Source organism: Toxorhynchites rutilus, chromosome 1 (genome assembly GCF_029784135.1).
Source record: "Toxorhynchites rutilus septentrionalis strain SRP chromosome 1, ASM2978413v1, whole genome shotgun sequence".
NCBI classification, from domain to species: Eukaryota; Metazoa; Arthropoda; class Insecta; order Diptera; family Culicidae; genus Toxorhynchites; species Toxorhynchites rutilus.
The window spans coordinates 127,809,236-128,078,291 of record NC_073744.1 but is presented as its reverse complement, the minus strand read 5'-3'; the positions used below and the strand labels follow the sequence as shown (position 1 = coordinate 128,078,291).

At 38.9% G+C, this 269,056-nt stretch overlaps 4 protein-coding genes across 7 annotated transcripts in view; 2 read left to right on the top strand and 2 right to left on the bottom strand.

Moving 5' to 3' along the window:
• LOC129761878 (uncharacterized protein DDB_G0288805) overlaps positions 1-15,833 on the bottom strand; it is a 28,939-nt gene extending 13,106 nt beyond the window's left edge. For 2 of the 3 annotated variants that reach the window (XM_055759705.1, XM_055759706.1), the window contains exons 1-2: positions 15,218-15,833; positions 6,559-6,918 (exon numbers count right to left, since the gene is read on the bottom strand). In XM_055759705.1, coding sequence (XP_055615680.1) covers positions 6,559-6,918; positions 15,218-15,295 — 438 coding nt within the window. In that variant the 5' untranslated portion in view covers positions 15,296-15,833. Of the gene's footprint in view, positions 1-6,558; positions 6,919-7,969; positions 8,188-15,217 lie in introns of all 3 variants that reach the window. The other variant, XM_055759707.1, reaches the window with a different exon arrangement.
• A 20,416-nt stretch (positions 15,834-36,249) lies between these two features.
• Positions 36,250-38,855, top strand: LOC129761879 (uncharacterized protein F54F2.9). The gene is made up of 4 exons (XM_055759708.1): positions 36,250-37,103; positions 37,173-37,493; positions 37,558-37,784; positions 37,845-38,855. The coding sequence occupies exons 1-4, from the start codon at positions 36,951-36,953 to the stop codon at positions 38,776-38,778; spliced, it is 1,635 nt and encodes a 544-aa protein (XP_055615683.1). The 5' UTR covers positions 36,250-36,950; the 3' UTR covers positions 38,779-38,855.
• A 55,811-nt stretch (positions 38,856-94,666) lies between these two features.
• Positions 94,667-222,287, top strand: LOC129778511 (glutaredoxin domain-containing cysteine-rich protein CG12206-like). 2 transcript variants are annotated; one of them, XM_055785450.1, is made up of 6 exons: positions 94,667-96,126; positions 115,923-118,380; positions 195,373-195,606; positions 221,109-221,174; positions 221,239-221,536; positions 221,600-222,287. In XM_055785450.1, exons 2-5 carry the CDS (start codon positions 116,620-116,622, stop codon positions 221,410-221,412), a joined length of 2,235 nt encoding a protein of 744 aa, XP_055641425.1. In that variant the 5' UTR covers positions 94,667-96,126; positions 115,923-116,619; the 3' UTR covers positions 221,413-221,536; positions 221,600-222,287. The 2 variants fall into 2 exon arrangements, with proteins under 2 accessions (XP_055641425.1, XP_055641433.1); XM_055785458.1 differs by lacking the exon at positions 94,667-96,126 and adding an exon at positions 105,941-106,844.
• A 16,785-nt stretch (positions 222,288-239,072) lies between these two features.
• Positions 239,073-268,685, bottom strand: LOC129775410 (kinesin-associated protein 3). Its single transcript, XM_055780138.1, has 9 exons — positions 268,372-268,685; positions 268,070-268,187; positions 257,099-257,477; positions 256,592-256,728; positions 243,104-244,213; positions 242,875-243,040; positions 242,469-242,812; positions 242,156-242,394; positions 239,073-240,630 (listed from the first exon to the last, which is right to left on the bottom strand). Exons 1-9 carry the CDS (start codon positions 268,668-268,670, stop codon positions 240,591-240,593), a joined length of 2,832 nt encoding a protein of 943 aa, XP_055636113.1. The 5' UTR covers positions 268,671-268,685; the 3' UTR covers positions 239,073-240,590.
• Positions 268,686-269,056: the final 371 nt, after the last annotated feature.

Genomic DNA, 269,056 nt, shown 5'->3' with positions numbered 1-269,056 from the left:
GAAGCTCATACTGCTTCAGAAAATACAGTAGTCCACAACTGCAGATTGCTTGTTAGACAAGTAACTATTGGGGAATTTCGACATTTTCTCGATTTTACATTGTTCCGGGACACTCTTCTGGTCAACCGAGGTATAAAATTCCTGCCCAGGAATTTGATTGAAAACTACCTAGCAGTACGTTTCGTCGTCCATAATTTTTTTATTAAAAAATTGTCGCACGGTTTCTTTGCCTTCAAATTCTGCTTTGTATTACGGTTCGGAGAAATCCTTCGTCTTGAAAATTCTTAATCCAAAAGTAGGACTGTTAAAAATGTTCTTCTCGTCGTTTCTCTTGATTCTCCTGAGCTTCGGGTTCCGCTTGAAAAGACCCATTACGCGCTTGTTTCAGCGAAGACGTGATGTAAACAAATGAACTTATCCTGACAATCAATGCCTACCCAGCAAACATTAAATCGTATAATTTTGCACGTGCCAAGTCTTACAAGAAATCCGAATAAATCATAATCGCATATAATATCAATCAGTATCGTGTATATTTGAAATTGCATAAAATGTAAAAACTCGATTTTATATACCATTATCAAATTAAGTCGCAATTCGGTATAATAAACATCAATTTTATGATGTACATTGTCGTAAAATATATTTAATCCGCATCATATGCGTATATTACGCTGATGCAGTTTATGTGTCGTATAAGCGTATAATTAAAATCGATTCAGTACTGTAGTAAATCGTGTTGCATGCTGAAGAAAATCATGAAACAGTAAATCATATTGGATCCTAATAAAGAACATATTACATCATATTGAAATGTCAATGAAATGCTGATGCACTAGAAAGTTTTAACCGCTGTTGAATTAAATTTCAGATAGCCGCGCGAGAGGTGGATGATAATCCAGACGACTGGAGTTCGAACCCACATCGGAGCAGTTTTCACCAAACATCAATCTGTGCCATTTGAAACATTCATATTCCACTCCCAACACAAGTCAATCAAACAATTATTGTTGCTACAAACATAAATACTCATATATAATATAAAAATGGCGATTCGTGAGGCTATAATAAATATTTCACGAAAATATTTTGCGCCATTTGTTTTTTTTCTATGTCTGTAATAAATCGTATATGAGTATGGCAAAAGTCGTATTTGGTGCTTTGACAATTCATGAATATATTCATATTAGATCGCAATTCAATATCAACATACTCGCTATTATATCCGGTCAAAGTTGCATATTCATCCAAACAAATTCGGTAAGCATTTGCCATGTATGTATATGGCCTCCACTTTTGCATGCATATGCCAGTTAGGCGCATTATATGCCAACCAAATTTTAGGGCATATGATGTTATATATACGCTTGTTATGCGATTTAATGTTTGCTGGGTATTATGATTCCATACACTTTATATACTTTGCAGTGCAATCTATATAAATAAAAATGTAAGGCCAAATGTGTTGCTAAGCGCGAAACCCGAAGAAGGAATCGTCCGATTTGAGCCGTACATTTGTTCGTCTCTGGCCGTAGATTAATGTTATAGAGAGAAAAATCGAAAAAAAATCGGAAAACTCTGCAGGAAGGTCGGATAATTCGGAAAATTGATTTCTCACAGGTTTTCAATTACATCATGATAAGCGTTGTCGGTCCATTCAACGTTCGCGCTATCGAAATTGATCTTTGTTTGAAAGTGAAAATGGATTTTCGAGTGAAAAAACGCACTTTTATATATTCTATGTATATAAAAAAATGAAAGGCCAAATGTGTTGCTAAGCGCGAAACCCGAAGAAGGAATGGTCCGATTTGAGTCGTCTTTATTTTGTTGTATTTGTCTTCGTCCCTAGATCATAGATATAGAGGATAGAAAAATCGGAAAACTCTGAAGGAAGTTCGGAAAATTCGGTAAATTGAATATGAAAATTACATCATGACAAGCGTTGTTAGTCCATTCGATGTATGCGCGAACGCGCGATCTTTGTTTGAAGGTGGGAATGGATTTTCAGGCGAAATAACGCATTCCTATCTATATAAATAAAAAAGGAAGACCAAATGTGTTGCTAATCGCAAAATCCGAAGAAGGAAAGGTCCCTTTTGAGCCGTCTTCATTTTGTTGTATTTGTTGTATTCTGCCCATAGAACAATGTGATGATGAGAAAAAGTTTAAAAATTTGTTCTAAAGAATTCATATCAAAACAATTATTTTTGGCGGGACGAAGTTCGCCGGGTCAGCTAGTTTTGAATAAAAACAGACTTCTCAAAATGGCTTCATAATTCTATGTTCATGAAATTTTCGACCCCCATAAGCAATCAAAAATCTATTTAAAAGTTCATTTATGTTCATGTATTTTAAAGTATTTTTGGTCTACATTCGGTTATTTTCAGAGATGAAATATTATCATAAAAGCAATAAGTTTTGATTCAGTTAGAATCCAAAATCACTGTTCATTTTAGAGCAGCGGTCGTAGTAGACGTATCTAGAATTTTATAACAGCAAAATGTTTAGAAATTCTGTATCTTCTTTCTACGGTAAAAAATTCACGTTGATCCATTTTGTTTTGAAAAAAGCTATGTAGGATGGGAGCCGAGAGAAAAAATTTACTTTTGGACACCTGCATCGACCGTGGTTGATGTGCGGAAACGATTCCGTGAACGTACATTTGTTTGTTCGGATAGATCAGAGAACGCGTCGTGTTGGAACTTACGATCGGAAGCTGCGGTTGAAGGTATTGAGAACAATTAAGGCAAATTTGGGACTTTTGGACTACGCCATTGCCAAAAAACTACAAATCAAGCCAACCAACCTGCTAGCAACCAAACAGGACACTGAAGCAAAATCTCGCTTTCGCTGCCATCAATTTGCCAGGGAGTTCTTGATTTGTTGAGGAATTTTCACCTTTGGTCAGAAAACCAAGGTTCTCGTCACAAACAAACAAACAAGACAATGGACATAAAAATGTATAGGGAAAAGTGCCTACAGAAATATTTTTTTTCGAAAAGAACAATAAATTATTTTCATTTTATATGAAAACATTTTTTGTGCCTTTGTCCAATCCCGAGATACAGGACAAATCGCGAATCAAACCGCGACTCGAGTAATGTGTGGATTTATTGGGCAGCCTGTTGGTGAATGAATTACGCACTCTAACATATTTTTTTTATCCCATTTATTTATTTAAGGCTCATTAGCATTTTAGCTGTAACAGAGCCGATTTTTTTTAATCGTGTACATGTCACATGGTTATCATATCTATAATTAGCACATTACACAGTTGCCTTTCGCCAGTATTCCTCCTATACCATTACATATGGTACATTCACACAGTAGCCATTTAGGCGTAAGGGTATTCTTTCTGTTCTTCCATTATCCAGTTGGACCACCGGATAGCGGAGACAGTTAATTGATCATTGTTGAGTTATTTATAGAACAGTAGCCCGATGTGTCTGGCAGAGCAGAGCAGTTGTATGGATGAATCGATCTTATTTCGACCGTGGATCGATCTCCATCGCTGATGATTGTTGCGTGGACGTAGCTATTCTGTAACAACACAAAGATGGTCAATGAGGGCCCTGAGTTTTGAACTCACGATCGATCGCTTACTAAGCGAACGCGCAACCAATGTGACTACGGAGACCCCCTCTAACATATTTCTTGAAATCGAAAACATTTTCGACTGGTTTTAGGCACCGCCAATAAACTGGAAAGTAATTGGTTCCAATAGAAAACGCTGGGACTCAGCGACTCACACAAAATTTCCAATCGAATCACGCCCTTTAGAGCTTAATTCTGCCGATGGGCATGGAAGCCTTCTACGCCCGATAACTAACGTTGGGATGCGGTGACATGGATCGGAGAGTTTGATGCAGTCGGTGACTAGGTGACCTCAAATTTTGCTGGACAACGAATTTTCTGTGGGTTAATATGTGGAAAGTCCAAACGACGAGCTAAACCTTGCAACGACGTAGTCTCAACACTGCGGGAACCTTGCTTGGCGGGAAAACGGGTGTGAACGAGCAGGAGTTGTGATAGCGGCGGCACAATCAACGATCTTTGCACCGGCTTTATTGTGATGGGAAAAATGCAACGACGCGAGATCCATTAGGATTCTATTGGCGATCTTTGTGCAGGTTGTGAATCAAGAGCTTATGTTTCAACCACAGCATCATCACAGCCGAAGGAGAGAAAGAAGTGTTTTACGCACAGTTTGATCAAACGTATAATAGATCGCCGGTGACATAAACGCTCAAATGGGAAGAGAGGAAATGTATAGATTTGTAGTTGGACCTAACAGCCTACTTTCCGGCATGAACGCGAACGGCCAATGGTGTGATAATTTAACAGCCTCCCATGAAATGGTGGTAAGAAGCATCTTCTCCAGCGGTAAAGATACCACAACGTCGCTTGGAAATCACCAGATTAATGGAAAGCAAATCAAATCGACCACGTGCTCATTCACGGTAGATATTTCTCGGACATCGTGCACGTTTGCATCTAGCCCAAAACGAATATTGACATTCGTTTTCGCTGATATAATTGATTTATTTTGGAGGCGATCTGGCGTAGTGGAAACATCCATACCTCTCCCATTAAAGGTCACGAGTTCAATTCGTTTAAATTGATTTAGGAAGGGATTTGAAGCTGTGGACAGAAAACCAAGGTTCTCGTCACAAACAAGACAATAGACTCGAAAATGTAAAAGGGAGAGTGCCTGCAAAAACGTCTCCTTCCATTTATTATTGCCCACAAAGGTCCGGTGAAGTTTTTGCCATATTTGGCGAGCTACCACTACAGCCGAGAGAGGTGGTACCGTGACAATGGGGTCGATTACATTGAAAAAGATCTCAATCCTCCCAATTGTCCCCAATTCCCAATCGAAAAATATAGGGCAATTTTCAAGCGGAAATTGAAGAAGAGTGCCAAAGTGACTCGGGATACTGCAGACATGAAGAGATCATGAAATAAAACGGCCGCTGGGGTTGACCAACGGAGAGTACAAACTTTGATGGCGGGCATCCGAAGAAAAGTACGAAATTTCATCAAAATTGTACCGGAATAATTTCTTGTACACAATTTTCGGAAAATTCAGTCCAGATAATAAAACTCTTAGCTACAGTTACATCCAGCCTTGTCACGAGCAATCAATTTTTTTTAGTAAATTCGTGTTCTCTATGAGAGATTTTTGTACTCGCTTATTAGTAAAACAAACGTTTGCATACTGCACCTAATTCAAATGATTCAGAGGAACTGAAGGGGAGTACCTGCTTTTGTTTGTTAAACAACTTCTTTTTCAGTGCATCAACAACCATCAACAACAACAACAATTTCTGATTCACCCAGATCAAATTTATCCCCGCATCCTTTTTTTTATTGTTTTACTCAGTTAAAGGAATGCGGCTTATCTGCACATGCTTTCTATTTTATATTTCAAACCTGTTGAATTTGAAAAATGGGTTCTTTTGGGTAAAAAACATGAAGTGGGTTATATTTGTGGTATAACAGCAAGGTTGACGTAGGACTATCGTTGATTTAGTGATCATTTGTTTGAGGTTTAATATGAATCCATTCTGAATGAATGAATAAATGAATATTTGGGGGAATTCGAAAACGAGAGCGTTACGTTGGAGGCACAAAGTATTATCCAATATTGGATACAAAAATATTCTACTGATGGAGAAGAATAATCTTCAGAAGCTTTCTTGTTAATTGCACTGGACTGAAAAATCACAAAACGAAATGCATTTGATCGCAGTATTATGTGAATAGAAAACATTTAAAAAAACTGTTTCGCTTGAATGCAATTTTCAGTTCCAAGGGGAACAGGTAGATTTTTTTTAGCATCGATGACATCTCTCCGGATTCTTCTCGATGCTGGATGCCCGCCGGTGGTTAATGTTAACTCGATAACCACCAAACGAAAAGAGTGACGTGCATGTATGTGTGTATGTTGCGGCTGCTCCGATGCCTCGAGCGGAAACAATTTCCGATGCTGGTACTTTTTTGGTCGCCTTTTCAGTGACATCACTCTCCTCCCGATGGATTCCCTTCTGGCATAAGGTGCACAAACAGGCTCTTGGTGACACCATCCGTCAGCGCTTTCATGATGAACGAGGTTAGCTTCGCCACAACAGCGACAACATGCCCCAATCGCTGTTCAATTATAACCGAGTGGATTTCCGAGCGGCTTATATAACGATTGGTGATTTCAATAACCTGTTTCGAAAGCAATTTTAAGGCTATTGAGTATATGAGGCTTACAAGTATATAATGCTCGGACATTTTATCTTTCGAATGATGTGTTTATCATACAATTTCGTTCAGTTGTTTGGGAGCTATTAACGCTCAAAATCTCGTTCTCTGGCGTAACGCTTTCGTTTTCGAAACATTGAATTTACACCCCAGTATAGAAATGAAAGACGTAGTCCTACGTCAAAAGTCTGCATATATTCTCCGATCGGTAGGAGAATTTAGATAATCCTAACTCTAATGTTAAAAATGCAAAAGTAAGTAAACGGAAATATTGATCCAAATGTGTAAATAATGTAGAAGCCTTCTCACCTCTGTGTATGGCGGTGGCGCATGGATGTGGAACGAGTTGCACCGGCTGTACTGCGGCGGTGCATAGCACGAACCCGCCGAGTCCCCCTCCGATTGGGAGTGATGGCCCGGAGATCCCCAACCGCACAGCTGGCGGCGTTTCTTCCACAGCGAGCAGGCACACAGCAGCGCCAGCACAATCGCCAACAGGAAGCACCAAAAGTACCAGTGGTTAATGAAGAACAGATTCAGCACGTGGTCCGTCGCTGGAGTGGGCGTCCGGGGAGCACTCGGTGGTGCGTACAGATAGCAGCATCCCTGGGCACAACATTCCTTCGGCGGAAGGCACCGATGACCACCCTCACAGAAGCGGGCCGCCACCTGTAACGAGAGATATGCATATATTAGCTGTTTGAAACATAATACGGCTCAGAGGAAAGTGCAATTATCAAAATCGTTGATTTGTGTGTTGTTCTAATAATTGTACGGACTTCAAAGACTACATCCATATTCTAGATATTTGCAGCATGGGGATCGGTTCGTCATGACAATACCAATTTGTTTCGGTAAAAACCATGTCTCTATGCAACAATATCTTTCGTGGAATGAAAAACAAAAAAAAAATAATCAGAGGGAGTGCCGTTGAATTCATCATTCATCAATTCATTCATGTATACATCGAGTAGCTTGTGAAGGGCAGGGGAACTTGTACCTTTACCGTAATTGAAAACATCCTTGCAAAGGGAAAGAAAAAGACCGAAAACATTGCTGAACGAGAACAGAAAACAGGAAAGGGAAGATGTAACAGTGTTACTTATACTATGCTTTCGTATGCACCAAAGGAAACTATTTGATATACAAAAAAGCACATTACAGAGCTAAACAGTGGCGGAAAATTGGTGCAACCAGCGTCGACCTTTAGATGTGTTTGTATTTGGGGAAGAAAAATAACATATTTGCAGTCAACCAGCGAAGTTTGCGCAAAAAATCGTTAACTTTTGGGGGTCGAGAGAAAGATATGTGACCTGGCATTTCATGATAATGACTTCCTGCTAAGCGAGACATGCAAAAAATGTTTTCGAACAGTCATCGCGTTTAGTTATAGTGGTACAGTGGTACATAGTAACTGATATTGTAACACTAATCGATAAAGTTAGGGGTTTTCAATCTTGTTAAAGTATAGCAATGTATCGATTATGAACTTTTTGATTTGCAAAAAATTGATGACGAAGAGCGGTTGACATTTCAAATGCATGCAAAAAGTATCATGAATAGTCTTTACACGAAATCATTTTGCCTGTTTTTGTTATTCTTCTATTGACATGCAGTTTTCATGAAATTTTCAGCGATCGAACTATGTGTGCAGGGGAACTATTTAAATTTGGTGACAATAATGAATCAAAAGTAAAAAAATCGAAACAGTTTTATTTACGATCGAATCTTTTCTGTGCATTTGAAGGTTTATTTTGACTGGGGTCAGCCACAACTGTTCCAGTTCAGTATTGTATCCGATAGGGCGCGTCTTCGAAGAATAAATTATGTCCCCTAGAAAGTGATTTGTCTATGTATTTGTGTTCGTTGGACCTTTTCGTAGATTTTATACAACGGAGCCTAACTTTCCGGTACTCATACTCTGGATCGCTTTAAATCCTGCGAGAAAACAATGTAGTTATAAGTTAGACCATAGATTAACAAGTTTTGTTGTTGCGATAACTACTGAGAATGTTTACTATGACGATGACGACGTCGGTTTATGCTGTTATCTGTAATGGCAATACCGCATTTTCTATCCGGAGGCCATTGATGATTGAACATTAAAAAATCCGAACACAAAATGCTCCCATTCAAAATATTAAAAATTTCACTGAATTGCGTCAAGAGTGTATACATTCATGGTAGACATTTGCTGTAAGGGTATGTTTGTTTGTTCACATTATAACATGACCAGAACAAGCGCGTCGCGAATCGGTTCTGCATATTCGCAACGATAATACTGAACTATCCGTTTGTGAGTTGGTTGAACTGTTGAACTCCCCAAACCCACGGTATGTGAATCCTGAAAGAATTGGAAGAACGTCTATCCATTAATAATCCAGAATTGGCAGGAATGCAATGAAGTGGTGGTGGTTTTTTTTTCAAACGGAACCCAAATTGCTTGCACGAAATGACTGGTGTTCCTTAAAAAAGGGATGGTTCCTGCAGTTTCTAGGTAAAGGTCGGAACCGTAATCCGAAATGTGATATACCGACATACAAAACACACAACACTATTAAATGCTCAAAAACCAATATATATTTCTATCTCAATGTAGTAATCAATACACTCTAACTGTCATTCCAACTACACACTAAATCTAGGATACCACACGAAACATAATCTGGAGGCAAAGAAACTCCCAAGGAAGCTTTATGAGAATTTACTAACGATGGCGTCAGGGATGATAAATGGCACTTAAAGGCGGCTTTTGGCCAAAATTCTCGAAAAAAATCTTATGCTTAATTCGATCGGCTGAGAGCTTGGAAGAGAAATAGTAGTTCATCTTCTTTTTCGGCCCAACTCAGCAAGACATTCAAAGCAAACTAAAGATCGCGAGAATTCTCTTTCCCCGAAATTTGCTTATGAAGCCGAATTCGGGAGAATGGGAATTCTGTGCAGTATAAGATCATCTTGCACACACTTTTTGAAAAAAAACCGTCTACTACATTGGTAGCAATCCTGTAGAATGCGATGTTGGGTTCATAGTTTTTGGGAATCAGAAGACAAGCATAACCCAATGAACGCCCGTAGATCGTCGTATATGCGTGTTAAGGAATACATCCTTTCACTTCAGTTTTATAAAATATCTGAGTACAGACAGATGACAAATCCGATGACACCTAGGACGAGTTCTCCGGAAGGCTCGAACGGGGAGTACCCAAGACATGGTATAAAAATCATCAATGGAGATGTGAACACACAGCCTGGGAAAGAGGATCTTTTCCATCCAGCCGTCGGAAGACACCTTAATTGATCAATCTATGTAAACAACCTAAGGCATGAGTCAGCGAAATAGACATCTTATTGTGGACTTTAAAAGTATACAACGGTTATAGCTTGATATAAGAAGAAAATACTATACTAGTTATTCTGCGCTTGGAAGCTTTCATTACGAATGCTGGATACTTTTGTTCCCGAATATGATTGCGCCGAACGCGTTCACAAACGGCATGGATGACACTGCGAAACCGTACCGACCTCGGACACCCCTTTCTGGGTGTATCTCCCACACCGGCTGATGCTTTGTACCGTTTTAGTGTACGGAACACGAATTGTTCATTGATAGAAAGCAGTTTGAGTTTGAGCTCGTAAATCTACATTGCCGTTTTTCCGAAGTTCAATAACGCGACAGTTACCACACGCTTCTCGTACAGACCGAACTTCATTGGAAAGAGTGATGAAACTTGGTAAGAGTAACGAAGGGACATCGCACTACAGGACTGCAATGTTACCACTTTTTATCGCTTCAGATTTCTCTGCTGATAGCAGTCGAGATTTCACTGTCGTTGTCGGATAACTGTCGATCAAGTTAAAGTTCGACCCAAAGTAAACCTGATCTATCTCGAGTGTATAGCTTTGTGGGGCACATAAAGGGTGTGTCACATCAAATTGCATCACCGAAAAAACGCTGTAGAAATTTAATTTTTAGGAATTATATCTTCAGCTTTCGCTTTAAAATCAGTACACCGAAATGCTGACGAAGCCGCATTGCCTGGTAATGGACGACGAAACCTACGTCAAAGCGGACTTTCGTCAGCTGCCGGGACTGTTGTTCTTCTCCGCAGAGGACAAATTCAGCGTTCCGGAGGAGATTCGCATACAGAAACTATCCAAGTTTGCCAAAAAGTACATGGTGTGGCAAGCGATCTACTCTTGCGGAAAGTGGAGCGTCCCCTTCGTGATGACCGGCACGGTAAACGGGCAGGTTTACCTTAAGGAGTGCCTACAGAAGCGCTTACTAGCACTATTGAAGCAGCACGAAGGCCCGACCATCTTCTGGCCGGATCTCGCTTCGTGCCACTATTCAAAGGACGTGTTGGAGTGGTACGAAGCCAACGGGGTCACCTTCGTGCCAAAGGAAATGAACCCGCCCAACGCGCCGGAGCTTCGCCCAATAGAGAAATATTGGGCGATTATGAAGAACCCAAAAGTTGTCAAATCGTAGGCGGACTTCAAGAGAAAATGGATTTCTGTTAAAAAAAAACTACAACCTGACGTTGTACAGAACCTTATGGACGGGGTAAAGAGGAAGGTACGAGCATACGGGCTTGGGCTCGAAGTATGAAAAATGGAAAATACCAAAAGTTGTTTAATAGTTTTTATTTTACTGTCTAAAATTTTCAAAAGGATCGGTCTACTGGGCAAATTTCTACAGCGTTTTTTCCGTGATGCAATTTGATGTGACACACCCTAACGTCCCAAGTAGAACTTTTACCGTTTCAACGCAGATATTGCTTGCGTCATTTTTATTAGTAGTACTTATTGGAGATTTCTCATGCAAAATAACACTTCTTAAACGTAGTCTGGAGTGACAAGCTCTAGATTACGAGTGACCACAATGCCAGTTAGAAGAAATTCATTTGACGAAAAATCCCTCGATTAGAACGGGAACCGAGTCTGAATCCATGTAAAATTCGTTGTAAAAAAAATCAAATATAATGACTTCTTTACATGCATAACTACATATTTACATGAAAAACGGGTTTCTGACGTAGAACTACGTCTTTCAGGAACCAAATCAGAAAACAGGTAAGTAAACGTAAATAACTATTTTCACTGTAAACGAATTCTCATGACTTGCATACCAATCGAATCGTAAATTCTCTAAGATTTGTTTCATATGCTATACATTACAATTCGCTAATCTCTAAACGGTTTAAATTCATGAAAACTGGAAAAACTTCCTTTTTCCCATACATTTGTTCTGCCGATTTGTGTGCTAACCATACCCGTATTTCGAATGCTTAATGATAGGAAATATTTCTATGCGTCTATCACAATAACATATAATTGGATATAGTTCTACGTCGAAAATATGCGGTCGTGTCCTAGATACAACCCCTTAAAAAAATTTCACAAAAAGCTTTGTATGACATCCGCTTATTATGATCTTCCTTCGATGACATTATAAACGGATTCCACTGTAATACCATTTGATGGTATGGACCAAGCTGGTTAGAGAAGGGACCCGTTTATTGACCAACTTTCCCAGAAAATTCAAGGGAAAAACAAAACGAGAAAAGCGTCGAAAAATATCAACCAACATTGCTTCAGAATCGGTTGAACTGAATGATCAATTCAGAACATAGATTTAATCCTGCATACAGCTTATAGGCTTCCCCAAAAATCAGGCTCTTTTGAAAAGAACCAAAAAAAGGAAACGAACTCCATTGTCGTTGTATTTTTGTGGTATGCCATTGTTGTAATTGCAGCTGGCTAGATTGATGAAAATTTGAACCATTCCCATTTTCCCACACATTTGTTCTGTCCATATGTGTGCTTACCTACCGTGCTGTCAATAACATACAACTTATGCAGCCGCGAGAATAGAAGCAACGAAAGGGATAACGAAAAGAGAATATTAGCGACGTAAACTCCACCCTGGCACAGTAGGTAAGCTGTCGCTAGTGTATAAATATTGCATTTCCTTTCAGGAAAATGTTGTTCATTCTTTGTTTGGTGCTTGATTGGTGAACACCGTTTGCTGGACGAGCCTCGACGATGGACCGAATGCCTTTCTCAAGGCATGAGTGAGGAGGAGCAGTTGAAAAGGAGTTTTCGCCAATGGCCTTTTTCAAGGCTAAAGACGAATGAACTGAAAATGTTTAAAGTCTCTATAATTTACCAGAAGAAGAAGAATAAGAAAAAGAAGAAGAAGGAAAACGTTAAGTCTGTTTTTGAACCCATAACACCGAACATCGCTTATTTTACTTGTTTTGTGCCATCTTGATTTCCCTCAAGCTGTGGACGCGAGCGTATATTTCACTCGCTGTGCATTTGGCACTGCAATCAAGGTGAGCCATGGCAAAGCAGGCATAACCAAATTATATAGGGAAAAATCAAGCTGGACCATCATCGTCGGCTCACAAGGAGAATGATTCTTCTGCTGGAATTGTATGTGTGATTTAGTTTCGCGCTCCAATCGCAAAACTGTTTCCACCAAGGATCTTCTAGCCACCAAGGATCACTTCTACGCAATACAACTGCGACTGCAGTTCACCAAGAAATCGTCTCTTTTCGTGGCCAATAATACTAACAAAAGAGTTCATTTTGAGAAGAGTCCAGAATGATTATAGATGTGTAGATTTATTAAGTCGTTTCAAGCCACCAGTGTTTGGCTTTGTATGTGCTGCTTGTTTTCGTTGCGCGAAACTTTCAATTTGTTCATATCCTGTACCCATGAATAGCGCACCTTCGCTACTTTTATCTGTTATTTGTGTTTGCTCTCGTGTGCATCGGTCCCGTTCCGATGCAACAATCTCCTAACTTTGTTAACGGTTTTGATCAAGAATTCGAGAATCGTTTTTTCATAAACAATCATTTTCGGGATGTTTCATTTTTATCAATTCATCTGTGTGTTATTGTGTGCGTTCTCTGTGGGATGCTTGTTTGGTGCTGGTTGAATAGCGTTGCACGGAGGATGTTTATAGGTGCGTTATCACTGGGGCAACACTAAGCAACATGAAGCAAGACACTTGAAGTTGCAAATTAAGAAAAACGAACGCGTAGTTCTACGTCCTAAGCGGTCGTGTCTTGGATACACCACTCTTATAATTTTTGCTTTTTCTTAGACCATGTGCGAAGAACTGGGATGCCGCACCACGCGTGGTGTCAGATTTCCTAATGATGTAATATTTCCGAAGATTAAACGCAATGTTTGTCAATTGATCTTTTTACTATCCTATTTCCCCCAGTGGCATTCTTTTGCTTTTACGTGCTACAAATCACGACACAAAAGAGAACGAGACAACTTTGTTTTGGTTCGCACTTCATAACATACGATCCAACAAACCAATACCGTCATGTACGATTTTGGTGCAGAAAGTTTATTTTCTTCTTTGCCTCTAACATATACATTTGGAACCTCTCCATGCATCATGAAACAGCAGGATCATACGGACTACGCGAAGCGAATGATTCATTTTCAACTAATGTAACAGATCCTGATTCATAAGTCTCAGAGAGTGCAAACTATATGATTATTTAGCTAGAAAGAGGCTCAAGGAAGGATACTCAGCGCCGTTGGGGCAGTTGTTCGCACGTGAAAAAACGGCGTTCGACGTCTCGTGGCTTCAATTCATACGGCACCCAATGTCCTATCTTTCGGATCATTCCCATTGCTTTTAAACGATCGGACTCTAAGTGTATCTGCAAGTTCTTGTTGTGTTTGTAACGGATCTTGATCGAGTAAAGCCTCCAATTCTTCATCTTCAAACTTTTTTGGCGGTCCGGAACGTTCTTCGTCTTCCAAGTCAAAATTACCACTTTTAAACCGTGCAAACCAAGTCTGACACGTTCGCTCAGTTGGAGCATGGTCACCATAAACTTCCACCAAAATGCGATGACTTTCCGCAGCTTTTTCTTCATATTGAAGTACTCCCCGCAAAAACACTCTCATTGGTACGAAATTCGACATATTCGATGTGGAATAAAACTATGTTGTTGTTTCAACTTTTTGACATATACTGAAAATGACGCGAAATGACAGTAGCTTTCCAACAAATTTCTGGAAATTTGAGTCACTGGAAGAATAATCAAGGTATGCCATCTGTTGTAAAACCGAAGAAACTTACCGGTACGCTTAATAAAATTCTGACATGTGATTTTCACAGACGAGAAAGAGTTCCACTGGATTAATATAACGACTATTGGCAAGATTTGCGCAAGGTACCACGATATTTCTTTAAGAGCAATTTTAGGAGAGGTTCTGTCATGATCTGGGGAGCATTTTGGGACTCCGCAAAACTAGAACTCCTATTTGTTTACACAAAATAAATAGTTCTGACTACATTAAAGTTCTTAAAGCCGATTTGCTACCAATTATTCTACCAATAACGAAGAGCAAAGCTTTTTTTCCACCAAACAACGCCAGAATTCATACCAGTGCTGAAACTATTACGTGGCTTAGGTCTAAAAAGCTTGATGTTATGGACTGGTCGGCATGTTCTCCGGACATAACCCTTATTAAGTATCTAAGGGATGGTTCGACGGAATTATGCTGATAATAGGCAATTTTCAACGGTTGAAAAACGATTATCCGAAAAACCATTTATCAACGGTCTTATTATAAAATAAATTTGTTCTTAAGTTGAAACGCATATTCTAGTACATTCATTCATTTCATTTCATATTCATTTGATATACCATTAAAGGAAAAGCCGGAAAATTCTACATCTTCCATGAATCTTCAAATATATGGGTGGTCTTATCATTATGAAAAACACTGTATTACTCATAGTTTAAGTTAAATATTCAGTTCTAAAACAGATATGATTTGGCATGAAGCCCAAATGAAAAACGAAGCAGAAGTATATTCCTGGCATGATTATTTAACGAGAGCAAATAAAAGGTATAACAGAGAACAGCACAAACAAAATCTGTCTTCACAACAGTTACATATTAACTTATTCATATCATAGCATACTAGATCAGAGAGGGCCGCGATTCCATAGAACATCAACAGTAGTATGCCAGCAGTAGAAGGGCCTCTGCTGGCAACCATCGTAAATCTTCTCGTATTCTTTTGTTCTTCTTCACCGTTCCGCTGTATGACGTCCGAAAAGTTTGTGGTATCCAATTGGGGAAAGTCCTTGACCTGCTCCCAGTAGGTCTGGGATTATCCTAGGCAATTATTTTACAATTCACTCTTCCTCGCGAATCCATTGTGTTTTTTTTTCTGTACTTCACCCAATTTTCATCCACTTTATCGCGTAGAAAATCTCACATCACATAATTCCCATTCCCCACATGAACATATCCTATTCATTTTTTTTTTCTTTATTTTCTGCCCTTTTGTCGCTACTTGCAAATCGACAGGAAGAAAACTTTGTGTTTCTATCAAATCTCGGAAGTGATTATACGAAGGAAAATTCACTTCCTAATTACGCCGGGCATGCAAATTCGTCACTGTTTTCCACATTGTCCATTTCGGCGAACGAATGAGAATGCAAATTTATGATTATTTTCTTTCCCAAGAACTCGATACACTTCGCGAATTGGTTCACTTGTTTTTCCTTCGATTATTTGGGTGGAAATGAATCCTTCTGGCAAGCGTTAGCACGCATACATACACAGGATATGTACTCGCCTCCTTTGGGTTTATGAGAGGTTATACGGGCTGGAAGAAAAAGGGTGGTATAATGTTGCAATATTACGCATGATCAGGAATTTGAAATGAAATGTTCAGTTGTTTCCGCATTTCAGTTTCGTGTTTATGTTTCCTTTTTTCCCTACAATCCAAGATATTTGAAGCTGTGTGTTTAATGTATTAAGCAAATGATTATTATTAAACGATTTAAGTTAACAATTAATTGTAATGAATGGAAAAGCATAGTGTTTCACAAAAACTTCAACAATTTCAGTTTTTACTATCATTTCTGACAATATGCTCAATGTTTCCGCGAATACCAAGTGTATGCATATACATCCAGGTTTATTATTCATCTAAAATACACGTTTATTGTTATTGAATGGTTTGAGATAGAATATTCAATGTAATGGTCATTGGAAGCTATATATTTTCTCATCCTTCAGGCAGTTTAAGAACGCATCGCAAAACACTTTTCTGAATTTTCATTGAGACCGTAACAAAGTATTTTTTCATGATTACAATGCCCCGTCACACCAAGTAAGACAGCCAGGAAAACGTTTGAGCTACACAATAGGGATCAATTAAGGCATGCAGCTTCTCCACCAAATTTGACTCCTTCCGATTGCAGTTTGGTTCCGTCGATTGGAGACGCACTCGCTGAGGCTGCGCTTGAGTTCTTGCGAAAGTGTGTAAATATGCCAAAACACCACTGACGGGAATTCCACCACTGTTGTTACACTTATAAATTATGCTTTTAAATTCATCCTTAAAACATCCGACACGAGCTTTCCGACCAACCCTATATCCCAAGAAGTTGTACAGGAACATGAGAAGATGAATGTATTACAATCACTAAGCTACTGCCAGGAATTGACAATGTATCTTCTTGCCACCAGGCATTATCCAGGCTAGTTTTGTATTGGTTTGGAAATATTAGGCGATTTGCTTAGGGGGTCCGAATTCCCCCCATTTCTGATCTGATCTGATTTGGAAAAGCATATCCAAACAAGGATACATTACAAGAACATTTAATTGGAATCCACCTTCAAGTTCATGCTGAATTGTGTAGTGTAAAAATCAAATTGCATGGAATATTTCGTCCGAGAAACATCTGTATATATAAAAATGAATTTCTGTCTGTCTGATTCTTATGGACTCGGAAACTACAAATGAAACACAAATTTCTGCATTACTCGAGAATAAATCAAGCAAATGAAACCAAATTAAGCATATGGAGGTTTTTGCGTGCAATAAATGTTTCTGTGGTGATTAGACTTTCCCCCCTATTTCTAAGGGGGGCTGCCATAGAAATGAAACTCAAATTTCTGCATTACTCGAGAATTGATCAAGCAAATAGAACCAAATTTTGCATATGGAGGTTTTAGGGTGCAATAAATGTTTTAACGGTGGTTAGACACTCCACCCCCCCTCTCTAAGGGGGAGCTGCCATACAAAATTAAACGGGGTCGATTAGAAGATCAATCAATGAACAGTTCTGCGATTGGATCCATGAACTTGCTCGTAGTAAGAAAACGTGAATGTTTGAAGGTATTGATAACAAAAAACAATTTTTGGGCGGGACGAAGTTTGCCGGGTCAGCTAGTGTTAAATAAATAGATTTGTGTATTTTGATCACTTGAAGTGCAAAATCACATACGACGTGTTTCTTTTTATTTATAGCCCAAAGGAATGATAATGATTTGGTCACATTTCCGCATCGCATCGCCGAGAACATAGGGAACGCCATGCGAAGCGGCGCGGGTGCGGACATGAAAGCTCTTTCGTGCATTTAGAGACGTCGGTTAATCGTTCGATTAATTCAAATAATCGAATATCTGAAATTATAATCGATTAATTTTGTATCGAATAATTTGAAATCAAAATATGAATAAATCGAATAATTGTCACTGTAATCGCGATTAATGAAAGAACGAATCTTTTTCAAGGTTAATGCATTTTTAGGCTAAGAATTAGGCTATTTAATTTTCTATATCCAACATTTTTTATCCAACCATCTAACATCGACAACCCGATAGACCCCGCGACCAGAATGACATCGTGATACGTGATTATTTCAAGAAATAAATATTCGTTCGATTAATCGAATATTGAAAGACAATTATTCGAATGAATCGAATATTGAAAGATGCCCCAACGATTAATCGAATAAATGAAAAAATTAGACATCACTACGTGCACTAATGCGGAAATCAAATGCAAACCGCCCAGACCAAGGCGGGTCTATGGTACTAGGTGACGCCGTTACGTCACTAAGTTGGCAGGGGAGCGGTATATGAAAACAGTACGGAAGCAAGCACAGAGGGAAATTATTTGCTTGAAGCGTGAAAGAGACAGACTAATCACGAGCGAGCTTGGGTACAAGCAAAGTACGTAGAATAGAAGGTAAGGGATATCTCCTGTGTATACACACGGAGAGCGCATGTGTTACACACACAACGAAGTTAGTAATAACAAATCCTCAATTAGTTCGAAGTACTGAAGTTTTTTCAATATTTCTCGATTTTAAAAGTTCGAAAAATCCTGAAAAGAGACAAAATCGCAAGTCGTGCCGACGGTAAACACGATAATATACCGCTTTTTCAGTGCAAGTAAGTTTTTATGTGGTTTTTTATCGATTTTATACTGAACAGGTTTTGTTTACTTCAGCGAAATGTTAAAGTACCACGTCCCGCAATGCCGGAACAGAATAATTTCGAATGAGATAAACTAATCGGAGATATTTTCAGCTATCCCATGCGTTCGCTCCATGGATCGGGAACGGGAACGACACTGCTTCGATATAACCTCTCAACACATTTGTTTATCGGATTGCATTATTTTTATAGTACAGGTGCGATAATTTTACAGTTTAAAATTTTAAAATAATTAAGTAAACTGCTATTTCATCATTTCGAAACAATTTTTGAGACAGTTCTTGTATTATAATTTGAAAAATTAAAAAAATTTCAAATTTATATGGAAACCATCGATCGATGGTTTATTACTATTTCTTGCTTCTTTCCTTTGCCTACCATACTTGAACAAAGCAGGGAGTAGACTACCTTCTTATTCCACGTACTTTGGGGTACAAGCGTATTGTGTTTTGTTTACAAACAAAACACAGTAGACTTCCAAGATGGCTGCAGAGAGGTTTTTGCACATTGGCCCACCTTAGGATATACTTCTAGGTGCCTTGGCCCGGACCTGACAATGGCTGATGTCACATTATGGGCACCTTACACGATCAACCGGATTGACAATAAGTGTCTTCAATATCGTGACAGCTAGGCTTTCAACATCTGATCTAACCTCAATCAATATTTTTCCACCTTACACGGTCAATATCGCCCTCAACCCGAGACAACGAAAATATCCGCGATGGCTAGTGGCGACATTTGAGTTTGGGATCCAAACTATTCTCTATCAGATTAGAAGGCTAAAAGGCAATTTTCAATTGGTAAAATTTGAATGAAAATATCTACTTGGTATTATTTAATTAGTTGAAGCGCATAGTCCTAACCTTAACATAACCTATTTCCCCTGAATTTTCAGATATTCCTACTAAAATGTATTATTATAATATAACGTCAATTTCAGACATAATTTTTGTATGGGATTTTCTCACCACTCGCTGAAAAAAAGTGATTTGCATTCACATAGAATACTAATTTGATTCGTAAAAGTTAATTTTCATTCATAATTTACACCTTAGAATTCGGTTTTTCTTCTCAAAAATACATCATAATACTCGTTTCACAAATACAGACTGTTCCTTTCAGTTTCAGAGATGCCAGATTCTTTTAGTTTGCGAAAATATATGCAAGTTATTTTATCTGAAAGCAAATGTTTTTATTCCATAAATGAGACTATGACAGTAGAACCCCGATTACCCGCGAGCGGCGAGGCCTGCGGATTATTCGTGACTGCGAGTTCCATAGTAAATCAATAGGCCTTTCCGGAATTTGTTATTGAGTGGTAGGCCCATGCTCTTTTGTTGTGGTCATGGCTTTTACATTATTTAGCCACTGGTGTACACGACCTTATAGATGGATAGTTGATTGATTTCTGTATTTATAGAACATAGTTTTTATGTTGAAACATCTCTTTTCGTGTTTGCATTTTTTTGTCCTTTAATAGGTCATCCGCGATTTTCGTTAATCGCGGTGAGTTTGCCCGACTATTCCGCGGATAATCGGGATTCTACTGTAGCTTGAATTAACACATGATGTTTTTTCATCTGTGATTTTCCCAGATCTTCTCATTCTCCAAATTTTATAGCGGAGTGTGAAGAAATACACAACACGCTCACTAGCGCAAAGAATGATCGAGTTCAACGTTAAAAAATTCCTAAAACGTTGTTAAGTTTCATCCTCTCTCTCACCATCACATTGTCAGTTTACTTTGAAGTTTTGATTTGTATCGTGAAAAGTATCGGTTTTCCAAACCAAAAGCTTCCATTTATGATTCCTACAATTTCAGTAGTTTATAAATTTTAATTGCAATCGCAAAAAAGACTAACGAAAATTAAATTTGCGCTTGCATATCAGCAACTCAGACTGGAAGTCCGTGAGGTAAAACGTCAACATCATGCATCCAGATGAAATGTCACGATATTAATGCTCGAAAATCAGAAAATCCGGATTTCTGCGTCGTCGGCCATGTTCAGCTGTCATTATGCTCACAAATGTCATCATATTGTCAATAAAGTTGACCGTGTAAGGTCCGCTTTAAGCGGATTCCGCGAGCAGCGGAGGATCTACAGTGTATTGTGAATGAGCCATGTCACACAGACCGGGGCGGTTTTGGAAGCGATTTCAAATCGAGAAAAAACCGTCGCTATATCCGCGGCGGCGAATCCGCCTAATGTGACATCAACCATAGTAAACGCGATGCGGTTTTTAATGCGGCGAAGATGTTTAGTGTTTAGAGTGTTTTGCCACGAGTGAATGCAAGTAGAAAAACGATCCTCAATATCGTGGCTTATCTTAAAGCATTTAGGAAAATACATGCACATCATAATTAAAATAGCCGTTCATTGTGTGTATAAAAAATAACACTTGAGAAAAAGTAACCAAATAACCGCATCTCGTTTACTATGTCCTCGGTCTCAGTCAGGGTGTCGCGGGCCGCAAAAAGAAATAAATAAAGAAGTGACATGTCCAAGACACGACCGTATTGTTAACATAGAACTACAAAATTATTGCCGAACTACGAAATCGTTCGAAATTAATAATCGAAAAAAATTATTAATTTTGATTTGATACAAATATTTGATAGCAATGACAAAGGCTGCTAAATGAATGCTTTCACTGAGTGAGGAGCGCGAACGCAATTTGAATAGATTGTCAAATTAATTCTAAGCATTAACATGTACTGTTTATTGCTCGATGTCTAGAACACTAAAAGAGAAATGTTGAACTTCTTGAATATCTCAGTAGTTCTCTAAAAGAAAATCTAAACCAGATCTATTGTGTTGTGGTGTTGCGGAGAGAATAGCGTTGGAACAATTACAAAAAATTTAAATGAATCATGGATGGATGCCACATGATTTTTGCAGAAGTCTTCACATGGTACGAAAAAATGTGTTCAAATGTCTTCACAATGTTAACTGGATTTGGAATGGATAACTCTCATTTGTCAAACAATTTTAATAAATAACTCAATTTGTTTATTTCAGCTTTGAATTTTTGGTTGTAACCTCAATCACATCTATAAAACCAATTATTGAAGCGGTATGTAACCGAAAAATATTCGAATCTTGAGGTTATCGTGAATGAAACGAGCGAATGACACCGAGACAAAAGTCTCAATTGATTAAGGTGGCCGTAAACTGTTTGTCCAGAGGTCAAATATTTGATACTTTTTTGACAGATAAAGTTTGGTTTGATCACAAACCAGTGGCAAACACTATTTTGTTTGCCACTCTTCATTTATCGACAGTGGCAAACAATGATAAACATCGAATGTGGAAAAAAATTACTGAAATATTTAAGGTAACTTAACCAAGTACCGTCAGATTCGACGAAAAAAAATATTTTAGTCATCCAATAACTGAATATTTGCCTGTCGTATTTTGTGTTGAATATATTTGGGTTTGTCCACATACCACGTGGACAGAAAAAGCACGATTTTAGACTCCCCCTTCTCCCTCCGTGGACGAGCGTGGATATTGACTATTTGCCTCCCCTGTTGTCCACGTGTACATTTTTTCATATATATTAAATAATTGCATTGTGCCTATATTCAATTTTAAATCAGTCTTATTTCATATTTGGTGTTTTTTAATGATAAAAGAACAAAAAAAACAATCTAAGAAAAAACACATTTCCCTTTTTTATTAATGGTGAATAGAAATCTTCCGATTCATTCGTCGCATAAAACTATATATTCAAAAAAATTAAGTAGGCAAACGTTCTAAAACTTATCAACTGTACTTTATCCAGCTCCAGTATCTCAACTTGACTGTTGTCAGTGCAATACAAAACCTTTTCCGTCACCGTTTGGGGGATTATTAGAGGACGCGTTCCATTTCATATATCGGTTAAGATTACACCAGCGCATTGAAAATATGTTTTATCCAAGGCGCATAGAAGTATATCCTAAGGTGGGCCAACTTGCTGAAACCAGTCTTCAGCCATCTTGGAAGTCTACTGTGTTTTGTTTGTAAACAAAACACAATACGCTAGTGCCGAAACTCGCTCCTGATCAGTCTGTCTCTTTCACGCTTCAAGGAAATAATTCCCCTTCTGCTTTCTTCCGTACTGTTTTCATATACCGCTCTCCTAATCAACTTAGTGACGAAACGGCCTCACCTAGTACTATAGACCCGTCTTGGTTTTATCAACTAATTCCAAGCGGCCAATCTGCACTGAATATCCAGATGACTTCCAGAGTGCTCGTGAGGCAAAATTATACTAGACTATTCTCGACTCAAGTAGCACATCGTTCTTTCGATGCAACGCAAACTGTTTTACTTTCGGGGCCTTCTTCTTCTTCTTCTTCTTCTTCTTCAATGGCACTAACGTTCCTAGAGGAACTTCGCCGTCTCAGCGTAGTATTACTTGCGTCATTTTTATTAGTACTTAGTTAAGATTTCTATGCCAAATAACACGCCTTGAATGCATTCTGAGTGGCAAGCTCTAGAATACGCGTGATCACAGTGCAAGTCGGAGGAAATTTCTTTGACGAAAAATTCCCCCGTTCAGAACGGGAATCGAACCCGAACACCCGGCATGTTAGTTATTACGCTAACCACTCGGCCACGGGTGCACTTTCGGGGCCTGCAACATTGAAATCGTTTTATTCTGACTATAATCTTAAATCAAATAACATTTTTTGAAAAAAAAACAATGCAAATAAGCTTTATTAGTAGTAGCAATTGTTTTCTGTAATTAGTAGTAGCAACTGTAAACACTGCACATTCAAGAAAAAAAAGGATCACAGCGGAATATATAATCTATATTCAAACGACGCATAAAATAACATCTGAAGAAATGTAATTCGCCTGCAGAAAATCTCCGAAAAACGAGTATCTATGGAAAAGAGTTTTTCTGAAGACTTCTCAAGTGATTTAGCACAACTGAAAACTGTTGCATTCGAATAAAAACAACCAATTGGTTTATGCATACTTCTTTACTGAACTTTGGATGCGATATACTAGTTAAGATATTGAAACGATAATTAGAACAAAGAAAACAATATTTTGAATGCCTAAAATGCTCCAATTTGAAGAAAATATTTTCAATGCGGCTAATTCCATAAAACGTAGAATTGTCAAGCTTAATTACAAATATAGAGCAGGAAGACTTATCGCTTGTGATTTCAACCATGCCATTGATCGTATTGATAAGAGTTTCCTCTTGGTCGTGGTACAGAATATGTAATCCAACACCGGATTCAAAACCTCCTTGTAAAAAAACAGGAAGTGGGTTATATCTATGGTATAACCGCAAGGGTGACGTAGCAATATCGTTGATTTAGAAATCATTTGTTTAAAGTTGAATCTAAAATTCTGAATGAATGAATAAATGGATATTTGGGGGACTTCGAAAACGAGAGCGTTACGTTGGAGGCACAAGGTATTATGCATCCAATATTGGATACAAAAAACCTTGTTCAGAAGAATAATCTTCAGAAGCTTTCCTGCTAACTGCACTTGATTGACAAATCACAAAACCAAATGTATGTGGTCGCAGTATTATATGGATAGAAAACATTAAAATAAACTCTTTCGCTTGAATGTAATTTTCAATTCCAAGGGGAACTGGCAGATTAATTTTCAGTAACGATTAGATACTTCCGGAATTTTCTCGATGCTGAATGGCATCCAAACGAAAAGAATTCCGCGCGTGTATGTGTGTGTGTGGCGGCTGCTTCGATGTCTTCCCGGGGAACCGTTTTTTCGATGCTGATACTCACTTGGTCACTATCTCTTCTCCTCCTGATGGCTCGGCTTTTCTGCCCTCCCTCACAGTTCCAAACAAACTGCATGTCTTTCAGGTTAGGTCAGGCTAGGTAATGAATATCTCGATCTCTCGATTCCTCGCCGTACAGCTCGTCCAGCACGTTCAGCTCGTTCAATTATGATGTTACCTTGTCGATGTCCTCACGAAAAATGAATGTGATTCACCACCAGAATATCGCTTAAGTATGCTTTTTGTGCGTGATTGGATCGAGAGAAGGTGTGGTTTACGATGGCAATTTGGAAGGCAAACTAGAGGGGAATGAACTCTCTGAGTTTGAAACATTCGGCGACTGAGCAATAATCGGTTGAAAATTATATAATTTTTGCGATGCGAAACATTTTCCGTTGCGCGCGCATACAATATTGGATTCGAAAATATCCTACTGATGGGGAAGAATAATATTCAGAAGCTTTCCTGCTAATTACACTTGATTGAAAAATTACACAATCAAATGTATTTGGTCGCTGTGTTATATGGTTAGAAAACATTAAAATAAACTCTTTCGCATGAATGTATTTTTCAATTCCCAGGGAACTGGCAGATTATTTTTCAGCAACGACTAGATCTTTCCGGAATGTTCTCGATGCTGAATGGCATCCAAACGAAAATACTCCTTTCAGTTTGGCCTACAAAAAACTTTTCTGAACTCTATTCCATCAAATTTGGAGCCCTGAAAAGGGCCGTTGATTATATGCTAAGCTAATATAGCACGCTCTCCTCGGATACGATGGGCCAGCTGGATGTCCTTGGGCATGATGTGGCGCGTTTTGCATGGATTGCACACAAATTGGTATCTTCGAATAGGCCTCCTGTAGCGTCATAACCGCGGAACTTTGGAAGCGCAAGTCGGTTTTGAAGTCCTGAGCAATTCCACGAACCAAATGCTGCAAAGGTAGCTTGCGGATCAGCAATTCGGTCGACTTCTGATAGCGACGAATTTCACGCAAAGTTCCCGGTCGATAGCGATGTAGCTTCACGCTTCCTGCGGCTGGTGCGCTTTTCCGAGCTCCTTTCGTGGTGCCTTGCCACCGAAAGACTAACGAGCTGTCTGCTTGGTCCCAAACGAACGAGTTCTCATGGTGCGAGAGTAGAGTAAGAAATGAACGAAATAATTTTTTTTTTCTCTTAAACTTTTTTCTCTTAAACTTAAATTCTTTTTATTTCTTAATTTGGTTTACATTATAATATAATACTACATTTCAAGTGATCAACCTAGGGTTCTACATCTTTAAGTTGCAATGTCAAGTTCTGTAATGATTTTCATCATACACATAATCCGATTGTTTCATATTCCTATTGCAAAATCATGCCAAAACTTTTCTAGTTTATTTATTTTTTGTTACCTTTTTTTATACCTAAATCTAACTTATAAGATACCCTCCCCAAAATATTTACATTGTCCCAACTTAATCTACTTATCTAACTGGAAATAAATATTTCTACCCTAATCCAAAGCCGTTACCTTGAAAGGTAACGACTAGAAAGTCAGGTAGCATCATCATACAGATTTTGAATTATTCCGTGTATTGAGAGAGCGCAACTCTGTTCAAATTTCATGCAATTATTATTGATAATTTCATCCAAGGTTTTAATCCCGGCCAGCTGATGTATCCCCGAATTTCGCGTTCTAGTAGGAGTGTTTAGAATCATACGAAGAATTTTGTTTTGTATGCGTTGAAGTTTTAATTTGTGTGTTGGAGCACAGCACTCCCAAACGGGCATCGCATATGCGATAACTGGAAATATCATTTGTTTGTATACTACAAGTTTATTCGTTAGAGATAATCGAGAGTATCTATTGATCAGGGGATACAATGACCTGATTGAAATGTTGCATCTTGTGTCTGTTTTGTCAATATGTGCTCTGAAGGTAAGCTATCGATCGAAAGTTAGACCCAGATACACTACTTCTGAAGACCATTCAATGCTATTGCCATTAAGACTGACTGTCATATTTTGAGGAGGAACAAGCTTTGGAGTGTTCTTGTGGGGAAACAATATGACTTGTGTCTTTGCTACATTTATGCATATTTTCCAATTATTGAAATATCCAGACAAAGAGTCTAACCCTCTTTGAAGTTTAGATCTTAGTTCTGTGATACTTCTGCCCTTGTAAATGATGGCAGTGTCATCTGCAAATAGTGACAGTTTCCCATCAGATGGGAGTGCGGGAATATCTGAAGTGTAGATATTGAAAAGAATTGGTCCCGAAATGGATCCTTGAGGAACACCTGCATTCACAATGAATTTCTCTGATGAAATATTGTTTATAGAAACATTGAACGCTCTATCAGAAAGATAATTTTTGATAATTTTTTTCAAGTATGTAGGAAAACCAAAGTTCTGAAGCTTGTAAATGAGACCATTATGCCAAACATTATCAAATGCTTTTTCAACATCAAGAAGTTCCATGGCAGATGATTTTGAAACTGGCTTGTTTCGTCTGATTATATTGTGTACTCTACGAAGCTGGTGAATTGTAGAGTGACCTTTTCGGAATCCAAACTGCTCATCCAAAAATATATTGTGCTCATCTGCAAAAGCAAGAATGCGCGTTAATATAATTTTTTCGAATACTTTCGAGAATGCTGGGAGAAGGCTAATTGGTCGATAGCTCTTTGAAGAAGAAGGATCTTTTCCAGGTTTTAGTATCGGGTATCACTTTTGCCAACTTCCAACTCGAGGGGAAGTAGCCAAGTGATAGACATCTGTTGAAGACAGAAGTCATAATTTCATATAAGTTGTTACTAAGATGTTTCAACTCAATGTTAAATATACTATCGAAGCCGGGGCCTTCACATTCTTCAACGAGCGTATAACCGAGATAACCTCTTCAGTCGAGATGATTTCATTCTCTTGAGGTGCAGAGTGGATATTTCCAATAGCCCTTACGGTATCATTCACCGAAGCTTCAAATGGACTTGTAATGTTCTGGTCAAGATTGTGTGAACTAGCGAAATGGTTGCCAATTGCATTAGCCTTTTCGGCAGGTGTTATCAATCGTTCTGAATTGTCAGGTTGAAGAAGAGGAGGAATAGGATTAGACTTGGTCTTGAGAATTTTAGCGAGCCTCCAAAATGGCTTGGAGTTATTCGGAAGTTTACTAATATCTTTTGCGAATTTTTCGTTACGGAGATCAATCATTCTGGCCTGGATAACCTTGGTTAACTGATTATACTGTCGTTTCCTCTCTCGAATAGCCTAACCAAATGTTTAGTAATGGAATCAATTTGAACAGAGTCACTCACCTGAATCGTTTCTGGGATGTGGTTTTGGCGAGCCTGAATAACCGCAGTTTGAATAGAGCTGACTGTTGCTTCGATATCTTCGGGAGATTCAAGAGGCTGATCGAGATCAATGTTGTTGTCAATAAGCTGCTGGAATTCCACCCAATCCGCACGATGATAGTCCCGTCTACATTGTGGCCTCCTGACTACGACATTCACTCCCAATTCAACCATCACTGGGAAGTGATCCGAACTCAACTCGTTAAGGGCAATAGGATCACCGATGTGGCGATCCATGTTGGTAATGAAGAAATCAATTATGGAATGTACTCCAGAACGAGAAATGCGAGTGGGGATCGCTGGACTAAGAATCCTGTAGTGCCCACACTGTAGATCATCATTTAGAGTCACTCCATTTTGATTCCTCCTTTGGTTTCCCCAGGACTGATGTCGAGCATTAATGTCCCCGATGATGACATATTTCGACTGCCTTCGTGTTAGCTTGATGATATCGTTTTTAAGAAGCAACGCCGAGCCATCCCTGATTGACGTTTGTTTGGGATAATAGATCGCAATCACGATAATAGGTCCAATCGATGTTGTAATTTCCGCCCGCTTCGATGATGTTGAGTTTCCGGCACGGCAAAAGTCGATATCTGATGTTATTTCTGATGGCTAAGGCGACACCTCCTCCACCAGAACCAGCACGATCCATTCTCAATAGACGATAATTCGGGACTCGAATATTAATATTCGGTTTAAGATGCGTCTCAGTAACGATAGCTACGTCAATGCTGTTTGTCACCAGGAAGTCTGTCGATCTAGTTCAAGAAACAGGGTTGCAAGTTCTTGCATGCTATAAAGATCCTCAGTAGAAGAATGAGGTGATGGTGTTGACGTAGGTAGTAAACCAATAGCTGCAACCTTACTATAGCTCGGTTGCTCCTTTTTTGGCTTTTCGCTAGAAGAGGCAGTTTGGGGGGACCTGTAGGAAGTGGAAGATAAGAAGAACAGGAATCGTACGATAAACCATTGGAGGGAACTCTTTGTCAGTAAGTTCTGGAACCTTCTTTCTTATTCTGTGTTTTATCAGTAGCTTGCTTCCGGATGCGTTTAAAACCCGCACGTTTTGTACAGCTACGACTGGTGGCTGGGTGACTTTCGCCACAGTTAGCGCAATTGCGAGGTGCTTCCTCTAGAAGGCTGCAAGTGCTTGTTAGGTGGTTAGCAGCACACTTGCCACAACGAGTTTTCATGTGACAGTTTCTTGTTCCGTGTTCGAAACCAAGGCAATTCGAACATTGCGTTACATCCCGATGTTGAGGTTTGTATCGATCCCATTGTACCGAGATGTTAAAGATAGTACTGATTTCCCTCAGGCGAGTTATGTTGGCTGATCCTTTCTTGATATGGATCAGATACAAGACATTGGAATACCCATTATCTGGTGTTTAATGCCGAGTCAACCGATATACAGACAACGGATGAATATTGTGTGATTGTTCCAGATCCTTTTTATTGTTCTCCAACTCAATAGCAGGAAGACCTCTCAGCACCACCTTAAATGGTTTTTCAGATGGGGTTTCGTGAGTGTAAAACTCATGATTTTTTGATTTCAGGTATGAACCAATGATTTTGTATTGCTCCAGAGTGGGACTAGTAATTTTAATGCCGATGCTGCATATTTGAAAAACTGGCTGCAATTTCAGCGCCAGCAGTTCAGACCTCAAAGTCCCTATATCTCTCGATGTTGTGAAATAAGGTGGTACTTTCACTTTTTCTCAACATTAACTTTCTCGGTAGTTGATTCCTCCTCGGTATGGCCATCCAATAAAGCATAGCGGTTTCTTTCTAATATTGGCTCCTTGCCGGTGTCCGATCGATGTCAGTTGTTGGTGCCATGTGGTATGCCTGGTCGGTTGACCGGGTTTTCCCCATTATTGTAGTCCTCAAGTGTAGCCAGGTAGTTGATGAATCGCAGGTAGACAATTTGAAAAGAGAAATAAATAGCTTTTTAAAAATCAGGTAATGAATGGAGCTCCAAACACGTCCGTCTCTGTCGACGGTCGGAGTGGAATGATGAACGAAAGCAAAGGAAGCGCCATTTTATAAACCATAAAAGTATAAAATGTAAACCCCACCCTTATTATATTCGTAGCTTACCCTGAGAGAGTAACGAATAACATCGAAGTAAGTACCCAGCAAACATTAAATCGCATAACAAGTATATATATATATATATATATATATATATATATATATATATATATATATATATATATATATATATATATATATATATATATATATAACATCATATGCATGCAAAAGTGGAGGCCATATACTTACATGGCAAATGCTTACCGAATTTGTTTGGATGAATATGCAACTTTGACCGGCTATAATAGCGATTATGTTGAAATTGAAATGTGATCTAATATGGATATATTCATGAATTCTCGCGTAACTTTTGAAAAGGTCCAATGTAACATTTTCGCCAACTCGAGAAAAACGTAGTTGAAGACCCGAACATTATTTCGCGAATTGTCTTAAAAGCTATCAATCTTTATCACTGTTTTCACCACTAGCTGTCAAGAATAACTTCGTAAAACCAATCGTAACTATTGTTCCGTGATTTGAGATTAAGGTTGAAGCCTCGGAGCGAAAAATGTTACATTGGACGTTTTGACTGCCCGCGTTTGCACATTGGACATATTACGTTGCACTATAAAAATTTGAAACTAACTAATAAACAACAATCCAAATATCAGCATTTCGTTCTAAAGACTGATTATTATTGTTATCACTCGTTGAATTGCACTGAAATCGATAACAACACATGTAAGAAACAAATTCCAAAACGACCGAAGTACGACTGCGAGTTGTTTTGACTGCTTTGTTACTTCGGACGTTTCGGCCGTCGGAGGAAAGTGGCGTCCGAAGTAACAGCCGGGTGCTTGAAATTCGAATCTGTACATTGGATATTTTTTGTATCGGCGACAAAAAGATGAAGAAAATAGATACGTGAACGATTGTTTTTGTAATACATTCAATGATTGAAAACTAATAGCGTGCATCCATTAACTCGATTTGTTTACATTTGTTACATAGGACCTTTTCAAAAGTTACGCGAGAATTGTCAAAGCACCAAATACGACTTTTGCCATACTCATATACGATTCATTACAGACATAGAAAAAAAACAAATGCCACTAAATATTTTCGTGAAATGTTTATTATAGCCTCACGAATCGCCATTTTTATATATGAGTATTTATGTTTGTAGAAATAATAATTGTTTGATTGACTTGTGTTGGGAGTGGAATATGAATGTTTAAAATGGCACAGATTGATGTTTGGTGAAAACTGCTCCGATGTGGGTTCGAACTCCGGTCGTCTGGATTATCATCCACCAGCTAACTCGCGAGGCTATCTGAAATTTAATTAAACAGCGGTTAAAACTTTCGAGTGCATCAGTATTTCATTGACATTTCAATATGATGTAATATGTTCTTTATTAGGATCTAATATGATTTACTGTTTCATGATTTTCTTCAGCATGCAACACGATTTACTACAGTACTGAATTGATTCAAATTATACGCTCATACGACACACAAACTGCAGCAACGTAATATACGCATATGATGCGGATTAAATATATTTTACGACAATGTACATTATAAAATTGATGTTTATTATACCGAATTGCGATTTAATTTGATAATGGTATATAAAATCGAGTTTTTACATTTTATGCGATTTCAAATATACACGATACATACTTTGATTGATATTGGCACTTGGCACGTGCAAAATTATACGATTTAATGTTTGCTGGGTATACAGCAAGCTTATATAATGAAGAGGGCGGGGTTTACATTCTATACTTTTATGGTTTATAAAATGGCGCTTCCTTTGCTTTCGTTGATTTCTTACTCTACTCTCGCACCGTGAGGACTCGTTCGTTTGGGACCAAGCAGACACCTCGTTAGTCTTTCAGTGGTAAGGCACCACAAAAGCAGCTCGGAAAAGCGCACCAGTCGCAGGAAGCGTGAAGAAGAAACATCGCTATCGGCCGTGAACTTTGCGTGAAATTCGTCGCTATCAGAAGTCGACCGAATTGCTGATCCGCAAGCTACCTTTGCAGCATTTGATTCATGGAATTGCTCAGGATTTCAAAACCGACTTGCGCTTCCAAAGTTCCGCGGTTATGACGCTGCAGGAGGCCTATTCGAAGATACCATTTTGTGTGCTATCCATGCAAAACGCGTCACATCATGCCCAAGGACATCCAGCTGGCCCATCGTATTCGAGGAGAGCGTGCTATATTAGCTTCGTATATAATCAACGGCCCTTTCCAGGGCTCCAAATTTGATGGATTAGAGTTCAGGAAAGTTTTTTATAGGCCGAACTGAAAGGAGCATTTAGCGAAAATCGTGGTGTCGATGATAATTCGATACCGATAGGTGCCATGGATATGGATTTGATAGTGAAGAATATGAAATACATGGCATGATGTAGTGAATATTTCCCCTTATCGAAGAAATCAGTTTGATGAAACTGCATTATAAAATTATTTGTATACGAATGCCGCAATCGATAGTAGACTCTAATTTGCGCTGGGTAATTTCCTCGGAGGACTCGTTTCCTTCTTTGAGCATTAATAATCTCTTTCTGGCAAAACAAAGTGGTATGAATCACATTATTCGAAAGATAAAATGAAGATGTTTTCTGCAAATTTCCTTCAACCTCCAAACATCTCTTTCTCCCGTTTTTCGTTATTGCGTTCGCTAATTCTTTCTCACAACACCATTTCTCGTTTGAGAAATTGTTTGCCAGTGCGCGTAGAGCGGGAATTCCTTAAGATTCATTGCACCTCTAATAAAGTGCCGAAATACGTGGTCTTACTTTGATCGCACTTGATCGAAAAATCCAAAACTAAATGTATTTGGTCGCAGCATTATATGAGTAGGAAGCAAATAATCGCTCGAAAATTACATGATTTTCGCGATGTGAAAAATTTTCCGTTTTTCATGTTATGCTTCGAATATTGGATACGAAAATTATCTACTGATGGGGAAAAATAATATTCAGAAGCTTTTCTGTCAATTGCGATTGATTGAAAAATCACAAAACCAAATGTATTTGGTTGCAGTGTTGTATGGATAGAAAACATTAAAATAAACTCTTTCGCATGAATGTATTTTTCAATTCCCAGGGGAACTGATAGATTATTTTCCAGCAACGAGGGCTCCGCGCGTGTTTGTGTGTGTGGCGGCTGCTTCTATGTTTCAAGCGGAACCGTGGCATAACTCTCCTCTTGATGGATTCCTTTTGGCCTTAGGTGCACAAACAGGCTTTTGGTGACACCGTTCATCGGCGCTTTCATGATAAACGAAATTAGCTACACCACAACAGCGACAACATGCTCCAATCGCTGTTCAATTATAACTGAGTGGATTTCCGAGCGGTGCTCGCTTATATACCGATTGGTGATTTCAATAACCTGTTTTGAAGGCAATTTTAAGTCTATTGAAACAAGTTTTTGGATGAAAAAGTAACAAGTATATAACGCGTAGACATTTTATCTTTCGAATGAAGTGTTTATCATACCATTTCGTTCAGTTGTTTAAGAGCTATTAACGCTCATAATCTCCGGCGTAACGCTTTCGTTTTCGAAACTTTGATTTTACACCCCGGTATAGAAATGAAAGACGTAGTCCTACGTCAAAAAACAAATGTCGTTATAACATATGCTGATTACGGGAATCTCACTTGTAGCACCCAAATCTTTTTTTCGGTAGGACAAAGTGATTCTAAACACATTAAGGACCGCACGTTTTGGGGCAAACTTGAACGCTTCATTTGTCTGGATTCCACGAATGAGATCGTTTCCTTCGATGTGGATGAGACGAAGGCGAGCCATCGGTAGGCCTCATTAGATTCATAGCAAACCAAGGATTTAACCTTCAAGTGTAGAAAACATACAGCGTTCCGCAATGTATTAAAAAGCTGCTCTCCGGTGCTAAGCATACCTAACTCAGCTGTATCAAAGATAACGTCGCCAAATGGACGCTAAATTCGGGAAGTATTCGGGAACGAGAGCACTGCCCATCAGAAAAGGTGGACTGAATCTGCTTCTTTCAATACAAATGTGCAGAACTCTGTTTTGAGCAGGTATTATAGAGATTTGGATAGCACTCGTTTCGCTAAGTCCTTCTCGAATTATTTGGAAAATCCTCCAAATATTCCGGTCATTTCATCATGTTATAAACATCCCACATGTGCGTTGCGGATAAAAATGTATCAGCAGTTCGCCATGTCAAATTTACTCTCGTGGATACCTAGACCTAGAACACAGAGTTCTGTTTATGCTCAAATATGACGTAGCTTAGAAGTTGAAAACGATGATCCTCCACTACCAATGGAAGCTTGATCACTCACCGTTTGAGTAAGTTTCATTCAGAATACATATTTCAGCGAAGAAGTTCGATGATATGGGAAAATATTCGACATGACCATTCTATGGATAAATATGGAGTACTCAAAATGGGCGGAAAGTTTCAACACTCTTGAAAATGCAGAACAGATTTCATTTATTTTTGAAAACAGATCTGAATGCACTTTAAACAAATATTTGTTTGACGCGTCCACGTGGACATTATCTGTACCCCCACCCCCCTCACCGTGGACAAACGTGGAAATTTTCGTACCCCTTACCCCCCTAAAGTTGTCCACGTGGTATGTGGACAGACCCTTTGATCAGTACACGTTGATCAAATTTTGTCTGTCAAAAAGAGGCAAATGTTTGCTTCGGTCAAATAGTATATGAGCAGCCTTACGAAGGACAAAAGTAAACAAATAAAATAAAGCCAAGACAAAAAAAAAAGACGGGTGGGTAATGTCGGGGACATAACCGGAGTGACGTAGGACTATACAAAGGGGACAGCTTTCATACTCTAGCGGTACACACTCACAGGATAGAGACAAATCGGCAGACTCAGCCAAAGGGGCGGGTCCAACGAGACGAACGAATGAGCGTTAAAAGGGAGCGATGGCAAAAAAATACATTCATTACGATTTGTTCACTCGTTGGATTCACATACAGACTAAAAAGGGTCCTTTTCAGGATCACAAAAAGTCTAAAGAGTTTATTGTTTTGTTATCACTCGATATCCCCATCTTGTTCGGCTAAAACTTCCTGTTTAGCGATTTGTTGTCACTCGCCACAGCTTTCACAGTTGGAAAATTTCTTCCCATCCAGCTTGTGACATATTTTACAGTAAATAACATTCAATGGCACGTCGCATTACCACCACTCAGTGCCGGATTGGAGGTAATTTTAACCTGTAATTGAATTTTGCATTTGCGATGACAGTGGTACAGTGTCGACTTTCAATGTGGGGTCATAATTTGGATCTCTATGTTTACAAAAATGTCCAACTAAATAAGTCGCATTACATGTCCGTCCAATTAGCTAAATGTCGAACTAATTATAGATTACTGTACTTTAAATATGGAAACAATTTAAGAATTGGTGAAAATTGATTAATCAGGAAAGTCCCTAACTATCAATAAGCTCAGAACAACTGCCAAATTCACAAACTCATCAAATCCTGGCAAACAAATTATGAAAACATCAATTTGTGTTTTATTATTATTTTGGATAATGTTTTAGAAAGCATTGAACTTTATTTCCTAAACTCTTTTTTGGAAGGTTTAATGGCCCTGAAAAGCGCCTTGTTTTATGGAATGGTTCCAATTTAGAAAACTTAGTACTCGTGGTTTTGAAAAAAACCATTTCGAACGCCCTCGATGCCGCCTTGTTCTGGATTTGCCGCCAAAGCAGTTTGTATAAAGAACAAACTTTTTTCTTCTGCTACCTGATGCCGTTTTGCGATTGCGTTTGCCACTCGCCATTCGCTGCAACTGCCTGTTGTCTTGATGTCCGCCGAACCGAATGTGTTCTGTTCCGAATGCAGGTTTTCTTATCGTCGCGAGCAGCTTTGCCAGCTAACTCGATCACTTCGGCGGCCGAAGCTATATAACGCCGGCTAGGTGGACTGGTGCACCTAGCTACCTAGCTACCCTTGCGGGGAACTCCAGATCAACACGAGCGGGAACTCCAGATCAAGGTTCGAGCGGGATTTTGCCTTTCCCTTCACTTTTCCTCCTTTGCCATATCCAACCATGGCTGCTTGTGTTGGTTTGTTGATGTGAGGTGATGCGAAACGATGTGGTGTACGGTTCGGATGAGAATGATCGTTACGGCAGCGGAGAGGGGATTTTTAAGCTGACTGGCTGGCTCGAGAATTACGCATGTGTGAGACTGCGACCAATGTTTCCCTCATTTTTTTCTTTTTCCTTTCCAATCGTGCTTCATTCTATTTCGCTGCTGCTCTGGTTGCCCGTTTTGGTCGGTACGATTTGAGGAGCACAAAATGGACCAATCAAAAATGGGCACATAGTGTATTTGGACAATGCTTGATATTTCACAATTATTCAATTATTTATCTCAAGAAAAATGAAATGTTATTCGTTATGATAGATGCGTAGATATATTTCCTATCAATTGATGCAAAAACCTTTGCGATCTATTGAGAAATGCTCGAGTTATAAGCGTTCCAAATCTTGCATTTTTTCCTACTTGTTCAGTGCCTAGATTTCCATTTCACCCCCTATATCTTCCGGTTAGACGTAGTCCTACGTCAAAAATCATATTTTTTTGCAATTCGAAACTGCCTTAGGGCCGACTAATCTGATAGAAAATAGGCCTCATACAAACTAATGTCGTATCCAGATGTCGACACCATTTCGCCGTCAACGCGAATAGACGGTGTGTTCAAAATTTCTCCACAAAACCAAATGTCTTCATAGTAAAACAAATGTCTTCATAATGACATGTCCTCGAACCTGGCATCTTTGATTTGACAAAAAAAAGTTTGACACCCCCATAAATTCTGATTTATTTGCTTGCATCAAAATCCGTCTACATTTTGACATTCGGTAAAGTGAGAGTCGAAAAGGTTAACCAGCATGTAAACAGAGAGAGATTTGTTGAAAAGAGCAGAAATAGCCTGAACTGGAGAGAGTGGTATCGATTCATTCCCAGAAGAGCGTATCAAAACAGCGTGCACAATTCGTAACTCTCACTTTATCTTCAATGAAATGACACATAAACAAGTGAACGTCAAATCGGTAAAAAGGCAAAATTACCACGTCTACCCGCGATCGGACGACGAATCGCTTTCGGAAATTTTAACCACTATTTTGTCGCGTAGAAATAGAATTTTCCTTCGAACAGACATGGCCATATGAAGTTGAACAGTGACGAAAGGATTTAAATTTACAAAGTCAGCAAAAAAAGACAAAATGCAGTCAAGCCATTTCGCCGTGGTTTTGCTGATGCTGGCAGTAACATTGTGTGCCGTTTCGGCACATGGCTGGGGTTCCGCGGACATGGAAATCTTTGATCTCGTTGAGGAGGTCAACGAAAACTTCTACGATCTGATGAAGATCAATCAGGTGAGCACCGTTCGGAATACGCACGTAACTAAGGTACAATAAGATTAATGGTTTCATCCCATTCCACAGAACGCAACAAGTCAGGAGATAAAGCGAGCCTTCCGGACACTATCGGTGGTGCTGCATCCGGACAAGAGCGACGCTGAGGATGCGAATATCAAGTTCAGGAATCTGGTCTCAGTTTACGAAATATTGAAGGACTCGGGCAAGAGAGAGATTTACGATAAGGTTCTGAAGGAGGGTCTTCCCAATTGGAAGTCCGCACTGTATTACTATCGACGGGTGCGAAAGGTTGGACTGGCCGAGGGAGCCGCTATTTTGCTTATCGTGGCAACGGTGATGCAATATTTCATTGCTTGGGCTGCGTATGCAGAGAAGAAGTATACCGCTGTGAGTATTGAGAATTCGCATTTTTCGCAATGCAAACATCACATTTTTTTATTTCCCTGAATAGGAACAACTTTTTGGAAGTAAGCTCAAAAAGCTGCAAAAGAAAAATAAGACCAATGTAGACATCGACACGATTCTGAGCGAAATTCCTACGCCAAGCGTGTTCAATACGCTACCGTTTCAAATTCCGCTGTGTTTGTGGCGAACTGTGACTGGAACTCCGGGTGCATTGAAGTCGGCAGTCAGCTTCTACGTTGAACAGAGAAGACTGGAAGAGGAGCGCAAACTGAAGTGAGTGTTTCTGCGAATATTATCGTTTTCGGGATGCAAGTCATAAATTTGCAATTTCAGAGAAAAGGAGGAAGAGGAACTTCAGCAGAAGCTAGAGGAGGAGCGCGCTCGCGAGAAGGAGAACCGTACACTACGCAAGCGCAACAAGAAATTCGTGGCTCCCGAGAAGACCGACGAGGAGCTGGCAGCTTACACGCAGAGTATCATCAAAAGCTCCGGCCAAGCGGATGAAGCATCCGGTCGCTCGAAACCAAAGCCCCTGGTCACCGGTGGACTCTGGACCGAGGATGATTTGAACGAGTTGGTGAGGCTGGTGAAAAAGTATCCCGGGGGAACCACAGATCGGTGGGAGATCATCGCGGAGATGATGGGCCGATCGGTTTCGGAAGTGACCTTCATGGCTGCCAAGATGAAGGATGGTGGGTATAAGGTGGCTGGTCAAACGGAGAGCGTGGCGGAAGCGATCGTGCAGGATGCTGTCAAGTTGAAGGTGAAAACGAAAAAACCCGAGCAGGGGGCTGCAGCGGAAGCGAACACAAACTGGAGCCAAACCCAGCAAGCGGCATTGGAGTCGGCAATTCAGAAGTATCCGAAGAGTGGTTCCTCGGATCGGTGGCAGAAGATTGCCAACAGTGTGCCGGGTAAGAGCAAGGAGGAATGTATGGCACGATATAAATATTTAGTCGAGTTAGTCAAGAAGCAGAAAGGAGAAAACAAGGAGAAGGACACTGCGGAGACGGTTGCTGCTTCCAACGGGGAGCAGCCACTTGAGGAAGAGCGAGCGGACGAAGCGAAGCCTAATTCGAACGGGAAGCAAAATCGGAAACAGGAGGCAGTGGAAGACCATTCAGAAGATCCGGAAGGTGAGGCCGGATCAGCTGGAAAACCTGCGAGCGGAGGAAAGGCAAAGAATAAACGACGGGAGCGCAAAAAAGTCATCGAATATTATAGCTACGAAGATTCCGGAGAAGGTAGTGACGCTGAAGAGATTTAGCTAAGTTCGGTGATTGAACTTTCAACGTGTTCTAGAAAGAAGTGTGACTAATGATAATAAAGAAGCACAAAAACTCAGTTTATGATTTTCCATTCGAGAGAATAGATGAGATCCTCATACATAATGAAATTCAATTACCTATTCTTTAGTGACTTGGCTCACATATGCAATCATATGAGCGCTTGAGCAATACAAACGATGGGCCCTATAATAGAAATCGAATCGAGGATTCGATACAATCACTATCACTATCACACCGAGTAAAATCTGGAATTATAGAAATCGAGGAAAACAGCTCGATTCGTTTCTCTGGTCGGACTTCAGCGGCAGTAATGAAATATTTTGAAACGAGTTGTAAATGTTTCACAAAGCACTATAGAAAGGATGCCAAATGTTTTTTTGAGACATCGGCTATGAAAATAATAAATATCTATTCTTTCTTTCTTTCTTTGTTTTTAAGAGGCTTTAAACTTTGCAGTTCATTCGCCTCTAGATAAATATCTATATTTCCAAAAGTGTTAATATGGTTATGTTTTGGAGAAAACTGATATTCCCTCTACGAATGAAGCTTAATGGGTGTAATGCATGCATGGATGTGTAATAAAAACGACTTCATGGAACAATTTGCTGTACAAAAAGTATAATTATTAGAAAATGAACTTTTTTATGTATTTTCACAACTGCAATCGATGGAATTCCGTAGGGAGTCACGCATGAATTCCACTTTTTTTAGCAAAACAATTTTTTTGCATGTAATTTTCTTTTAGCGTCGATTTCTCGTTGTAGTGGCGTCAATAGTTTTATTGTATTGGGCCACCACCTGTGGCGCTAAATTCTCGCTTGTTGTGTGCTAATGTTTTCTTTACCTTTCACCTCATGTCAATCCAAACCTGTAATTAAAAAAATCATTATTGTTTTGCAAGACATTTCAGCTTTAGCATATGGTATAGAAAGTTTGGTATAGTATAGCAATAAAAAAGAAAATTACTGACAAAAGTAACACGTACTAATGTACGCTAGCGGGAATAAGCAATTTTGAGGGAGGAAATACGGTTGATAGTAATTCAAAGAATATGATAAAATTTACTTATGAAGTTATATGTATCGTAGAAGAAATACTTACTTTCTGCCATTCTGAACCAAGATGCATTGATGTTCTCAGTGCATCAATCTCCTCACTGAATTCCTCCCACTTTTCCTTAACAGGGATTCTATTTGAACTGCCTTCAAAAATTGCATATATTTAAGCGTTTCTGAAATGCTTCCCAAAGGAAAGTATCAGGGACGCAAACCAAAACAAAATAATTCTCTGAAGATATGCAAAAAGCGAAACAAACACTTGCATCGATAGCTATCACTTGCTCGGTGCTATCGAATTGCTCGATTTCTATAATAGTAAGATAGAGCTAACGAGAAAAATTCTTATCGCCTCGATTTCTATAGTAGGGCCCGATAATTATCGTAATCATTCCGGGCGATGAGAGTTATTCTGTGATAAGCAGCATAATTCTGATCATCAAATAATCACCGAATCATCAATATAATAAAACAAGAATAAAAAAAAAACTGTGTATTTCTCATCATAGATGATAACAAGTACTGTGTTTACCAGTTTGGTTGATTAGTACAGGTTTCCAATTGCAATGCCTGTTTCTTCACATTCAGCAATTATGGGTGTTATCCATTTTACTCGTCGTCTTCCGATGGTAAAAATACGGCAATGCTAGACATCAATAAGATATCTATCATAGTTTAAAATCTACCAAATATTGAACCAAATTACTCAAGATTTGATAAGCGATTACTTACGTATCGGACTTAGGATTATTGTTGCGACCCAGTCGTGACAACAAGCGTTTCGGAACTCCTTTCAGCAAACTCGCTGTTATATTGGAGAGTGTTAATAAGCTAGAAATTTTATTCAATAATTATTATAACATTATGTTTCTCGTATGTAAATTTACATTTATAGTCGTCTTTATGTGTTTCGCTATCTGTGTCGGACTGTTCTGCAACTTTTACTAATTTTATGTGTTTCAATGTGAATACATGTTATTTTCCATGTTTGATGTAATCCAATGTTGTTTGTGCTTACAATTAGTTTAATTTGTTAATTTAAATAACGTTTCAATCTTCAATTATCATCTAGTATTTGGCTGAGAGAAACAGGAGCTGGTACAAATTGATGTTGAGCTTGAGCTTGAGCTTGGGTAGACTGTACAATTCGTAGTTGCTCTCCGTGATTGACCTGAACCAACCAAATTGCACAAAGAACACACAGAATGACGCATGGGACTAGCAAATCATTATCGTTGTGCAATTTTCGGTGCTTTCGAGCTTTAAATGGTCAATAACGACGCCGGCCACGTCCTTACAGTCACCAGGGGAAGAAAAGGAATGTTAGTATGATATTAGCCGCCCGAAGGCCAGAAAGGTCGCCTCTGTAGCGTGGGAAGAGGTAAGAATCAGGATTCACTGTGGTAAGTGATGTGATTATGTAAACGCGAATTATCGACCACACGAAATTCCGAAAATCTCATATGTCACCACACACGGGAGCTTATCTTTAAGTAAGGTAAACCAGTAGAATTAAGTGCGATTCACATACAACATCCACGTCACGTTCACGTTCCGTCACGTCACGTTACGTCAGTTATTCTACCATGCAATTCTTATGAAAACATTCACATACACCGGCAACGTAACGACCCGCCAGCATACGTTCAACGAAAAGGACCGGCAGGATTTGTAGAAAAGAATAAAGTGCGATTCACATACAACATACACGTCACGTTCACGTCCCGTCACGTCACGATACGTCAATGATTCTACCATGCAATCCGCGTTGACGGCATTGAGCTTCGTATTACGAAATGGGGGAGCAGGCATGACAATATGGGTTTGCAAAAGAAATGAACGTGCTTTTAAAATAAAAATTATGAATGAAAATTATTTTTACCAAACCAAATTAGTACTCTAGGTAAACTAAAATCACTTTTGATTGCAAGTAGTGAAAAAATATCATACACAAATTGTGTTTAAAGATAATTTTGTATTATAATGGCAAGTTTTGGTGAGAATATCTGAAAATTGATAGAAAATAGTTTAAATTGGGGTCAGAACAGCGTACTTATAGAAGGCAAATAACGCAAAGAAAAAAATTTCATTCAAATTTTAGCAATTTATAACTGCCTTAGGGTCGACTAATCTGATAGAGAATAGTTGACCTCATACAAACTAATATCGTATCCAGATGTCGACACCATTCCGCCGTCAACGCGAATTCTCATGAAAACATTCACATACACCAGTAACGTAACGACCCGTCAGCATACGTTCAACGAAAACGACCGGCAGGGTTTGTAGAAAAGAATAATTGACGGAGACGGATGGCTCGTTTGGTTTTTGTCTGGGCTTTGCGTCTCGGCTTTTGTTTTGATTTGGTTGTACAGTAATTTACATCTACATCGACATTAAGCTAATTGAACAGATCTGTGTTGCAAAACGTTTAATTAGACATTTTTACGTCTAGTTGGACATTTTTGTAAACATTGAGTTCGGGGCCCAAATTATGGCCCCACATTGAAAGTCGCCACCAGTCGCAAATGTCCAAACATGAAGCTGGTCAAAACCGACTCCAATGCGACACTGAGTGGCGCCTCAGCATATCGCTTTATAAGTAACTTACTGTACTTTTTATGCCAACATATCTCTTAGCTCCAAATTTCGGAGTGAAAATCATTCGCGACTAGTTGAAAGAATTATTCTATTTTTTGTTATTGTTGCATAAGGGTCGGACTACGTGGTTTAAGCATTTAAATAATTGAATTCAATGAATTTTTAAAAATTTAGAACTGATTCTAGGCATGCTGATTTGGAAGAGGGCATTGCAATTTAAAATTGTTGTAGGTGGCGACACCATAAAAAAATTAAATAAATCATTCGTTTGGCATTCGACGTGACGGTGCTTGTGGAAGCATTGACTGCATGTGTGAATTGGTGGAGACGTTGACGGAACGTAGACGTTCTTCTCCGTAACGTGCTATGTGAATCGCACATAATTGACGGAGACGGACGGCTCGTTGGGTTTTTGTCTGGGTTTTGTGTCTCGGCTTTTGTTTTGTTTTGACGTAGGACTACGTCTTTCATTTCTATACCGGGGTGTAAAACCAAAGTTTCGAGAACGAAAGCGTTACGCCGGAGACCGAGATTTTGAGCGTTAATAGCTCTTAAACAACTGAACGAAATGGTATGATAAACACTTCATTTGAAAGATAAAATGTCTACGCGTCATATACTTGTTACTTATTCATCCAAAAACTTGTTTCAATAGACTTAAAATTGCTTTCAAAACAGGCTATTGAAATCACCAATCGGTATATAAGCGAGCGCCGCTCGTAAACCCACTCAGTTATGATTGAACAGCGATTGGAGCATGTTGTCGCTGTTGTTGTGAAGCTAATTTCGTTTATCATGAAAGCGCTGATGAACGGTGTCACCAAGAGCCTGTTTGTGCACCTAAGGCCAAAAGGGAATCCATCAGGAGGAGAGTGATGTCACGGTTCCGCTTGAAACATCGGAGCAGCCGCCACACACACACACACACACATACACGCGCGGAATTCTCGTTGCTGAGAAATAATCTGCCAGTTCCCCTGGGAATTGAAAAATACATTCATGCGAAATAGTTTATTTCAATGTTTTCTATCCATATAACACTGCAACCAAATACATTTGGTTTTGTTATTTTTCAATCAATCGCAATTAACAGGAAAGCTTCTGAATATTTTTTTCCCCATCAGTGGAAATTTTCGTATCCAATGTTGGATGCATAAAATGAAAAACGGAAAATGTTTTACATCGCGAAAATCAAGTCATTTTCGAGCGATTATTTGCTTTCTACTCATATAATGCTGCGACCAATACATTTCGTTTTGGATTTTTTCAATCAAGTGCGATCAACGTAAGACCACGTCTTTCGGCTATTTATTAGAGGTGCAATGAATATTTAGGAATTCCCGCTCTACGCGCACTGGCAAACAATGTTTACTCAACAATTTCTCAAACTAGAAATGAGTGTTGTGAGAGAGGATTAGCGAACGCGAAAACGACAAACGGGAGAAAGATACGTTTGGAGGTTGAAGGAAATTGGCAGAAAACTTCTTCATTCTATCATTCAAATAATGTGATTCATACCACATCGTATTGCCAGAAAGAGATTATTAATGCTCAAAGGAGGAATCGAGTCCTCCGAGGAAATTACCCAGCGCAAATTAGAGTCGACTATCGATTGCGGCATTCGTACACAAATAATTTTATAATGCAGTTTCACCAAAGTGATTTCTTCGGATATATTCACTACATCATGTCATGTATTTCATATTCTTCATTAAGAAATCGATATCCATGGCACCTATCGGTAACGAATTATTATCGAAACCACGATTTTCGCTAAATGCTCCTTTCAGTTCGGCCTGTAAAAAACTTTTCTGTACTCTAATCCATCAAATTTGGAGCCCTGAAAAGGGCCGTTGATTATATGCTAAGTTAATATAGCACGCTCTCCTCGGATACGATGGGCCAGCTGGATGTCCTTGGGCATGATGTGACGTGTTTTGCATGGATAGCACACAAATTGGTATCTTCGAATAAGCCTCCTGCAGCGTCATAGCCGCGGAACTTTGGAAGCGCAAGTCGGTTTTGAAGTCCTGAGCAATTCCACGAACCAAATGCTGCAAAGGTAGCTTGCGGATCAGCAATTCGGTCGACTTCCGATAGCGATGAATTTCACGCAAAGTTCCCGGTCGATAGCGATGTGGCTTCTCCACCTATCCTGCTACTGGTGCGCTTATCCGAGCTGACTTCGTGTGCCTTACCACCGAATGACTAACGAGCTGTCTGCTTAGTCCCGATGAAACGAGTCCTCACGGTGCGAGAGTAGAGTAAGAAATGAACGAAAGCAAGGGAAGTGTCGTTTTATAAAACATGAAAGAATCGAATGTTAACCCCACCCTCTTTATTGTATAAGCTTACTGTATACTCACGAATATAATAAGGGTGGGATTTAGATTCTATACTTTTATGGTTTATAAAATGACGCTTCCTTTGCTTTCGTTCATTTCTTACTCTACTCTCGCACCGTGACGACTCGTTTGTTTGGGACCAAGCAGATAGATAGTTAGTCTTTCAGTGGTAAGGCACACGAAAGCAGCTCGGATAAGCGCACCAGCCGCAGGATAGGTGAAGAAGCCACATCGCTATCGACCGGGAACTTTGCGTGAAATTCATCGCTATCGGAAGTCGACCGAATTGCTGATCCGCAAGCTACCTTTGCAGCTTTTGGATCGTGGAATTGCTCAGGACTTCAAAACCGACTTGCGCTTCCAAAGTTCCGCGGTTATGACGCTGCAGGAGGCTTATTCGAAGATACAAATTTGTGTGCTATCCACGCAAAACGCGTCACATCATGCCCAAGGACATTCAGCTGGCCCATCGAATCCAAGGAAAGGGTACTATATTAGCTTAGCATATAATCAACGGCCCTTTTCAGGGCTGCAAATTTGATGGATTAGAGTTTAGAAAAGTTTTTTACAGGCCAAACTAAAACGAGAATTTTCGTTTGGATGCCATACAGCATCGAGAAAATTCCGGAAAGATCTAATCGTTGCTGAAAAATAATCTGCCAGTTCCCTGGGAATTGAAGAATACATCCATGCGAAAGAGTTTATTTTAATGTTTTCAAATTATATGGCGAACAAAGCGACCAAATACATTTGATTTCGTAATTTTTCAATCAAGTGTAATTAGCTGGAAAGCTTCTGAAGATTATTCTTTCCCATCAGTAGGATATTTTCGTATCCAATATTGGATGCATTACATGAAAAACGGAAAATGTTTCGTATTGCGAAAATTATATAATTTTCAATCGATTATTGCTCAGTCGCCGAAATTTTCATACTCAGAGAGTTCATTCTCCTCTAGTTTGCCTTCCAAATTGCCATCGTAAACCACACCTTCTCTCGATTCAATCACGCACGAAAAGCATACTGAAATGATATTCAACATCGTTACTGAACGAGCTGAACGGCGAGGGATCGAGGGATTCATTACCTGGCCTGACCTGACCTGAAATGCAATCAGTTTGTTTTAACTGTGAGGGAGCGCAGAAAAGCCGATGCTGATACTCTCGTGACCAAGAGAGTATCAGCATCGAAATACGGTTCCTCGGGAAGACATAGAAGCAGCCGCCACACCCACACACATACACGCGCGCAACTCTTTTCATTTGCTGGTTATCGAGAGGAAACCTGTAAAGAAATGATCGTTGCTGAAAAATAATCTGCCAGTTCCCCTTGGAATTGAAAATTACATTCAAGCGAGTTTATTTTAATGTTTTCTATCCATATAATACTGCGACCACATACATTTGGTTTTGTGATTTGTCAATCAAGTGCAGTTAGCAGGAAAAGCTTCTGAAGATTATTCTTCAGAACAAGGTTTTTTGTATCCAATATTGGATGCATAAAACCTTGAGTCTCCAACGTAACACTCTCGTTTTTTAAGTCACCCAAATATTTATTTATTCATTCATTCAGGATGGATTTAGATTCAACTTCAAACAAATGATCTCTAAATCAACGATAGTCCTACGTCACCCTTGCGGTTATACCATAGATATAACCCACTTCCTGTTTTTGGTTGGATTCTTTATGCCAACTTATATCCCAGTTTAAAATTTCTCAGTGACAACAGTCACGACTAGCTGAGAAAAACAGTATACATATTATTATTGATGAATAAGGGTCGGGACTACAGGTTTTAAACATTTAAATAATATAATTCAATGATTTTCTTTGATTTTTTCAAAATTTCGAACTGATTCTAGGCATTCAGATTCGGAAGAGGGCAATGCAATTTAAAACTGTTGTAGATGTCGACACTATGAATAATATAAAATAAATCATTCGTTTGACATTTGACGCGACGGAGCTGCTGCAAGCATAGACTGCATGTGTGAATTGATAGAGACGTTGACAGAACGTGGACGTTCTCTTCCGTAATGCTCTATGTGAATCGCACATTAATTGGACCCGTTATATACTGAGTTAAGTGCGATTCACATACAACATCCACGTCACGTTCACGTACCGTCACGTCACGTTACGTCAGTTATTCTACCATGCAATTATTATGAAAACATTCACATAGACCGGCGTTACGTTGCCGGTCCCCGTCAGCATACGTTCAACGAAAACGACCGGTACGATTTGTAGAAAAGAATAATTGACGGAGAGGGACGGTTCCTTGGGTTTTTGTCTGGGATTTGTGTCTCGGCTTTTGTTTTGATTTTGCTTGTACAGTAATTTAAATCTAATTCGACATTTAACTAATTGGATAAACCTGTGATGCAACACGTTGAATTGGACATTTTTACCTCTAATTGGACGTTTTTGTAAACATTGAGCTTGGGGCCCAAATTATGACCCCACATTGAAAGTCGCCACCAGTGGCGAATGTCCAATTACTGGTCAAAATCGCCTCCAATGCGACACTGAGTGGTGCCTCGGCATGTTGCATTATAAGTAACTTACTGTACTTTTTATGCCAACATATCTCTTAGTTCCAAATTTCAGAGTGAAAATCAGTCGCGACTAGCTGAGAGATATAGTCTATATATAATTATTGTTGAATAATGGTCGGGACTAGGGGGTTTAAGCATTTAAATAATTGAATTCAATGATTTTCATTGATTTTTTCAAAATTTAGAACTGATTCTAGGCATGCTGATTTGAAAGAGGACATTGCAATTTAAAATTGTTGTGGGTGGCGACACCATGAGTAACATTAAATAAATCATTCGTTTGACATATGACGTGACGGTGCTGGTGCAAGCATTGACTGCATGTGTAAATTGGTGAAGACGTTGACGGAACGTAGACGTTCTTCTCCGTAACGTTCTATGTGAATCGCACATTATTCATCACATGCACGTTGGATCGAAATTCATTCGCGACGGTGGAGAGATAACTGTGGGAAACCTGAAAAGGTAACCGAGAGAACTCCTCTAGGAATATTCGTCCCGCGATCATCTAATTCTTCACATATATCGATACCTGACGCTGAAAGGTATTCGATGGCTACCTGAGAAGGTAACCGGGAGAATATATCGAGAATAAAGCAAATCGTGTCTCTCGCGGGTAGTATTCTCTTTTGACTAGCGCATGGCCTATATCCTGCAAAAATCTTATAACGACGACTTTGTAATTTCGAATACAGTTTTAAGTTAAGCGAGGTATATCCGATGGCGAATGTCCGTTTATAAATGCGACGGTGGAAAATTACGTGTTATATACATATATAAACGAACGCAGGGCAACAAACTAACATGTCATAAAAACGACAATCAGAAGCAAATCATACATAAATTACAAAAATTAAAAATATAATTGATAAACCTATTTCGTTACCAAGTCGATAGCAAAAAATAATTTGAGGAGAATAGCCACCATCTTCGTTTCTAAATTGTCATCGGAATACGATGTTCGATTTCCGCTGTGAAAGCCCTTTGATCCAATACCTATATCGTAGATGTTATCCATCGTTGCTGGTCATTTGAAGCTAGTATTAACCAGGGCCCGAAATCTTCGAAGGTGAAAAATGAGGACCGATTCTACTCTCAGCAGCTTCGCTTCGACTAGAACTGCTTCGGCAGTCACCGCCAACAAAAAGTGACTTGACTAGAAAATGAATTGACTACAGTTGACTAGCGAGGATGACTGGTGAACTAGTCCAGTAAGTGGTTATTTTAACTGACTCGACTATTGAATACAAATCTGCCTCTTCATTCAACTGACCTCAATCCACACTTCCATTTCCCCCTGACACTAATTCTGTTGTAGCGACGAATCCATGATTATATCACCGGCGAACAATCTAGTAGACCAGTAAAATTTAATTAGAGATCGAAGTAGTCTGTTCTAATAGAATAAAGAAAAAATTTCATTCCACTGTAACACTCCATAGAAACCAGTTGTTTTATTTCACGCTCTGCTAACAGGTTATGGGCCTTTAGCAACGTACCGTTTTTTCACTTGGAAGATTAGAAGTTTCTGGAAGATCGACGGCGAGCCAGTTCTGCAATAGGATGGATTTGAAGAATTCCACGAAGCTGAACAACACAAATTATGAAGCATGGAAACTTCGCACAGAAGCGTTGCTGATTCGTGAAGGTTTGTGGACCTATGTCAAGAACGACGCACCGGCAGCTGGAGAAGGTCATGCTGGTGTTCCGGCAGTGTGGGCCGAAGGTGATGAAAAGGCGCGAGCAACGATTTTGCTGCTTCTGGAAGATAACCAGTTTGGTGTTATTCGAGCCGCGAAGACAGCGAAGGAAGCGTGGGCAGCGTTGGCCAAACATCATCAGAAGGCCACCCTATCGACGAGAGTTTCTTTGTTGAAACGGATGTGTGAGACCCGCTACACGGAAGGAGAAGATATGGAAGATTATCTATCGAAAATGGAAAACCTGTACACAAGGCTGTGTAGTGCTGGAAAGGACCTGGGAGAAGACACCATGGTTGCTTTCATCTTGCGGGGACTCCCGAAATCGTTCGACGCATTGACTACAGTTCTGGAGACGCGTGCGGATGATGCTCTGACACTGAACTTAATCCGAGAAAAGTTGCTGGACGAGCAGAATAAGCACAATCGCGATGTAAAAGGTGAGTCGGCGTTGAAATCGGTTAAACGGAAAACGATAGTGTGCCATTTTTGCAAAAAGCCTGGGCACAAACAACGCGACTGTAGGTTGCATAAGGAACAAGCTGTACCGAAGAAGCAAAATGCGAATGCTGCTCAGGACGGGTGTTCCGGGAACATGTTTGCGTTGACCGTTGGATGCTCTGCAAATGACTGGATCATCGATTCCGGTGCAAGTTCACACATGACATCGAATAAGGATTTCTTCGATGATTTGAAGCCAGCTGAGGGTAAGGTTCAACTAGCTGATGGTCGTGTCGTAGCTGTTGCTGCTGCTGGTAATGGTGTGATTAAGTGTACGGACGATTCGGGAAACATAAATCAAATTCGTCTTCATCATGTGTTGTATGTCCCGAAGCTATCAGCCAGTCTTTTGTCAGTGCATACTATGACCACAAGAAAAGCGAAAATACAATTTGACGAATATACGTGCAAAATTACTGTTGGTGGGAAAATAATTGCAACCGCAACGAAACATAGGGGACTGTACCTTCTGAACAAAGTTGAGCAAGAAATCACCTCGAAGGCAACCGTATCTCATACGCGAGAATTTTTTTTTTCCAATGTCAAGTTTATTCATTGTATAAAAGTTGTCATTATATGTTTACATCTAAATAAAACTCTAAGGCTGCAGTATCTATCAGCCCTTCTGTTTCATTTATGAATTCCACATAATTCGTGAAGGTTTTCAGTACTTGAATTCGTTGGCTTTTTGTGATGTTATTTAATGACGGCCGTAATAATTCTCCGAAAGAGGGACGTTGCCATCCTCCTAACATAACTGCAAGTTTTTGCTGTATTAGTCTCCAAGATGCCGCTACTCGAGGACACTCGCTGAATTTGTGCGTTATTGTTTCCACAGCTATATTACAATGGAGGCAGTTTGCTCCATCTGCCCGCTGTATAGTATGCATAAGTTTCCGATGTTGTGTTTTTCCATTCACGATGAGGTACAGACCACTGCGCTGGCTTGATGAAATTTGTCTGCATGCGATATTACGCCATATTCGTCGCCAGTCTGACGCTGGGTGCTTGCGCTCTATCCTAGGCTGCTCTGTCTGCTCAATGAAGAAATTATGAATCAGCACGCTGGATGGGTTTCGTTGTATTTGAAGTGTTAATAGCGGTAATTGTTCCCGTATTTGTCTCAGACACGGGAAATCTGCCGGTGAAGGAGTTGTTTGTACGAAGAAAGAACTATAAAACGGAATGTAAGCGGTTTCTTTCAGATGTCGATTTATGAGTAACGCCTTGCATTTTAATGCTGGAAGCTGTAGTTTCAGTCCGCCCTGTTTTTCATTTCTTGCAAGTTGCTGAATTGGTACCCGTGCTGGTAATCGTTTCCACAGAAACGACCCCATTATCGATGTTATTTTAGCTGTGTGAACAGTATACGGTGGAATGACCGATGCCACATACCACATCCTCGAAAGGACGAATATATTTAATAGTGTTACCTTCTGCACCAAATTAAGGCTCCTGAGTGAATGAAGCCAGATTTTCTGCGCTACTCGAGAGACGAGCGCATCCCAATTAAGCTTAACCATCTCCCGTATGGAGTTTGCAAAAACAATGCCAAGGATTTTAACCGTTTCCCTTGTTTGTATCCGTGGTACTATTAATCGATTTTCATCCACCACTCCCACATCGATTGAAATCGTTTTCTGTCGATTCAGTTTCGCCCCTGCGACGTTTTCGAATTGGAGGAACAAATCATCAATAAGATCAATTTTCTGGGTGGATGTGACCACCACACTGACATCGTCCGCGTATGCCACGCACAGGTCACTGCCGCAAATGCGCTCGAGTCGTGTAAGAAGTGGATGAAGGTATAACGCAAATAGCATCATTGAGAGCGGATCGCCTTGTCTCACCGATCTCTCGATGGGGAAGACACGCGATAGATGCCCGTTCATCAGGAACCGAGAGGTAGATCTCTCAGCAATACGCTGCAGAAGCCCGACGAAGCACGGGTTTACACCGAGCGATAGCATCGTACGGTGAAGGAATGAGTGCGATACCCGATCGAACGCGTGTTCGAGATCGAAGGAGATGAGCTTTCCGTTCCCCTTTCTGGCGATTAGTTCTGCTATTCTATCCTTCAGTCCGAGAGTGGCTTGGAAAATGTTACGGCCGGGATTGCAGCACTTTTGCGCTTCGCTCGGTAGTCGGTTGTTTCGTAGCACGTGTTCCAAACGGGCTCTCATAATTCTGCTGAGGATTTTAAAGTCCATATTAAGGAGCGTGATCGGCCGAAAAGCTCGAGCGGTGTCGCCGTTGATTTTCTTCTTCACTAGTACTATAGTGCCCCTTGCGAATTCGGGATAGAAATGTGTCGTTTTTGCTTCGTTTATTACCAGATTGAGTTCTCTATGTATGACGTCAAAGGCTTTCTGGTAAAACTCTTTTGGGAGACCATCGGACCCTGGCGATTTTCTCGCTGTTGCTGTTTTGATCGATGTACATATTTCTTCCGTTGTTATCTCTCTCATCAGAGAGGCGTTTGTTTCATCGTCTGCCGGTATTACTTGATCACACTCGAACGTGTTCACAACTTCATCGCTTCGCTCCGTCGCTGAGTAGAGTCCCCTGAAATATTCGTACATGTGATTTGCGATTTCTGCAGGATCTCGCAAGAGCTCTCCATTCTCAGTTCGTACATTCGTAACAGTTGTTTTTTTCCGTCTCCTTTCTCCCAACTGAAATGTGGAAATGTTTTCGCCGGCCACTATCGTGGCATTGATGCGCATGAATTTTTGCACGAAACGTCGTTGATGTTCGAGCATTTGCGCTTTTAATCGATTGATGGTCGTTAGCATAACAGGATTCTGGTAATAATTGTCGTATGCCATTTTGAGTTGGCCATATAATCGTTGTTGTTCATTGTGAAAATCGTTGTATTCTTCTCGAGATTTCCAGCGGAAGAACGAAGAAATTTTAGGTTTTGCGAAAAAAAGCCACCATGCCATCCAGTTACTGTAATTCCTTCGCTGACGCGTCCAAAATTGCCACCGGATCCGAAGTTCATAAATATTTTGTGGTGTCAAGATATGTGATCGTAAGCACCAAAATCCTTGCCCTGGCGCGCGACCGAGGTGAGGAAGGCAAATTCGTGTTGTTAGTGCTTTGTGATCTGAGAAAGAACACACATGTGTAGCGGCACTCCTCAAATGCGCACAAAGTCCATTGCTGACGTATATGCGATCGAGCCTGGATGTCGCATTATGGGTGATATACGTTGGTGCGGGGGTTGATGGGTACAGCTTAACCCATAGATCATGTAGTTGTAGTTGCCGAACCGTCGCATTTAAAGCGGGACTCATGTTGTAGTGTGTAGCATCGCTCGGTAGAAGCACACAGTTGAAATCTCCGGCGAGTATCGTATGTTCGGTGTTGTGTCGAAGGTAGTAGGCGATAGTGCCATTGAAAAAACGCTCTCTTTCGGCACGCAGCGCTGCTCCTGAAGGAGCATAGACGTTACAGAGTGTCGTGTTTTGCACTCTCAATGCGATCAGGCGACCATCCAGGCTCTTCTCGACATGCGAGTACTGGATGTGTTCTTTCAACGCTATTGCCGTTCCTCTCCTCGCGTGGTCCACATTACACAAGACGTTATATCCGGAGATAGTAAGGTGCTCATTCTCCACCTCCTGTAAGAAGACGATGTCGAGCTCCATCGTACGTATAAAAGTCCTGAGGGCATTTAGCTTGGTCGGATTTGTGATGGTGTTAATGTTGATAGTAGCGATGTTATAGCTGGCGAAACGATCCATTAGAGTGTTTGTTCTCCACGCTCATCATCGCTATCCTCTCGCCGTTTCTTACCCGGCGGTCTTGTGCGAAGTGTTCGGGTAGCGGTCGAGACTGACGACGAATCTGTTTCGTTGCCATCGGATTTACCACTAGCAGTTTTGCGAACCTCTCCACTGCTAGCAGGGGGGCGCTGACCTTGTGTATCGATACCTGGATACCTGGGAAGAATAGGTCAGAGCCACAAATTTGCTCCTGTACGGAGATAACGTCTCCGTAAGCGCATAGAAAATCAACGATTTTTTGGTCAGTAACGTGTTCGGATAGGTCGAATAATTTCACTTCGACTGCTCCGTCCTCCATCGTGATCCGCAGACGGTATATTTTCCCATCGTGGTTCACCTCGTGTTTGTTGTCGTGCTCTTCACACACCTTTCTCGCGAGCTCGGGGGTAGAAACTTTAACAAACGCGCATTCAAGTGTTCTGCTACACTGAATTCGCGTCACTTCTCCTTGTTTTAGACCGAGAACAGTTCCACAAAACACGTGGATTTTAGAATAGTCGGGTTTTTTTGGTAGACCCGCATATCCTATGCGGAACGTGTTTTCGCGACGATTCATCGCGGAGTCGCTGCGCACGATGACACAGAACGGTTCACCGTTGCAGCGAAAATCAAAACGTTTGTAATAGCTTTTGATGTAGTTTGAGATCGGCTTTCGCGACAGCGATAACAAAGAGCGTCTGCTCGTCACGAAAGTTGAATGCCAGTTGTCAACATACGTGGCATCGACGATTTGGACATCGCGATCCGGATGCATTGGAAGTACTCATGAAGAAGAATCTTGTTACGGGCATGAAGATCGCCGACTGCGGAGTACGTGAAGGGTGCGAATGCTGTTTAAAAGGAAAGCAGGCTCGAACTCCCTTCCCCAAGACCTCCGAGAAGAAGACTAATGCGCCTCTGGACCTCGTACACTCGGATGTGTACGGACCGTTGGAAGTGTCCTCCGTAAGTGGCTATCGTTATTTCTTAATATTAGTGGATGATTACAGCCGCTACTGTACTATTTTCTTTTTGAGGAAAAAATCCGAGGTGGCCGATCGAATAATGGAATACTCTACCTACGCCAACACGCTATTTGGAAAGTACCCGAAGCGCATCAGGTCTGACAGGGGAGGGGAGTACTCGAGTAAAGCGTTGCTAGCTTTTTATCGTGAAAAGGGAATTCATCCCGAGTTTACCGCCGGTTATTCACCACAGCAGAACGGAGTGGCCGAACGACGTAATCGATACATAATTGAAATGTGCCGATGTATGTTAGTTGACGCCAGGATGCCAGCGAGATTTTGGGCCGAAGCTGCTGCTATGACGGTATATCTTCAAAACTATTTACCTTCGAGAGCTGTGAATTCGACGCCATACGAGCATTGGTGGGGACGCAAGCCGGACGTTTCACACTTGAGAGTGTTTGGCTGCAAGGCGTTTGTCCATGTGCCAAAGGAGAAACGGAGAAAGCTAGACGATAAGGGAAATGAGATGACATTTGTGGGCTATTCCAGCAACCATAAAGCCTACAGATTCATTGATATCACTACAAATAAACTGGTCATTAGTCGTGACATCCGTTTTGTTGAGGAGGAGGTAGTCCACCCTGGACAGGACCTGTTGAATCCGGAGCAAGTTGAATCAGTTGACGAAATTCTCCAGCCGTTGGCTCCGATAAAAGTTGTGAACCGTGATATTCATCAGGAAAATGTCATTGAAGGAATTACAAATCCTGTACGTGATGAAACAGGTGATACCCCTGAAGACATCTCAGATGATGAGACCGACGAGTTTGACACTTGTGATGAGGAAATCGAACTAAGGAGATCTGATCGTTCAACCAAAGGCATCCCACCAATACGATACGAAGATGCAAGTAATCTGGCGTACGGTAGTGAACCAAGATCCTACGAAGAAGCTATAAATGGAGCAGAACGTGCATCTTGGATCGCAGCGATGAAGGAGGAGCTCCAAAGTCATCAGAGAAATTCCACGTGGACAATCGGCCCTCTCCCGAAAGAAAGAAAAGCGGTCGGCTCTAAATGGTTGTACAAGCGTAAGTTGGACGAGCATGGCAACGTTATACGATACAAGGCGCGACCGGTCGCTCAAGGCTTTAGTCAGAAGTATGGCACTGACTACGACCAGGTGTTTTCTCCTGTGGCGAAACAGGTTACTTTCCGTTTTTTGTTAACCATTGCAACTCGTCGTCAACTTTTGGTTAAACATGTTGATATTAAAACGGCTTATTTATATGGAAAACTTTCCGAGACCGTTTATATGCGCCAACCTAGAGGTTACGAAAATGGAGGTATGAACGAAGTATGTCACTTGAAGAAGAGCCTCTATGGCTTAAAACAATCCGGAAGAATTTGGAACAAGACGATTGACGACTGTTTCAAGAAGTTGGGATTTGTGCAATCAATCGCTGACGCGTGTTTGTACGTAAAGACCAAGGATAACAAGCATTCTTTTATCCTTTTGTATGTTGATGACATGCTGATAGTTTGCGAATCTGAGGCAGAATACGAAACAATATTAGGAGCGTTGTCTAAGCAATTCAATACCACGCCCCTTGGCGATGTCCGACAATATTTGGGCATTCAGGTGGATCGCACAAGCGATGGACGTTTCCTGCTAAGTCAACAGTGCTATATAGAGAAACTGGCCTCTAGATTCGGTTTGGAAAAAGCGAAACCATCATCCATTCCAATGGAACCAGGCTATCTTCAAGCAAAGGAGGAGAACAAGCTGCCAAATAATGATTCTTTTTCAAGTTTGGTTAGAGGTTTGCTTTACATAGCGGTAAATACGAGACCGGATGTGGCAATTAGTGTATCCTTGCTTGGGAGAAAGGTGAGTTCTCCTGATGCTGCTGATTGGGCTGAAGCTAAACGTACGATGCGGTATCTGCTGGCAACGAAGAACTTTCAGCTGAACTTGGGCGACGCGAAAGGTGGTCTTAAAGCGTATGCGGATGCAGATTGGGCAGGTGATCATCGGGATCGTAAATCCAATAGCGGCTTCTTAATCTCGTTTGGCGGCGGAGCGATTAGCTGGGCAGCAAGAAAACAAACATGCGTTGCACTGTCGTCGACAGAGGCCGAGTTCATTGCAGCTGCGGAAGCTTGCCAAGAGCTTCTCTGGATCCGGAAACTGATGGAAGATTTTCGCGAGCCTTCAAACAGGATCTTGCTCTACGAGGACAATCAAAGTGCCATCCGGCAACTGGAATCGGAGAAACTTGAACGACGTTCTAAGCACGTGGATACGAAATTCCAATTCACCAAGGACCTGGTACAACGAGGTGTGCTGTCTGTAATTTATTGTCCATCCGAGCATATGGTTGCAGACATGCTCACAAAACCACTGAACAAAATGAGACTATCAAAGCACCGTGAAATGGCTGGTGTACTACCTGGACCGTTCGAGGAGGAGTGTTGTAGCGACGAATCCATGATTATATCACCGGCGAACAATCTAGTAGACCAGTAAAATTTAATTAGAGATCGAAGTAGTCTGTTCTAATAGAATAAAGAAAAAATTTCATTCCACTGTAACACTCCATAGAAACCAGTTGTTTTATTTCACGCTCTGCTAACAAATTCATACCCGCGTACGCAATATTATTTTTACGTCCATATAAATAGGAACGAAAACATGATTTCTGATGCAAAAAAGAAGTTACCCCATCAATGGACTGTTTATTGTCTACACATCGTGAACTCAAACCAACGAACTTAGACATTTATCAAGTATGCTATAAAGGTCCTCGAGTAAGTATTAGTTGGTATTAGACGTGCAAAATAGCGCACACACATCGCACGTTATTTTATACGTGTAAGTAAACTTCGTGTACGATACAAAAGAATCTAGCTCACCTGTAGCGTATGTCAAACCACGTTGAACTCAAACATCGATGCATGCACATGTACATGGGAGAGCGAAAGAGAAGAACGAATTCGTTTTGGGGGAAGTCACTTCAAAATTCAATGAGGACAATTTGATTGGGAAGAATGAAATGATATAGTCGAGTCGGTAGAGGGAGATAGCGACTAAAAGCCCGACTGACTGTTCAGTCGTTTTGTCGGAGAAACTGCGTGAAGAAGCCAAAAGTAATTACTAACTGACTATGGATATAGTCAGTCAGATAGTCAGCTGACTATCCTCAGTTGACTATGACTATGCAGAGCCCTGGTATTAACAAACCGGAAATCAAAACAAGACTTTATTCGATTTCCGCTCGTCACTTATTTTCTCCTATTTCCTATATAAGAAGGGGTGTATGCCGTTCTCGGCTAATTTGGAGTAGATTCGCTGCAAAAAAACATCTATGAGCGGTTCAGGACCATGGGCAGATCGGCTTAAGACCACAATTTTTGAAAAGGAACTTCTAATTTGGCCTCTGTTTTCTTTTTTTTTAACATTCAAGAACCATATTAACCAGTAGGAAACATAGTCATAGAGTTAACATTCCTATGCCGAAGTCGCCAAAACCTAAGACTTCTATGTGATGAATGTCCGTTGCAATTTAGCGGGTCGGATCAGGGCCTTTTCCTTTATATTTGACTGAATTCTACATTCACTGATACTGATGGGTTCTGTTTCAGATAAGCTCATCTGCGCTGTATTCGCATTGAGATGCCTAATCTTGTATGTGGATGTGTGTGCGTGGCAGTATAATGGCGGGTTTACATTAGGGAGATCTATAGCTATAGATGGATTTATTCACCTGAAAATAGATGTAAACGGGTGAGAATAAATATGATACACTTATTCGAGGTGTATATAACTTGAATAAATTCAGCATATGTAAACGCTTGTGAATTTCTTACTGGTGAGAAATTACATAAGTTGGATGCAGTTCTACTTCAGGTGAATAAATTCACCGAAAATATGAATATATTCATTATATAAGTTCACGCTAGTGTTAACGGTTGATGCGATTTCTATAAATCTCATCATATTTCTTCACATGAATATATCACTAGTCTAAACTCACCCTAATAGATAAAATCGGGGATGGTCAGGTTGAGTTATATTTGGTTCTCATCGGGACTAAACAATTTCCTTTCCTTTCGTTACACAACTTGCAAAAAGTTCTGGGATGTTCTCACGTGACAAGCAAACCATTCGGCTGAATGTCCTACAAATTCCGCTTCATTAATTTGGGAGTTGTTCCACAGATCATCTAACGATTCCGCTGCATACACAAAATGCTTCGCTTCCAGTTTCGGATCTCCTGTTTTGTGTTTTTCATCCAAGTGAGATTCTTAATTAAAGTCTGCTTCATTTAATATTGGAACACAAACAATTGCGTGTAGTTCAGTCATTTATTAACGAATTCATAATTTGTTTTTCATACAAATGTAGCATTTTATTTACTCTTTCATGAAAAAAAAAAATAAAAAATTATTCATTGCTGTTTAGAAGAAATTCTCGTACTTTTCCCGTAATACGGCACATTAGGCGGCGCACACCCTTTTCGTCCACCGTTTTGGCGATTTGATTCCACCAGTTCTTCATTTGAGTCATGTTCCTAACAACTTTTCCCTTTGCCTTAAGCCTCCGCTTCGTGATTGCCCAGTATTTCTCTATCGGCCGGAACTGGGGGCAGTTTGGGGGGTTGAGGTCTTTCGGTATTACGCTGACCCCGTTCGTTGCGTACCATTCCATAACCGTTTTGCTGTAATGGCAGCTTGCGAGGTCCGGCCAAAACATTACTGGACGGTCGTGGGCACGAATAAACGGCAGAATCCGTTTCTGTAGGCACTCTTTTTTGTAGACTTCTGATGTCATTGTCTTGTCAGTGAGAAAGACTTTGGTTTTCTGTCCACAACTGCATATCCCCTGCCAAATCATGTACTTGCGGGCGAATTTATCCGCAAACACGAACTTAAATTTTGCAGGTACATCCCCCCGAGCCGTCGCCAAATAAAATTTTTGACCTGGGATTTGCCCAAAGTCCGCCTTCACGTAGGTCTCATCGTCCATCAGAATACATCCGTCGAACTTGGTCAGCACTTGGTCGTACAGTTTTCGAGCACGGATTCTGGCCACATTGTTCTGCTTCAGCGTCCGATTTGGCTGTTTGCTGGCTCGGAATGACCTTATTCCTTCCCGGAGACGAATTCGTCGCACCGTACTGTGAGCGGCCTGGAACTTATTGGCCAAATCGCGGTCTGAAAGATTGGGATTCCTCTTGACGGCCTTGATGACTTTCCCACGCAGTTTCCGGTCGACAGTTCCACTCCGACGCTTCGAATGCGGCTTCCGAGCCGTCGTCAATGTTTCATTGTACTGCTTGATAACACGCCATACGGTATTTCTGGGCATTTTAAGCTGTTTAGCTAGCTTAGATGCCGTCAACAATGGATTTTCAAGAAAACTGTGCACAATTTTATCTCTCCGTTCGGCTTCCATGGCGGTTGTTTACAAAATGCTATCGTTTGGTGTTATGACATAAATACATGGTGAAAGGTAATGAATTTCCCGACACGTGGGTGAAAAAAGTTTCCAAATCCGTCCACTAGGAGCGCCAAAATGAGCAAAAGAATTTGTTCCAATATTAAATGAAGCAGACTTTATCATGAGGAAGTATAAAACCTGGAAAGAAGAGCCCTCCGACGTTCAACTCGGTTAAAAGCACTACGTTCTGGAGCATTTGTAACAACGAATATTGCATCAAGCATATTGCATGCGTTCGAATAACAGTGACTCCCTGAACAAACTACAACCTACATTGGACGAATGCATCCAACTGCTTCAGCATGACCAAAGTGTCTTAGCTTTTCTCTGCATCTGCGATAACCGGTGGAATAAGCTTATGTTTAGCAGCAACGAAAAAATCATGATCTAGAAGATTAACGCGAAATTCGAGATGCATTAATCGGTGCCTGCTTACTGTGCGATCGTTTTCGGGCACAAACAGTTGAGCAAACCTAAGCCTAATTCCAGTCGATACTTCAGGTCCTACATTTACTCTGGAGCATAAACGTATCAACGTGAATCTGCAATGAGATCTGCCACAACACAGAAAATGCTATAATTATCTGTTGAGAAGATGAATTTACGAGTATTCCGGTTGAGCTACTCTGGTTTCCACATTAAACCCCTTAGAATGTATTTGACATAGGACTATGTCTTTGATTTCTATATAGGGGAATCGAAAAATGTAACGATTTATTAAGAGTTTTCAAACGCATATTACTCAACATCGTTATTGTTATATTATATTTATTCCCAAGGCTGACAAACGTGACCGTCAAAAATTTTAACGATTAAAAAGGGTATGTTTTTACGATTACTTTCCTCCCCGACGCAACGTGCAATCTTTTTGCCTACAAATCGGCGTTAGCTCACAATGTGAGTTGATGCGAATTATGAAATATTCTCCATTTGCCGATAATAGGCATTTATCAGATGGGGGTCGTGCATAAATTACGTAACGTTAAAAACCCGGATTTTGCACCACCTCCACCCTACGTAACGCAATTTCCTATCTCTAATACACAGAAAGTAACGCAATGCTGAAGAATTATTTCTTTCTGATAATCCATTTCCCGAAAAATCGAACATTTTTGGAAACCTGAAAAGTACAAATACGCTGATTTTTTCGTTATTTTTGGTACAGATTCTGTACGGTACAGGGTACAGATTTTCGTCAAAAAGTACAGATTGGTACAGTAATGACGGATTTTACGCCACAGTACGCTTGATGTGGTTGATCATAAGAGCATTTACAATGCAAGAATCGATCAGTTCATAAGGATGAAATTCGTTGTGTTAGAGACGTTTTCAGGGTTCTACGATGGGAATATAAAGATCCGGAGAATGTATTTCGTACCCTAAAGGTAGATAATCCGAAAGGAAATCACAGTTTGAGAAACTATGCGTCACTCCTCGGCAATTTTTGTTTTCTTAATGTAATCAGAACGAAAATAAGTTTCTAAATCGGCTCAGCAAAGATGCAATGAACGTTATGAGTGTTTTACCATCACCTCCCTTTGTTTTTATCGAATCAGCGGTAATTTCTCTCGCTTTCACTCCAGAAATATTGATGTTAAAAAATACTAATCAAGTTGGGAAAGACGGACACTCCACCGAAGGGAAAGACGAACATGTTGTTTTGAACGATTTGATTTTTTAACAGATGCCCACTAACTGCCGGTCTGCAAAAGCAACCGGAAGTAAAGGGAGAAACTATTAAAGGAGAGTCCCCCGTGAACACAGCTGCGTTGAATTCCAACATTCCAAGAGAAACACTCATACGGCACCACAAAAATTCTAATTTTTCACCACAGCTAGGACCACTTCCAACAGTTTTCAGTCAGCAGCGGAAACCAGAAAATTCAAATGGAAGTGACAGAATCGTTGTAAGTATCGATATTTACTCGACCTAGAGAGGAGATTCAATTGGAAGTCCACGATGGAAGTCAGAAAATTGACCTATGAAGCATTCGTTCAATAAACCAACTCAGATGGCTGGAAAACCCTAGCTTAGCGGTTTTGAAAACATAATTCGAATCTGTCATTCCGGATGCCGGAAGCTATTCAACCCTTTGCGATAGCGCTCCTCTTGTTACTTTCGACAGTTCAGCGAGGTATTCCCAGAGAATGTTCGCGGTGTTGGCTGGATCGCAGTAGGTCGTGCCCAGGGTTGCCAACTAAAATTTTTTCAAACATCAGGGAAAATGAAAATAAAAATCAGGATAAATCAGGATAGTTCATTTTGGGATGTCCGGAAAGTACGTGCCGATTATTAGGAGAACAAAGGCATCGTTTTCACAGGCAGACATACATTCATTAAATTTTATATGCACAGTTTAGTTCCACAATCTTTCGCCATGTTTCCCTTGAACTTACTTGATGGCTTTAACGTTCCCTTGTGGAACTTTTGCCGTCTCAACGTATGCATTAACTAGCGTCATTTATTAATACTTAGTTAAGATTTCTTAAGCCAAATAACACGCCTTGAATGTTTTCCGAGGGGCAAGCTCTTGAATACGCGTGACCACAGTGCAAGTCGAAGGAAATTTCTTTGACGAAAAATCCCCCGGCCAGAACGGGAATCGAATCCGAACACCCGGCATGATAATGTGAGACGCTAACCACTCGGCCACGGGTGCACATTCGCCATGTTTCATGCAGCTTTAAAATTGTATCCTACAAGATCATGTTCGCTTTCTTGGCAAAAACTGTTCAAGGTATTGTTTTATCCTGTCCATAGAATCGAAGTTCCTGCCCTTAAATGAATTTTGTAGTGACCTGAACCTGTGATAATCTGAGGGTGTAATAACCGGTTAGTGTTAGAATTGGTGATATAGGATCACCTACTATGATTCCAAAATAATTTATTGTGTAGTTTATCGATACATGCATTTTGGCGTTGGCCTGATAGAAAGGCGACGTCTATCACGTAGACGATTTGCTTCAAAACGGCATTTTCGTCGAGCCGCAAATTGAAATACAATCCATTGAAGGCATTTTATTCAAATTGTGTGGAATCCGCATATTGGGCATGATTATCCCATTTATTTTTTTAAGGCTCATTAGCATTTTAGCAGTAAAGGAGCCGAATTTTAATCGTGTACATGTCACATGGTTATCATATCTATAATTAGCACATTACACAGTTGCCATTCGCCTGTATTCCTTCTATACCATTACATATGGTACATTCACACAGTAGCCATTTAGGTGTAAGAGTATTCTTTCTGTTCTTCCATTATCCAGTTAAACCACCGGACAGCGGAGACAGTTGATTGATCATTGTTGAGTTATTTATAGAACAGCAGCCCGATGTGTCTTGCAGAGCAGAGCAGTTGTATGGATGAATCGATCTAATTTCGACCGTGGATCGATCTCCGTCGCTGATGATTATTGCGTGGACGTAGCTAATCTGTAACAACACAAAGATGGTCAATGAGGGCCCTGAGTTTTGAACTCACGATCGATCGCTTACTAAGCGAACGCGTATTGGGCATGATCACGAACATCACTGTAACAAACGCTTTCACGTCACTTACACTTCACTTAATCTTTTTGTGTCTATCATCATTGTCACGGACAGTTGGGTAAAAAAAACTCCGTGAAGTGAAAGAGTTCATTCCCGTTTATAAGAGACATGTTAGTTGCATAATTCGGGCGTTTGAACGATATGTAGGAAAAATGAACGCATGTTTTAGAATGAAGGAAGGAAGGTATTGTATTATAGAGACTTTAAACTTTTGCAGTTCATTCGTCTCTAGCCTTGAGAAAGGCCCTTTGAAAACTCTACTCTTTTCTACTCCAGCGCTACCACCTCCGCCCTCTTGCCTTGAGAAAGGCACTCGATCCCTCGCCGTCCAGCCCGTCCAGCAACGATGTTGTCCAGTCGGTGTCCACACAAAGAATGTGTTTTAGAATGACAAGTTTGCGATTATACATCGATGATTCGGTATTTCAATACCTACTATTCGGACTCATTCCATGCTTGGTGCGTTAGTTTGCTGAATCAAACGGTGGTTCAAAGATGAGGAGGAATACTTGGTTGCTCTTGAATAATGTAGTTGTTGAACATATGGGAATGTAATTTTATTTCCTCTTTTTAAATAACTCTAGAGATAAAGCATGACTATCATGACTTTAATAATCGATATCTCGCATACTCTTGTACTCAGCTCTGTCTTCTTCGTTTGAATAGTGAGAAGTATTCAGTGTAAGTCAACGTTAAAATTATTTTTTATGAACCGTTTCTACAATTTTGATGAATAATAATATCTTCTATATATCAGAATAAACCTGAATTTATCCATCCCATGATCAGTATAATCTGAGCTACTCCCATATGGGATTCTGAAGTTTATTCGCCTTATTCTTCCTATCAACAGATCAATGGTCTTATTCGATGTAATTATCATCCTGATTCGGGTCTTGTCCACCAATTGCGAATGTTTGAATTACAAAAAACCAGCTCTGCACTGTTGGAAAAACATTACAGTTATTATTTTATATTCAAAATATCAATAAATCAATATTATACATAATCAATCATAATGATCGTTTTGGGCCAGTGGCCTCCATTACCATTTTATGGGGTTGCAACTCTCTGTTAGTCTAATCCTTAAAATAGAAACGAAAAATTTCTATTTATTTAGGACATTCGAAATTAAACCTTTCGCCATGTTTCAATCGGTCTACGAGAGCTACAATTTTAGTCCTCAATTACATTCTAAATTTGGTTCTAAAAATGCCACCAAGCAGGTAAATTGCTGTTTGTTTATCTTTTCTTTCTTAAAAAGCAAGACAAGATTCAAAATGTTTGCAAAAAAGCTAAATAAATCCGAAAATAAACTTACTCCATTCCGCATGACTAGCTTTCACCATCTAAAACACAAGTGACAAATATACTTGTTTTTCCCCGTGACGTGACAGTATCGTGATATTCATAATAACACCGAGTTAATCAAAGTTGTCACGACGGATGAACTCTTCCGGATTCTACACACACGGTGGCAGCCGTAATAACGGTGTATACAATTCACTTCGTTTTCACCGTGAAGTGACGTTCGTGATCAGGCCCATTATCTCGATATACGTAACCAAACTTCAGCAGATGCTCATCAACGGTGGCTTTAGATGTCTGTATTGAATTTGCTAATTAATTTGTCGTATACTGAGAATTACTCTTGATCAACGTCTCGATTTATTCATCATCAATAGTGAAACGAACTTTCCGAACAATACATAATATTTTCTTCAATAAATAAAACAAATACATTTTATATAGAAAAATGCTTACATTGTTTTACTTCTCTTACTTTTTATACGTCGATGTGTTGTATTTAGTTGTTATTTGCTGCAGAAACATAAGGGAATCTTTATCTTCTTTTTTCAGTTATTTCCGTACCCAGTCTATTGATAATCTTTGTTGTATTTATTTTATACTTGAGCAAACTTTCTCCTGTCCTTTTTAGGCAGAGAGAAAAAAAGATCCCGCAAAATTATCCTCTATGTTCATTCATTCAATTGGCGTTGACGGTTTCATTTTCTGTCATTGTGAAACGATAAACATAATAGATTTTCGGATGGAATAAACGCACTACGCGTTTTAAGCATTCAAATAAATATTAATACGTAATAATGAATAATAAACGAAAGAAAGAGCAATCACTATACAAGGGAGAACCGCAGAGCTTTTTATGTAGGCTATTTTGACAGTTTTCATTTCCAACCAGTAAAACTTTAATAGGAATCCCGGTATACATAATACGGATCCTTTTTATTGTGATAAAATAAAAAAACTAAAAAATCAGGAAAAATCAGGATCATTTCAGAAAAATCAGGCAAAATCGAGTGATTGTCAGGATGTCAGGATACGAACCAAAAAGTCACACGAAGGTTGTGTCCGAGACACGACCGCATAGTTGACGTAGGATTCCGTTAGGTTATCTGTTGATTTTGGATATGTTTTAAGAATTACATCGCTAAACTCTTTGATAATGATTTCGTGGCCCTGAAAAAGGCCGTTTTGTTTGGTTATTGGGTATTGTTTGTTCACTCCACCAGTGTTTATCGAGTGATAATGACAGAAGGATGCTAAACAGTCTTTGGATGGTGCGTATCAGATAAAAGATGTCGAAGTGGAATGAGATATGATGAAAACCGTCCTCTGTGACCCTAGACGAGATGCCTCCTGTGCTATGTATGTATGGAATAAAGAAAAAAAAACACCAACATAATATAAGATAATTACCAATACCGAAAACAATTATCAACTTTTCTCGTCAGTAAAAACATGTTACTTTAATAAAGAGAAAACATATTTGAAATGGAAAAGGTAATTTTCTTAAATAATTTTTACTTTCTGAGTGTTTATTCAACCCAATTCGAATTTTAATTGGACTAACAACACCTTATACTATATGTAGAGCATATGGGAAATCACTTTTTCTAATATTTCTTCACTTTTCCAATTTTTCTCGCCGTATAAACTTTCCTTGGGTGAAGATGAACACAACAACACAGACAGATTAAACCTAATGACCCGGAACACATCTAACGAGCGGGAACACATCTTGGTTTTATATTTATAACAAATATATCAAATATATATATATATCAAATCATTTTTAACACAACTGCTACCATATACAATTTTACACTTACACTTGTGCTAAATTTTTCACAATACACGATCGGTCATTGATATGAAATTTCACGAAGCAACTAACATTAAAGTTTCAAATTTAAATTTTATTTGTTAGCATTATTCGTACCACTCACCTTACTTGCAATATAAAAATCCCCCCGACTTGCATATATTTGCAATGTTGATTTCCCCCGGGCACCTTGGTTTTGATGTCTCTGTTAGGAAACACTTTTCGGTGGAAACAACAGCTCCCCCTACTTTCATGTATTTGCAACGCCGATTCCCCCTGACAGCTTGGTTTTGATATCTCTGTTAGGGAACCGCCACATGTGTAGCCAATTTCGACCAATCAGAAGTGGGTATTTCCGTTAGGATAGGGGTTGAGATTTTTCATTTGTTCGATAGTTATTTTCATGACATATATTATTTTCTTCAAGAGAAAAAATGGTTATGGAGTGCCGAAATCGATTGACGCAGAAATTTCATCAATCCATCATGAAATAACTGAGCAATATGCGTTTGGAATTGGACAATTTTTAGGTTGTGCTCGTTTTTAGAATTTCAATTTGTACCCCAATATGTTCCCGAAAGACGTAATCCTACGTCAAAAGTCTGGGAAATCCTGAAAAATCAGGAAGGTTGGCATTTCTGGTCGTGCCATTCGCTTGCAGAATAGGGTTTTGGAATCTTCGCTTCCCATTCAGCGTGGTCACACGTCTCCATAGGTCCGCCGAGGACTGGCTTTCGTTGATGGATTCCAGGAAGCCTAGGGCGAGTCTCACTAATCACCTCACCCTTAAGTGCTGCGCTCGGTTCCTCTTCATTGCCGTTTCCTTCTCCGAGCCATCGTGCCGGATTCGTCCTGCCGAACGCAAGAGCTTCCTCCGTTTATTGATTTCTTTTCTGATGTCATCAGACCACCATGAGCGCTCTATTCCCAGGGTTGGGCTTTGTTTTAGCCCCGGTGATGATTTCGTTGAGCTTTTGCATGGTGGTCGGGTTGTCTCGGGCGATCATGTGACTGGAGGAAGCCCTGTACAAATCCCAGTCAGCTTTGTCGATGATCCACTTTGATCTACTGGTGGATTTAGGCGTTGGAGCGTTGAGGATGATTGAAATCGGATAATGCTCGCTTCCATGTGAGTCGTCTACTTTGCTTCACTCCAGTATACCTACCGAGCCAAGTCACCAAGTCACCAAGATGTAGATATAGGACACATCAATTCAGCGACATTTTTGCCAAATAAACGCTCAATATTGACCCGTCTGGTGAACTATTCTGGACTTGGCACAAGAAATTTACTAAAATAAAATAAGTGATGTAAGCATATCTTTCATGTGATCATTTTTAAAAACTTTTCATTGGCGAAGTAATGGTATTTGAATCTATTATTTTACTGCGTTTAGCGAATATGCAATTTAATGTAATAAAGTAATTTAAAATTGCCCTTCTGGAACGTATGTTCATTGTATCACCCAAATTCCAGCTTTGGTGAAATGTCTCAATTTTATTGCATTCCATTAATTCATGTTTAATGGCGACCAGTGAAAGTAACGAAGCCCGCCGGGTAAATTTGTCCACATTACAATCTTTTCTTTTTTTTCGCTTGTTGTCCATTCCGTTCACACTCACCCACCGGACTCTGAGCGTCTCTTTAAAATCAGTATGATTGATGCGTTCCTAGTGTCAATGACCAAACGGGCTTATGATCGAACACAACCCCCCTACGAAACCCAAGGTGAAGAGAATGGCTCAACCAATAACAAAATAAACACCAAAAACCTGTGCGCGCCGAAATGGTTTGAGAAATAATGGGCTTCGGCTGTGGTCTGCTGATGCAATGTACGACTTTGCGGCCAGCTTAGCGTCCCTCAAATTCGCAGCGCTAATTTTTACGGGTGTTTAACTTTTGGACATTATGTCACACACCTTTAGCTGCCAAATCGATCGCGAATTGATCAACGATCGCCGCGCTGCGCTGAGAGTTGATAGTTGATTTTCCAGTTTGCCATATTGTTTTCTCGTGCAGTTTTAATGATTTGGCAGCTTCCTGTTCGTTGAGATGGATGCTATAATCCTTTGATTAATTTGACACTTTGATCAAGGATTTGGACAGTTATAAAACACACCCAAACTCATTGTTTTTTGCGGTAACATTGTTATTGGAAATTTAAACGTGCGAAGCCCAAAGTCCAACATTGACATGTATTTTGGAAATAATTTTCAGGTCACGACGTATTGATTTTTTTGGCTTTTCAGCAAAATAATCGATGAGTTATTTTTTCTCACAATTAGCAAATTATGTCGATGGCTTTTGTAAGAAGAGAAGAAAACTGAAAATAACACTGAATTATATTCAATTATTCATAATTACTTCCTATACCGTGTCTGTATATTTCCTCTTGGTTTGATGTCAGTACCTGTTATTATTTAAGGTGTGTTCAGTATTTTTGCGAGTGAAGAAAAGCCAAATAGAAACGAATATGATTTTTCACATGATTAAGACAGTGTATAGTATTGCTTTTTCTTTCTTTCGAGTCCAAATTTGCGCTTGTTATTATCGAAATTGTGTTGCAACACTCGTGTTGCCCGTGTATTAGCATTTGTATACATCCATTTTTCTGCAGATAGTAATGGGACCGATTCATGTAATGTTCCACGCGAGATGAATTGGTCGTTATTTGAATTTGTGGAAAATACGATTTGATCTAAAGCGGTGAGAAAATTTGACTGTTCTTCCACGGGCATATGCAGAAGCTTGGGAGAGTATGAAATCGCTGTATAGAAAATGAGGGTAAATCAAACTTTTAAATAATGTGAGCTTAGTTGATGAATTCAAAAACTTGGCTTTCAAACCTAGTGATCTTATACTTATGACAGACATACAGCTGTACTTGCGCTGTACTTCGAAAATTGTATGTCTGTCACCATGAACAGCGCTAGAACCATGAAAGCAACTCGGTACAATCGCTGTATCTGTACCGACCTGTTTCACTTTGTACATGACTACAGTTGTACGGTGCGCAGCGCCACAAACGGTTAGTGGTGGGTAGCATGAACAAACTGAGTCAAAACACTTGGTAAATATTCTTTTCTTTAGCTTTCTCTTGAGTTAATAACTCAGATTGGAAACTTGTTTGTTGTGTTTGATAGTTCAGACGCTAAATAAAAAACTTTTTCATTGAAATATGTGGTGAAAATTGGAAAAATTCTGATTGTCAGTTTGACATACGGTGCAATGTACAACCAAAGTATGTCTGTCATGGTACGATAGTACCTATACAACGCTGTACTCTCGTCCCCTTGCTATAAATAGTAGAATAAGTTGAAATGTAAATACACTATAGATATACGAATAGATTTATGAAATGAGTGTTCATCAACATTGTTACAATTTCCTTATATCCCATCCTTCTCCTAAAAATATGTCACCCTCGTAAACTCGAGTACACCGCGAGTAATCGGTTTTCCACCTTACTAACCATAGATCTAAGAAAATTGTTTATATATATATATATATATATATATATATATATATATATATATATATATATATATATATATAGTTTTAAAATTATATTTAAGAATTCGGCTCCTTTAAACTTAAGTAACTGAGCCTGTAAAAAAACGAATTAATAAAAAAAAAAACGCTGTACTCTTACAACGCAAGTACAGCTGTATGTCTGTCCCTGGTATTAGGCATCCATAAATTTTTCCGCATTGCTTCAAAATATATGCATCCCATTCCAGGTTATTTTGGATTTTTATTCCGAGAGTAGTAACATTGTCGAAAAATTCAATACATCTATCCTTAATTAGAAGAAGGGGTTGAAAACTTCTGCTCTTACGATTGATATAAATTGCTTATGTTTTATCAGCATTTAAAGATAGCGAATTCTGTTCAGCCAATGCCGCAATGTTCGTCAAATTTCTATTTAAAAGAGAAAATATGAATTTTGCACCCGCTGAGTTCACAAGGAAGATAGTTGATATATAACGAGAAAAGTGTGGGTCCCAAAACTGAACCTTGAGGAACACCAGAGCTAACAGGTGAAGGGTCAGAAAGAACATTATCATGAAAAACCCACTGATATCTTCCAGCTAGGTATGACTGGATTAGTTGCATTGAATCCCAGCAAAAACCGAATTGATGTGATAACTTATAACAAAACATGTTATGTGAAATCGTGTCAAATGCTTTAGAGAAGTCAAGCAATATCAAAACAACTGAACCACCTTTATCTAATACCAGGCCAATATCGTCACAAATATTAAGCATGGTAGTTTTGGTGCTATGGCCATTGCGATAGCCCGACTGATATTCGAATAAGATACCGTTATCCGCAACATAACTACAAATTTGGGAATTCATTATTGATTCCAAAGCTTTTGATGATGAACTTAATATACTCACTGGTAGAAGATTAGTCATAGAACTATCTGATGATTTTTTCTTGATTGGTAGAATTTTTGCAGTTTTCCATGCCATAGGATACGTTTTTGTCCTGATTATAAGATTAAACATGTGATCAACACGTGTGGGCGTTATCGGTTTAATTATGAGAGGAAGTATTAGTTCTATATATTTGATTGGAATTCCATCACGTCCAGTTGCATTGGATTTAATACCATAGACGGCATTGATGACATGACACTCCTCGATATCCGTAAAGCTGAACACTTGTGGTAAGGATCCGACGTTTCCACGAGATTGATCATTGTGCGTAAAATTGCTCACAAGAAATCGATTAATTTCATCGGCACTGAAATTGGTTGGTCCTCCAAGGGTTGTTTTTTAAAATCCTAACGCACGAAGGCGAAACCAAACATCTTTACTTGAAGTTGCATTTGCAAACTTTTCATTGAAATGTTTTTTCTTAGCATCATTTATTAATTTTGTTACCCTATTTCTTAAGATTTTGAACATGGTATGATCTTCTACTCGCATTGATCTCTTTCATGAACGATATGCTAAATTACGATCTACCATTGGCCTCGAAATGTCAGAATTGAACCAAGGCTCGAACTTGGGGCATTTAGTTACCGTTTGATTGAATAATTAAATCGTTAGCCCTGGGTCTATTCGGTTAAAATCACGAAAACGGAATTTTTCAGTAGTTAGAACGGTGTCTATATTAACAGAAGCAAATAGCAAGTCATGGTTGGACATAAACGAGACGTCGACTTGATTAAAGCGCAAAGTATTGTTCATGTCATTAGTTAAAATATGGTCAACTTGTGAACAACCATTTCTATGAAAATGAGTTGGCTCGTAACCAACCGACTGGAACGAGAAGTTGGACAAACTGTTTTGAAAACGTTTGGTTTTGTCAGACCTTCCATCTAGCAAATTGGTATTGAAATCCTCCAAAAAAAGAACTTTGTAATAGTGATACCTGGGATTACTCAAAATTTCATTCAAAACATGCGGGCAATCACACATGGGAGGATTATAAAAAGCACCCACCAATAGTTTGACCCCATTCACCTCAATTTCAAATAAAATAAAATCAATATTTTGAGCATATATATCATTTGATGACTTTTCAATTATTTTGAACTTAATGCCGTTCTTCAGATACACTAGAACACCAACTCCAAGTCTACCAACCCGGTCATTCCTTACTGTTGTATAGTTATCGACTCACTTACACACATTATATCTACTTTTAAAAATTGAGCAATATTTCTCAATTCATCGAGCTTAGATAGGTTTTTAGCGCAAACACTTCGACTATTCATGAAACATATCGACAATTTATTTGGAATTAGAGCGGACTTCATCACAACACCCGCGATACCCAAATTTGAAGAGACATTACGACCAGATCTACTACTCATATGTATACAAAAACTCAAACAGCAAGAGCCACAAAAATTCACAAGACTACAATCTACAAACACAAAAACTGACAATGTACAACTACAACAAGTTCAATACAGGAACTTTAACAAACGATGCATTAAAAAATAAGAATTCTAGTCTCCAGAAATTCCTTGTCCTTGGGAAGATGCTCCACCGCTGATTTTATTTTCGTTAGATATTGTTGACAACTTGACGTAGCTCATCCTCCGATGTCACAGCACATTCCTGGCTATTGTTGGGCAGCGAAACGTAGACTATTCCTCCTCTGGTAGATACACGATTTAGCTTTCCCTCCTTTTTCAATACGAGTACCTTGGATTTTATTCTCCTGACTTCCGGAACCAAATTCTCGTTCACGTACACGCGTTTGTCTGACTTGAATCCAATTTGAGCTAACGAAAGTGACCGATGCCGTAGATACTTTCCGAAGAAGTCATTGCCTTGATTGGTGAAGGCAAATTGCACTAATATGTAGCAGTTAGCATCTTCTCGAATAGGTGATTTTGATAGCCTTCGAATGTCGACCAGCGGAACCGATGCAGTTGAATACCCTAGCGCCAGACACCATCTCCGAAAGTAGCTCATCAAATCCTCATCTTGAGTATAACATCACTGATCATTACATCATTGTAGAGTTGGGTTCTTGCAATTGCATTTGTGTTGTTTATAACATCCCGCTTCACTTGCGATAATTCCGTGCTGATGTTCACAAAATCAGTTCGACTGTATTCCAGGCCTCTATTTAATTCGTCTCGGAGCTTAGTACCCAATTGGCTGATTTGGACCTGAGTAGCTTTGTTTTGCGCAGCCATCAATCTTGCTAACTCGTTGTTCGAAATGTCCTGGTGGAGCGAATCGGACGAGATATCGGTTTTGTTTCGGCTTGCTTCACCGACATATTGATTGTTTTGCTCCGCAGACACAGTTGATTCATCGACGAACCAAGAACAATAGACAGAGTATTTGACAGACAGCGTGGATATTAGCAACTTGATAACCAATAACGAAATACGTATTTTGTCGAACAAATCGTCTCTGGATCGGTTGAATAACGACAATTGTGGCAGAGCAGTTGATGATCTCAAGGCGCATCCACATTATGCCGAATGATGCCGATCGGCCTGTACCAGGCGGCATATTCGGTTCGTTATGTAATGTGGACGCCCCATCGGGTGCACGAAGCCGAAGTTCCATCGGATGCACGAAGCCGTCACGAACACACGAAGCACAATGTCGTCAACGCTAATTTATTTCGTTCTGTTTTGGTTCGACTTTTTCGAACCGGACCCACTTGTTTCGGGTTGGGTTCGGTTTGATTCGAGTCGGTTTCGGCACGTCGGCAAGCCCGGGCGGTACGGCCACATTTATTCGGCTTTACCGGGCGGCCAAGGCCGATTGGCGTAATGTGGACGCGTCTTCACGATTCGATCTGGATAAGAACTTTTCCGGGCGAAAACTGTGCTAGTTTTAGTTTTCAATGCTCTTGATAGACAAATCACGTTCACTTCATTTCTACCACAGTATAACAAAATATTTTAAAATGCAAATATTTTCTCTACGCTCAATATCGCTGGCCCAAAACTGAATTGTGCCTCACCACCAGTGTTGGGATTATCAAACCGTTCTTTTGAATTCAAACCAACAATTACCTTTTTCATTCTGCGGAAAGTCATCGCATTTTGGTAGAAGTTTACTCCAACCGAGCGAACGTGTCAGATGTGGTTTGCACGGTTTAAAAGTGGTAATTTTGACTTGGAAGACGGAGAACGTTCCGGACCGCCAAAAAAATTTTTCGTCCTGGTTAATTGTTGGTGGAGACACGTTTTCGGATCTCGATGTACTCTGCCTCTTTGAGCATGCTCTGCTGGTATGTTTGTGATCGACTCCGCAGTTTGCGCAAACAGGGACCTACGTCTACCATGTGTTCACATGCGTCGTAGGTTTTTCTGTAATCTACGCAGTGGAGTGTCATGCCCGAACATAAAACATTTCTAGCATTGGGTTACGCCCTTGTGGACCGGTCTGTAGCGACCACGATGTGAAACAGCACCCGGATGTTCTTACAGGCGTGTCTTACAGGCACCCTAATGATCCTCTAAGAACTATCTTGTTCTAACTTCTAACTTTCTAACAACATACGGTGGTGTACAGGAAAACGGAGTTTGGAGAAGGTGGATGAACCACGAACCTGCACTCTACTTTACGACGAACCCAGAGTTCAGACAGTCGTCAAGGCTGCTGGACGAGTGCGATGAGCAAGACATGTTATTAGAATACCGGACAGCAGCCTCGCAAAGGTGGCGTTCGCATCGAACCCGTCACGAAGTATCACGAAGAAGAGGAATCCAGCGATCGAAATGGTTGTACCAAGTGGAGCAAGACTCGGGAAGAATAGATGTCGCGCGGGGTTGGAGAACTATAGAAGTGAGATAAGCGTGTTCAGCAATTATGAGATCATTCTGATCAGCTTGTTGGTCATTTCTACATTCGTTGTGAATTGACCTTTGCATTGCAATTAGCAACACAATCATTTGAATGATGTTCATTGGTTAAAGGTACATCTAATCGATTATCACTGGTTTCCATTCTTTATGTTTCGTTGGCTTTCTTGAGCTCACAGTGACCATCATTCAAATAAAAAATCATAATCGGTACACCACGTCTCGAAGACACAGTAAAAAAAATACATCATCCATATCAAGAAGCGATAAACATAAAACCAGTTGCGAACGCAGAAGGTAACCTTCGCACAACGACAAAATCTCGGTTGCGATCCAAATGTCATAATTATAATAACAGACACCGAAGACGCGCGCACCGTTTGCGAATTCAGTAGTGGCAAACACTGGTTTCGTTCCGTTTCGGTGCCTCTGCCCTACAATGTGCGGAGATGTGATGGGAGCAAGGTAGGTTAGTTGAATGAACATTACACCCGGGTAAGCCAATCAGCAGCGAAATGCAGGGATTCACGTAAAGGGCATAATGAGCTAGAGGTGGCTGCACCACTCCGCAAGCTGTGGCTGTGGAACGGACGGGAAGGGCAATAAATAGCTGTGTTTGATGTAATGTTTAAAATTGCGACGGAGTACTCACTAAACTACCCAACTAAACTACCTTTGGATGGTGTTGAGATCAAGTTGAATGAACAAACACAACCCAAGGTGATGATGCTAGCGAAGCACGGGTAAAAGGGTCAACTTCGGGCCGGCGTTTGAAGAGATGAGAGCATTTAGCAATCTCTTCTTCGCGATCAAGTTTAGCAATGACCGTGTGAACCGTGCGGTCGCGGCTTGACCTAGCTCAGGTGCCACAATGGATCGCGCTGGCTGTCACTGGGACAGGGAAAACGATGAGACAATGTTCTGCATGCGGCAACTTGCAGTTGAAATTGAAATAATTGTCGTAGAATTTCACATATTTTAGCGGTGTTTGAATATTTCTTAATGCTTCTTTTGTATTTCTTGTTTGTTAATCGGTGTGTATGAATTACCATTTTTCACCGTTTTTAGTTTTGCTTTCAAACTAACCATGGAATGTTCAACACTAATTTTGATTGGGTCGGAAATGTTAAGCAATTTAATTCATTCAATTCATGCTAAAAATTATGTGAAAAAACACACACAGTTTATGCTGTAATGATTACCAGACGAAAACAATAAATCATAATCCTTCCATATGCTAAGCTCGTCTCGCTTATAGTTCACAATACCAGGAAATTTATGCCGCATGAACAACAACAATCTTGTCCAACATCAAGCGATGCATGACTTTCTCTGGAAGGTTTAGCCCTGCCAAGGCCCCGATATGTCCATCACCACTACTGTATCGATTATGTCCGATTTTTTGCGCTCCTTAAACTATCCTCGACAAACAATGTCCAACATGTTGCGGCGGTCCGACGGTCGGTCCAATGTTCCAAATGGCTGATGGAATGATGCTTAAATTGATTTCATGCTTTGCGGCTTGTTTTGGCCGTTGATTCCTTTCGCTCGATTGATTGTTGAGCAGTTTTGTTGATCACTGCACACTGCACGCTAGCAGCGCGAACAAATGTGGTCCAAAAAATTAAAAACGAAAGTTTTTTTTTTCTTCACTTTTAATGCTCTACTAGTTCGATGCAATGGACAAACGCTGTTCGGTTGGGCCGATGGGTTACTATTGACAATCTTATGGGGTTTTTGAACACTATGTGATGTCCTAAGAACTTACACAACTTGCACAAATCGTCAGTCTTGTAATAAGATATTGAACACATTGTGTGCGTGAAAACGAATCGATATGAGTTCGATAGTATCATCACCCAGGCGCTTACGTGTTCGGTAACGCTTGCATTTAAAAAATGAACAATATTCAGATGACGATAAAACAAACGACAAATGATAATTTAATCCCATGAAAAATAATTTGAATGACCTGGTTATAAAATATTTGTACACCCTGTGGGGCGGCCCACAGTGATCCCTGAAAAAATTTAGGCGGCCAAAACCCAAAAAATGAAGCTGCATAAAAACACAAAAACCCTACAGCCCCTTATTCTAGGATGTTCAAGGCATCTAGGATCACGTATTTCACCCCATTCCGCGCTCGCATCATTGCTCTGGGAACGCCATAAGATGTGTTTGGGTGAAGTTTTTAAACGATTTTTTTTGGCTCATTATGTTTCTTGAAGCATTTTTAACGGAGAATTTGAATTTGTTGTAAGTTTAAAAATTCGGTTAGTTGTAGTATGCGGAGTTAACCGCACAAAGTAATTGCTATTTTGGAAGTTTAATTTTGCTTCGGATGGACTTATAAAACTTGCCCCGCATTTCTCCGCAAAACTTTTTTAATGAAAGTGTTCCTCAAAGTGTCTTTTATCACTCAGCACTTGAGTTTTTCACCCGAAATTCCCCTTTTTAGATTTTTCTCAATATTAACCCGAAATTAGCCATTCCATATCAAACCGATATAGTGGTTCTCAAATTTTCGTGAAAAGTGGTAGTTTTGTTCTTTATCGCAAAACATTAGACCCGTTTTTTTTTATTTTTTCAGTAGGGTGACCATTTCCATTTAAGGGTTGTTCGAAAAATCAACTTTTTCCTCTTTTTCCAAAAATGACTTTTATCAAAATTCATAACTTTTGAACGACTAAACCGATTCAGATGAACGACATATCAAATTAAAGCCAATCATCTGGTCTTTTTTGAAAAAAAAAATACTACTGGAATCTGTTTTCGTTATTATTGATTGTATTCGTTTTTTATTATTTTCATAGTCTCGGGACTATATTAAAAAAAATATTTTTTCATATTTTTCCTGAAAAGCATATGTCGAAACTGAATAATTTTTGAAAACTATTTGAACTGAAATTTTTGAGTTATGATTTTGCAAAGTTAACCGATGGTTCGGAAAATCAATGGTTTCCTCTTTTTTTTTTGTTTTTTGGTGAAACCAAGTTAAAAAATGAACTCTGCGTATCCGAAAACATGCATTTTGACCAAACACGATAAAAACTGAAAATTTTGAACTTTGCCACCTTGCCTTTCCCCCCCTCTTGGTTTTTTGGTGAAACCAAGTTGAAAAATTAACTCAGCGTATCCGAAAACCCCAGTCTACCAAAAATTGGATTTTTAGCTAGAAAAAATCTGAGTTTTGGCCGCCTAAATTTTGTCTGGGACCACTGTGCGGCCTTTCGGCATTTGGTCGGAACTTTCACCACATCCGTTTTTGCAACAAAATGGTTGGAGTAGACCTTCCTCCCTCAGGTTCGTCTAGAAATTCACGACGGGATACAGCGGGGGACGTTCGGCGGGTTAGCGAATTTCGGAACAACATCTCTCTTCAAGCGATTCATCTCCTCCAGCGACTTATTTACGTAATGGGCGGAGGCCAGGTCCGACCAAAAAACTACATCCTCTACCGGATGATATTTTTGAATTAAGCAGGGGAACTTGGTGTGGGAGATGTACTTCACCTCGGAACCCTGCCAGTCGTTGCCATCCAGTTACTGGGTCACAGTTTGCTGTTCCGATGTGACCGATCTTGACTTACGTTTCCGCATGATGTCCATCTCCGCTAGGTATTTTTTCACTGTTCTGCCCGTTACTCCGATCTCCCGGCGCAAAGCCCTCAGCTGCAATTTACGATCGTATAGCACCGTCGGACGACCGAAACCAGGCTTCCGTTCAATGCTTTCATTCTTCTCCGGAAGTGTAAGGATATTATAGATACTAGAACGGGCGTATCTGGCGGACTCAAAGTACTTGATGATGTATACTTTCTTCGCAACGGGATGGAGCTCCCAGTACGCATCCACGGAGTGCGGTTACTTTACTGTTATCGCCATATCTTCTGCAGTTCAACTGATAACGCTGTCAAATTTGGTTTGGAAACTCATGGATTACTATGATTGACCAAGTGCTGAGGTGAACGCATGAAAAATTGATAAAATTTGTCCATTTTTAATGCAAGCGTTAGTATCAGCTATATGACACCCGCCATTTTGTTGGTGCCAACATCTCAAACGTCAGAAGTATTTGTTTTCTTCAAAACAGCAATCCGCGTTGACGGCATTGAGCTTCGTTTACTAGTTTGAGAGAGCGTCAAAGTATAGCTGATTTTCAGTGAGTGAAAACTAGTTTATCCATATCAAATTAGTATTCTATTTAAATAAAAAACATTTTTGTTTGCAGGTGGTGAAAAAGTCTCATACGAAAATTGTTTATGAAGACATCTTTATATTATAATGAAAAAGTTCAGCAACAATGTTGAAATTGTACACTGAAGTCGCTTTTTACGCGATTTTTGGAATTTACGCGGTTTTTTCACGCGGGTTTCGAAATTTACGCGGTTTTTTTACGCGGCACGTAGTAACCACGTGAAAATCAATGTGCTAATTGATGTGACTTTTCCCGAAATAATTCAGTATTGTATCACTGATTAGTAGCTGAAAAATAAAAGAAGATACAGATAACAGAATTGTAGCATGCAAAAAAATTCAGGTAATCAGTTGTTAGAATATGGGTTGAATTTTAAACTAATAACTCACTGTTTGTTAGATTTTCACACCGATTTTGAAAATTACTCGGTTTATTTTTATACGGATTTTGGAATTTACGCGTTTTTTTACGCGGATTTCGGAATTTACGCGGTTTTCTTTTACGCGGTTTTTGTTTACGCGGCACGTATCCTCCGCGTAAAAAGCGACTCCAGTGTGTAGCCATATGGTTGAATGAAAGTCAGAAATACGTGTTTCAGCTAATTAAATAACATGATGTGAAAATTTTCATTCAAATTTTAAAGTTTAAAAACCGGCATAGTGTCTTGTAATCTGATAGAGATTACACTAACGAGTTTGGGACCCAATTATGAGTTTGGGACCCAATCATTCATACAATCAGTAGTATGGAAGATTTGAAACTAATCGTTTTGACATTGAGGAAAAAATATGAAAAACAACCCAAACAAAGTCTAAATTTGAAATATTATTAGCTGATGGTAGGTTTATGTAGAGACCAGAATCGATGACATTCGGATTGTTACTAACAAATTGGTTAATTCTAATTGTATTGATCTAATTTCTTGCTATTCGCTAAAAATTTGGAAATCGTTGGAGCCAAATCTTCAGAATTTAAATTCAACAGAAGCGTTGCAAACGTTGTTATATCATTTTAACGAGCTCTAGGAATCGTTCTCCAACAACTGGGGTTCCTTTCTGTTTATTCTCCTTCTCCATACTCCGTTTTCCTGTACACCACCGTATATTGTTCTGAGCACTCGTCGTTCGAAATCACCAAGTGCATGCGAGTCCTCTTCGAGCATTGTCTATGCTTCGTACCCATAGAGAACAACCGGTCGAATTAGGATTTGTACATGGTACACTTCGTACGGGGTCGGAGTTTGTTGGACCTTAAGGATTTGCGGAGCACATAGTAGATCTTCCGTTGTCTAGGCGTCTTCGAATTTCACGGCTGTTTTATTGTCAATTATTATCAACTAGCCAAGGTAGACAAATTCCTCTACCACCTCGAGCACGTTGACGTCGATCACAACACATCTACCAAGAAGAATTCTGTTGCGATCAGTCCTTTCTGCTAGCATGTATTTAGTTTTAGACGCATTCATGCCAAACTTTTTTCCCGAAAGAGATGTGTTTGCAACCTTCACTTCAGTCTGTATAGTTCAACGTTTTGTCGAGTCGCTCGATGCTGCAGCGTTGCACGTGCTCCTTATGTTCATTAGGCCTTCTACGAAAATGCTTCTACGCCCATATCAGATGATTTGCACTAGCCATGGTGAAAACAGAAAACATGGTTCGATATTTTGTTCGTAATGCCAGCTCCACCCTGGAGCGAAAGTATTGGACATCTTGAGGCTCTTCGTGTCAGCTGGATATATCCGAACCGACATTTGCAGTGTGTTCAATAAGTCCGAATATAATTTTTCATCGTTGTGTAGCTGCGCACCACGTGCATTCTGTGTATTGGTATTGGATAGATATAGGCTAACCGATGCGCACGGTGCCGACTTGCTGTTATTTGTTGTTTGTTTACCGCGCACGATGAAGGAGTAGTGATCACCGATTTTTGAAATTATTCGTTCATCAGCTAATAGAATACTTTTCAGCAGTTTATTATTCGATACAATTAATCGCCCCAAATAATTGATAAATCGATTAATCGTCACACTGAGAGAAATAATTAGTTAGACTAATATTTCTCATTAGCTAGAAAGCTATCTGGAATCAAAAAAGTGTTCATTCCGCTTGAAAATCAATTATTGTCTTTTACGCTCCCCTAAACTCCTAAACGAAGCTCAATTCGCGTTGATAACATTGTACTACGTTTACGAATTTAGGGGAGCGTCAAAGATATTGATCGTTTTTCAGGATAAAACTGCAGCGGCCGTACGATTTTTTTTCTCGATTAATCGACGTAAAATATTCGTTCGCTTCGATTATTGATTGTGCCATATTCGTTCGATTAATAATCGGTTTCTGAGGGAAGTATTCGATTAATCGATTTATTAAACGATTATCGGGGATCACTATGAAGGAGTACTGCAACGTTGTAGGAAAGTTGTTTGCGAAAGGTGAGCGACCCGGCGAAATATTCCGGCGGTTGAAATCCCACGAGATGAAGCGGAATTTCATTTATACCGCCATCCGTCGGTACCGGGAGACGGGCTGGACCAAGAACCGTGCGAAATCCGAGCGGCCGTGTTCGGCGAGGACGCCAGCAGCCATCAAGGTGGTGCGCGAGTGCGTTCGTCGAAAAATGAACTGCTCGATCCGGAAGACCGCAGCTGACCTGGATGTGTCAATCGGGACTGCCCATGGTGTGGGACGGTGGGAGGTCCATGACGAAGGACCTGGGATACAAGCCTTACAAGAAACGTAAGGTTCACGGGGTATCGAATGCTACTACGAAGAAGAGACTGGACAAAGCCAACCTAATACTTTCGCGGCTTACAGGTCAGGAGTTTGTGTTTTCTGATAAGAAACTCTTTGTCTCGTAACAGTCGCACAGTGTCCAAAATGATCGGCTGTGGGCGCTGACGTTGGCCAGCATCTTCCCGTCCCACACAAATATCCCGCGGTTCCAGAGCGCCGCGTCGGTGATGGTTTGGGGGCCGTATCCAGGCGTGGAAGCTCCCACTGATGTATATCGAGGAAAAACGTGAAAATCAAGGGCACGCACTATAACACCGAGGTTCTGCAGAAGGCTGTGGCCCCGGCACAAGGGGACGGCGTAAAATGGAAGGTATTCTAATTCTAGAAGTCACTGTCGAATATGGTTCGAATCGCCCAATCGATTCCGGAGATATGATCGGGACAAGCTCAGGTGAACATGGAACATGGAAAAGAAGGAATTTGAAATTAGGCAAATCTATCGTGCGACACTTCATGCTACACCACAATTTTGTATGGAACTAGTTTGATGGAGTTTAGGACCACATTGGATACTTCCGGGAAAGTTCCGGATACCCCAGGCGGTCATTTTTTCACTTAAATCAACATCCGTCATATGATGCCTTTAATCACGCTAGGATTGGATCTCAATTCACAGAAAAGATTGAATTCATGACCGTAGGTAAATTTATTCAGGTTTTTTTGTGATTATGATAACAATAAAACTAATCAAATTACATCTGGTGGCGCATCTCCGGCACTCGCATTTTTTTTTATCCAAAATATATATTTTTATTAAGGATCATATGGCGTCAGCCTAACGGGGCCGGGAATTCAACGCATTTGTTTTGATTGTTATCTTGACACTTGACGGATCAATTAATCAGAGTTTTCTAATAGTTCGGCTGAAAAGTAAAACTTTTTTTTTTGCAAAATTCAATTTTATTATTCAACATAATTGCCTCCGAGGGCGATACAGCCATTATGGCGATCTTCCAACTTTTCGATACCATTTTATAGCACTTGTTCGGTTTTTCCAAAATAGACCTTAGTTTCGGTAATCACTTTATCATCGGTCTTAAATTTCTTGCCAGCGAGCATTCTCTTCAGGTCTGCGAACAGAAAAAAAGTCGCTGGGGGCCGGATCTGAAGAATACGGTGGATGCAGAAGAAATTCGAATTCATGCAATTTTGCCATCGTTTTCATTGATTTCTTTGATTTTTTGATTGATTTTTTCCATTTTTTCACAATAACAAAAGTTGCTTCACTCTCAATGCTGTAACTCACGAACCAATCGACCGATTGCTGTCAAATTTTGACATGTATCCATTGAAAGATAGTGCTTTGTGATAGTCAAGTAGATTTTTGCAAGAGGCACCATCTAGACGTCAACCTTATGAACTTTTCAGCCGAACTGTTAGTAAAACTCAAGGGTGCCGATTTTACCCCCAGTGCCGGCCTTACCCACAGTTCCCTTTTGTTTGATTTTTACATTCTACATGCAGTTTCAGGATGGCGCCGAATGATAAAGACTTTCGCGAACGGATCTTGTCTAGCCATAGTGCGAATCCCTACCTTGCGATACGTCAACCTGCAAAAAAGCTAGATTTCGATGTGTGTTAAAAACGGTATCGGTACATTCTATATTGAAAACTGGTGAAATAACGTGCTCGACTGTATTGCAATTATTTAACGAAGTTTATTTTTATATGATGTTATGGAAGATGAAACTTACGTGCTGGAAGATTTTAAACAACAAGCCAGTCCTGGAGGCTTTTGCAACTGCTGGCAACTGCAGAATACTTAACCCTTTCGCTACGAGCGTCGTCTATAGGCGACATCCTCGCGCTGACTTGTGTGCACGAGCGTCGTCTATAGACGGCGTCAGGGTGATACTGAACATCGATCACATAAGCGCGATATGCATACTTTTCGGCGCAGTGTTCCGATCATCGGTAGCACTCCGAAGAAGCACACCGCTGTAGATAAAGGGTTAAGGGTGGAAAAGTTGGTAAAATTCCCTGAAAAATGTCTTGTGAAGAGTCTATCTTTTATAACCACTGTAAGCAAAGAAATTTGCCAGACCGAATGCAAAAACGGTCGCTACCTTTCATCAAAAGCCACGACAAAAATCCTTTGGTTTAGACCGACCTGGCATGTCACTATACTTAACCCGAGATGGAGTGGTATGAAGCCCATGAGGTCAATGTTGTACCAAAACTTGCCAATTTCTCAAGACAATCATTCCAATTGCCTTGAGTTATGCCCAATCGAAACATATTGGGATCTGGGAGTCAAAAGCATGGTTCGAGATTTTTATTCGAATACAGAATGGTTTTGGTTCAAATATGTGAATTTGCAAACCATATCCCATACTTATGAAATAAATAGTTACATTGGGAATTGAGAGCATAATGCTTATTTTATTATAATTCATGGTTGTCCAAATTATTGCGGATACATACTTTCATTACATTGGCTTTCGTAGGATTTATAATGCAAAATAATTTTAATATGTAAGGTTACAGTTCAAACCAAACAAAACTCACATCGCGACAACTAGAGACTTAATCGTTCGTTAATCGTTCGATTAATTCAAATAATCGAATATCTGAAATAATAATCGAGTAATTTTGTATCGAATAATTCAAAATAAAAATATGAATACATCGAATAATTATCGCTGTAATCGCGATTAATGGAGGAAGGAATCTTTCTCAAGACTAATGCTTTTTTAGGCTATATAATTTTGTTATCCAACCATCTAACATCGACAACCCGATAGACCACGCGACCAGAATGTCGCGTTGTCACGATTATTACAAAAAATTAATATTCGCTCGATTAATCGAATATTGAAAGACAATTATTCGAATGAATCGAATATTGAAAAATGCCCCAACGATCATCGATAATCGAATAAATGAAAAATTTAGACATCACTAGCGGAAACTACAACATACAACATACTAAAACATTTACAAAATGTAAACCTTCAATTATCATATCCATAAATTCAGGGAATTAGCGTTGGGTGTAACCGAAAAAGGCGATAAACATTCCAACAGGCGAAGCATGTATAAATCACACCACTTCGAGAGTACATTGTACAACGAGGACACTGGCGTCATCGGGCAAGTGAAATTATCCGATTTTGAAGATGGCTTGTTTGGAATTCTGCGCGGGCTTCATAACGAATTCAGCAAACTTGTTAAGTTCCGCATACCTTTCGCGCGCGAGACAACAATAAGATCCAATCGCGTACGCAAATACGCTTCACTCTTCGCTTGGGCTCTTCTGTTGCTCATTTTTTTTTTCATGCCGAAAGGACGCAAAAAGTGAGTCACACGGCACTTTTTCCCGTGTTTGAGCTTTTTTTCGTTTTTGCAATGAGAGGTAAAACGAGTTTTTTATATTCGCTGTTGTTGACGTAGCCACGTTACACACTAAAACCTGACTAACGAGTGAGCGCTGATTTGGCACAATTTTAGTGTGTCATATCGCAGTACCCGATCAGCCCCACCGATATCGTTTCGCGGTGACAGAAATGCAGGTGCCTGCAATTGACAAATGGGAGATATTCATGCGCGCGACTCACTGACATGACAGGCAAACTGGACACAAAATGTATTTCAGTTTAGAAAATACGAAAACCGGAGTGACAAGGGGTGAATTGTTGCAAAGGCCGCAACCGAAGGCAAGGTCGAAAACAAACGCTCTCGCTATGCGCGCCCGATGTGCGGATTGGAGAAAAGTTTCAGAGGTGTTAAATTCGTGGGTTCGAATGGAGACAATGACGCGTTCGATGGGGGGAAAGTTTTTGCCGTCGAGTGGCTTTGCAAGTGACGATTACAAGCGGAAGCTAAGGAAAGGGTTGACCGAGGGTCTTCGCGATTAAGGTTTAGTTGTGGATTCATCATGACGACAGGTGCAAATAGTAGTGGCGCGAGTTCCACTTTACTGAGTGACTCTGCTACTGGGGTTCCAAGCCGCAGAGCAAGAATGTGGAGTCCATGAGTAATTCATTCTCTGCATGAATGGTACTAATTTTCGGTCCACAACAGTTGGCTACGAATCTCCATATGAAGCCGATAAAAGTAACCGCATAATTTCAAGAAAACATATTTAACAATTCCACTCCAAATTAGTCTGAAACAGTGAACTTGAACCCGAATGTGTCTGATTTTTTTTTTGAAACTTTGTACATAAGAGTGTAACTATAAAAAAAATTCAACTACATCATGGTATGTGCAATGGTTTTTAAAAAAGTTTATGGAATTTCAATACTTTGTTGAATTGCAGCCAATTCTGGTACTTACTTATTGACGCCACCGCAGCGCGATTTTTATTTCGAATTTGCAATTTAGTATGAAATTTATTCTGAGGTCAATGCACTATGGTCCAGGAGGTGCATTTAAGTGGAAATTAGCATCTAGAGCTCGACAGTGATTCTCTAGACAAAAACTGTCTTCGTTGTTGTTACATATAATAGATCGCTCATTTTTATGTTATCAAAAATAGGGTGACCAAAATTGTTGATGAAATGAAAAATCTAACTTTCTTATCTTTATAGATAGAGGTAAACATAGTTCAACAATATTGTAGCCCTGGTTATTTTAAGTAACTTTGTGGAACAATATTTCTTTCTATCTCTTCAAATAACCGATATAGCGCTTTTTCTCTAGGTTGAGTTAGGGTTACCATGAAAAAAAAGGTTTTTTTGCTCTAACTTTTATATGTTAAATTCTACATCAAAACTGTCTTCCAATGACTTTTAGAGCTTTCCAATCCACACATTTAACGGTGCATAACTTGTATGTATCTTAATTCTACCCAAAGTTATGGATGTTTTTTCCCCGAAAGCATGACCTTTTCATTTGCTAGTCGTTCTTTTTGGGGCAAACATAATAAAAAAATATTGGTGGCATTTTAAAGAGCACATTTGACTGTACATAAAGTGAAACTTTCAAAACAGTGTTATTTTTTGTATTTGAGTAGATTAAATTTGAAATTATGAGTTTTTGCATATAAATGACCAAGTTGCAATTTTTAAATGCATATAGTAAGCGTAGACTTTAAAGCAGCATCACTTCAGTTCAGTCTTATAGCCACTCAACATGGAGGTTCAAAGAAGACACATTTTTGTTTTTGTTTTCGGTGGACGAAATATAGAAGACGTTATACAATTATTACGAGAAAAATGCCAAGATATATGTGTTTTGAGTGCCAGAGAGTGCCTGAAATTTGAGAAGTTAAAGTTCTCAACACGGTGGTCGAAATGTGCTCGTAAACTCTCCCGATTTGAACGGCAAAATGCCACGTGGCTCGAAGAAGTCTTGGTTTTCTCAAAAAAATACCTTTTCTAATACTGCTAGAAGGCAAGAAAGGAAGCTGAGCAAGAAAAGAAGCTCTGAGTTGAGCCAAAGGATAAAGCGTAACCGTGTTCGGGAGATTACAGAAAATTTTCTGCTGAAGAACTGGACTTCGCAACAGCTTCGGATCCAGTATTATCTCTTAGTAATAGGCAAACATCAGCGTATTCCGATCTTCTGATTCCGGAATATGCTAAGCATTTGATTTTGTAGTTTTTTTTTGTTTTGTATGATTTTTGTTTATTACTATGAATTTAATTTCCATTATAACAACTAAAACAGGTTAACATGTACATACGGAAGATTATAAAAATAAATTTGAATAAAACAATAGGAACAATAAAAGTTTGGTAAAATAATGTCATCAATCAACTCATCGCCAGTAAAATATGTCAATATATAACTAAATTAGAAAATGAAAATAGTCAGAAATTTTTCTCGTAATAATTGTATAACTCCTTCTATATTTCGTCCACCGAAAACAAAAACAAAAATGTGTCTTCTTTGAACCTCCATGTTGAGTGGCTATAAGACTGAACTGAAGTGATGCTGCTTTAAAGTCTACGCTTACTATATGCATTTAAAAATTGCAACTTGGTCATTTATATGCAAAAACTCATAATTTCAAATTTAATCTACTCAAATACAAAAAATAACACTGTTTTGAAAGTTTCACTTTATGTAGAGTCAAATGTGCTCTTTAAAATGCTATCAATAATTTTTTATTATGTTTGCCCCAAAATGAACGATAAGCAAATGAAAAGGTCGTGTTTTCGGGGAAAAAACATCAATAACTTTGAGTAGCATTAAGATACATACAAGTTATGCACCGTTAAATGTGTGGATTGGAAAGCTCTAAAAGTCATTCAAAGACAGTTTTGATGTAGAATTTTACATATAAAAGTTAGAGCAAAAAAACCTTTTTTTCATGGTAACCCTAACTCAACCTAGAGAAAAAGCGTTATATCGGTTATTTGAAGAGATAGAAAGAAATATTGTTCCACAAAGTTACTTAAAATAACCAGAGCTACAATATTGTCGAACTATGTTTACCTCTATCTATAAAGATAAGAAAGTTAGATTTTTTATTTCATCGCAAATTTTAGTCACCCTTTTTTTGATAACATAAAAATGAGCGCTCTATTATATGTAACAACTTTGTCGAAGACAGTTTTTGTCTAGAGAATCACTGTCGAGCTCTAGATGCTAATTTCCACTTAAATGCACCTCCTGGACCATAGTGCAATGTAACAGGGAAGAAGACCCCATATAACGAAAACAAGGAACCGAGGCCGCAAAAGACCGCCGATCCCGTCTGCGGGTCGACAGCTGACTCGAATTACGTCACCTTTGCGGCTTGGGGCCGTCTCGGCCCCTTATACTCTTCAGATGGAGTCTTCGTCCCCATTACATTGATCTCAGAATAAATTTCATTGTGAAAAAATGAATTCATAGTAAAAAATGCGCAGCGGTGGCGTTACCTTAGTAACTTTTTATGCTAAGATTAGTAGTTCTTGAGATATAACAAATTTTCTACAGTGTATATATGGGGTTGTCCGGAAAATTCGTGTCGCCACTTTTTTTTTTTTTTTTTTAATTCGTTTATTTTTACAGGCTCAGTTACTTAAGTTTAAAGGAGCCGAATTCTTAAATATATTTTTAAAACTATATATATATAGAAACAATTTTCTTACATCTATGGTTAGTAAGGTGGAAAACCGATTACTCGCGGTGTACTCGAGTTTAGAAGGGTGACATATTTTTAGGAGAAGGATGGGATATAAGGAAATTGTAACAATGTTGATGAGCACTCAATTCTCAAATCTATTCGTATATCTATAGTTTATTTACATTTCAACTTATTCTACTATTTATAGCAAGGGGACGAATTACCCGCAAAGGAAGGAAAGGAGGGTATAAGGATGTAGGGACAATCACACACGAAGATCTATAGCTTTAAGGAAAACATATATATGGGACATGTAATCAAGGTCTAACCGAGCCAACACATCTCTCACCGGCACATTGGGCTGTCTTCCTCGGGCCCGAAGGGAGTTTTCTTAATTCGATCTGGCGACCAGATACACCTCGCACGACCAAACAATGTGCTCGATGTCGTGATAACCTTGGCCACAAACGCAGAGATTGCTGCTGGCAAGATTGAAACGAAAGAGTAGTGCATCTAACGAACAGTGATTGGACATGAGTCGGGAGAAGGTGCGGATAAAGTCCCGACTCAAGTCTAGACTTTTGAACCACGGTTTGAGGCTAACCTTAGGGATAATCGAGTGAAACCACCGGCCCATACATATGTGTCGCCACTGATGATGATCAAATACGCAACACGTGATTAATCCGACTTACCACAGATATGTAAAAGTATCCTGAGAATTTGATGAAGCATAGTTAGGTAAATCGCATCGATGTATGAGTTCTGAATAATTTGAACCGAAAACACTATTTTTATCCCATTTGTTTTTTTTTAAATTTATTTAGGTTCATTAGCATAATAGATGTAACCAGTCTTCAGAAAACAAAGTCAGCGCTGCGCTTGAGTTTAATTTTCATCAGCGCGCGCTCAAAGAAAACTCTTATTCTATCTCGGTGCGAAGAGCACAAAATTCATAAGCACGACAACGCAAAATGTACCCGGCGCAGAACACAGATACTAAACATTTCTTCTCATTTGTGTGATACGCACCCATACGCACCGCCTCAACAGAGAAAGCAAAGCAGACAAACAAGATTCGAGCGCGGTTTAAAATTGGGCATATAGGGGAAAAGGGGGGAATTTGGACCACCTAAGCAAATCGCCTAATATTTCCAAACCAATACGATCTAAATAAAAAATGTCACATTGTATACTGAGCTACACTTGTTTTCTATCAATAAATAATGTTTAATCATTATATAAAGCTTCAATCTACCAAATATATCATAAAATAAAAGAGATGATTTTTGGACATTAAAATTCGATGCGGGGTGATTTGGACCGTCTGTGGGGTGATTTGGTCCAGTGTGTGTTTCATCGAAAAAAACATACTTATGTTTATGTAAAGTATTTTGGGATAATGTTACAATCAGTAACAGTGTTTTGGGATCGATACCAGGTATCTTGGACAGAATCCAGACCAGAAAATTTGGATTGACACCATCTCGAATTCTTCATGAATCTTTTCACTGTTGGTCGAGCATTTTCAAACACTTTTGATGCTTGGTCAGAGAAAATCCGTTCTCGATGGCCTGCGTTGCTCTTTCAAGCTCCTCCTTCTTCCAACGTTGTCTGTCCATCCTCTTCTTGTAATTCAGCGGCATCTGGAATCAATTAGGCCAAAGAAAAGTCTCAAACCTGTAGGACCAATTCACCCTACAGAAACGTGTCCATGTCACCCCACACAACAAAAATTAAAATGCAATTAATTTCATTTATTGTTATCAAACTTACAGTTTCGCTACATCAAATTGTTCCTCTTCTGTAGGCGAACAGAACTTTACTGCACAATACACAAGACTGGCTGTAACTGAGCCAAATTTTAATCGTGTACATGTTACATGTTCTTCCATTGTTCAGTTAGACCACCGGACAGCGGAGGCAGTTGATATGATAATTGTTGTGTCATTTATAGCACAACAGCCCGATATTCCTTGCAAAGCAGAGCAGTTGTATGGATGAATTGCGTGGACATAGTTTTTCTATAACAACATAAGGACGGTTCAATTGAGGGCCCTGAGTTATTTTCATTATCGAATGACCACTTTTATTTGCGACCGATTTTTTATATGGGCATATCTGAAATCATTGATCTTTTTTTGCTATAATAATAACTCGAGATCCAGACGTCTGTTTAAAATATGATGTTCGGCAAAGTTGTTGGAAAATCAATGGATTATTTTTGAAAAATAACATGGGGACAAATTTTTGATATTGAACTCAATTTAATAAGATTTTTTAACGTTGTATTTAAAATGTTGTTTTTGCCAAATAGTTTATTGATTTCGCAACCAGGGCCCGAAATCTTCGAAGGTGAAAAATGAGGACCGACTCTACTCTCAGCAGCTTCGCTTCGACTAGAACTGCTTCGGCAGTCGCCGCCAACAAAAAGTGACATGACTAGAAAATGAATTGACTAGCATTGACTAGCGAGGATGACTGGTGAACTAGTCCAGTCAGTGGTTATTTTAACTGACTCGACTAATGAATACAAATCTGCCTCTTCATTCAACTGACTTCAATCCACACTTCCATTTCCCTCTGACACTAATTTTTCTACCCGCGTACGCAATATTTTTTTTACGTCCATATAAAGAGGAACGAAAACATGATTTCTGATGCAAAAGAGAAGTTACCCCATCAATGGACGGTTTATTGTCTACCCATCGTGAACTCAAACCAACGAACTTAGACATTTATCAAGTATTCTATAAAGGTCCTCGCGTTAGTATTAGTTAGTATTAGACGTGCAAAATAGCGCACACACATCGCACGTTATTTTATACGTGTGAGTAATTTTCGTGTACGATACAAAAGAATCTAGCTCACCTGTAGCGTATGTCAAACCAAGTTGAACTAACACATCGATGCATGCACACGTACATGGGAAAGAGAAAGAGAGGAACGAATTCGTTTTGGGGGAAGTCACTTCAAAATGCATGGCAATGCAAAATGTTTTGGCGGAGAGACTGCGTGAAGATGCCAAAAGTGATTGCTAGCTGAATACGGGTATAGTCAGTCAGATAGTCAGCCGACTATCCTCAGTTGACTATGACTATGCAGAGCCCTGACCATTGCACTCGATATTTGATGACTTTGAAACCACAAAAAAATCTCTAGTGCTTGTAAAAAGACAGAATACATCATCTGCGGACTATTTTCACCGCACGGATCGCCCAAAAAATATGTTAAATGAATAAATTTCACGTGTTTTTATTTATTTCTGACACAAAGAATCATAATGATTTGGTTATAATCGTAACTGTGACAGGTGTCCTGATTTACAACTCCGGCCAGATGGTATCCCTAGCTTTGAGGCACCCCTAAATCATGTCCGATTGAGCTGAAATTTTGCACAAGTCATTTTTTGGGCCAATAAACAAAATGTACATGAACTAGAGGCGAATGAACTGAAAAGTTTAAACCCTCTTAAAGCCAAAAAGAAGAAGAAGAAGAAAATGTACATGGTCGGTTTTTGAAATTTGACATGACCATTTTCGCTGCCACCCTACTGTATGTACATTAGGGTGCCAATGAATGTATGAGAAAAAATCGACCCTAAAATTTCAAAAAGTTACCACACAAAAAAGTTCACAGCCTCGAAAAAACACACTATGCAAAATATCAGCTCAATCGGACTTATAGGGAGAGTGGCGCAAAGCGGTCAAAGTTTGAGTTTTTTGACAATCGAAAAATCACCCAAGGGGGGAGTAAAGGGAATAGGGGTTTAAAAAGTTGATGCCAAATGTCTCACAATTGCATGAAACGTCGAGATCTATTGTCATCTCGGATTTTTTTTTGTCAAAAATCGACACTCTGGGACTTTTCGGTTTTCAAAAAAACTCAAACCGCATTGCGCCGATCTTCCTTAAGTCCGATCGAGCTGAAATTTTGCGCAGGGTTTTTTGACGTAGGATTACGTCTTTCGGGAACATATTGGGGTACAAATTGAAAGTCGACAATCGAGCACATCGTGAAAATTGTCCAATTTCAAACGCTTATTGCTCAGTCATTTCATGATGGATTGATGAAATTTTCGCGTCAATCGATTTCGGCACTCCATAACAATTTTTCATATTGAAGAAAAAAATATATGTCATGAAACTAACTATCGAACAATTGAAAAATCTCAAACCCTATCCTAACGGAAATATCCACTTCTGATTGGTCGAAATTGACGACACATGCGACGGATCCCTAACAGAGACATCAAACCCAAGCTGCCTGGGGGAAATCGTCATTGCAAATACATGAAAGTAGGGGGAACTTTTGTTCCTACCGAAATGTATTCCATAACAGAGACATTAAAACAAATCTGCCTGGGGGAAATCGACATTGCAAGTATATGCAAGTCGGGGGCATTTTTATATTGCAAGTAAGGTGAGTGATACGATTAATTCTAGCAAATTAAATTTAAATTTGGAACTTTAATGTTGGTCGCTTCGTGAAATTTCATATCAATGACCGATCGTGTACTGTGAAAAATTTAGCACAAGTGTAAGCGTAAAATTGTATATGAAACGATTTATTTCAATTTTCATAAGTAAAAACCAAGGTGTGTTTCGGCTCGAGATGAAGTCGTTTGGTTTGAGCCGTCTGTTTTGTTGTGTTCATTTTCAGCCAAGGAAAGTTTATACGGCGAGAAATAATGGAAAAGTGAAGAAAATTAGAGGAGGGTAGTGATTTCCCATATACTCTACATATAGTATTAAGTGTTGTTAGTCCCATTAAAATTCGCATCGAGTTGAATAAACACTCAGAAAGTTAAAATTATAAAATAAAATTACCTTTTCTATTTCAAATATTTTTTTCTCTATATTAAAGTATTATGTTTTTAATGATGAGACAAAATGATTATTGTGTTCGGTATTGGTGATTATTTCATATTACATTGATGAGTTTTTTTTTCTTTGTTTCATCCATACATAACACAGGATGCATCTCGTCTAGGATCACAGAGGGCGATTTTCATCATATCTCGTTCCATTCCGGTATCTTTTATCTGATACGCGTCATCCAACGACTATTTACCATCCTTCTGTCATCATCACTCGGTAAACACTGGTGGAGTGAAGAAACAATACCCAACAACCAAACAAAAAGGCTCTTTTCAGGACCACCAAATCATTATCAAAGGGTTTAACGATGTAATTCTTCAAACATATCCAAAACCAACAGATAGCCTAACGGAATCCTACGTCAACTATGCGGTCGTGTCTCGGACACAACCCTCCTGTGACTTTTTTTCGAGGTGATGAACATATTTTATGAGGTTTTGAAATTCGAGATGACCATTTTCGTTGGCACCCTAATATACATCGTAGGATAATCGACAAATTACTACTGAGGATAAAACAAATTAAGAGATTAATATTAATTCATAATATAAATTCTGTATTTAATTTTAGGGCAATTAAATTGCCTTCACGTCAGCTTGAAGAAGTAATAAAAATGATGAAATATTATTATTCGATACATTAGATTCCTGCTATGGAATTTATTATTTCGTTAAAACTGTATTTTTATTATATTTTTGGCTGATGTAGAACTTGATCATTGACCAACCCCAATTTATTTCATTTTTAATCCAAATGCTGAGTACTGAACCCCACGAATCGGATGAACTGTGTTTTGTCATCTCAGCTGTTTCAGGATGATCCAAAAGTGAGCTTTCCGCTTCGAACCGGCAAGGCGCTCAGCTCAGTTGAGCGCCCTCGCCATGAACGGGCTCCCACCCAAGAAGCACCTGTGCATTCCGGCGCTTCATCGAGCGTAACTCAATCTCCGCAACATTCCCGCTCAGCAGCGCGGTGAATCTCAGCCGAGCCGAGGCGGATCGAGAGTTGGATCCATGCAGCAGCGGAACAGCCGGTCGCTTGACCGTAACCACGCGCTGCCGCCACTAGTAGTCACAATCGTTCGTTGTCGTAATCGCATAGCAGCCACCAGCAAGCAGTTACACAGGTGCAGGAGGAGAAGCCACCGCCACCGACGACGACGCGGTGATTCAGGTTTTGATACGCCGAGGAACTAAACCAAAAAAAAAGCGATTGTTGCTTTGAAACTTCAGCCGCGGTCGCGCTCATAATTTTTATCGGTAACATAATTTCTCTGCGTAGATAACGCGCGGAGAGCAGAGGCAAAAAAGAAAAACAAGTTGCCGGTGTAGGTCGCACGAAAAGTAACTTGCTATTTTGCCGCCGTGTTATCATCATCTATCGAGCGCCAGTTATTATCAGTGGGCAGAGAGGACATTGCTTCAAAGGCTTCTTACGTTAAGTGGACATGATGCCCTGGAACGCATGTTTTGCGAGAACGCAAGGTAAATGTGTGCCGCAAATACCTCACTGATTGGATTGTTTTATTGGATACGTGTGGGGAGTTTCCGATTCGAGTGTAAGTGCAAAATTTTGGCCAACCCAAGATAGTGAAGCGCGGTGAAATTATAGTCAACGGTCCGATACGTGTGAAGGAGGCCGAGGGCGGTTGCGCTGTTGATAGAAAGTCTCGATCCTCTATCGGCCGATCGCAGGAGACATAGAAAAGAAAATAAGTGCCCGTGTCAACGCGAGATTAAGTGTATGTGTGTGTGTGCGCGCGCGCTTAAATGTGAAATTCAGCGATCCAAATAAAAAAAACATTAAAAATCGGAGAAAAATTGGGGCTTTACGGTATCAAAGTAGCAGGAACCGTTTTCTGCTCTTTCACATCCAATCGCGTCAGTTCGCAGGTATCGGTAGGAGGTCAATTGCCGCGTGGGCAGTCAGTGCAGCCATTTCGCTGATAAGCGGACTGAAGTACTGAGGAATCTGTGTTACGATACGAACGTGTGCTGCGTATGTTATGCGTCCGCGTAGTAAGTAGAACCCTTCTTTCGGATTGCGCAATACGTGACCAGTGATCGCTAACTGAAGAGTGTTTTGACTACCTCATCATCTACCGTGTATGAATTAATGTGACTAAAATATCAAGGATTCTTCGGATCATTCGGAGGCAAGACACTGAGCGGTGAACTTGAGGCACATTTGTGTATGCATATAATAAGAAGAAGGAGGTTGCAAACCTGTTCAGGTGGAAAACGAGCGGTTTGGTGTGCTGCTTATCGATGACAGTTTGAGACCTAATCGTTGGAGATTTCATGGATTTGTGAATCGGTTGACCGTGAAAATCGAATGGAGCTGTGGTCTGTTTATAAATTGTCCGGTAAACAAAGTTTGGATGTGTAATTTACGATAATGATGTTCGTCACAGTTATCAGTGAATTCCGATACATGATATAGATACGTATGAATTCTACGATATCATGAGGAGAGATGAGATAGGTAAGTTCTTAAAAAGCTATAAACTTGTGCTAGTGATGTTTACCAAATGAGAACGAATATATCTAGCTGGGTGAATTTTTTACTCCGTTCACAAACTATATTAGACCAATTCTACGCGAAATGATGAATCGATCAGACCTAAGCATCAAATCATCAATTTGATTGAAAGTTGCTCAAGCTTTCGGGATAAGTGACTAAATATTTCTGGTGTAAATAATGTTCCGATCAAAGAGTATTTTTCAAAAAGGGTGTATGTATGTGAGAAAATATGTAATTCTGAAAATTATATTCGTGCAAACATTAAATGTAATATGTTCTTTTTTTTTTTTTTTTGTTCCTAAAACCAGAGAGTAATGAACTCTCAGAGTTTAAAGTCTCTCTAATTCAATATCGTCGTCGTCGTTTCTAAAACCTCGGATTTGCAGCAGGCAATTTTAATTACATTTTAATGGGGAACTTCAATAAAACACTAATTTTTGGCGCCAACTTTCAGTGTATGTTTTCAAACAATACTAATTGATTAAAAATAATGATGTTATACACAGTGTGTCAATAAACGTAAAACGGATACAGGATAATACATGATAATGAGCCGAGCCTCAAATCATTGATTGTGCGTGCTGGTCGCTCGATTTGACACCCTGTGACTTTTGTCTTTTCTCGGGAATCAAGGCTTAATAAAAATAACATTCTTGACGACATTAGGGATATTCGAACGTCTTCCAACAAAGCGTTGAACGTCTCTCGGGAACATATTGGGGTACAAATTGAAAGTCGAAAATCGAGCACGTGAAAATTGTCCAATTTCAAACCCTTATTGCTCAGTCATTTCATGATGGATTGATAAAAATTTCGCGTCAATCAATTTCGGCACTCCATAACAATTTTTTATATTGAAGAAAAAAATATATGTCATGAAACTAACTATCGAACAATTGAAAAATCTCAACCCCTATCCTAACGGAAATACCCACTTCTGATTGGCCGAAATTGATGACACATGCGACGGGTCCCTAACAGAGACATCAAAACCAAGCTGCCTGGGGGAAATCGTCATTGCAAATACTTAAAAGAAGGGGGAGCTTGTGCTCCCGCCGAAATGTATTCCCTAACAGAGACATTAAAACAAATCTGCCTGGGGGAAATCGACATTGCAAGTATATGCAAGTCGGGGGCATTTTAATATTGCAAGTAAGGTGAGTGATACGATTAATTCTTGCAAATAGAATTTAAATTTGGAACTTTAAAGTTGGTTGCTTCGTGAAATTTCATATCAATGATCGATCGTGTACTGTGAAAAATTTAGCACAAGTGTAAGCATAAAATTGTATATGAAACGATTTATTTCAATTTTCATAAGTAAAAACCAAGGTGTGTTTCGGCTCGAGAACGAGTCGTTTGGTTTGAGCCGTCTGTTTTGTTGTGTTCATTTTCACCCAAGGAAAGTTTACACGGCGAGAAAAAATGGAAAAGTGAAGAAATATTAGAGGAGGGTAGTGATTTCCTATATACTCTACATATAGTATTAAGTGTTGTTAGTCCCATTAAAATTCGCATTGGGTTGAATAAACACTCGGAAAGTAAAAATTATAAAATAAAATTACCTATTCTATTTCAAATATTTTTTCTCTATATTAAAGTATTATGTTTTTACTGATGAGAAAAAATGATTATTGTGTTCGGTATTAGTGATTATTTCATATTACATTGGTGATTTTTTTTTCTTTATTTCATCCATGCATAATACAGGAGGCATCTCGTCTAGGGTCACAGAGGGCGACTTTCATCATATATCGTTCCCCTTCGGTATCTTTTATCTGATACGCGACATCCAACGACTATTTACCATCCTTCTGTCATCATCACTCGGTAAACACTGGTGAAGTGAACAAACAATAACCAACAACCAAACAAAAAGGCTCTTTTCAGGACCACCAAATCATTATCAAAGGGTTTAACGATGTATTTCTTCAAACATATCCAAAACCAACAACTATGCGGTCTTGTCTCGGACACAACCCTCCTGTGACTTTTTTATAAATTCGTTTATTTTTACAGACTCAGTTTCAAATGTTTAAAGGAGCCGAATTTTTAAATATATTGTTAAAACTATATATACAACCATTCCGTGTCAAACCGATATAGTGGTTCTCAGATTTTCGTGAAAAGTGGTGTATTTGTGTTTTATCGCATAATATTAGACCCATTTTTTTTATTTTTTCATTAGGGTGCTCATTTCCATTTTAGGGTGGTCCGAAAAATCATTTTTTCGCCTTTTTCCCAAAAATGACTTTCTTCGAAAATTCGTTTGAACAACTGGACCGATTCGGATGATCGTCATATCAAATTAAAAACAATTAGGTTTTTAGAAAAATATGATACTTGCAAAAAAGTTGGATTTTGTTTTCATTGATTGTATTCGATTTTTGATGTTTTCATGGCGTCGGACTAGAGAGCGCTATATTTTCTATATTTTTTCTTGAAAGCTGAGGTTTCTTTACATAACATATCCAAAAATCAGAGATGTGATTTTTGTCGTTCTAAAGTTAAGATTTTACAAAACCAACCGATGGAATTTTTCGCCTTTTCTTCCGAAAATTACCTTTTCGAAAATCCAAAACATTTGAACTACTGAACCGATTAAGACAATCGATATATTAAATTGAAGCCAATGAGCTAGCCTTTTATTAAAAAACTAGCTGGCCCGGCAAACTTCGTCTCGCCCAGAATTTGTTTTTTGTTATCAATACTTTCAAACAGTCACGTTTTCTTACTAAGCGCAGGTTCATGATTCCAATCGCAGAACTGTTTATTGATTGATTTTCTAATAGCCCCACTGAATTTACCTTTTACTATAAAATTCCTAGTACTTCTATCATCATTATAATATCAGATTATTTTCAGACACAATTCTCGTTCAAGATTTTTCAACCACTTGCAAATAACATGTTTCTCCGTTACATGGAAAAAATGTTTGACACAGAAAATATGATAGAATAAAAACAGACCTCTCCCCTCTTATTTCCTTAGAGAGGGGGGAGGAGTGTCTGTTCACCATAAAAACGTTTCGTGCCTCCTAAAATCTTCACATGTCAAATTTGGCTCCATTTGCTTGATAAGTTTTCGAGTTATGCAGAAATGTGTTCTTCATTTGTATGACAGTCCACCCTAAGAGAGGGGGGGAGCAGTATCTAACCACCATAGAAACATTTATTGCATTCTAAAACCTCCACATGCCACATTTGGTTTCGTTTGCTTGATTAGTTCTCGAGTTATGCAGAAATTTGTGTTTCATTTGTATAGGAGGGGGCAGGAGTATCTTACCACGATAGAATCATTTATTACACCCTAAAATCTTCATTAGCATTAGCATTAGCATTAGCGAATTCAGAACTGTGATGTAAAAAACTAGCCTCCATCCGTTGCTGATGATTGGTAATATCTCTTAGATGAAGGCATGTTTTCTCCAACAGTTAAGTTTATTACACCCTAAACGTGCCACACAACACGATCGAAAATGGCCATATTGCGAACGAAATTTGAGGGACGCATCGAAATTCGAATTTCGAATTCTAAGTGTGTTTTATTTCAATTTACTTTCGGAATTTAAAGTTGGAAAACCCTGTATGAACTAGCAAGAAAAAAATGATATCGCTTTCGTAATTATTGATTGTATTCGTTTCTTGTTGTTTTCATGGCTTTGGACTAGTGTGCGTTGTATTTTTTTATATTTTTTCTTGAAAGCAGATGATTTTTTACATAACATATTTCAATGTCAGAGATGCTATTTTTTTCTTTTTTTAAATATAATTTTTCAAATTTAACATGTTTTAAGTCTTCGTTCAACATTCCTTTGTGACTAGACTAGACCTATGCGACTAAAATCCAGCCTTCTCAAACGTGTGATATTTTTTCAAAGAAGGTTAGCTTATTGGCTTCTATTTGATATGTCGATAATCTAAATCGGTTCAGTAGTTCAAATGTTTAGAATTTTTGCAAAAAGTCATTTTTGGATCAGAGGAAAAAATGATTTTTTGGACCACCGGTTAACTTTGAATAATCATATCTCAAAAACGAAAAAATAGCATCTCTGATATCTAGATATGTTATGTGAAAAATGTTCAGCTTTCAAGAAAAAATATAAAAAAAGGTGCCATCTAGTCCAAAGCCATGAAAACAACAAAAACCAACTACAATCAATAATTACGAAAACAAAATCCATTGTTATTGCGAGCTCAACATCTTTTAATACCAATTTCAAAAGGCTAGCTCATTGGCTTCAATTTGATATGTCGATCATCTAAATCGGTTCAGTGATACAAAAGTTATGAATTTTTGAAAAAAGTCATTTTTGGGAAAAAGTTGAAAAAAAAGATTTTTCGGACCACCCTAAAATGGCACCCATATCTGGGTGACGGGTGTATTTCCTGGGATGCCCCGTCACCCAGATATGGGTGACACTTTTCTGGTTCAATTTGAATAGGATTTGTAATCGGAATTTGATAGAATAGGCACTTAAATGTAAATATGGGATATGTAGAACAATCTGAAAATCAAAAACATAAAAATTTAATTTTAATACTATACTTTTAAACGGTCCATTGAGCATGACCTATTGTAAGTACGTTTGTATGTTTATCTGTAGGTTTGTCCCACATCAATAGAAATTTAACCCTCTTCCTTTTGGCCGATTGATCTGAAATTTGGAACACGCCTTTATCTCTGCTGTCGTTATAAAACTGCGTTTTCCATGAACTTGAAAATCCAAGATGGCGGCCGCTACAAAATGGCGGACTACATATTTTATCAAAACCTTATCAATATGGGTATCAAATGAAAGGGCTTGACTAGTAGAACGCAGTTATTTATGAAAAATGCAAATCCAAAATGGCCGCCATCACAAAATGGCGATATTTTTTTTCAATTCATCAATATGGGTACAAACGAAATGGTTTGACTAGTAGAACATAGTTATTTGTTAAAATACAAATCCAAAATGGCGATATATGTTTTTTTTTCAAAATCCCATCAACATGAATACCAAATGAAAAGGCTTGACTAGTAAAACACCGTCCGGTGAATATTTTTAGGATGAAGAAACACATGTGCGTCTAAGAAATAACTTTTTGGAATAAACAAGGATCTAGGGACCTATCCGATTGCACAAAAAAAAAAATCTTGCAACTAGCTTTTCTTCTTTTAGCTTTTTATCTACCAAGCGCAAAGAACAATGAAAACGAATCACGTGAAAAGTCGGAGTTGCCAAATGTGATATAGTTTATGACGATTATTTTCCCACAAAAGTGACATATGACATAGTATACATCATGTATTCACAGAATCTTCGCAATCGATTGAACAGAATATTCCGTATTTTTCAATAAAATTGTAGTTATTCATCGTCATCGAATATAGTATATAGAGCAAGTACGTTCGGTTGACTTTAACTGTTTATTAATATAGGCAACACTGTACAATTGGTTGAAAAATTATTTTTATATGTTTTCTAATGAGCAGTCGATTGATTTCATTCGGATTCAAGTGAAAAGTAGTCCTGAATCGAACCCGAATTCACTATTATCATTGTACGCTCATTTCTCTAGTGCACCGACAGTTGAATTTGGGCCCCGCAAGAAACTCGACTGAATCGACTTCATTTACTAGTGTCGCACAGCGGTCATAGTTTGAGTTTTTTGAAAACCGAAAAATCACCCAAGGAGAGAATAAAAGAAATAGGGGTTTTAAAAATAAATTTTGATGCCAAATGTCTTCAAATTGCATGAAACGTTGAGATCTACTGTCATCTCGATTTTTTTGTCACAAATCGACACTCTGGGACTTTTTTTTGGGTTTAGTGCCAATGCAAATCGTCATATCGATTTTTCGTACGGGACTCCCTGCGAAATGCTTATTTGCACGATAAAATACCCTCCGCAAAACATTAACCCATACGGACTTCATTTACTATTGTCGCAAATCTCAAAAGTTTTCTCAAAATCGAAAAACCACCCAAAGGGGGAGTGAAGGAAATTGGGGTTGTAGAAAAAAAATTTGATGCCAAATGTCCTCGAATTGCATGAAACGTCGAGATTTAGATGATAAGTCCAAACATTTTTTTTTGTCAAAAAATGACTTTTCGACACTGAAACACTTTTTGTCTAAATAGTCGTTTTAGACGAAAAATTTTTTTTGAAAAAAGTTGAGTCTATTCACCTAGAGTCGTAATTGAATTTGTCTAATACGTACAAAATCGTAGTAGGAAACTCATAACTCTTCGCATAATGAGGCTTGGGTTTGGTTGGGGTGACATATTTTTCCAGTGTCAAAGCCATAAAAAGCCATCAAGACCAGAAGGTGATAAGGTATATCAACATAGCAAATAGCACATTGTATGTCGTTATCCACCACTGATCAAAGGCTCGATTCGTCGATAGCATCTATTTGGCCTATTCGAAATCATTGGTGGTATTTGTACAAGAAAATGGTGCTTTCGATATATTTTTTTATTAAGTTTGAAGTTCTAGAAAATAAAACATCATAAAAAGCATGTAACATTCCATCAGGCAAGAGGTATAAATTTTTTCATTCAAGGACTGGCAGTGACAGTTACGTTTCGTTTCACTCTAGACAGCGATCATATGATTAACTTAAGAGGACATTCTAGTGTAGAGGCACGAATTTCTGATGTTTTTTGAGCTCTGAACCAATGAAACAAATAATATTTTACTTATCCATTGTTTTATTATTATTTTTTCAAAACGTTTATTAATCAGACTCAATTACTTATTATCTAACGTTCACATAGTCAAATATCACCTTAAAATATAACTTTATTTCTATATAATTAAGACTAACAATTCAGTAATAACTAAATCTAACACTAGATCGATTGGACAGGATTAGGATTTTGGACTAGGATGGAGCGAGTGGGGTAGTTTGGTTTGATGAGGAAGGAAGGAATTAAACAGAGATATCATTTCTTTTGAGAAATTGGTAAAAGGAAAGCATAAGGTTGAGGTCGCGACTAGCTAAGATGTCTCTAACCATGTCAGATTGCCTTACTAGTGTCCTGAGTGAATCCGATAGATGAGCTTTGGCAGAATGAGAGTTTATACAGGACCAAACCACATGCTCGATGTCATGATAATCATCACCACAAACGCAAATATTACTATCAACGATCCCAATGCGATACAGATGTGCATCTAACAAGTAATGACATGAGGCGGGACATCACGCGAATGAAGTCCCGATCTACATTCAATCTCTTGAACCATGCGTTTATCGATACCTTGGGAATATTTGTATGTAACCAGCGACCCATATTATCTTCACTCCAATTGTGTTGCCAATTGGAGAGTACATAACTACGAGGAGTACAAAAAAATCATGATAGGTTATTTGTCGCTCAAAAATGGTGCCTTCCAAGAAGGTAAGCCTTGGATCGGGGAACTTTTGAATTAAAATGAATTGGTGGGGCATCTATATGGGAAGCTAAAGATGGAACATTTTTTTGAAGAATAGCAGGGATTCAGTATGAAAGGGAGCGGGGGATGGGGGATTTATCATTTCAATAGATCGTTAGAGATGAACCAGCCTTTGGCTGAAAATCTCTTTAATAAAGGAAGAAAAAAAAATTCAATAGATTCGCTAAACTTGACGCTTTAGGACACACGAAACAATCTGATTCTGCTCCCGAACAATCTTCAAACAAGAAAACTGACTGAACTTCATTGCCACTCAGGGACAGAAGATCGATTTTCGGCCAAAAATTTTTTTCCGAGATGACACCAGGTCTCGACGTTTTATGCATTTTTAACCCTCCTGTACTCGCGTGCAAAATCATAACACGTATACTTGCGCACGGTGTCACAGACCGAAAATTGAACTTGAACGAACGACGAATAACGAAGCTAGAGAGAATCGCAAAGTCGTAGTTTGATATTTTCTGAAAAATGAACGAATTATTGATTTCTCGGTCTGACAGACCAATGCGCGAGTATAGGAGTGTTGAGTAATTTGGCATCGAAAAAAAAATTCGATTTTCCTAATTTCCTTTGTTCCCCTTGGAAGATTTTCGAGGATCAAAAAATCAAAACTGTGAGCGCTTTGAGGCAACCCTAAATCATATTCGATTGAGCTGAAATTTTGCACAGGTCAAAGGTTCAGGTCGTCAAAATGTACATGGTCGGTTTTTGAAATTTGACATGACCCATTATCATTACTGTATAGTAATGAGAAACTGTAAGTCCATTAAAAAAATTTTCGCTGACCGATATTTTTTTAGCCCTTTGCTTTAGTGTTCAATTAGCAGTAAGTACCTACAAATTCGCACCAGAGAAAGTCAACTCGTCTATTTCAACTATCCACCTTCGCAAATGCATTTGCTACATGACAAGAAGACGTGACGAAGTATCTCACCATCTGTCGTTCGCTCGTACGATTTGCAATCACAGCACATACGAAGAGGGAAGAGCAGCAGAATGTGTGATTATCTGAGTTTTGCAGGGCTGGAAAAATGTGTACTTCAAATGGAACAGTGCAATACGATGACGTGCAAACGTGACAAAACTGCTAATCCGACACCCACTGGGCTAGCGCAATCAGTTAGGTTTTCACCATCGAGAGACTTGTAGAGGACACTTGCAGTTTCCGCGAATGCTACCAGGGTGGAAGTGATTATGTAGCATGAAGAATGAGGGTATGGTGATCTAACTAACTTCACTGGGAGCGAGTGTAGAAAATTACGCTATGAATTGTGTCCACCTGCGACTTCGTCATCTGCAAAACACCACACTGTGATAATTCGATTTTTACCTGAATTATTAATTTTTGACAATAAAAAAATTAATTGATAACAACATTTATAAATTGCAATCTGAACTATGGTGCTATTAAGAATAGGCAACACTAAGAGCCCCCGTGGATTACAGACTTTTTATCGATAGTTTGATCGAGTAGGGCTGTAAGTGCAAACACCCACCCATCTGAATCTGTGGAATGTGCTCTTATACATACCTCTTCGTACTGTTGAAAAAGCCGACTATCGACCAATAAATAGACATCAGACTGCGGGGGCTCTAATCCAATTGTGTCAGAGGATCGTGCGCCCTCAATATGACCTTTTAGGTTACATTTATTGTAAACAAATTTTGGTGGATTACCATATTGTCAATAGTTAGTCAGACCGGCATGAGATAGCCAATGCACTAAAAATCCACCATGTGACAGTTGGGACTCATTTGAAAAAGGCCGTCTGATTAACCGAATTTCCAAGATGCAACGAAATCCATCCACTTCTGAAGCAAATCACGACGGGCAATGAATGTTCATCGTTCGCAAAAGATCAGGGGACAAACGCGGCAAACTACACCAAACAACTTCAAAGCCTGGACAGACGCCAAAAAAGGTGATGTTATTTGTATGGTGTGATTGGAAGGAGGGAGTCAACCGTGTAAATCTTTTCGCATCGTATAAATATTCCGCAATAAGTAGTACGCGATTCCCGATAACGTGTGTGCAATACCATACAGTGTAATCTGCGTACCAAAATCATCATAAATTCTGATTTTCGGACTCTGTTTACATCGCCACAAGCGATAAACGGTGCCATTGTTGCTTTTTATTGAAGCAAAGCCACGCTCTCCAGGCTACTGCGCCAGAAAACTTACGAAACTTCGAAGATGAGATCAATAATATGCAGTTCGAATTTAGCAAAGTTTTCAACTCATTCTTTGCTGACAACGATCACCCTGCGGAAGTTAACTTGAACAAAAGGAACCGGACTAGCAGCTTGTCCTCATCACGTTTAACATCTTCCCGAATAGGAAAACGAATCAGAGTAGATGCGTCGGTGGATACATCTGATCTGGCAGTTTTATCAGGTAATGCTGAACATGGTATATGTCCAGCCACTAGGGTTGATGATACTGCACCTTGTAAGAGACTTTCTCGCTCGGTTCCAGTCAACTTCGCTTCGAGCATGAATCACAGCGTAATTCCAATAAATGAAAACAACAACTGCTCAGTTCTGCCGATCATGTATATCGCGAATGAATCCTCGCCAATTAGTTTGCGCAATCCTGAAACTTCGTGTAACACGGACTATCCTCAGCTTCCTCCGCCTGTGCCAGTGACTTCTTCTACTGTCACAGATAATATTTATACTAGTATATGCCCAGCCGCTGCTGGGGAAGATGCTACGCCTCTGTCAAATTCTCCATTGTCGTCAGATAACTCCAAACTGAGGCACCCGCAAACTACAACGGTCGATCATCACGCGTGCACTCTTGCTACTACATCTGTGTCATCAAGACCACATATCAGTGGTAATCAGCACTTAGTGGCTTCAACCAGCCACGCTGCACCAATGTCATCAACACAGAAGCAAGGGAAGCAAGGGAAACCTACCGCACGAAAGCCCAATGACACCGAGGATCGCTATACCAGCAATGCCATAAATTGTTCACCTGTGCTAGCCACGTCATCAGTTCTCACAGGTAATTTACACTCCGGTATATGTCCAGCCGAAGCTGGTTATGATACTACGCCACTGATTCAATCTTCATTGATACCAGCTACCAATCAAAATGGACAACGGAAACCCACAACCAGTACCAACACTCGTCATCCGAGATCCGGAACCAATTCACTAAACATCGCAACAAACATGTGTCTACCAACTAACGCAGGCAATGCTAGTAGTACGTCTACTGTAGGTAATGTAAGCCGAACGCCTACTATTCCTACACTCTCTGTCGCTCCTGTTGTACGCCGTTCTTGTTGGTTTTACTTAACGAGGTTCATGCCAACAGAAACAACAGAGAATATAACTCATTATATTTCGAAGAGATGCAACTGTGACTCGTCAAATATTCGATGTCACAAGTTGTTACGCCAAAATCGAGAAGGGGAGCCGCCCTTATCATTTATTTCATTCAAAATAAGTGTTCCCGAGACAATCGTTAGACTGATTTTATCCAATGATTTTTGGCCTGAAGGTGTGTCTATATCTCCATTTTTCTAATCGGAAACCATCAGCAGAGGCAGTTCAGCTGCTGCCACCTGATGACCTACAACTTGAGTCAGTTGATCATCAAAGCAGCTCCCAAACAACACAAGCCGCTTTTTTATACAAAGCTCCCTCACCCACTGTGACTCGAGCCACGACATAATTATATACTACCAAAATGTTGGCGGAATGAACACTTCGATCAACGAATATTATCTAGCATGCTCTGATGCGTCATATGATGTCTATGCTTTCACCGAAACGTGGCTCAATAGTAATACGTTGTCGCAACAATTATTCGGTTCTCCGTACACAGTATATCGTTCAGATCGATCCGTTGAAAATAGTACGAAGACCACTGGTGGCGGAGTTTTACTGGCCATAAATTCGAAATTCATATCACGAGAGTTGCTTCCTCCTGACGGCTGTACTGTTGAGCAAATTTGGGTTGCCGTGTCGTTCTATAGCCACACCACTTATATTGGCATTGCGTACATACCTCCAGATCGCATAAACGACTCAACTGTAATAGATTCGCACATCTCCTCGCTCAATTGGATAACAAATCGAATGTCACTGACTGACAACATTCTTTTACTTGGTGATTTCAATTTGTCCGGTATTAGTTGGACTCAGAGTACAAGTAAACACTTGTATCCATATTCTTCACGCTAATCTATGAACTGTTTAACCGAACGTTTACTAGACAGTTTTAGTGTTGCCGGTTTGTGTCAAATGAACGGAATCCTCAACGATAATAATCGTATGCTCGACCTATGTTTCACCAATTCAGAAATGGTTCACAACACAACGGTGATCAAAGCTCCTTCCGCTCTAGCTCCTTCCGCTCTAGGATGTCGTCATCATCCTCCGCTTCTTGTTTCGTTGCTCGAAACGTCACCACTCGTCTTTATTGAAACCATCGAATCTACTTACTATAATTATCGTAAAGCGAATTTTTCATCAATGAATCGTTTCTTCACAAGTATCATCTGGGACGACATTCTGATTGACAACGATATAGAGGTAGCCACGCAGTCTTTATCTAATGTTATCCTCTATGCGATTGATCGATTTGTTCCCAAGAACAGCCTGCAACTCCCGTTATCCGCCATGGTCTAATCATCTTTTGAAACGTTTGAAGAGGGAAAAACGTTCTACTTTGAGGAAATTTTCCAATCTCCGTTGTGCTTTTTGGAAAGCCCGTTACTCAGAAATCAACAAAGACTATAAACAATTGAACAGAGCGCTATTTGGAGCTCATCTGGACCGTGTTCAGAGTAATCTGAAAAAGAACCCACAAGAATTTTGTTGATGTACAGAGGAAGGAGTCAGGACTACCAACCATAATGACACGCAACAATGTGGATGCTTCAAACAAAATAAGCATACGTGAGCTATTCCGAGAACAATTCACTAGCGTTTTCGTTAGCGAAAGACTTCACAATGAGCAAATTTATGAAGCCGCCAGTAGTGTACCTTGCCTACCTGCTATCTGTATTAATCCTGCTATAAGTTCCAGCAAAGTACAACTTGCGTGTTTGGATCTTAAGAGATCTTCGAATCCTGGACCAGATGGCATCCCTTCTATCGTAATCGTAATCGTAAGTCTATTGTTTAGTCGCTCATTACGCTGTGGAGTTTTCCCGAAGGCATGGAAAAATTCATTCGTTTACCCCGTTTTTAAAAAAGGCAGCAAAAAGGACGTTAAAAATTATAGACGTATCGCTTGCCTTTGTTCTTTCTCCAAACTATTTGAGATAATAGTTTTGGATTTAATCTCACACGTCTGCAGTAGTTACATCTCCGACCAACAACATGGTTTCGTGCCCAGAAGGTCTACTTCTACAAATCTGGTGCTGTACACATCGTTCATCGCCCGCTCTCTGCAGTCTCGTAACCAGATCGATGCTGTTTATACAGATTTTTCGGCCGCGTTCGACAAAATCAATCACGATATCGTTGTCGCCAAACTGCAGCGTCTAGGTTTCCATAGTTTTCTTTTGAACTGGTTACACTCATATCTGACTGATCGTGTGATGTCAGTGAAAATCGGCGATACCGTTTCATCTCCTTTTCGGGTGACATCGGGCGTATCTCAAGGAAGTCATCTCGGTCCTTATATATTCCTGCTTTACCTCAATGATATTAATCTTTGTCTAAAGTGTCCCAAACTTGCATATGCGGACGATTTTAAATTGTTCTACACTGTGAATAGTGTCGATGATGCGATATTCCTACAGCAACAACTCGATATTTTCTCTGATTTGTGCGAAACCAATAGAATGGTTTTAAATCCAGCAAAGTGTTCAGTCTTATCGTTCACGCGGAAACGATCGCTTGTAACATTTTCGTATAAAATACGCAATATCTCTTTGAAACGTGTTGTAACTATCAAGGATCTTGGTATCATCTTAGACTCAAAGCTAACGTTCAGCGACCATATCTCATACATCACCACCAAGGCATCTAGGATGTTAGGTTTCATTTTTCGCAGCACAAAGCAATTCAAAGACCCACATTGTGTGGAGGCGATCTGGCGTAGTGGTAACATCCATGCCTCTCACGCTAAAGGTCACGAGTTCAATTCTCACTCCCGACATTCTTCCAAAAATGGAAGTAAAAGTGACGAACCATCCAAATGAGTTGAAAATCACTATAATACATATATATAAAAAAAAAAAGACCCACATTGTATCAAAGCTCTTTATTGTGCTTTAGTGCGCTCTATAGTATGGTCTCCCTACTACCAAAATAGTGTCCAGCGAATTGAGGTGATCCAGCAGAAATTCGTCCGTTTCGCCCTACGCAACTTGCCCTGGAGCGATTCTTCGAACTTACCCAGCTATGAGGATCGTTGTAAATTGATCGGACTTGATTTGTTGAGCTTACGTAGAGATGTAGCGAAGGCAACCTTTATATCCGATCTAATTTCCTCGAAAATCGATTGTGCTGATCTTCTTCAGTCGATCGATTTTAATATACGCCCTCGTAACCTGCGTTCACATACATTTCACTGCCTTCCTCACTCTCGCACAAACTACGGTTACAACGAACCCGTATCGAGTATGTCTCGTGTATTTAACCGCTGTTACTTATCTTATGACTTTCACTTATCTCGCGCCAGTTTAAGAAAGGCATTCTTGACCGCTCTTTCCAGTTAGGCATAGTTTTAAGTAGATTAAGTATTTTAAGTTATTAAGTTATTAGGTATCATTAGGGCACTCATGTCCAGGCCTGTTGATAGTAATGAATAAACAAACATAAACACATGAACTACAACTATTATTCAGAGCTCCACTGTTCACAACTGGATAGATCACACGAAAAGATTAAGAAAAAAAACCACCAGAATTGTTCAACAGAAAATGAGTTATTTTCCATCACGACAACGTGAGACCGCAACATGTCTTTGATGACGAACTGAAGATTGAGAAAGCTTGGTTGGTAAGTTCTGACTCACCCACGCAGGCTCAGTAGATAAGATATATGTACGACGGCATATCGAAGATAAATAAATGCATAAATAAATGAAAAATAAATAAATAAATAAACAAAAAAAATAAGTAGATAAATAAATAAATCAATCAATCAAGAAAACAGAGAAAGTAAACACCATCCTAAATTAGGGTTACTAGGGTTTGTGAAACGGTTTTTTAAATAGTGCCGAATATACCCAAGGAGTATGGTTTGACCATGTCGATTAGGTCCTTCCAGTCGAATAGCCTCTATCACGCGATGAAGCTGGGCAAAGTAGAGCTCCTTGTTGGCCGCAGTATTCTTTTCAAGCATTTCCCAGTGTTTGAAGGCGACTTTCTTTGGTTTTTTCGTTTAGCTCGTGAGGCACTCAGGCTATCAATTTTTCGATAAATCTCATTGAATGAAGGTGATTGGAAACACAAATTTCTGCATAACTCAAAAACTAATCAAGCAAATGGAACCAAATAAAATAAATGATTCTCTGGTGGTTTGACACTCCTCCCCCTCCATAAGGAGGGGTGGGGAGGTGTGCATAACTCGAGAACTTATCAAGCAAATGGAGACAAATTTGGCATGTGGAGGTTTCAGGGAGCACGAAACGTTTCTATGGTGAACAGACACTCACAGACACAGTTCACCGATCCGCAAGCTACCTTTGCAGCATTTGGTTCGTGGAATTGCTCAGGACTTCAAAACCGACTTGCGCTTCCAAAGTTCCGCGGTTATGACGCTGCAGGAGGCTTATTCGAAGATACCATTTTGTGTGCTATCCATGCAAAACGCGTCACATCATGCCCAAGGACATCCAGCTGGCCCATCGTATCCGAGGAGAGCGTGCTATATTAGCTTAGCATATAATCAACGGCCCTTTTCAGGGCTCCAAATTTGATGGATTAGAGTACAGAAAAGTTTTTTACAGGCCGAACTGAAAGGAGCATTTAGCGAAAATCGTGGTTTCGATAATAATTCGTTACCGATAGGTGCCATGGATATGGATTTCCTTATGAAGAATATGAAATACATGACATGATGTAGTGAATATATCCGAAGAAATCACTTTGGTGAAACTGCATTATAAAATTATTTGTGTACGAATGCCGCAATCGATAGTCGACTCTAATTTGCGCTGGGTAATTTCCTCGGAGGACTCGATTCCTCCTTTGAGCATTAATAATCTCTTTCTGGCAAAACGATGTGGTATGAATCTTCTTCTTCTTCTTATATGGCACTAACGTTCCTAGAGGAACTCCGCCGTCTCAACGTAGTATTACTTGCGTCATTTTCATTAGTACTTAGTTGAGATTTCTATGCCAAATAACACGCCTTGAATGCATTCTGAGTGGCAAGCTCTAGAATACGCCTGACCACAGTGCAAGTCAGAGGAAATTTCTTTGAAGAAAAATTTCCCCGACCAGAACGGGAATCGAACCCGAACCCCCGGCATGTTAGGTTTGACGCTAACCACTCGGCCACGGGAGCACAAATGTGGTATGAATCACATTATTTGAATGATAGAATGAAGAAGTTTTCTGCCAATTTCCTTCAACCTCCAAACGTATCTTTCTCCCGTTTGTCGTTTTCGCGTTCGCTAATCCTCTCTCACAACACCCATTTCTAGTTTGAGAAATTGTTGAGTAAACATTGTTTGCCAGTGCGCGTAGAGCGGGAATTCCTAAAGATTCATTGCACCTCTAATAAATTGCCGAAAGACGTGGTCTTACGTTGATCGCACTTGATTGAAAAAATCCAAAACGAAATGTTGGTCGAAGCATTATATGAGTAGAAAGCAAATAATCGCTCGAAAATGACTTGATTTTCGCGATGTGAAACATTTTCCGTTTTTCATGTTATGCATCCAATATTGGATACGAAAATTTCCACTGATGGGGAAAAAAAAATTTACAGAAGCTTTCCTGTTAATTGCGATTGATTGAAAAATAACAAAACCAAATGTATTTGGTTGCAGTGTTATATTGATAGAAAACATTAAAATAAACTATTTCGCATGAATGTATTTTTCAATTCCCAGGGGAACTGGCAGATTATTTTTCAGCAACGATGATAGCAACGAGAATTCCGCGCGTGTATGTGTGTGTGTGTGTGGCGGCTGCTCCGATGTTTCAAGCGGAACCGTGGCATCACTCTCCTCCTGATGGATTCCCTTTTGGCCTTAGGTGCACAAACAGGCTCTTGGTGACACCGTTCATCAGCGCATTCATGATAAACGAAATTAGCTTCACAACAACAGCGACAACATGCTCCAATCGCTGTTCAATCATAACAGAGTGGGTTTACGAGCGGCGCTCGCTTATATACCGATTTTTGATTTCAATAGCCTGTTTTGAAGGCAATTTTAAGACTATTGAAACAAGTTTTTGGATGAAAAAGTAACAAGTATATGACGCGTAGACATTTTATCTTTCAAATGAAGTGTTTATCATACCATTTCGTTCAGTTGTTTAAGAGCTATTAACGCTCAAAATCTCGGTCTCCAGCGTAACGCTTTCGTTCTCGAAACTTTGGTTTTACACCCCGGTATAGAAATGAAAGACGTAGTCCTACGTCAAAACGTTTTTTTGTTCCTCTTTGTTTTGTAAAATTGCATGCTTTTTCGTCAAAGTTGAGTTAATTTACGTAAGATAGTGTACTTCACTTCTATTTTGTATGAAAATGTCAAAAAATACATTTTACAGTTATTTTAGGACGATCCTTTTAATTTGAAAAAATTAAAAAAATGGGGTGCCAAATTTACACCCAGGCATCTCGGGTACTCGAATTTTAGTGGTTTCACTTCTGTGCTCAAAGCTCCGAGCCAAATCAAGATTTTTGAAATCGGTTTGCGGGGAAATGTCCATAAATTGTGAATTACACAGTAGTTAGTAGTAGCCATTTATGCGTTAAGTTTTCTGTTCCATTACATTATGGTGAATTACACAGTAGTAGCCATTTAGGCGTAAGGGTAGTCTTTCTGTTCTTCCATTGTTCAGCAGACCGGACAGCGGAGACAGTTGATATTGATCATTATTGGGTTATTTATAGAACAGCAGCCCGATGTTTCTTTTGCAGAGCAAAGCAGTTGTATGGATGAATTGATCTTTGTTCCACCGTGGAACGATTTCCATCGCTGATGATGGTTGCGCGGACGTAGTTATTCTATAACAACACAAAGATGGTCAATTGAGGACCCTGAGTTTCAACTCACGATCGATCGCTTGGTAAGCGAACGCGTAACCAAGTGGCTACGAAGACCCCCTATAAAATTGCCATTTTGTCCGAATGTGTCCCATGTGTGGGGCAGTTTTGGACAGTCCTGGAGCACTTTCGGACAACGAAAAAAAAATAAAACTTTATGTTTATCAACAATTACTTGCGTTTCCTCTTATTTCCAGTATATTCTGGATTTTTTTGTTTATCAGTATTTGTCTGAAAGGAAACAAGTAGTTAACATTTTCCCGGGACAAAGTTGTCAAAGTAAAATCTATCTGTGCTGTAGACGTAATGTTTTGGAGCCTTGTATTACCCGATGAGTCAGTTGCTACCTCCGCTCCAGTAGGTGAAATCATTTGGGCATTCAAAATCCTTGTCCGCAAAAACCTTTCTTGAGAATGGATAGCAACCTGTCATTTTGAATCCAGCTAGGATATTACTCAGATTGAAAGAAGCATTATAAGCCGATGCAACTATACCTGAAAGGTCGCGTATAGAAATAGTTTTTCCAGGATGGTTGAGTAGCCAATCGTTCTAGGAAACTGAGAGCTTTTGCTTGAAAGGGCAAATAACTGAAACATCCGGCGGTTGTAAGCGATTTGTGACATAGGGTGGAAAAGATACATGAATTGTGCAATTTTCTCGGCAATATTTAATTGTATCAAAAGTGCAATGACTTTTGCATTGATTTTTGATTTTTTGAAATTGGTTCGTCTACGTTGATTTTTGCTACCTTTTTAAATGTTCCAGAACATTAAGAAACAGTTTTCCCGTTATGCAACCGTTAGTTGGGAAATTAGCAAAGACAATGGACCCAGCTGGACCACCTGTGAGCTAGAATTACGAAAACGTTCTATTCGAAACTAGTTCGGCAGCTCTTTCCATCTCATCTTCGTTGATGCTGGTTCTATCTGTTTTCTTTTTGTAGTTTCGAACCATCATTAGGTCTGAGAATCAGACTGAAATGATGTTTGTTGGTAAACAACAATCAGACACAAAAGACAAATCATAATTTTATCTAATAAATAGACTTTTATTTCCCCGTTGTATGCATTTTTTTCATTTCATATTAGTTACTAACTGAGGTGGTGTACTTGAATTTCTAAATCCTTCACAAAGGAATTAGGGAAATACTTACAACTTCAAGCTCAAAAGCTTCGAAACGCGTATGAAAAAGGGCACTGTGTTGTTTTCGTGAGTAATAAACGACCAGGAGATGTCAAATCATATGACAACTGTTGGTGGAAGGGCTGTTCACTTAATTATATTTTTAATTTGATTGAAAATTGTACCACTTAATTTTTACAAGCGTTGTCCGAAACTGCCCCCCTTTCCCCTACATATAATAGCCACTTAAGTTTCACTTTAGCGTTGAAAGGTTACATTTTTGCTTGAAATAAGTCACATTTGAAATGCAAAAAAAAATGTTTTTCAAACTGTATATAATCGAGTCCAAAATTGTATATAATCGAATTACATATAATCGAGTCCGACCTGTACCACGATTGTTTATCGGATCAATCAAAATATTGTAATGTCTTGAAGGTTTTTCCCTAACCAATTTATTTATTTATTTATTTATTCGACAAATCAACGGGTATACAGAACCCAAATGACGCTTACGTACTAAATTATAATTAAAAACTTAATAACTAGACGGATGTATCTCTTTCTAAGTGATGTGCGTGATATCCCGAGGTCAAAATATATACTGTGTCTATTGAACTCTCGACACATACTCGACATTGGCTCGTAGTATCCGTAATTCGTGCGTGAAAACGGTATCTGGAGGAAGTTATGAGATCTCAGATTCCTTTGCTGGATATTAAAGTTCACAAGTTGTAAAAGCTCTGAACAGTCTATGTGCGACAGTATCAAGTCAGTATCAATTACTGTACCGTTGATGATGCGTGGTTTTATCTCGAACAGAATGTTGCGTTATTGACACAATCCTCGCTTTAGTCCCGAAATGACATTGAAACATATTTTTTATGGGTATCAGTTTCCATTTGATATCAGCACAGATCCGCAATACTCGTATTAAACATACTGAATTTATTTTTAGCTCTAATCACGTGGTATTTTTTTCTCTCCTCAGGTAACTGAATTGACAAGAACCAAGTTCAACTCTCAGAAACGGAAAGTGAAAAGCACTAGCTAACAGACGGAAGCGCTGGTAACAGTCCGGGGATCGTCTTGATCTAACCGCCACCCCTTTTATGCTTTCGACGAGACGATGAAAAACAACTAAGCGCGAAAGGTGTGAACAAAAAAAAAGAAGGAAAATATATATGATATCATTGAAAATTCAAGTTGTGTCGAAGTGGATTCCACCGCAACGAGTAGCGAGAAAAGTAGGAAAAAAGAAAATCATATCAGCATAAATTTACTTCGTCTCACCTCCTCCTCCCTCTGGGCAAACATCGAAACTGCGATACAACTACACGTTTGAGTTACCACCTGTAATGCGCGGCAGAAATAGCAGCGCTAGTGGTGAAGGTGTTTCAGCTAGTCATCATAATCATCATCATCGTCATTGATGACGATCGGCGATCAACCGCGTGTAGGGTAGGGTTGCAACAGATCAGTGGATCTTGTAGCGCGGGAAAATAAATAACTAACGAAAATTCGGTGCAACATAACAGCGGAGTAAATAACTAAATACACGCTCGCAGTTTGTCCGAGAGTGCGAGCGATCGAACGCGAGAAAGGTGTTGTTTTGAAACACCTGTGGGGTTGCTGAGCAAGAAAAGCGAAGAAAAACAGAGAGAATTAGCAATAACGAGCCAAAGAAGATGGATGCAATGGCCTCGCTACAACCACAGACTCATAAGCTCACTTCAATACAACTAAGTGCCGAGACAACGGTTTACAGTAGCCTCGATCCGGGTATCGGTGGTGCCTTGGAGTTGCAGCACAAGCAAAGGCAAAAGCAAAACCAAAAGCCCACAGCAGAGAAGGATAGCAGTAACAGTAATAATCTCCCCCCAGTTGTAGAGCGGCTGCTGTCGGTTGCTTCTGCTTCTGCTTCAGAAAAAGTAGTTTTACCACAGCTGGAGAAAGAAGAAAGAGCTGAAACGAGCAAGTCTAGTGTAACTTCAAAATCAGAGTCACAACAACAATCGCTCGGAGCGCAAGCGGTTTCGGATTCACCAACAGCAAGATCATCTGCTAGAGCTGGAGCTAGTGCCGTTGCCCTCGCTAGCAGTAGTCCACTGGAAACCGTCCGGGAGGAACCAACGTTACCTGTGAGCACCGATCAGGACTCGCACGTCGTACGCATACAGATCGTTCAGAATAAAACCGACCGAAGTGAAATCATCCAGAATAACCACGGCACTACTGCAGTGATAAGTTTATCCAACAAAAACAGTGCCCCGACTGTGAACAATCAGTGTAAAGCGAAAGTGTCGATCGTGTCGTTTGGACCTTTTGATCAGGAGCACTCGCGAAGTTCTACGCCAATCGAAATGGTCCAAAAACAGACCAGCCCATCGGCGACACCGACAGTGAAGGCCGGTGATTTGGACGTGAACAATTCAACCTACCTGTACTACATGTCCTCCGGTCAGTGTTCTCCGAGTGACACTCTGGACAGTGGAACCTGCAGTGACATTGAAGTCACTCCACCTCCGCTTCCGAAGAAAATGTTCAAATCGCCACAACCCAAACAAAACTCGCCCACGACATTGATGATGATTGACGGCAACTCACCCAAGCCTGCCGATAAGCACAACCAGGAAGGATACGCACGCCATCAACGCTCCGTCAGTTACAACATTAGTGACAGTGATGAGTCCGAATCCAGCCTCAGCTGTGACTCTTTGAACTTTAGCCAACTGTGCGGCAATGTGACCACTCTCGGGTTGACGGACAGTATTTCTTCGGCTGTTACAATTCCCTGCACCGAAGCGCATTCTCCGTTACCACCAACCCTCGATGAAAGTGCGATTATACAAAGTGAAAGTGAACGTGAAAATGGGGGCATAGAATCCCTCAAACCGATCATCAAGAAGCATAACATAGTGTCGATTCTGCCGGATTCTCTCCTCAAGGATATCCGCGAGCGATCCGGCGTGACCAGTCCCGAGCGGGCGGCCGGATTGATATCCTCCATCGAGTGCACCCCGCCCGTCGCCCACTCACCGTTCCCTTCGTTTCGGGACGAAATAATCACCACCCGATCGCTGCTGATGGAGAAGATTAACAATTTGAACAGTGTGCAGTGTGCAGCTACAGATGGGGCCGAAAGTGTGTCCTCGTTGTCGGTCACCCCGGCCGGTGCAAAGCAGTGCAAATCTATCAGTTTCGAAAATGACAAATTTTACAAATTTCACATCAACGAACATTTGAATCTGCCGGACCTGAGCAACGGTACCAACGGAACCAGTTGCGCCTCGTCGGTGGTGGATGACGACGAGAGTTTTGCCGGGTACAAGGATTTAACCAGCGGTCACTCCACGATCAGGAGCCACAAGGGAACGGTTCGGGGGGTGAAGAATCGGGTGCGCAATGGAATTGCAACATTTTTGCAGATGCAGCAGGCCAACATTAAGGTAAGCTATTGTGTGGGTTTTTCTTTTGTTTTTCGCAAGTGACCAATCGCTAGGTCATCATCGAAATTACAAACTGTTGTGCAATGTGTGGTTTAATAATTGCAAAAACTGCATTTATTTATACACTGTTTTGCGCAGTTACCTCATTTTGTTGTCCAAAATTAGACAACATCAACACCGTTTAATTGGCTTGTTTCACACGTAACTTGACAATGTGCTCGATGCAACCGTTATCATGGCTACGCTTCGGATCACAGATTTCCTTCGAAGCGCTTAGGTACATGGGTATGAGATTATTGTTGGTTTCGCTGCATCCTGCTAGTTGAGAGGAAAAACAAATCTAAGCATTTTTGGAGTTCATAATGGTATAAATTCAGATTTTATTTTTTTTTAATTCATGAATTTTGTTCCCAGAATAATGAGAACAGAACAGAGTTCCCGATATTTCTCCATGATTCCGAAATCGCGGCTCATCTGCAATGAAGAACTGCTTTCCCTTGATGAAAATCCTTCGAACTAGATATCCTACAGGTTTTCCACAGGATTCAAGTTCTGAGCACGCACTGGTCAGTTCAGCAAATCAATTTTCTGATCGTTGATCAACTGTTTGGTTTTCTTGTTCGTATGAATAGCGCGGCATTAGTGGTTTTTATTTTGTGTATAGTTTGTATAGTTTTTCATATTGAATCGCATGTTTTAATTGATTACAATTTCATAATGTATTGAAATTTCATAAGCATTCAAAGATTCATAGCTCTATTGCGACGAGTTTACCACGGCACACACTGACGTACAGTTTTTGAGATATAAAAGTTTTCAATATTAAATACAATTTTTGAGTAATTTTTTGAAGTGCATTTATAATACTTTTTTGTTTAGTTTTCCAACAACTTTATCAAATATTATATGTTGATCAGACATCTGGATTTTGAATAACGAATTTTCAATAGAGAGATCAATGATTTTGAATACGCCTTCTCAAAAAATCAGTCCTAATATAAATTGGTCATATGATAATGAAAATTGTGATTTTGATTAGCTTCCGTCATATTTATCAAATTTCAAAAAAATCGAAAGAAGTATATATATATAATGGATTTCTGTATGTCTGTCTGTCTGATTCTTATGGACTCGGAAACTACTGAACCGATCAACATGAAAATTGGTATGTAGGGGCTTTGGGACCGGGGAAGGTTTTCGCGATTGTTTGAGACTCCTCCCCCTTCTCTAAGGGGGGATTGCCATACAAATGAAACACAAATTTCTGCATTACTCGAAAACTAATCAAGCAAATGGAGCCATATTTGGCATGTGAAGATTTTAGGGTGCACGAAACTTTCCTTGGGGAATAGACACTCCTCCTCCTTCTCTAAGGGGAGAAAAGGGGAGGGGTCTGTCTTTATTCTATCATATTTTTTGTATCAAACATTTATTCCATGTAACGGAGAAACATGTTATTTGCAAGTGGTTGAAAAATCTTGAACGAGAATTGTGTCTGAAAATAATCTGATATTATAATGATGAGTTTTGGTAGAAGTACTCGGATTTTTTTTAGTAAATGGTAAATTCAACGGGGTCGATTAGAAGATCAATCAATGAACAGTTCTGCGGTTGTACTCATGAACTTGCGCTAAGTAAGAAAACGTGAATGTTTGAAGGTAATGATAATGAAAAACAAATTTTGGGCGAGACGAAGTTTGCCGGGTCAGCTAGTAAATCAATAAAACTGCTCATAAAGTACAGTGAAAGTGAGTTTCAAAAGTGCGGTCTTATTGTCGTGAAAATCCAAGATTCAGGAGTTCTTGTTTTAATCATTGAAAATAACTTAAAGAACCATGGATATTTCTGATGTAGGCTTATGTTTATGGAAACATATAGAGAGTAAAAATAAAAACCTAGATATCAGTCTGTTTACGAAAATAATACAATCTTGAACAATTTTTCTCAGACATTTCATGACGGATTCACGATAATTTTACACCAATTGATTTGAACACTTTTCTCAAAAATACCTGGTTTAGATAGCTTACCATCAACACGAATCAACAGTCAGAAGTGCAACGAAATACTTCAGAATCATTTACTGCTGTTTTTGAATCAAAAACAATTTGATAATTGGGTTATTTGGTATCAATTCATAAAATCTAGAAGTTCATGGCATGGTTTAATGAATAGGGGTTTCGTATTCTGGACTAGTCAGCTTGTTTACCAAACCCCTTTCAGGAGTTTATGTGGAGTGATCAGACGAATAGTAGATGCAGCTTACAAGCAGTAGGAGTAATTTGAAGAACTTAAACGAGCAGTATTCTCTGCGTAGAACGAAATATGCACTACAACATGGCGCAACTTGGTCGTAACCACCCCGAATGGGTTACTTGAATGGATTGAGAACTAAAGATGACCTACGAATTAGAAACTTATCGTAATTCATGTTAAATTGGCGTTAATTTTGTAAAGGAGTGAGTTTTTCCATCTGGTTCTATAGTTATGAAACACTGGAATTTTTGTTTTTTGAATGTTTCGCGCCTGAACACAACAATAAAGTTGAATGGCCAGTCTTATAAATGAAGATAGTTATTGTAATCCACACTATATACTTCAATTCAACCGATTTCTTACATATCTCTGGAAACTCAGAAAAAATAAGTGGCTCTATAGTTGTGAAACGCAATGTATATGCTCAGAATAATACACCAGATCTAAGGTAACAGGATTAGGCTTAGGAGATTTTGAACAGCACCTTAAGAAGCTTTATGTTCCCGCATCATAGCAACTTGACTTAACTCCTCTTTTGAAGCATTGACTGGAGCCATGTTTTTAAATTGTTACCTTTTAATCCATGGAAACCATTACATTTCTTGTAATTAGGCCTGGAAAAATGAACTACTTATATAAAAAAAAAGAAACATTACATTTTTGTGCGTACCAGAAATTTGTTATAATAAAGCATCCAAAATATTTACGTAGCGCACTGTGAGCATTGCATTTTCACTAGTGTATATGCTGCAGCCTCTACGTGAAAACACGCTCTTTTCAAAAGAGCGGACCAAATGCAAATTGTTATTTCACTACTCTGCAGAACGTCTTAGCGCCTTGTGATATGCAAGCGCATCATGAGAGAGACTCGATGTTGTACGTTTTGGCACAATCATTTCACATCAAATGATACTCGATGTTTTACGTGAAAGGGTTAATAATAACTATGCCAATCAATAATACTAATTGGATTAAAAAAAAAATAATACAGACATCAACAATTTTTTTGAGAAAAAACTAAGATGAAAGGATTTTTTCAGACCAAAAGCACAGATTTTATTATGGCAACCCTGGCGGACCATACATTATATTGTTGTCACGAACACAAACACATCTGGTTATAAATTGAAATACTCTTCGTCTTATGTGACAGATGACAAGCAACATGCAACTGGTCTCATAGAAATTGAACACAATGTATACCTCACAAATTTTCGACAGCGTTCTAATCGAGACTTTTAGTCATCCATTTCATCACGTCAATTTTTTTTATAATAGAAAGGATCTCGTTTGTCTCGAGGAGTGAACCACAAGGAGTATAAAAATTGAGTTCCTACGTCAGTTTCGCTGAAATTGACATTCTCGAGAAACGCAATGTTCAACTTTTCGAATTATTTGCTGTGAATTGAAATGACTTGGATGGCTTCCTAAGACATCCAGGTGCCGTTTACATCACAGCTAATGCTCTATAAAGACTACTTGAAAGGGGCGTTGCAGATTCTTAGCAAATACTATTCCACTATATCAATATATCAGGACAGTCCAAACTGAACTTCTCTTAGTCCGAAATAACGACAGAATTCCCAAAACATGTGACGCCTTACGAAAACAAATAAAGTTGTTATGTTTTGAGGGAGACGCTTTAGGGTTCAATTGATTTTTTCCGGAATCAGAATAATTCTTCGTTCGTGCACCGAGGGCAACGGATGTGATATGATTTGATTATTTTATACTTCAGGGCCAGATACTATATTTGCCTTTCCCTCTCCCCTGGAAGGCATGGTTCTTTAGTTCTTTATTCTTTCGAGGCATTGAGAAAGTTGATTTGGAAAACTAAAAGAAAATTTAACCTTGAAAATTGTTGATGGTTCCTTGCTAGCTGGGGCAAAACTTCTTCTCCTTTATGTTAAGAGGTTCATTCACCTCGAGACTTGAAAAAAAACAATTAGATAATCAAAACCATCTCTCAGATCTTTCGGATCTGGAAATGTAGCCAGAGATTTTGCCAATGCAATACAAATCACCTTAGAATTGACTTCAAACAACTTCTCAATTAGGCGCATTTGAAAAGGAATCATATAATAAGAATCATCAATCATAAAAAGGGAAGTAGCCCGTGTCGGGCACACGTATAGAGCATCGAAGACTGCAACATACCAATTATGAGAACACTTGTAATACTAACCTCGAGCCAACCGCGAGTAATCGGTTACATATTACTAACATAGTTGTAAGACAAAAATTGTCAAAATATTGGACTCCCGGCCCCGTCAGGCTAACGCCACATGTGCCTTAATAAACAAATATATTTTGGAAAAAAAAAAATCATAAAAAGGGCAAACAAAATCTTTAGGACCTTCTTACAGCATTTGATCATTTATTTGTCGAAAAAATACATTTCCTAATTGACAGCGTAAAATGATGAATTCAACATCCAAAAAACTATAGTGGGTTCCAGGTATATGTTTTCCAATGAACAAAATATCTAGCAGACGACATGGAGTCTCGGATTTGAAGTTGCAGAACGTTATTCATTCACAACACACTATCGATCCTTCGAAGTGATTTTACCTCGTCCTTCGCATCAAGAAAAACCGCTGTGTGTGATATCAGCATTAAGAAAGACTGTTGACACGAGCTGGCTGACACGAAACTATGTAACTACTACGAATTGAATATGTTACTTTGGATTACCATGAATTTCCACTCTTGTGGACAACATCCCATTCAGAAAAGAAACAGAAGGAAGGTTTTCAAGACACAACCGCATTGTTAATGTAGGACTATGAAATTGATACCGGCAAGAACGAATGACATCGAAATTCCTAGCTTGCTTGAATCATGGATGACGAATACGGACTCTGTAGTTTGTGTTAGAACACTTTCCAGTCAGCACAAATGCAAGAGAGTACAAAGTAACAGCAGTTTGCATGTATTTCCCATGATTTCCCCACGCTTCTCGATTTTTTGTACGTGTTAGGAAACCTTTCACATACTAGGATATTTAACAAAACTTAGAGAATTTCCAATTCGATCGGTGAACATCAAAATCCATTCGTAACAGAATAATCCTTAACATTATTTCATAAAAACGTGACCTGTTTTCTGATTTGGCACGCTTACTGAAAGACCTAGTCCTACGTCAAAAAGGTAATATTTTTATTTCACTACGATATACGATATATTGAGTGGAATATATCACTCAGATAATTATTCGTCTCGATTAACTGTCTGGCAGGATATTAGTTTCATTTACTTTGGAAAATATAGTAAGGGTAAAGGTACACTGTTTGGCCGAAGCCAAATATTTGACACTTTTTAACAGAAAATGTTCGATCAAATATAGCACGAGACACGACGTGCATATTTTTGTTTGCCTAATTTTTTTTTGATCTGTTCGTCAAACCTGTCAATATACGATTAAGTTCGACCTCTGATAAAACATTGTACACTGTATTCTTTTTTACGTAATTTGTTTTCGTGATTTTAATTTTTGGATGACAGTTTATCGATAATCGGAAAAACAATACAGAAATTCCTTCAAAAAAAAAACTTGAGCAGTAAGAATTACATTAGGATAAATGTTACTAGCGGCTAGATGTAACATTCGGGAAAGCATTAGATTCGGGTAATTGTTGCATTCAGTAGAATGGGATTCAGTTACATGATCTAGAATTAGAATACCATATGTACACCCGAACTAGCGTTGGCAGAAAACATTTCATCTTCGGCAGAAAAAATGCTATTTCGTGTTCTGAAGGGTGAAATGAACAAATGGAAGCACCTTTTTCCAAAGCTTTATAATGTATGGGAGCAGACATCTCTTCCTCTCGTTGAACGTTAGCTTGGGATTGTAGCCAAAAAAAAAGTCCAAGCGATGTCAACGGGGGTCTAACCAAGGTCGGTTGAAATGAAAAACTGTTTTACACGACCACATAGCCATTGAGTTGGAAAGTGTTTGCAAGCCATATGGGATCTTCAATGTTATTGAACTTATGCACGCCATTGAAAGTTTCTGAAGCTCTATAATACTCTTTTATTTCTATCATTCATGTTTTTTTTTCATCTAACGGTTTGAACATTGAAATACACGTCGGACTCGATTGTATACAGACTCGGTTATATACAATTTGAGACTCGATTATATACAGTCCAAATTATTTTTTTATTCTTATATTTCAAATATGACTTATTTCAAGCGAAAATGAAATATTTCAACGGTAAAGTGAAAGTTAATTGGCTATTATGGATACAGTGGAGTAAAAATCGTTATATACGTAGGTTCTAGTTGAAGATTCAGTAGGAATTGTTTAAAATGTTATTGCAGCGAAATTAGAAAAGATACAAGATGGGTGTCAAAAAACGAATTGTAGAGCGATTAGAAAGCTTTATTCGTTGGTTGATAGAAACATTCAAGTTTATTATGTGTTTTCTGGATAAAATTGAGAATTACACCTTGAAAACCACTAACTTTCGAGTTTTTCTCTTCTAAAATGTTACTTCAATCCACTTATTTGGAAGTTTCACAACTATATTCTATATTAATTTTTCTCATCTTTCTAATAGAAGTAAGAGAATTGTCCTACGTAGCGTAATTTTTGAATTTGAACCAGTTTAAGGCAAACAGAGCCCGAAACAGAGAAAGAGTTCAATAACTCTGTCATTGTTGAAATTCGAACACATGTGTAGAAGGATTTTTTTTTTTCATTAGATATGATTTTTTATCGTCTTCTGAAAGATTTCGGAATTTTTATGTGAAAAAGCTATTTTATGACTTTAAGGGGATGAATGAAACAATATTTTTTTCTTTTATATTTAAAAAACGAAAAATATATGTATAAAAACTAATAATTTTTTTTTTGACTCGACTATATACAGGATTCGATTATATACAGTGAAAAGAAATCAGAGACAGTATATTGGAGGCGAATGAACTGCAAAGTTTAAAGCCTCTTAAAGCCAAGCAGAAGAAGAAGAGACTTCATATAATCGAGTCCGCCCTGTATTGGCTTCAGGAACTATTCTATCAGACCGAAGAAGTGATAAATGATCTTGTTTATCAGTTTCGTAAAAGTTATAACGTTTGATAATTTGATACTAAGTTCAGAAAATGCAGGGTAACAGAACTGTAACACTTCTTATCAACTAATTGCGTACAACCGAGAAAAAAGTATAATCAGAATCGGTTTTCTAATAAAACATATGTTGATAACATCTTCCAATTATTGCTTCCATACTCTTTCCGCTTCTGTGCTGAAACGTTGAATTTCAAATAAAAATGAGGACACTCAGCTTTTTGAAATGTTTTCGAGCGGAAACATTGTTTGTAGTATTTTCTCTCACATTGTTTTCTCGCTTGACATGACAGTCGACGGTGATTTTTTAACATAACTAACCTAACCTAGCATACTCGCGTTTGTTATATGAATCGAATCTAGAATCGATACATGGTAAAACTTAGCCTAAATAAAGTTCTAATTCTTTCTGAAGATGGTTATTGGTTGAAATTTCCATTGATGACAATGATGACCATTGATAAAGAAGTAAAGACGTGCCGTGTTTGGAATGTCTGAACTGTAAATAGATAACAGCATTGATGAATGATATTTTTTCGAACCTTATCATAACATTTTACGCAGAAACTGATTCCATGTACACGGTAATGATTAAGCACGTAGTTTTATCAGTTGTATGAATGTTGTGAAGCAGTAAAAATATCATTCACATTAGTCAAATGGTAGGTGAATATACCTTGAGTTGTAATTAGAATCGGGAATATTGGTATCACTGTTACCGAAAAACCGTCGAGATTTCACTACCGAAAATACCAGTTTTCTATTGGTAAAATCCGACGAATGCAGTAAAATCATCAACGCGTCAAAGTTGATACCGCGCCACTTGAATGGCTACAGCTCGCTGAATAATGAGAACTTCGAAAAACCCTTTCAAGGGCATATTATTGGATGTCTAAATTTCAAAAATACGAAGAATTTTTTTCCAAAACTCTAGACAAGAATACCTCCATAAACTTTAAAGTCAATTCGTCTTTAGCTTCAAAAATTAGAAGGTTAGAAGATCAACACATACTCTCGTTGCCTTTTAAAAAGAATTCGAGAAATTTTGTGCCATATTTTAGTCTTAAGAAAGACTGTTGTTTTTTCGTTGGTTGAAACGAGACTACATAGTGAAAAAAAAGTTCGGTCACATTTTTTTTGGATTGGTAAAAATACGATACGAATGTTGCCGTCTGTATGTCAAATGAAAGGGTCATCGTCATAGCACAAAAAACAGTGTTGCATCCGTGTACATTTTGTTTACAGACGGGCTGTTTTCGCTGAATATTCTAAAAGTTTTAAACCTGGAGATATCTTTAGACGCCTCAAACAGTTCGGTATCGACAGAAGATTTTTGTACCGTACCATAGATAGGTATGTACAGAACGGAAGTAACGAGGACAGACCACGAGCAGGAAGAAGAAGAACGTGGTGCCAATAAACTTACCAGAACGTGGGATTTTATTTTATATAATGCTTGACATGTTTAAATTATAGAATAAGTTTGTTCAGGAAAGATATATTTTTCTTCATAATAGTAGATATGTAGAAATTTTTCCAATCGGTTGATGTAATCATATCTGCGATCTACCATTAAATAATCGAGTGAATGCATTCGAAATCTTTCATTTTTTCGTTACATGTTAAATTTTAGATTTACATTTTGCACCCTATACCTTTCTTTTAAACGGAGTCGTTGTGTTCTTTCCTCTGTTGTGTTGTATTTTATGATGAAAACGTTTTCTTCGTCGACATTTCATTTATTCTATAAGGTAAATGATTTTGGTTTGTCAAATCAGGTATTCGAATGTTTCAAAACATGTAAATAAAATTGTCTTCTTCATGATTTACAGTAGTTTTATAGTATATTTGAACGGATTCACATGTTTTAAAGGATTATAAAAAACTTTTAATCAATTACCAGATGAATATTTGGCACGTATTCAGCCTGGATTATTCTGGATTATAACACTTATAAAAATTGTAAACATCATGATTGCACACCATTTGTATCAGATTTATATTGCTAAACCATGTAATTAACGCATTTCGATGACTCTGATCATGAGTTATTCGATTCACTAATGTTGTTTTGTCCACATGATTTCTATGGTAACCGCTTGGCGCGCTGCAGTTTGTTTTTTGTGTCCTTTACGCATAGCAGAAATAAAGTTTCTCTGTGTTGAGTGTGTTGAGGTGAACACTCTTAAGATTCCCTAGAGAAGGCAATATTCTGAAGAAAGCCGAAATTATGAATGGATCAATATGTTGATAGTAAACTCAAACAATGATAAACGTAACATCTATTTAAAAATTCGAATTTTTTCATTCAAAAATGGTGATTACTAAAACCGGACAAACCATGATCAGAGCTGGACAAACCATGATCATAATTTCTCTTTGAGGAAAATCGTTAAAAAACATAAAAATATAATAATATAATTGCAACGCCTTATGGTAGACTTGGGGCTTTTCAACAAACCCTAACTCGTATTGGTGGGTATTCATGGGTCCACACAAACTTATTACAACCGTTTTATGTATGTTATTGAGGTTTTAACATGTTTCTTCATTTTTAGATTTACGGCGCACTGTTTGGAATGAAAAAAAAGTTATATGAAAATTACCTTATGGGATTCGAACTGGCGTCCTTCTGCAATATGTGTGTTTATCTGTTGTTTCTTTGCTATCTGGACCACGGTTGATAAAGATAAATGAATTGAGAATAGTCCTGGTTCAATAACCGCTCAGATGCCTGCTCAAAAAGATTATGTATGAGCCGGTCTGGAAATAAACAAAACAATCCTATCGCAATTCAATGATAATCATAAGGGTTATGTACCGAAATCCGGATTCCGATTTAGGGATATGTATAAATTATGAATACGATGAACTCAAATCTCTAAAAGTCAATGGCACTATCATTCCTAGAAGAACTTCGCCATTTCAACGTAGTATTTATACTTATATTCATTAGTAATATCTACTATTCTTCTTCTATGCCGAATAGCATGCCTAGGCTATATTCTAAGTGGAAAGCTCAAGAATACGCGTGCACCAAAGTTGGAAGAAATTTCTTTAACGGAATATACCCCAGCATGAACTGGAATCGAGCCCAGACTGCGGAATGATATGTGTAACGCAACGACTCGGCTACGGGAGCCACACTAAATCACTAAAAGTGGATGTAGTAATTTTTATCCCAAATGTTGAAGGTTGTCTTCATAAACATGTTGCTAAATATGAGTTTTTCGGAGCTGGTATTATTATCTGTTGTAGACCACCGATTTATTATACCTCCAGTCGACCGTAACGTCATCGACCTTCATCGGGCGACTGAAACTGCTATTTCTATCTGTGTGCTCCGATAATTAAGATATTGTTTTTTTTCCATTAGAATCAATTGAAGTTTCTTCATTCACTCTCATGCATGAATGATGCGATATTTCATATTGAGTCGTTAATATTTCGGTCAATGTTGCTACTAATATGTCCATCTTTTCCTGCAGAGGAATGCAACTTGATGTAAATTGTTATTACTGCAGCTTGGATTGTTCATACAAAATGCTGCTGAAACTGCTGCAACTATGGGATTGATTTCCCAAGAAAGAGCAGTCAGAAATGGCAACTGGTCAAGGTTATGTATACTTTTCGTTGGTGCTGTAAATATCCCTTTCAAAAAAACACGGTTCAGTATTCACTTCAGAAGCATTGAAGTCACGCGAAAAAAGGAAATCTCAGATGCTGAGATAATATCGCTGTACTCATCCATTATTTTTCGTTCTTTCGATCAGAAGAAAAAAAAATCTGAACTTAAAGCATCTGGCCGTGCAGTTCAACAATAATAGCCACTAATAATTTACATTTGTCGGCTGGAAAGCTTTATAGCAGTAATCTCTCACCACTTGTTACCAACACTCAAGAAAGAAATAGCTTGAAATGGCTCGAATTCACTCCCCATTTCATCTCCTTCAACTCCACACTTCTTACGATTCTTATACCCTTTTATCAAAACCACTCTCGGATTCATTCTCGTCCATTCGCTAATAACCAATATGTATAATGAATGTTTCCTGTGGCTGACTGCAATGGATTGCGATTTCTAATCCCCCGAAGCGGAAAACAAAACTGTTCTTTTGCGCGCTACCTGTGCGAAGAGAGAGAAACAGAAAACCATAAAGACTCCTAGATCTGTAACAGGTGGGAGTTGTGTGCGTGGTGACTTAGTAGTAAGCAGTAAGTGCTGGGGCTAATTGCAGCTCGAATGAAAAAAAAGTTGCATGCGCTCAACGGTTTTACTCACTTCTGGGTCAAACTGAAACTGACAAAAAAAATACAACAGAAAGATACAGCGCCAAAAGCAGAAAACAAAAACAAAAATTGCATGTCGCCACCTTCCGTCGAGGTCGATGATCGTTTGTATTATCACCCATTTTGCCCATTGACACAGTTTGCTCGAAGTGAGCGATGATCAGAGCGCACCATGCGAGGGTATGTGAGGGTATGTGTGTTTTTCGCCTTGAAGCTTTAATTTAGTCGATTGTTTTGTAGGGGCTTGAACAATGGGTTGCACGATCAGCACGTGTTCCACATTGGGGATTGTTGCATCTGCTTTAATTAAGTCGATTAATTAACAATTGCAAAATCGTTTGAAACCGTTAATCAAATTGAGATGTATCGATCAAACTTCTTTTCCTGTAAGAGCCTTGAACCATTGTGAGTATTAGTTTGATATAGAACTTTATTTTCACAAAAGAAAGTATGCCTATTTTAAGGGGGGGGGGGGGGGGGGGTATTTACTCTGGAAGGTCGAAAAATAACAGATCTTCTTGATTTTTTTAGATGTTAGAATGAAAGATAGTATAAAAGCAAAAACGTACCACCAGCAAGGAACTGTTGTTCCACGTGCCCAGCTACCACTATACACTGCGTTTCACAACTATAGAACCACTCTTTTTTTTAAGTTTCCAGAGATATGTAAGAAGTCAGTTGAATACAATATAGTGTGGAATACAATAACTATCTTCATTTATAAGACTGACCATTTCAACTTTATTGTTGTGTTCAGAAGCGAAACATTCAAAAAACTAAAATTCCAGTGTTTCATAACTATAGAACCAGAGGGAAAAACTCTCACTCCTTTACAAAATGAACGCCAATTTAACATAAATTACGATAATATTCTTATTCGTAGATCTTCTTTGATTCTTAATCAGTTAAAATAACCGATTCGGGGTGGTTTCGATCAAGCTGCGTCATGTTGTAGTGTGTTTCTCGTTCTACGCAGATGACACTGCTCGTTTAAGCTCTTCAAATCACCCATAGAGTAATGCGGGGCAAAGGTGCGCACGGGGCAAACGTGCGCATTTGTCTTTTTGAAGCTAACGAGCATAACATTTCGACAGCAATGTATTCGTTTGATACTTTATTACACCAGCAGCTCACACATATAAAAAAAGATACATTTCATGAAAGTGGCAAAAAGTTATGAGATAAAAAGAGTTTTGTGATGTTTTGATCTAATTTTTTCAGTTTTGGAGATGACGATTTACCTACCTAAACTAACTGGAAAGTTCGAAACTACACTATCAAGGATACCTTCATTCTATAGTAGATGATTGTGCATATTCGTTCGTTGAAAAAGTTCAAGAGCTTTTTAAAAAAATTCGATTAGTTCAAAAATTGCTTGTGGGGCAAAGGTGCACAGTGGCTGTGGGGAAAGGTGCGCAGTGGCTGTGGGGTAAAAGCTCGCACTAGCGTTTTGCTCTGTAGAAAAAACAGGAAGTGGGTTATATATATGGTATAACCGCAAGGATGACGTAGGACTATCGTTGATTTAGAGATCATTTGTTTGAAGTTGAATCTAAATCCATTCTGAATGAATGAATAAATGAATATTTGGGGGACTTCGAAAACGAGAGCGTTACGTTGGAGGCACAAGGTTTTATGTATCCAATATAGGATACGAAAAACCTTGTTCTGAAGAATAATTTTCAGAAGCCAACCTGCTAACTGTACTTGATTGAAAAATCACAAACCCAAATGTATTATATGGATATTTCATGGATAGAAAACATTAAAATAAACTCTTTCGCTTCAATGTAATTTTCAATTTCAAGGGGAACTGGCAGATTATTTTCCAGCAACGATTAGATATTTCCACATTTTCCTCGATACTGGAAGCCCACCAGTGGTTAATACTAACTCGATAACCACCTGTTAATAGTACTTGATTGAAAAATATTTGGTCACAGTGTTACATGGATAGAAAACATTCAAATAAACTCTTTCACATGAATGTATTTTTAAATTCCCAGAGGAACTGGCAGATTATTTTCCAGAAATGATTAGATCTTTCCGGAACTTTCTCGATGCTGAATGGCATCCAAACGGAAAGAATCTGTCTCTTCGAACCCCACAAGAGCGCAACGAAGCAACAGCGCTCCAAGGCAATGCGTCGGAATCCTCAGAACCGAAATCCAAGATGGGGAATAAAAATAAACAATTGCTTAAAAATAATTCAAAATTATTTTCAAATGAAAAATGTTTTTATTTTCACCATGCATTCAATTCAATAACGATTATGTTTCGTTTATGTTTATGTTTTCACAATGAACTTCTAATCAATATTGTTTTTTTTTCAACAATGAGTTTTAAATAAATCAAGTGGAGGTAACTATGTATTTATAAACTCGATCTATATAAATAAAAATGCTTTGGTGTCCGTTCCTCACAATTTAACTCAAGAATGGAGCCACGGATTTAAACAGTCAGTATCAGGATTGATGCGTCTTAGTCTGCATCAGGTTTATATGTCAAAAAAGAAATTATATACCGCGAGTATAGATTACGTACATGCAAATAATTTCTGTGGGAACTCGAGTGTTCGAAATGATTTATATCAATATATCAATTGTGGGTGGAACGAAGTTCGCTGGGTCAGCTAGTTTGTTAATAAAAACGAATTCTGCTTCAAATATTGGACATTTTCGGACATCATACATTGTCAGTCTCCTTCCTCCTAATAATTTCCACGTGGTATGTTCGATTATAACACCCACACACCCACACAGAACACCCCCCTCCTGCGTACTGGGCGGTGCCTACACTCTCTAGTAATGATGCTTCTCCCGCTTCTGATGATAAGGCATTTATTTTTGGTATAAGTTATCTCAGAAGTTCAATTCAATAAGTGCGCACCTTTGCCCCGTACGGTGCGCACTTTTGCCCCCACTATGGGGCAAAGGAGCGCATTTGTCTTTTTGTATTAAAATACGCTTTTGTCCAATTACAAACACAACTCGAGAAATGTTTGTACTACGTTTCGAAGGTAATATATGTAGTTACAATTTGGTAAGCAAACGGAATTTTATTTGCTTTTATGTTAAGAGTTATTGTACGACAATAGTTAGGTGCGCACCTTTGCCCCGCATTACTCTACTGCTTGTAAGCTGTATCTACTAATCGTCCGATCACTCCTCATAAGTTCCTGACATGGTTTCGATTTGGTAAACATGCTGACCAGTACAGAATATGAAGCCCCTATTCATTAAAAGATGACCTTCCGGATTTTATGAATTGATGCAAAATTACCCAGTTATCACATTGTTTTTGATGCAAAAACAGCAGTAAATGATTCTGAAGTACTTCGTTGCAATTCTAACTGTTCATTCGTGTAGATGGTAATCTATCTAAACCAGGCCTTTTTGGGAAAATTCACCTCAAACCATAAAAATCCCATTCTCAAAGCTGCGAGTCCAAAAACTAATGTGGAAGCTGATCCCATGGGTTTCTCTATTTCAGGAGAACTTTTCTGATAAAAGAAATTCAACTTGAATAGAATTTCTTCATACTGGAAGGATTTACGGAACGTGTCATGTAATTTTTCAACTTGTAACTTTGCAGACGGCAGTTTGATGGTTTGGGGAGAGTTATCTCAAAAAGGCCTGGTTTAGATAGCTTACCATCAACACGAATGAACAGTCATAAGTGCAACGAAGTACTTCAGAATCATTTACTTCTTCTGCGTAGAACGAGATACACACTGCAACAAGGCGCAGGTTGGTCGAAACCACCCCGAATCGGTTATTGAACTGATTAAGAATCAAAGATGATCTACGAATATGAAAATAATCGTAATTTATGTTAAATTGGCGTTAATTTTGTGAAGGAGTGAGAGTTTTTCCCTCTGGTTCTATAGTTATGAAACACTAGAATTTTAGTTTTTTGAATGTTTCGCGCCTGAACACAACAATAAAGTTGAAATGTTCAGTCTTGTAGATGAACATAGTTATTGTATTCTACACTATATACTTCAATTCAACTGACTTCTTACGTATCTCTGGAAACTCAGTAAAAGTGAGTGGTTCTATAGTTGTGAAACGCAGTGTATTGGCATCTTCATCTTCATCTACACATCTTCAAATATACCTTAACCAACCATCAAAATGTCCTAATACCTAAATTTAATTCCAACATCCAAAAAAGGATTAAGAAAATCCATTATTTTTAGAACTTTCAGAGTAGGATCCCCTTCTTAAGATGTTCTTTGCCATTTTTGGTTCAGCGGAACATATCGCGTTAGCATATCAATTTCTGAAACATTTTTTGACATCCTCATACATTACATTAAATGAGCATAACATTTTCATTGAAAGTGATATCGTTCCATACTTTTTTTCTACCCATCTTTTTCTTTTTTAAGTTTTTATTTTTCAAAGTTAATTCAAACACGAAAAAGAAGACATCTCTGATTTTTAGATATGTCATGTAAAAAATCCTCAGTCTAAAAATATTGTACCCGAGACCATGAAAACTATAAAAAGCAAATACAATCAATAATTGCGATAACAAAATTCAAATTTTCTGCGAGTTTAGTATTTTTTCAAAAAAGGCCAGCTCCCCAAAATGACCTAACTGGCTTTAATTTTATATGTCGATCGTCAGAATTGGTCTAGTACTTCAAAAGATATGATTTTTTGAAAAAAGTCATTTTTGAAAAAAAGAAAAAAAAATGATTTTTCGGACTACCCTAGAATGGAAATGGTCACCCTAATGAGAAAATTAAAAAAATACTAATATTAATATTTTAAATTAAAAATACTTATACTAATATTTTGCGATAAGGAACAAAACTACCAATTATCGCGAAAATTTGAGAACCACTATATCGGTTTGGCATGGGTTGGCCATGAAACAGTGTTTCATTACTTAAAATGGTACTTTTTCGCGAAATATATATGGTTTTTGGATACAATAGAGCCTTTTCTTCCATTGATCCACCATACAATTGATTTACAAATACATATTCATGGTGAAAAACTAAAAATATTTTTGATTACATTTGTCTCAAATTCCAAACAGCAAAAATTCATTTTTTTTAATCATAACTTTCGAGCTACTAGACTGATTTAGGTGATCCATACAACAAACCAAAGTCAATTAGCTATTCTTCTTTGGAAATATCATGCTCCCAAAAATTTGGATTTTGTACTTCGAAACGTGATCCGTAATCCGGAATTTGAGATTTGCTAACGCAAACATTTTATCACTGTTTTGGAAATGCCTAAATAGTATTATAAGCTATGGGCAGTATCGATACTTGTAAATGATGTTAAAATGAAGCCTATACCGTAAAGAATGTCAGGGTTTTTATTATTCAAATATTTATAACATCAAAGTTCAGTAAATTTACATTTAAAAATGAAGTGTTCGGAATTTGAGACAAAACGGTATATGCCATTGCATAAGAGAGATATATATTAAAGGTAAAAAAAATTGTTTACGCTCTCCGTTTTACCCTCAACAAAAAAGCCGACTTCCGTATATACTTATAAGATCCAATTTCATTTCATAATATGGTGCAATATTTTTGTGGTTCATTGGTATAACAGCACCAGTGGTACCATGGATAGCGTGGATAAGTGGAACATCCTTACAACGCAGCCAGCTGACATTAGTTCGTTCTCTGTTTGGCATCATTCGCCTTTTTTATTAACATTCTTGAAAAAGGTGCTTTCATTGTGTCCCTGTAACACACGAAAAAGCGTATTTTCTGCCAAAGAAGATGTCTTTTTTGCCAACGCTAGTTTGAGTGCAGGATCATATTTTTGCTGAATCAAGACACGCCATTGATACAGTGAGAGTTTTGCAAAATTGCAAAAACAGTACTTATGATCTAACAGTTTCTCTATGTTTTTATGGTGATACTTACATCAACAGTGTCGGGTCAACACATTCAGATTTGCTGTGTGTTATTCTAATAAAAGGTTTAATCAATAGTTTTGATTGCCTTGGACTTAATATAGACCTTCTGTAATGAGTGATCAGTTTACTCTATAGTTGAACTTTTGGTTGTGCTGGTCTATGCTTTCTAGAAAAGACCATCATATCCGTTATCTCCATAGAGAATTCAATCCCAATTGATCTGGTTTTTTAAAGTTACTTGTAAAAATATTCGGATTGGATCCAACGACAGACATCGCTCTATCATCTGCAATTGTCGGTGTCGCTAACGTAAAAGTAATAAGAAATTGAGCTTAAAAGGAAATCTAGGGGGAGACCCATGTAGGGAATCCTACATACTGCCGAATTTTCATGAGAAAAATTCAAATGTTTCTCAGAAAGCAAGTTATAGAACATATTGTACTTCTTCGATTTTATTTAGAAGCCTTGAAGCTTTGCAGTTCCTTCGCTTCTCGAGAGTGTAAATTGCCTGACAGGACCTCTATTGAACCTGAATCAAAGGCTCCCTTTATGTCCAAGAAGATTGGAGCCATTTCGTTTCTTAAAGAAAGCAAAGCAAGCCCTTGCCCCATACGAAACCAAAATTGTGTATCTGAAAATAGGCCGTTTGTTTTAACCCATCTACCGAGGCGAAACAAAATTATTTCCTTCAACAATTTCCGAGTGAAAGACAGCATCGCTATTGGCCGCTACGAATTGAAATCGGACAAGGGTTTTCTGGGGGTTTTGATAGCTATAATTCGTAGTTGTCTTCAATGTTCCGGAAGAACAATATTATGAGCTAGATACTGATTGAATATCAGGTTTGCAGGTTGAAATTGTCCAATTTTTTTCGATGGAGAAAACACAATTTTCAGGAGAACCTCAAAATTTTTTTTGAAGTAATCCTCCTTTAATCCGCAAGGTTGACGTTAGACTACCATTGGCTTAGTAATCATTTGGTTCTATTGATTAAATTATAGATTGAATGAAATAATTTTCAAATTCAATTGAATTCAACACATTTGCTTTGTACGTAAAGAATTTCAACAAATGCCATGTAACACCAATTCATGAATTGTAATAGATTATGGTCTTCGTTACTAGTAAATTTGATGATAGCATTTCGCAAATTCATCAAACGGTATGCGTAGAAATTCAGGGAACAGAAGATATAAAGGCATTGCTTCCAATGTAGTTCCAATAACCGAGCCAAAGCATTGTGTTCGTACCTGCTTTTATAGTCCGTTGATGTGTGTCTGATTCCGGACACACATCAACTTCTACTTCTTATACTATAGAGGCTTTAAACTTAAAAGTTGATTCACCTCTAGAATTCGAAATGACGATTTTCACAAGCTTCTCAGTATAGAAGTACAGTAGAACCCCGATTATCCGCGAAATAGTATGACAAAGTGACCTCGGATAACGAAAATCGCGGATAACGCAATAAAGGACGCGTAAAAAAGATATTTTAGCGTGTTTCATTCAACTATCCATCTGTAAAGTCGTGTATACTAGTGGACAGATAACGTGAAAGACATGACTAAAACAAAAAAAAAAGTCTACCAAAGTTCTACAGAATCATTATAGAACTCGCTTCAGCGGATAATCGGGATTATACTGTACGTGTGTTTCCCTAATATTCCGATCTGCACAAAGACAAACAAGTACAAAAGTACTCGCTGCTCGCATGTATTTGTATTACTGATTTCCCAAAACAACTTGGTTTTGAAGCTCGTGTTAGGGAAACACATTCCGGTGAGAGCAAAGTACCCCCTACTTGCTTGTATTTGCAATCCCGGTTTCCCCAGGCTCCTTGGTCCTTTGATGTCTCTGTTGGGGGAAACCGTAAATCAGGCCAATCAAAACGTGGCAGTTAGAGTCAGGGCTCGGCATAGTCATAGTCAACTGAGGATAGTCAGCTGACTCTCTGACTAACTATATCCGTATTCAGTTGGAAATGACTTTTGGCTTCTTCACGCAGTTTCTCCGCCAAAACGACTGAACAGTAAGTCGGGCGTTTAGTCGTTATCTTCCTCTACTGACTCGACTATATCATTTCATTCTTCCCAGTCAAATTGTCTTCATTGCATTTTTAAGTGACTTCCTCCAAAACGAATTCGTTCCTCTCTCTCCCATGTATCATGTATGCATGCATCGATGTTTGAGTTCAACGTGGTTTGACATACGCTACAGGTGGGCTAGAATTATTAGAAAATTACTCACACGTAAAAACAGTGTGCAGTGTGTGTGTGCGCTATTTTGCACGCTATTTACTAATACTAACGCGAGGACCTTTATGTGGATTGAAGTCAGTTGACTGAAGAGGCAGATTTGTATTCATTAGTCGCGTCAGTTAGAATAACCACTGACTGGACTAGTTCATCAGTCATCCTCGCTAGTCAACGCTAGTCAATTAATTTTCTAGTCAATTCACTTTTTGTTGACGGCGACTGCCGAAGCAGTTGTAGTCGGAGCGAAGCTACTGAGAGTAGAGTCGGTCTTCATTTTTCACCTTCGAAGATTAGCCCTGGTTAAAGTGTTTAGATAACGCTTGACATTTTACAGTTATTCAATTGATTATCTTATGAAAAATAACATTTTGCAAATATCGTTCTGATCTATTAACAAATGTTCGAGTTATAAGCATTCGAAATCTTTCATTTTTTTTCCTACATGTTCTGTGTTTCGATTTTCATTTTCCCCCATATATTCCGGTTGGACTCTCTCAAAATATTGCTATGTTTACATTTCTCACAGTGACAAGCTGCATTCAATTTATCCAAACAAAGTCTGAAATTCTGGATATCTAACCATGGTTTGAGAGGTCTTGGAAGAATTATGGAACCTGAAATAGGTTTCGTTTGACCTGCGCAGTCACAGCGCAAACGAAGAAGGGGGTATATATTCCTCCAAAAGAGTTAAACCCAGGCGCTTATATCGATGTATAAAAGGTGAAGCAACATCATCACTTCAATAAGAATGGGATTACGGTTTGTGGAGTGGGGTTGTTTGTTTTGTTATTGCTAGAATACGCCATTTTTACATTTTCACATGCGAGAGTAGTGGAAATGAGAATGAAATTCTACATAATCATCCCATCTTTTTCACATAAATCCGCGAAAGCCGACCATAGTAGGCATCGTTCGAATAAGCGTCGTAGCAGTTTGTAGAGAGCCGCCGGCAGTGCTCTGATGCTGTATGTAAACAATACCGACAGCAATTCCAATATGGCTGAAAGTGCATGTCATATGATTGTTTCACCTGGTGTATATGGAGGCGCCTTGAGTTAAACCGTCTCTGGAATTGATAGTCAGGGCAATCGTGTTCGCATATTTTCTCCAGTCAATGAAAAATGTGAAGTCGTATGCTATGTTTAGTTAATTGAAAGGCTCCTATTTATTGTTGATATAAATTTTGATGGACACACGAGTTTCCCCGTGTTCAAATGTGTCATAATTGAGCTCTCTTGCATCTTAGGAACGTCATTGGCTTCGACACAAAATGCCGTAAACACCACACACTCAAAGGAAGTCACTCGAAACATGTCTGAGTAGGCATTTATTTTAACTTCTAATCTAAAATAGTCCGAGTTGGCGAGCCAATGATTTAGACAACTCTCGAGAGAAGTTCTCTGCATTTACCACTTTTGATAAGTTCGACCGTCAGGCCCGTCTCTATTAGCAGGCTCTCAATTCATACTTCGAGAGAAAGGATGTAGACGTGATACTTCAACGTATAGTGCTTCCGATCAGTCCTCCTGACAAACTCGAAGTCTGTTCAGTTCTCTCTTGGATACTACAGATACAGAAGCATTATTCTTAGATCAAAATTGATGGGGGCACTGAACGTCATCAGCTATGGGGGCATGTAATTTGAAATCCAAGTGTAGATTTGTTTGAGAAGAAATTATTCTGCATGCCAACTTATATCCACTTTCTTCAATAATATTCACGCCGAACGACGTCATTTCAAAGCAACCGTTGTATTTGTATGTATTTGTCAAGAAATTTCATAATTCTGTTGAAACGCAGTAAAACAAACAGCGCAATGATTATAGTTTAACGCTGGTAATTTGAGTTTGTCACCTGCACAACACAATCCTTCTTCTTCTTCTTCTTCAATGGCACTAAAGTTCCTAGAGGAACTTCGCCGTCTCAAAGTAGTATTACTTGCGTCATTTTTATTAGTACTTAGTTGAGATTTCTATGCCAAATAACACGCCTTGAATGCATTCTGAGTGGCAAGCTCTAGAATACGGATGATCACAGTGCAAGTCGGAGGAAATTTCTTTGACGAAAAATTCCCCCGACCAGAACGGGAATCGAACCCGAACACCCGGCATGTTAGTTATTACGCTAACCACTCGGCCACGGGAGCACAACACAATACTGGTCTCTCCGAATGAATCTTCTATTCGCAATACTTCTACTCAGTCGTTGATCGGTGAACTTTGAAAAAACAGAAAGATTTTTTTTTGTTTCTTCTCGATACAATTTTCCACTACATCTACACACATCAAGATAAAAATGTGTTCATAGAATACTCCAAAACTTGAAAGTAAAAGCTTTAAAATGATGTACATCCCATCTTTATGCGTTGATACGAGGTCTTCTTCTGCAACTATAAATAAATCTTATCAAATTAATCGCTTGATTCGTAAAATGACCATCCCAAAGAATACACGAGCAATAGTTCGTCACCAATAAAATTTGTTTAGGAATAATTTAAATTTCAATGTGTTTTAATTTTAAACTGAAAACTCTACACTTATATTCATTTTATTATTATGAAACATCAAATCAAATTGACCATTGCCAGTATGACGAGGAAATTATTGGTTTCTCCAATGGTTCATATAATATTGTGTTTTCAATCAACCCACTTCTATCAGTATATCTACTTCCCCACTTCAGAGATTTAATCACGAGATTTAACCAACAGAGATTAGTTCAATAAGATGTTTTCGCAAGACAATCCAAACTGACACAATAATCCGTACCATTAGACGGATTTCTTAAGCAAACGAAAGCGTGAACCATTTCAAAGCCAAAATCGACACATTGATTAAACCTTGCAAAACATTTCATTACCATTACGCCCGAAGCAACTAGGAAAACTCACAATACTCCAACCAATCTTGGGCTTGGGCAAACGAAAACAAAACTGGTTGGCACCGACACCGAGTCTTTACTCCTTTCTCGCCTGAGGAAGGTCCAAGAAAGGCCACCGTTTGCTTAGCCGGTAAAATTAGGTCACACGAGATGAGAGAGAGAGCATTTTGCTAGAAGAACTTGCTGTGTAAATCCGCGAGGTGTGCAACTTAGATTGCCGCCGAACTGCTGATATTATTAACCTATATAGGGGGAGCAGCGACAATTTGAGATGATGCATAGGTGCTTGAGGTAAACGTGCCGATACAGCATTTACTAGCCACCGAGGTATAGAGTTACATAAAGAAGGACGGAGTGTGTAAATAAGTGCGAACCTGGGCAGTTAAGCTAAACTCGTCGTGGCATTGCGGCGGATGTTGAAACGAGAGTGTGATCTCATTTCAAAGGAGTTGCCGTGTGGCGTTCGATGGCTTTTAGAAGAAAGGCGAGATAATTGCGCGAACGTTTTGGGCCAGTGTCAATTCGTCGCGGGTATGAGTTTTGTTTAATAACTTGGAAAGAGCTCAACGAACCGTCGTCCTCGAACGTATATTCCAAATCATGTGTCGCACAGTGATATCTAATTTGGGGTAATTAAGTTTGACGTGAAGAGAAAAGGGCTACTCGGCTCTTGACAAGTTTCTCAATGTGTCATAGTGTCGATACGGTGCTCATAGATATTCCCGCAGCCGTCGTCTTGTTAAATGTAACCAATTGGTTGTCCAATTTCCAGAACATGTTCAACTTTTTACCAACGATTCAATGGTATAGTTTTTTTCAATTCTTGATGGACATAAATAACAATTTATTCTCTATAAGTACTCAGTACTCGTACTCGTCTGTTCTTCAAACAAAATCTACAATTTTCACACCGTTATTTTTACAGGTAACATGTTGTGATCTACAGTTTTTGTGATAGCTGGAGAGAGAATTTTTCGAAAATTATGGGATGTGTGCGGGGATGAATGCATATCGCAAATATATGTATAAAACAATATAAGAGCAAATATAAGAACGAATTTTTATTTTTTAACGGATTATGATGAATGGAAAGTTCCGTTTTTGTGTTCGAAACGTACTCTTTGAAACAAATAAAAACGGCGAGTTGGCAATGTTTTGCAATCGGCCAGTATGATTGATTGGTCGCCAAGCCGGTGATATAGTGGAAAGATTCTATCCCTCTTTTAACACTACTTTTAAGAAAGACTTTCCGAGAAAAAACATTTTAGTGTAATGAAACGGAATTGAACATCAGCAAGCACCCTAACTCAGGCTGAAATGAGCACAGGGTGCAGCTACCCGTTTCATTGAATTCTTTTTGAGTTAAATTCTCAAAAAAATGCCGAGCAAGAGAGGTACAGTTTTGGCCATAATTCTTAGCTATATCCGCTTAGCTCTCTATAACAAAGTAAAATTTAGATGCTGAAGAGAGCTTACTAAGAAGATTATAATTATTGCAAATTTTATCATATAATTCGTCAGTTTCGATCAAGCAAAATTAAATTTCAGATCAAAGTTCTGTTTGACAATTATCATAGCATTGTGTCATCAGTAAGCAAGTCAGTAAGCTTCACGAATTTCTTACAGTCTAGGAATTTGTTTTCCTTTTATGAAAATATTTGCCCACAACGATTTGCAACTGGTACGGATTATTCTTTCTACTTTTTTATCTTACTAACTATAATTCCTGTAATCTACACGAACTGGGATTTGTTTACCTAATGTCCGGGATGGACTTTGAATTTTGGACAGTTTTAAGAAATTTAGCCTCCAATATTTCGTCTGAATCAACTAGTTCTACGTCAAGATTACGTTCCTCGGGAAAGGTGCCAGATCAAAAAACATTTCAAACTCTTATGGAATAGATTTAACGTTAATAACTATGTTGGCTGCCAACGGATGTTGACGGATGAACGGAAAACGATTTGCATACCAATTGAGTTGGAAATTCTCTGAGATTCCCTAATTCCTAAATGGTTTAAATCAAAACATACCCATTTTCCACACATTTGTTCTGTGAATTTATGTGCATTCCTGCCTGTGCTTTCTATACCGAGGAACGAGTGGAGTCGTGAGGAACAATTTTTATATACCACTGCGAATAAGACGTGTGTAAAGCGCTCGCTCGAACTGCAATTGCAGCGTTCGTTCATACAGTTTTTTGGGTTTGATACAGAATTTACAGATTTTTAAAAATAATGGTTCAAAAATAGTTATGACTTGCCAATAATATTTTCCCCATCTCACCTATTTTATCCATATAAATTTAATCCTTTAAATCTGTCTGAATGAGAGTCATCTATTTTCGAATTTTCTATATAGCGTGCTGTCCCGATTTCTCGTGTTAGTTCTAAGGTAATAAGATGCAGAAGGCTGCGGTGAGCGTTACAATAAATAAATTACTATGGTATTTTTTCATACAAGAGCACAGAGAATGTAAATTTCAAAAATGGCCTCATACTATCGTGAAAATTAATTTTAATTTTGATAGCATTGTTTCAAGGATTGCAAATATCTAAAAAAATCCATTGATGCGTTTTGACGTAGGATTACGTTTTCGGAAATATATAGAGTACAAATTTAAAAAATAGATATTAGTCGCGTCGCAGAAATTGTCTTATCTGCTTTTACTCAGTCATTTTAGTTGGGTACATGAGATGTTTGTTCCAATCCATTTGGTCACTACCTAACAATCTGTTTCAATATAATTATAATGAAATTGCAATTGTTGACATATTAAAATGTTGTCTAAAGTAGAGCTTCTAATTTTCCATAGACACCTAGACATAGATTTACATAGACAGAAAGGCGTTTCTCTGATATGGAATAGGAAATCATCTAGTCCGTATTCGGAAATCGCATTGCAGTCTACACGTTTATAGTTACCTTTCGCACAGCACAAAGTGAACAGATGAGAATCGCTCAATTCAGGAAATATTGAAGTTCAAACCATTAAAAATGCTGAGTTCACCCGCAACAAGATGGCTCTCACTGCAATCCGTCATTAAACATAACCTGGAGATATTCAACTACGACTCGATTTGACGACTCGATGACCAAACCTTTTTTCCTTTTTTTTAACTATATTTTGCTATTCATTATTGAGTTGAACAAAATAAACTGAAACACCCCAATTTACTCGAATAAATTTGGAAACAAAAACACTTTATCTCACCGTCTTGAGCAATATATGCCCAGAAAATACATCAAATCTAAGGTAGCATCAGACTTTGAAGGTTTTGAACAACATCTGAAGAAACCCCAAGATGTTTATATCACTGCACAAAGGTCCGGGCGGTGCATTTAGGTGGAAATTAGCATCTAGAACTCGACAGTTATTTTCTAGATAAAAACTTTCTTCGACAAGTTGTTGCATATGATAGAGCGCTTATTTTGATGTTGTCAAAAATAGGGGAACCAATATTTACGATTAAATAAAAATTCTAACTTTCTTATTTTTATCGATAGAGGTAAACAAAGTTCTACAATGGTATAGCCCCAGTTATTTAAGAAAACTTTTTCTAACAAAGTTTTTGTCTATCTCTTGAACCGATATAGCTCATTTCTTCTAAGTTGCGTTAGGGTTTCCATAAAAAACGGTTTTTTGCTCTAACTTTTATATTCCAAATTATACATGCAAACTGTCTTCAGAAGACTTTTAGAACTTACTAATACAAACATTTTGCGATGCAGAACTTGTCAGAACATATCTCAACTCTACTCAAAGTTATTGATAACCCTTACCAAAAAATACGCTCTCTGTTCATTCGCTTTTCATTCTTTTTGGGGCAAACATAAAAACTGTTCGTTGACGACATTTGGAAGAGCATACTTGACTCTATATAATGTGGGATTTCCAAAGCAATGTTAGACAAAAACTGTCTTCTACAAAACTGTTACATATGATAGGGCGCTTATTTATTTATTTTTTTATCCAAAATATATATTTTATTAAGGCTCATATGGCGTCAGCCTAACGGGGTCGGGAGTTCAATATTTTGACAATGTTTGCTTAGACTATGTTAGTAATATGTAACCGATTATTCGCGGTTGACTCGAGGTTAGTATTACAAGTGTTCTCATAATTGGTATGTCGCAGTCTTCGATGCTCTGTACGTGTGCCCGACACGGGATACTTCCTATTGGGATGCAGCTGACCATTAATCAGCAACGCCCCCCTAGTCTGTAGCCCATATCTAGTGTGGTGCGTCTTTCTCGACTCGAGGAATCCAGGATAGAATGGTCACTAGCCGGCGCAATCATCAGCTCGTGTAGAGTTGTCATGAGCGGTACAACCTTTGGCTCTTGTTAAATAATCAGTGGACTGCACAACCAATTTAGGATGCAATAAATATTTCTATGATGGTTAGACACTCCTCTCGCTTTCTAATGGTGGGCTGTCATACAAATGAAACACAAATTTCTGCATAACTCGAAATCTAATCAAGCACAATTTGGGATGTGAGGGTTTTTGGGTATGAGAAATATTTCTATAATGGTATGACACCCCTCCCTCCTCTGGAATGGAGAGGGGGTCCCATAAAAATATTACACATATTTCAACCAAAAATATTCCAACCAAACATGACAATTGAAAATTTTCGGAAAACTCTAAAGGAAAAAGGGAAAATTCGGAAAAATAAATTCCCATATGTTCTACAATTACATAGTGACAAGTGCTGTTAGTCCATTTCATGTTTGCGCTAGCGAAATTGATCTTTGTTCGAAACTGGAACAGGATTTTAATGTGATGAAACGCACTCCTATATCTTCTTCTATCTATACCAAAAAAAAGGAATTGTCCGATTTAGGTTTGTTATTTGCAAGTGGTTGAAAAATCTTGAACGAGAATTGTGTCTGAAAATAATCTGATATCATAATGATGAGATTTGTTAGAAATACTAGGAATTTTATAGTAAAAGGTAAATTCAACGGAGTCGAATAGAAGATCAATGAATAGTTCTGCGATTGGACCCCTGAACTTGCTCATAGTAAGAAAACGTGAATGTAACAAAAAAACATATTTTAGGTGGGACGAAGTTTGCCGGGTCAGCTAGTATATTATAATGAAGGTATTCTAAACTGACCAGATTGTCAAAGGTCTAACGCGGGACACAAAAAACAAAACGTTAAGTATATATGTTATATGAAAATAAACCATAGTTTAACGAGTATCATTCATTCGTGAAACATTTAACAAGTGTCCTTGCAATTAAACCTGATCTGTATTATTTCTTTCTAAGTATCGTGATTTTTCTGTGGTTTAGATATTGTTTACGCCTGAAAATCACTGGCTCAGTTAGAGCAGTTAGAGCAATTTTCTTCAAATTACAGATTTGAATGCTCGAAAATTTCAATCCATTTTTCATCCAATTTAGTGTTAACATACGTATTAATAAAATGGAATATTTCCGGATGGCGATGAAAAAAAAACTACAAAAAATTACAAAAAATGTTGATAAACAACAGCCGCACTGTCAAGCAACTTCATGGTTTTTTCATACTAAAGGGTGTGTCACATCAAATTGCATCACGGAAAAAACCCGCTGCTTGGTCCGCTGGACGAATGAATTTGACAAATTCAGCTTATTGGCGACATCCCGGACCGAACTTCTCGGATCACGTCTAAACTGCTTAACTACGCGCTTGTGATCTTTTTCACTGACGGAGCATCCATTTTTGCCGTTCTTCACCTTCCGGTCGATGGTTAGGTTCTCGAAGTATCGTTTTAGTACTCTGCTGACCGTGGATTGGACGATTCCCAGCATCTTACCGATGTCCCGATGTGACAACTCTGGATTCTCGAAATGAGTGCACAGGATTAATTCACGACGCTCTTTTTCGTTCGACGACATTTTTCCAAATTTACGAAAAATTGACAGTGAAGCATGGCCAACGTGATCTACACACTCTTGTCTGATTATAAGCGAAAGCTGAAGATATAATTCCTAAAAATTAAATTTCTACAGCGTTTTTTCCGTGATGCAATTTGATGTGACACACCCTTTATCAGCTTCACCCCACAGCAAAGGAGTTGGACATCCTGAGACACTTTGTGTCCGCCAGACATAGCCGATCTGGTAGTTACAACATGCTCTCCCTGTCGCTCCTTAAGCTGGGAGATAGAAACAACCGGCCAAACGGTGAAGAAGAATCTGGCCAAAATGGACATTTTTATGTGGAAGCGTCAGACGAGACCGGCAGTATCTGAGCAGCAGGCAATCACTCAGAAGGAGTAGCTTCAGGTGCTGGTGAAAAACTTCTTTCCGGCGAAAGAAGTGAAAAATTCCTTTTCGTGCTCATAATGGAAGACGAGACGTGCTTGATGCTAGAATTCAACGAATGGCCGGGGGTCGGGTACTTTACGTTCCCCAGGTAATCGATGACGTCAAATATATCATCCACATCAAGTTCTCGAAGAAGGTCCTTCTCTGACAGACGAGAAGGGAATGTCCAAGCCGCTCTTCTTTCGAGTCATATGGTGAACAGGGAACGAGTACGAAGTGCTTTCCGAAACTTGCGAAGGTGATGTGATCTTTGTGCCGAAACGGGGATCAGCCCATTTATGCCAAAAGATCACTGGAGAATGGAGAATGGATAATGGATCGGCTGAAGATAAACATTGTCGCGTAGATCGCCAACCTTCCCAACATACCCCAGCTGCGGCCTATAGAAAACTTTTAAGCGAATGGCCAAAATGGCGAGATAGCTGACTACCAAAGCCACGAAAAGGTAAAAGAACATGTCGACATACATCTTTTCATCAGCCATGATTGAGGTTCCGGCCAACATTTGCTTCATTTGCGATACTTCATCAAACAACCCTGCCTCTTCCTGTCCAGCATACACTAGTTCTTCCGGCTTATTTAACACGTTAAGCCCCGACCGAACTAAAGGACCAAAGATGAACTTTTCGTTTGACTCACGTTGGTCCCTGCGGATCAATAGGGGACTTTTATAAAAATCATTATAAATCTTTATAAAAATCAAATCTTTATAAAAATCAATTTTCCGATTTTGTTGCTGTCGTTTCCTGTTAACACTCTCTAAACAAAAAGTCCACTGTCGGTGCGATGAAATCAGCTCAACGTATTAATCGTTGAATGCAGCTTCCACTCGAACAGTCTGAAAAATAAAAGTTTTATTTTGAGGTTCATCCATTTAAGAAAATCAACATGATCAAATTGTAATACTGAAATATATTGATATCGCGGGACGTCTGGTCAGTTTAAGGTATTCACGTAGCGCGATGAAAACAAGTATGTTCTGGTAACTGGGTAACTATTTAAACTTTCATCTAAATGAACCATTGTATTTTTACTACAGTGTATATGCCTGCTGGTTCTTCATGATATCATTAATATCATCGATCAATATTGGCATAGTTAATGCCAATCAATGACACTGAACGTAGGATTATGCTTCAAAATTGGATTTATAAATTCTATACATAAATTTTTTATTTTTCATACATTTTACACGTATACCTCAGAAAAAAAAAACTAAGATAAATATATTTTCTTTTGCCGAAAATACAGACTTTATTATGGCGGTCCTGCTTATTGGGTATAAACAACCCATTCGCTATTTTTAATACTAATTCTCGCTCCAACTAGCGAGCAGCCAGCAGTTTCTCTGAGGTTTGCCTGATACAAAGTTCAAGAGCAAAATCATTTCGGAGGATCGAACGAAATATTTATCGAAAACAATTGATTAGTGGATGCGACAGAAAAGGACTTTTGTCGACATTTTAACATTCCATGCGGTGAATCAGACCCAGATTCTGAAACGATTCAAAATCTGTATACTGTAAACTTTGAAGAGTTCAAATATAATACATTGGGTACCCTTGGATTGGTAGCCACTCAGTGCTGAGAGTTGTGCTTGTTTGCAACCCCATGCAGGGGAAGCGATCCTCATAATTATTCATAAAAAATCCTTAAAGAGGAATTGTCTGAAATATTTCTTCACAAAGCCTTTTGGGGCTGAGATGATCACGTTCATTTGACTCCTGAATTAATATGATTTTGTAGAGATGGAACTTGAAATAAAAGTGTGCTCCATAAAATTGTGCTTCCTGTGGCAGTCTCGCGGGTTAATCACGTTCGAATTGCTTCAATGCATAGAGAACCGATTTTGAGCGGCGAATGTCAAAATTTCGACTTTAATTTTTCGGAGCTCGAAAAATGTCTGAAATGTGTGCCTCTACACTAGAATACTTTGCTAAGAAAAACTGTTGGCTGCTTGCTGGCTGGAGAAAGACTGTAGAATGATGATGGGGCAGTAGTAATACTGTTCAATCGAAGAGGCTTTAAATTATTCAGTACATTTGCCTCTAGCTTTGAAGAAAAATGACAATTTAAGAAAAACACAAACCTTATCTATAGGCCTTGCGAAAGGCCATTTGGAAAGCTTTGAGGAGGCCCAATGACTAGAGAATGAATTATGATGATTTAAACTCGGAGAATTCATGCGTAACAAAAATCATGAATGGGTCTTTTTATATCAACGGAGCCGAGCTTAAGTTAGAAGTTGATTTCCTCTCTCCGCTATGTACGCAGAACGAAAACTGCATTGACATTTCGAGCGGACGATTCGCGCGTGCCTGCCTCGCTGTAGAAATTGTGCCTCGCCGCTGCGTTAGTTGCTCAATACGAGCAGGGGAGCGCAGAAATGCAATAATGTGAGAAAAAAAATGGGAATTCTAGAGATTGAAACGGTTACTTGCGATCCATGAAACATACCCCATACCATAACGTTGTCTCCCCATGATTCACGGTATTTCCAATATGTCGTTCTAGAAGTATCTCTCCGGGTTTGCGACATGCATGCCATTCCTTGTTGAAAGGCTCAAACTTATGCTCATCAGTCCACAGAACTTTCTTTCAATACTCAATCGGCTTATCTTGCTCATGCAAAATTGCTTTTCAAACAATGTTCTGTGTTTTTCGGATCATAAACTGACGGTGTGAGGGTTTCCTGTATTTCCCTGACGATGACCTTTGGAATTTTCTTTACTTCCCACATTAATTGGTCATTCATACTTGTGTTCGATCCATACGATCGTTCGATTCGACCTCTGTTGGGGCGATCCACTAATGATCTAAACATTCTATACTTTAAAGCGTTACTTATACCGTATTTTCTTGCGATTTTCCATTTTCCACATCTCGAACTACTTTACACAAACGAATTATTCATGAAAACACCCAGTTTTCCATGATTTCAAATTAAACGACATGAAAACAATACGAACAGGTTATAATCGTTCTTCCGCAGGAAAAGAATGTTTCCAAACGTCAAAACGTAAACGATCGAGGAGTCTCCTGATGAGCGTTCGTAGGTTTGATATTGCTGTACATACCCTTTGGACCCTTTTTATATTTCACATATTATTGTTTCAACTTGAAATGTGATTTTTTATCATAATTTAATAATCATATTTTGAAAATATTGCAAATTTTCCTTTTGCAATATTCTGATATTATGATTTTTGTGACTCCCTTTTATATTAATTTGGTCGAATTGTAACAAACTTTCCAGGATAATTGAAACATAAAAAGGTGACTAGCGATGAACAATACTTTAGAGGCTGTGGAGTTGTGTATTTTAACTTTTCCAAACAATATTATTCAATACTCCAGTGATTTCCTCCTAGGTTTCCCCAAGTGAAACTAGTAAAGTATTATCCGGTGGCTACCTACAAAACTTTCTATTCCGGCTCGTCGAAATGGGGACTGCGCATCTAATTCCGGCTCTGAGCATCACCTCGTGTACCTCACCGCTGCATGCTGTGTAGCGGATGGCCGCATCGTTACAACTGCTGCACTCGCATTGACCCATATAATATTAAATACATGGTGCTGCCACAATTTTTTTCTGATCTGCTCCAAGTCTTAGAAGCTATTGGCTCGTCTGTGGCTGTTGTTACCGTTTCCCAGCACTTCTCACACGCCTTTCGTCGCAATGATAAATTTGCGGAAAATGTTCCCCACAATGAATTTCAATGTCAGCGAGGTATGAGACTACCTATCTGCAAAACATTCCTGTTTACACACAGCGCCCAGAGGGACTGATTGAGAGTGAGTGAGCGTGCTGGAATTCCGGTTAACCTGATTTGCATTCCCAAGGTGCCGTTATGTTGTAAATTTTACGAATTCCATTGACATGGCAAATTGAAATTTTGACTAATGGTATATTTCCTTGAAATTGTTAAACGAATGATCGAGAATGAAATCTCAATTTGATCGAATACTCAATGGTTGAATTTGAGCCAAACAGAAATTATCTCGAAAATTTATTCAATGACTGTCCGTGCGATTTATCAAAATTAAGCTTTCTATGGTGGGTTGAATGTACCATATTTACCATACTGATTCGCGTTTGTTTTGCTTGCACTATTTTGAATTGTATATTCTAATTGAAGAGCAAATCAGTTATCTGTAATTGCGATAATTGCTTCCCGATCCGATGGATTCTGTGGATTCAGCAGCTGTTGCGTTTTAAATGCACTTACATCTTTCATCCCACATGTTTCTGTTTACAGTTACATTGTTCAATAACAACAACAACAAGAGCAACAACGGAAAACATAATCCATAAGTTCCGCAATAATTTCGCGCGTGGAGTTAAGCTATAATAAGCACAATATTTTGACGTGAATTTGACTCGCACAGTTCCGCTAAGCCGGCAGGGCACCGAAACAAATTCTCAGATCTAACGTCGTAACAAGCCGGAGTGGAATTACTGCAACTGTGACAAACTTGGCCTGGAAAATTATTGCTGACGAAAAGTATTTCCGTTTTGCGCAAACAACACATACAACAAAAACACTTAAACCGCCTTGCATATACTATTGAAATGAGTTAACTTCGATTATTCAAATGCAACGATACTGCGAATGGTTGCGAAACTTTTCATGCGGAAACTTATCCGCTAGAGAATAATTTTTATGCAACCGCAATCTTTTGAACCAACAAACCATACCAACTACAGTAATAGCAACAACATAAATGAAAACAACCTAATGAAATGGAAATGAATTCGATGGTTAGCGGCTAATCAATTGGATCTTGTCGCTCTTCGTTTCCTTTCAACGAGGTGATGTAGCGCAAACGTTGGTTCCACGTGATCGGATTCACTTTCCACGGAATGCAGACTTCTTGATTTAGGTACATATATGCTGGAACCCAAGTTAGTTCCAAAAGTCCATTATTTTTGTCCTCCCTTGTTTTTTTGCATCAATTTTTTTTAGTCTTACTGATGCACCAAAACTGTGCCAACACTGTAGGGTTATTGTTAGATCTGAAATGGAATGTTGTAGAAATCTAGTCATCTAGTAATCTTGCGATTTGTGCACCCTAGCAACCCAATGTTTTTCGCTCCTATAGCAACGTTTTTTCACCCAGTTTGTTACTTTGTATCGAACCTTCAAGAATGGAAGACGTATTAAAGGGACTGAAGTTTTGTTAAAAACTCCGCGAGTTTTTTATGAATATCCCGAAATAGTTCAACGAGTCGTTCGTTGTTCAACACTACTGCTGTAGCAGAAGTGTTCCCCGAGTGTTCCCCGAGTGTCCCCCGAGTGTCCCCCGAGTGTTCCCCGAGTGTTCTCCGTCGAAACCATCTGCGGTCCATCTAGCGATCGAGATTGGAGTCCCCCATTTGCACGAAGAAATCCCAGCGATTAACCCGTTGTCGAAATCCCGCCCCATTAGTGTTCAACCCCATCAATTTTGGTGCCGTGACCAGGATAAAGGTCACACCATTCGCCCCGCAAACAAGAAGACGTACGGTCACATAACCTGAAAACCGACACTACCCAGAGCATCCGGTATCCGCACGATATCAAGAAGATTAACAGAGATAAACCCCGTTGCCCGAACTTCTAACGAAATTGGAAAAATTCGTTAATGCTGCCACCCACATTACCCGTGTATAACTGCCCATTGTCCAGTTATCTCAACCTGTTATTTCCCGTTAGTTGCTGATAGAATTAATCATACAAGGCCTCTTTGGAAGAGGTACAAGGTGAGTACCGTTCCAATAAGATCTACTCAATTTTTCGGTACTGCTGGGTCTTTTTCGACCATTTTAGCTGCCCATTTGTGTTCGGAGCTAACGTCAAGATGTCAAATCAGAACGAGAAAAGAATGAAAGCTAAGGAGCTGAAGCGAAAAAACATTCTTGACTCGATTACGCGTTTGGAGACATTCTTGCGGAATTTTGATCCTGATGAACATGGCCACGAAATTCCACTACGACTGGAGCGTATTGAGAAGTTGATGGAGTCTTTCGAAACAGTACAATCAGAGTACGAAGAGCTCGATGTTGATGAAAACTTTGCACTGGAAAATGCCGAAATAAGAGCCAAGGTCGAAGAAAAATATTTTCAAGTGAAAGCTGGTTTGCTAGTGAAGCACTCCACCCAACAATTGCCTGTGGCATCAACCTCTACTCAAGCTATCCCCGCGCAACTACCATTTCCCAACCCACTGTCGAACGTTAAACTGCCGACGATCACGCTGCCTGAGTTCGATGGTGATTTTAATGGATGGCTGACCTTCCACGACACCTTCCGTTCCATGATTCACTCGTCAACGGAGATATCAAGTGTGCAGAAATTTCACTATCTTCGCGCTGCTCTAAAGGGAGAAGCAGCGAATCTCATTCATTCTATCACCATCACCGCTGCGAACTACTCTGTTGCGTGGGACACGCTTATCAAGCGTTATTCCAATAAGAGTCTACTACGAAAAAAGCACATACGAGCGATCCTGAAGTACCCAAAGATCCCAAATGATTCTGTGGAGGCGCTCCACCGCATTCTTGATGATTTTCAACGGCACACCAAGGTACTGCAGCAGTTAGGAGAACCTGTCGAACAATTTAGTTCCATTCTGATAGAGCTGCTGGTAGACAAATTAGATGACGCCTCCCACAGCGCATGGGAGGAATCAATTGCATCAGATGAAAATCCGACCTACGATAAAATGGTTGAGTTCCTGCAGAAAAGGACTCGAGTACTGGAGACGATTATGGTCAACCGGCCAAGCCCATCCCAATCCAGAACCGGAAACCACAATTCTGGAATCCAAAAGCAGAATGCCTCCCGTGTCAGTTCCAACGCTATGGCTGAAAGTGTTAACAAGGAATATCCGTTATGTCCCGCCTGTGAAAAACAAAGGCATTCGCTGATGGACTGCCTCTTATTCAACGAAATGAATATTCAAGATCGTTTGAGGGTCGTAAACGACAAAAAGCTATGTAGCAATTGCTTCCGTAGTGACCATTTTGCTCGTACTTGTCGCTCAAAGTTTGTGTGCAAGCAATGCACCAAGCGACACCACACGATGATACACCCCGGTTACATCGAAGTTCAATTGCATCCGGAACCTAAATCAGAGACAACCCCGAAAACAGAAATCGAACCCCTACCTGGTCCCTCTCGCGTGGTATCTGCTATTGCCACCACCGAGACTCTGGCTGCCGACAATAGTGCTCACATAGCAGCATCCAGCGCAGCTGTAGAAGGAAACAAAATGAGTGTACTTCTTTCTACCGTGGTTCTAATAATCGTAGATGCATATGGACAAGAGCACTTGGCTCGAGCCCTGCTGGACACAGGGTCGCAGCCGAACGCAATCAGTGAACGGTTGTGTCATCAATTGCATCTTACCCGCACAACAGTCAACGTCCCCATAACGGGTGTAGACGGTACCCTCACGAACGCTAAATATCAGGTGACAACTGAGCTCCGATCCAGAGTGAATGATTTCAAGCAGCAAATGAATTTTCTCGTCCTGCGAAAAGTTACCAGTGATACCCCAGCAGTTTCATATTCTACTACCCATTGGAAAATTCCGGAATCAGTTTTGTTAGCCGATCCTGAGTTTAACATTTCCCGAAGAATCGACCTCATAATTGGCGCAGGTCATTTCTACACTCTTTTGCTAGATGGACGAATTCGCTTGGCCCAGAATCTTCCCATGCTGGTCGAAACGGTCTTTGGCTGGATCGTCACTGGTCAAATGAAGCACGATGAATCAAGAGAAGCAGTAACTTGTCATGTAGCTTTAGTCCCGTCGATCGAAGATCAACTACAACGTTTGTGGAAACTTGAGGAGGTGACCGGAACGAATAATACGGCAGATGAGCAGCACCCTCCTCAACGATTCGATTCGTCAGAACAAATTCAAGGAAGACACCCAGATCTCAAATTGCAGTACCCTAATATTATCGAAGAATACACCGTCACGAAGAAGGACAGTTCAACGACTAAAGATCGAATCATATTTGAAGACTCACTGAAGATTGCTCAGGACGAATTGCTCACCATTGTTCTGCGTTTCCGACACATCTCAACTGTGCTTATGGGTAATATTGGAAAAATATCCCGCTATGTTTTGTTTAGTCCCGACGATCACCTGCTCCAAAAAAAATTCTGGAAATACAGAAGCACGCACGATTTTATCTCGTCCTTACAAATTATGCACAAAGTACTACTAGATGAAGACATGCACTGTGCCAAAGCCACCCTCCTGTGCTTAGGTTGGGGTGATGAAATCACTCCAAATCTTCATCGTAAGTGGAAACCATTTTGCCAAAAACCCACATCTCTTCCAAAATTACGGATTGATCAAAATACGTTCATCTCGTATTACCGCAACACATTAAAAAAATCATATGAAGCATGGATTTATATACGTTTGGAAGATGATAATAGCAACGTCAAAGTATCCAAGTCGGAGATAGCCCCGTTGGAGCCAATCAGCTTTCCAAGATTCGAGCTGAGTGACACTCTCGTAGCATCCCTTGAGCCCAAGAAAGTATGGCCAATTCAAAATCTCCCACGCTCCGAGTTCCCAACGGAAGAACTCGAACAACGTCAAGTACTCACTCATCAAGCTTCTCTCTCCCACAAGCTGTTCCTGCAATCATTGTACTGCACCAATTGAAGCTGATCCAAGGTGGTAATAATGTCAGCACCAAATCAGACCTCTATCAGCTGCCACTGAATCGGCTGAACTTCTATTGGCGATTTCAAGCCCACAGCCATCAATGTTGTCACCGGCTAAAATCGAAGTACCCGGAATAGTTCCAGATGCAATATACGATCAACAGAAATACTGCAACAACATCTTCAGAGACGTGGCAGTTCCACAATCTTCAGGAGCCATCAATATTGAAGATACCCTTACGCAAAGAAGAAGAATTATTAATTATAACATAGATTTAAGTTGTTATTGAAAATTGTATTTTCAAGGAGGCCGGTTAATGTTAGATCTGAAATGGAATGTTGTAGAAATCTAGTCATCTAGTAATCTTGCGATTTGTGCACCCTAGCAACCCAATGTTTTTCGCTCCTATAGCAACGTTTTTTCACCCAGTTTGTTACTTTGTATCGAACCTTCAAGAATGGAAGACGTATTAAAGGGACTGAAGTTTTGTTAAAAACTCCGCGAGTTTTTTATGAATATCCCGAAATAGTTCAACGAGTCGTTCGTTGTTCAACACTACTGCTGTAGCAGAAGTGTTCCCCGAGTGTTCCCCGAGTGTCCCCCGAGTGTCCCCCGAGTGTTCCCCGAGTGTTCCCCGTCGAAACCATCTGCGGTCCATCTAGCGATCGAGATTGGAGTCCCCCATTTGCACGAAGAAATCCCAGCGATTAACCCGTTGTCGAAATCCCGCCCCATTAGTGTTCAACCCCATCAGTTATTTTGATCGATTTGGTGATTGCTTTATGCCTCTTCCCCTGCCTACACTAAGAAGAAAATCTAGTATATATGACCAATTTTTTGGTAAATATTACCAATTCGCTAGTCATTTTCGACCCTACTAATTATTAGTACATTCTACCAAAACAAATTGGTAGACATAAATTTCAAACATAACCACGGTTTGTAAATCCAATGTTGGCTCAATTTCAGGGCAATATCAATGAACATGTTGGCCCTCATTTGTAAAGGGATAATAACAGTAATAACGATATTTATCGAATAATAAATTTTCGAATCGAAAGCTGTGTTCAAATAATTTTATTCTTATTAATATTCACACAAACCTTTGCAGTTTTTCGTTTTCGTTGAAGCTTGTTGTGAGCGGCAGTTGGGCCATCAGCGCTTTTCATATACCCACTTATTCACCTACGTAGTCGGACGAGACATCGAAACATCATTCCTCGACAATGCATGTCGTACGCTCTCCGCTCTCCTTGATGTGGCTTACGTTGTAACAACCGCCAGCAACACGTGGAATAGTGGTATTTCTACAAAATAAAATAAATATTTAGGTACAATGAATCAACAGAAACAAAATGTATACCTCCGAATCGCTCCACTTCCACTAAAGAAATGGCGAATGCACACACACAGTTGCTAAGCATGAAAATACTCAAGGTTACTAATGCTATGAAGTAAAATTTACGAAACGTTGGTAGGGTTGTACATTGAATTTGACATCAGTTTTACAAGACATTGGTAATATGTACAAAAAATGTGTACATTTTACCAATGTTTCGATTACTAAAGATTTGGTAGCTGCATTTACTAATGTTTTCCTCCAGTGTAGCGAATCACTATTGATGTATGTTATCTGGCGTTGCCCTGATGAAAGTCTCTAGGGACTAATTGTTTCCTTCAGTTGGTCTAATTGTTGACAGTACACGTTTGGTTGATTATTTTAGACCTAAGAGAACAGCTTCTAAAGGGATGAGTTTAGGGGTCATATTCTAATTCTTCAATAAACTTGTAAAGACTATCCAAGTTTCCGCTTTCAAACGCCGCTTTTGTTCCTTTTGTTGTTTTTGAAATTTTGTTTGAAATTCCAAATTCAGTTGTTTTTTTTTAGCGCAAACATGGTCTATATTTTGTCTCACGAAGCACACCCCACTCAAAAATGTCAAGCATGACATCTCGGTAATAAATCAATTCAAACCTATAACAACAATAGGAGACCAATTAGTTGATAACAATCTTCAATTTTTTCTTCTTCTATTACCTATCATGTTGAATGATCACATCAAGCAAACTGATATCGAATATCGGACGGTGATGATAAATGCTGATACATTACGTAGAGAATGTTAACAAATGTACATTGGAGTGAAAAGGTTGCATTCACAAAACATTTACTCGAATATTTGTGGTAATTTTGGAAAAGCTGGTTCGCTGGTTTTAAAAATAGTGAAAACAAAGAATTCATTTACTATTTTCGCCATTTTTTTGGAAGGAATTAAATGTCGGGAAAACTGCTTTTTATTTCAATTCCTTCTCAGAAAAACTGGATTGATATCTGATTATTAATTCCCATCTAAAAAAATGGTCTTAGTTTTGGAATCATTGATTGGCATAGTTATTATTAATACGACGATGTTGGTGGTAATCACGTAGAGCATGCAAGCGTATACACTGTAGTGAAAATACAATGCTTGTTCACATTGTGCTACGTACACCTTCTAAACACCTTGTTAACGTTTGCATTAAAAAATGACTTTCCGGATGGTGATAAAAAAATAAGACAGATAATGGAGTTTGATAAATTTACCATAGAAGGTAATTATATAAACTTACTTGCAAAAAAAATTCTACGCCCTTGCGAGCGACCCTCCGGCAGTTAAACGGAATATTCGCCATGGCGGACGAAAACATGCGTGTAGACATGTTTTTGAGTTCTTTCTTCGTTTTATTTATCAATTTCTTCTAAGTTTTCGCGACAAAATTGTTGGAGTAGATCTTACCCTTCAGGTTTGTCCAGAAACTCTTGATGGGACGCAGCTGGGGGACAGTTGGGTGGATTCGCCGACTTGGGTACCACATCGATATTCAGCCGCTCCATCTCCTCTAACGATCGCTGCGAGTAGTGAGTCGACACCAGATCCAGCCAGAACACCGCGTCTTCGCCCTTATGGTATTTGATGAACGACGCAACTTCCGGCAGGCACTTCGTACTATAAATTTCCCCGTTCACGGCTAGTCCGGAGCTAAAGAAGAGCGGCTTTGACATCCCCTTCTCGCTGATTGTCAGCCACAGCAGCACCTTCTTTGGGAACTTGGTGTGTGAAATAAACTTCACTTCGGAGCTCACTTCCTTCGTGGGGGAAATAAAATACGAAGTGCCCTGCCAGTCGTTGCCATCCAGGGTGAGATAGGTCTCGTCGTCCATCACCACTGCCAAGTCGCGATTCGCCGGGAAAATCGACTTGACCATCTTATTCAGCCGCTGCCGCTGCGTCATTGCATGCAGCTCTGAGTATAGTGGACGCGACTTCCGCTTCCTGACATGTATGCCCATGTTCGCCAAGTACCTTTTCACTGCTTGGCCGGTTGCACTGGCCTCCCGGCCAAGCGCACGTAGCGAAGGGGCCACTTTTCCCTCGATCTTCCTCTTCAGAATCCTTTGGAGCTTCTTGTCGCTCAGGGTCGTCGGCCGTCCGGATCCGGGCTTTCTTTTGAAGCTCTTCTTGTTGTCCAATAGTGCCAAGATGTTGTAGATGCCGGAACGGGCGTATCCGGCGTCCACAAAGTGCCGCACGATGTTTGAACGCTTACACTTCTGACGAAGTAACTTCACTGTTTTCGCCATCGCGGTTAGAGTTCGACTGATAGAGCTGTCAATTTTTTCTGCTGACTCAAGGGTTACTGTGATGGATGCTGCATGTGTAGTATTGTCAGTGCGTGTGAAGGTAAACCCATGAAAATTCGGCAATTTTGTTAATTTTTTTAATGCAAACGTTACTAGAAAATATGCCAAAGAAAATATCATTCAACGCGAACCACAATTTTCGCAATTTTTCTGGGAGAAATTCAATGTCGAGAAAACTGTCATTTTTATCGTCAATCTTCTTATATATAATCTCGTGTCACGATGTTCGTGGTCGAACTCCTTCGAAACGGCTCGACCGATTTTCATTCAATTATGCTCAAAAAACTTGGTAGGCATAAGAATAGGTCTTAAACTATATATTATACCGCTAGGATACCGATTACCATATGTTTAATACCGATGAGGGTAACCCTATACCGGAAAAAAAATCTGAATATTGTTTTGTATTTTTCTTCCTAAATTTGGGAAAAAGATACATGTAACCCTCTATTTTAAGTGCCTTCACCTATTTCCAACCGTGATTTTACTATTTTCGTATAAACAATATCCAAATCATTGACCTGTCGTTCTATTTCCAAGCGGAACCAATTTATTTACCTTATTGAATGACAGATGGCACTATGTCTGCTTCATCGAACTGTCATCCACACATGTACCAGTAACCTCAATTCGGCTGAAACCAGGTGCATCGCCGGCGAAGTGGAAGCCTTTTTGAATTAGCAAAATGAACTTTTGAAATTCTTCATATCATACATGCTCGGATTACAAGGTCATAACCAATCATCAATTCTGATAAAACAGCTAAAGAATACGTGTGTAGATCCAGTGCGCATGTTGTTGAAGACATTGCTGGCATCATGGTATACAACTGCACGGTGACTTGAGAAATTATGATTCGAAGAAGAAACAATAATCTGGAGTTCATCGTTGACACACATCTTCTTCTTCAATGGTACTAGCGTTCCTAAAGTTCCTTACGTTCGCCATCTGAACGTAGAGTTACTTGCGAACGGTAGAGAGGTAGAAAGCGAACGACTGCGATTCCTACGACACAATCAACAGAAGCGGCGAGACGCTATCATGAGAAATGCCGACACAGTCTTTGCTATGCCATCGCGTTTGTTCAAACAAAAATAAGGCCTTTGATGGCCTTCTTTACAACATTACACTTATTCAGTCCACAATGGCAAATGGCAATTATATGCACATTCTTAGTTTGGTTAGTCGATAAAATACGCTCTGAGAAAATCGATAGTGTAATTTCCTCCTTTATGAACGGGATCCAGCAGTTATAAATAAGCCGTCCGTCTTGAAAACAGCAAACGCCAAATAATATTTATGGCAGAACAACGTTTGTCGGGTCAGCTAGTGAATCCATATGTTAGCATGATTAATTCTTAAAAATCATTCTAGCTGTATTCGCTAGCTGACCCGAGAACTTTGTCCCGTTCATAATTAATTTTTTATATGAATATATTCTAACATTCATATTTTTTACTAACCACGTTCGTGGGTTAAATCACAGAACTATTCGTTGATTAATCTTCTAATTATGCTTTTCAACGTCCATTTCCTAACACTTCTACTAAACTCGTCATAATTTGTTTGTTTATTTAATGGGAGTACCGGTAATTTGTTTTTTTTCAAAAATTAATGCTTTATTCTGCAAAAATGGTTACAAATTTAAAATTCAAAATATTCTTAGTCACAACTTTTTCCCATCTTTTTGGCAATTCACGGATCCCTTTGTGTAACTAATCGGCCGGTTTGTCGACCAACCACGAATCGATCCAATTTTTGACTTCATCGAAATTTGAGGAGTGTTGATCAACCAGGCCATGTTGCATCGATTGAAAAAGGTAGTAATCGGACGGAGCAATGTTTGGAGAATACGGCGGGTGGGATAGAACCTCCCATTTCAGCGTTTCCAAGTATGTTTGATTGTGCCAAAAAAAGACCATACGACATCAATGGGGATCGATCCAATGCCGGCTGGAATGCAAAGCTATTTCACACGACCACGCTATCCATATAGCTACCAGTGCTGTTATATAGAAGCGTGATAATATTCCACCTCATCATAAAATGAAGTTGGAAGGTGTTTTCTAAGAGGATAAAGAAGAACATGAACGAGAATATATCTTTCCCTGTCTGGGCCGTGTATTTGGCAAACTATTACAACTTTTTCTATACAAACTATACGAAAAGCTTTCATATGCTTCCATTTAAATGTGTCTCCTGTTCCGCTCGCTAATATTGGTCCTAGCATATGTATTATACAAATGATATACATGTATTGGGGAGTAGAACATTTTCTGTTATTTTTCAGCTCATTTAATGTAATAAATCGGGATGTCATAACATGTGCTAAAAATTAACTTTGGGTGTAGTACACCACATCCAACTGATCCCACCAAATAGACAGCATAACCTTCTGGCTGGTGAATATTCCGCGCGGCCGTTGATGTTGATGCATGGCCAGTGTATCCATTGCCCGACGTTTAAGATTATCATAATGGACCCACTTTTCATCGCCAGTAACGATTCGATGCAAAATACCCTTTCTTATATTCCGTTGAAGCAGTTATTCGCACGTGAAAAAACGGCCTTCGACGCCTCGTGGCTCCAATTCATACGGCACCCAATGTCCTATCTTTCGGATCATTCCCATTGCTCTTAAACAATCGGGTATGGTTTACTCAGATACTCCAAGTGTATCTGCAGGTTCTTGTTGCATTTATGACGGATCTTGATCGAGTAAAGCCTTCAATTCTTCATCTCTAAACTTTTTTGGCAGTCCGGAACGTTCTTCGTCTTTCAAGTCAAAATTTCCACTTTTAAACTGACATGTTCGCTCAGTTGGTGCATGGTCACCATAAACTTCCACCAAAATGCGATGAATTTCCGCATCTTGTTTCTTCATATTGAAGTAATGAAGTAACACTCCCCGCAAAAACACTCTCGTTGGTACGAAATTCGACATTTTCGAAGTGGCAAAAAACTATGTTATTTACGCTTTAACTTTTTGACATATTCTGACATATAAGGCGCGCAATGACAGTAGCTTTCCAACGAATGTCTGGATATTTAGTTCACTGGAATAATACTCAAGTTCTGTCATCGCCATCTGTTGTAAAACCGAAGCAACTTACCGGTACACCTAGTAGTTTATTATCTATGAATTTCTTACCATTCCAATGAAATTTCGTCGAACTGCAACTCGTGAAGAATCGAAACCCGAAGCTACTTTGTTGAACAGCCGCTGTAGGTCTTGAACGGCTGAATTGCATCCACAGCTAGTACGGCGGAAAGGTACTCGAAGGAAGACGTAATTCCGTAGAGTTCGAGAAGTTAAAATTGGATCAATTTTCAATTTTCACATCAATTTAAATGAAGTTTTCAAGAAACAATAGGCATTCTGTTTTAGCCATCACGAAGTCATACATCAATAAATCGCGCATTAATTCTCTCCGTACGCGTAACATTTCAAGACCACCCAAAATTATTGTTTAGCACATGCTTTGGAATCCCGATTAATTGCATGAAATGAACTTAAAAATAACAGAAAATGTGCTACTCTCCCATACTGGTATAGCATTTGTATGATATATATGCTATAGCAATATAAGAGGAATATGAGTGAGCGAAACAAGAGACACATTGCAAATAAGCACTCATTGAAGCTTTTCGCATAGTTTGCCACACATACAGCCCAGACCGAAAAGGATATAGATTTGCGTTTATGCTCTTCAATCTCCTACTCTTAGAAAAGGAAGGAATGAAGGTATTGTATTATAGAGACTTTAAACTTTTTCAGTTCATTCGTCTCTAGCCTTGAGAAAGGCCCTTTGAAAACTCTACTCTACTCCAGCACTACCACCTCCACCCTCTTGCCTTGAGAAAGGCACTCGATTCCTCACCGTCCAGCTCGTCCAGCAACGATGTTGTCCAGTCGGTGTCCACACAAAGAATGACTTAGAAAACACTCTCCAATTTCATTTTATAATGGGGTGTAATCAGTGCTGAAAATAATCAGTTCATTTATTTGAATTCGAACGACAAATACCATCAGCCTTCAGTTGATAACACTTCTCAAGCGGACCTTACACGGTCAACTTTATTGACAATATGATGACATTTGAGAGCATAATGACAGCTGAACATGGCCGACGACGCAGAAATCCGGATTTTCTGATTTTCGAGCATCAATATCGTGACATTTCATATGGATGCATGATGTTGACGTTTTACCTCACGGACTTCCAGACTGAGTTGCCAGATATGCAAGCGCACATCTAATTTTTGTTAGTCTTTTTTGCGATTGCAATTAAAATTTATAAACTACTGAAATTGTAGGAATCATAAATGGAAGCTTTTGGTTTGGAAAACCGATACTTTGAATAGCAAAATACGGTACTTTTCACGATACAAATCAAAACTTCAAAGTAAACTGACAATGTGATGGTGAGAGAGTGGATGAAACTTAACGTTTTAGGAATTTTTTAACGTTGAACTCGGTCATTCTTTGCGCTAGTGAGCGGGTTGTGTGTTTCTTCACACTCCGCTATAAAATTTGGAGAATGAGAAGATCTGGGAAAATCACAGATGAAAAAACATCATGTGTTAATTCAAGCTACAGTAGAATCCCGATTATCCGCGGGATAGTCGGGCAAACTCACCGCGATTAACGAATATCGCGATGACCCATTAAAGGACAAAAAAAATGCAAACACGAAAAGAGATGTTTCAACATAAAAACTATGTTCTACCAATACAGAAATCAATCAACTATCCATCTATAAGGTAGTGTACACCAGTGGCTAAATAATTTAAAAGCCATGACCACAACAAAAGAGCATTGGCCTACCACTCACTAACAAATTCCGGAAAGGCCTATTGATTTACTGTGGAACTCGCAGTCACGAATAACCCGCGGGCGGATCACCCGCTCGCGGATAATCGGGGTTCTACTGTCATAGTCTCATTTGTGGAATAACAACATTTGCTTGCAGATAAAATAACATGCATATATTTTCGCAAACTAAAATAATCTGGCATCTCTGAAACTGAAAGGAACAGTCTGTATTTGTGAAACGAGTATTATGATGTATTTTTGAGAAGAAAAACCGAATTCTAAAGTGTAAATTATGAATGAAAATTAACTTTTACGAATCAAATTAGTATTCTATGTGAATGCAAATTACTTTTTTTCTGCAAGTGGTGAGAAAATCCCATACGAAAATTATGTCTGAAATTGACGTTATATTATAATAATACATTTTAGTAGGAATATCTGAAAATTCAGGGGAAATAGGTTAAGTTAAGGTTAGGACTACGCGCTTCAACTAATTAAATAATACCAAGTAGATATTTTCATTCAAATTTTACCAATTAAAAATTGCCTTTTAGCCTTCTAATCTGATAGAGAATAGTTTTGATCCCAAAATCAAATGTCGCCACTAGCCATCGCGGATATTTTCGTTGTCACGGGTTGAGGGCGATATTGACCGTGTAAGGTGGAAAAATATTGATTGAGGTTAGATCAGATGTTGAAAGCCTAGCTGTCACGATATTGCAGACACTTAATGTCAATCCGGTTGATCGTGTAAGGTGCCCATCACACGAATATCTCGGGCTCATTGGCTGCTTTGACATATAGGGATGTTTCACTCATACGGATCTCTTCTCACTGTATCCCTCCAATTCGATTGAATAACCGCACCTTTATTCAAGCCGCTTGCCATGCTGTTATTGGATATTTACGTTTGTCCCTATCAATCGAACTAGTGACCGACACTCAATTAACACCCGACGATGCTTGGTTTGTTTTCAGAGAAAACAGAGGAACAACTGGCGACAGTGAATTTTTTATTTCTCTCATTCTTTCGCTCCACGCATTACTGTGAGAGTGTGATGCAAACACATGAGTGAGGGGCATTAGGGAATGCTTCCCCACCGCTTGCTCTGTGTATGCTTTGCTTATATGACAGTGAATAAACCGAAATAATACTTTAATGCGGAAAGCCGAGGTTGTGAGAATGAATTATTTGTTTTCGTTCGGCCAAATACATTCATCACATTCAAATGAGAAGGAACAGCTTTCGTTTGACAACGAACCCTTTCGGATCTCAGTTTACGAGGTAACCCAATTTCGAGCGATCGAGCGATGTTTTCTTTGATGACAAATGGTATTCTTTGTCATTTTCGTCGATTTCTTTCGATTGAAAATGAATTCACGCTTAACTTTTCAATAGGACCTCTCTGTTTTGATCGATTCTCTTCATCGATATTCTCTATCGTTAATAACTCAGCGGCTAAAGTGTTTCCTGATCTGTTCAATGGCCAAGAGTGTCGAATGGAATCTCGTTTATCAAGCTATGTGGCTAAACCGGCGCAAAGTCTGTATGTAAGGCCGTGGTAATTGAAAGAGAAAGTCAATAAAGAGAATCGATCAAAACAGATAGGTTCTTTTGAAAAGTTAAGCGTGAATTTTCACCGCACTGGATGTAATATTATCACGCATTTACGCAACAGCACCAGTGGCTCTGTGGATAGCATGGTCGTGCCTTGCATTCCAGCCGGCCTTGGTTGGATTGCTATTCTAACATGTACAAATATTTGTTTGGCTAGAATATACGGGTTTGCCAAGACTCGTATTTTCTCCGATATCCAAGCAGCTCTACAAGCATTGAAAGCATATCATTACAACAACTAGCTGTATCTAACGATGTTTATCTATACTGAATGTCTGTTCACTACGGTGTAGAAGGAAATGCAAAAAGCAGATCTCTTAGCATGATTTGGATTAAATTCGTCGGGCCTGAGCCATTTTGCGATGATTGAAGCAAACAGGAGAACTCCATCAACAAGACAATTCACATTATTACCTTGAAACAGAATAACATGCAGCCTACTCAGCTTGAATAAGGTAGATTTGAGTACGTTGACCAATTTATTGACCGGACTCTGTCCGAGCAAGTATCACTTCAACAAAAATTGGAGATTTGCCAAATGATAATTTTCGTTCCTGAAGCTGAAGCTGAAACATCGGAACCCTGCCCAAGACTACGGGTTCTTGAAAAGGGTATTCTCATGCCTAACAAGATTTGGTCTAATGAACCAAAAAATGTGAGGAACTTTGTAAGTTACACCTTCTTGGTAAAGTCCTAGTGCGACTATCACTTATTCCCTGAGCGATGGAACGAACTGACAGTGTATATATAGTATCTTGGAGTGCACTACAGTAGTCAAACTAATGGACGCAGTGCTTCAAGGCTCCTACAAATGAAGAGCACTTCGTAGCACAGTTGCACAAGAATGTATCCCTCGTACATTCTGATGGTACAGAGGGAAGATACGTCGGGATGTGTCAATTAGGACTATGTTGTGTCAATTAAGATGTCATAATAAATTCTAGATTCCAGACACAGTTCCAGTTATCCGATTCCTAATTCAAATACCAGAAGTAGATTCCAGATTCCAAGATTCCAGATTCAGATAAAACATTTCACAAGAAAATTGAGTTTCCAGTTTAGTCTGAAGTACCATGCTATAACCACAATTGCATAAACATCCGGTAGTCACAAATGACGTTGGTTAAACGTAATAACGAAATCATAGTTTAAATTGAGTAAACGCCTACAATTGATGCTACATTAGAGTTCCCAACGCATTGATCCTATTTCGCGTTCCAACTTGTCTCGTTCGAGATGTTAATAAGCCTCTCATTTCCTGTGTTTCTGTTGATTTTAAAAGGTGGTACAATGTTTCAACTAATGGTGGTTAAGTGCAACTGCCATTATTCGTTTCTTTATTAACCACGGTTTTCATCTGCCACAATCGTACACTCATATACTCGTAGTTCCATACGCGATCGCGATCACCGATCAGTTCCGCTCATACGTGGGGGCAAGATCAAGAAAAACTGGATCTCTTTCGAAAGGGGAACCTCGGATAGTGAAAGACAGAAACAAAACCTGTACTAAACATTTGGTAGCAAATCGTCCGATGCGGCGCATCGGTGACTTTCTATTACGTCGGTTTGTTTGTATAGCCGGCAAGAGTTCGAGTACAGGATTTTGCAGATCAATGGAGAAAAAGTTGCTACAGTTATACCCCACATTGTAATTTGTATTTCCGACAGAGATATATCAAACCAGTGTGGCGAATTATTTAAATAGTTATATTACTGTGACTTCAATTGACAGCTGATAACCAACACATGAAACACACGTTACCCCCATCTGTATACATTTACCACTATTCTATAGATATCGAAAGTTGCGTCCGTTGCCTAAGTACGATTCAGGCAGCTATATTGAAACTATGCAAACCATTAACAAATTTCACTTTCACAAAATTGCGCTAAGGCTAATTCCATTTCACCACTAATTATTGGGAAAATTTTAACCACTCTGCATCAAGCGAATTATTCGCGCTCCATAATCCAGCGCACTAGAGTCTAGTACAGACAACCAAACAGCCTAAATCAGGAGGCTTGCGAAGAAAACCCTGATGACGATCCGTTTCACGCTTCGCGGCGGATAAAATTCGGTTCACGCCATCAAACCCCGTCTGCGTCAGAGATGAAGACGAGCAGCTCGAGAAAGAGCCTGAATTCCTTTCAGCACCGACGAGGAGTCAATCGTCGAACGATGCTTTGATTTTGTGTTATATTATCCAACGCAAATATACTGTGGGTAGTGTTCTCATTTACGGATGCGCCCTTGATAGTATGCTGTTTGTGAATCGCTGGCTGTTTGTTTGTTACCCGTTATTTGCATATTTCTGGGGCTTATGAGATCCGTTTTATTGTGCTTTCCTCGGGCCCATTTTTGCTTTCATTTGAGTGATTAGTTTTCGTTTCCTTTGAGCTTGTTTACATTTGAATATTTCATGTTTCAGAAGTGATGATGGCCCCACCTCTTCTCACTATAGAAGCACGGGCCGATGAACACCAACGCGACGTTTCTGAGTTTTTTTGTGTGGCCCAACTTGCGGATGTATTATTAAATGAAGACCAAACTTAGTTCACATTGAATAGTCGATCAAAGTTGTATCGCCTGCTCATCCAGTCCTCCTGAGTTAATATCGGATTAAGTCTGAATTCCTTTAGAATACCCCAAAGAACTGTGTTGTTCTTTTCAACCTCAGTGCGTTTTTTTTCGCCTCCAATTGAACGAATAGATAGAAGGGAAGTAGATTCAACATTGTGTACTACGAACTGCTCCTGTGATGGAAATTGTAGCTAACCTTTGTAATTTTCCTAGCTTTTCCTGAGCATGCTTAGCTTTTGTTTTTGGCCACTAAACTAATGACTAATGAGTCCCCATTTGTTACCGAATGTTCTTTTACTAATCCATAATGCATTTGTAGCCTTAAATATAGGGCCCTACTCCAGAAAATGAGACGAGCAATTCGTCTCGTCTCGACTTCAGTCACAGTCGAGACGAGCAAAATATCCTATTCCAGTACACGAGATTCATTTGACGAATTTATGCAATGCTAAATCAGCTCAAGCGACATCTACATTAGAGCTCAGAACCACAAAATTTGACGCACTGAAAAGCAAAATTCGGTCGTGATTATTCATTTTATTTCTATTGAGATTCATTTCAACCATTAAATGTCGTCAGTAAATGGTAAGAAAGTTAGGTATATTCATGATGGTTTCAACACGTGATTGAACCAGTGTCATTGATAATCTTCGAAAATTTTGAGTTCGATAACACATACAGGTTATGCATACTGTGGATAATGGTGATGAAATCGATATCATATTAAGTTAGATGATATCATTGATGATGTAAAGGTCGATACGAAAAGGATTTGCAGTATTTTTAGCGCAACACATGCTACTCATCGTTTATCTAGTTGAGAAAAAGTAAAAGTTACAACACTTGTACCAAGCAATTCTTCAGCATACACATACCACATTGTAAAATGGCGATTTTCTAAGCTTTTTAGTGTAGAAAGAATACGTGAAACCGGGAAAATGGAAGATAAATTCAAAATTTTCTCGAAAATTTGAACGAATTTCATACCAGAAAAACAAAACATCATCATTCTACTCTCTGCGCCATCTGGTAATAAATCCAACGTAAATTCGTCAATTGAAATCGGTATGGTCAGTGATGTCAGATGAGAAGACATTTTTTTATTTTTAGAAAAACAACAAACATTTTTTAAATTGATCAATCGATACTCTTTTCTAAGTGCCAAAATACTAAAAAACATAACAAAAAGGAATAAGTTTGATATATCTTTTGGTGTCATTGGTATTTTTCTCGAGCATATGCTTTCATCACTCATACGTTTTGTTATAATGGATTTATTGAGGGCCATGTTTGTTCACCTAATCAACGATTTATCAAGAGAGGTTTTAAATATATATTCATATATTTCCAATAAAGTAGTTGTTTTGAATTACTCGTTTTCGTTCAATATGATGTGAAGACACTTTTCGTGCTGTGTTAATATACTCAAAACAGTCATCTGGCATCCCTAGATATAAGTTCAATGTTTAAATTTGGTTGTGTTGTTTGGAAAAGGCCCATTTGAAAATCTGTACAATCTTGCAATTACTGAATTGAATTTGATTATTCCCTACTAAGATATACATTGCTAATGCAATACTAGTTTAGCCGTGAAACAATTTTAGAAGATGAAGGCGGAACAAAAGAATTGGTTGAAATCAACAAGGTGAGCAAATATATCAAACAAACTAGACGATTCGACTGATTCATTGGCGAGCGCGGCCAAACGGTCGTCGAGCCAGACGAGCTACTCGTCTGTTTTTAGTCAAGCTCGGCTTTTGGAATATGAAAACACAAAACGAGCGCCCGTCTGCTCGTATCGTCTTCTGGAATAGAGCCCATTATTTCATCTAAATGCGAGTTCCAATTGAGCTTGCTATCAATAGTAAGTCCTAAATATTTCACCTTTCGAGAAAACACTATTTTAGTTCCCAGCCAATGCAAATCTGGTATTTTTATTTTCCTTCTACGTGTGAAAGGAACAACAGTAGTTTTATGCGGATTTATACATAAACCCTCATCTTTACACCATGCTACAGTTAAGTTTAGAGCATATTGCAATCTATCTATGATTACATGCTCATATTTTCCACGAACTACAATTACAATATCATCTACAAAGCCTATGATTTCAAATCCTATCCTTCCAAGGAGTGACAGTAGGTTATCTACTACCAATGGCCACAACAGAGGTGAAAGAACCCCTCCTTGTGGGCATCCTTTCACAGTTCTTACCGTAATTGTGCCCCCTCCCTGATTACACGTTATTTCTCTTTTTGTAGCATTTGAAATATCCATTCTACAACAGTTTCATCGAAATTACGGTGTATCGTAGCATTTCTCATTGAATTGTGGGATGCATTGTCAAATGTTTCGTTACTAACAGTTCGGCTGAAAAGTTCATAAGGTTGACGTCTAGATGGCACCTCTTGCAAAAATCTACTTGGCTATCACAAAGCACCATCTTTCAATGGATACGTGTCAAGATTTGACAGCAATGGTTCAATTGGCTCGTGAGTTACAGCATTGAGAGTGAAGCAACTTTTGTTATTGTGAAAAAAAAATGTAAAAATCACAAATCAATGAAAACGATGGCAAAATTGCATGAATTGGGCTTCGAATTGCTTCCGCATCCACCGTATTCTCCAGATCTGGCCCCCAGCGACTATTTTCTGTTCGCAGACCTGAAAAGAATGCTCGCTGGCAAGAAATTTAAGACCGATGATGAAGTGATTACCGTAACTGAGGCCTATTTTGGAAAAACCGAAAGAGTACTATAAAAATGGTATCGAAAAGTGGCAAGATCGCTCCAATCGCTGTATCGCCCTCGAAGGCATTTATGTTGAATAATAAAATTGAATTTTACAAAAAAAATAGTTTTACTGTGTTACCTTATAAACTTTTCATCCGAACTGGTAGTGTATAAAGTGCTGTTACTGTTGATTTTCCTAGCTGGTATGCAAATTGAAATTCAACAGTAACAGCACTTCTTCTTCTTCTCAAATGGCTCTAATGTTCCTAGAGGAACTTCGCCATCTCAACGTAGTAATTACTTACGTCATTTTTATTAGTACTTGGTTGAGATTTCTATGCCAAATAACACGACTTGAATGCATTCTGAGTGGCAAGCTCTAGAATACGCGTGACCACAGTGCAAGTCAGAGAAAATTTCTTTGACGAAAAATTCTCGCGACCAGAACGGGAATCGAACCCGAACCCCCGACATGATAATGTGTAACCCTAACCACTCGGCCAAGGGAGTAACAGCACTTACAATACATAGAATTGTTACAAATTCTTAACAAAACATCGTAATTCTGTACACTTATTTGTGCGAATATTTTTGTGTATGACAAAGAAAATCTGGCACACTTGTAGTAAATGTCAAATCACAGTGAGAATTTTGTCCAATTAGAATTCATTTCTTCTTGAGCTCGGTGTTCCATTACTGTGCAGCGAAAATGATTAAAAAATATGTTTTTAAAGATTTACAGGTGGAATAGATGCATTTTAAAATTAAAATTGTGAATAAAAAGCAACTTTTCCTTTTCTAATATGTATTCGACGTAATATATTCTACACATTTTAAATCGCAATGATGAAGTTTTAGCAAAAATGCTATAGAATTTATAAAAAAATGGTTGGGTAAGGGTAAGGATTACGTGTTTTATATTAGGTTGGAGAAAAGGTAATCCATTATTTTTGAGTGAAATTATTATGCTTCGGTTTGTCCGATTTGAGTCAAATATGCACCATTTTGTTGAAAATTTTGTGGCCATTCTAAAACTAGCTTTATAATACCTCTAATCTCTATACAGATTAGATTTTTACAACCTTCTATTGATCCCAATTTTTTATCACTCATAATGCTTCACAGTGCGAGAAAAAGGTGGTAACCGCTTGGTGTCAGGTTCGGACTATATGGTGGATGCATTAAAACATCCCAATCAAGCTCCCGGATTTATATGACTTTGCGTTTCCTGATGGAACACAACACTCCCTACGTTGCCCGATCCTGGACCTGGATGGCCAATCGCTAGCCTCAAACGGCCCATTTGTTGACTATAGAGATCTGAATTTAATTTATTGCACTTGGATTTTTTTTTAAATTATAAAAATAATAAAAAAAAACTTTAAAACATTGAAATTAAAAATTGCACGTATTTTACTGTTACACTATCGGCACCATTAACATCATTCACAATTTCAGCGGTCTGGCTTGCATTTTCGCCTTTATAAAAGAAAAAGTGTAAAATGTACCGAATTTTCTCTTTGTCGACTTCCATTGTTAACACCCTGTAACCAGAGTTGCCACATTTTAATCTGTACCAGAGGGGTTAAAATTCTATCTCATCTGTACTTTTATTACAAAAATCTGTACCATCGAAAATATTTGTTGTAGAACAAAAACTATAATTAAAAATACTCATTTATTTAATACAAATACTACATTTATATTTGCAAGTCATTCGTGTGTTTCATGATTGTTATTGATGTTTTCAAGATTGCATGCTTTCATTTATTAAAATTTTCGAGTCGACGCCACGATATTTAATTAAACTTTTGATCTCAAAATAGCGTTTGACGTATCGTTGTTGAGCCGATTTCGAAGCTAATTTTTGTTATATTTATATTCAGAAAAATTCGCTCGACCGTTTGCCGAGGACTGAGGCATATTGAGAACGTTACAAATAAGACATCGAAGCGTCAAAAATGCGAGCGAACCGTCAATTCTTTGTAGACATCCAATTCTTGTTCACCAATCCTGTACATGCACGTCTTCTGAAAATGTATTTTCCTTACGGAGTGATTTCATCTTGGGTACCGAATCAATCCTCCAGATCTTGTATATTTCCATTGTAAAATCCTGGAAACGCAAAATGATCAAATAAAAATCTTTCAGCTCTTCATGTAACAACGTGAATTCAGGGTTCTGGGACAAAACACACCGTCCGACGCGAATTCAGACGATCCCTGTAAGGAGTTCCGTCCTTATGAAACTGATCAATCATTGCATTGTAAATACTGTCATGATCTGCAGCACCAAGCGATACTGCGACGTAAAAGTCGTCATGTACCTTAGTGTTGCTTTGTTTGTAGAAAATTTCACAAATCTGTACCAATCTGTACTCTGTACCGTACTGAATCTGTACCAAAAATAACGAAAAAATCTGTACCATTCCAGATAAATCTGTATGGGATTCCACTTTGCGTGTAATTCACATGGTATTGAAGAAAAACAAAAAATAGCAAAAGAAATTATGCACAGGCACAAAGCTTACGATTTCTTGCTGACAGATTCGGAAGAAGTCGTCGTTGGAAGCCGAACGAATTAACAAATTATTCGGGAAGTGAAGAAATCTCCAAAACTATAAGTGCAAGTCATTCAAGAAAACCTCCTACGAAACAGCTTCGGTTTTTCAACAGGACAACGACCCGAAGCATACTGCTAAGAAGACCAAAGACTGATCCCGCAAAATAAAGTACCTTGAATGGTCACCACAAAGGTCTGGGTAAGGTAAACCCGATTGAGAACCTGTGGGCCATTCTCGACAAGAATGAGGTGAAAGATGGTGTCACTAATGAGGACACTTATTCACGGCTCTCCAGAAGGCGTGGAACGAAATCGACCCTCAGCATCTCCAGAACATGGTCAATAGTATGCACAAACGTCTTCCACAGGTCATTGTAGCTTCAGGAGGCCACACTAAATATTTATGCTTTTAACTTTTTTGCTTTCACTGTGTGATTTGTTATTTCTCGAACTCGGAGTTTTATACTTGTTTTCTATTTTTATTTTACTTTTCATCGAAATAAAATGTTTGGGTTAAGTTTTATGGATTGAATTCAGCTAAATATGATGGAAATGCAATAAAAAATATTGTTTTTATAATAAAGGCTTATGGAATTGCTATTTTTACTCAACAAAATTGTTTTTATTCAAACAAAATTTAGAAAATCGTTATTTAATCCAATCTGTTTTTAATACAGTGTAAGCAATACTTTTTTTATATCGCTTTAATATCGATTGCTAACAATACCGCACAACTCTAACTGTCATAACATGAAGAAACGAGGGATTATATTTGTATTGAAAATATCTTCGCTATAAAAATGTAACGCACAGACATAACTTATCAGTTAATTCTAATTTTAAACAAATTTTTGGTCATTCCAAAGTCAAAAAAATCTGAAACTTCGTTGAAGCGATTGCAGCAGACGTCCAGAGGATTATTCATCCCATATAAGGTGCGATGGTTTGAACGACGGAAAAAATCCACTTGACGCGTCACTCGAAGAGGAATGTTGAAGCGTAATTTCCCAAGTAAGTCAACACAATCGACGTGGTTTGTCAGAACATCAAATATGAGCATACGTTGAAGGAGTATTCGTCTGCTTGATAGTGTCGGTAGGTCGATCAACATGCATCGGCTTTCATAAGATGGCAGGATCGTCCTATCCCTCCAGTTTAGGCGCCTTAGAGCATATCGAACAAAATGCTTTTGAATCCGTTCGATCCGGTTGATGTGAACAGCGTGATACGGAGCCCAAACCTGCACTCCATATTCTAATACACTGCGCACAAGTGAGCAGTACAACGTTTTCAAACTATACACGTCCTTTAAGTGATTTGTGGTGCGCTTCAGGAATCCAAGTATAGAATACGCTTTGGCCGCTACTGCGGCGATGTGTTCAGTGAATCTCAATTTGCTGTCGACAAGTATTCCAAGGTCCTTTACTGTGCTGGTACGTTTCAAAATTGTGTTTCCCATTTTGTAGTCGATAAAAAGCGGAATACGAGAACGGCTGAAAGAAATCACATAGCATTTGTTGGCATTGACTTCCATTCCATTTAATCGGCACCATTCCAATAGCGACTCGATGTCCATTTGAAGTGCGTAGCAATCCAGAGTCGATGTAACTACTCGGTAGAACTTTAAATCGTCAGCGTACAACAGCTTCTTAGATTTTAGCTTCGTGCAGAGGTCGTTAATGAAGAGAACAAACAGCAAGGGTCCGAGTATGCTGCCTTGAGGAACTCCGGACCGTATATGAACAGGATCAGAGCAGGAATCGCCTATCTTAACGAAGGAGATGCGGCCCGTGAGGTATGAACAGATCCATTGTGTAAGCCACTCTGGAAGTCCCATACGTCCGAGCTTCTCAACTACCAAAATGTGCGGTACCTTGTCGAAAGCTTTGGCAAAGTCCACATAGACAGCGTCAACTTGCTGTCGCTTCTCCATTTTGTCTAGAAGAGTCGATACGTAGCTTAGCAAGTTGGTAGTGGTTGAACGTTTCTTCATGAAACCATGCTGGTCATTGGAAATGATGCATTTGGTAGACTGATAAAGTACATCATGCACCATGGATTCGAAGACCTTAGGCAGACAGTTGAGAATGGAGATCCCTCGATAATTTTCGACATCATGTAGGGAGCCAGATTTATGAATTGGTTTGATTGAGGCGCACTTCCAGAGCGTAGGAAAGCTCTTCTCATTGAATGAACGGTTGAATAAAATACTTATGGGTAGGGCTAGGGAATTTGCGCAATTTTTAACGAAGAACGGAGGCAGTTGATCAGGACCAGGGCCTTTTGATCCATCGATGGATTGTAGTTTTAGCAACACCTCATGGGGCGAGAAACTCATCCGGGGTACGTTGACATTATATTGCGGAATAGTGTTCAGGTAGGTTTCAGACAAAGGTGGTGAGTTGTTACTTGACACACTTTGAAAGAAAGACGAGAACATATCTGCAGATTCTTTTGACGTACTGGCGGTCATTCCTCGGTATCGTACGTTTTGTGGTATTCCTTTTATCATTTTCCGGTCGTTTATAAATTTCCAAAAATATTTCGGGTTTTCTTTCACACTATCTTCGACGCGATGAATATAGTCACGAAAACATTGTGCATTCAAAGAGTTGTATTGCGCCTCTATTTCATGCATTTCTGTTTTTCGTAACTCGTTCCTACATTTGAAAAATCGTTTCCTAGACTTGCGAAGACGATTTCGGAGATTTCGAAGGTCCGCATTCCACCACGGATGGTTCTTGTCAAATTTTCTTTTCCTTCTTCTCATTGGTACGCTGGTTCTTATAATCCGAAAAAGCTCGTCATAAAAACGGGCAGTCGCCTCGTCAACCGATTCTTCTTCCAGTATTTGATTCCAGTCAACTTGTCGAAATTCCTCATCCAAGGCAGTAAGATCACACCTACTGAAATCATAGCAGTCAATCTCCTCGTCGAGTATATGCTGCTCAACTTCCAGCTTTACGACGAACGGTTTATGATGCCTGTCCATCTTCATTAACGGGTTTGGCGGTTCGAAAACATCTGCACAAGCGAAAGGTTTTGAGCGATTGTAATATTATGATTTGGGGGTGGGCTTTTATTTGCACACATTAAAGAAGTCATGTAAGGGAGTAAAAATATTGCAAAATTGCAATTGCATTGTAATTACTTGAAAGAGTAATAGTTAAAAAACAATTATATAAAATTACGGCAGTAGTGTTTGATAAAATAGTCCAGAAATTGAGAAAAGTTTCTAAACATCCAAGGTGGTCTTTTTTATGCCTGTCACTGTAATATTCGAAGAATTAAAAAACTCAAATAACTAGCATCATTCCTATATTGAAGCCATTTCCAACAAAACTGCTCGTTTCAGATTCGATTCAGGCTTAAGGGATTGGCGCTCATATTACGTGACCAAATATTGAGACATATCCCTCTTTATTCTGCGTCGCACCTGAATAGTAACCACACTTGCGTGATTTTTAGGAAGCGCCTAAAGATGGTTGATTCATGATTAATTCTTGCCCTCACATGCACTGATCGCTGTCTAGAGTAACACTAAAACAGTGAAAACGCAGCTTGTATATTTGGTGCAGAATCATGCACCAAACTCATATTGCATTGAACAGTCCCGTATTCTTATCAATATATAGTGCAAATTCAACTGCGAGGGCACCGATTGCTTGTGCCAATCGACCAAGCAGAACGCGGAATTTTTGTTTAGGAAATCGTAAATCCATCAGAAAATGACTGAACAATAAGCGGTCGACAATTTTCATGATGCGACCGATTTTACGTTTTTCGATTTTCACTCCCAATATGTTTCCGAAAAACGTAATCCTACGTCAAAATAGATGTTCAAGCGCGTGGCTATAACTTTAGCTAGAATTATGACTAGACTTTTGCCAGACACTGACTAGGATGAGGTATTTGCTCTTGGGGCGAAACAGATAACTTCTTTTTTTTTGTTAACCATTGCAACTTGTCATCAATGTTTAGGCAAACATGTTGACCTAAAAATGGTCCATTTGTATGGAACACTTTCCGAGACCGTTTATATTCGCCAACCTATAGGTCTGAACGTAGTTTGTCACTTGAAGAAGAGCCCCTATGGCTTAATACAATCAGGAAGAATATGCGAGTTTGCGATTTGAAGACAGATAGACCATCATCGTCTCCAACGTATCTTCGAGCAAAGGGGAAGAGCAAACTACACTCGACAAAAAAATTAGAGGAACGGAGTGCGAAGTCGGACTTTTAGGTGATTGTTGACATGCTGTATCTTCGTGAAAAATCAACGTATATCGATGGGAGGCACATCATTTTGAAGCTACAACTTTCAGGTATTAGAATATTTTACGTATATATTTTTATCTTGGTGTGTGTAGGTGCAGTAGGCAATAATATCGGGAAGAAATGAATCGTTTGTTCTGAGAGTCGCGCAGGATTTTATACTTCTGATACGATTGCGATTAAATGCTCCTCTAATTTACTCCAAACTTTGAAAAATCGCCTAGAAAAAACGGTTGAACGTATCAATATGAAACGTTCACAGATGTTTAGGGAATACACTAGGCTAAAAATTAGCCTGGAAACATTAGAACTTACTGCGATATTTGCAGAACTACAGTCAATTTTGTAAAGCACTGTGAAAATCCTGTTTTTGACCCTTTTTTTAAATCAATGCAAAAAAATTAAATAATTTTTTTTCGTCGAGAAACAAAATATCCTTGTACAGAATTTATTGGAGTTTTGAAAACTGCCTTTCGATTTGCGGTGCGATGGTTGTTTATTGAATAATTCATTATCAAAGACGAAGCGGTAATTTTTCATTCAAACGGAAATATCTCGGTGTGGGAAGGTCTTACAGGAACGTTCTTGGAACCAAAAAAAGCTGATTGATTAGGTTATATGGATTTGCTATTGAGTTGGTTGACAAAAAATTGTGTTAGTCCAGAATATTCTTGAAAAAACAGAGAAAAATTGATTTTTCATTTCTTCCCGACACTGTTGCTCACTACACCTACACACACCAAGATAAAAATATATTCTTCAAAAATGATGTGCATCCCATCGATATGCGTTCATTTTTCACGAAGTTACAGCATGCCAAAAATCACTTAAAATTTGTAACTTTGCATTCTGTTCCTCTAATTTTTTTCGTCGAGTGTATATAAACAATACCTTTTTGAAAGATCTGCCATTACGTTGAGACTGAAAGCTACATAAAATCCTTCATCATATCTAACAAAACTAAAACGAAACGGATCATATCGAAATCTCTAGCTTTTTTTCAGGATTATTATCAAATATTTATGCTGTAAAAACAATCTCCCTCGTGAACAAACGATAGGAGCAAGCTTTCGTAATACAAACAGCGGCCTACGATTCGCTACATTCGCCAGCAATTATCGTCGCATCACCTTTTTTTCAACAGATTTAATGTTGACTTGATCAGGGGTGATCAGGTGTCGATATCATCTTCATAAAACCGAAACCCATCGTCTAACTAATTACATGCCATGATCGAAAAAAAAATACCCAGAGCTTCATCGTGCTGATCGTGTCGAATATTTGCACGTCCAATTAGTTTGCTCCGTTTGCAATAAATCAAATTCGTTTTCTTCATTTGTATGTAATTACAGTTAAACTGTAGGCAGAAATCAGCCGTGATTTTAGTCAATTAAAATACATAAGTACTTCTTTCTTACATAAACTTGTTTTTCATGAATTTCGGTTGGTTTTAAATGAGAATAAAAAATATGTTTCAATTGAACTTGGGATTAGGTGGCTCCGAATGGCCACACGTTTGCAGTCTGCAATAATACGAGTTTCCGGTACCGTTAGGTAGTGACTGACAGTGACCGCTACTGATCTTTCACTTCACTTTTTTCACGGTTCAGGGCACTCCTCGCATACCGCGTATGAATGGGGAGAAACTTCACTTACGTTTTCATCGCCCAGTATTTTTCCCCCTAGTTTTTTCGATTAGGTGGCTTCCAGCCAAAAACAAAAAGAACTCCAATCCATCCGGGACCTTGTTATAGATGGGAATCTGTTAAATCAAGTCTCAAGAATCAACATGTGATTTATCTTTATGTGAAATCCATCGTAAGGTGGCGAAACAATACAAGACCACAATAGCAATACCCCTTGGAAAATACATGGGGCGGAAAAGTATGGTGTCTGAAAATGATGCAACTCGCGTGACTCTTGATGACTACTGTACAACAGGTTTTATATATTCTCACCTGGCTGTCCAACTGTGTGGGAAAAGGTTAGCCCATGGGAAGATTTTGACTTTGTTTTTCGATTCATGAGGTGCCTAACGGCTTTGGCGAATTATTTTGACGTTGAATCGTTCAAAGATGTTCTGTCAATGTTTATTTACAGTTAATCAGTTGATCAAAATTCAACAAATGCTCCATAATTACTAGGTCAAACAAGTTTTTCGGTTAGCAGCAGTTTTTCTCTCGAATAATAACTAAATATAATTATAAGATAGAGAATACAAATAAAAATAGGACAGCTATGTCATACAATGTGCTCCCGTGGCCGAGGAATTAGCGTCCCACATTAAAATGCCGGGAGTTCGGATTCGATTCCCGTTCTGGCCGGGAATTTTTCGTCAAAAAAATTTCTTCCGACTTGCACTGTGATCACGCGTACTTTAGAGCTTGCCACTCCAGAACACATTCAAGGCGTATTATTCGGTATAGAAATCTCAACTAAGTACTACTAATAAAATTGACGCAAGTAATACCTACTATGAGAAGGCAAAAGCTCCACTGAGAACGTTAGTGCCATCCGAGAAGATGTCACACAAATTAATTGACAAACGCCATCCAGCAGAATCAATATGATTACTCGATTGGTTACTTTGTACTTTGACATCGATGATCCAATGACCTCGAAATTTAAGTAGTTAGACGATTAGTTAACCATAAGGAATCTGTAACCTTTTTAAACATTAGATACTGTATAACAAGAATGCTAGAATTTTTTGGAAACGTACAAATAATAGACTAACCGAACATACGGGGTCAAACGACCCAGCAACAGTACAGTACTGATTTGTTCGGCTGACGCTCGAATTCTACCAAAACTCCCGCGACTATCTTAAGGGATGTTTATGGACGCGGAGGTATTTGTGATTCTATCAGAAATAAACCAATAAGAAACTTCCGAGTTTTCATTGTAAGTGCGCGAAATGTTTTCGCGAGTAATTTGTTGTTCCGTAGACATGATTGTGCCCTTAAGTTTGTACTTTGCCATTAAATTCTAATGCATAAAAGTATCTCCATCTTGAACCGTTATTATCAACATCAAAACGCGCCAAATGCAGACAAAAAAACAATGCGGCATAGCATAACTGATACTAGTCTTTGATTAAAACAACATTAGAGCCAACCCGTTGGAGAGAACGAATTTTCGGCGCCTCAGTATCAATCAACAATGCTTTGTCGAAATGTTAATCACCTTTCTTTTATGTTCAACTTGTTAGCTTACCTTGATGACTTTGTGGATCGAAAGCCAAACCTAATGACTTATGCCCATACACACTTGCTGAAAAATGAAGCTAAATGTACCATATCTTGATTTTCATATACAAGGAACACATAGAAACACTGATGCACGGGTTATAGTATCTTTTCATCATTTTTGTGGTGCATACCCTTTCACTTTTTAACCCGCAGAACTTTGCGCTCCAGAAATTTTGGCTCCTTCCAATTGAGAGCGAGAAAGAAAAAGGCGAGTGCTCTCTGCTTGTTCCGTCTTTATATATATACAGCCATTCCATGGCAAACCGATATAGTGGTTCTCAGATTTTCGTAAAAAGTCGTAGTTTTGTTCTTTATCGCAAAACATTAGACCTGTATTTTTTTATTTTTTTGTTAGGGTGCCCATTTTTATTTTAGGGTGATTCGAAATATCTTTTTCCCCTTTTTTCCAAAAATGACATTTTTCAAAAATTCATAACTCGTGAACTAATGAACCGATTTAAACGATCGACATATCAAACTAAAGCTAATTAGCTAGTCATTCTTGGAAAAATGCTACGCTTGCAAAGATTCCAGGTTTGTCATTTTTTATTGTTTTCGTTTTTTATAGTTTTCATGGTATCGGGACCTAGGGCACTATATTTTTTTATATTTTTAAAGGAAAGCTTAGGATTTTTCATCTCGAAATCAGCGAGAAATATTTCTCGTTTTTGAGTTATGATTTTTCAAAGTTACCCGATGGTCCAAAAAATCATTTTTCCCTTTTTTCCCAAAAATGACTTTTGTCAAAAATTTATTACTTTTGAACTACTAGACCGATTCAGATGATCGGCATGTCAAATTGAAGCCTACTAGCTAACCTTTTTTGAAAAAAATAACACACTTGCCAATTAATTGGATTATAGTCACATACATCTAGTCTAGTCACATAGAAATATTGAACGAAAACTGAAAACATGTTAACTTTGAAAAATCAAAACGAAAAATAACACCTCTCTGGTATTCGGATATATAATGTGGAAAAACCTCAGCTTTCAGGAAGAAATATAAAAAAAAAGTATGGCACCCTTGGTCCCGAAACGATGTAAGCTATAAAAAACAAATATAATCAATAATTACACAAAACCAAATCCATTTTTATTCAAAGTGTAATATATAACTAGCTCATTGGCTTCAATTTGATATGTCGATCATCTGAATCGGTCCAGTAGATCAAAAGTTATGATTTTTTGTAGCGGAAAAAATGGGAAAAATGATTTTTTGGACCATCGGTTAACTTCGAAAAATCATAACTCAAAAACGAAGAAAAACGCCTCTCTGGTTTCGACATATGTTATGTGAAAAATCCTCAGCTTTTCAAAAAAATATAAAAAAATATAGCCCCTCTGGTCCCGAAACTATGAAAACAATGAAAAACGAATACAATCAACCAAAGTAGTCAACCTATGTGGCAGAATGTTTTGGTGGCCCAGAAAACGATGCATGGTTTGCGTGTTTTTGTGAAAGTAGTTAAAGATGATTGAATAATCAATCATTGTTACCCTCACGAGAACAATACACAAGCTGTTAGCATTGAATTTGTGGTGCTAGCCCCATGTACTTTTATTTTAACTTGTGGGAGTGTGTTTGATAATCTGCGAATATAAGTCGAGCACAAATTAGTACAATAAAAGGCCTATGCTTATTTCCGAACTCAGAATAACGGATGAGTCATAGGTAGCGGTACTAAATTAAAACACGTTTGGTAAAACAGTTTTTTTTTTAATTCAATTCTTTATTGCATTTTCACAAGTTATGCAATGTGCGTTTGAAGTGTGAAACAATTGAACACATAGTGGCCCTTCACCTTCTGTCTTCCTCAAGATTCCCAGAACTCTCACCATCATGTTCTAGACCATCTTGAGAGCCGAGAACCGTAGTACCGACCGATCATGTTATAAATCCTGGATTGTTTTGTGGCCCTCCGTCAAAAAGTGCCTAGCCTTTTCCGTTTTCGAATGTTGTCCAAGCATCCGAAAGACGCGCTCTCGGAGAGAACTCTGTCCCGCAACCTTCATTGTGAATAAACTTGAAAACACACTTAGCACGAGTATCGCCCACGAAGAAGAGAACAAAACCACACACAACTATTTGTCTCTCTTTAGCGCGTTTGGCGAAAAACATGAATTTAGTTCCGTTACTTAAGGCTCAGCCGTTATTCACAGAATTGAATAAGCTGATGCACGTAGTGCACTCTGTATGTACCGTGAGTGTTCTTCTTCCTTTAACTTTAATTTCATCAAAGACAATCTAACAAAAATTTTTTCAAACATAATGTCAACGTTTGAATAGAATCTTCGACGATTTACTTCCGTAAAAATTGTGACAGAGACAGAACTAGCGATAGTTACTGAGGGGATGTACTGTAATCAGTGGCTCATAGGATCATTGAACTAGATGTTAACATCAATTCTAGGTGAAATGTTGTGGTTTAAAACTGGCGCCAAAATCAAGAATCGGATTCGACTTAATGACTGTCTTATGGCACGATTGGCTTTTATGGGATCGTTATCAGCTGAGTTCGATTTTTCAATTAATGTATTTCATAAAACGACTCCTTGACCGCATAAGATGAATGCCCAGGATTTTTTTTTCTCTGGAAAAAAAATGTGTGGTCTGCATACTGAGAAACAAGACAAAATGCTTTTGATGTTTCATTATAAATATGGAATTTGTATTCCCTGTTTAAAGCAAAGACGACACTTCCAAAGAATAAGCAGATAAATTGGGAAAAAAGTTTTCGATTTTTCAAAAATCGATTCTAAAATGTAAATGAAATTTATGTTATGCTAGTTTATATTTTTATCTCTTTTAGTCTTACGCGTCAGTGCATGCTCTGCACTTAGATTGCTTTGTTCATATTCTGAGAATGCATTCTGAAGCATATAACTTTGCACATCTGTTCAGTGCGGTAACTCACTGTTTACAGCAGTATATGTTTATTTTTTTAGATATCAAATTAACCTGACGACATAGCATTAATGAATTCAAAGTTATAAATAGTCGAACAAAACATTGGAACATAACATTAAGCACATCGGAGGTCCCAATTCGGTTTCTGAAGCAGGATGATGGTTCTCTAAAATCTAAAAACTGCTCTACCAATGAAAAGATTCTGATCATTCCCGTGATCGGTTCATGTTGACCTAAAGATGATCGATGCAAAAGTGGTTGCAGCAAAAACGAGGATCGTAGAATTCTGCTGGAAGCGCGAATGTTCACCCTCTCGAGCAAGTTAAGCGCATCAATCTCACCACGAAGAAGTTTGGCAACGAAGGTGACTCGAGCGCATTTGGAAAGACATCCACTTTACTCATGATGGCACACTCAGTTATGCTGATGGTTAGTGTGTTCAGGCGGCACCAACTCACGAACTGCTCAAGTGAGCTCTGTAACCGACGACAAACCTCAAGAGATTTGATAGCTAGATAAATTTTCAATTCGACTGTATAGATCTACACAATGCCAGATGCTAGGATAAGCGACACATCGTTATAGAAGATCTAGAAGAAACAGTAAACGGAGATGAAGTGTGAGACTGAAGCTTGACACGGAGTGTTCTGCCAGAAAGATATTAGCTCAGCTAGTTGATGAATCTTCCAGAAGCACCAAGACGGGATAAATTTCTAATTGAAATGCGGTGGTCAATTCGATCGAAAGTGTCTTTCATGTCGGTGTAGATACCATCAAATTGAGCATGATCCTTTCTAGAAGCATGGTGTCTTCAGCAGAGTTGCCAACCTTCCAGTTTTCTTGGAACTGGCCGCACTAGTCATTCTTGGAAAAATGCTACGCTTGCAAAGATTCCAGGTTTGTCATTTTTTATTGTTTTCGTTTTTTATAGTTTTCATGGTATCGGGACCTAGGGCACTATATTTTTTTATATTTTTAAAGGAAAGCTTAGGATTTTTCATCTCGAAATCAGCGAGAAATATATCTCGTTTTTGAGTTATGATTTTTCAAAGTTACCCGATGGTCCAAAAAATCATTTTTCCCTTTTTTCCCAAAAATGACTTTTGTCAAAAATTTATTACTTTTGAACTACTAGACCGATTCAGATGATCGGCATGTCAAATTGAAGCCTACTAGCTAACCTTTTTTGAAAAAAATAACACACTTGCCAATTAATTGGATTATAGTCACATACATCTAGTCTAGTCACATAGAAATATTGAACGAAAACTGAAAACATGTTAACTTTGAAAAATCAAAACGAAAAATAACACCTCTCTGGTATTCGGATATATAATGTGGAAAAACCTCAGCTTTCAGGAAGAAATATAAAAAAAAAGTATGGCACCCTTGGTCCCGAAACGATGTAAGCTATAAAAAACAAATATAATCAATAATTACACAAAACCAAATCCATTTTTATTCAAAGTGTAATATATAACTAGCTCATTGGCTTTAATTTGATATGTCGATCATCTGAATCGGTCCAGTAGATCAAAAGTTATGATTTTTTGTAGCGGAAAAAATGGGAAAAATGATTTTTTGGACCATCGGTTAACTTTGAAAAATCATAACTCAAAAACGAAGAAAAACGCCTCTCTGGTTTCGACATATGTTATGTGAAAAATCCTCAGCTTTTCAAAAAAATATAAAAAAATATAGCCCCTCTGGTCCCGAAACTATGAAAACAATGAAAAACGAATACAATCAACCAAAGTAGTCAACCTATGTGGCAGAATGTTTTGGTGGCCCAGAAAACGATGCATGGTTTGCGTGTTTTTGTGAAAGTAGTTAAAGATGATTGAATAATCAATCATTGTTACCCTCACGAGAACAATACACAAGCTGTTAGCATTGAATTTGTGGTGCTAGCCCCATGTACTTTTATTTTAACTTGTGGGAGTGTGTTTGATAATCTGCGAATATAAGTCGAGCACAAATTAGTACAATAAAAGGCCTATGCTTATTTCCGAACTCAGAATAACGGATGAGTCATAGGTAGCGGTACTAAATTAAAACACGTTTGGTAAAACAGTTTTTTTTTTAATTCAATTCTTTATTGCATTTTCACAAGTTATGCAATGTGCGTTTGAAGTGTGAAACAATTGAACACATAGTGGCCCTTCACCTTCTGTCTTCCTCAAGATTCCCAGAACTCTCACCATCATGTTCTAGACCATCTTGAGAGCCGAGAACCGTAGTACCGACCGATCATGTTATAAATCCTGGATTGTTTTGTGGCCCTCCGTCAAAAAGTGCCTAGCCTTTTCCGTTTTCGAATGTTGTCCAAGCATCCGAAAGACGCGCTCTCGGAGAGAACTCTGTCCCGCAACCTTCATTGTGAATAAACTTGAAAACACACTTAGCACGAGTATCGCCCACGAAGAAGAGAACAAAACCACACACAACTATTTGTCTCTCTTTAGCGCGTTTGGCGAAAAACATGAATTTAGTTCCGTTACTTAAGGCTCAGCCGTTATTCACAGAATTGAATAAGCTGATGCACGTAGTGCACTCTGTATGTACCGTGAGTGTTCTTCTTCCTTTAACTTTAATTTCATCAAAGACAATCTAACAAAATTTTTTTCAAACATAATGTCAACGTTTGAATAGAATCTTCGACGATTTACTTCCGTAAAAATTGTGACAGAGACAGAACTAGCGATAGTTACTGAGGGGATGTACTGTAATCAGTGGCTCATAGGATCATTGAACTAGATGTTAACATCAATTCTAGGTGAAATGTTGTGGTTTAAAACTGGCGCCAAAATCAAGAATCGGATTCGACTTAATGACTGTCTTATGGCACGATTGGCTTTTATGGGATCGTTATCAGCTGAGTTCGATTTTTCAATTAATGTATTTCATAAAACGACTCCTTGACCGCATAAGATGAATGCCCAGGATTTTTTTTTCTCTGGAAAAAAAATGTGTGGTCTGCATACTGAGAAACAAGACAAAATGCTTTTGATGTTTCATTATAAATATGGAATTTGTATTCCCTGTTTAAAGCAAAGACGACACTTCCAAAGAATAAGCAGATAAATTGGGAAAAAAGTTTTCGATTTTTCAAAAATCGATTCTAAAATGTAAATGAAATTTATGTTATGCTAGTTTATATTTTTATCTCTTTTAGTCTTACGCGTCAGTGCATGCTCTGCACTTAGATTGCTTTGTTCATATTCTGAGAATGCATTCTGAAGCATATAACTTTGCACATCTGTTCAGTGCGGTAACTCACTGTTTACAGCAGTATATGTTTATTTTTTTAGATATCAAATTAACCTGACGACATAGCATTAATGAATTCAAAGTTATAAATAGTCGAACAAAACATTGGAACATAACATTAAGCACATCGGAGGTCCCAATTCGGTTTCTGAAGCAGGATGATGGTTCTCTAAAATCTAAAAACTGCTCTACCAATGAAAAGATTCTGATCATTCCCGTGATCGGTTCATGTTGACCTAAAGATGATCGATGCAAAAGTGGTTGCAGCAAAAACGAGGATCGTAGAATTCTGCTGGAAGCGCGAATGTTCACCCTCTCGAGCAAGTTAAGCGCATCAATCTCACCACGAAGAAGTTTGGCAACGAAGGTGACTCGAGCGCATTTGGAAAGACATCCACTTTACTCATGATGGCACACTCAGTTATGCTGATGGTTAGTGTGTTCAGGCGGCACCAACTCACGAACTGCTCAAGTGAGCTCTGTAACCGACGACAAACCTCAAGAGATTTGATAGCTAGATAAATTTTCAATTCGACTGTATAGATCTACACAATGCCAGATGCTAGGATAAGCGACACATCGTTATAGAAGATCTAGAAGAAACAGTAAACGGAGATGAAGTGTGAGACTGAAGCTTGACACGGAGTGTTCTGCCAGAAAGATATTAGCTCAGCTAGTTGATGAATCTTCCAGAAGCACCAAGACGGGATAAATTTCTAATTGAAATGCGGTGGTCAATTCGATCGAAAGTGTCTTTCATGTCGGTGTAGATACCATCAAATTGAGCATGATCCTTTCTAGAAGCATGGTGTCTTCAGCAGAGTTGCCAACCTTCCAGTTTTCTTGGAACTGGCCGCACTAGTCATTCTTGGAAAAATGCTACGCTTGCAAAGATTCCAGGTTTGTCATTTTTTATTGTTTTCGTTTTTTATAGTTTTCATGGTATCGGGACCTAGGGCACTATATTTTTTTATATTTTTAAAGGAAAGCTTAGGATTTTTCATCTCGAAATCAGCGAGAAATATATCTCGTTTTTGAGTTATGATTTTTCAAAGTTACCCGATGGTCCAAAAAATCATTTTTCCCTTTTTTCCCAAAAATGACTTTTGTCAAAAATTTATTACTTTTGAACTACTAGACCGATTCAGATGATCGGCATGTCAAATTGAAGCCTACTAGCTAACCTTTTTTGAAAAAAATAACACACTTGCCAATTAATTGGATTATAGTCACATACATCTAGTCTAGTCACATAGAAATATTGAACGAAAACTGAAAACATGTTAACTTTGAAAAATCAAAACGAAAAATAACACCTCTCTGGTATTCGGATATATAATGTGGAAAAACCTCAGCTTTCAGGAAGAAATATAAAAAAAAAGTATGGCACCCTTGGTCCCGAAACGATGTAAGCTATAAAAAACAAATATAATCAATAATTACACAAAACCAAATCCATTTTTATTCAAAGTGTAATATATAACTAGCTCATTGGCTTCAATTTGATATGTCGATCATCTGAATCGGTCCAGTAGATCAAAAGTTATGATTTTTTGTAGCGGAAAAAATGGGAAAAATGATTTTTTGGACCATCGGTTAACTTCGAAAAATCATAACTCAAAAACGAAGAAAAACGCCTCTCTGGTTTCGACATATGTTATGTGAAAAATCCTCAGCTTTTCAAAAAAATATAAAAAAATATAGCCCCTCTGGTCCCGAAACTATGAAAACAATGAAAAACGAATACAATCAACCAAAGTAGTCAACCTATGTGGCAGAATGTTTTGGTGGCCCAGAAAACGATGCATGGTTTGCGTGTTTTTGTGAAAGTAGTTTAAGATGATTGAATAATCAATCATTGTTACCCTCACGAGAACAATACACAAGCTGTTAGCATTGAATTTGTGGTGCTAGCCCCATGTACTTTTATTTTAACTTGTGGGAGTGTGTTTGATAATCTGCGAATATAAGTCGAGCACAAATTAGTACAATAAAAGGCCTATGCTTATTTCCGAACTCAGAATAACGGATGAGTCATAGGTAGCGGTACTAAATTAAAACACGTTTGGTAAAACAGTTTTTTTTTTTAATTCAATTCTTTATTGCATTTTCACAAGTTATGCAATGTGCGTTTGAAGTGTGAAACAATTGAACACATAGTGGCCCTTCACCTTCTGTCTTCCTCAAGATTCCCAGAACTCTCACCATCATGTTCTAGACCATCTTGAGAGCCGAGAACCGTAGTACCGACCGATCATGTTATAAATCCTGGATTGTTTTGTGGCCCTCCGTCAAAAAGTGCCTAGCCTTTTCCGTTTTCGAATGTTGTCCAAGCATCCGAAAGACGCGCTCTCGGAGAGAACTCTGTCCCGCAACCTTCATAGTGAATAAACTTGAAAACACACTTAGCACGAGTATCGCCCACGAAGAAGAGAACAAAACCACACACAACTATTTGTCTCTTTTTAGCGCGTTTGGCGAAAAACATGAATTTAGTTCCGTTACTTAAGGCTCAGCCGTTATTCACAGAATTGAATAAGCTGATGCACGTAGTGCACTCTGTATGTACCGTGAGTGTTCTTCTTCCTTTAACTTTAATTTCATCAAAGACAATCTAACAAAATTTTTTTCAAACATAATGTCAACGTTTGAATAGAATCTTCGACTATTTACTTCCGTAAAAATTGTGACAGAGACAGAACTAGCGATAGTTACTGAGGGGATGTACTGTAATCAGTGGCTCATAGGATCATTGAACTAGATGTTAACATCAATTCTAGGTGAAATGTTGTGGTTTAAAACTGGCGCCAAAATCAAGAATCGGATTCGACTTAATGACTGTCTTATGGCACGATTGGCTTTTATGGGATCGTTATCAGCTGAGTTCGATTTTTCAATTAATGTATTTCATAAAACGACTCCTTGACCGCATAAGATGAATGCCCAGGATTTTTTTTTCTCTGGAAAAAAAATGTGTGGTCTGCATACTGAGAAACAAGACAAAATGCTTTTGATGTTTCATTATAAATATGGAATTTGTATTCCCTGTTTAAAGCAAAGACGACACTTCCAAAGAATAAGCAGATAAATTGGGAAAAAAGTTTTCGATTTTTCAAAAATCGATTCTAAAATGTAAATGAAATTTATGTTATGCTAGTTTATATTTTTATCTCTTTTAGTCTTACGCGTCAGTGCATGCTCTGCACTTAGATTGCTTTGTTCATATTCTGAGAATGCATTCTGAAGCATATAACTTTGCACATCTGTTCAGTGCGGTAACTCACTGTTTACAGCAGTATATGTTTATTTTTTTAGATATCAAATTAACCTGACGACATAGCATTAATGAATTCAAAGTTATAAATAGTCGAACAAAACATTGGAACATAACATTAAGCACATCGGAGGTCCCAATTCGGTTTCTGAAGCAGGATGATGGTTCTCTAAAATCTAAAAACTGCTCTACCAATGAAAAGATTCTGATCATTCCCGTGATCGGTTCATGTTGACCTAAAGATGATCGATGCAAAAGTGGTTGCAGCAAAAACGAGGATCGTAGAATTCTGCTGGAAGCGCGAATGTTCACCCTCTCGAGCAAGTTAAGCGCATCAATCTCACCACGAAGAAGTTTGGCAACGAAGGTGACTCGAGCGCATTTGGAAAGACATCCACTTTACTCATGATGGCACACTCAGTTATGCTGATGGTTAGTGTGTTCAGGCGGCACCAACTCACGAACTGCTCAAGTGAGCTCTGTAACCGACGACAAACCTCAAGAGATTTGATAGCTAGATAAATTTTCAATTCGACTGTATAGATCTACACAATGCCAGATGCTAGGATAAGCGACACATCGTTATAGAAGATCTAGAAGAAACAGTAAACGGAGATGAAGTGTGAGACTGAAGCTTGACACGGAGTGTTCTGCCAGAAAGATATTAGCTCAGCTAGTTGATGAATCTTCCAGAAGCACCAAGACGGGATAAATTTCTAATTGAAATGCGGTGGTCAATTCGATCGAAAGTGTCTTTCATGTCGGTGTAGATACCATCAAATTGAGCATGATCCTTTCTAGAAGCATGGTGTCTTCAGCAGAGTTGCCAACCTTCCAGTTTTTCTGTATATTGCCAGTTTTTTCAAATTTTTACAGTTTTATCCAGCTTTTGACGTGGGACTACGTCTAACCGGAGTATATGGGGGCGAAATGAAAACCTAAACACAGAACATGCAGGAAAAAATGAAAGATTTCGAATGAAAGAACTCGAACATTTCTTAATAGATCGGAAAGATCTATTAAGAAATTTATGGTTCCGCAATACAGACTTATGGTTCCCCAATACACGATTTATGGTTCCCCAATACAGACTTCAGAATCGATGTACCTGTGGGAATCCGCTTTGCAAATATATGCAAGTAGGGAGTATTTTGCTTCTCACCGAGCTGTGTTCAAACACGGACACACGGACTTCAAAATTAATGTGCCTGGAGGAATCCCCTTTGCAAATATATGCAAGTAGAGGGTATTTTTGTTCACACCGACATGTATTCCCCTAACACGGACTTCAAAATCAATGTGCCTGGGAGAATCCGCTTTGCAAATAAATGCAAGTTGGGGGTATTTTTGTTAACTCCAGAATTTCTTTCCCTAAGATGAATTTCAAAACAAAGATGCCTGGGGGAATCAGTTTTGGAGAGGAGGCGATCTGGCGTAGTGGTAACATCCATGCCTCTCACGCTAAAGGTCACGAGTTCAATTCTCACTCCCCACATTCTTCCAAAAATGGAAGTAAAAGTGACGAACCAGCCGAATGAGTTGAAAGTCACTATAATACAGATAATAAAAAATAAAAAAAAAATCAGTTTTGGAAATATATGCAAGCTGCGAGTACTTTTATGCTCGCTTGCCTTTGTGCAGACCGCAAATGTTTGCCTTAAACGTACTTCTAAACTGAGAAGCCTGGGAAAATCGTCGTTTCAGACACTTGAGGTAAATGAACTTTCGCGGTTCGAGAATTACGTAAACATGAGAGATGCAATAAATTCAGAAGGAAATTTAAAATACAATGATCGTTTGACAATTCTTTCGCTCACATATTTTGGTAGTCCTAGACATCATATGAATCGTAAAAAGACGGTTATGAAAATTTACTTGTAATGAAGAACATTATCTATTACAATGCATGAATGAATCTTACATGGCAACTGTTCAAACCTACTAAGCTAATATGCTGAATTCGTGGAATTCGTAATTGTTACATCCAATCGATAATTTAATCAATACAATACAAATGCTTACTAAGACAACGGTAGTCACACGTCAATCTTGAGGTTATATCATAGATATAACCCACCCATTTTTTTGTCGTTTTCAAGTGTTTTGCTCTCCTAAATTACACTCTTTTGTGCCCAGACTTGTTTACACTAGAATGTGTTTGCCATAGTATGGCCATGCGTACATCATATACACGTGAACGCATGCCTGAAAGAATCGAGCAACTGTGTAAGGATGTTCATTTTTATATTTGCTATAATCCATTGCCAAACAGTAAGTTTGCTGAAATTCAAACTCTCTTAGAGTTGTAATTTTTGAAAATGCTACAATCGTGAATTTCACTGGAAAGTATTGTCAAATGTATATTGAAACTTTACGAGCCCCTCCGAATTTAATTTGGTTGATCAAGTAGATAAGAACTACGTAAAATCTATGACGGATAGCCATAACGATTATTTGTGTCGTCTAGTTGCAAAACCGGCCAACTCTACAAGTTTAAAAATATATTTTTTTCTATATGAAAAAGATAACCAATCTGAGCAACGTCAGTTCGATCAGGAAAATTATGTCGTGACTAAAATGTTGGTCAATGAATATTTGTTCGTATGTAAAATTTGAGACAACGTCATAGCTGAATTGAAGACCGATACGATACATTGCACTCTGCAATCAAATTCTAAAACGATTTAATTGCACTGATTCTTTGATCAAAAGGGTCTATCTTCTTTGATCGATTCTCTTCATCGTCTTTCTCTTTCGATAACCACGGCCTATTATATTGCTTGAATTAATTACTTGTTTTACTATCTCCACTACATTTGTCTCAGGCAAAATGATGCTGGGGATTAATTTTGTATTTGAAATCCAAATCCATCCATCAATTGAATATCTCTTCAATATCAGTTCAAAATCTGTTGAACAAACTCCAGAAAATCTTCCACTTTACAAGGCTGTCAGTATCCATTTTACTAGGGCTTCAAATATTTGACCATAGAACATACGCAAACCAGGTAATGTTTGCCGATCATGTGTCGCTAGATGAAATAAATTGCTCTGGTATTCTTGCGAAGACGAGGGCCTTTATTGCATACATGGACTGCATACATACTATATGAGAAGTGATTATGTTGATTGGTATAAATCTTTACTTCAGAACCCTTTCTTCGTGATTGTTCACGTGTCATTGCGTCTTTTGTTACTGTTTGTTCTCAGTTGTAAATGTTTTGGCCAATACAGCTACAAATACACAGGATTTGTATTCTATGCTCGCCCCACACTGACAATTAAGCAATACACTGAACATTCCTGACATTCCGGACCAATTACATCAAAATCAAGTAAACCACCACTGGTCAACGAGCCAAACGAAAGCGAAAGTAATACTGTCGAAAACAAAGGAATATGATTTGCATAACGAATAATGAAAATGTACGAGTCTGTCTTAATTCCCTTTTCATTTTTTTCCCGCCATATCTAGCCAACCATAGAAATTAGTTTGATAATCGGTTCGATGGCTCAAAACAAGCATAATTATCCACCCACTCACACACCGAACCGGATCAACTACCAAAACACGAAATTAAGTGGCCCACTCTAGAGTCATAGTCATAGTCATTACCTATCTCCAAATCAGTTGACGTGGGCAATGCACGCTGTTTTCCGCCATTTTTCTTTACACTTTGCTGCCTTTTCATATTTTCAGACTGTGCTGCATGCAAACACTAATTACGTCTATCGCCTTATGTAGGCGGAAACAAGCGAATCTGTTAATAATTTTTTTCCACTGATTATAGAATACACCGATTCAAATCAAATCATGCCAAATGAACCACGCTGCAAGCAAGCTGAAAACATCAATTCGCATGACAAGCCAAGATCCAAGACATCTAGTTTTCACTGGTAAAATTGCGTAATGCAGCGTTCGCATTTGTTGTTGTTTTTTGTTTTGTGCGCTTTCGGACGCGTCTTTGTTTACATTTCACGTAAGATGCAGCTAGAATTAAGCAACTAAGTAAGCCGCAAGCCATGATTTGGGGGAGGGAACAATAGAAGTGTTTTTATTTTTACCTACATTTCGAAAATGAACGCTTTTGGCGCTCACGTTGAAACATAGGAAAATATTTCGGCGTCGGTCGTCAAATTTCGTCACCGTTAACATGCATAAATGAACAATTAAATCAGTTCGTTATGAATGGGCAGCGGTTATTTGCGGTAGCAATGTTGACCATGTCGAAACAGTTTAAAATTTGTACGGACTGTTTGTAGGCAACGAATGTTTTATTTATGGATGTCACATTGCGATGAACAAATTACATTTAGAGTGTAAGATTCATACCAATTAACTGAAAAACTTTATTTCGTTTCTTTTTCAGAACTACAAGGAGAAAGACGCCGGTAAAGTGGTTGTATACACGACAAGCATGGGCATCGTTCGAGAGACCTACACCAAGTGTGCCAACGTGAAGCAGATCCTGAAAACGCTACTGGTTAAATTCGAGGAACGGGACGTCTTCATGAGTAACGACTATCAGCAGGAAATCAAGGACCGCATGCAATCCGAAGCGATCAACGTTCCACAGTTGTTTGTCGACGGTCAGCATGTTGGGGTGAGTTGTTAACATGGCGAACTAGTTATTAACCAATTCAAAAACTCGTTCGAGCAAAGAAAACAAATCATATTTATCGCCTTGTCGATGCGACCCCCAAACATCCACACTCAAAGCAGACATACACTCTGAATCCAAACATAGAGGAGACCGTGAAATAGTGGTCGCAACTGCACTTTACCCATTCCACCCAATCGGGAGGAGGAGTACATAGACCAACAAACAACACGTTTGGTGGCACGCTTCAGCGAGTCCGCCGCAAATGGCAACCGGGTCCGAACATCATTAAAATCTTTCACGACCGCTATCTTGATTGTCATTATGGCTTCTTTTTGTTGATTTTTTTTCTACTATTATAGCGAAACAAGCACGGTTTGCGAGGATAGCAGTAAATTGCAAACTGGTTCCATGATTATTGAGACAGTGGCCTTTCCCAACCAATGAACCGTTCATGATGGGGAATCGCACAGTAATACACGTGTCAGAGTAGGATGCAGTGAAACGCGGACAGAGTTTGCGGTTTTTGGTTTTAAATTGGCCGAAACCGGACCACTTTTTTAGTGTGAACAGTTAGTGCACGCACTATTAAAGGAGCAAAGTGAGTATGTACCGATATGGGAAGATCTTCACGCCGAAAATTATATAATAACTCCGTTAGAAGTGAACCGGAGTCGATTTCCACAGATAGAACCGTTGACACCATGTACCGACTGGTGTTTGATTTGTGGGGTGTGACCTTGCTTTACTCAAGTAATCAGATGATTGGATCAATTTTTCGAACATTTAGAATCCGGAATCACTGTTCATTTTATAGCAGGCCTATCTGAAATATTTTGTCAGCAAATAGTTTAGAAAACTGTAACTTTCGATGGTATTTCACGATGACCACGATGATTTGTTTTTTGATTTTGGACACCCACATTAAAAATCCAGTGTGGTCAGGTACTAAAATCGCAAAAAGTAGCTAAATTGAACGTGTGTGATGTGCTGAAACGTTTCTGTGAGCGTACAACTGTTGTTCGGATGGATCAGAGGACGCATCGTAGTGGAACTTACGATCGGCAGCTGAGATTGAAGGTATTGATAACAATTAAGACAAAACCGAAACTCTTGGACTCCCTCTACCAACTCGACTATATCATTTCATTTTTCCCAGTCAAATTGTCTTCATTTCATTTTGAAGTGACTTCCCCCAATAGAGACGAATGAACTCTCAGTGTTTAAAGTCTCTCTAATTCAATACCTTCCTTCCTTCCCCCAATACCTCTCTCCTCTCTCGTTGGTTTGAGTTCACGATAGGTAGACAATAATGTGCGATTCACATAGCACGTTACGGAGAAGAACGTCTACGTTCCGTCAACGTCTCCACCAATTCACACATGCAGTCAAGGCTTCCACCAGCACCGTCACGTCAAATGCCAAACGAATGATTTATTTAATTTTATTCATGGTGTCGCCACCTACAATAATTTTAAATTGAAATGCCCTCTTTCAAATCAGCATGCCTAGAATCAGTTCTAAATTTTGAAAAATTCAATGAGAATCATGGAATTCAATTATTTAAATGCTTAAACCCCGTAGTCCGACCCTTATGCAACAATAATAATAAATAGAATAATTCTTTCAACTAGTCGCGAATGATTTTCACTCCGAAATTTGGAGCTAAGAGATATGTTGGCATAAAAAGTACAGTAAGTTACTTATAAAGCGATATGCTGAGGCACCACTCAGTGTCGCATGGGAGTCGATTTTGACCAGTAATTGGACATTTGCGACTGGTGGCGACTTTCAATGTGGGGCCATAATTTGGACTCCGAACTCGATGTTTACAAAAATGTCCAACTAGAGGTAAAAATGTCTAATTAAAGGTGTTGCATCACAGATCTGTTCAATTAGCTTAAAGTCGATGTAGATGTAAATTACTGTACAACCAAATCAAAACAAAAGCCGAGACACAAAGCCCAAACAAAAACCAAACGAGCCGTCCGTCTCCGTCAATTATTCTTTTCTACAAACCCTGCCGGTCGTTTTCGTTGAACGTATGCTGACGGGGCGTTACGTTGCTAGTGTATGTGAATGTTTTCATGAGAATTGCATGGTAGAATCATTGACGTATCATGACGTGAAGGGACGTGAACGTGACGTGTATGTTGTATGTGAATCGCACTTAAACCGTCCATTAATGGGGTAACTACTTTTTGACGTAGGACTACGTCTTTCATTTCTATACCGGGGTGTAAAACCAAAGTTTCGAGAACGAAAGCGTTACGCTGGAGAGATTTTGAGCGTTAATAGCTCTTAAACAACTGAACGAAATGGTATGATAAACACTTCATTTGAAAGATAAAATGTCTACGCGTCATATACTTGTTACTTTTTCATCCAAAAACTTGTTTCAATAGTCTTAAAATTGCTTTCAAAACAGGCTATTGAAATCACCAATCGGTATATAAGCGAGCGCCGCTCGTAAACCCATTCAGTTATGATTGAACAGCGATTGGAGCATGTTGTCGCTGTTGTTGTGAAGCTAATTTCGTTTATCATGAAAACGCTGATGAACGGTGTCACCAAGAGCCTGTTTGTGCACCTAAGGCCAAAAAGGAATCCATCAGGAGGAGAGTGATGCCACGGTTCCGCTTGAAACATCGGAGCAGCCGCCACACACACACACATACACGCGCGGAATTCTCGTTGCTATCATCGTTGCTGAAAAATAATCTGCCAGTTCCCCTGGGAATTGAAAAATACATTCATGCGAAAGATTTTATTTTAATGTTTTCTATCCATATAACACTGCAACCAAATACATTTGGTTTTGTTATTTTTCAATCAATCGCAATTAACAGGAAAGCTTCTGAATATTTTTTTTCCCCATCAGTGGAAATTTTCGTATCCAATATTGGATGCATAACATGAAAAACGAAAAATGTTTCACATCGCGAAAATCAAGTCATTTTCGAGCGATTATTAGCTTTCTACTCATATAATGCTGCGACCAAATACATTTCGTTTTGAATTTTTTAAATCAAGTGCGATCAACGTAAGACCACGTCTTTCGGCAATTTATTAGAGGTGCAATGAATCTTTAGGAATTCCCGCTCTACGCGCACTGGCAAACAATGTTTACTCAATAATTTCTCAAACGAGAAATGGGTGTTTTGAGAAAGGATTAGCGAACGCGAAAACGACAAACGGGAGAAAGATACGTTTGGAGGTTGAAGGAAATTGGCATGCTATATTAGCTTAGCATATAATCAACAGCCCTTTTCAGGGCTCCAAATTTGATGGATTAGAGTTCAGAAAAGTTTTTTACAGGCCGAACTGAAAGGAGCATTTAGCGAAAATCGTGGTGTCGATGATAATTCGATACCGATAGGTGCCATGGATATGGATTTCATAATGAAGAATATGAAATACATGACATGATGTAGTGAATATATCCCCATATCGAAGAAATCACTTTGATGAAACTGTTTACCGTTTGTCGTTTTTAAGTGTTAGGAAAGGGCATTATTTTTGCTGAGTAAATTCCAAGAAAAAATCCATTCCTTCTTTAAGCGGGATTCATTCTGCTTCGGATCAACGGAACAGTGATAATCATTTCATACAAAAGATAAAATGTCCAAGAGTTATATGATTGCTATTTATTGAGTCGGAAAATTGTTTCAATAGCTTAATGATAGCTTCGAAAACAGGTTATAAAATGACGCTTCCTTTGCTTTCGTTCATTTCTTACTCTACTCTCGCACCGTGACGACTCGTTTGTTTGGGACCAAGCAGATAGCAGGTTAGTCTTTCAGTGGTAAGGCACACGAAAGCAGCTCGGATAAGCGCACCAGCCGCAGGATAGGTGAAGAAGCCACATCGCTATCGACCGGGAACTTTGCATGAAATTCATCGCTATCGGAAGTCGACCGAATTGCTGATCCGCAAGCTACCTTTGCAGCTTTTGGATCGTGGAATTGCTCAGGACTTCAAAACCGACTTGCGCTTCCAAAGTTCCGCGGTTATGACGCTGCAGGAGGCTTATTCGAAGATACAAATTTGTGTGCTATCCACGTAAAACGCGTCACATCATGCCCAAGGACATTCAGCTGGCCCGTCGAATCCAAGGAGAGGGTGCTATATTAGCTTAGCATATAATCAACGGCCCTTTTCAGGGCTCCAAATTTGATGGATTAGAGTTCAGAAAAGTTTTTTGCAGGCCAAACTGAAACGAGAATTTTCGTTTGGATGCCATACAGCATCGAGAAAATTCCGGAAAGATCTAATCGTTGCTGAAAAATAATCTGCCAGTTCCCTGGGAATTGAAGAATACATCCATGCGAAAGAGTTTATTTTAATGTTTTCTAATTATATGGCGAACACAGCGACCAAATACATTTGATTTCGTAATTTTTCAATCAAGTGTAATTAGCTGGAAAGCTTCTGAAGATTATTCTTTCCCATCAGTAGGATATTTTCGTATCCAATAATGGATGCATAACATGAAAAACGGAAAATGTTTCGTATCGCCAAAATTATATAATTTTCAATCGATTATTGCTCAGTCGCCGAAATTTTCATACTCAGAGAGTTCATTCTCCTCTAGTTTGCCTTCCAAATTGCCATCGTAAACCACACCTTCTCTCGATTCAATCACGCACGAAAAGCATACTGAAATGATATTCTGGTGGTGAAACCCATTCATTTTTCATGAGGCGTAGTGCACAAATTACGTAACGCGATAAGGGGGGAGGGGTTAGATGTTACGTTACTTTCTGTTTATTAGAGATAGTAAATTGCGTTACGAAAGGGGGGGGGAGGTTCAAAATCCGGATTTTTGCGTTACGTAATTTGTGCACGACGCCTGAGGACATCGACAAGACAACATCGTTACTGAACGAGCTGAACGGCGAGGGATCGAGGTATTCATTACCTGGCTTGACCTGACCTGAAATGCAATCAGTTTGTTTTAACTGTGAGGGAGCGCAGAAAAGCCGATCGATCAGAAGGAGAAGAGAAGGTGACCAAGAGAGTATCAACATCGAAATACGGTTCCTCGGGAAGACATAGAAGCAGCCGCCACACACACATACACGCGCGCAACTCTTTTCGTTTGCTGGTTATCGAGAGGAAACCTGGAAAGAAATGATCGTTGCTGAAAAATAATCTGCCAGTTCCCCTTGGAATTGAAAATTACATTCAAGCGAGTTTATTTTAATGTTTTCTATCCATATAATACTGCGACCACATACATTTGGTTTTGTGATTTGTCAATCAAGTGCAGTTAACAGGAAAGCTTCTGAAGATTATTCTTCAGAACAAGGTTTTTTGTATCCAATATTGGATGCATAAAACCTTGAGTCTTCAAAGTAACACTCTCGTTTTTGAAGTCACCCAAATATTTATTTATTCATTCATTCAGGATGGATTTAGATTCAACTTCAAACAAATGATCTCTAAATCAACGATAGTCCTACGTCACCCTTGCGGTTATACCATAGATATAACCCACTTCCTGTTTTGCATCAGAAATCAAGTTTCCGTTCCTCTTTATATTAGCATTAGCATTAGAATTGAGCAAGTTAAACAATATCGGAGGTGGTACGAATTCAAAACTGTTAAGTCAAAAACTAGCCCTCATCCGTTGCTGATGATTGGTAATATCTCTTATGGCGGGTTTACATTAGGGAGATCTATAGCTATAGATGGATTTATTCACGTGAAAATATGTGTAAAGGGGTGAGAATAAATATGATACACTTATTCGAGGTATATATAACTTGAATAAATTCAGCATATGTAAACGCTTGTGAATTTCTCACTGGTGAGAAATCACTAAAGTTGGGTGCAGTTCTACTTCACGTGAATGAATTCACCGAAGATATGAATATATTCATTGTAGAAGTTCACGCTAGTGTAAACGGTTGATGCGATTTCTATAAATCTCATCATATTTCTTCACATAAATATATCCCTAGTCTAAACCCACCCTTAGATGAAGGCATGCTTTCTCCAACAGTTAAGAATTGTCCTGGCCACGTCCTTGCAACTGCTAAGGAAAGGGAAGGAATGTTAGTTCGACATTTACTTAAGAGAGATGCAGAGAACTCTACGACCTCTCATAAATGTCTCGAGAATTTAGGAATGTATTAGTAGGGGAGGTGAGCCATAGGATACACTCAGCCGGTGTTATTGGGGCGAGTTATTATTACTATTACTATTACTATTACTGTTACTAATCAAGTTTCCGTTCCTCTTTGTATAGACGTAAAAATAAGATTGCGTACGCGGGTAATAATTTCGTTCCTAGAGGGTATAACTGTGGATTGAAGTCAGTTGAATGAAGAGGCAGATTTGTATTCATTAGTCGCGTCAGTTATAATAACCACTGACAGGACTAGTTCATCAGTCATCTTCGCTAGTCAACGCTAATCAATTCATTTTCTAGTCAATTCAGTTTTTGTTGACTGCGACTGCCGAAGCAGTTCTAATCGAAGCGAAGCTACTGAGAGTAGAGTCGGTCTTCATTTTTCACCTTCGAAGATTTCGGGCCCTGATTGTGGGTGTAAAGTAAGAGAATATCACCAGAAAAACATAACAGGGTGTATAGGTTTCCTATAATTTCATGGGAAATTTTTTTCCCTATGGATCATAAAAGTGATTGAATGAAGAGTTAGGTTTATTATATCGGTATTTTATTTATTGCTTTGTAATACAGAAAAACATCAGTTATCAGAAGAAAAAATAAATAGTTGGTAAAAACAGTTGGTATTCTACAAAACAATTTCGTTTACTTGTGGATCACAAGTGGCCATTGCACATAACTGAAGTGACCAGATAGTCAAAGTCTAACGCGGGACACAAAAAACAAAACGTTATGTATATACGTTATGTGAAAATAAACCATAGTTTAGCGAGTCTCATTTATTCGTGAAACACTTAACATGTGTCCTTGCAATTAAACCTGATCTGTATTATTTCTTTCCAAGTATCGTCATTCAGTTGTGATTTTTCGGTGGTTTAGATTTTGTTTACGTCTCAAAATCACTCGCTCAGTTAGAGCATTAAAGCCTGGCAAGCACGATTCAAATTCAACAATTTTCTTCAAATTACCGAATGGAATGCTCTAAAATTTCAATCCATTTTTCATTTAATTTAGTGTGAACGTATGCATTAAAAAATGGACTATTTTCGGATGGTGATGAAAAAAAAGAATACAAAAAATAATTTAATGGAGCAAATTTCCCTTAAATATTACGTTTATTAAGCTTACAACAAAAATTATAATAAGCAGCAGCAGTACTGTCAAGCAACTTCATGATTTTTCCATACTATCAGCTTCACCCCACAGCAAAGTAGTTGGACATCCTGGAATACTTTGTGTCCGCCAGACATAGCCGATCTGGTATTTACAACATACTCTCTCTGTCGCTACTTAGGCCGGGAGATTGAAACAATCGGCCAAACGGTGAAGGAGAATCTGGTCAAAATGGACATTTTTATGCGGAAGCGTCAGACGAGACCGGCAGTATCTGAGCAGCAAAAGTGGAAATCAAAAACTTCTTTTCCTGCTTATAATGGAAGACGAGGCGTGCTTGATGCTAGAATTCAACGAATGGCCGGGGACCGGGTACTTTACGTTCCTCAGCTAAGCGATGATGTCGAATATATCATCCACATCAAGTTCTCGAAGAAGGTCCTTCTCTGACAGACGAGAGGGGAATGTCCAAGCCGCTCTTCTTTCGAGTCATATGGTGAACAAGGAACGAGTACGAAGTGCTTGCCGAAACATGCGAAGGTGATGTGATCTTTATGTCGACACGGGCATCAGCCCATAATGCCAAAAGATCACTGGAGAATGGATAATGGATCGGCTGGAGATAAACATTGTCGCGTAGACCGCCAACCTTCCAAACATACCTCAGCTGCGGCTGACTACCAATGCCACGGAAAGGTAAAAGAACATGTCGACATACATCTTTTCATCAGCCATGAATGAAGTTCCGGCCTACATTTGCTTCATTTGCGATACTTCATCAAACAACCCTGTCTCTGCCTGTCCAGCATACACTAGTTCTTCGGGCTTATTTAACACGTTGAGCCCTGACCGAGCTAGAGGACCAAAGATGAACTTTTCGTTTGACTCACGTTGGTCCCTGCGGATCAATAGGGGACTTTTATAAAAATCTTAAAAATAAATCTTTATAAAAATCAATTTTCCGATTTTGTTGCTGCCGTTTCCTGTTGACACTCTCTAAACAAAAAGTCCACTGTCGGTGCGATGAAACCAGTTCAGCGTATTAATCGTTGAATGCATTGGAAGCGCTCTTGAACAGTCTGACAAATAAAAGTTTTATTTTGAGGTTCATCCATTTAAGCGTAACGCGGGACGTCTGGTCAATTTACACATAACACATTTATTATGTGGTCTTTGTTGAGTCAGACGGGACCATGTTTGACTGTTTTTTTGACGAAGAACTACGTCTTTCAGGAAGGGTGCCAAATCAGAAAACAGGTCACGTTTTTATGAAATAAAGTTAACGTTAATTATTTTCACTGTGAACGAATTCTCATGATTTGCATACCAATCGAATTCTCTAAGATTTGTTTGATATGCTATACATTACAATTCACTAATCTCTAAACGGTTCAAATTCATGAAAACTGGAAGATCTCCCTTGTTTCCTATACATTTGTTCGGCCGATTTGTGTGCTAATCCTACCCGTTTGAAAATATACATGCAAGTCGGGGGTATTTTTGTTCTCACTGAGTTGTGTTTCCCTAACACGGACTTCAAAATCAATGTGTCTGGGGAAATATGCTCCGTCATAACATGCAAGTCGGGGGTATTTTTTCCCACTGAGCTGTGTTTCCCTAACACAGACTTCAAAATTAAGGTGCCTGGGGGAATTTGCTTTGCAAATATTTTTTGGTGTTGAATACTTTTGTACTTGCTTTTCGTTGTGTAGACCGGAATATGTTTCCTAAAACGTACTTTTAAACTGAGAAGCCTGGGAAAATCGTCATTTCAGATACTAGAGGTGAATGAACTTTCGCGGTTCGTAAACTACGTAAACATGAGATGTGCAATAATTTCAGAGGAAAATGTAAAATACAATGATCGTTTGATAATTCTTCCGTTCACATATTTTGGTAGTCCGAGGCATCATATCTAACGTAAAAGGACGTTCATGAAATTTATTTGTAACGAAGAACATAATCTATTACAAAAATTTCGATGCATTCTAAAATAATAAGTGTTAAACAAGTGGATTACATAATGTAATTGCGTAGTTCTACGTCGAAAATATGCGGTCGTGTCCTAGATACAACCCCTTACAATTTTTTATTCGTTCAGAAACACATTTGCTGCCCTGGACATGCGTTTCATTCTGACATTCAGTAAAAAAAAATATCGATTCAATAATAATTGAACAATCGATTACGATTTTTGTAGAAGGCAAAAAAAAAAAAAAATTCACTCCATCGATGGTAATATTGCATTCCCCACTTCGGGACGATAATATTCGACTACTCGTTCAGTCTGATAGGATGGATTTTAGTGCCAAGATGTACAATTTACAAGAACGTATATTTTTAGTTGCTTGCTTGCTTCTTTGTTTTCAACAGGCTTTAAACTTTGCAGTTCATTCTAGTATTTTTAGTGAAATCGTATTACTCGAGCAACCGAAACCTTAATGAAACTTTGTCCTCTTATGGTAAGAATTTCAACATTTCTCGTCGTAAATTATTTCCTCTGGGGGTACGTGAAGGACCGTTGCGATGTTAATAAGCGACAAAATTTGGAGGAACTTAAAGAAGAAGTAACTCGGATTTTCAAGAGCATCGAAGTCGTAATGTTAAAGTTGTGCATGAAGCATTTTGTTCGCCGTTTAATACGCGCTATCGAAGAAAAGGGTGGTCACCTCGAAAATATCCTAAAATAAGCTTTGTTTTCGTTTTGTTTTTGAAAAATAAAAATCGGTTCACTTTTGTAGAAGTTATTGAAATTTGTTGCGTGAGCGTTTAATCTGAAAGACTCTGTACCACAAGCTCCTTTCTGTTCTCCAATTCTAACGGTATCTATCATTTGTCTCACGCGCAAATGTCGCAAAACATTTCAATCGCTTTGGGAGTGTCCCGGTGGACCGTGAAAAGGGTATTATACCGAGAAATAAAAGAACAACTATCCGCGAAAGTGGCCACGGGTCGTCCGAGGTCAGCTTGGATTCCGAGGGTAATCGCTGGAAGATTTGGACGAATCCAGTACGTTCAATGAAGAAAATGGCGGAGGAACACAGGATCAAAAACTCTATGACACGGAAGATCGTAAAGGAAAAGAATGAGGCGAAGTTGAGGACACGGAAAAAAACTCACATGATCTCTAACCGCATCCGGGGGCTACGAGTCGAGCGATGTAAGACAATCTTGAACTTTCTCAAGCAAAAATAATTGATCATCCTGTTCATTGACGAGAGCATGTTTCCCGTCGATCACGTATAAAATTTCAGAACCGATCGCTATTACCTCTCGTTGTCCATGATCATGTTCCGCTTCGCCGGATAAATTTCATTCTCCATCACATTCAGCCTTTTTTCTGCGTCACAGCTTGCTGTTCTAAAATGGCTGTAAGTCGTGGCCACGTTTCCGCGTGATGATGTTCAACTCCGTTAGGTATATATTCACTATCTGGCTGGTTAATCCTACCTCCCGGCATAAAGCCGGAAACCACCTCTGTAACCACGATAAAACCACCTTTCCCTCCAGCTTCTGCTTTAGCTTTAGCTGCAGTTTATGATCGCACAGCACCATCGGAAGACCGGAATTATGCTTCCGTTCAATGCTCTCATTCTGATATCTCTTTCCACGATTTTAATATTATACGCTTGGACCGTGATGATAGATACGGAGGGGTGCTTTTGGGGATCAATAAGTGCCACTCATTTTTTAGAATTGACCTTCCACCTATTGGAGGGATCGAAGCTGTTGCTTGTCATGCAAACATCAGAGGCAAAGACCTCTGTATTGTCAGCTTGTATTGGCCTCCGAGAGCTGCGGTTAGCCGCAAACAACTTGATGACATGTGCTCACTCCTTCCTGAGCCACGATTGATCTTGGGAGACTTCAACTCTCACGGAACTGCCTGGGGGGAACAGTACGACGACAATCGTTCATTGTTGATATATGACCTTTGTAACAGCTTCAATATGACCGTTTTGAACACTGGGGAAACAACACGTGTACCTAAACCTCCTGCTAACCCAAGTGCTCTTGACCTCTCGCTTTGCTCGAATTCACTATCGTTAGATTGCAAGTGGAATGTAATCCAGAACCCCAACGGTAGTGATCACTTGCCAATCAAAATTTCCATCACCATTGGGTCGAATTCTTCTGAATCTATAAACATGGCATATGACCTCACAAGACACATTGACTGGAAAAAATATGCGGACGCGATTGCTCTAGCCATCAATTCCAGAGATGGTTTACCTCCATTGGAGGAGTATAACTACCTTTCTCGTTTGATCTATGACAGCGCGGTTCGCGCTCAAACGAAACCCATCCCAGGTTCCACCATTTCCCGAAGGCCTCCCAATCTATGGTGGGATAGCCAATGTTCCAAGCTTTATGTAGAAAAATCGAATGCATTTAAAGCTTTTCGGAAACGTGGAAACCCTGAAAATTTTCAAACGTATTTAGCCCTTGAAGATCAATTTAAAAACATAATCAAAGGGAAAAAACGTGCTTATTGGCGAAATTTCGTGGGAGGTTTGTCACGAGAAACGTCAATGAAAAAATTATGGAAAGTGGCTCGAAACATGAGAAATCGCTCTTCAACGAATGAAAGCGAAGAATATTCACATCGATGGATTTTTAATTTTGCACGGAAGGTTTGTCCTGATTCCGCTCCTGTGCAAAAAATTGTTCGAGATATACCACAAGGTAGGTGCGATCTTGATTCCGAGTTTTCGATGGTAGAATTCTCTCTTGCTCTGCTTTCATGTAACAATTCTGCTCCGGGATCGGATAGAATTAAGTTCAACTTGCTGAAAAACCTCCCTGATGTGGCGAAACATCGCTTGTTGAATTTATTCAATCGGTTTCTGGAGAATAATATTGTTCCAGATGATTGGAGACAAGTGCGAGTTATAGCTATTCAAAAACCCGGAAAACTCGCGTCCGACTTCAATTCGTACCGCCCAATAGCAATGCTGTCTTGTATACGGAAACTGTTGGAGAAAATTATCTTGTTTCGCCTTGATCGATGGGTTGAAACGAATGGCCTACTCTCAGTTACACAATATGGGTTCCGTAGGGGCAAGGGGACGAATGATTGTCTTGCGTTGCTTTCTTCAGAAAATCAAATGGCTTACGCCGAAAAAAAACAAATGGCTTCAGTATTCTTGGACATAAAGGGGGCCTTCGATTCTGTTTCAATAGAGGTTTTGTCAGGCAAATTACACTCTCGGGGTCTGCCGCTTCTATTGAATAATATGTTATATAACTTGCTTTGTGAGAAGCATTTGAACTTTTCTCACGGAGATTCGGCAGTAAGTCGGGTCTCTTACATGGGCCTCCCCCAGGGCTCATGTTTAAGCCCCCTTTTGTACAACTTCTATGTAAGCGACATCGACAATTGCCTTACACAAAATTGCAGCCTAAGACAACTTGCAGATGATGGAGTGGTGTCTGTCGTAGGATCAAACGAATCCGACCTGCAAGGACCCTTACAAGATACTTTGAACAATTTTTCAACCTGGGCCATTGGGCTAGGGATCGAATTCTCCACGGAGAAAACAGAGATGGTGGTTTTTTCTAGGAAGCATAGACCAGCAAAACCAAAGCTTCAACTTTTGGGTAAACCGATCACTCATGCTATGTCATTCAAGTATCTTGGGGTCTGGTTCGACTCCAAATGTACTTGGGGGGCCCATATTAGGTATCTGAGTAAAAAATGCCAACAAAGAATAAACTTTCTCCGTACAATTACCGGCACCTGGTGGGGAGCCCACCCAGAAGATCTTATAATGTTGTATCGAACAACTATTCTCTCAGTGATGGAGTATGGCAGTTTCTGTTTTCAATCAGCTGCCAAAACACACCTCATTAAACTCGAGCGAATTCAGTATCTTTGTCTCCGTATCGCGTTGGGATGTATGCCCTCAACGCATACCATGAGTCTCGAGGTTTTGGCAGGCCTACTCCCACTAAAATCGAGATCGCTTCAAATTATTATCTCTTCGGTTCTTCATCCGGTGTAAGGTCATGAACCCATTGCTGATCGGAAATTTTGAGCAGCTGATCGAGCTAAATTTTCACTCCGGATTCATGAGTTCATATCATGAATTCATCTCCATGCAGGTTGATCCTTCTTCGTATATTCCCAACCGTGTTTGTTTCCCTGACTACATCAATTCCTCTGTGCATTTTGATCTGTCCATGAAGCAAGATATCCATGGATATTCAGATTACCAACGATCGAGGATCGCTCCAACGATCTTCGATGAAAAGTATGGGGATATCAATTGTGATAATATGTACTTTACTGATGGGTCCACTATAAACGAGTCCACAGGATTTGGAGTGTTCAACGAATTTTTTAGCACCTCACACAGTCTTCAGAATCCTTGCTCAGTGTATATTGCTGAATTGGCAGCAATTCATTGGGCGCTGGACAGCGTCGCCTCACGACCTGTTGAACACTATTACATTATAACGGATAGTCTTAGCTCTGTCGAAGCTATCCGTTCAGTGAGGCCGGAAAAGCACTCGCCGTACTTCCTTGAGAGAATATGAGAAATTTTGAGTGCTTTATCCAGACGCTGTTATGTCATTACCTTTATCTGGGTCCCTTCACATTGCTCCATTCCGGGTAATGAGAGGACTGACTCATTAGCAAAGGTAGGTGCAATTGAAGGCGATATTTATCAGCGTCAAATCGCCTTCAATGAATTTTATTCTTTAGTCCGTAAAAATACCATCGCTAACTGGCAACGCAAGTGGAATGAAGATGATTTGGGCCGGTGGTTTCACTCGATTATCCCTAAGGTTAGCCTCAAACCGTGGTTCAAAAGTCTAGACTTGAGTCGGGACTTTATTCGCACCTTCTCTCGACTCATGTCCAATCACTGTTCGTTAGATGCACTACTCTTTCGTTTCAATCTTGCCAGCAGCAATCTCTGCGTTTGTGGCCAAGGTTATCACGACATCGAGCACATTGTTTGGTCGTGCGAGGTGTATCTGGTCGCCAGATCGAATTTAGAAAACTCCCTTCGGGCCCGAGGAAGACAGCCCAATGTGCCGGTGAGAGATGTGTTGGCTCGGTTAGACCTTGATTACATGTTCCATATATATGTTTTCCTTAAAGCTATAGATCTTCGTGTGTGATTGTCCCTACATCCTTATACCCTCCTTTCCTTCCTTTGCGGGTAATTCGTCCCCTTGCTATAAATAGTAGAATAAGTTGAAATGTAAATACACTATAGAAATATGTCACCCTCCTAAACCCGAGTACACCGCGAGTAATCGGTTTTCCACCTTACTAACCATAGATGTAAGAAAATTGTTTATATATATATATATATATATATATATATATATATATATATATATATATATATATATATATATATATATATATATATATATATATATATATATATAGTTTTAAAATTATATTTAAGAATTCGGCTCCTTTAAACCTAAGTAACTGAGCCTGTAAAAATAAACGAATTAATATAAAAAAAAAATAATGCTCTCATTCTTCTCCAGAAGTGTGAGGATATTATAAATAGAAGTGTGAGGATAGACAGATATAGGTACTTGAGGATGTCCACTTTCTTCGCAACGGGATGGAGCTCCCAGTACGCACATACCACGGATCGCAGTTGCTATAACTTCCACAGTTTATCTGATAGTGATGTCAAATTTTGTTTGAAAGCTCACTACTGGACTAATATTAAGAAGACGATAAAGTGATAAAAATGGGTGGGTTATATCTATGAAATTGACGTGGGACTACCATTGGCTTAGTAATCATTTGTTTGTATTGATTAAATTATTGATTGAATGAAATAATTTTCGAATGCAATTGAATTCAACATATTTGCTTTGTAAGTAAAGAATTTGAACAAATGCCATGTAGCACCAATTCATGCATTGTAATAGGTTATGTTCTTCGTTACAAGTCAATTTGATGACAACATTTTGCCTTATCATCAAACGCTATGCGTAGAAATTCAGTGAGCTAAAGATACGAAGGCATATCTTCCAATGTCGTCTTGAATAACCGAGTCAAAGTGTTGTGTTTATACCCGCTTTTGTAGTCCGTGTTAGGAAACCACAATCCGGAGTGCATAAATGCATGCGAGTACAAAAGTATTCCCGTATTCCCTTGCATGAACCAAAAATTTAAACTTTTTATACCTTTTATCCTCGATTTTGTGGTCTGTGTTGGGGAAACACATTTTGGTCTGCACAAATGCAAGCGAGTACAAAAGTTGCATATTTTTGCAATGTCGATTTCCACAGGTTCTTTGGTTTTCAAGTCTGTATTGGGGAAAGCGTATCCCCGTTTCTCTGGTTGCTCCTCTTGATCGGTACAATTTGAGGAGCGCAAATCAGGTCAATCAAAACGTAAGATTTAGCGCATTTAGACTACGTTTAGGCATTTCCCAATTATTCAAATGACGTAGACGTAGTCTTACATTAAAATTCCTCCATCAGAATAGTTTTTTTGGTTTCAAATTAATTAACCTTCGAAGAAATGGAAAATGTAGTGGAAAACGTCGTTTGTACATTCAATTCTTCCAAACAAAGTTTTATTTTCACCAAAAACGCAATTTTTCAAATTATACTCCTAATGTGTGAATACTTTGTTTGGCACTCTCCAGTTTTTGGTTTGCAACACGAGATTCGCGAATATCGCTTGTTCTAGTTTCGCAAATCCTGTTTGTTTATTCATTACTATCAACAGGCCTGAACATGAGTGCCCTAATGATACCTAATAAATTAATAACTTAAAATACTTAATCTACTTAAAACTATGCCTAACTGGAAAGAGCGGTCAAGAATGCCTTTCTTAAACTGGCGCGAGATAAGTGAAAGTTATAAGATAAGTAACAGCGGTTAAATACACGAGACATACTCGATACGGGTTCGTTGTAACCGTAGTTTGTGCGAGAGTGAGGAAGGCAGAGAAATGTATGTGAATGCAGGTTACGAGGGCGTATATTAAAATCGATCGACTGAAGAAGATCAGCACAATCGATTTTCGAGGAAACTAGATCGGCTATAAAAGTTGCCTTCGCTTCATCTCTACGTAAGCTCAACAAATCGAGTCCGATCAATTTACAACGATCCTCATAGCTGGGTAAGTTCGAAGGATCGCTCCAGGGCAAGTTGCGTAGGGCGAAACGGACGAATTTCCGCTGGATCACCTCAATTAGCTGGACACTATTTTGGTAGTAGGGAGACCATACTATGCACGCATATTCAAGATGAGAGCGCACTAAAGCACAATAAAGAGCTTTGATACAATGTGGGTCTTTGAATTGCTTTGTGATGGGAAAAATTAAACCTAACATCCTAGATGCCTTGCTGGTGATGTATGAGATATGGTCGCTGAACGTTAGCTTTGAGCCGAAGACGATACCAAGATCCTTGATAGTCACAACACGTTTCAAAGAGATATTGCGTATTTTATACGAAAATGTTACAGGCGATCGTTTCCGCGTGAACGATATGACTGAACACTTTGCTGGATTTAAAACCATTCTAGTGGTTTCGCACCAATCAGAGAAAATATCGAGTTGTTGCTGTAGGAATATCGCATCATCGACACTATTCACAGTGTAGAACAATTTAAAATCGTCCGCATATGCAAGTTTGGGACACTTCAGACAAAGATTAACATCATTGAGGTAAAGCAGGAATATATAAGGACCGAGATGACTTCCTTGATGACCAGATTTGTAGAAGTAGACCTTTTGGGCACGAAACCGTGTTGTTGGTCGGAGATGTAACTACTGCAGGCGTGTGAGATGAAATCCAAAACTATTATCTCAAATAGTTTGGAGATAGAACAAAGGCAAGCGATACCTCTATAATTTTTGACGTCCTTTTTGCTGCCTTTTTTAAAAACGGGGTAAACGAATGAATTTTTCCATGCCTTCGGGGAAACTCCACAGCGTAGTGAGCGACTGAACAATAGACTTAGCGGTGAAGAGAGTATGCTTGAACACTTTTTCAATATGATAGAAGGGATGCCATCTGGTCCAGGATTCGAAGATCTCTTGAGATCCAAACACGCAAGTTGTACTTTGCTGGAACTTATAGCAGGAATAATACAGATAGCAGGTAGGCAAGGTACACTACTGGCGGCTTCATAAATTTGCTCATTGTGAAGTCTTTCGCTAACGAAAACGCTACTGAATTGTTCTCGGAATAGCTCACGTATGCTTATTTTGTTTGAAGCATCCACATTGTTGCGTGTCATTATGGTTGGTAGTCCTGACTCCTTCCTCTGTACATCAACAAATCTGCAAAATGCTTGTGGGTTCTTTTTCAGATTACTCTGAACACGGTCCAGATGAGCTCCAAATAGCGCTCTGCTCAATTGTTTATAGTCTTTGTTGATTTCTGAGTAACTGGCTTGGAGATTGGAGATTGGAGAATTTCCTCAAAGTAGAACGTTTTTCCCTCTTCAAACGTTTCAAAAGATGATTATACCATGGCGGATAACGGGAGTTGCAGGCTGTTTTCTTGGGTCAAATCGATCAATCGCATAGAGGATAACATTAGATAAAGACTGCGTGGCTACCTCTATATCGTTGTCAATCAGAATGTCGTCCCAGATGATACTTGTGAAGAAACGATTCATTGATGAAAAATTCGCTTTACGATAATTGTAGTAAGTAGATTCGATGGTTTCAATAAAGACGAGTGGTGACGTTTCGAGCAACGAAACAAGAAGCGGAGGATGATGACGACATATATTAACTAAAGCGGAAGGAGCTTTGATCACCGTTGTGTTATGAACCATTTCTGAATTGGTGAAACATATGTCGAGCATACGATTATTATCGTTGAGGATTCCGTTCATTTGACACAAACCGGCAATCAATCGTTCTATGTAATTAGCAAAACTCTAGAGTAAGTTTTTGGCTGTGGAACTAATCAAAGGACTCTTGTAACTGATTAACTTCTCTTTTTTTTTTTAATTCGGAGGTAGATTGGAATCTACCTCCGAATTAGTCATTCATTGCCTACATAACTTTTCGAGTCCGCTTTCCGCTGTCCATTTGCAGCTGTCAAAGTCAGGTCAAAGAAGTTCTTCCAAGGTCGTAAGTCTACCATGAGAAAAATAAAACAGGGGTGAGCTAAACTGCTAAACTTGCTAAACTTGCATAGGAGACGTAATCGACAACACCATTAGTGTTGGGAAAACGCATTTTTGTTGTTTTTTGGCCTACAAGCATAACCATGCAAATTTCCGATGAAATGATCTGTCCAGTTGAAGGATATTATCGGCAAAAAGAGGGCCTAGGTGATTTAGCGGATTATAACTTTTTTTTTCATTTGGAAAACGCTTGCGTCTATTTATGCGGACAATCAATCGTTTCAATGAACATTTGTCCGCATAGCTATACGTAATCACCAGGTTGCTCTATTTGTAGCGTTAGTATTTACAATTCCGATAATAGTCAAAACGTCTCCGTCGATAGTTTCAGTTGTTATCGGATAAAATCAAAAGGGAAGAAATTTAGTGAAATATCTGGAAGAGGTGCCCTTGATTTGTTGCGAGTCTGTGATAGTACTTTTTTCCTGAAGAATACTCTGGGATATGATAAGAACAGCAGGTTCGGGCAATTAATTGAATTTGTAAAGGCAATCTGCAATGCTGGTAATTTAAGCAACATGATTTACCGATATCACGATCAATCGCATAAAGATGGTGGAGTGACTTACTCCAACGGTATGGGTAAATGCAGAGTATGTGGAATAATTCAATGTTGAATCCGAGGAGTTATAATGCTAAGAAATTGGTTATTTCAATTTTACTACTGATCTGATTGTTTCATTGTCTACTTGAAGATTCAAATGCAGAAATTTAGATAATTATGAAATTAAATAACACAATTGCTTCTCTTTGTTCATCGTATACAGAAAATAGTAATTATATGAGCAGCGTTTCAATGCTTTCTTATATTCATCTATTAGGAAACACTAAGTAATAAGACACTATCGTGACAGACATGTTTGCACTCTACAAAGAATGTGATTCAAGTGTAAATTTATCTTATAGCACATAATACTGAAAATTTTTGATTTTCGAACGATGTATGATAGCTGTATTGAACTACGTCTGTTATGCGGACAAACAATGATTTTTCGGAAACGTTTTTTTTTCAAAATTGCTCAAATGTTTTCGAACAAACAATGTTTGTTTGCATGTTGAGCAAACGTATTACATTTTGTAGAATGCGAAACAGCGAAAAAGTTGATTTTGTTCATTCTGTCGTTTACGTCTCCTATACAAACATGGACAGTAAAGTGAGCATTACGGTTTAGTCTGATGTTATTATCTTGAAGAGGAGATAGGTATTGTATCGAGTGATTTTCAAGTCTTCGATAAGACATTCGGTTATATACTTTCTTGAAAAATGAAAAGAAAGTTACAAATGCTTGGATGTAGGAACCCTACAGACCAATAACTTATCTCAAAACATTAAATAATTATATATCCATTATTTGCAACGGAGGCATAATAATAACTAATTATTCGCTTCACGATACTCTACGAACACGCTTGTGCTCCAAAGCAATGTGGTGAGTGCAAGTGTGTATCCGACATACCTGTCGAAAGAAAGCACTCCGACACTTCCAAACACGTGTCCATCACACGGTGCGCACTCGAAGAACCACAAAAACACGCCACTACATTTTACTTCCTCTATTTTCATCACGACTAAACAAAACAAAAAAATCCCCATCCGAATCAAACGGCTTTTCTGCGTTTCTCTTTTTGTTTCTTCCGTTTTGAAGACCACTTTTTGCCGATTTTTGAATGCGCGCACGTTGCTTCCTATGCAGCCGACTGACTTTACTTCGCTTCGGGTCATCAAATCCAACGAAACCAACAACTTTTGGTCACGTTTGCGCCGAGCTCAAGGAAAAGCTAAGAAAGTGAAATTGCTCAAAACGTCAACAATGGCTGACTGGTTGGCTGGCGAAGCTTTTACAACTTCCACAATCAAAGTAGCGGCAGGTAGAAGCAAAAATGACAGTGTATTTGCATAAATGTTTAGTTCCACCTCGATCCGCTCTGTTGCATGTGTATTTTGGTGACATTGGAGGCCGTTTTGTATTCACCAACAAGAGTTACCGTAGTAAACAATCAAAATTCTCACAGGTCCAATTAGTTTCGTAATAATTACGCGTGTTTCGGTTTGTCGGCAATTACTTTTTTCCAGGGTGGGAAAGTCGAGCAGCGTAAGTTGTACCATCATGTGAATAACAATTATGGATTGCGTTATCAATTGCAGTCCGATCCCTGTTTTGTTTGTAAATATCAAAACGAATTGTGTTTTGGATCGAAATGTTTGCCTACTTGAGAAGAAAAATTGTAATGGGTTGTGTCTAGGATACGACCGCAGTTTTCGGCGTACAAATACGGAATCATATTAGGGTAAATGACCTTGGTTTGTCCAATTGAGGGTGTTTTCACGCAACTAGTAAATTCAAATCGATTTTTCATCATGAAAATAACATATAACCAATATGAGTTTGGGTTTGTTGAAAATCCCCAAGACTCTAGTTGCTAATACTACCATAAGGCGTTGAAATGATTGAAATTTTTATCAATAGCTCTGATAGGGTTTGTTCAAAAAAATGATCATGGTTTGTCCGGTTTTAGAAATCATTATTTTTGAATGAAAAAAATCGATTTTTGAAGTAGATGTTGCATTTATCATTGTTTGAGTTTACTGTCATCATGTTGATCCATTCGTAATTTAGACTTTCTTCAAAATATTGCATTTTCTTGGGCATTTTAAAAATGTTCACATCAACACACTCAACGCAGAGAAACATTATTACTGCTATGCGCGAAGGACACAATAAACAAACTGCAGCGCGCCAAGCGGTTGCTATAGAAAACATGTGGACAAAACAACAGTACTGAATCGGACAACTCATGATCAGAATTGAGGTCACCTAAATGCGTTATTTACATGGTTTAGCTTTGTGAATCTGATACAAATGGTATGCAAGCATGATGTTTACGATATTTGTAAGTGTTATAACCCAGAAAAGGTCTGAATACGTGCGAAATAATCATCTGGTGATTGATTGAAAGTTAGCTCAATTGAGGGGCGCATTGACATCAATAGAAGGTGGATGTTATAATCCTTTAAAACATGTGAATCCGTAAAAGTATACTATAAAACTAATGTAATTCATGAAAAGGACAATTTTATTTATATATTTTGAAACATTCGAATACCTGATTTTACACAGGTGCGCAGAATTAGAGCATTCAAAAAAGTGGTCAAACCATGATCATATTTTCGACTGGACAAACCAAAATCATTTACCTTATTTAATCCACTTGTTTATCACTTCGGATATTATTTTAGAATGCATCTAAATTTTTGAAATAACTTTTTAGCTATTTAGTTTTTCATTACTTCAATAGACTCCACTCAAGCATGCTTTTTTGATTCCGTCCTCACCTTACGATTGAACTGCACTGTCAACTCGCATCAGACTTTCTCCTTCCCACGCAGATATCGATCACAAACTACAAACACTTTTGCTCCTATATTCCGCTTGAGATGTGATCGCAGCCCACAACACGCAACAATAACGTCTCTCTGCTGGAATTCGAAAGCATCCTTCCATGATTTTTAATGATTTTTCAAAAGACGCACATGAAAAATTTACGAGATTTCAAAAACAACAAAACTTGATTTTTGTTTAACAAACACAGATATTTTGTGTTTTTGGCATCTGACGTTTGTTACTACATTACTAGAACACTTTTTTCTATTCACCACCAGAGTGCGCTCATTATCGCCGGAGATCCGGTGGGTACCAAATTACCCACGGGGTACCGAATTTGTACCAGTTTATCTACTTAGTTGAGATTTCTATGCCAAATAATACTTATGACAGACATACAGCTGTACTTGCGTTGTACTTCGAAAATTGTATGTCTGTCACCATGTACAGCGCTAGAACCATGCAAGCAACTCGGTACAATCGCTGTACCTGTACCGACCTGTTTTACCGCTGTACATGGCTACAGTTGTACTGTGCGCAGCGCCATAGACGGTTAGTGGTGGGTAGCATGAACAAGCAGAATCAAATCACTTGATAAACGTTCTTTTCATTGACTTTCTTTTAAGTTAATAACTCAGATTGGAAACTTTTTTGTTGTGTTTGATAGTTTAGACACTAAATAAAAACCTTTTTCATTGAAATATGTGGTGGAAATTGGAAAAATATCTGATTGTCAGTTTGACATACGGTACAATGTACAACCAAAGTATGTCTGTCATGGTACGATGGTACCTGTACAACGCTGTACACGTACAACGCAAGTACAGCTGTATGTCTGTCCCTGGTATAACACGCCTAGAATGCGTTTTTGAGTGGCAATTTCTAGAATACGCGTGACCACAGTAGGATTGGGCGATCTTGGATCGATTTTCAGAAGATCGATTTTTTCAATTCCGAATTCCGATTTTTTTGGATCGATTCTTTGTACCCGGAAAATCGTGAAGATCGATCTTTTTCTTCCGATTTTTCCGATCTCACAATTTATTTTTTTTGAGCGTTCATAGATTTCAATCTCGTCACATGACACATTTTATTAACAGAATGTCAACGTTTGGATCGCTCTCGAGGATGTCAAATTAGTGATAGTGAATCTAGGTGAAGCTGCTCTGTATATTTGGTCTAGGATTGGGCGATCTTGGATCGATATTTAAAAGATCGATTTTTTCCGATTTAACACAAACTTTTTGTAATTTTCTTTTTCAGTATGAATCAGTTTTAATCTCACCAAAGATTGCCTGACAAATTTTAGAAACATAAAGGCAACTTTTGACCGCTATGAAGCACTTCATTTGGCCTACTAACAAAGACAGTTTGATCGTTCTTCGATTTAATTCCGTACAAGTTCTGACAAGATCGGAATTTGCGACAGCTACTAAAGGTTGCTGATGAGTTACTAATGATACTTTTTCAAATAAATTATTTAATTAAATGATTCCATAACGGTACAAGATGAATGCTCTTGAGAACACTATTTTCGAAGATCTAATTTTTTGTGTTCTTGATTATTAAATAGAACCATGAAATTTTCATTCCATGTTTAAACAAAAGACCCATATAATATAAGTAGACAAATTAAAAAAATGCTTCCGAATTTGTAAAAAGATCGATCCGGCAAAGATCGATTCTTTTGTGCCGAAATAATCAGTGAATCGATCCCTACGCCGTTTAGAAAATCGATTCGTCGAGATCGATCTTTTCGTAAAGATCACCCAATCCTAGACCACAGTGCAAGTCGGGGGAAATATCCTTGACGAAAAATTCCCCCGACCAGAACGGGCATCAGACCCGAACCCCCGACATGTTAGCTGTAACGCTAATCACTTGAATACGTGAGCACCTAACGAAACGCCTGAGTGATGAAACCATATGCTGGTAGAAAAAAAAATCAAACACAAAGAAATATATAGAACTTATTCCTCTTCGTTATGATTCAAGGATATTGGTACTGAGAAAAGAGTATTGATTGATCTTTTTTAGAAATGTTTGTTCTATGTTCGTTGTTTATCTCAAACGAAAAACGTCCTCATATCTGACATCACAGATCACCGAACAAAAGTGACAGAAGTCTTTCCAGTTTATCAAATAAAAGATTCAAATGAAACTCGTGTACTAGAATAGGACATTTTGCTCGTCTCGACAGCGACTGAAGCCGAGACGAATTGTTCGCTTTACCACTTTGCCATAAATTTGATATTTCTCTTCTAGACAAATTTTGCTCATCTAGTACACTGAAAATTTTAACTCGAAAAAGATACATAATACCCATTTTAGAGATGGGCTTTTAGTGAGCGGCTCAGAGCCGGGCGCTCAATGAAAAGAGTCATTTGAGCGACTCGACGGCTCTTTTCAAAAAGTGGTTTATCCGGATATGCAAAGAATGGAAGACGTAAAAAATAAGGTTTAAAACAATAATCAGTGCAGAAAATAGTAAAAATATTACTTTACTGAAGGTTTCATCTGATATATTTCCATCACAATAATCTTCTTCACTTTTTTTTATTTATAAACATTATGTTATCTGATGAAAGTCTACTACATCTTTATGGCAAACCTGTCCTGCTTTCGGGAAAACTCGCTCACATGATATTGAATTCGCTGGAATACATAAAGTTTTTGAAAAACATGGTAGAGCCGCGGACAGATAGATTTCCTTTCATTCTACCCAAGCAAAGGGTCGCTTATTCTCAGCAAATGTGGTTCCGCTAAATATCTATTTACAATAGATATTGGAGCAGCTTTTGGATCATGTGAGAATCGAAGATTGCCAACCAATGCATCAAACTCCTCCCATACAGATGACCGCGTTTCATCATCAACTATGGATGTCATTTCTTGCGTCCTGATCAACGACTGGTGTGCATAGTTGTACTTATAATCCGCCAAAATTTACAAACATACAAACAGCTAAATAAAACCGCCTGAAAAGCAGCATGGGAAACATATATTTCTTTCGCACTGCCGCAGGTCACGGTTCGTCAGAACGAACGTACAATCCACGGTTCGTTACCAATGAGCCGGCTCTTAAAAGAAACACGGTTCTTTTATGAACCGCAGTTCTCAAATGAACGGCTCTTAAATGAACTACGATTCAAAAAAGACCCACGGTTCTTTTATGATAATTTGAGAGCCGCGGTTCATTTTTAAAGAACCGTGGATCGTACGATCTTTCTGACGAACCGGCTCAAATGAGCGGCTCGTTCGCCCATCATTAACCAAATTCAGTTCGATTCGAGTTTGAATTCTCTCGAAAAGACTGACTCGTTTCGAAATGCGGAATGGGTCATATAATTGAGGGGCTCAGAAGGAAAGTGGTGTAAGTGACTTGATCGATTTTCTCTTCATCAACATTTTCTTTCGTTAATAACTCTGCTGCAAAAACGTTCCAATTTGAGTTTACTATAGAAACCGACAAATGAGGTTCTGACCTATCGTCAAAATTATCAAATACAGTTAGGAATATGTTTGCAGCTAAATTAGGACCAAAAAAGAGAGTCGATGAAGGAAAATTCAAACAGGTCACTTACATCCCTTTCCTTTTGAGCCCCTCGTATATGTGCTAGATCCAAATGAATTTTTATTGTTAAACTAATGACTCATTATTAAATAAGATTGATTGATTTAAAAAAAAATTAGTTGACTAACAGAACACTATCTACTTAATTTCTTCCCACAGGATGCCGAAAGCGTTGAGCGACTGAACGAAAGCGGCGAACTGCGAAAAATGTTGAAACCTTACAGAGTAGGACTATATCATTCCTTGACTGACAAAATTATCATCCAAACAACTCCATTTTTTCTTCCAGTGCCTGGAATCGTCCTTCACTTGCAAAGTTTGCGGCGGCTATCGACTGCTGCCCTGTCCGTCCTGTGGTGGCTCGAAGAAATCTATTCACCGCAATCACTTCACCACGGAGTTTATCGCGCTCAAGTGCATGAACTGTGACGAAGTAGGCCTGGTAAAGTGTCACAACTGCTGAACAACCCCCCGTCCGGCTATTGGCTGCATTGGCTGTCAAATTTGGGCGTAGCGTAGCGAGTATTGGCGTGCGACCGTATTTGTGTGTGTATGGAATTCCTATAGTTTATAGTGACCATTGACAAGTACTGTATCAAGGTCCTTATTGGGTGACCGCGTGGATGATAGTTTGTTTCCCTCCATTTTAGGTCTCGTGGAAATTGAAACAAGTTCTCTAGCGATTGTTTTTCCAGGAAGATTTGTGAACGCAAAGCGAATGAATGTGAACCCGAGCAAGAGAGAGAGAGCGCGCAAACGGAAGGCGGTACGATACCAACAATCGAACTTTTTGGACTTGGTCAAGTTTTTGCAATACTAGTTTGATAAGTTGTAGTAGTTGTGATAATTGTAGCTATTAAACGCAGATCGAATCAAGCGAACATTGATATTTGCTCACACACACACCTAACCACAACCGGAGATTCGGTTAAGAACGACAAGCGATAAATTCGCCTCATGATTCAGACGGTTAGTAAGCTCATTCCGCGTACCGTTTAAATATAAGGTTCCGACCTAACTGAAGATGAACAAGTGAAGTTCAACAGCAGCGAACGGAGATACATGCGGGACAAATTTCAGGCATTTCCAAACAAATACGTAAAATGTAAATAGAATTATAAAAATCCTCACGTCTTATTGTTTGAAGACGCGGAAAATGGTTCATATGAGTTTCCTCGAAACTATGACGCATAGCCACTGCTCAAAAAAAATCGATGATAGTAATAGAAGTTGAATGAAGACCCATAATCAGGAATGCATCGGTAATTTCGGCAATCAAGTTTTGTGTGATTTTTCGCTTGCTTGATTTTATCTTCGTAGCAATACTAGGATTTAATATAAAGGAAAAAAAATCCCGACCGAATTTATTCTTTCCAAAAGAACGAAAAGAAAATCAACAGATCAACTGCTCCTGAAGTACTCAAACCATACACATTGCATGACACGTAGCTCTGGATAACACAGAGTGCTTCGCTTCCGTAGACGAGAGTGCAGTTATTTATTGTCTCCTGTTTAATTCTAGCACACAGTGAAACCATGCAGCTTGAAAAATTCTCTAGTAACTGATCTCCGACCCATCAAATCATTTTCCTAATTTCGTTTTCGAGAAGATGCACATCAAACTGTGCACCAGTTCTACATCAAACGTATATTTGATGTATCGTAGAATATGGCTTCGATGCCTTTCGCTGTTGTTCTCCCTTTTCCAGCGGTAAACGATTCTCTGTCGGTGTCGAAACAGGTCATCCCAAAACGTTCTAGGAGTTCCTCGGAATCCCCTTTGAAAGTGCACACGAGTAGCATAATAACAAGGTCGAAACTGAAGAAAAAAAAATGCCCCAAGAAATTGTTTAATTACGTAAACTCAAAGTTCAAAATCAAAAACTTTCAGGTAGTATATACCACATTAACTGACCCGGCAAACTTCGTCCCGCCCAAAATTTATTTTTCGTTATCACATCCACGTTTTCTTAATAAGCGCACATTCATGGGTCCAATCGCAGAACTGTTCATTGATTGATCTTCTAACCTACTCTCTAAAATTATTTTTTACTATAAAATTCCTAGTAGTACCAACACTCGTCATTATAATATCAGATTATTTTCAAACACAATTCTCGTTCAAAATTTTTCAACCACTTGCAAATAACATGCTTCTCCGTTACATGGAATAAATTTTTGATACAGAAAATATGATAGAATAAAGACAGCACTAAATCGGACAATTCCTTTCTCGAGTTTTGCTCTTATCAACACATTTGGCAATCCATTTTCATTTATATAGATGGAAGACGATATAGGAGTGCGTTTCATCACATTAAAATCCATTTCCACTTTCGAACGAAGATCAACTTCCTTACCGAAACATCAAATGGACTAATAACGCTTGTGAATATGTAATTGTGAAACAAATGCGAATTGAATTTTTCCATTTTCTTTCAGAATTTTCCGAACATTTTCAATTGTCATGTTGGTTGGAATATGTGCATTATTTTTATGGAACCCCCTCTCCATTCCAGAGAAGGGCGGGGTGTCATACCATCATAGAAACATTTCTCCTACCCAAAAACCCTCACATCCCAAATTTGGCTTCATTTGCTTTATTAGTTCACGAGTTATGCATAAATTTGGGTTTCATTTGTATGGTAGCCTCACCTTGGAGAGAGGGGAAGAGTGTCGAACCACCATAGAAACGTTTATCGATCCCTAAACCTCTACATGCCATATGTGGTTTCATTTGCTTGATTAATTTTCGAGTTGTGCAGAAGTTTGTGTTTCATTTGAATGGTAGCCCCCCCCTTAGAGAGGGGGGTGGAGTATCTAACCACCATAAAATCATTTATTGCACCCTTAAACTTCCACATGCCAAATTTCATTTCGTTTGCTTGATTAATTCTCGAGTAATGCCGAGGACTGCCATACAAATGAAACACAAATTTCTGCATAGTTCAAGAACTAACTAAGCAAACGGAACCAAATTTGGCATGTGGAGGTTTTAGGGGGCAATCAATGTTCCTATGGTGGCTCGAGAACCCTTCCCCCCCTCGAAGGGGGAGCTGTCATACAAATGAAACACAAATTTTTGGATTACTCAAGAATTAATCAATCAAATGAAACGATATTGGCGTGTGGAGGTTTTAGGATGCAATAAATGTTTTCATTGTGATCAACTTCCCTCTCCCTCTCTAAAGGGGGCTGCCACACAAATGAAACACAAATTTCTGCATAACTCGAGGAAGGGATCGTCCGATTTCAGATGTTTTATTTTATTATATTTTCTGTATCCACATAAGGGAGAAACATGTTATTTGCGAGTGATTGAAAAATCTTGAACGAGAATTGAGTCTGAAAATAATTTGATATTATAATGACGAGTTATGGTACCAGTACCAGGAAATTTACAGTAAAAGAAATTTGTAAATGGTCGAAATTAATCAATGAACAGTTCTGCGATTGAACCCATGGACGTTCACTTAGTAAGAAAACGTGAATATTTGCAATGTTTATAACAAAAAAATATTTTGGACGTCACGTAGTTTACAGGACCAGCTTGTATATAATAAGTTTGTCGGAGATAGTTTTTGTCAAGAGGATAAATATCTCCCACAAAGTTCTATTTATCGCTTTCGATCTAAATTGCATTAGAGTGATCATGAAAAAAAACCTTTTTTTTTGCTCTAACTTTTATATTTCAAATTCTACATCAAAATTCTATTCGTAGAACTTTTAGAGCTTATGAAATCAACATTTTACGATCCAAAATTTGTCAATAACTTAATCTTACTGGATGTTATTGAGGATTTTTCAACAAAAAATTTTCAATTTTAATCAAAAATTTTCAATTTTAATTTGCCAAAATATAAAAAATAACATAGTATTTCAAATCTCACATTGTGTAGAGTGAATTATGCTCTTTTGAATGCCGCTAATAAACATTTTTTATGTTTGCCTCAGAAACAATGACAAACAAATGAAGAGAGCATGTTTCTTTAGAAGAAATATAAATAATTGATTGATGAGATATTGACAAGTTCTGTATCGCAAAATGTTTGTATTAGTAAGCTCGAAAAGTCTTTCGAAGACAGTTTGCCTGTAGATTTTGGAACATAAAAGTTAGAGCAAAGTTGTCGAAGACCGTTTTTGTCTAGAGAATAACTGTCTGGCTCTAGATGCAAATTTACACATGAATGCACCTCCCGGACCATTATGCAATGTAACGCTCTTGTTTTCGAAACTTTGAGGGTGTACCCCAGTATAGAAATGAAAGACGTAGTCCTACGTCAAAAAGATTGGATCAATATCCATAAAGTTAGGGATGAACCGGTTTTACCGGTAATACCGGGTCATTTTTCATTACCGAATTACCGTTAATTTTACAATCAAAAACCGGTAATTTCGGTAATTCAATTTTTACAATAATATTTGCATTTATGCCGCTTCGGAATATTACTCGAGAATCAAAATAAGATCGAAAAAAACACAACTGGTAGTGTTGCGCCGATTCTAGGACCTCCGAGCTTCAGCTTCAGAGCTGCTCGATCTGAAGACGAGACACAGGATAAGCTTCAGCGATGAAAAACAAACAGCGATAAAGGAATTGGTTGATGCCCTCGAACCAGTTCTCATCGCTGTTGAACTGCTATGGCGGAAGAACTGCACCCTTTATGAACCTGACCTCGGATTGCAATTTATGTTAGAACAGCTATCGGGGCAACCATCAGAAATTTCGGAGCAGCTGCTTGGAGCCGTGAAGGAAAGGATGAACGTTTTGTATGGCAGATTTGTACGCGTATATGAATGATCATTCTGCTCGTGGTCGTCACTAGGATTGGGCGATCTTGGATCGATTTATAGAAGATCGATCTTTTCCATTTTGATTTATTGGATCGATTTTTTGTACTCGAAAAAATGGCGAAAATCGATCTTTTTCTTCCGATTTTTTCGATCTTAGAATAACTTTTTATAGATTTGTTTTTCAGTGTAGCACGGACGGATTTCATGGTATGTTTGCTAGCTGAGTTCTGAACAAATACCAGTTGTTAAATTCCTAGCAATAATTTTCAATTAATTTATTTAATTAATTCCATGACGTTTCAAGATGAATGCTCTGGGAAATGCAATTTTTCTGAGCTTTAAATTTTTTGTGGTCTTCATAATGAGTAACAAAATTAAATGTCTTCGATGTTTGAACAGAAGTAGAAAATTTATATTCCCCATTTAAAGAAAAGACGGCTCTCATATAAAGTGAATAAAGAAATTGTAAAAAAATACATTTGGTTTTTCAAAAGTTGATTCTTTGGTACCGATTTAATCAGTGGATCGATCCCTACGCCGTTTAGATAATCGATTCGTCAAGATCGATCTTTTTCTAAAGAGCGCCTATTTCTAGTCGTGACATAATAAATCAGGGGTTCTAAAACTGTTTTGGGCGAAAGACAACTTTTCTAGAATTATGTGATACCAAAGACCCCCATAGTAAATATTCTTTAAAAACCTCTTTTTTTTTTCTTATTCATACATAATACATACCAATTTAAAAACTTTGCGTTTGATGAAATGATGAAACTTGACCTTATTTTCTTATTAAAATTGAAATATATACATGAAATTCAGTAATATTTTTAAATACACATTACTTACAAATACTTAAGTAGGTAAATAATTTTGGAAACTATCTTTAAAATCGCAAAGTAAAGATAAAAATATGTTCCGGTAAAACGTAATCCTACGTCAAAAACTATGGGTGGGTTAAACCTAAAATACAACCGCAAGGTTGACGTAAGACTACCGTTGGCTCAGTAAACATTTGAGTGTACTGATTAAATTATTGATTAAACCAGTGACTAAATGAAACAATTTCCGAATTCAGATGCGAACAAATCCCAATTTAGTACAAAAGTACCCACATCTTGCATCTATTTCGCAATGCCGATTTCCCCAAGCCCATTTGAATCTGTGTTGGGGAAACCCATCAAGTAGCCGCACCTTGCATCAAATTGATGGCGAATGAACTGTATTATATAGAAAATTTGCATTAGGCACCAATCAACGTGTCAATCAACCAAAACCAAGACAAGTATCCTGAACGCTACGCTCTTTTAAATTATTTTTAATCACTTCATTTAAGTTCACTTTCATTGTGTGATCACGTTGTAATCTCTTGAATTAAAATAGTCGATGAGTGTATTATCATTCAGGGTGGAAACTCAACCAGGAAAACCGGTAAAACCAGGAATTTTCATTCAAAACCAGGAATTTTCATTCAAAACCAGGAAAAAAAAGATTAATGTTTCCAATTGCTATTTAGATGTAGTGCTCTTGTATGTTGTATATACATTGATCTTCAATCAGAGAGTCAACGGAGTTTTCGTCGACACTTGAGTCCCGTCTAGAGTCAGAGTCTCTAGTCGACGCAAGATTGATTTTCCATCTTCCAACCAACACAAACATAAAGAATTACACCATTTCTTTCGATTGATTTATAATTCTGGCTGTTGAAAAACGTGAGTATTAAGAAATCAATTACTAAAAATAATAAAAATGAAAATAGGCGCTGCCAAAGAAGATTAAACGAAAATCGCAGTCGTGGATACAATTCAAGACAACTGTAATTAGTCCATTTCCACTGAAACGCAGAATACACACACGAGTAAGGTCGTGAGCTCATTTGGTCAATCTTCCTCAGCAAGTGGTAGACATGATCCCATGAAACTCTAATACTCTAGTGCTAAGCTCTTTCCGCATATGTTTCCGGACAAATGGTACTAAAGATGCAGCTCAGAAGAAATATTTTGAAGCTAAACCTAGTTTGAAGTGGGTCAACTCAGCATTGACGGTTCCCATGTTAATTTGAGATTAGTGAAGCAGTTGAATTAAGAAATTCGTGAAATCCGAAGCAGCCAAAACTACGAGCTCACGAATATAGGTAGCTGCAGTTTGCAAGTTTTCCAAATCATTCAAAGAAGGTATGAAAAAGACTGTTTGGAAAATTGACAGGAGCTTTGCTGCTGTTTTCACAGCCAGTACTTTTAGAGTAGTTGCAGAGGCCTTTGAGGACAAATTGTTGGGGGCTTTTCTTAACATCAGCTGCTGCAGTTCAACCATTTATGACGAGCTTTCAGAGTGACGAGCCTATAGCACCTTTTCTATTTGAACTGATGAACCGATGAACGATCACCTTAGTCGTATCCACGACAGAGACACGAAACGATATAGTTCTTGTATACAGCATAGTTTGCAAAAAGCGCATGAATTTCGCTCTTGAACATTTCGTCGAGAAATATAGAATCAGTGGTACCGTGGCGAACAAAAGTAAACATAAATTCTTCGAGTTTTGTGATACTTTGGGTTCGTGCGATATGCTAAAAATCTCGTCGTCGAAAAGAAGAACGTTTGGACGTTTTGTGGGTGAAGAAATTCATAGGCGCAGCGGAAAAAGAATATACAAATTTGTCTGACTTTGTCAAAGAGATCCTCATTCTGTCGCATGGCAATGCTACATTGGAGCGAGGTCCTCCATGAACAAAGTATGTTTGGTGGAAAACCAAAATGATCCGAACTTGGTAGTTCAGCGCATTGTTCACAATGAATCTCATTTTGCAAACAACTTGCAACCTAAATGCGAGCTTATTATGTTTGTTTGGACTTGATTTTGATCATGGCTTCATTCGTTCTACTAAAATATTAGTCATTATTGTAACAAATTGCTTCACGTAATACAACTTGAACATGCGTTTTTATCTCCTGAGATCCGATTAAGATCAGAAAACGGCAAAATAAACATTATTTGTGTCCCTAAGTAGTAACAAAGTAGCTACTAAGTAGCAAAAACTTGAAAAATGTTTTCTTGTAAACTAATGGTTATCGATAAAAGTCGTTTCTACAAGAAAATGGTTTATTTCAAAGTATTTTTTCACCGGTAATTTACTGATTTTACCGGTTATTGAAATTTTGACACGGTAATGCAATCCCTCCACAAGCACGTAAATAATTTGGGTGTTGTCTTTAGAAGTAATCTTTGCGAAGTGAGGGGGTATTATTTGCGTTGAGTATTACCGAAGTATTTCCGGGCAATCGATTCCTCCTTTGGGCATTAATAAGTCTTTTCCTACTAAACGAAGTGGTTTGATGACTTTTTTTCAAAGTTAAAATATCTAAGAGTTATAAGCTTGTTTACTTTTGATCAGAAAACTTATTTCAATAGCTCAAAAATTGTTTTGAAAACAGGCTATTGAAATAACACAAATTTCTATATAAACTGGTCCCCGCTCGGAAATCCATTGGGATGTGATTGCGACGTGACAGGAGGATGGTCACGCTCGCTTGCCTAATACCATGATCTTCACATTCCCATTTCTTCTCTGCCGCCGCACTGAACGGATCCTTCAACGAAACGAAAAGTATCGATGATAATACCGATTGCGTACAAAAGGTGCTATGGATTCGATAGCAGAGAATACGGAATATACCATAAGGAGTAGATAATGGGGCTGATTCTGATGCGCGAATGAGAAGTGACAGCTCCCAAAAATTGCCTCACTCGATTTCCGAAGGCGACTGGGGTGAGATTTTTACCTTGGGCTTGATTCTCGAATACACTACGAATACACTTCACGGTGGAAACGGTATGAAACGCATTCGCGATGACAACGGTACGGTGTCGACATCTGGATGCGAGATTAGTTTCCCACTAAATTTATCATTATAATATCAAATTATCTTCAGATTAAATTTTTGTATGAGATTATTATATCACATGACGAAAACAAAGTTTTTCACTCACATTGAATACCAGTTTGATACGAAGAAGTTAATTTTCAGTAATGATTTTTTATTTGAAAAGTGCTCATTCTGCCTGAAAACTCATCATTATCTTCGACACTTCACTATCTCGTAAAACGTAGTTCAATGGCGTGCCGTTTATTTCGTTTCCACCGTGAAGTGTATTCGAGAATCAGGCCCCTTGAATGAACTCTCATTCAAGTGTTCACTCAATTCTCGTGGGCGATTGCAGTGGTAAAACATGCCATTTTGTGACTTTTGAAGTCGTATCCTCATTTGTTATCGACTAGTACCAGCAATGGTAGCCAAAAATAGGATTAGGCGTTTCCTAAGGATTTGAACGATCTCTAATCATTCGCCGTTCCAAACGAGCAATTGATACTCCAGATTCATAGATGTAGTCATCATCTACATTGTGAAAATTTTCGGACAAAAATAGGTAATTTCGAATGCAATCCAGTTCAACTGTGCATTTTGAAATAATTTATATTTATTATTAACATGTAGTCAGTTCAAGTATTTGGTATGCTATTACTGATGACAAGAATATACATCTTCTGCAGCCGCTATAACGCGGTACAAAATTAAAATGTAAACTTACAATAGTTGATTCTAACTGATACGACAAAATCAATTCAGCATACCGTTTCCTTTCTATAAAAACACAAATCAGACTTTCAAAAATCACGAAAAGCTACTTAAATAGTTAAAAAGCGTATATGTTTAATTAACTTCTTCCATGTGTGAGGCATCCTCGGTGTCATCCTCAAGTGGAGGAGCATCTTCACCAGTAGTCGCGGCTGGAGTATCATCTGTGCTCATAGTTTCGTCCTTATCGATTCCAAGACCCAGTTTGACCATAAGATAGATGCGAGATGCGTGCACACCAGGCTCATTCAGTGTGAATCCAGACGATAACAGTGCATTTTCGGACAGTAGAATTACAAGATCCTTGACAGCTTTATTATTTTTATTGGCTCATTGTCTAAGGATAAAATTTATTTAAATGCGATAATAAATTGATGGTTTTTATGTGGGGCGACTATAAAATTAATGTTCACTGCATTGTTATGAAGAAAAGTCAACCTTTTACCAAACTTTTTGCGTAATTATTACGGAATCAGCACCACAACACGAATGCGGAATCAAAACACGGGTACGAAATCAAAACAATTGAAATAACATACACTAATATTAATTCAAAGGGACTATGCAAAAACAGATTTGAATTTTTTTTTATCTTCTTTTCCCAGTTATATTATTTTTCATCAATTATAATAAGAGGAAAACATTTATTAAGATGAACGAAATTATTTCCAGTTGATATTTGTAACAAGGAATGGAAATTTTATAAAATCAAAAAAATATATATTCATAAATTCATTGAATGCATAAAGCGTTTGCAAAAAACACAATATATTTCAATGAACAGTGCACCATTTGCCATTCATTGAGTATTTTACTCCAAAATGAACCTCTCACGTCAGGGCAATCGCCTTCGGCGATACGGTGACTTTGGTCATGTGACTTTGATGAGTTCATTGCTGTCACATTCCATTCGCGCAGGAGAATCAGTCCCAATATTTCATCATATAAAAAAAAACGAATTGTTTGGTGAAAGCAGCAGTTCTATTATCGAATTTTAACGAATGCCGCAATCGATCGATGATTTCAATGGAGGGGGAGAGGCGGTATCACCGAAGAGGAATCGATTCCGCCTTTCAGCGTTAATAATTCTTTTCCGGGCCTAACGAAATGGTATGATAATCATTTTAATCGAAAAATAAAGTGTCCAAGAGTTATATGATTGTTACTTATTAATCCAAAACCTTTATTTCAATAGCTCAAAAATTGCTTTGGAAGCAAGCCATTGAAATTACAACAATAAAACTCATTAACGATGCTTGCATTCGTGGTAATCGGAATGTGTTCCCGAACATCGATGCAAAATCAAGACGCCTCAATTATTTTCGGGACCACCAACAAGTTCGAATGAGTTGAATTCCATGTGTATCTCTGTACAAATAATAAGTGTATAAATAATTCTAACTAACAAGAAAAACTTCCAGCGTTTTTTTCAAAATATGCTTTCACTCATTAATTGAAAATTGATTCAGATGCAACTTTAAACAAATGTTCATCGAGCCAGTTGTAGACCTACGTCTACCTTGCGGTTATATCACAGATATAACCCACGTCTAGTAACCACGTCTATAACCTTTATTTTGAATACAGCTTCGTTAGGTTCAGCTAAACTTGATCCCTTTTTAGGCGATGAATTTCACACTTGGACATCCAAATGCCGATTAGTTGTAGATAATGGACCCAATACGCTGATTGTACTCACCTTCATTGATACCGGTATTCATTCGCTATCTAACTCTTGACGAGTAAAGTTCAGTGTCGGTATTGTGCGTTGCCACTTTTGCTATTGTGCTATTGGTACGAGTGAATCGTGTACGAGTAAAGGTCATTGCTGTCCGCTTTCGACCTGACCTTTTGTGAAGTGGAACGAAGGAACAAAGGAAGCAGCGCTCTTGCAGCGAGCCGGATTGCGGCTGTTGAACTGATTCGGCATAACGGGATCGCCATCGTGTGACTGTCGCAAACGGGATTCATCATCACGTGGCTGCGTAAGCTATTCTTGCGCTATTGTGTTGTCTCCGTAGCGCGTAGCCTCTGTCTCTCCCTGATAAGGGCAATAGAGCGCATTATTGGAACAACTTATATATTAAAGTACACATATTTCTTATTAATATTATTATTCAATTCATTTGTTCATTGTTTAATATTATTATCATATTTTTTTTGCTATTTTTTTTAAGATTATTGTTAAAATCAATAATAAATTAGAAATAAGACAGAAATTTTTGTAAAATGGAGAATAGTGGAGGATCTCCAGAGATGGAGATCTCCGATAATGAATCTCATACAAGATCTGGGAAAAAGCATAAACGAGTCCCTCATAAGGAAGATAATTCTTCTGGGGACGAATCCGCTCATCCTACCAAGCCCCCCTCTAAGAAAATTGCAAGCCTCCCTTCTCAACCCACTGTTACTTCCACTCCCCCTCTCCCATCATCGATTTCGCTTCCCCCTTCTGATGCTTCCGATCCAACCCAATCCTCGTCCTCGTCCTCATCCTCATCCTCGTCCTCATCCTCATCCTCATCCTCATCCTCATCCTCATCCTCATCCTCATCCTCATCCTCATCCTCATCCTCATCCTCATCCTCATCCTCATCCTCATCCTCATCCTCATCCTCATCCTCATCCTCATCCTCATCATCATCCTCATCCTCATCCTCATCCTCATCCTCATCCTCATCCTCATCCTCATCCTCATCCTCATCCTCATCCTCATCCTCATCCTCATCCTCATCCTCATCCTCATCCTCATCCTCATCCTCATCCTCATCCTCATCCTCATCCTCATCCTCATCCTCATCCTCATCCTCATGCTCATCCTCATCCTCATCCTCATCCTCATCCTCATCCTCATCCTCATCCTCATCCTCATCCTCATCCTCATCCTCGTCCTCGTCTTCCCCCTCTGTTGTCTCCGCTCCACGTGTCAGAGTTTATCCAGAAGATGCACCTGGAACTGGCCCTTGGGTTGTTTTCCTCCGGCCAAAACCGAAAGGAAAAAACCTTAACGTGATTCAGATCATGAAAGATCTGGCCAGATACACTTCTGTATCTGAAATTCGCAGGGTTAGACCGAACAAATTGCGAGTTGTCGTGAATGACCGGAAACATGCAAACGAGATTGTTGCTGATCAACATTTCACTCTCGAATATCGAACATTTATACCCTCCCATAACGTAGAAATTGAGGGGGTGATAACTGAAACGGGTCTGACGAGCGAACAAATAAAAGCAGAAGGAAAAGGCAAGTTCAAGAAGCTCCCCTCAATGGAAGTGAAAATCTTGGACTGTCGCCAACTTGGGAAACTTTCCCATGATGGGGACCAAACTAAATTTACGCCGTCCGACTCGTTTCGAGTCACCTTTGCTGGTGCCGCCCTCCCTGACTACGTTATGGTGGACAAATTGAGACTACCTGTGCGACTCTTCGTGCCAAAGCCCATGACTTGCAACAAATGCAAGTCAGTTGGTCACACTTCGGATTATTGTGCCAACAAGGAGCGCTGTGCCACTTGCGGAGAGCAACATGAGGCGAAATCCTGCAGTGCGACTGAGCATAAATGTCCATATTGCGGGAGATCCCCACACGAGCTCTCAGTTTGTGAAAATTACAAGAGTCGCTGGGAGAAACAGAAGCGCTCTTTAAAGGAACGCTCGAAGCGCACATTTGCGGAAATTTTGAAGGGCGCTTCGCCACTGACCCAACAACAAGAACAACCAATCTCAACACACAATACCTTTTCCACGTTGCCAGTTGATGAAATGGAAGCGGACACAGCTAGCGGGGGCACACCGTTTATTTTCAAAGGGAATCCCCGGCGCAAAAATGTGACCACTCCCAAAGTTCAAGAACAAGTCCCCACGGTTATATCCTCTGTTAGCTTGCCTAAAAAATCGAGTGCAGCGGACAAGCAAAACCAGGTTCCTCCTGGCTTCCGTGGGAATATTTCATCTTCGAACGACCCAGCATTCGAGGGGACATCAAAAACCCCAACTGTCCCTATTTTTCCGTCCAGTTCAACTTCCCAATCGGGATTTATAAAGTTGTCTGACCTTTTGGATCAAATCTTCAAGTGTTTTAATGTTTCCGACTCCATCAAAACCATTGTCATCTCAATGCTTCCAGTATTAAAGACAATTTTGCAACAATTGATGCAAACATGGCCCCTCCTTGCAATGATTATCTCTCTTGATGTCTAATTCAAATAGAGAGGTCGGAGATATCACCGTTTTACAGTGGAATTGTCGTAGTCTTATCCCTAAATTGGATACATTCAAATTTTTAATTCATAACTTCAATTGTGATGTTTTTGCTCTGTCCGAAACATGGCTTTCTTCGCGAGATGATATCTCTTTCCACGATTTTAATATTATACGCTTGGACCGTGATGATAGATACGGAGGGGTGCTTTTGGGAATCAATAAGTGCCACTCATATTTTAGAATTGACCTTCCACCTATTGGAGGGATCGAAGCTGTTGCTTGTCATGCAAACATCAGAGGCAAAGACCTCTGTATTGTCAGCTTGTATTGGCCTCCGAGAGCTGCGGTTAGCCGCAAACAACTTGATGACATGTGCTCACTCCTTCCTGAGCCACGATTGATCTTGGGAGACTTCAACTCTCACGGAACTGCCTGGGGGGAACAGTACGACGACAATCGTTCATTGTTGATATATGACCTTTGTAACAGCTTCAATATGACCGTTTTGAACACTGGGGAAACAACACGTGTACCTAAACCTCCTGCTAACTCAAGTGCTCTTGACCTCTCGCTTTGCTCGAATTCACTATCGTTAGATTGCAAGTGGAATGTAATCCAGAACCCCAACGGTAGTGATCACTTGCCAATCAAAATTTCCATCACCATTGGGTCGAATTCTTCTGAATCTATAAACATGGCATATGACCTCACAAGACACATTGACTGGAAAAAATATGCGGACGCGATTGCTCTAGCCATCAATCCCAGAGATGGTTTACCTCCATTGGAGGAGTATAACTTCCTTTCTTGTTTGATCTATGACAGCGCGGTTCGCGCTAAAACGAAACCCATCCCAGGTTCCACCATTTCCCGAAGGCCTCCCAATCTATGGTGGGATAGCCAATGTTCCAAGCTTTATGTAGAAAAATCGAATGCATTTAAAGCTTTTCGGAAACGTGGAACCCCTGAAAAATTTCAAACGTATTTAGCCCTTGAAGATCAATTTAAAAACTTAATCAAAGGGAAAAAACGTGCTTATTGGCGAAATTTCGTAGGAGGTTTGTCACGAGAAACGTCAATGAAAAAATTATGGAAAGTGGCTCGAAACATGAGAAATCGCTCTTCAACGAATGAAAGCGAAGAATATTCACATCGATGGATTTTTAATTTTGCACGGAAGGTTTGTCCTGATTCCGCTCCTGTGCAAAAAATTGTTCGAGATATACCACAAGGTAGTTGCGATCTTGATTCTGATGGTAGAATTCTCTCTTGCTCTGCTTTCATGTAACAATTCTGCTCCGGGATCGGATAGAATTAAGTTCAACTTGCTGAAAAACCTCCCTGATGTGGCGAAACATCGCTTGTTGAATTTATTCAATCGGTTTCTGGAGAATAATATTGTTCCAGATGATTGGAGACAAGTACGAGTTATAGCTATTCAAAAACCCGGAAAACCCGCGTCCAACTTCAATTCGTACCGCCCAATAGCAATGCTGTCTTGTATACGGAAATTGTTGGAGAAAATGATCTTGTTTCGCCTTGATCGATGGGTTGAAACGAATGGCCTACTCTCAGATATGCAGGGGCAGAGGGAACGAATGATTGTCTTGTGTGCTTTCTTCAGTAATTCAAATGGCTTACGCCGAAAAAAAACAAATGGCTTCAGTATTCTTGGACATAAAGGGGGCCTTTGATTCTGTTTCAATAGAGGTTTTGTCGGACAAATTACACTCTCGGGGTCTGCCGCCTCTATTGAATAATATGTTATATAACTTGCTTTGTGAGAAACATTTGAACTTTTCTCACGGAGATTCGGCAGTAAGTCGGGTCTCTTACATGGGCCTCCCCCAGGGCTCATGTTTAAGCCCCCTTTTGTACAACTTCTAGGTAAGCGACATCGACAATTGCCTTACACAAAATTGCAGCCTTAGGCAACTTGCAGATGATGGAGTGGTGTCTGTCGTAGGATCAAACGAATCCGACCTGCAAGGACCCTTATAAGATACTTTGAACAATTTTTCAACCTGGGCCATTGGGCTAGGAATCGAATTCTCCACGGAGAAAACAGAGATGGTGGTTTTTTCTAGGAAGCATAGACCAGCAAAACCAAAGCTTCAACTTTTGGGTAAACCGATCACTCATGCTGTCATTCAAATATCTTGGGGTCTGGTTCGACTCCAAATGTACTTGGGGGGCCCATATTAGGTATCTGAGTAAAAAATGCCAACAAAGAATAAACTTTCTCCGTACAATTACCGGCACCTGATGGGGAGCCCATCCAGAAGATCTTATAATGTTGTATCGAACAACTATTCTCTCAGTGATGGAGATGGCAGTTTCTGTTTTCAATCAGCTGCCAAAACACACCTCATTAAACTCGAGCGAATTCAGTATCTTTGTCTCCGTATCGCGTTGGGATGTATGCCCTCAACGCATACCATGAGTCTCGAGGTTTTGGCAGGCCTACTCCCACTAAAAGATCGCTTCAATTTATTATCTTTTCGGTTCTTCATCCGGTGTAAGGTCATGAACCCATTGGTGATCGGAAATTTTGAGCAGCTGATCGAGCTAAATTTTCACTCCGGATTCATGAGTTCATATCATGAATTCATCTCCATGCAGGTTGATCCTTCTTCGTATATTCCCAACCGTGTTTGTTTCCCTGACTACATCAATTCCTCTGTGCATTTTGATCTGTCCATGAAGCAAGATATCCATGGATATTCAGATTACCAACGATCGAGGATCGCTCCAACGATCTTCGATGAAAAGTATGGGGGTATCAATTGTGATAATATGTGACTTTACTGATGGGTCCACTATAAACGAGTCCACAGGATTTGGAGTGTTCAACGATTTTTTTAGCACCTCACACAGTCTTCAGAATCCTTGCTCAGTGTATATTGCTGAATTGGCAGCAATTCATTGGGCGCTGGACAGCGTCGCCTCACGACCTGTTGAACAATATTACATTGTAACGGATAGTCTTAGCTCTGTCGAAGCTATCCGTTCAGTGAGGCCGGAAAAGCACTCGCCGTACTTCCTTGAGAGAATACGAGAAATTTTGAGTGCTTTATCCAGACGCTGTTATGTCATTACCTTTATCTGGGTCCCTTCACATTGCTCCATTCCGGGTAATGAGAGGGCTGACTCATTAGCAAAGGTAGGTGCAATTGAAGGCGATATTTATCAGCGTCAAATCGCCTTCAATGAATTTTATTCTTTAGTCCGCAAAAATACCATCGCTAACTGGCAACGCAAGTGGAATGAAGATGAATTGGGCCGGTGGTTTCACTCGATTATCCCTAAGGTTAGCCTCAAACCGTGGTTCAAAAGTCTGGAATTGAGTCGGGACTTTATTCGCACCTTCTCCCGACTCATGTCCAATCACTGTTCGTTAGATGCACTACTCTTTCGTTTCAATCTTGCCAGCAGCAATCTCTGCGTTTGTGGCCAAGGTTATCACGACATCGAGCACATTGTTTGGTCGTGCGAGGTGTATCTGGTCGCCAGATCGAATTTAGAAAACTCCCTTCGGGCCCGAGGAAGACAGCCCAATGTGCCGGTGAGAGATGTGTTGGCTCGGTTAGACCTTGAGTACATGTCCTATATATATGTTTTCCTTGAAGCTATAGATCTTCGTGTGTGATTGTCCCTACATCCTTATACCCTCCTTTCCTTCCTTTGCGAGTAATTCGTCCCCTTGCTATAAATATCAGAATAAGTTGAAATGTAAATACACTATAGATATACGAATAGATTTATGAAATGAGTGTTCATCAACATTGTTACAATTTCTTTATATCCCATCCTTCTCCTAAAAATATGTCACCCTCCTAAACTCGAGTACACCGCGAGTAATCGGTTTTCCACCTTACTAACCATAGATGTAAGAAAATTGTTTATATATATAGTTTTAAAATTATATTTAAGAATTCGGCTCCTTTAAACTTAAGTAACTGAGCCTGTAAAAATAAACGAATTATTATAAAAAACAATTGATACCGGTATTATTTTGTCGTTCGTGCCAGATTTTCGTTGTCGTTCTGCCAGATTTTCGATAACTTCAGGAACGATAACAACGTTTAGTTCGCGACTACGCAGATGTTCGTTGGATACTAAATGACGACTTGTAGTAAACCCGAAGAATCAAGGATGTTTGGTCTTTTTTTTTCCAAAATATATATTTTTATAAAGGCTCATATGGCGTTAGCCTCACGGGGCCGGGAGTTCAATACAATTTTTCTTATTATCTATGTTAGTAATATGTAACCGATTACTCGCGGTTGGCTCGAGGTTAGTATTACAAGTGTTTTCGTAATTGGGATGTTGCTGTCTCCAATGCTCTGTAGATGTTTGGTCTTGTTTTTCCTCTCCCTTTCTTCTCCATTCTATTTGTATTTCATGGGTGTATACAGGAATCTGTCCAGGATTAAATAGAAAAATGGGGTAAATTGACATTGTGATATTATTTGAAATAACTCTTGCGAATTCCAATGTCTTAAAATTACTTTATTCGACTCGTTTTTGTCGTTATGGTTTGGTTTCTATCCTTCATACATCTTAAACTTGTAGGTTATTTCATCGGTTTTGCAATCTACGCGGCGCAATATTTGTATTGTATAAACTAAACCTTCAACGAAGCGTAGTTGCATTCACTTGAATACAAAATAACACAAATTAAGGAATGAAAAATAAACTATCAACACTCGACTGTTTGTGTTGAGTGAGCAACGATAAAATATAACAACGGAAAATACTAGGCAAAACTTAAGTTCTGAACGCAATGTTAGAGATGCTTTTAAAATATACACATATATCACAACTGAAAGTAGACTAGATACATCGGATTATTTACGCTTTTGTCCATTCTCTTCTTATCCTATCGTACTCGTTCGCTACTAAACCTATCTAATAGTAAAATCGTAGGGAAAATTGCAATTGGGATCAGAAAAATAGTACGATCAGAGAAAGATTTCTCTGAGCCGTTGCTATCGAATTGGGAAAATATTCTCATCTTCTGATCGCAGACAACGCACATCACGATATGGTGAATTATTGGGAGATATACAAAGGCAAGGGTGAGGTGTCTTCCCGGAAGGACATTTTTCTAAAATGATTTTATGTAACTTCATCGCTTAGCAAAATTTTCAAAAATTCTTTTGATTGACTTCCGTGGTCGATCTCATGGTTCCTAAGATTGGAAAGAAGGTGCTCATAATAATTGTTACAGAGGTTCATTCTAACTGATTTTTGTTCCGAAGAATGTGTACCTTCAAGCGAATTATTTGATGGACATTTCTAGAAAAATCATTCTATTATTACGAACCTATTATTTAATGTGAGAGATCTATGTTTCAAAACAATAATACAGTAATCGTTCGCTAACTGGTCCTGGTTTAACTGGTCTGCTATTTAACTGGGCGAACGTTAACTGGTCCTTGGACCAGTTAAAAAGCACAATTTCGTAAACAATCGACGCCATATTCAAATGGAAGATTTGCTGTGAGGGGCATTCGAATGTAATTTTAAATGTTATGAAAGTTGACATTATTTTCGCACGCCAAAAACATTGATTAAACTACAGAAAAACAATTTTCTCAAATCATATGTCATACCTGTTGTCGCACTCAATGCGAAACTTCCATTGGAATCCTTTTATTTATCCAATTACAGGAACTAAGCGAATCAAACAATTCATTGAAGTTTCCCTCGATTTTATTTGAGTTTAACATGCCGGACCAGTTAAAACGCGAATGTCGATAAGTGGTCTTCTCTTTTCGCCCAGTTAGTGAATGTTTACTGTATTACCCTTTAGTCAATTCCTGAAAGCAAGCCTGCAGCCACCTTTCCACATGATTTTTCCAAATCAGTTGAACTGTTATTGTATTTTGTTGCTTATTTTTGTCTATATTATAACTATGTTTTCTTATGTACAGCTGCACATTTTCAAATGCGATTAAAAATTGCGTTTGCAAATCTTCCCGATAGAATTATTTTATTTGGTATCTAGTTGACCACTTCGAAGTCTTCGAAATCTCGGCTATAGCTGAAAGATAACACAAAAAAAGTATTATTAGTAAATAGCTATAGTTTGGGAGGAGCTCTGAACAATTTTAGTTCACTTTGTCTCCGAGTTCAAATTTGTGAATAAAACTTTTTCCCCTACTGTGATTTTTTTTTCAAACAAGACAAGCTCATTGGCTTTAATTCGATATGTCGATGATCTGAATCGGTCCAGCAGTTCAAAAGTTATGAATTTTTGTGGTGGAAAAGGGGGTAAAAATTGATTTTTCGGACCATCGGTTATATTTGAAAAATCATAACTCAAAAACAAAAAAAAACGTCTCTCTGATTTTTTCATATGTTACGAAAAAATCCTCAGCTTTCAAGCAAAAATATTAAAAAAATATGGCGTCTCAATCCCGAGACCATGTAAACTATAAAAACAAATACAATCAATAATTACGGGAACAAAATCAAGTGTTCAGGAATTGTAGTATTTTTCCAAAGAAAACTAGTTTTTGCTTTAATTTGATATGTTGATCGTCAAAAGATGAAAAAAATTATTTTTCGAACCACCCTAAAATGGAATTGAACACCCCATTGAAAAAAAAATACAAGTCTAATATTTTGCGAAAAAGAACAAAAATACCGCTTTTTACGAAAATCTGAGAACCACGATGTCGGTTTGGCATGAAATGGCTGAGGTACCTTGTACCTAGTTGAAATGTTCTCGAAACCGTAGAAGGTACACATTTTGATTATATAAAAAATATTAACTTGGTTCACTCTGACTGAACGGATGAGTGAAAATGATGGTCTTCAGGGTGAATGATCGCAAGATGTACTATTTCAGGGTGCGGTTTAGACTGTAGCGATGACAGTGATTTCAAATTTGAGGATTATGTTGAGTAATATTGCCTAAAATGATTGAAAATGGGAAATATATGCTTTAACATGTAAGCCTTGCAATCATATTCATGCCTGAAGTAAATGCCAGAGCCTATTATGCCGAACGCAACCAAATTTTTACGCAATTTTAATCTCCAACCCCTTTTCACTCCAATTGTCATAACATAACATAGTTGTCATAACAGAATGGCACACTTTGACTCACAACTGTTGATTGACCCAAAGTTGACGGTGACCATACGATTCGTGAGGTACGATTCAAACCAGCTGACAAGATCAGCGGAGACACCGATTTTTTTTCTCTGATTATAGTGACTTTCAACACTTTTGGTTGGTTCGTCACTTTTACCATTTCGGAAGAATGTCCGGGAGTGAGAATTAAACTCGTGATCTTTAGCATGAAAGGTATGGATGTTACCACTAATTGGACACCCCAAAGCCTCGACTTGAATCGTCTTGTGTGATTTAAAACAAGGTGAACAAAACTGACGTTACGGACAAGCATAACTATTTTGCTGCGTTGAAGAGGGCTTGGGACGAGATAGACCCTTAACACCTCCTAAACCTCGTGGAGTATATGCCAAAGCGTTGTCAGTTTTTCATTGAGATCAAAGGGGGTCATTGCGATTATCAAAGTGAGTATGTCAATAGCTACCTACCGACTCATTGGTCTGCTGTAGTTTGACATGGCGGATGTGGATCGATTGTTGCTCTCCCCATCTTCATTCGATTCACCCGACTGATACAGCATGCACTGGTCTAAGTAATCCGCCGTTAAATACGCTGGCAAGTCACCCTCGTCATCCTCCATAGGACCATAGTCCTGGATGTCGTCCGTCTCCTCCTGTGTTTCTACCATACTCAACCATTGGGAGTTGTGATTTCGGAATTTTTCCAACTGCAAGAGCAGAAAAACAAACAGCATGTAAATCACCGCTTCCATCCCTTGAATTGAAATTTTTATACACTCACCTTTATCCGCGAGGCCCACTCGCTGTCGGTAATTGCAATGATGTCTAGGCAAAAATCACACACCTTCCTGATCTCAGCATTTTTGTCGTGCATCAGATCGATGAGATACGCCGGCGATTCCGTCTCCTTGATCATGTACACCCGGGTGCTCTCATTGCGTAGTACCTGCTGGAAGACGAACACAATCTGCAGAACCATCTCATCGTCCTCTTGCTTCGCCTTCAACAGCTCGATCAGCGATAGAATCACGTCCGCTTTACACAGCAGCATAGCGCACGATTCGTCCGAGGCACAAGTGCCAAGGAATACGACCGTCTCGAGTACCAAGTCGTCCTTGTATTTTCCTGAAACGAGCGATTATTGTTCCAATTTCTCAGGCACAGACAGACAGACATTGTTTACTAACCTGGCACCAACATATTTCTGATCAACGGAATGAGATTGAAGTTGTGAATGATTTGCGAGTAGTCAAGATCCGGAAGAGCTAGGTTACCCAAAATTCCTAAACACTCCACAGTGAATTCTTCGTCAGTGCACTCGGTAAGTATCTTCGCCAAATCTCCAACAAAATCCTTCAAAGAAACATGCGTTTAAAAAACTCATGTCGCGTGCAAAGGTACGCGAAAAGGACTTACCACAAAATGCAACCGGAGCGACTCATGCAATGAAATGTTCCGTATCATCTTCATCATAAGCGTGTCTTGATACTTGAACGCACGTGACATCAGGTTATGCAAGCGATTGTTCTCGATCATCATGGCCGCGTTCCGTTTGTTTGACGCCAGGTTTATACCGAGAGCGATCAAATCGGGGTCTGACTTTTGATTCAAATTCAACAGCAGCATATCCGTCACCACCGGAACGCAATCGGTGTAGGTGAACATCGATTTGATTTTGTCGTCCAAACTCATGTGGTACAGAATTTTCGTTACAATTTCGTGATGTTTATCGTCGCTCAAGAAGGTGACCAGCTTCGGCAGAAAACCAACTCGTATCATTTTGGCCCGTAACCGAGCGTCGAAGGATAGATTGAAAAGAAGTTTTAGCGTCACCTGAACAAGATCCTTCTGCGACTGCAAAAGACGCGGCAGCTTCTCCACGATGTTCAGTTCGTTCATTTCGTCTTTGTTGTCACGGACGATCGAAAGTTTCTTCAGGAATGTAACGACCAGCACCAGCAGATCGAAGTTTTGGCGCTCCAGTGCCTTCAGTAACATTTTCACAATGTTCTTCTTACGCATCTTTTCCTCCAGCTTAACATTCTCCGCAATGTTAAGCAGCAGATAGAACGCCACCCTCAGCAATTGCTCTTGCTTTTTAGCGAACAATTTGAACTGTTTGTTGATCTTGTCATAGTCGTCTTTCTGCTTCTTTGGATCGGGTTTCTCGCTATCGGGCGACTGATTGTTCAGACTATCGTTGGATGCGGTCGTTTCCTTGGATAGCTGCTCATGGTAGCTGTTGTTCATGTTGTGAGCCTTGACCAGAGGCGATCCCATCGTTCCGTGATAGCTTGCCCAGTTACCAGATTTCGGCCGTTGCTTCAGCTCTGGTATCCTTCTCCGGGGAGGCTCCATTTCCTTGGGCTTCTCCTGGTCGACGATGGTATCCAAATACTCGGAACTTTTGTTAACCTCTTTCTCCTTGATTTTCTCACCACCACATTTTCTAGCGTCCAGATCATTTTTCATCTGATCGTATCGACGCAACTCGTAGTCGATAACATCCATACAGAGTGAGCCAATCTGTAATTTAGGTCATTTAAGAATGAATTTGACGACAATGGAATTGTTGGCAGGGTGTCGACTCCAAATCCAAAATAATATTCCCTGACTGAATCCTATTTTTACGCGACTGATGTGTACGCGCAAAAAAAACAATCAGTAAAACAAATCGCGTAATTTCAAGAAAATCGCGTAATTTCGAGAGGATCGCGTAAAAAAAGATTGCTCCATCGCAGGCGCGCGCTCGTCACAACCTCACTCGCAGATGCTCTCGCGTAAGATTAAATCACGAAAAACAAAAATCGCGCAAAAAAAGAATCCAGTGCAGCTGCTAAGTGAGGGTGGACAGCGCCCCCGGCAGACGATGAAAATAGCGCCCCAAAAAGTATCATTTTTTTTTACTAGTTTTGAGATTGTAATAATTTGTATAAATATTAGGAAACCTACCTACTTATACCAATGTTCACTTTGAGCAGTTTATTCGTATTTAGAAGGCTAGAAATATCATTACCAGCTTCGCTTATTCTGTAGCTAAACCTTTGCCTTGCGTGTTTTAGCTGAAGCAAAATGGTCCAAAATTGATTCAAAATCAAAGTCTTAGCTATTCTTTCTCGTTCGAATGAATAGCCAAGCCATTGAGTCGGCCTTGGCTTATTTTAGAACGCAGATAATTTGCAATCAATTTAAGCTTGCTGCGTTCGCACGAAGCCACTGTAACTGGAAGCGTCAGTAAAATTCGTAGCGCCGTCTCGATGTTAGTATAAAATGCATCGAGAGTATATCTGAGAATAATGTTCAAGATGCCTAAACGCATCGAAGAGTTTAGGTCAGAGAATCGGTCCTTCATCTGCGTCTTAAGCACTTCCACATCTGATACAAGTTCCTCTGTTTCAACATCAATTCATGCTCATAGATGTTAGTCAGTCTCTCGTTATAAATGAGAAATCTGATGCTATATCCGCTATAGCAGGGGTGCTCCAAACTTCCAAACTTCTCACCACCTCTTCCTACGAATACAATATGTTTTTTAAGGGGGGAGCCAGGTCTGGAACATTGAAAAAATCGAATTTTTGTTTTTTGCATTTTTGGGATGCTTATGCCCTCAGAAATGTTGTCCTAAAGGATTTTTCGATATTTGATTTCGTTGGAAAGTTACAGCCAAAAGTATGAAGTCACCTTAAGGGATGTAGTATTGCTGTAAGAATTTCAAAACGCGTTTTTCTCGAAATCATGTTATTTCAATTGGTGTTATCGATATCTCAGGATCTACTCGACCGATCTGGATGAAATTTTTTATCAGCATGTAAAAATGAATTATCTAAAGCGTTACATACCGTCTTTTAATATCTATTTTTTTCGATTTTTTAAAAGCTTCTACAGCGATTTTCTATGGAAAATTACTAATTTACAACAAAAATGGTCGCCATTTCGGCAAATTTTCCGAAATTTCGAAAACCCTTATCTAACGCTTTAGGTATTGTCCTAAAGTTTCAAAATATTCATTGGAATTTGTTCTACGACACCCCGTTGCTTCAGAACCGATACCACCAGCAAGGTACCGACTTTCAGACAGTATCTACGCATCCAGCTGTCAACAGCGTCATAATCGTTATTCGTGCACTCAAAAAATGGAAAATACATCTTCAAATATAACTTAAACAATCATCAAAATACCCGAACACTTTACTTTATTCGTAACATCCGAAAAAAAATTCACGAAAATTAATTATTTTCCGACTTTCCAGACAGGGGTCCCCCCTTAAGTCATCGTTAATAAGTAGTAGTTTGATTGTAAAAGGTTGTTTTAAGGAGCGAGAATAATTATTTCTTCTCAACAACTAGTTAGTTATAATAACAATAGGCTCTTTAATTTTTATGTTTTTATTTTTATTGCGAACCATTTCATTTTAAACACATTTTATCCTGAATATTTGTTTTGTAACTGATAAAGCGCTGTAAACATTGGGTTGTATGTTTTCGACATGTTTTTCATATTTTTGTTCAAATGCACTTTTTTGCAAACAGGCTGCCAAATAGTCATCAGTCAAATAAGAGCGATGTTTTGTTTCGATTGTATTCATAGTAGAAAATATTGTTTTCAGGTATAAGTATATCCGAAAAAAGTTATCAACAACACATTTCCTCGCAAAGTAAAGTCCAATAAGTACAGTAAATATATTTATTGAAATACTTTTGAAATCAAGATCTCTCCTGATTTTGAAAATATATCGCCATGGAAACTGAAAATTTAATTTTCAACCAATGCTTTTTAATTTCATTGACATTTCTTTTATGTTGATTCCATCATTGAATGGAAATGACATGAATTATATTATTCTTGAAATATCTTCAAATCTTCTGTCGAACTCATTTAGTAACAAAGAAATTTAATCTACATAACGACCGTATTCATGTGTTTTAATCTGCTGATTTGGTCGCAATATTTTAGAATTGTTTTAAATCTCGTCTCCTAAATTGTGCTGTTAAAAGCGTGTTCAGTTTTTTTTCCTGGATGTTTCAAATTTAATTCATTTTGATTCGCTATGATGACACAATGAAAAACGAGATCATGCATCCACTTATTGAGGATATGATTTCAAAAATTGAGGATTTAAAAAAATTGGCTCCTCGGAGTGTAATAACAATTCTCCGATATTCTACAATTCTCTTGCCCTAGAAAAGCGATTTGGGGATATTGAAACGTGGCTATGTGTAAATGAGCCTTTGGCTATTCGGACCTTTGTCCGGGTGATTTATTCCCCTTTTTGTTTTACGGATTTTATCCCTTGAATTTATGAACATTCTATATTGACACGATCTATAGCTCTTTTTTGTACAGCTGGTATTATGGATTAAATCTGTATTGTTTGACTGAGTCTTACGATTAAACGAATGGTAGTTTATAAAATTTGGAATATTATCATCAATTTGCAATGATTCATAAATCCATTATAACTTCGAATCGAGCTCCATAGGTCTTAATCGATAACAATTTTTGTATTGAAAATCATGCTTTAGTGATGAAGGACTTGAACGAATTGTATATGTCGTTTGTTCCTTCATTGATAAAAATTTGTTAAAAATACATCTTTATTAGACATATCCTGCAAACATATCCTTTTGGATACACATAACAATGTGGTATCAGTTGATTCGTCGCTTAATTAAACATCGTTAATTAATTAAGCATTTTCATGAATGATAGTATGCAATCTAGATCAGTGCCACAAATTATCAAAAAAATTTTCACGTATGAAAGAATTAGCTTTCCCAGCTTTTTTTTCGTTGAGCGTTGACCGTAGTTCGGTGTTGAGCGTATCATTAAACCGGAAATCAAAACAAGATTGTGATTGTTTTCCGCTCACCCATTGTTATTGTCACCCATTGCCCATATAATAGGGGGTGTATGCCATTTCCGGTCAATCGGGAGTAAATTCATACAACATAGCAAGAGTTATCTATATATTCTATTGCCAGAGTCGCCAAAAACAAAAATTTTGAGTGATGAATGGCCATGCTTTACCATTAATCGATTTCATTCTCAATTAGTTGACGTTGAATTTTATGCTTTGATTTTCACTAACACGCAATGATCTTCAAGTTCTACGTTACGAATATCATGAGGAAAATGAAGATGCAAATGAAAAATGAACTTCATGGCAAGCTGATGCGGATATTCATTCCACTGGTGTTCATTGATAGTGTTGTTTCATATTTATCGACTCTCGCTTGAGCAGTAGGTTATCAATACAAGGCAGGTTGAGTGTCGTGAACGTGAATATTTTCGGCACAGATCTAGATTCAGCAAAGCTATGTAGAAACATCATCGAACACACGAGTGATCTGCAAATGTAAATGTAGTGTTTGTAGTTAATAAATGAGTATTTTTTCCATGTTAATAGCATAGATTTTTCCCTACAACGAATATTTTCGATGGTACAGATTTTTGGTACAAATTTTTGGAAGAAAAAGTACAATTCTGAAAGATTTTTAACCCATCTGGTCCAGATTAAAATGTGGCATCACTGGGTATGAACACAACGCATTGGCTTGGTTAGTCAAGACTGCATTGGAAGATATCATGTCTTTCATGTTTTCAGCTCACTGAACTTTCTATGTATACCGTTTGGCAAAATGTTGATAACAAACAGTTAGAATTTCAACGAGATACATTCATTCTACAATGTATGCTTATAATAAAGTATGTTTAATGTCAATTTCGTTCAAAAGAGTTGCTTGTTTATTCATTGTGCTTAAATATGATAATTTCAGCTGTCCAGTTTCTATAAGACCATTTCAAAATTCGTTTTCCCTAAGTGTAGATTCTGCGTACAAGGATCCCCCTAAGATTTTCAATATGATTCATGTCTGGAGAGCGAGCCGGCCAGTCCAAAAAAATAAATTTTTGGTCCTTAATCCATTGCGTGGATTACTTGCTGGTATGAATAGTTGCATTGTTTTGCTGGAATGTGAATTTGTTGTGACGATATCCAAAAACGGTAGGAGAGAGGATTCCAGAACATGTGTGTAATCCTTGAATGGTGTGAATACTACCTAGAGCTTTCCGGTTGTACAAAATCTCGCCCAAACCATGCACGAGCCTCCACTGAAATTCTTGGTTGAAAAATACTGTTCCTTGTTCCACAAATCACGCCAGTACCCGTTGAAACCATGAGGACCATCCAAATCGAATTTTTTTCGTCAGTGAAGATAACCTATACATTGAAGAACTTTGGCAAAACACATCTTCCGATGTGAGATGGTGTAAGAAGAGGAGCTTCAACCTTTTAAGCCCTCTTTATGTGAGGATTTTTTACCAAAAGTTGACGAATTGTCACCCGAGTAGTTGGAATATTGCTTTATTTGCACATGCGATTTTGAGGAATTCGAACCTGTTCTAGCTATTTCTCGGTCAGAAAGCTTCGATTTACGTGGATCTCTCTCCTTCTTACCGTATCCTTGAGGATTCGCCAAATAATTGAGCACTACTTAATGGGATCGTCCCATCCGACGAGCAATTTCTCTGATACCAACATTTTCTTGGTGAAATGCATCGATTTGTATTTCTTCTCTCTCCGTGAGCACTTTTCCCTTCGGCATTTTCCAGATTTATTGATCGAAGCAACTAAAACAACGAAAAATGTAACTGGTCCTATAGAAACTTGAAAAATACGAAAACATTCTTTACGCTCAGCGCTTGCACACACACACATATGAAAATCATGCAGTGTATGGTAGTCCCCAATGCCTACACACAAGAATATAAATTGAAGCATTGTATGTTTACAATGACTCAAAGCAGCAAGATCATAACCTGGTCTTATAGAAATTGGACAAAGTGTACATTTGGGAGATGCAATAACTGCAGAGGGAAATGTAAAATACATTGATCGTTTAGTAATTATTCCGTTCACATATTTTGGAAGTGAACGATAAATTAATGAAATGAACAAGGCATCAAAGGATTACTAAAGGGTGTGTCACATCAAATTGCATCACGGAAAAAACGCTGTAGAAATTCGCCCAGTAGACCGATCCTTATGAAAATTCTAGACAGTAAAATAAAAACTATTAAACAACTTTTGGCATTTTCTTTTTATTCATACTTCGAGCCCAAGCCCGTATGCTCGCACCTTCCTCTTTACCCCGTCCATAAGGTTCTGTACAACGTCAGGTTGTAGTTTTTTTTTAACAGAAATCCATTTTCTCTTGCAGTCCGCCTCCGATTTGACAACTTTTGGGTTCTTCCGGAGGGCCTGCTTCATAATCGCCCAATATTTCCCTATTGGGCGAAGCTCCGGCGCGTTGGGCGGGTTCATTTCCTTTGGCACGAAGGTGACCCCGTTGGCTTCGTACCACTCCAACACGTCCTTTGAATAGTGGCACGAAGCGAGTTCCGGCCAGAAGATGGTCGGGCCCTCGTGCTGCTTCAATAGTGGTAGTAAGCGCTTCTGTAGGCACTCCTTAAGGTAAACCTGCCCGTTTACCGTGCCGGTCATCACGAAGGGGGCGCTCCGCTTTCCGCAAGAGCAGATCGCTTGCCATACCATGTACTTTTTGGCAAACTTGGATAGTTTCTGCTTGCGAATCTCCTCCGGAACGCTGAATTTGTCCTCTGCGGAGAAGAACAACAGGCCCGGCAGCTGACGAAAGTCCGCTTTGACGTAGGTTTCGTCGTCCATTACCAGGCAATGCGGCTTCGTCAGCATTTTGGTGTACAGCTTCCGGGCTCGCGTCTTCCCCACCATGTTTTGCCTTTCGTCGCGGTTAGGAGCCTTCTGAACCTTGTATGTACGCAGGCCCTCCCGCTGCTTGATCCGCTGGACGATTGAACTTGACAAATTCAGCTTATTGGCGACATCCCGGACCGAACTTCTCGGATCACGTCTAAACTGCTTAACTACGCGCTTGTGATCTTTTTCACTGACGGAGCATCCATTTTTGCCGTTCTTCACCTTCCGGTCGATGGTTAGGTTCTCGAAGTATCGTTTTAGTACTCTGCTGACCGTGGATTGGACGATTCCCAGCATCTTACCGATGTCCCGATGTGACAACTCCGGATTCTCGAAATGAGTGCACAGGATTAATTCACGACGCTCTTTTTCGTTCGACGACATTTTTCCAAATTTACGAAAAATTGACAGTGAAGCATGGCCAACGTGATCTATACACTCTTATCTGATTATAAGCGAAAGCTAAAGATATAATTCCTAAAAATTAAATTTCTACAGCGTTTTTTCCGTGATGCAATTTGATGTGACACGCCCTTTAAACAAATGTTAGTCCTCATTCGCTATCCAACTCTTGACGAGTAAAGTTCAGTGTCGTTATTGTGCGTTGCCACTTTTACTATTGTGCGATTGGTATAGTGTACGAGTGAAGGTCATTGCTGTCCGCTTTCGAATTGACCTTTTGTGAAGTGGAACAAAGGAAGCAGCGCTCTTGCAGCTTGCAGCCCTTGGCGGCTGTTGAACATCGGCATAACGGGATCGCCATCGTGTGGCTGTCGTTAACGGGAATTATCATCACGTGACCGTGTGAGCTATTCTTGCGCTATTGTGTTGATCCATAGCGCGTAGCCTCTGTCTCTCCCTGGTTAGGGCAGTAGAGCGCAGTATCGGAACAACTTTTATTTTAAGGTACACATATTTAATATCAATATTATTATTCAATTCATTTGTTCATTGTTTAATATTATTATCATAATTTATTTTTGTTTTGTTATTTTTTTTTCGAGATTATTGTTAAAATCAATAATATATTAGAAATAAGACAGAAATTTTTGTAAAATGGAGGATAGTGGAGGATCTCCAGAGATGGAGATCTCCGATTATGAATCCCATTTAAGATCTGGGAAAAAACATAAACGAGTCCCTCAAAAAGAAGATAATTCTTCTGGGGACGAATCTGCTCATCCTTCCAAGCCCCCCTCTAAGAAAATAGCAAGCCTCCCTTCTGAACCGACTGTTACTTCCACTCCCCCTCTCCCATCATCGATTTCGCTTCCCCCTTCTGATGTTTCCGATCCAACCCAATCCTCGTCCTCGTCTTCTCCCTCTGTTGTTTCCGCTCCACGTGTCAGAGTTTATCCAGAAGATGCACCTGGAACTGGCCCGTGGGTTGTTTTCCTCCGGCCAAAACCAAAAGGAAAAAGCCTTAACGTGATTCAGATCATGAAAGATCTGGCCAGATACACTTCTGTATCTGAAACTCGCAGGGTTAGACCGAACAAATTGCGGGTTGTCGTGAATGAACGGAAACACGCAAACGAGATTGTTGCTGACCAACACTTCACTCTCGAATATAGAACATTTATACCCTCCCAAAACGTAGAAATTGAGGGGGTGATAAATGAAACGGGTCTGACGAGCGAACAAATAAAAAAAGAAGGAAAAGGCAAGTTCAAGAAGCTTCCCTCAATGGAAGTAAAGATCTTGGACTGTCGCCAACTCGGGAAGCTCTCCCATGATGGGGACCAAACTAAATTTACGCCGTCAGACACGTTTCGAGTCACCTTTGCTGGTGCCGCCCTCCCTGACTACGTTATGGTGGACAAATTGAGACTACCTGTGCGACTCTTCGTGCCAAATCCCATGACTTGCAACAAATGCAAGTCAGTTGGTCACACTTCAGATTATTGTGCCAACAAGGAGCGCTGTGCCACTTGCGGAGAGCAACATGAGGGGAAATCCTGCAATGCGACTGAGCATAAGTGTCCATATTGCGGAGGATCCCCACACGCGCTCTCAGCTTGTGAAACTTACAAGAGTCGCTGGGAGAAACAGAAGCGCTCTTTAAAGGAACGCTCGAAGCGCACTTTTGCGGAAATTTTAAAGGGCGCTTCTCCACTGGCCCAACAACAACAACAACAACCAATCTCAACACACAATATCTTTTCCACGTTGCCAGTTGATGAAATGGAAGCGGACACAGCTAGCGGGAGCACACCGTTTATTTTCAAAGGGAATCCCCGGCGCAAAAATGTGACCACTCCCAAAGTTCAAGAACAAGTCCCCCCGGTGATACCCCCAGTTAGCTTGCCTAAAAAATCGAGTGCAGCGGACAAGCAAAATCAGGTTCCTCCTGGCTTCCGTGGGAATAGTTCACCTTCGAACGACCCAGCACTCGAGGGGACATCAAAAACCCCAACTGTCCCTGTTTTTCCGTCCAGCTCAACTTCTCAATCGGGATTTATAAAGTTGTCTGACCTTTTGGATCAAATCTTCAAGTGTTTTAATGTTTCCGACTCCATCAGAACCCTTGTCATCTCAATGCTTCCAGTATTAAAGACAATTTTACAGCAATTGATGCAAACATGGCCCCTCCTTGCAATGATTATCTCTCTTGATGTCTAATTTAGATAGAGAGGTCGGAGATATCACTGTTTTTCAGTGGAATTGTCGTAGTCTTATCCCTAAATTGGATACATTCAAATTTTTAATTCATAACTTCAATTGTGATGTTTTTGCTCTGTCCGAAACTTGGCTTTCTTCGCGAGATGATATCTCTTTCCACGATTTTAATGTTATACGCTTGGACCGCGATGACAGATACGGAGGGGTACTATTGGGGATCAATAAGTGCCACTCATTTTTTCGAATTGACCTTCCACCTGTTGGAGGGATCGAAGCTGTTGCTTGTCATGCAAACATCAGAGGCAAAGACCTCTGTATTGTCATCTTGTATTGGCCTCCGAGAGCTGCGGTTAGCCGCAAACAACTTGATGACATGTGCTCACTCCTTCCTGAGCCACGATTGATCTTGGGAGACTTCAACTCTCACGGAACTGCCTGGGGGGAACAGTACGACGACAATCGTTCATTGTTGATATATGACCTTTGTAACAACTTCAATATGACCGTTTTGAACACTGGGGAAACAACACGTGTGCCTAAACCTCCTGCTAACCCAAGTGCTCTTGACCTCTCGCTTTGCTCGATTTCACTATCGTTAGATTGCAAGTGGAATGTAATCCAGAACCCCAACGGTAGTGATCACTTGCCAATCAAAATTTCCATCACCATTGGGTCGAATTCTTCTGAATCTATAAACATGGCATATGACCTCACAAGACACATTGACTGGAAAAAATATGCGGACGCGATTGCTCTAGCCATCAATCCCAGAGATGGTTTACCTCCATTGGAGGAGTATAACTTCCTTTCTCGTTTGATCTATGACAGCGCGGTTCGCGCTAAAACGAAACCCATCCCAGGTTCCACCATTTCCCGAAGACCTCCCAATCTATGGTGGGATAGCCAATGTTCCAAGCTTTATGTAGAAAAATCGAATGCATTTAAAGCTTTTCGGAAACGTGAAACCCCTGAAAATTTTCAGACGTATTTGGACCTTGAAAATCAATTTAAAAACTTGATCAAAGGGAAAAAACGTGCTTATTGGCGAAATTTCGTGGGAGGTTTGTCACGAGAAACGTCAATGAAAAAATTATGGAAAGTGGCTCGAAACATGAGAAATCGCTCCTCAACGAATGAAAGCGAAGAATATTCACATCGATGGATTTTGAATTTTGCACGGAAGGTTTGTCCTGACTCCGCTCCTGTGCAAAAAATTGTTCGAGATATACCACAAGATAGGTGCGATCTTGATTCCGAGTTTTCGATGGTAGAATTCTCTCTTGCTCTGCTTTCATGTAACAATTCTGCTCCGGGATCGGATAGAATTAAGTTCAACTTGCTGAAAAATCTCCCTGATGTGGCGAAACATCGCTTGTTGAACTTATTCAATCGGTTTCTGGAGCATAATATTGTTCCAGATAATTGGAGACAAGTGCGAGTTATAGCTATTCAAAAACCCGGAAAACCCGCGTCCGACTTCAATTCGTACCGCCCAATAGCAATGCTGTCTTGTATACGGAAATTGTTGGAGAAAATGATCTTGTTTCGCCTTGATCGATGGGTTGAAACGAATGGCCTACTCTCAGATACACAATATGGGTTCCGCAGGGGCAAGGGGACGAATGATTGTCTTGCGTTGCTTTCTTCAGAAATTCAAATGGCTTACGCCGAAAAAAAAACAAATGGCTTCAGTATTCTTGGACATAAAGGGGGCCTTTGATTCTGTTTCAATAGAGGTTTTGTCAGACAAATTACACTCTCGGGGTCTGCCGCCTCTATTGAATAATATGTTATATAACTTGCTTTGTGAAAAACATTTGAACTTTTCTCACGGAGATTCGGCAGTAAGTCGGGTCTCTTACATGGGCCTCCCCCAGGGCTCATGTTTAAGCCCCCTTTTGTACAACTTCTAGGTAAGCGACATCGACAATTGCCTTACACAAAATTGCAGCCTAAGACAACTTGCAGATGATGGAGTGGTGTCTGTCGTAGGATCAAACGAATCCGACCTGCAAGGACCCTTACAAGATACTTTGAACAATTTTTCAACCTGGGCCATTGGGCTAGGGATCGAATTCTCCACGGAGAAAACAGAGATGGTGGTTTTTTCTAGGAAGCATAGACCAGCAAAACCAAAGCTTCAACTTTTGGGTAAACCGATCACTCATGCTATGTCATTCAAGTATCTTGGGGTCTGGTTCGACTCCAAATGTACTTGGGGGGCCCATATTAGGTATCTGAGTAAAAAATGTCAACAAAGAATAAACTTTCTCCGTACAATTACCGGCACCTGGTGGGGAGCCCATCCCGAAAATCTTATTATGTTGTATCGAACAACTATTCTCTCAGTGATGGAGTATGGCAGTTTCTGTTTTCAATCAGCTGCCAAAACACACCTCATTAAACTCGAGCGAATTCAGTATCTTTGTCTCCGTATTGCGTTGGGATGTATGCCCTCAACGCATACCATGAGTCTCGAGGTTTTGGCAGGCCTACTCCCACTAAAAGATCGCTTCAAATTATTATCTCTTCGGTTCTTTATCCGGTGTAAGGTCATGAACCCATTGGTGATCGGAAATTTTGAGCAGCTGATCGAGCTAAATTTTCACTCCGGATTCATGAGTTCATATCATGAATTCATCTCCATGCAGGTTGATCCTTCTTCGTATATTCCCAACCGTGTTTGTTTCCCTGACTACATCAATTCCTCTGTGCATTTTGATCTGTCCATGAAGCAAGATATCGATGGATATTCAGATTACCAACGATCGAGGATCGCTCCAACGATCTTCGATGAAAAGTATGCGGGTATCAATTGTGATAATATGTGACTTTACTGATGGGTCCACTATAAACGAGTCCACAGGATTTGGAGTGTTCAACGATTTTTTTAGCACCTCACACAGTCTTCAGAATCCTTGCTCAGTGTATATTGCTGAATTGGCAGCAATTCATTGGGCGCTGGACAGCGTCGCCTCACGACCTGTTGAACAATATTACATTGTAACGGATAGTCTTAGCTCTGTCGAAGCTATCCGTTCAGTGAGGCCGGAAAAGCACTCGCCGTACTTCCTTGAGAGAATACGAGAAATTTTGAGTGCTTTATCCAGACGCTGTTATGTCATTACCTTTGTCTGGGTCCCTTCACATTGCTCAATTCCAGGTAATGAGAGGGCTGAGTCATTGGCAAAGGTAGGTGCAATTGAAGGCGATATATATCAGCGTCAAATCGCCTTCAATGAATTTTATTCTTTAGTTCGCAAAAATACCATCGCTAACTGGCAACGCAAGTGGAATGAAGATGGATTGGGCCGGTGGTTTCACTCGATTATCCCAAAGGTTAGCATCAAACCGTGGTTCAAAAGTCTGGATTTGAGTCGGGACTTTATTCGCACCTTCTCCCGACTCATGTCCAATCACTGTTCGTTAGATGCACTACTCTTCCGTTTCAATCTTGCCAGCAGCAATCTCTGCGTTTGTGGCCAAGGTTATCACGACATCGAGCATAAATTGACATAAATTGATTTTGTGTTGGTCCACTCACCTTGTAATTGACAATCACCGAATGAAAATTGGTGTACGTAGAGAAGCAGAAAAATATGTAGATTATATTTGTTGATAAGTCCAACGATCGTCGCCAGTCCTCTCGGAGTACACGAGATAGTGCACTTAGAACAGCCTCTGCGGAAGAGAAATATAAAAGATTATGTACAATTGACCATGAACTTTAGGGATATCTACTATATTAAGTTATCTCTTTAAGTTATGAAAGCTCTTCATAACCACCCTCCAATACTGCCTTCAATTGCCGTTTGAAAACAAAGTGTTGATCAATTACATTCCATTAGTATCAAATTGAGTGTAAATTGATTTTAAAATGTCCGCTATCGATCAACACTGAGCAACACATATTCCGTGCCCGCCACAAAACAACCGTTTTATTACTCCGTGAGCACTACGCACAATAAAACCATAAACTTCTCTGCCAGCGAATCGATTTGTTGAATGAGAGAAATGTTTTTGTATCACGTTTATACCCTAAACCACTAACCATTTTTCTCCAACTCGCCCAGGTTGTCCGGATCTCGGGCCAGCTGCAGTATCAACCGTGATCCTTTGATTTTCTCCGGCAGATCCTCGTACAGCAGCTCGATGTACTCGTCGATGTTTCGAATCGAAGCTTTCTCAGTCTCGTGGGGGCTGACCTTGCCGGATGTGCGCGAAGCGGATCGCTGCCCACTGCTTGCCACACTACCGGCCGTGGCCGGTGTTTCGACATTCTTGCGATTTTTCAAGTAGTAAATGATCTGCTCGATGTCCGACAGCTGTGACTTGTGGATGAGGTCGCACTTGTCGACCACTTCCCGCGCCAGCACAGCCGGGTCGGTTTTCGCGTTCAGTGATTTGAGGCGTATTATGCGTTGACAATCCTGTGGGTTGAAGAAGATATAAAATGTATAACTTCATGTACTGCATCTCTCTGTTGAGTTCTGTGGAACAGAGGTGTTCGAAGATATAGATTAGATATAGAGCTAAACCTTCATTTGTTGACGACCCAACCGAGTATTCACAGCTTCAAAGTTATGCTCTGTTTCTTGTGAGACCAGCTTGACAAGTGCATCATGAACCGTTGAAAACGACTGAAGCAATCATTATCGAACGTAATTTATTCATTTTTCGAAATTATCCGTCTTCTTCTTCTTCTTCAATGGCACTAACGTTCCTAGAGGAACTTCGCCGTCTCAACGTAGTATTACCTGCGTAATTTTTATTAGTATTAGTTGAGATTGAGATTAGTTGAGATTTCTATGCCAAATAACACGCCTTGAATGCATTTTGAGTGGCAAGCTCTAGAATACGCGTGATCACAGTGCAAGTCGGAGGAAATTTCTTTGACGAAAAATCCCCCCGACCAGAACGGGAATCGAACCCGAACACCCGGCATGTTAGTTATGACGCTAACCACTCGGCCAAGGGAGCACAAAAAATTCCTGAAATTATCCGTACAGATTGTGATTATGCTTTCAGACTGTTCACAAAAAATATCCTTATTTATACAGGAATCAAAAAGGTCATACACAGCGTTAAAAGCACGAATGTATACACCAAATAGGCTGTTGAACCCATAGTTTTTCGTTTTAGCTGGGGAATTAGAGCGAATCCACTGGAGTACTTCTGTACTGGTCTTCATTTTAGACCATGCGAAACATAGCACGACGTTATAATCGTATTCACGTTCATAACATCATCATCACACCACAATAGGAGCTGCTGCACAATCCAGGATGGATACTGTGTAGCACACCCAGTTCTGACAACACAGGCATCGTCAGTTTAGGCAGCAGGCAGTCACGGTTCAGCTTCGGGCGGTCTCCGATTATCCCGCTCATAGACACACATTTTGGCAGTCCTCCCAGAATCGAGGATTAAACGGGATAACTGGAAACCTCAACCCTTGATACGAAATATTTTCAGGGGCTTTGCGTGGGAATTAGGTGACACTAAAGTTGCACGATCCGATGTCTATTTGGTGTAATTCCCACCGTGTGTGAAATATTCCAAGCAGAAATTCGAAAAATCTGTTTGTTTTTTCTATTAAAGTTTGTATGTGTGCAAAAGGACAGTAGACCCTTGCCACAACCCATCGGTGTTGTGTCGCTCCTCAGATATCTGTGCCCCCAGTCAAAGCCGCACGCCCATGCCGTAGAATGACGGATGGATGGGCGAACAAAGGTCTATTTGTTATATAATTTCATGAATAGAGGTGAATTCCATGCGTAGAACGTACAGTGCAGTGAAACTAAATTGATTATCCCAAAATTTGTTACTGAAGTTAAAATAATTTCTTAAATTTATTGAGCTTATCACAGTAAGGAAAACAAATTGAAATCATACGCCTTTTGTAATGAAAATTTAAAATTCTATTATAGATTATATATTAACTAGGACTATTATTTGAGCTTAACCTAAAATTCTCATATCCTACGAACCGAACAAAAGGTAAAAAGAATTATAATTTTGCTAATTAAAACCTAGAATTATGGAATATTAATTTCATAGAAGTAGCAGTAATAGAATATAGGAGTCAGGGAAGGAAATAAACCTGAGAAGAAAAAACTAAACGTAAGTCACATAACATTTAAATTGTGAACAAAATTTATATACATTGTATGTCACAGGATATTAAAATATACATCATTTCAAACCTCGGAACATCTTTATTCTTCTCCATCGGCGAAAAGTAACAACCCTTTTGGGGAAACAACTTGAAATTACATAAAAGCATGAATGGTCATCCCGATACTATCCCGTTAACGGAAGACTAAAAGTAGCAGAACTATCCTACCATGGGATGCATTAAGGTTTTCAGTAAGTAAATGATACGTTTAAAAAAAAGTATAAATCAAACAGCATGGTTGGAAGAAATGATAATGAGCGTTACTCTATAGATGGCCAATATAAATTTCAATAGATTTGACCATATCTCAGAATTTTCAAAATCAATCCTCAACTCTACAGCGAATATGTGGATTTCCGAACGTGCACTATGACTTTTAAAATACTAAGAAATGCCCCAAAATACTTGGAAAACCTTTCCGTTGCTCATCACTTCCACGAACCCATAATTTGCTACTCCCAAGATGAGAAACAAATATTTCGAGAAATTCTTTCGAACATCGAGCAATAAGATGATGGAACAGCCTACCACGAACTATCAAATCAACAACCTCATTCCATAAACTCAGAAGATAGCAGTAGTAATACATACTTTGAGAACCATTATTAGCTTATTTGTATTATGAATTTTATAGAAATAAATAAAAATAAATAAGTACGGAAAAAAATACGGATCAGGACGACCGTGCGGTGTAAAAATGGAAGTAAGAATATTTGCGGATCGGGACGACCGCGCAAAACAAATACGGCTCAGGACGACCGTATAAAAAAATTATAATGATAAGAGTGCGGATCGGGACGACCGTGCTGTTTAAAAATGGAAGTAAAAATTATTTACGGATCGGGACGAACGCGCCGAACAAGTACGGGCTCGGGACGACCGTATGGAGAATAGAACTCCACTCGATATTTTGTTAGTTAAACGTCGGGTGGTTCGAATATTTTCTGTTAAGGAAAATACACTGAAACAAAATCCGCATGCATTTGTTGTTTCCGTCTTTTTTTATTCAATTCTTTATTTTCGGAGAAGAGAAAATGGCATGTCCAGTTCTGGAGTGACATGTCTGGCAACACGGGCATCGTCAGTCCGATAGTTAAGCCGGGTTCAGACGGTGCGAGTAAGCATACGAGTCGATCTAGTCAGTTACTGCAGTGCAGCTACTCACACCGTGTGAACACATCATGCCAGTTAGTGTCATGTGTGATTCGGCGTGCGAGCTACTTCAAAGTTTTTTGAATTTACTCGCACTCGCATCCCTCAAAACGTCAAAAAACAGAATTTAGCGTTCGAATCAGGGATGCCAAATGTAAACAAATGTCTCTATTTTTAAGATATTTGAAAATATGCGAAGATATTTATAGACTTGAAAAATATTGGAAAAACAAATAAAACCCTAATAGTTTCTAAACGGAATCGTTGTTATTTTGTTTGGTACACTGGCGGGGCACGTTTTCTTATTGAGACAGTTTTATTGGGAATCTAAATATAAAATCATCATCGGGCACAATTTTCATTCAAAATTCACTCACAACTTGCAAAAAAAAGTATTGTTCTAAGAAACAGAATACATATTCGATTTGAAAAAAAGTATATTTTCATTCATTATTTTAGTTTTTGAGACGTATTTATTCCTCCGGCGAATCTACTATCATTTTCATTTCACAAATTGGTACACGAAGCTGCTGTCAACGCGAAGTAAATCAAATTTTGAAAAATCTTTTAGACTGCCATTTGTAGCACCACATACTTTCGGAATTAATTAAGCTATGGATGCTTTCGAGGTTCTAAAAAATAGCGACAATAATCTGATATATATTCCATATTCCAGAAGAAAGGCACATCATTTCTAGTTTCACTCATGAGTGTATATTGGCGTTGTATTTGTGGAGCAATTAAATCCAACAGTTTTTTCACTTTTTCAGGTGTTATTTCCAACACTGCTCTGTACTCTCGGGGATCATCATCGTGGAGTTACTCCAGTATTGTATTTGTTACTCCTTTTCTTTGCATCCAATTCCTGGCCCGAATCCTTTTTTCTTTCTGCTTTTTTCGGATAGTACCCTCAGTTCAAAGAAATTCAGCACAAAGTATTTGTAAACACGGCCAGCGTGTGTCTCGCGATAAAATTTAAAATTGTGTAATGATAAATTCAACTGAAAACCTAAGCCGAAAACAGCCAATAAATAAGTTGATTTCGGATCAATCATCTGTCAAATTCGGACCTGATTGCTGTTTCTGACTATTTGATGGACATTTGAAAAATCGTCTGGCATCTCTGGTAAACCCGTACTTAGTATCTAGTTTCTTGTCAGCAGCTCACATTGTGTGAACGGACAAGGCGAGTCAACCATTTGTCAAGCGAGTTCACCGGGTCAGTAGCTGCTCGTTGTGAAGTCAGCTACTAGCAACGTATAAATGGGCCTTTAAGGCCCATTTATACGTTGCTAGTAGCTGACTTGACAATGAGCAGCTACTGACCCGGTGGACTCGCTTGACAATTGGTTGACTCGCCTTGTCCGTTCACATAGTGTGAGCTGCTGGCGAGAAACTAGATACTACGGCACGGGTTTACCTGGGATGCCAGGCGATTTTTCAAATGTCCATCAAATAGTCAGAAACAGCAATCAGGTCCGAATTTGTCAAATGATTGGTCCGAAATCGACTTCTTTATTGGTAGTTTTCATCTTAGGTTTTCAGTTGAATGTATCATTACACAATTTTATAGAGATTACAGAGCAGTGTTGAGAATAACACCTGAACAAGTGGAAAAACTGTTGAATTTAATTGCTCCACATACAACGCCAAGATACACTCATGAAGGATGCTGTACCTGCAAGAGTGATAATATAAATGACATTGATATGCCTTTCTTCTGGAATATTGTTCAGATTGTTGTCGATATTTTTTAGAATCTCGAAAGCATCCATAGCTAAGATAATTCCGGAAGTATGTGATGCTTTAAATGATAGTCTAGAAGACTTTTTAAAATTTTATTCACACGCGTCAAAAATTAAAATAATGAATGAAAATGTACTTTTTTAAATCGAATATGTATTCTGTTTCTTAGAACCTTACTTTTTTTCGCAAGTTGTGAGTGAATTTTGAATGAAAATTGTGCCTGATAATGATTCTATATTAGACATTCTCCAGAAAACTATCTCAAAAAGAAAGCGTGCCCCGCCAGCGTGCAAAACAGAATAACAATGATTTCGTTAAGAAACTATGAGGGTTTTATTTGTTTTTCCAATAATTTTCAAGTCTATAAATATCTTCGCATATTTTCAAATATCTTAAAAATAGAGACATTTCTTTACATTTGGCATCCCTGATTCGAACGCTAAATTCTGTTTTTGACGTTTTGAAGCATGCGAGTGCGAGTAAATTCAAAAAACTTTGAAGTAGCTCGCACGCCGGATCACACATGACAATAACTGGCATGATGTGTTCACACGGTGTGAGTAGCTGCACTGCAGTAACTGACTAGACCGACTCGTATGCTTGCTCGCACCGTCTGAACCCGGCTTTAGAGATAGCACCAAATGTGCTCTACAAGCAGGGTGAGAAATGAACCAGATAATGATTCCCATAGAAAAACAGCCTATGGTGGAACATGTAAACAAAACTCAGTTTCTTGCTATAAAACGGAATTATGAAAAGAAATAAAGCAATTTTAGTCTAGTTCTCACAGCACAAACATTGTTTAATTCATATTGCAGAGCATTGAGCTCTTAACTTATAAGAGAAATAGAAATACATAATAATATTTGACTACTTAAAATCTTTTCTTTTCAATGAATCTTCTGTCGTTCTATTGTCTTCTCTCTCCTGATTGTGAAGAATGTGAGCGAAACAATTGTGCATTGGTACTGGTAACGCTTTTCTGAACACGCTCTCGAAAAACGTAGCAAAAAGGTTTGCGATGTTCACGATTGTGTTGACTTGAGCACAATTGAAACTAATATTATGTGGAATGCGAGTGGATGCCGTAATGCTTTTCTCACAGAAGAGATGCCTCATCATGCACCGTCATCGTTACGTAACAAAATTCCATTTTTATTCCTAAACTAGCTGACTCGGCGAACTTCGTTCCGCCTAAAATTGAGTTTCGATATGTACACTAGGGTGGTAATGAATGTATGGACAAGATTATCACCCTTCTGTACTCGCACGCAAAATCGTAGCTTGGATGCTCACAGACTATCAGCAAATCTGCGTGATATCATTTCATTTAGTGTGTTGGAATACGAGGTACACGTTTGGGCCCCATTCCATGTAGTCCAAATAAATCGGATAGACCGTGTCCAAAAGCATTTCATTTGATATGCTCTCCGGAATCTCAACTGGGGCGATAGGACGAAAGCATGCTGATTGACTTGCCAACATTAGCAAGCAGACGAGCGCTTCTTCAACGATTACTTGTCTTTGATGTCCTGACAGATCACATCGACTGTGCAGACCTATTATCAAAACTTCGCTTCAACACACCTTTCCGAATGACGCGGCAATCAGACCTTTTCCGCTGATCGAATTACCGCACCACCTATGGTATGATCAATCCTATGGACGTCTGCTGTAATAAGTTCAACGAAGTGTCTTTTATATTTGACTTCAATGTATCAAAAGATGTGTTTAGGCTTAGAAAAAATTAGCGAAATTACCGGTTATTGATTATAAAATTACCGGTAATTCGGTAATGGAAAATAACCCGGCATTACGGGTAAAACCGGCTAACAATCTCTAATCGACAAATCTTTACTAAGACGGACTTCATATTTATAGATTCTTGTGATTTCAATAGTTTGCTTTCGAAGCAGTTTTGTGCTATTGAAACATGTTTTTGGGTCAATAAATTTAATCGTTCAGAAATTTTAAACTCACACCCTAGTACAGATTAACATATGATGTGATGAAAAATACACAGGCACTCTTCACCAGACGGTATGCAAATCGACGTGGTGCCCCCACTGAATAAAATACTGTGCGATATTTATATTTCATTCTTCCTTAGAATCGAGCAAGATCACTGTTTGTGTGACCTCAGTATTGAAAAAGACTGTTGTCTGATAACTGGAACGAGACGAGTTGAATGATGGTTATGATGATGTTTCGAATTATAGAGGCTTTAAGATGAAAGTGGAAGGTAGCCACAAATGACTACCACAATGGAACTCATTTCTTTCATCTCCCTCTCTCGCCCCTCGCCCAATATGCAATATTCAATATGCAATATGCGTATGTAATAAATAATCGTTTTGGCACACTTCCCAACAAGTAATATCAACCAAACTCTAATCGATTATTCACAAGATATTACATTTTCATCTGCCGTCGCAATGTATAATGAAAAACGTCGGAAAACTTGTGCTAGTGCTCTGAAAGTAAAATTTTCTTTTTTTCAATTTTCCGCAACGGTTTTGTTTGTATTGATGAAAACATCGTTATTTTTTCGACACTGATGCCAGACAACATAATCGAAACAGCTATAAAAACCACTCAATAGAATGTTATTCCTGAGTCATAGCGTTTCATGTCATAAAAATCAATAAAATAAAATTGTGTTGATATCAATACAATTATTATTTTTACGTTTAATGGATCTATAGTCTCCTCAAACACCTTGGTTTTTTGAATTTACTGATTACAATAAGTTGAAATTTGTGACTTCCAGTGGCGTTGCTACAAGGTAAGATCGTTGCTACAAGGAAAGATGGCTGTATATTTATTTTTGCAATTGTTTATCGGAACACATCGTTCATATATTTTACTTCAGTATTGAATTGTTATTTTTTTCAATTGTATTCTAAGACTCTTGTCAGTGAAGCGCCGCGCAGTCTGATAAGTGAATTGATCTATTAACGTACCATAACCAACACAAACGGTGTGCTTTGCTCTTCTCTCACAAACACTATTACCCCACGAAAACACATGGTTTTACCTATACTACTACAATGGCTTCGTTCCACCTTCACCTTAAAACTAATCCTTTTATTCGTCTTTAGATGATTTGTGAATACTGTAATTTTAATTCGCGAGTGACTTGTTTCTACTCTACAAATAGAATACGGCGGAGCTAAGATTGCAATATTTTCTCTAAACACATTGTCCGTAGAACGAATGCTGCATTTGCATTTCGAGCAACCGATTTACGCTTGTCTGATTAGCAGTGATATTTAAATATTGTACCTCGCTGATACGAATTTGGCCACGGGAACACGATAGGAGCATGTGTATTCTTCCAATGTTCCTTGAGTTAAGTCATTGATGGGTTAGCGGACCGTAATTACAACGTACCGAAATATTTCAGAGAATTTTCGATTCAATTGGAATACAAACCAACAAAATTCATTCATAGCTAATGTTAGTATTAACATTAAAACTATTTTTAAAAAATGTGACATGTTTTCTGAGTTCTTTTGAGTTCTTTTCACTGTACATAATCGAACCCTGTATGAAGTCGAGTCAAAAAAATTTTTTTATTTGTTTTTATACACATATTTTTCGTTTTTTGATTATAAAAGAAGAATTTCATTTCTGATTCATCCCCTTAAAGTCATAAAATACCCTTCTCATGGAAAAATAACCCGAATTATTTCAGGAGGTGATAGAGAATCATATTTGATAATAAAAATCCTTTTACGCAGATGTTCGAATTCTAACAATGACAGGGTTATTGAACTTCTTGTCTGTTTCGGGCCCTGTTTGCCTTAAACTGGCTCTAATTAAAAAATTACACTACGTAGTATAATTCTGTTGCTTCCATTTGAAAGATAAGAGAATTTTGTGAGAATACAGTTGTGAAACTTCCAAATTAGTGGCTTTAAGTAACATTTTAGAAGTGAAAGTCTTGAAAAATTGTGGTTTTTATGGTTTTAACCTTAACCTTTTTTTTTTGTTTAAAAAAATACGTAATAACCATGAATATTTCTATCAGCCAAATTGAAGCTCTCTAACCGCTCTACAAGCGTCAAACCTAACATGCCGGGGGTTCGGGTTCGATTCCCGTTCTGGCCGGAGAAATTTTTCTTCAAAGAAATTTCCTCTGACTTGCACTGTGGTCACACGTATTCTAGAGCTTGCCACTCAGAATGCATTCAAGGCGTGTTATTCGGCATAGAAATCTCAACTAAGTACTAATGAAAATGACGCAAGTAAAACTACGTTGAGACGGCGGAGTTCCTCTAGGAACGTTAGTGCCATATAAGAAGAAAGAAGAAGAACCGCTCTACAATTTGTTCTTTGATCTTTTTCAATTCTGCTGCCATGTCATTTTAAACAATTTCTGGTGAATCTTCAACTATAATCTACCAACATCACGATTTGTACTCCACTGTACTCATAATAGTCAATTTACTTTCACTTTAACGTTTACCCATTTCGTTTTCTCTTGAAATAAGTCATATTTGAAATATCTAAAAAAAAATTTTGAACTGTATATAATCGAGTCTAAAATGGTGTATAATCGAATCATATATAATCGATTTATATAACCTGTATTACTGAAAGACGTTGTCTTATGTCGAAAAATAGGTGATTCATATTTTTATATTTATGCACTAACGTCAACAGGATTAGCCCTAATGATCGCGATCTACGGACCGCAGGTTGAGTATGGCTGATTTTTAATCGTGCTAATGAAGCTCTCATTAAAGTAACCTCATTTATAGAATAAAAACTTAAAACTGATAAACAGGTGAATTATATCATCGAATTGCCAATCGCTTTCACACACATATTTTTTCCTTGAGATCTTCAATTAAATAAACATCATAGAAATATAAACTATTGAATATGGATGAGAACCCGTGGATAGTGTTTTTCAAAGGGTTACACCGATGAAGAAATGATTTGTATGTTTCTACAAATTCATTGATCCGAATCGTGTAACCGTGTCTCATAAATCAAATATTTACAGTTTCACTTCACATGCCAAATAAGTCGATCACTCGCTGTTTAGTCTGAGACTGTGACAGACTCAAATTCGTCACGTTCTATTAAGTAATAGTAATATTCTGTATGGTAGATACGAAACAGATAGGATGCTAACGGTAAAACAGCATACGACAAATATCTATGATACCGGGACATTTATCATCGAAGGACATGAAGCTAAACGAAGACAATCGTCCATCAACTGGGAGTCAATGATCGCGCACTATTATTAAGTAACTAAATCACCTCTGTTCGCAGCAACTAGAGCGGTGAATCTGGACCTCTTCTTATGAGGAAGGTGAATCAAAACAAAAGGATAATGGGTTTAAAACAAACGAGAAATAATGAATACAGTGCAAGCTTAATCGATACTGGGAAATCTAAAGTCAACCCAATATTAGTTTCAACGTTTCATAATGAAATGGCAAACAAGCATTCAAACGAAACGCGTCTTCGGCTCATTATGCTGAAACAGGAAGCACCCAAACATTGGTGTGCCTTGACAACCAGGCTAACTGTTTGGTTGATTTGAATGACTCAATTTCCATCCGAACTTTTGAAGAAACAACTCATGGTTAGAGAACAATTACAACGATGTTTTAAATAATACATTGGAATTTTGGAAATACTAAAATTGACATTATTGATTGTTCCAATTGATTGACGACTCGCTACGATAGCTTTCAAGTAGGCTGCGGTTGGAATACAGAAACCTGTCATTTGGTCGAAGCGGAACACACCTCACACTGTTTCGCCTCAGTTTGGTGGCCTTCATTCAGCACAGTCAACTGAACACACAGTGCATCATCAAACATAGCAGAAAAAAATCTCGTCACAACACACCTTGCATCGATTCGTCGATTCTCTCTTCCCCTCGAACAGAACACAAATTGTTCAGAAACAGATGACTCATACCTTTCTGTCCTCAAGCATAGGGTCTCCGGGTTCGCCGAACACCGCTGCCTCCAGCTTATAGTTGACAATGAGGGCTTTCTCCGTCGGATGTGGTTCGATAGTTCCGCCCTTCCATCGTCTGTTTTTTTTTTTTTTGTTTCAAGGCGATTCACGATTTCAGACGGCAGTAGGAAAATGAAACGAAGACAAGCGAAAAATATGTGTAGAAAAAATCAATAACACCTTGGAGCTCTGGAGCAGAATTTCATAATCGCACAGTTTTGCACACTGGGGGAGAACATCCAACAGAATTCGACACTCACTTTTTGATGTACTTTGCGTCTTCCGATTGCATCTGGTGGCCACCGCCGTCGCTGGACGGGGAACGTAACGCTGTCACGATGTAATACAGATAGTGTATCGTAAATAAAATCAATGCCAAGCCTGCGATCCAATGGAAAATACTGGACAGCATGCAACACACAGAGAGCGAAGCAAAAACTATGCCATCCACCGTCTTCGTCTTCTGTCGTCTGCTCGGATTCGCTTTTTTTTGGGGCAGCGAGAGCTTTCTGACATCGCACGTACGAACTGTCACTTTGTTAGCACCGATTCGGAGCATGTGTGCGCGACTTTGTTTTTAAACATTTTTCTGCACATGCATTTTAACTATGTTTTAACGTGATTTAGGATTTGGTTGAGGCTAAGCTATAATAAAACCTATTCATTGCTATAGCGCATGTTAACTTTTCTTGTGAATCGTGTACATACCAATTACAAGCCTTCTCAAAGCACTTGGAACCCGGTTTATAAAATAATTCCAATAAGAGTACATACATTAAATAATTAGATTTTAATGACCTTGAGGGTCACTAAATCATATATGATTTTTTTCCTGTTGTTTCAAAAGTAGTTTTTTTTTCAATTTCGAAATACAGGCTCACAAAATTCCGCACTGGTGCAAACATTCATTGCAAAACACCGCTGTATTGGTATTGAACCTGTTCC

Excerpts from the sequence above, each read along its gene's own strand:
- LOC129761879 (XM_055759708.1), top strand. The coding sequence starts at position 36,951 with ATGCAGTCAAGCCATTTCGCCGTGGTTTTGCTGATGCTGGCAGTAACA. Across the intron at positions 37,494-37,557 it reads CAGAGAAGAAGTATACCGCT|GAACAACTTTTTGGAAGTAA; the intron begins GTGAGTATTGAG and ends TTCCCTGAATAG. Across the intron at positions 37,785-37,844 it reads GAAGAGGAGCGCAAACTGAA|AGAAAAGGAGGAAGAGGAAC; the intron begins GTGAGTGTTTCT and ends TTGCAATTTCAG.
- LOC129778511 (XM_055785450.1), top strand. The coding sequence starts at position 116,620 with ATGGATGCAATGGCCTCGCTACAACCACAGACTCATAAGCTCACTTCA. Across the intron at positions 195,607-221,108 it reads TCGACGGTCAGCATGTTGGG|GATGCCGAAAGCGTTGAGCG; the intron begins GTGAGTTGTTAA and ends TTCTTCCCACAG. Across the intron at positions 221,175-221,238 it reads AAATGTTGAAACCTTACAGA|TGCCTGGAATCGTCCTTCAC; the intron begins GTAGGACTATAT and ends TTTTTCTTCCAG.
- LOC129775410 (XM_055780138.1), bottom strand. The coding sequence starts at position 268,670 with ATGCTCCGAATCGGTGCTAACAAAGTGACAGTTCGTACGTGCGATGTC. Across the intron at positions 256,729-257,098 it reads GGGCGAGTTGGAGAAAAATG|AGGCTGTTCTAAGTGCACTA; the intron begins GTTAGTGGTTTA and ends TCTCTTCCGCAG. Across the intron at positions 243,041-243,103 it reads CGCTCCGGTTGCATTTTGTG|GATTTTGTTGGAGATTTGGC; the intron begins GTAAGTCCTTTT and ends GTTTCTTTGAAG.